General features: G+C 44.7%; 6 protein-coding genes, 2 long non-coding RNA genes, 1 other non-coding gene and 3 pseudogenes across 16 annotated transcripts; 4 read left to right on the forward strand and 8 right to left on the reverse strand.

The window, feature by feature from the left end:
• The first annotated feature begins 10,477 nt into the window (after window positions 1-10,477).
• Window positions 10,478-14,768, forward strand: DAZAP2 (DAZ associated protein 2). 2 transcript variants are annotated; one of them, XM_005908695.2, is made up of 4 exons: window positions 10,478-10,615; window positions 11,614-11,732; window positions 12,152-12,320; window positions 13,330-14,768. In XM_005908695.2, exons 1-4 carry the CDS (start codon window positions 10,603-10,605, stop codon window positions 13,650-13,652), a joined length of 624 nt encoding a protein of 207 aa, XP_005908757.1. In that variant the 5' UTR covers window positions 10,478-10,602; the 3' UTR covers window positions 13,653-14,768. The 2 variants fall into 2 exon arrangements, with proteins under 2 accessions (XP_005908757.1, XP_005908758.1); XM_005908696.3 differs by having other exon boundaries at window positions 12,152-12,397; window positions 13,330-13,604.
• A 4-nt stretch (window positions 14,769-14,772) lies between these two features.
• Window positions 14,773-40,692, reverse strand: SMAGP (small cell adhesion glycoprotein). The gene is made up of 4 exons (XM_070370811.1): window positions 40,510-40,692; window positions 39,759-39,830; window positions 17,260-17,340; window positions 14,773-16,596 (listed from the first exon to the last, which is right to left on the reverse strand). The coding sequence occupies exons 2-4, from the start codon at window positions 39,790-39,792 to the stop codon at window positions 16,418-16,420; spliced, it is 294 nt and encodes a 97-aa protein (XP_070226912.1). The 5' UTR covers window positions 39,793-39,830; window positions 40,510-40,692; the 3' UTR covers window positions 14,773-16,417.
• A 6,021-nt stretch (window positions 40,693-46,713) lies between these two features.
• Window positions 46,714-83,935, reverse strand: BIN2 (bridging integrator 2). 3 transcript variants are annotated; one of them, XM_070370818.1, is made up of 12 exons: window positions 83,779-83,935; window positions 76,878-76,958; window positions 62,533-62,587; window positions 62,170-62,264; window positions 61,517-61,612; window positions 58,743-58,850; window positions 58,345-58,430; window positions 56,964-57,039; window positions 55,900-55,982; window positions 51,675-52,365; window positions 48,176-48,250; window positions 46,714-47,199 (listed from the first exon to the last, which is right to left on the reverse strand). In XM_070370818.1, exons 1-12 carry the CDS (start codon window positions 83,857-83,859, stop codon window positions 47,170-47,172), a joined length of 1,557 nt encoding a protein of 518 aa, XP_070226919.1. In that variant the 5' UTR covers window positions 83,860-83,935; the 3' UTR covers window positions 46,714-47,169. The 3 variants fall into 3 exon arrangements, with proteins under 3 accessions (XP_070226919.1, XP_005908762.1, XP_070226920.1); XM_005908700.3 differs by having other exon boundaries at window positions 51,675-52,368; XM_070370819.1 differs by lacking the exon at window positions 83,779-83,935 and having other exon boundaries at window positions 51,675-52,368; window positions 62,533-62,640; window positions 76,878-76,933.
• On the forward strand, window positions 56,953-90,863 carry LOC138987932 (uncharacterized). The gene is made up of 3 exons (XR_011464235.1): window positions 56,953-57,071; window positions 64,646-64,705; window positions 89,181-90,863. It is a non-coding gene; the product is annotated as an uncharacterized lncRNA (long non-coding RNA).
• LOC138988004 (protein DBF4 homolog A-like) lies at window positions 65,671-75,470 on the reverse strand (annotated as a pseudogene).
• LOC138987930 (protein DBF4 homolog A pseudogene) lies at window positions 68,142-76,855 on the reverse strand (annotated as a pseudogene).
• Window positions 87,531-108,909, reverse strand: CELA1 (chymotrypsin like elastase 1). The gene is made up of 9 exons (XM_005908701.3): window positions 108,772-108,909; window positions 102,356-102,497; window positions 101,669-101,751; window positions 100,593-100,693; window positions 99,565-99,690; window positions 98,256-98,392; window positions 96,658-96,803; window positions 88,431-88,580; window positions 87,531-87,670 (listed from the first exon to the last, which is right to left on the reverse strand). The coding sequence occupies exons 2-9, from the start codon at window positions 102,393-102,395 to the stop codon at window positions 87,653-87,655; spliced, it is 801 nt and encodes a 266-aa protein (XP_005908763.2). The 5' UTR covers window positions 102,396-102,497; window positions 108,772-108,909; the 3' UTR covers window positions 87,531-87,652.
• Window positions 108,910-109,053: 144 nt separating this feature from the next.
• On the reverse strand, window positions 109,054-147,497 carry GALNT6 (polypeptide N-acetylgalactosaminyltransferase 6). 5 transcript variants are annotated; one of them, XM_070370815.1, is made up of 12 exons: window positions 147,358-147,489; window positions 139,690-139,797; window positions 135,475-136,068; window positions 133,030-133,202; window positions 123,008-123,157; window positions 121,727-121,961; window positions 118,159-118,276; window positions 115,887-116,087; window positions 115,219-115,350; window positions 114,510-114,611; window positions 112,386-112,538; window positions 109,054-110,693 (listed from the first exon to the last, which is right to left on the reverse strand). In XM_070370815.1, exons 3-12 carry the CDS (start codon window positions 135,963-135,965, stop codon window positions 110,580-110,582), a joined length of 1,869 nt encoding a protein of 622 aa, XP_070226916.1. In that variant the 5' UTR covers window positions 135,966-136,068; window positions 139,690-139,797; window positions 147,358-147,489; the 3' UTR covers window positions 109,054-110,579. The 5 variants fall into 5 exon arrangements, with proteins under 5 accessions (XP_070226916.1, XP_005908764.2, XP_070226917.1 ...); XM_005908702.3 differs by having other exon boundaries at window positions 139,690-139,915; window positions 147,358-147,484; XM_070370816.1 differs by lacking the exon at window positions 147,358-147,489 and adding an exon at window positions 141,231-141,381.
• On the forward strand, window positions 124,481-124,553 carry TRNAG-CCC (transfer RNA glycine (anticodon CCC)). Its single transcript has one exon. It is a non-coding gene; the product is annotated as a tRNA-Gly (tRNA).
• Window positions 147,498-179,973: 32,476 nt separating the features above from the next.
• SLC4A8 (solute carrier family 4 member 8) lies at window positions 179,974-261,795 on the forward strand. Its single transcript, XM_070370813.1, has 25 exons — window positions 179,974-180,172; window positions 195,345-195,426; window positions 206,904-207,050; window positions 207,881-208,016; window positions 209,413-209,573; window positions 212,123-212,311; window positions 213,820-213,911; window positions 214,901-215,058; window positions 216,253-216,340; window positions 217,268-217,414; window positions 218,525-218,625; window positions 226,213-226,387; window positions 226,984-227,117; window positions 228,201-228,446; window positions 234,089-234,194; window positions 234,801-234,962; window positions 241,312-241,425; window positions 243,971-244,132; window positions 245,031-245,282; window positions 248,001-248,069; window positions 249,246-249,419; window positions 251,699-251,836; window positions 253,321-253,412; window positions 255,325-255,420; window positions 256,536-261,795. The coding sequence occupies exons 1-25, from the start codon at window positions 180,128-180,130 to the stop codon at window positions 256,546-256,548; spliced, it is 3,279 nt and encodes a 1,092-aa protein (XP_070226914.1). The 5' UTR covers window positions 179,974-180,127; the 3' UTR covers window positions 256,549-261,795.
• Window positions 198,248-198,653, reverse strand: LOC102265663 (large ribosomal subunit protein eL36 pseudogene; annotated as a pseudogene).
• On the reverse strand, window positions 207,872-225,621 carry LOC138987931 (uncharacterized). Its single transcript, XR_011464234.1, has 3 exons — window positions 225,503-225,621; window positions 223,925-224,056; window positions 207,872-207,975 (listed from the first exon to the last, which is right to left on the reverse strand). It is a non-coding gene; the product is annotated as an uncharacterized lncRNA (long non-coding RNA).
• Window positions 261,796-286,386: the final 24,591 nt, after the last annotated feature.

Below are 286,386 nucleotides of genomic sequence, written 5' to 3' on the forward strand. Positions count from 1 at the left end.
CACCCCAAGTTCAGACCCCTTCCAGTCCCTCGGCCAGATGGAGATGGAGATGAGGCTCTATTCTTCTGAGTGCCCTTTGGAAAATAACTTTTGGACCACACATACACAACACACACACACCTTGAAGAATAAAATGAAAGCTTAACCCTCAAACCAGCAAATGTTATGTGGTAGAATTACCCTACTACGCTGCATTTTTAATAAACACTAAGTGATTCTGATACAAGTGGTTTGGGATTTCACAGGGATAAAAATTGCTCAGAACCCCAAAAGAAGAGAAGCTGTCCCAGGATTTACTAGGCTCCCCAGCTACAGTGGAGTTAGGCCTTGACATTATTATGCAGAGCAGTGTTATTGCCTCTCCTACAAAGGCTTGCCAGCAATAAGAAAAGAGGATCCATTTCTGAGTCATATATCTTGTAATCTTTGTTCCCTTAGTTACACAAAGACCAGCCAAAGCTTTGAAAAGGTTGCTTCAGAGCCTGACTGGATTCTTCCACAAACCTCCACCCTCCCTCTTTGTGCTGGGAAATAGGAGGTGTTTTTGTTTTCTGTTAATAGAAGTGAAGAGTCCAACACAGAGTAGGTGTTCAATAAAGGTACATTAAGAAGCTCTAATCAGGGACTTCTCTGGTGGCACAGAGGATAAGAATCTGCCTGAAGGTGCAGGGGAAACTGGTTCGATCTCAGGTCCAGGAAGATTCCACATGTCTTGAAGCAGCTAAGCCTTTGCATCACAACTACTGAGCCCACATTCTAGAGCCCATGTGCTGCAACTACTGAAGCCTGCATGCCTGGAGCCTGTGCTCCACAAGAGAAGCTTCTGCGATGAGAAACCCACACATCACAAGGAAGAGCAGCACCTGCTTGCTGCAACTAGAGAAAGCCTGAGCAAAAGCAATGACGTCCAGGTCCAGTGGCTAAGAATCCGCTTGCCAAAGCAGAGGACATGGGTTCCATCCTGGTCCAGGAAGATTCCACACGCTGTAAGGCAACTGAGCCCCTGCACCACAACTACTGAGCCCACACTCTAGAGCCTGTGTGATTCAACAGGAGAAGACAGCACAATGAGAAGACTAAGCACGACTTGAGAGTAGCCCCTACTCTCTGCAACAAGACAAAGCCCACAGACAGCAAGGAAGACCCAGCGCAGCCAAAAATAAAGTTTAAAAATGATTTATTTGGCAGCGTTGAGTCTTAGTTGTGGCTCACGGGACCTTTCCTTGTGGTGCTCAGGCTTCTCTGTAGTTGTGGTGCACGGGCTTAGCTGTGCCACAGCATGTGGGATCTTAGTTCCCTGACAAAGGATCAAATCCACATCCTCTGCATTGGAAGGCAGATCCTTAACTACCGGACCACCAAGGAAATCCTCCCAACATTTTTTTCTTAAACACCTTTATTGGGAATTCCCCTGTGGTCCAGTGGTTGAGACTCTATCTTCCACTGCAGGGGCATGGGTTCAATCCCTGGTCAGGGAATTAAGACCACAGGCCACGCACTGTGGCCAAAAAATAAAAAATAAAAAGGGGGGGTAATCACCAAAAAAAATTAAAAACACCTTTATTAAGGCATAATTGACATACAATAAGGGCTTCCCAGGTGGTTCAGTGGTTAAAAAAAAAATCTGCCTGACAATGCAGGAGACTTGGGTTTGATCCCTGGGTTGGGAAGATCCCTTGGAGTAGGAAATGGCAACCAACTCCAGTATTCTTACCTGGAGAATCCCATGAGCAGAGGAGCCTGGTGGGCTGTAGTCCACGGGGTCACAAAGAGTTGGACAGGTGAGTGACTGAGCATGCACACACAACATACAATAAACTGCATATGCTTAAAATGTACAAGCTGATAAATTTTGACACACCCAAGAGACTATCACCACAATCAAAATAGTGAACATATCCATCACCCCTCAAAGCTTCCCAAAGTCCACCTCTTCTCTCCTGTCCCTCCCTTTCCCTTTATACTGGCAATCATTGATCTGTTTTTTATCACTATGGTTTGCATTCTCCAAAATTTTATATAAATGGCATCCTTTAGTGTGCACTCTTGTCTGGTTTCTTTCCTTCAACATAATTGAGGTTATATGGTTTTTCCAGTGGTCATGTATAGATGTGAGAGTTGGACTATAAAGAAAGCTGAGCACCGAAGAGTTGATACTTTTGAACTGTAGTGTTGGAGAAGACTCTTGAGAGTCCCTTGGACTGCAAGGAGATCCAACCAGTCCATCCTAGAGGAGATCAGTCCTGGGTGTTCATTGGAAGGACTGATGTTGAAGCTGAAACTCCAATACTTTGGCCACCTGATGTGAAGAGTTGACTCATTCGAAAAGACCCTGATGCTGGGAAAGACTGAAGGCAGGAAGAGAAGGGGACGACAGAGGATGAGATGGTTGGATGGCATCACTGACTCAACGGACGTGGGTTTGGGTGAACTCCGGGAGTTGGTGATGGACAGGGAGGCCTGGCGTGCTGCGGTTCATGGGGTCGCAAAGAGTCAAACACGACTGAGCGACTGAACTGAACTGATGTTTCACGGATACCCAGTTCATTCCTTAATAGCACAATGTATTTATCCATTGGCCTGTTGATGGATATTTTTGTTGTTTCCAGTTTCTGGCTGTTACAAATAAAGCTGTAATAGTCATGGGCAAGCCTTTGTGTGCCCATATTCTTTCGTTTCTCTTGGGTTAATAGGAGTGAAAGGACTGATCACCCGGTAAGTATAACTTTTAAAATCCTGCCATATATACATAGCATTTTACACTCTTAGCAGCAGTGTATGAGAATTCTAGTAGCTCCACATACTCTCCAAGGCTTGAAATAGTCAGTCTTTTTTGATTATTATTAAGTTACTTTATTTTTGGTTATGATGGATCTTCATTGCTGTGCAAAGGCTTTCTCTAGTTATGGACAGTGGCGGCTACTTTCTAGTTGCGGTGCCCGGGCTTGTCATTGCAGTGGCTGCCCTTGCTGCGGAGCACAGGCTGTAGGGGCACGGCTTTCAGGAGTTGCAGCATGAGAGCTCAGTAGTTGTGGCTCCAGGAACCTAGAGCACGCAGGCTTAAGTATCTGTGGCACACAGGCTTAGCTGCTCTGTGCATGTGAGGACCAGAGATTGAATCTGTGTCCCCTGCATTAGCAGGCAGCTTCTTATCCACTGTACCATCAGGGAAGTCCAGTCAGTCTTTTTAATGTTAACCATTTTAATAGGTGTGCCAACATTGTTTTAAGTTTTTGAACTGGTAACCATTCACATGTTTCAAATTTTTTAAAAATGTTTTTTAAGGTATACAGTGAAAAGTCACTCGTATCTGTGTCCCCAACCTGACTCAGTAAAAACTTTTATAGGTATCATGTGTAATCTTCCAGAATTTCTTTACTCAAATACTAATAAATATTGTTTTCCCACTCTTTTACACAGAAGACTCCATTCTAAGCACATGATTCTGAACCTAGCCTTGTTTTCATTTAAAAAATATTTTGGAGAGCTTTCTCATTCTTTGTTACAGCCATGCAGTGTTTAATTACATGGATGTACTAAGATTTAATTTACCATTTCCCTACTGATGGACATATATAGGTTATTTCTAATCTTTTGCTTTACAAACAATGCTGCAGTCAACAGCCTTATATACACAGTGTTTCTCATGAATGCAAATATATCTGTGGGAACCATTCTTAGAAGTGGGGATTATAAAATTTGACATTTGCCAAATTAACCCTATAGGAATTGTATTCCCACCATCAATAAATTAAAGAGTGTCTGCCTATCCACAGCCTCAAAATTAAAGTTTGTAAATGTCTGGATTTTTGCCAGTCTGATGGTAGTATCTGTGTGGTTTTAATCTGCCTTCTTAAGAATGAGGCTGAACATCTTTTCATATATTTAGAAGCCATTCATCGAAAAAGCAAGAGATTTCCAGAAAAACATCTATTTCTGCTTTATTGACTATGCCAAAGCCTTTGACTGTGTGGATCACAATAAACTGTGGAAAATTCTGAAAGAGATGGGAATACCAGACCACATGACCTGCCTCTTGAGAAATTTGTATGCAGGTCAGGAAGCAACAGTTAGAACTGGACATGGAACAACAGACTGGTTCCAAATAGGAAAAGGAGTACATCAAGGCTGTATATTGTCACCCTGCTTATTTAACTTCTATGCAGAGTACATCATGAGAAACGCTGTGATGGAGGAAGCACAAACTGGAATTAAAGATTGCTGGGAGAAATATCAATAACCTCAGATATGCAGATGATGCCACCCTTATGGCAGAAAGTGAAGAAGAACTAAAGAGCCTCATGATGAAAGTGAAAGAGGAGAGTGAAAAAGTTGGCTTAAAGCTCAACATTCAGAAAACTAAGATCATGGCATCTGGTCCCATCACTTCATGGCAAATAGATGGGGAAACAGTGGAAACTGGCTGACTTCATTTTTTGGGCTGCAAAATCACTGCAGATGGTGACTGCAGCTATGAAATTAAAAGATGCTTACTCTTTGGAAGGAAAGTTGTGACCAACCTAGACAGCATATTAAAAAGCAGAGACGTTACTTTGCCAACAAAGGTCGGTCTACTCAAGGCTATGGTTTTTCCTGTAGTCATGTATGGATGTAAGAGTTGGACTATAAAGAAAACTGAGAATTGATGCTTTTGGACTGTGGTGTTGGAGAAGACTCTTGAAAGTCTCTTGGACTTCAAGGGGATCCAAATGGTCCAACCTAAAGGAAGTCCTGAATATTCATTGGAAGGACTGATGCTGAAGCTCCCATACTTTGGCTATCTGATTTGAAGAGCTGACTCATTTGAAAAGACCCTGATGCTGGGAAAGATTGAAGGCAGGAGGAGAAAGGGACAACAGAGGATGAGATGGTTGAATGGCATCACCAACTCAATGGACATGAGTTTCAGTAAACTCTGGCAGTTGGTGATGCACAGGGAGGCCTGGCATGCTGCAGTCCATGGGGTCGCAAAGAGTTGGACACGACTGAGTGACTGGACTGAACTGAACTGAGAAGCCATTCATATTTCCTTTTCTATGGACTGTCTGTACATATCACTTGCTATTTAAATTTCTTTTTAATTTAAAATTTTTTTCCAGTTTTATGGAGACATAACTGACATACAGCACTAGGTAAGTTTGGGATTTTCTGGTGGTTCAGTGATAAAGAATCCGCCTGCCAATGAAGGAGATTTGAGTTCAGTCTCTGGACCAGGAAGATCCTCTGGAGGAAATGGCAACCCACTTCAGTATTCTTTCCTGGGAAATCCCATGGACAGAGGAACCTGGTGGGCTACATCCATAGGGTCACAATGAGTCAGACATGACTTAGTGACTAAACAACAACTATGTAAATTTAAGGTGTACAACAAAATGATTCGACTTACAGACATCATGAAATGATCACAGTAGGTTTAGTTAGTGAAATCCATCTCATGTAGATATAAAATTAAATAGAAAAAAATTTAATTGTGATGAGAACTCAGGATTTACTATCTTAAGAACTTTCATTTACAATTACAGCAGTGTTAATTATCTGTATCGTGGTGTATGTTACATCCTTGTACATTTTGACTACCTTCATCTAACTCCTTCTGCTCCCAGATACTTTTTCTAATGGTTGGTCATATACTTATTGATCTCTAGGAGTTGTTAATATTTAGGGGGATTAGCTCTTTGTGATGCAAATTGCGATTTTTTTCCTAATTTGTCATTTTTCTTTTGACTTGATGGAGTTTTTATCCCTGACATTAATCCTGTTAATTAATCCAGGACATTAATCTCAGTATTAGTCCAGTTGGTTTTTTATATATAATTTTATCTATTTATTTACGGCTGTGCTGGGTCTTTGTTGCTGCATGGGCGTTCTCTCATTGCTGCAGGCGAGGGCTGCTCTCTAGTTGGCGTGCTCAGGCTTCTCAGTGCAGTGCCTCTCTTGTTGCTGAGCACGGGCTCTAGGGTACAAGGGCTTCGGTAGTTGTGGCTCCTGGGCTCTAGAGCACAGGTCACTAGTTGTGGCACACGGGCTTAGTTGCTCTGCAGCACATGGGATCTTCCTGGATCACCGATTGAACCTGTGTCTCCTGTATCGCAGGCAGAGCCACAAGGGGAGGCCCCATACCATCCTTATGACAGCACTAATCACACTATACTTTGACTTGGTTTACTTTTCTCTCTCTCTCATTAGGTAGACAAGTTCCATGAGGACAGGGATTAAGTGTGCTTCTTCATTACTGTTTCCCTGGAGTCTGTTACAGGGCCTGGCACATAACAGGTGCTTGATAAGTAGGCTTTTTATTATTATTATTATTTTTTAATTTTTAAAATTTATTTTTGGCTGGGCTGGGTCTTTGTTGCTGCTCACACCCTCCTCCAGCTGCAGTGAGTGGGAGCCACTCTCCTGCCTATGTGCGTGGGCCCTCGCTGTGGTGGCCTCTCCTGTTACAGAGCACAGGCTCTAGGTGTATGGGCTTCAGTTGTTGTGGTGCATGGGCCCAGCTGTCCCGCAGCATGTGGAATCCTCCCAGACCAGTGATCGAACCTGTGTCCCCTGCATTGGCAGGCAGACTCCTAACTACTGAACCATTAGGGAAGTCCATCAATAAACAGTTGTTAAATTAATTCAGGAAAGGATGTTTGATGACTGAATGGTATCTTTGTCTCATTGGGGGACCCAGGAGAATGAAGAAAATAAAAAAGCTTTTGATGCCTGTCCAACAAAGTAGCCATATGTCCCTTAATCCCACCTGCCAGAGAAAACAAGGGTTTGCAGCTCCTCCTTTTCGGTGGTAACCTCATTTGGCTCTGCCCTGGCTTTCAGGAGACCCAGGTCCTGAAGCCAGCGTTAAGCAAAAAAAATACCTAACATCCTGTAGAGGAGGATGAAGACTGACCAGTCCGAAGGCAGTTAGCCTTAGCTGGAGCTAGATCCTGCAGGCCTCCTGGATGTCAAGAGTTAACCCTTTAGTCACTAGACTATGGACAGGTCTGCAGAGGAGGGGTTTCAGTGAAGGGCTGGAGTAGAGGAGGGTATCTGGGGAGAAGGCTTGGGGCAGGGGCTGATTATCATCCAGTAGAAGTATTTGTATTTATCCCTGTAACACCTGATAGGGCCTGACTGGACTTCCCTGGTGGCTCAGATGGTAAAGCATCTGCCTGCACTGCAGGAGACCTTGGTTCGATCCCTGGGTTGCGAAGATCTCCTGGAGAAGGGAATGGCTATCCACTCCAGTATTCTTGCCTAGAGAATTCGATGGATGGAGGAGCCTGCCGGGCTACAATCCATAGAGTTGCAAAGCGTTGGACATGACTGAGCGATTAACACACACAGAGCCTGACCAGAATTTACAATCTGATTATCAGCTTGGCCCACTTCCCCTCTGCCTTCTCAGGCTCCTCTTTGCTTTTTTCCTTCCCCAAAATAGGGTTTAGATTTAGAGCAGGAGGTGACACAAGAATCATGTGAATTTTTGGGCAGATGATGAAACTGAGACCCTTGGGAGGCAACAGATTAAAAACAAGGTAAACAGATTAAACAATGTATTAATAAACATTAGAAACAAGGCTTGTAAATCAAGCAAAGCTGAGACTGAACACTGGCTCTGTAGCAGTGTAACTTAGTTCAGCTATTTAACCTCTCTGAAATACAGTCCCCTTGGCTGAATGTTTCCTCTGTCTGTTATGGACACAAAGTGCATAGCGTCTGCAAGGACACTGGTGTAGATTCTGATTCCTATACGACAAGGAACAAGTGGCAGCAGAGAAGACGAGGACCAAAGTCAGCTGGTGACGCAGTGATGACCAGAACTAGCATCCCTCTCCTACATTCTCATTGACATGGGTTGCTATGAAAGTGAAGTTGCTCAGTCACGTCCGACTCTTTGTGACCCCATGAAGCCTACCAGGTTTCTCCGTCCATGGGATTTTCCAGGCAAGAGTACCGGAGTGGGTTGCCATTTCCTTCTCCAGGAGGTCTTCCTGACCCAGGGATCGAACCCCAGTTTCCTGCATTGCAGGCAGACGCTTTACCCTCTGAGCCACCAGGGAAGCCCGACATGGGTTGCTATAGTCAACACAATTTCAGGGTTCCTAACCGAGGGTCCAGAAAGAGAAATAAGGGCAGTTCCTTTCTCAGGTTCATTCCTGTACTGTCTGAGGCCCTGGGCACAGGGTAGGATGGGTATAGATTAGTGACCTCTCCAGTTTCAGGCTTTCGGGTGGTTTAGGGTCTAACTTGTAAAAGTTAGGTTACAGGGGAGAAGATTGACTGATCTGACCTCCAAGGACTTATTCTTTCAAATTTACCAATTAGTGACTGCAAATTTCATGCTAAGAAAAATGTAAGACCCTGACAGTAAAAGTCCACTTAACCAAACAAACAAACCCCAAAACAGTGTTTCTCAAAATGTGAGTCCTGACTTGTTAGTAGGATGTGAAATCACAACCAGAATTGAAAAAAGGAAATGAGAGAGATTAGAAAATATGACAGTGCATTGTACACAGAAGAATAGGTATCAGGTCATAAAATTTCCAGTTACATATAGTTACACATATTTATATATGTATGTGTACTGGGTCATGATTTAAAGTATATTACTTTAAATTACTGTGAATTTTGCTCAAAAAACTTTGCAAGACCCTTTACCAGAAGGTGAATTCAGGAGAGCAAGAGCTTTGTTTTCTTTTAGAACAGTGCTTGGCATTTATAAGTGTTCTCCAAAGAACTGTTGAAATAAGTATCTAACACTGTGCCTGCCTTCAAGAAGAATAGAAATACAGGAAAAGGTAAATATCAGAGGCTTTATCATACTGACACCAGCCTGAACCAAATAAATAATATGAATTTAAAGAAAGGGAAAAAACCTGAAAGAACTCCAAATACAGTCTTGGATATTGAGCTTTGGAACCTGGTAGGCTGCAGTCCATGGGGTCGCTAAGAGTCGGGCACGACTGAACGACTTCACTTTCACTTTTCACTTTCACGCATTGGAGAAGGAAATGGCAACCCACTCCAGTGTTCTTGCCTGGAGAATCCCAGGGACGGGGGAGCCTGGTGGGCTGCCATCTATGGGGTCACACAGAGTCGGATATGACTGAAGCGACTTAGCAGCAGCAGCAGCAGCAAGGCATTTTAGTTGTGATAGGCAGAGTGAAGGGATAAGAACAAAACAAAACAAAAACACTGATTTGGGAACTGGGGTGGGGTGGGGACTGACTTTGTAACCTGCTCACTGTGTGACTTAGGGTAAATCTCTTTAATCATTTCTCTCATTTGAAAAACAGAAATGCTTAAACAAGCCTTGCCTGCCACACAGGGCTGTTGTGAAGATCTGTGATGACTCCATAAAATCATGCATATTAATGGTGTTCTGCAAACTGTAATATGATACTGGAGAGAAAAACAACGGATTGCTGATGAAGTGAGCACTGGTCTTTTCAGTGGTTTAAGTCATTCAACAGCAAATATTTATCAGGTTTCTAATGTTTACCGAGGGTTTTTCTTTTTAAAGCTTTCGTTTCAGATGCTTTTCTAATGTTCTTCCTACACTACAGAATGTAAACCATGAGAAAATAGCCTTGGGCTGTCTTGTTCAGCTCCATCTCTGTACCTGAACACAGCAAGCGTTCAGCAGGTATCTTAAAGAATGGAAGCAATTGTTGCCTTAAAGGATGGCATCTTTGCTCTTAAGAACGATTAAGTTAGAAGAGAAGTGATACACAGAGAAAATACATATCAGGTACCATACAGGTGTCTGTGACAGGTATCAAAGTAAGGGCCAGGGCATGGGTACTCCTTGGGTACCAAGAACATGCGTTTTAGTGCTAGCTGTTGCGGGGGGGGTGGGGCGGGGCACAGCACAGCATACCCTTCCTGTCGGTGAGAAAGCGACACAGAAATAAAATACCGACAGCCTATCGGTAGAATAGAAAGGCAGCGAAGACTTGAGTGAGGGGAACCAGTGATAGATCAAGGGCTGCGAAGCATCTCAGGCAGTTAGATAAGACTGTAGGAATCTATGTCCCTTGGGTATGTGTGTTAGTTGCCGGTTCAATCCATGGGAAATGGCAACCCACTCCAGTATTCTTGCCTGGAGAATCTCACGGACAGAGGAAGCCCGGCGAGAATCTCATGGACAGAGTCCACAGAGTCGCACAGAGTCGGACTCGACCGAAGAGACTTAGCAAGCATACATGCCCCTTGTAGAAAGGATGTCAAGATGAGGTGACCTTGAGGTGCTGAACGTAGGTGGAAAAAGGTTCCAGAGAATAGTTTAATGTTACTGCCTCCGAGCGTTCAAGAGAGAAAAGATCCCGTTTTGAGACAATACCTGTATTTGGTTTTCCTTCAGCCGAGGGACAAGGGTAGGGGTTGGAGGACAAGACCCGGTGGGCGGGGCCTACGGGAGAGGACGGGATCACGCGGGCCATCCCTCCAGCAACCGGAGGCCGGGCGAAGGGGCGGGGTTTCCGGTGGCAGCGGCACTCGGGCGTCGGGTGACGCTAGGCGGACAGATCGTCACGTGACACGGAAGTGACTACGAACAGGAAGAGGACGAAAAAATAACCGTCCGCGACGCCGAGCCGAGCCGGACCCGCATCCACCATGAACAGCAAAGGCAAGGACAGGGGGTGGCTGAGGCCGCCGGGGGGAGTAGTGCTGGCCCGGAACAAGCGGGCCCGGAGCCCAGGGTCACCGAACGCCAGGCCTGGGGCGAGGTGCGCCGCGCTCCTGAGCCAGCTGCAGTGCCCGGGGCTGCGCCAGACACCTTCGTCATCCCCGAACTACGGCCGTTCGCTCCCTCACGGCCCTTTCTCCCTTAAACTCTGTGGCGCAGTTTGGAGCTGCGGACTCGGGTTTGGGGGGGTGCTATTGGGTGGGTGGGTTGTTGGTGGGGGGGGAGAAGGTTTGTCGTGATAAGCGTCTGTAGGAGCAAATGGGGAGCTGGAGGCGAGATTTGGGTAGGCCAATGGAGAACTGGCAGAGGCGGGGCGCCGCGCTCCGGAACCACAGGCAGGCCTCCGGGCTTAACTAGTCAAGTGCCGCTCTGGTGGGCCGGCCAGTTGGGCCCGAAGGGGGTCTCTTTCCCCTTACCCTCGTTGGCGGCCAGAAAGTCTCCCGGTTTCTGTGTCAGAACATTCCCCTCAGCCCCCTCCCCGATCTCAGTGTTCACTTCCACCACTCACTCTTTTCATTTGGAAGTCGACCTTGAGTAGGAACCTGTGAGGTCGATGACCACAACCACCGTTACTCACGAGGTCTTGGTCAGTTACAACCAGACCTTTGGAGACCACGCAAAAGGGAAACGGGACACACCGTTGAAATACCGGCCAGAGGGGGTGCCCAGAATTGCCCTGCATTCTGAAAAGATCTTGGGCCCAGCTAGACTTTACCCTTATAGCAGTCCGCTACTGGATGTCCAGTTGGGATCCAGCTTCTTCAGCTTTAAGGGTGCAAAGAGAATGCTTATTTTCTTGGCTCCAGGAATCAGGCCCTCTATGGCAGTCTGTTTGGAAATTCTTTTTGCTTATCCCGGTTAGGTTAGCTACCCAATATGCCCTGCTTTGTTTTGGTGACTCTGTATGGTAGACAACATGCTTTCCCCTTGTCTTCCAGGTCAATATCCAACGCAGCCAACTTACCCCGTGCAGCCTCCTGGGAACCCTGTGTACCCTCAGACCTTGCATCTTCCTCAGGCTCCACCCTATACTGATGCTCCACCTGCCTACTCAGAGGTGCTTCCAGTTAACTAGACTTAAATAATGGAATACTCTTGGATCATGTTTTCAGTCCTTGGCCAAGTCTGGCTCCACACATTTATTTACTTTCCACAAACAGGAGAGAGTGCTCACATGAATCACCTTAAAACGTGACATAGTTCAGCCATTTCTGTTGGGTTGGAGAAGGCATTATCTGATTGTTTTATGTTGTTTGGCACTGGCTGAAGTTAAGAAGATGAGTTTGCATTCCCTGAGCCTAACATTAGCTATAGCAGGAAGTGATCCAGGAGAATATTGAGTGGCAGTGGAAAGGCAACTTGTGTAACTCAAGAGTGTAATCTGCACAAGGAGAATTAGGACTTGACTCATTAAATTGAGATCTGAAATAGGAATGTCATAAAGTAACTTGTTGCCTTCTCTTCTGCCTCTTCTAGCTCTATCGTCCGAGCTTTGTGCACCCAGGGGCTGCCACCGTCCCCACCATGTCAGCTGCATTTCCTGGCGCCTCACTGTATCTTCCCATGGCCCAGTCTGTGGCTGTTGGACCTTTAGGTTCCACAATCCCCATGGCTTATTATCCAGTTGGTCCCATCTATCCACCTGGTTCAACAGTGCTGGTGGAAGGAGGGTATGATGCAGGGGCCAGATTTGGAGCTGGCGCTACTGCTGGAAACATTCCTGTGAGTATGACTTGGTCACAAAAAAGCTCAACCCTTGTGTATTTCAACTTTCTGAAATGACTGGTCATCCTTTCATCATCCCTGGGTAATAGTTGCTGGTATTGGTGTAATAATCACTGACGTCCAGTGGTAAGGCAGAAAGCACTCAAGGGGGCAGGAGAACCATGGCCAGTCAGTAACATCTGGCGTACTCACCGATGTCAGAATTTATCAGATTCCTTTGTTTTCCTGTCTTAGGAGTCCTGCCTGCTGCTTTTCTAGTTCACTTTGATACTAGTCGAGTAACACACCTCATTCATTCCATAAGCATTTACTTAATATGTGCCATCAGCATGGCATTGTATTAGGAACCATGATGATTAAAAAAACAATGCATAATCCCTATTAAATTGCATTTAGAGAAATACTAGGGATTTTAGCTATGTCTCTTGATTAATCAGTTCCCCTTTGTATGAGAATTAGAGCCCAGATGGTCCTTGCTAGGACCATCTACTCAATAACCATAGGCTAGGGATGAAGTGAAAATGCTGTCATCAGGTAGAGCCTTCAGATTATCCAGGGCCATTTGAAAACTGTCAGACCCTGTGATATAGGTCCCTGGACCTGGTACCCACTCCATGTTTTGGGATGTGAATAGGAGTGATTTTCTGCACTGAATGCCTGCGAGTCTGGACTTCGTAGGCACACACGCTCAGAAGGTATCCGTAGGCTTTATTTTGGATCCAGAACCCTTTAAATGAGTGGGTTTCCTGTTTATATCTTTGGGCTCACAAAGAATGTAGACCCGCTGGACTCAGATTGGTGGCCCAAATAGCTCTTTGAGATGCCACTGGTTAGCACACTGCCGTCTTCCTGATTGGTCCTTTGTCACCTTTGTCCACTTCCCTCCCATAGCTGCCCTCTGCCCAATCAACCTTGTCTTTTCCTTTCAGCCTCCTCCCCCGGGATGCCCTCCCAATGCTGCTCAGCTGGCAGTCATGCAGGGAGCCAATGTCCTCGTAACTCAGCGGAAGGGAAACTTCTTCATGGGTGGTTCAGATGGTGGCTACACCATCTGGTGAAGAACCAAGGCCATCTCTATGCCGGGAAAGACATCACATACCTTCAGCACTTCTCACAATGTAACTGCTTTAGTCATATTAACCTGAAGTTGCAGTTTAGACACATGTTGTTGGGGTGTCTTTCTGGTGCCCAAACTTTCAGGCACTTTTCAAACTTAATAAGGAACCATGTAATGGTAGCAGTACCTCCCTAAAGCATTTTGAGGTAGGGGAGGTATCCATTCATAAAATGAATGTGGGTGAAGCAGCCCTAAGGATCTTCCTTTAATTCCTCTGGAGTAATACTGTACCATACTGGTCTTTGCTTTTAGTAATAAAACATCAAATTAGGTTTGGAGGGAACTTTGATCTTCCTAAGAATTAAAGTTGCCAAATTATTCTGATTGGTCTTTAATCTCCTTTAAGTCTTTGATTTATATTACTTGTTATAAACGAACCGCATTAGTTGTCTGCCTTTTCCTTTCCGTCCTTTGCCCCTGGTCCTACCCTCAACCCTTGTCTTCCACTCCTTCCCACCGATCTCCATTGAATCAATGGTGCAGGACAGAAAGCCAGTCAGACTAATTTCCTTCTCTCCTTGCACTTCCCCCCACTTGTCATCTTTTAACTAGTCTTTCACAAAGGATCCTCTGAAACCCCCTCTGTGCCCCAAGCACAGGACCCATTGCTTCTGCTTTTGCATCTCAGGCAAAAGCGGAGGGTGCCTTTTGGACCCTCCTCATAGGTTTTCTCTTCAGACATGAACCAAGCCCAAATTTGTTGGTGCCAGAAAAACTGAACCTTGTTTTAACAAAGGATATCAGTGCAAACTACCGTAAACAGCAGTCTGTTTATAATTTTGAGGGGCAAGGAGGAGGATGCATTTAAAAGCCTGATGACTCTGGAGCCAAATTAAGGGGAGTTTGCAGATCAGAAATTGGTTACCATTTCTTGTCAGTGTCTGATGTAGCCACTATGGCTCCCAAGAATTCCTCAGCTGGGTTAATGGGGTCATATTGTGAATGCCTCACTACTAAATGACTTGAGTCCAGTGAAATCTCATTAGGGTTAGGAATATTTCAGGGATCCTTAATATTTTGATTTTTGTTTTCTAAAATTGGATTTTATTTTATTTTATCTTATAATTTCAGTTCATCTAAATTTGTGTTCTGTACATGTGATGTTTGACTGTACCATTGACTGTTATGGAAGTTCAGCGTTGTATGTCTCTCTCTACACTGTGGTGCACTTAACTTGTGGATTTTTTATACTAAAAATGTAGAATAAAGACTATTTTGAAGATTTGAATAAAGTGATGAAGTTGCATTACACCTCACTTCAAGGATTCTTTACTCAACTTTTTAGATCTCTTCTGTATATAACGTTTTTTATATCTCACCTAGAATTCAGATAAGTGTTGCTGTCATTGTTTTGTTTTTTTTCTTTTAATGAAGTCTTTGAAATAAATGCAGGAGTACAAGGCTAAGATTTGACCATTTTTATGAGATCCATTCTAGATTTTTAGATTTTTTTCATTTTATTTCCTAAGCACTTTGAGATTCTTAAAAGCCTATTAGGCCAGAGGAATTCAGAACATAAACTTAGAAATAAGGGAACAATTGAGTCTCCTCATTTGGAGGAGTCTCCTCCTGCCCTTAAGTTTGACTTGAGGAAAATGTTTTTTTAGTTTGACAACTTGTTAAGTTGTAAGTTGAGTGTGATCTTCGGTTTTTCCAAAATTCTGTTTGGAGAAATGCTGAAAACTGGAATATAAGTTGCTAAGATGAATTTCTCAACTCTTAGGTCTTACCTTGGGTGGACTTGAGCTTGAAAAATGAACGCAATATAGTTAAGACCTTGAAGGAGGTTTAGTTTAATTCCAAAGTAAACAATGCATGGAGAGTTAATGATTTCTACCAAAACGCTGTACCTTTTAAATATGCCTCATTTTGAGATGGATGAAATGAGATAGAAAGGGCACTGGTGGGAAAAGTCACAGGTTGTTCCTTGTTCCCTCTGTGTGTACACAGAATGGATCAGGGACATCCTGGCCTTTGCCAGGATGGAGGCTAAACAACTCATCTCCCAGGGTCTATTTCTAATGATCCTCTTCTAGGACAAACTTCCCAGGACCATCTCTGCTGCAAACGTGAGATTGTTCTGGGAACTTCTGAAACTTCCTGGGGCCCCCTTTGCTTGGGAGAGGACACAGGTAAGAGTTGAGTAAGCAAAAAATGGACATGAACTTGAGCAAACTCTGGGCAATAGAGGACAGGGAAGCCTGGCATGCTGCAGTTCATGGGGTCACAAAGGGTCGGACATGATTGAGAGGCTGAACAAAAACGACAGAGCAAACTGTCACAAAAGTTCCAGCAAAGGTAAGTCGAAGTGTAAAGATGGAGATTTTTTTGCACATGAGAATCTGATTTCTGTATCAATAAACAATTTTAATTCCGATAAAAATAGCATATATCTGGATCGTTGGGGGATAAGGAAAGGAAGGGCTCAGATTAAGGGACGTGGCATGTTCATCAGGAGGGAGGTCTCCACAGTTTCCTGGCCCAGCCTTTCCTTGTGCTCTGCCTCTGGGAAGAACTGAGGATACTACTTCCACTTGGCTTGTCACTCGGTGACCAGGTAAGGGACAGAGGAGCATCCAGTGACCCCCAACTCTCTTCTTCCCTTCAACCTGTGAAAAAGTGAAGATGCCTGGGCATGCACTCCAGTGTTGCCAGCCCAGCACCATCTCACTCATCAGTCAGAAGCTGAGTGACAGAGGCCTGGCTAGAGGCGTGAGCAGCTAGCTTTGTGTCCCCGGTCCATGGTGTCGGTGATGCTGGCATTTAGGCCCATGTCCTGGAAGGAGCTCAGGTCTACCCATATCAATCAACGCTTCTCACCGGTTTCAGGTAAAACTTTAACCTAATAAATAGTGTGATAGCACTGGAACCTGGATAAGCTCCTGGGGGCCTGGGAACCATTAGATGAAATATTCTTCCTTTTCTCTGCCCTTGGCTGAGTCATTCTCCATCAGGACAACGGCGCCGGGCTCGCCATCTGCGGGTTCGTAGGTGACGTAGCTGCCTTTGTTCTTGTACAGGTAAAAGAAGATCAAGATCACGACTGAGAGCAGGGTGAGGAAGACCACGGTGATAACAACTTGGAAAGGAGAGGGAAAATGCAGACATGTTTCAGGATTCGGGCGTCTCAGTAACTCACGGGGTCCCCTGCTTTAGACGATTCCCTCACTCGTAACGAGGAGCCTCATGCTGTTAACTAGCGTCTAAGTCCATATTCTCCCACCAAGTCCAACTTCCTCAGCACATGATATCCAGAGTCTCCTTGGGCTTAAGGACTTTTGATTTCTGTCAAAATGAACTCCTGCTCAACTAGTTCCTGATGATTATGATAGAAACGGAAGGAGGGAAACAGGAAATCGCTTATCCCAACAGGAAGAGTTTTTAAATCCATAGCCTCCTGTAGGGGTTTCTGACCCCTCCCATCCTCTCTCACCACTCAACAAACCACACACGTCCTCATCCCTACCCCCACACCCGACTGCAGCATCCATAGGCAGTGCATCTATTTGTGGCCATCTCCCAACCTCTCAATTACTGGCAGTGCCTCTGATGTGAAGCCTCTATGTGTGTAACATAACTTACATGCCAAAGTGAACCCACTAATAGATTTGGTCTCTAGTTTGTGGTGCTGTTCTGTACAGGGAGAATCTTAATCCATCACACTGGTTTCTTGGCTGTCTTTGGAGCAAGAGGGCCCCTGAGCTCAGAAGGCCCCTTGGATTTGACTCAGAGTCTTTGTTACCTGCAATGAGAGCTGTGCTGGCTTCAGCTTCCGGAGACAGGGCCTCAGTGGCCTGTAGAATTGTGGTAGCCATCAGTTCTTCTGGAAAATTTAACAAAGTGGAAAAGGAAATAGGGTGGATTCTTTTGTTCTAAAACACATATTTATCCTTCAATTTCACCACCCCCACTTCTGCCCTATTCAAACTTTCATCATTTAACTCTTATAGGATATCTGTATAGAAAAACCTGGAGAACAAAGGAGAAAACAAACCACCACAATGAACATTTTGATAGATTCCTCTCTGTCTAACATAGTAGTTAAGAGTATGGGCTCTAGAATCTCCTAGTGGTACAGTGGTTAGGACTCTGCATTTGCACTGCTGAGGGCCCGGGGTTTGATCCCTGGTCAGGGAACTAAGATTCTATAAATTGCACTGCCTGGCAAAAAAAAAACACACATACAAACATATATACATATATACCCGCAAGGTTCAAATCTGAACTCTATCTTTCACTAGCTGTGTCATTTTTGGAAAACTACCTAACCCATCTGTGCATTTGCAAACTGGTGATAACAGTACCTACTTTATAGGGTTGTTGTGACATGTAGTAATTCAATAGGGTATGTTATTGTTAGGAATATACATGTTTACATAAATGAGATCAAATAATGAATGCATATACGTGTATGTGTATTTATATTATAGAGCACATGCATTTCTTTAATGTTCTTACAAACTCTTTGTAAACATTTTGTTTAAATAATGAAACATTTCTCCTTCCCTCATTAAAACCCTTTTCTTCACTTTCAGAGTAGGCCTTGCAATTTCAAAATTTTTGAAATAAGGCCTCTCCTATCCTAAAATATATCCCATACCTCCTCCTGCTATATTGGTCTATCTGTCCTTCAGAGCCTGTAAGTCCCACTTCTAAAAAGTCACTACCCAGGCTTCCGTTTCCATAAGAAGTCAGGAAGCCTTTCAGTTTTCTCCTAGTCAGCATTTTACTGTAGGTGCTCCCCAGGTGGCGCTAGTGCTAAAGAACTCGCCTGTCAATGCAAGAGACTTAAGAGATTGGCTTGATCCCCGGGTTCAAGAAGCAGTGGCTGCGCAGGCGCTGGAGGGCTACTCCACGTTCAAGGTCAGGAGGGGCAGCTGTGAGGAGATACCCCTCGTCCAAGGTAAGGAGCAGCGGCTGCGCTTTGCTGGAGCAGCCATGAAGAGATACCCCACGTCCAAGGTAAGAGAAACCCAAGTAAGACGGTTAGGTGTAGCGAGAGGCATCAGAGGGCAGACACACTGAAACCATAATCACAGAAAACTAGTCAATCTAATCACACAGACCACAGCCTTGTCTAACTCAATGAAACTAAGCCATGCCATGTGGGGCCACCCAAGACGGGCGGGTCATGGTGGAGACGTCTGACAGAATGTGGTCCACTGGAGAAGGGAATGGCAAACCACTTCAGTGTTCTTGCCTTGAGAACCCGATGAACAGTATGAAAAGGCAAAGTGATAGGATACTGAAAGAGGAACTCCCCAGGTCAGTAGGTGCCCAGTATGCTACTGGAGATCAGTGGAGAAATAACTCCAGAAAGAATGAAGGGATGGAGCCAAAGCAAAAACACCACCCAGCTGTGGATGGGACTGGTGATAGAAGCAAGGTCTGATGCTGTAAGGAGCAATATTGCATAGGAACCTGGAATGTCAGGTCCATGAATCAAGGCAAATTGGAAGTGGTCAAACAGGAGATGGCAAGAGTGAACGTCGACATTCTAGGAATCAGCAAACTAAAATGGACTGGAATGGGTGAATTTAACTCAGATGACCATTATATCTACTACTGTGGGCAGGAATCCCTTAGAAGAAATGGAGTAGCCATCATGGTCAACAAAAGAGACCAAAATGTAGTACTTGGATGCAATCTCAAAAATGACAGGATGATCTCTGTTTGTTTCCAAGGCAAACCATTTAATATCACAGTAATCCAAGTCTATGCCCCAACCAGTAATGCTGAAGAAGCTGAAGTTGAACGGTTCTATGAAGACCTCCAAGACCTTTTAGAACTAACACCCAAAAAAGATGTCCTTTTCATTATAGGGGACTGGAATGCAAAAGTAGGAAGTCAAGAAACACCTGGGGTAACAGGCAAATGTGGCCTTAGAATATGGAATGAAGCAAAGGCTAATAGAGTTTTGCCGAGAGAACGCACTGGTCATAGCAAACACCCTCTTCCAACAACACAAGAGAAGACTCTACACATGGACATCACCAGATGGTCAACATCGAAATCAGACTGATTATATTCTTTGCAGCCAAAGATGGAGAAGCTCTATACAGTCAGCAAAAACAAGACCGGGAGCTGACTGTGGCTCAGATCATGAACTCCTTATTGCCAAATTCAGACTTAAATTGAAGAAAGTAGGGAAAAGCACTAGACCATTCAGGTATGACCTAGATCAAATCCCTTATGATTATACAGTGGAAGTGAGAAATAGATTTAAGGGACTAGATCTGATAGATAGAGTGCTTGATGAACTATGGACGAAGGTTCGTGACATTGTACAGAAGACAGGGATCAAGACCAACACCATGGAAAAGAAGTGCAAAAAAGCAAAATAGCTGTCTGAGGAGGCCTTACAAATAGCTGTGAAAAGAGAAGCAAAAAGCAAAAGAGAAAAGGCAAGACATAACCATCTGAATGCAGAGTTCCAAAGAATAGCAAGGAGAGATAAGAAAGCCTTCCTCAGCGATCAATGCAAAGAAATAGAGGAAAAGAACAGAATGGGAAAAACTAGAGATCTCTTCAAGAAAATTAGAGATATCAAGGGAACATTTCATGCAAAGATGGGCTCGATAAAGGACAGAAATAGTATGGACCTAACAGAAGCAGAAGATATTAAGAAGTAGTGGCAAGAATACACAGAACTGTACAAAAAAGATCTTCACGACCCAGATAATCACAATGGTGTAATCACTGACCTAGAGCCAGACATCCTGGAATGTGAAGTCAAGTGGGCCTTAGAAAGCATCACTACGAACAAAGCTAGTGGAGGTGATGGAATGCCAGTTGAGCTATTCCAAATCCTGAAAGATGATGCTGTGAAAGTGCTGCACTCAATATGCCAGCAAATTTGGAAAACTCAGCAGTGGCCACAGGACTGGAAAAGGTCAGTTTTCATTCCAATCCCAAAGAAAGGCAATGCCAAAGAATGCTCAAATCACTGCACAATTGTGCTCATCTCACACGCTAGTAAAGTAATGTTCAAAATTCTCTAAGCCAGGCTTCAGCAATATGTGAACCATGAACTTCCAGATGTTCAAGCTGGTTTTAGAAAAGGCAGAGGAACTAGAGATCAAATTGCCAACATCCGCTGGATCATTGAAAAAGCAAGAGAGTTCCAGGAAAACATCTATTTCTGCTTTATTGACTATGCCAAAGCCTTTGACTGTGTGGATCACAATAAACTGTGGAGAATTCTGAAACAGATGGGAATACCAGACTACCTGACCTGCCTCTTGAGAAACCTATATGCAGGTCAGGAAGCAACAGTTAGAACTGGACATGGAACAACAGACTGGTTCCAAATAGGAAAAGGAGTACATCAAGGCTGTATATTGTCACCCTGCTTATTTAACTTCTATGCAGAGTACATCATGAGAAACGCTGGGCTGGAAGAAGCACGAGCTGGAATCAAGATTGCCAGGAGAAATATCAATAACCTCAGATATGCAGATGACACCACCCTTATGGCAGAAAGTGAAGAAGAACTAAAAAGTCTCTTGATGAAAGTGAAAGAGGAGAGTGAAAAAGTTGGCTTAAAGCTCAGCATTCAGAAAACTAAGATCACGGCATCTGGTCCCATCACTTCATGGGAAATAGATGCGGAAACAGCAGAAACAGTGTCAGACTGTTTCCTTGGACTCCAAAATCACTACAGATGGTGACTGCAGCCATGAAATTAAACGACACTAAGGAAAGTTATGACCAACCTAGATAGCATATCCAAAAGCAGAGACATTACTTTGACAACAAAGTTTCGTCGAGTCAAGGCTATGGTTTTTCCTGTGGTCATGTATGGATGTGAGAGTTGGACTGTGAAGAAAGCTGAGCGCCGAAGAATTGATGCTTTTGAACTGTGGTGTTGGAGAAGACTCTTGAGAGTCCCTTGGACTGCAAGGAGTTCCAACCAGTCCATCCTAAAGGAGATCAGTCCTGGGGGTACTTTGGAAGGAATGATGCTAAAGCTGAAACTCCAGTACTTTGGCAACCTCATGTGAAGAGTTGACTCACTGGAAAAGACTCTGATGCTGGGAGAGATTGGGGGCAGGAGGAGAAGGGGATGACAGAGGATGAGATGGCTGGATGGTATCACCGACTCGATGGACATGAGTCTGAGTGAACTCCGGGAGTTGGTGATGGACAGGGAGGCCTGGTGTGCTGGGATTCATGGGGTCGCAAAGAGTCGGACACAAATGAGCAACTGAACTGAAGTGGGTTGGGAAGATCCTCTGGAGGAGGGCATAGCAACTCACTCCAGTATTCTTGCCTGGAGAATCCCATGGACAGAGGAGCCTCGTGGGCTATAGTCCATGGGGTTGCAAGGAGTCGGACATGACTGAAGTGGCTTAGCACATAGGGGTTTGAAAGGTAACAGTTAAGGAAGTATTACTGGGGACTCCCCTGGTAGTCCAGTGCTTAGGAATCTACCTGCCAATGCAGGAGACACGGGCTTGATCCCTGGTCCCAGAAGATTCCACATGCCCTGGGGCCACTAAGCCTTTGTGCTGTAATTACTGAAGCCCACACGCCTTAGAGCCCGTGCTCCATAAGAGAAGCCACTGCACTGCAACTAGAGAGGAGTCCCCACTTACTGCACCTGGGGCAAGCCTGCACACTGCAGTGCAGACCCACCGCAGCCAAAAGAAATATATAAACGCAGTAAAAAGCAAACAAAAATTCCATTCCTGCTGACAACAGACATTTCTTTCAATGTCTATTTAAAAGGAAAAAAAAAAGGAAACGTTACTGTGGAACAGAGATATCCCAGGGAAAATAGTCTGACTGACCCTGGAAGCACCCATAAGAGGCATCTCAACATGCACTTGATAATAGCTGTTGTGTAGTTGCTACGTTGTGTCTGACTCTTTCCCACCCCATGGACTGCAGCTCACCAGACTCCTCTGTCCATGGAGTTCCCCAAGAATACTGGAGTGGGTTGCCATTTCCTCCTCCAGGGGGTCTTTCTGACCCAGGAATTGAACCTGGGTCTCCTGCATTGGCAGGCTGATTCTTTACTGCTGAGCCACCAGGGAAGCCCAAATAGGAATAGTAGCATTCATTAAGTCTCACCTTCTGCCAGGTATGTGCCAGGTACACTGCTGCTGCTGCTGCTAAGTCGCTTCAGTCGTGTCCGACTCTGTGTGACCCCACAGACGGCAGCCCACCAGGCTCCCCCGTCCCTGGGATTCTCCAGGCAAGAACACTGGAGTGGGTTGCCATTTCCTTCTCCAATGCATGAAAGTGAAAAGTGAAAGTGAAGTTGCTCAGTCGTGTCCGACTCTTAGCGACCTCATGGACTGCAGCCCAACAGGCTCCTCCATTCATGGGATTTTCCAGGCAAGAGTACTGGAGTGGGTTGCCATTGCTGTCTCTGGCCAGGTACACTGGGGGTGAACAAAGAGACACCATCTACCTTCACGGAGCTCAGCCTCCACCACACCAAGTTCACAGTTAAGAACTGCGATACAGGTGGCAAAGGCAACATGCAGGTGAGCATGTGGCAGAGGGGCTGAGATAGTCTTCTGGCAAGAACAGCCCCCTCAGGAAGCAGGATTTGAGCTGCAAGCTGAAGCTGGGGTAGGAGTTTCCAGGGTGATAGGGGCGCGATATGGAGTACATCCTAGGCAGAGAGAAGAGCCTGCTCAAAGCTCTGAGACGAGAGGACGTGAAGGCCACTGTGACTGGAGCACAGGGAGTGAGCCTGATTCCTATCTTGTCTGACACCTTTGGGATTCCACCCAGGATAGTGGGGAATTCTGCAGATGATCCCAGTTTTAACAGCTGCCATTTGCTAAGTCCCTACTCTGTGCTGGGTACCTCCTACACACAATTATTAATCCTTAGAATACCAGTCATTTCACAGGAGGTGTTTTTATTTGCTAATGCGGACTCCAAAGCTCCAGGGAGAGTTGTGACATGTCCTGTATTACTCATGAAGGAACAGTGGAAGGAGTCACGATCTGAATCCAGGACTACCCCTCTCAAAGCCCAAGCAAGGTTTTTTTTTTTTAAATACTTTTTTGGCCACACCACACAACATGTGGGATCTTAGTTCCCTGACCAGGGGCCGAACCCACACCCCCTGCATTGGAAGTACAGAGTCTTACCCACTGGACAGCTGGTAAATCCCCCAAGCAAGCTATTTATACTAAACCTTCCTACCACTAGGGAACATCTTTTTTCCAACAGGGAAAAAAAGGAAAAAGTAGCGAAAGATAACTATGAGGTAGCACAAGATTTCCAAAAGTGCAAAGCTTTAAAAGATATGGACAAATACAGGAAAAATAAAACAGAAACAGAGGACCACAACCAAATACAGACTGTTGTGCTACAAAGATTGCTCTTTTAACGTGCACTTGCTCACAGGCGACTGGTGAACAGGGAATGATATCAGAATGATACCTGTCATGCTGGTTCATGTACAACTTCAAGCTTTCTACCACTAAAGAGTGAAAATCGAAAGTGTTGGTTGTTCAGTCATGTTCGACTCTTTGTAACCCACAGACTGTATGTAGCCTGGTAGGTTCCTCTGTCCATGGGATTCTCTAGGCAAGAATACTGGAGTGGGTTGTCATGGCCTCTTCCAGGGGATCTTCCTGACTCAGGGATCAAACCTGAGTCTCCTGTAGCTCCTGCATTGGCAGGCAGGTTCTTTTCCACTAGTACCATCAACTAAAGAGTACATTTTAGCAATAGAGAAAGACCTTAAGAAACATAAAATTCAGTATAAGTACCTTCCTTGGATGCAGGTATCAGTTGGTTTCCACTTATATTAAGCCATCTGGCGAAGCAATAAATGGAAACGAAGGTGGTAAAAAAATTTTCCCTCTATACAACACATCAGATGAAGGGAGACCCCTATATGAAATTTGCTAAGTTATTAAGCTGCTTCAGTCGTGTCCGACTCTATGCGACCCCATAGACGGCAGCCCACCAGGCTCCCCCGTCCCTGGGATTCTCCAGGCAAGAATACTGGAGTGGGTTACCATTTCCTTCTCCAATGCACGAAAGTGAAAAGTGAAAGTGAAGTCGCTCAGTCGTGTCCGACCCCCAGCGACCCCATGGACTGCAGCCTACCAGGCTCCTCCATCCATGGGATTCTCCAGGCAAGAGCACTGGAGTGGGGTGCCATTGCCATTATTTATCTCTATGCAAAAACACCAGAAGAAGGCAGATCCTACATCAGATTTTTAATTTTGATGAAAACAGTCTTTCTTGGAAGTGACATCTCTCTGGAACCTACCTCTAATCTAGCTGGAAGCACACTCCCCAGGGCACAGGGGTCTAGGACGGACAAGGATTCGAGGTTCAACTGTTAGCAGAGATTTGACTGCTAATATTTTAATTCAGATTGTTGTTGTAGTTCTAGGGTTCTTGTTACAAAGTTACATAAGTTTTGAGTGTTCTGTCCCAATTCTGTATTTCCTGTAAGCCCATTTCCAGTAACGTGATTTCAGAAGGTGAGTCTTAAAAAAAAATGCACATAAAAGCTAATAGCAGAAACTTACAGAACTGTATCAGGAAACTGTACACAGCTCCAGCTGGCAAAGGACACTGGAAGGACAATTTTAAAAGTGTTATATTTGGAGCAAAAACAAGGAAATGGGACAAGTCTGCTGTCTGGCACTGAAGCTAAGAGATTGGAGGTAACAGAGAGACTAGAACTCTTTCAGCCCCTTTTGCCTCTGTCTCCTGTCAAAGTGAATGATTTCTGCACTAAAAGAGTAGCAGGAGCCTTGGCGACACGGGGAAGTGAGCTCAAGAGAAGCGAAGCAAAAAGCACCAGGCTAATCTAAAAGGGATTCAGTTAAGTGACAGTCAAGGGCACTGAGAGGGTATGTTAATGGGACAGCTATTGGTGACACAGGAGCTTCTGAGAAAGACAGAGGGGCCAGAAGCCTGAAGGGCCACAGAATGGGGTGGGTTCTATAAACAACTGGTGGAAACTGATATCATTCCCAGCAAAATTCTAGTACAAGTTATAAGGGACTGCTTTGGGGGTCTTGAACTTGAAACCATAAGCATTAAGAGTTAGTGTGAGACCACTAGGAGTAAGCTAGGTCAGACAAGTCACACAGCCTTTTTAGACTGTCCAGAGAATGAGAAATTAAGAAGTTAATTCAATAAGTATTTATGGAGTATATACTTTGGACCAGCCTCTGTTCGATTATAGATTAGTTTGGTTATAGATTAGTGAACACAACAGGCAAAATCTCATGCGTTCATAGTTCCTTAAAAAAATTAAATAGAATTATCACATGATCCAGCAATTCCACTTCTGGGTATTTATCCAAAAGAAATGAAGGCAGGAACTGGGACTGCTTTTTGTACACCAATGTTCACAGCAGCATTATTCACATTAATAACTAAAGAGTGAAACAACTCAAGTGTCCATCAACAGATGAACAGATAAACACAACATGGCATAATTATATATATACATATGTGTGTGTGTGTATGTGTGTGTGTGTGTTATGTATATGGGCTTCCCTGGCTATGGTTTTTCCAGTAGTCATGTATGGATGTGAGAGTTGGACTGTGAAGAAAGCTGAGCGCTGAAGAATTCATGCTTTTGAACTGTGGTGTTGGAGAAGACTCTTGAGAGTTCCTTGGACTGCAAGGAGATCCAACCAGTCCATTCTAAAGGAGATCAGTCCTGGGTGTTCTTTGGAAGGAATGATGCTAAAGCTGAAACTCCAGTACTTTGGCCACCTCGTGCGAAGAGTTGACTCATTGGAAAAGACCCTGATGCTGGGAGAGATTGGGGGCAGGAGGAGAAGGGGATGACAGAGGATGAGATGGCTGGATGGCATCACCGACTCGATGGACGTGAGTCTGAGTGAACTCCGGGAGTTGGTGATGGACAGGGAGGCCTGGCGTGCTGCAATTCATGGGGTCGCAAAGAGTTGGACACGACTGAGTGATTGAACTGAACTGGTGCCTCAAATGGTAAAGAATCTGCCTACAATGCAAGAGACCTGGGTTTGATCTCTGCATTGGGAAGATCCCCTGGAGAACAGAATGGCTATCCATTCCCATATTCTTGCCTGGAGAATTCCAAGGACAGAGGAGCCTGGTGGGCTACAGTCCATGGAGTTGCAACGAGTCAGACACGACATACACACATACATGTGTATGTGTATACACACACACACAATGGAATATTATGAAGCATTAAAAAGGAAGGATGTTCTGACACATGCTACAACATGAACTTTGAAGACATGCTAACTGAAGTAAGCCAGTCACAAAAGCACAAATATCACATGATTCTACTTATTTGAGGTACCCAGAATAGTCAAATTCATAGATACAGAAAGTGGTTATCAGCAGCTGGGAGGAGAGGAGAATGAGGGGATACTGTTTAACAGGTACCGAGTTTCAGTTTGGGATGACAAGAAAGTTCTAGAGATGGATAATGGTGATGGCTGCAGAACAATGTGAATGTACATAATGCCATTAAACTGTATCCTTTAAAATGGTAAATTTTATGTTGTGTCTAATTTTTACCACAATTAAAAAAAAAAACAACCCATTTTGTCATACAATTTACATCCTGATTGGGGGAAGATGGACCATGAACAGATAAAGAAGTAAAGGTTGTACCACATTAGACTTTGGTTAGTGCTATGTAGAAAATAAAAGCAGGAAAGGGAATCAGGAGTTGGATTGTGAATGGGGTGGCCAGGGAGGTGACTTGAGTAAAATAAACACCTATAGAAGGTGAGGGGGGAATTCCCTGGCAGTCCAGAGTTTTCACTGCTGAGGGTGCAGGTTCAATCCCTGGTCAGGGAACCAAGATCCCACAGGCTGCATGGTGTACCGAAAAAAAACCACAACTGAGATTTCCCCATGGTCTAGTGCCTGGGAGTCCACCTGCCAATGCAGGGGACATGGGTTCAATCCCTGGTCTGGGAGGATTCCACATGCCTTGGGACAACTCCACAACTACTGACCCCATGCTCTACAGCCTGTGCTCTGCAACAAGAGGAGCCACCACAATGAGAAGCCCAAGAACCCCAACTAAAGAGCAGCACCCGCTCACTGCGACTAGAGAAAGCCCAAGCAAAGCAACGAAGACCTAGGACAACCATAAATAAATTAAAAAACTGGAATCTGGGAAGGAAGTCTGGACTAGAGATTTTAAAAGTCAGCACAGGGCTTCCTTGGTGGCTTAGTAGTAAAGAATCTGCCTGCCAATGCAGGAGATACAGGTTCGATCCCTGGCCCGGAAAAATCCCGCATGCTGCAGAAAACAACTCAGAGTCTGTGCTCTAGAGCCCAGGAGTCACAACTACTAAAGCCTGCATACCCTCGAGCCCATGCTCTGCAACAAGAGAAGCCACCACAACAAGAAGCCCCAGCACTGCAGCCAAGAGTAGTGCCCACTCGGCACGACGAGAGAAAAGCTGTCACAGCAGCAAAACCCAGCATAGCCATGAAGAAATAATTTATTAAAAAAAAATAAAAAGCCAGCATATTTACAAACATGAGACTGAATGAGATCACCAGGAGAGTAAGTACAGACAAAGAGGACCACGGACTGAGCCCAGGGAGGGTTAGGAGGCTGAGGAGTAGCAGCCAGACAGACCAAGCAGAAGGACTACCAGGATTTGCCATGCAGAGGTCATGAGGAACTTTGACAAGAGAAGTTTGGTGAAGTGCTGAGTATAAATCCCAGGTTTAAAGTGGGTTCAGGAAAAAAAGAGAAGGCAACCTAAATGTCACCTGACAGATGAATGGATCAGAAGACGTGGTGCGCGTGCACATGCGCGCACACACACACACACACACACACACACAGTGGGATATCACTCAGCCATAAAAAGAATGAAATAATGCCATTTGCAGCAACACGGATGGACCTAGAGATTGTCACACTAAGTAAGCCAGACAAAGACAAACATGATATGATATTGCTTATTGTAGAATCTAAAAAAAATAAATGAACTTATTTATAAAACAGAAATAAACCCAGACACAGAAAACAAATTTATGGTCACCAAAGGGGAAAGGGGGAAATTAGGAGCTTGGGATTAACACATACATGGTGCTGCTGTTGCTGCTGCTAAGTCGCTTCAGTTGTGTCCGACTCTGTGCGACCCCATAGATGGCAGCCCACCAGGCTCCCCCGTCCCTGGGATTCTCCAGGCAAGAACACTGGAGTGGGTAGCCATTTCCTTCTCCAATGCATGAAAGTGAAAAGTGAAAGTGAAGTTGCTCAGTCATATCTGACTCTTAGTGACCTCATGGACTGCAGCCCACCAGGCTCCTCCGTCCATGAGTACTGGAGTGGGGTGCCATTGCCTTCTCCAACATATACATGCTACTATCTATAAAATAATTAACCAACAAGGACCTACTGTATAACACAGGGAACTATATTCAATATTTTTTAATAACCTATAAGGGAAAAGAACCTGAAAAAGGATACATAAGTATCTACTGAATAAATAAATCATTGAATCACTTTGCTGTACACCTGAAACTAACACAATGTGTAAGTCAATAATTACAATTACACTTTAGTAAAAAAGAAAAAAAGAGAAGGAAAGGCACTGATGACAGTATATAAACTCTTGTTTTTTGCAAAGGTGAGCAGGGAAATAGAGCTATAGCTGGAGGGGGGAAGAGAGTTCAAGTTTTTCTTTCTTTTTTTTTTTTAATTTTTTTATTTTTTTGAGTTCAAGTTTTTCGTTTTTGCTTTTTGGATGGGAGAAATGACAGTATGTTTATGTATGGATACGAATGACTCAGATGAGAGGGAACAATTGACGGCTGGAGCCACGTCCTTGAAGGGATGGGATCCAGTGCACAGATGGAGGAACTGGCTGCAGACAGCAGAGATCACTCGTGATTAATGTGCACGTGGGCACAGAGGCGGGTAGTATGTAGATGGGGGCAGGGGAGCCTCCGGTAGTTCTGAGAACTCTAATTTGCTCCAGAAAATAGAAGGTCATGTCATCAACTTAAGAGTAAGGATGGGGAGGGGGTGGGTTAGGGGAGTTGAAGGTGCTGCCTGAATAGCTAGCGTCTCATCCGAGAACACATGATTGAGTGTTTATAATATCTCTGTGGACTAACACAGCCTGGCTTTATTGAGGACTAAGTGGAGTAGTAATTGGCCATCAAGGAATGGAGTGATGCCAGTCTAAACAGAGCTTCTTCCGCTGGGACTTGACCTTAGTTCTTTTTGAATTGATATTATTATGACAGACCATGCCAGGGCCAAATTAAGGCCTTTATGTAATTCAAAATAAAAATGTTAAATCACAAGATAGATATAACAAAGTCCAATAATACATTTTCCCCTTATGGTAACAACTCTTTTTTGAGTTGTTACAACTAGCTTTTTGGCTAGTGTTTTAAAAATAGTGAGGGGGACTTCCCTGGTGGGCCAGTGGCTGGGACTCCACGCTCCCAATGCAGGGGGCCTGGGTTTGATCCTTGGTCAGGGAACTAGATCCCACATGCCGCAACTAAGACCCAGCACAGCTAAATAAATAAAAATAAATATTTTAAAAATACACATAAATGAGGGAACTCCCTGGTAGTTCAGTGGCTAGGACTCTGTGCTCTTGCTGCTGAGGGCCCAGGAGCAATCCCTGCTCAGGGAATTAAGAGCCCACAAGTCGGGGAGCACGGCCCCCCAAAAAGTAAATATCAAATTCTTTGCAAGAGCTTTTGTTTTGGTGTTCTGCCTTATTGGTGCCTTCCACACAGGCCTAGTGTGGAAGGGTTTAGTGTCCTTCAGGTAAATACAGAGCCCAGTAGACCCAGGGAAGTTTTGGCAAATTTGTGAAAGACACAGTCAGAGGAGCCACTGATAAGTTGATAAACAGAGATTAAAAATGACTGGAGAAATGGGCCAGATTTAACAAGATGAGAATTCAACAGACTCCTTGCTCTTAGGTCCAGGAAATCAACTACTCACAAATAAAGCAGGGGGAAGCCACAGCTTAGTGGCAGCACCTATAAAAGACTTAGCAGTGGGATCAGTAGAAACTCACTGACGCTGGAAGCACAGACCTCAAAGCAGTGAAAGCGACAGGGAGGTGGTAGGATTTCGGACGCCTTTTAGTTTCTTCTATATCTTTTCCTTTATCTTTCAAATTTCTTACAATGATAATGACTTTTATAATCCTAAAATATTAAAAACTTGCTCTTATTTTCAGTTCAGTTAAGTCACTCAGTCGTGTCCGACTCTTTGCGACCCCATGAACTGCAGCATGTCAGGCCTCCCTGTCCATCACCAACTCCCGGAGTTCACCCAAACCCATGTCCATTGTGACGGTGATGCCATCCAACCATCTCATCCTCTGTCGTCCCCTTCTCCTCCTGCCCTCAATCTTTCCCAGCATCAGAGTCTTTTCCAATGAGTCAGCTCTCCGCATCAGGTGGCCAAAGTATTGGCGTTTCAGCTTCAACATCAGTCCCTCCAATGAACACCCAGGACTGATCTCCTTTAGGATGGAGTGGTTGGATCTCCTTGCAGTCCAAGGGACTCTCAAGAGTCTTCTCCAACACCACAGTTCAAAAGCATCAATTCTTCTCTGCTCAGCTTTCTTTATAGTCCATCTCTTGCATCCATACATGACTACTGGAAAAACCATAGCCTTGACTAGACCGTCCTTTGTTGGCAAAGTAAGGTCTCTGCTTTTTAATATGCTATCTAGGTTGGTCATAACTTTCCTTCCAAGGAGCAAGCATCTTTTAATTTCATGGCTGTGATCACCATCTGCAATGATTTTGGAGCCCAGAAAAATAAAGTCAGCCACTGTTTTCCCATCTATTTGCCATGAATTGATAGGATCGGATGCCATGATCTTTGTTTTCTGAATGTTGAGCTTTAAGCCAACTTTTTCACTCTCCACTTTCACTTTCATCAAGAGGCTCTTGAGTTCTTCTTCACTTTCTGCCATAAGGGTGGTGTCATCTGCATATCTGAGGTTATTGATATTTCTCCCAGCAATCTTGATTCCAGCCTGTGCTTCTTCCAGCCCAGCGTTTCTCATGTACTCTGCATAGAAGTTAAATAAGCAGGGTGACAATATACAGCCTGGACGCACTCCTTTTCCTATTTGGAACCAGTCTGTTGTTCCATGTCCAGTTCTAACTGTTGCTTCCTGACCTGAATATAGGTTTCTCAAGAGGCAGGTCAGGTGGTCTGGTATTCCCATCTCTTTCAGAAGTTTCCACAGTTTATTGTGATCCACACAGTCAAAGGCTTTGGCATAGTCAATAAAGCAGAAATAGATGTTTTTCTGAAACTCTCTTGCTTTTTTGATGATCCAGAGGGTGTTGGCAATTTGCACCATGAATATAAATATGGCCTCTAATAATGGTATCAGCAGTGCAGTCCCACTCTGTGCCACTCCTAGGCTGCTGAGTTGAGTCTGGGTGTTTTTGAGTTGAGCAGGCAACACATTGAATGGCTTGGAAACCATATCAGATAAGGAAAGCTTGCAAGAGAAAGCTCAGAGTGAAAACCCGGTCAGGAAGCAAGGACTAGGACTTGAGTGCTGTCTTCGAATACATCAACTTGTACAAGAGGACTACTGGCAGAAACTAATGGGAGATGGGTGTCTCCCCCAGAGAATGAAGGGCAAAGCGGGACAGATGCTCCATGGGGAACAGGAAAGAGAATTCCAGCTCAGAAAGGGTAGCTGAACTAGCTGACCCTCCAAGACTTTTCTCAGTCTTAATGTTAGAATTTTTGAAAATATGAAGTCTTTTATCAGAATTCTCTTCAAATTCAAATCTTCAAACTGGTGACATCTCAGTGAAATCTGTAGTTTGTTAACAGTATCGTGCCAGTGTTAATTTTTTGGTCTTCACAAATGTACTGTGGTTCTCCATATCGATGGCAAATGTACCGAATGACATTTGAGGTAACTAGAGGGTACTGTTTCTGTCCTTTATCCAGCCCATCTTTGCATGAAATGATCCCTTGGTATCTCTAATTTTCTTGAAGAGATCTCTAGTCTTTCCCATTCTGTTGTTTTCCTCTATTTCTTTGCATTGATCACTGAGGAAGGTTTTCTTATCTCTTCTTGCTATTCTTTGGAACTCTGCATTCAGATGCTTATGTCTTTCCTTTTCTCTTTTGCTTTTCGCTTCTCTTCTTTTCACAGCTATTTGTAAGGCCTTCCCAGATATCCACTTTGTCTCCTGCACAATGTCACGAATCTCCATCCATAGTTCATCAGGCACTCTGTCTATCAGATCTAGTCCCTTAAATCTATTTCTCACTTCCACTGTATAATTATAGGGGATTTGATTTAGGTCATACCTGAATGGTCTAGTGGTTTTCCCCACTTTCTTCAATTTAAGTCTGAATTTGGCAATAAGGAGTTCATGGTCTGAGCCACAGTCAGCTCCTGGTCTTGTTTTTGCTGACTGTATAGAGCTTCTCCATCTTTGGCTGCAAAGAATATAATCAATCTGATTTCGGTGTTCACCATCTGGTGATGTCCATGTGTAGAGTCTTCTCTTGTGTTGTTGGAAGAGGGTGTTTGTTATGACCAGTGCGTTCTCTCGGCAAAACTCTATTAGCCTTTGCCCTGCTTCATTCTGTATTCCAAGGCCACATTTGCCTGTTACCCCAGGTGTTTCTTGACTTCCTTCCTACTTTTGCATTCCAGTCCAGAATATAAATTGCATTATATATTCCCTATAATGAAAAGGACATCTTTTTTGGGTGTTAGTTCTAAAAGGTCTTGGAGGTCTTCATAGAACCATTCAACTTCAGCTTCTTCAGCGCCACTGGTTGGGGCATAGACTTGGATTACTGTGATACTGAATGGTTTGCCTTGGAAACGAAGAGATCATTCTGTTGTTTTTGAGATGGCATCCAAGTACTGCATTTTGGACTCTTTTGTTGACCATGATGGCTACTCCATTTCTTCTAAGGGATTCCTGCCCACAGTAGTAGATATAATGGTCATCTGAGTTAAATTCACCCATTCTAGTCCATTTTAGTTTGCTGATTCCTAGAATGTCGACGTTCACTCTTGCCATCTCCTGTTTGACCACTTCCAATTTGCCTTGATTCATGGACCTGACATTCCAGGTTCCTATGCAATATTGCTCTTTACAGCATCAGATCTTGTTTCTATCACCAGTCCCACCCACAACTGGGTGTTGTTTTTGCTTTGGCTCCATCCCTTCATTCTTTCTGGAGTTATTTCTCCACTGATCTCCAGTAGCATACTGGGCACCTACCGACCTGGGGAGTTCCTCTTTCAGTATCCTATCATTTTGCCTTTTCATACTGTTCATGGGGCTCTCAAGGCAAGAATACTGAAGTGGTTTGCCATTCCCTTCTCCAGTGGACCACATTCTGTCAGACTTCTTCCACCATGACCCGCCCATCTTGGGTGGCCCCACATGGCATGGCTTAGTTTCATTGAGTTAGACAAGGCTGTGGTCCATGTAATTAGATTGACTAGGGCAAGGAGATCCAACCAGTCCATTCTAAAGGAGAGCAGTCCTGGGTGTTCTTTGGAAGGACTGATGCTAAAACTGAAACTCCAATATTTTGGCCACCTCATGCGAAGAGTTGACTCATTGGAAAAGACTCTGATGCTGGGAGGGATTGGGGGCCGGAAGAGAAGGGGGTGACAGGATGAGATGGCTGGATGGCATCACTGACTCGATGGACGTGAGTCTGAGTGAACTCCAGGAGTTGGTGATGCACAGGGAGGCCTGGCGTGCTGCGATTCATGGGGTCGCAAAGAGTCGGACACGACTGAGCGACTGAACTGAACTGAACTGAAAGGGTACTGTACTCATTTTTCAACTTTTCTATAAACTTAACATTATTCCAAAATAAAATGTCTATTAAAAAGACTGGGTATACGTTTGTGTATATAACTGGTTCACTTTACTGTACAGCAGAAACAAACACAACATTGTAAATCAACTATACTTCAATTAAAAAAAGAAATCAGGGTCTTGCCTGGTGGTTCAGTGGTTAAAACTTTTGAGCTTCCACTACATGGGGCAGAGGTTGGATCCCTTGTGAGGGAACTAAGATTCTACACATCATGTGGTATCAGATCAGATCAGATCAGTCGCTCAGTCATGTCCGACTCTTTGCGACCCCATGAATCGCAGCACGCCAGGCCTCCCTGTCCATCACCAACTCCCGGAGTAGCCAAAAAAAAAAAACAAAACAAGAAGAAGAATATGAGCTCAACTCTATGCAGTAGAATTTTTCTCAGACTATGGTCACAGGATGTTCGAGTGAATGAGCTGGGGCCTTTGGGCCGACACAAGATTTGAACCCGTGTCTCTTATGCCTCCTGCATGGGCAGTCGGGTTGTTTACCACTAGGGCTACTTGGGAAGTCCAAGTATCACAATGGTAATCTATATTTGTGACTTAGAGCTCACAAAACATAGGCTATTTTATCTCCACTCCAAGAATGTGATGTAACTAGGGTTGGTGTTATCACTACGTACAAGCCAAAAAACTGAGGCAGCTCAGCAAGCTTCATCCACCAGCCCCCCGTCACTCAGCGGTTGGCTGGGCCAGGCTACAAATTTGTCTCCTCACTTTAAGGTTCTCTCCAAAGTCTGGAACCATCCCTGTTCACTCCAGCCTGAACAGTTTGTTGAACTGTCCACTGGGTTTGGTTCTCAGAGCTTGACTGCAGGATGGAAAGGGTGTTCACTGAAGCACCGTTTGCAAGAGTGACACATATCTGAACATCTATCAGCAGAGGAATGATTGAATAAATGACAGGCCATTCATTCTGGAAATAGTACACAGTTGTTAAAAAGAATGTGGTAGAGCTGCAATTACTGGAACAGAATATATGGTTAGACAAAAAAAGCACGTTGCTAGGGCAGTATGTGTAATATGATTACATGTTTGTAAAGAAAAAGTAAGTTAAAATAAAACTATAAACACACACACATATATACACACACAGAGAGAGAAGTCTAGAAGGTTATTCCCTGAGGGGGATGTAATAGCTTTGTAATGAAAAAAACAACAATGAAATAAACTAAGTTCAGGAAACCTGGCATTAAGTGGAAGGAATGGTTTACTTCCATGATCTCCTTTTCTTATCCCATTTCTCTCCTGTCTCCTCTTCCAAACAAAGGAATAAGAATGCTTCTTTGTTCCTTCCCTTCTTAGACATGGAAAGACTGTAGCACTGATTTTCTTTAAGGAGGGAGGCCTGGGGCTGAGGACCACAAGATTTGAGATTTGAGGCTAACCCAAATCCTAACCTACAGTAAATGAACTTCAAGATCTATTTGGCTCACCTACCCTTTTTTTTTGTTGTTAATGTTAACCTAGATACTGGTTGGTTTCTTTGTAGCCCTTGTTCCTGGGCTAAATCTCTTATCACTGAGACATCAGATCCTTTGCCACCTGAGTCTGCCAACCTACTTATTTGCTCTAGCCCTGCCCAGCACAGGGCGGCTCCCTGAGTTCTCCTTTCCATGGGAACCCACCCTGAAATTCTGCTTCCTTTCTTCTTCCTTCTTTTTCATGTGCCCCGGCCATGAGGTGGAGTGGCTGAGAGCAGCACACTATGATGGAAAGAATACAGGCTTTAGAATAAATCAGACTTGGCACACTATCCTGCCTCTGCCATTATCAGTCAGAGAAAGCAATGGCACCCCACTCCAGTACTCTTGCCTGGAAAATCCCATGGACGGGGGAGCCTGGTTTGCAGTCCATGGGGTCGCTAGGAGTCGGACACGACTGAGTGACTTCACGTTCACTTTTCACTTTCATGCATTGGAGAAGGAAATGGCAATCCACTCCAGTGTTCTTGCCTGGAGAATCCCAGGGACAGGGGAGCCTGGTGGGTTGCCATCTCTGGGGTCGCACGGAATCGGACATGACTGAAGCTACTTAGCAGCAGCAGCCATTATCAGTTGCTTAACCTTGGGAGAGTTTCTTAACCTCTGAACATTTAACTTCTCTGAACCTCAGTTTTTGCTTCTTTAAAATAAGAATGAAACATTCTCACAGGACTTTCCTGATGGTCCAGTGGTTGAGAATCTGCCTGCCAATGCAGGGGACACAGGATTGATCCCTAGTCTGGGAAGATCCCACATGCCTCAGGGCTACTAAGTCCGTGCGCCACAGTTAATGAAGCCCATGCACACTAGAGCCCATGCTCTGCAACAAGAGAAGTCATCGCAAAGAGAAGCCTGTGCATGGCAACAAAGAGTGGCACCCACTTGCTGCAACTAGAGAAAGCCTGTGCACAGCAATGAGCACCCAGTGTAGCCAAAAATAAATAAATAAATAAAGTTTTAATAAGTGCTCATAGGATTGTGATGAAGAATAACCATGATGAAAACCCCTGAGCGTCTAATCTAGAGTGAGGACAACCTAGTGTGACTAGGTGGCAAGGGATTGGGCTTTACTTGGTGGGGTGGGCAGAGCCCACAATGCCAAGTTCCACTCTACTTTCCTTCCAAGAGGGCAACTTATGTACTATGTACAACAGGCAACGTGCTAGGATCCACAATACTTCTAGGGGCCCATGAAAATGTTTTTTAATGATCTTAATTTCTTTTAAATCAGAAGAAAAAATTGATGAATGTTTATGTCTAGGACATTGTAATATTGTTATATCAATCAATTAATTATAAATATAATCATTAGTGATTGTATTATATTGATATTATATTCTTCCTTACAGCAACACAGTTGTAAAATACAATTTTTAATATATTACCTTTTTCAAATGGAGGAATGGGCCCACAAAGGCACACGTGCTAAGGGCCCATGAAAGTTACAATGTGGCCCTTACTTTTAACCCTCTTAAAGTCCTCCTTGGGGAGGACTTTACAGATTGACTGAGGAAAATGGATGTGAGAGGGCATAGGTAGGGAGGTGGGGAAGAGACATGCAAGGCCCTCAATGATCACATTCTTCCCAGTGCAAGCTCTCACCCTGTGGAATTTTTTCCATTTCTGTCCTAGGAACTTTATTAATACATTTGCTTGGACTCATTGGGTAGGGGACCATATGGTATGTTCTAAAATACCACTCTACTCAAGTCATTTGGTGGGTCAAAATTGTAAATATACAACTCAACAACAAAAAAACCAGACAATTAAAAAATGGGCAAGGACTTGAACAGACATTTCTCCAAAGAAGATATACAGATGCCAATAAACACATGAAAAGAGGTTCAACACCACTAGTCATTAGGGAAATGTAAATCAAAACCACAGTGAGATACCATTCACACCCATTCGGATAGCCACTATCAAAAATCAAAAAATAACAAGTGTTGTAGAGATGTAGAGAAATTGGAACCCTAAGCATTGCTGGTAAGAATGTAAAGTGTACAGCTGGGAAACAGTATGACAGGTCTTCAAAAAATTAAACAGAATTACCACACATTTTTGCAATTCTACTTCTGGGTATAAATCCAAAAGAATTGAAAGCAGGGACTCAAAGAGATATTTGTAAAACCATGTTCACAGCAGCAGTATTCACAACAGCCAAGCAAGCCAAGTATCTACTGATGAATGAATGAATAAAAAAAATGATGTACTTATATACATATATATGTATATAATATTACTCAGCCTTAAAAAGGAAGGAAATTCTGACACATGCTACAAAATGGATGTGCCTCGGAAATGTTATGCTAACTGAAATAAGCCAGACACAAAAGGACAAATTTTGTATGATTCCACTTACACTAGGTACTTAGTCAAATACAAACAGATCAAAAGTATAATGGTGGAGGCCAGGGGCTGTGGGGCACGTAGAATGAACAGTTATTATTTAATAGATACAGAAGTTCAGTTCGGGAAGGAGAAAAATTCTGGAGATGGATGGTGGTGATAACTGCAGAGCAACGTGAATGTCAATCAATACTTAACAGCACTGAACAACATGCCAAAAAATAATCAAAATGGTAACATTTATATTATGTTTATCTTATCACCAACTTAAAAAAAAAAAACAGGAATGTATATAGTTCTCCTTTTGCCCAAGTTCTAATTCCTTAGCTGCCAGCCAAGCGTCACTTCTCTTCCCTACAGGCAGGTATACTCTGGAGGCCCTGTCTTCTCCCTCAGGATACCCTCCAGGGTAAGCACAGGCTCTGCAGCTCACAAGAGGTGGCACTGCCTTTGTCCGGAATCCCTGCTGCACCCCTCTTGGCCTGTATAAACCTCACCCATCCTTCAAGCGTTAGTGCTTCATCCCCTTCCCCACTCATGAAGCCTGTACTGACTAATCCAGCTGGTTACCCATTTCTGCCTTTTCTTATCTCTCAGCAGACAACTAAAGATCTGCATTGTGTTCATCACCAGTCATACAGGACAGCGCCTTCAACTTCCCCTGGGGTTCTCACTCACTTGTTTCCGCAACAGAAAAGCAGAGAATGTCTATCCTAATGACAGATGAGACCGTATATGAAAACAAAAGTATACAGACTAACCAAGGTTTCATTCTTCCCTCATCCCAATTAACATGCAATGAAAACAAGCTTAGTTTGTCCAGCTAAGTTTGTTTATGAAATGAAAGGCAGGACTCCATTCTCAATGTGAAGCAGAAGAAGGGATACTAGCCTGAGGAACAAGGGTTAACAATAGTTTCAGGAACAAGGGGTTTTGATGCTGGAGTGAATCATCAGAGGAGTGGAATTAGAAAGCAGGCTGAGGGACTTCCCTGGCAGTCCTGTGGTTAAGAATCTGCGCCTCCACTGTAGGGGGCCAGGTTCAGTCCCTGGTGAGGGAACTAAGACGCCACACGGCAGAGATTTGGGGAATCCCACACAACCAGGGCCCGGGGGAAAAAACAAGCAGAATCCCTTCCCAGGAATAGACGGACTTTTCTTACAAGCACCCAGTAATAATAACCCATGTTTTTGAGTGTTTACTAGATACCAGACACTGTGTTCAGTGTTTTACATGGATTATCTCATTTCACCCTCACAGATAATCTCCTAAGGTACTATTTCCCCCATTTTACAAATGAGGAGACTGGCGCTAAGAAGGTAGATAATTCACTCAAGGTCACAAAGCTCTAAGTGGTACCAGGAATGGGCCCAGGTCCATGAAACTCGATTCAAACTGTACTGAAGCGTGCAGTCAGGTTGCCTTTGGCTTCCTCCCGGGTTCTGTGGTGTCAGGCAGGTGGAGAGTGGCGGAAGAGTCTTCCCTTTTGGGCTGAGGCCTCAGGGAATTCCGGAACTGGGCTGGGGGTGAGGGACTTGAACTGGGAGAGGCGCTCACCTACCTGCTGGAGGAGGCGTGGTTGGAAAGCTAGTCATCGCGGTAGGTGATCGGGCACCGGTAGGGAGGTGCGGGTCTGTAGGAAAAGGGACAGAGCCCAGCATGAGGTGGGTGGGCCCGTGCCTGGGGCTGAAAACGACCGGAAATCCCAAGAAAGCCTCTGGTGCCAGGTTTTCCTGAATCCCTTCGCCTCCCCCCACCCACCCTTTCCCCTTTAAGCGTCTATCCCGAGATCCCTTCACTGGGTCACCACGTTTACCTAGGAGGTTTATCAAGGCCTGAGAAAGGTAGGTAGAGTCTGCAAATTAGCAACGGACCCGGGCTCGCCCAGGCGCGGTAATAGGTTCCCCCCCTACCACCGGCTCTCCCCCAGCCCGCGAGTTGGGGGAGCCGTCCACTAGGTGTCAGGAGAGCGCAGGGAGGGCAGGCCCCGGCCCAGGCTCGGTGGCGGCGCGGGGGCAGGGACCCGGCCCCGCTGGGGGAGCCAGGAGCAGGGAACCGGATGGAGGGTCCTCAATCGTCCGCCGGCCCGTCCGAGACGGCCGGTTGTCGGGGCCCGGCTCGCCGCCCCCCAGCGCCCCTCGGTTGTCCGCTGCGCCGTCCGCGCGGTCTACCGACCCCCGCTGGCCGGGCCCCTGGGCCCGCCCCCCACTTGGCCCTGCCGAGACTGGGACACCCTGGGGCCCTCGCCGCGTCCACGATCGTCGGGGCTCGCGGCCCCCGCCCCGGCCCGACTCCGCCCCGGCCCCCTTTACCGCGCCAGGCAGGGCTTGCTGCGCTCCGAGGGCGGCCCGTCCCGGGCACCGGTTCCGAGCCGCCGCGACGGGAGGCTCCAGCAGAGGCCCAAGTTCGGCAGCTCTGGGTTTCAGTTCCTCCGCGGCCGCGGTGGCTGCGGTGTGAGTGTGGGCGCCCGGCGCGCCCGGCCCTCCCGCCCTGCGCAGTCCCCTCCCCTGCGTGCTCACCTTACCAGTCGGACGGGCGGCGGGGACGGGCGGACGCCGCGCGTCCCTCTCAACTCGACGGGGGCGGGCACCGCAGGCAACGCGGGGACCCGCCGGGGACTCGGAGCTGAGGAAGCGCGCAGGGACGGGCAGAGTTAGCTGCCGAGGCCGGCGGGAGTAGGGGTGGGGGTGGGGTGGGGGCGGCCGACTGGGTGGGACAGGAAAAGAGGAGAGAAACCGCCCTCTGCAGGTTCCCTCTGCCCGCCGGGCCGCCTCTTGCTCCCCCGGGAGGAAAGGCTGCTTTTCCTTCTCCGATTGTCACTTTACTCTCCATCCGGAGCCGCTTCCTCCCCCGCCTCGAGGCTTCAGAGGGCACGGGATCTGATGAGCCCCGGGTTAGTGCGATCCATCCGCTTTCCCCGCCACCGACATTATTTGAATTTTCAGCAAATGAAAAGTTACATTTCACTTGAGTTTGCATGTCATTTACGTAAATAGGCCTGTGTGCAGAAGCTTGGAACCTTAAGCTAACGTAGTGGGCACACCTCGGGCCGGGGAGCATGGGGGTGCGGTGGGGAGAGGAAAGATGCCCGAATTCTTCTGAAGAGATGTGGTACAGAGGTTAAGAGACTCGTGGACTTGGGACTCAAACAGTCCCAGCTCCGCTGCTTCTTAGCCGTGTGACTTTGGGCAGATTAGTTAACATGTCTAAAATCTGATCCCTCATCCCTGAAATGGGGGACTGAAAAATCATGCCCTTTCAGTGTGGTTCTAGCACCTGGGAAACACCTCCATTTGAGACTAATTAATGCCAGACTTTAGTTACCTCTTGACTCACTTCTTTGTGGCAGGAAATGTTCCCAATTAGTGAGCTCGATGAGTAAGGCTGTAATGTCAGTGTTAACACAGGCTCTGGAATCTGCCCTGCCGTTTGATCTTGGACAGTTCTGTTTCATTTCTCTTATCTGGAGCAGTACCTGTCTCATAGAATTACTGTGGGGATGGAACGAGTTCATATATTTAAAGCATTAGAAGCTTACCTGGCACAATAGTAAGTGCTCAGTACATGTTATCTTGGCTTCTTACTTACTAGTTAGAACTCTTACGTTGCTCGTCTTCCCTCTAAGTGTTACAGACTTCTATGCTTGCTTCTTATTCCTGGAAGTTCTCTAGCTTTGGGAATCAATATTTATATAAATTAGATAGAGGCATGAATTGTACTTGCTCATTTGGGAAACAAGGACTGAAAGACAGAGTCTCAGAGAATAGGGGCATAGAATAAGGGGAAAAAAGCAAAGACTGCATCTAGAGGGTGGGGGGGTGGTTAAAGAGGGCGGGGACACATGTATACCTATGGCTGATTCATGTTGATGTGTGGCAGAGGCCAACAAGATACTGTGAAGCAATTTTCCTTCAGTTAAAACTAAATAAGTTTGGGGGGAAAAAAGCAAAGAATAAATAAAATAATAAGTAAGCAAAGATAGTTGTTTTTATTCCTAAAGATACTATTTGATTGGTTAAAAAAAGGAAAAAACAAAATAAGTTGATTGAATTCATTCACTTAAATATATATTCAACGATATAGCAGTTGTCAGGGAGGAAGAAGAAGGTCCACGTGTGAGAAAACTACCAATCCAACCAAGAAAGGCAAAGAAAGTTAACGCGTAGGCAAGATGTATGTAACTTAATAAAAAGGCAAGCCTGGCCAGTTCTCAGATAAAAGAATAGAAGAGAAAAGGAAACTCAAATCCTAAGGGTTAAATTGCAGAGGTGGACAATTGCTTGCATTTATTGACAAATTGACCATGAATTCCAGGGAAAGTTGAGTTGAGATTTTTTTTGTATCTGGGTCAGTCTCCCCCATGGCATATTCCATAATTTTTCCTAATACTTAAAAAAAATGTTTATTTTTTTATTCATTTATTTTTGGCTGTGCTGTGTCTTCATGGCTTAGCATAGCCTTTCTCTAATTGCGGCAAGTGGGGACTACCCTTTCTTGTGCTGTGCGGGCTTCTCGTTGCGGGGCTTCTCTTGTGGGGCATGGGCTCAGTAGTTGTGGCACACGGACTTAGTTGCCTCAAAGCACGTAGATCTTCCTAGACCAGGGATTGAACCCACGGTGGCAGGCGGTTTCTTAACCACTGGACCACCAAGGAAGTCCCTCCACTATGTTTCAAGATTGTTAGAACCGCAGACTCTCAGAAGCCATCCAGTCCAACTGACTACTGATTTGCTGTTACTTTTACAATTTAATGTGAAGGTTCATAGTCTCTCAGAAGCATCTTTTTTTCTGTTTAAAATGTAACCTTAAAAGGTTTGCTGGTACATGATTTTATCCATGTAGGCACATGCCATTCATTTTGAAAGTGTAAACATGCAGAAAAACAGGGTCCATATGCATGCACGGACTGGTTCCACATTGGGAGAGGAGTATGTCAAGGCTGTATACTGCTTATTTAATTACATAGAGAGTACATCGTGCAAAATGCAGGGCTGGATAAAGCACAAGCTGGAATCAAGATTGAGGGGAGAAATATCAATAACTTCAGATATGCAGATAACACCACCCTTATAGCAGAGAAAGCAAAGAAGAATTTAAGGAATTAAAGAGCCTCTTGATGAAGGTGAAAGAGGAGAGTGAAAAAGTTGGCTTAAAACTCAACGTTCAGAAAACTAAGATCAGGGCATCTGGTTCCATCATTTCACAGCAAACAGATGGGGAAACAATGGCAACAGTGACAGACTTTATTTTCTTGGACTCTAAAATCACTGTGGAAGGTGATTGCAACCATGAAATTAAAAGATGCTTGCTCCTTGAAAGAAAAGCAATGACAAGCTTAGACAGCATATTAAAAAGCAGAGACATTACTTTGCCTACAAATGTCCATCTAGCTAAAAGCTATGGTTTTTCCAGTTGTCATCATGTATGGATATGAGAGCTGGACAATAAAAAAGGCTGAACACTGGAGAACTGAAGCCTTCAAACTGTGGTGTTGGAGAAGACTTGAGAGTCCCATGGACAGCAAGGAGATCAAACCAGTCAGTCCTAAAGGAAATCAACCCTGAATATTCATTGGAAGGACTGATGCTGAAGCTGAAGCTCCAATACTTTGGCCACCTGGTGGGAAGAGCTGAGTCATTGGAAGAGACCCTGATGCTGAGAGAGACTGAAAGCAGGAGGAGAAGGGGACGACAGAGGATGAGATGGTTGGACGGCATCAGCAACTCAATGGACACGAATTTGAGAAGACTCCAGGAGATGGTGAAGGACATGAAAGCCTGGTGTGCTGCAGTGTATGGGATCTCAAAAAGTCAGACACAATTGAGTGACTGAACAACATGCATGCAATGCTCAGCACCCACTTCAGCATGAAATAACCAATACTGTAATCAGTGTGTCCTCTGCTCTCTGGTGTATCCGTATATCCTGGATGTGTCTTGTTTCTAGTATTCTCTGGATACTTTACCTGGTCTGTCAATAGTCTCCTTCACATTGTTGGAAGTCAGGGATTGGGTGATGGTCTTGCAATGAATTCTAGATGCATACAGATAGGTGATGAATGACGCCTCAGGTGGTGGTGAGCTACCAGTGTTCTCCAAGTATTAAACGCCAGACTTCAGAAGCTGGAGCAGCCATCCTTATGGCAACAGACCTCCAGGGGCCTCAGGGTAGAGGGTAAAACATATTCATCTCTGCCCAGCTTTCAGCCCCTTCTTGTGGTGCTGCCAGGATGGCAGTATTCTAAGTCCTAGTCTAGTAAGTTCTGTCAACCCACTACCATTGGACCAGTCATGACTTCACCATTTTTCAAATTAGGGTAAACAATTTGATTCCTAACTGGGACCATCTGCCTTAGATAAGCAAAATGATTACTCATGCCCAGCTTACTAGCCCTCCCCCCAATCTTCCTGGAGCCTCAGGTCGGGGGGGCAGCATATGCTAATAGAGTGTTAGTCTCACACAGTAAAGTTTTCTACTTCATTTGTGCCTCTTTTGTGGAAGTTACCTTGAGTGCTTATCTCCCCACCAATAGACCAAGGACCCAGGAGTCCTCTCTGGCACACTTTCCAAAGAGGATCAGTTTCCTAGGAGATGAGGGTCAGGGAAAGCCCAGAAGAGAAAAGGCTTGAATTGGGGTTTTGCCTTGGGAGGAGCATTCTGAGCAGGTCCTGGAGGGCCTTGGACAGCCAGGAAGCCTGTATTCCTAGCATTCCCCCACCCCTTCCACTAGTCCTGGAGTATCACCCACAGCAGTGACTGAGTGCCAGGGGAGCGGGATGCCTTCTAGGAGAGGAATTAAAATACAGGCAGGAGGACTTTGATAGGGGGATATGCAACCTCCACTTCATTAGAGATCCTTTGAAGTTTTTTAAATGGAAGAATAACAGGATTAGATCTTAGAAAAATGACTCCTAAGTATGAATATGCATTTCCAGCTCCCTAAGTGACATGTCTACTGAAAAGTCCTGCAAGTTCTCAAGCTCTTTGTATTAATGTTTGTATGGGACACCCAATAAACTGCACACAAAGGGTACAATTTGATCAGTTTTGACAAATGGATACACATTATCACCACTATCCCAGTCAAATCACCCCAAAGCTTCTTTGCCCTTCTTTGTAATCCACCCTCCTTCCTACTCCCACCCTCTGCCACCACCACCACGGTCTTCCTGTCATTCCCGTAGACACTAACACGCCTCCTCCCAAACTGGGCCAGTCAGTCTTTCTCCAGGGAAGGAACACAGTGGCAGGAGGCAGCTGAAGCTGAGTCTTCCAATGACAGCAGCCAGGAGGGGCAGTCCATGCATTCCTGCTAGAGACATCCGTAGACTGGTTCTTTCTGCAGCCTGGTTGTCTTTCAGTTCTGTGAGCTGCGTAATATCCTTCCATCATATCCTTTAGTGCTGAATTGTGTCAGTTTGTTGCCTGAAACTAGAAAACTCATATATAATGCACTTCCTCCTGTAGTCACCATTTCAGGAAATGTTACCACCAAGCCTAACCTAAAATAATTCCTTAAAATTTCAGTCTTCATCACGTGTCTCCTCTCACTCATTGCTAAATCCTGCCTTTTCTGCTCCCTGCTGAGTATTCTGTCTCTATAAAGTTCTTACCACCCCCCATCATTGTTTCTCTAGTACTCAGTGCAGTGCTTGGCAGACTACTCAATAAATTCTTGCTGAATGACTGAACGAATAGTGACATCATCCATCACCCCCAGAAACAAAAGCAAAAATGGATGAGGGCTTGTATATGTATGCGTATTTATCAGGGTAGCAGGACTTCAAAGTGAAATTGTTAAACATTTTTATTGTTTATTTACTTTTGGCTGCGCTGGGTTTTCTCTAGTTGTAGTACGCAGGCTTCTCATCGCAGTGGCTTCTCTTGTTGCAGAGCATGGGCTAGGGTGCTTGGGCTCAGCAGTTGCGGCGTGAGGGCTTAGTTGCCCCTTGGCATGTGGCATCTTCCCAGACCAGGGATCAAACCCATGTCCCAAGCACTGGCAGGCATATTCTCAAACAATGGACCATCTGGGAAGCTGCTCAAAGTTAGTTTTTAATGTTTTCACAGAAGCAAATGATAGGACTTGAATCCAAGACTTCTGATTCCAAATTCCATACCATTTCCATTACACTTTGTATCTATACCATGAATCCTTCCCCTTCACTTGGAGTTCTGTTTATTCTTCCATCCTGGTCAGAGCCTTACTTACATCAAGTACCCATCTGCAGACACTAGACACAGCTCTAAAAGAAAACCCCTTTCCAAGGATATTTGCTTATTAACCAAAGGGCAGAGGAGGTAGGCAACAATGCATCTAGACTGAGGAGAGGAGCCCGTGACCCCAGGCATCAGCAAAGTGTTACAGCCAGGAGGCAGGGGGAGCTGGAGGTCAGGGATGTGACTAAAGCTTTCTGAACCTGGGGTACAGTCAATAACCTTCCTAAGTGGAGAACAGTGTGCTAGCCTGGAACAACTTCCTGTGTCAAAAAAAAAAAAAAAAAAACCCACACACATCAGAATAATACTTTATTTATCAATCTGAAAATCTGTTCTTTTGGTTTTAAGTCCTGCAAAATGAGTGGTAAATCAAAGATCTGTACATGAGTCTCTGAGTATATGTGGTTATATGTCTGTATGAGGATAGATGTCTATGTCTACAGATGCTTTTGCTTTTTATAGTCTCACTATAATTTTAGCCCCACTTAATTAGTATATAAGGTCTTACTACTCTAAAAATGCTAAAACCTGAATTAAATATTCCAAGTCCAACAGTCTCTTCTCCCAAGCCTGCCTCCCTCCCTCCCCTAAGTCTGCTCCTCAGCCTCCATTAATGCTAGGTCTTTAGAGACAGCCAGGATTCAGTTTGAGAAACCAGAAATGAATTCTGGATCGTTAGTCCCTCTGACCTACATCCTCTAGCTGAGGAGTTTCTCCAGGGAGGTGTGTGGGGAGGTCCTGGCAGTTCCTCTTCAGAGTTGCGCACTTTGAATGGTAGACACCTAGAAGTAAACATGATTGTATTAGATGTGGACCTGCCCTCCCACCAACCACTCAAGGGAAGTAAAAAATCAGTCTTCCTCTCCTGAATATACTTAGTGTAACGCACTGGCCTTTGTGGGGGTGGGGGCAGGGGGAGGCTGTGAAACTGGCTACTGGGATGACTGTAAAGCCTTATTGCAGACTGTCCACTATTTCATTCACCATCTCTTTATGAGGACTTGCAGAGGGGAGTTCTTTCTTTTTAAAAAATTACTTATTTCTAGCTTTGTTGGGTCTTGGTTGTGGTGCTCAGGCTTAGGTGACCCTCAGCATGTGGGATCTTAGTTCCCTGACCAGGGATTGAACCCATGTCCCCAGCAATGGAAAGCAAATTTTTAACCACTGGACCACCAGGGAAGTCCCAGAAGAGATTTCTTTTCATCTTAGTAGCAAGAGTTGTTCTCTTAAGGAATGGGCATAATAAAGTGGGTGAACTGATCAGGTTTTCCCTCTTCTTCTTGGATGTTAGAAAGTCTGGAACCAATTTTGTGGTCTATCATTAGTAAGTCTATTTTACAGAATGCATTTTTGTACTTGCCTAATTCATGGCTCCATTTTATGTCATTATCACTAATGTACAGAATTCTGCGTTACTTTGCTACATTTTGTGTGTGTGTGTACTTACCTTTTGTATGCCTTTTGTGTCTCTTAACTCCTTTTTGAAGTAAGTTTAGGCATAAGTAAATGCATTCTTAGGAGACGGCTATGAGAAGGGATCAGGAGATCCAAGGCCAGTTGGGAAATGGGCACAAAGGAAGCCTCATTTACTCTTGATTCTTCAGGCTCCTACCTGCTTGACTTTGCCCTAAGGAATCTGTTCACTGCTGGGTTCCCCTCACAGCCCACAGTGAGGATTCCAGCCTGCAGCCAAGCCTCAGTCCATCCCCAATCCCAGTCTCACCACTCCCGTGTTCTCTGAGCATCTGGCCTCCTTACCTCTTCTTCGGGCTCAGGTGCTATGACATTGCTCTCTTCTGGAACTGCAGAGCCATGAAGCTGAAGACTTTGGTTCTACAAAAAGAAGAGTTCTACTGGTGAGGTGTGGCTCAACGTCCCAGCCTGTCGGCTTAGAAGGGTCTTTTGTGCCTTACACTTTATAAGGGTCACAGGTAATACTAAGGGCAAACACATAAAGTTGTTTCACCGCCGCCTGAAAGCATCAGGGAAGGCTTTATGTCATCCCCTCTCGGATTAGGAAAACAAGATTCAGAGGCTGAAATGACTTGCTGGGACAGGCAACCAGGCCTGTGAATTCCAGAACTGTTTCCATGACTTGTATGACATGCATCTATATAGATGTATTTATGTGATGGTCTGTAAGGATACAAATATAGGTCTTAAAACCACTAGCTACCACTTCTAGACTAATTCTCCTCAAGAATGCACACACTTAGATGATCCTAACCCCTGGCAGTTAGGAGAGCCAAGTGACATGATGTCTTCTTTGGGAAAAGGTCTAGGTTCTGAGATGGGAGCCTGAGGTGTGGAACTGCTAAGACAGGGGAAGACCTTGGCACTCTAAAAGGTTTAAAAAGAATTTTTAAAAATTGAAATTTAATTTACACACTATAAAAGTCATCCTTTTTAAGTAAAACCTAACAGTATGATAGTCGTGTGAAATTCTGTGATTTTTCCTTTCAGGAAAATTTCTTTATTCTTAGTCCCTCTGCTGATTCTAGGCCATGAATTACCTCAAAGGTAATATTAACTCTGGGCTTCCATGGTGGCTCATTGGTAAAGAATCTGCCTTCAAGGCAGGTGACACATGTTCAATCCCTGGGTTGGGAAGATCCCTTGGAGAAGGAAATGGCAACCCACTCCAGTATTTGTGCTTGGAGAATCCCATGGACAGAGGAGCCTGGCGGGCTGCAGTTCATTGGGTTGCAAAGAATCAGACATAACTTAGTGACTAAACAACAACAATACTACCTCCAAGTAAGTAAGTGCTACCTCCAAGGAAGTTATCAAAATCTTCGTGTTCTCTCAGGTGATTCAAATGCTGGGCAAGAACACATTTTCTCAGTTATCTTTTTATTTACCCACTTTTATATGTGATAGGTCCACAGTTCTGCTTGAGAGAACATATGATTTATGATGTATCTATGAGGGAGGTGAACCAATTTTATAGGGACACAAGCTTCAGAGGACTGATGGTACTGACAGGCCAGGATCTAAGATGCTCTATTGCTTAATTCCACAGGAAAAATATGTCTCCTTAGCCACTGACTAAAGCAATCCCACAGGAGAGGCTGGGAGTAAGGAAAGACTATATAAATCTCAAATGTAAGGAGGCTGTGTCCTGTACCTCTTTTCCTACCTAGCGTGTTCCTCAAAATAGTCAAACAGCATCATGGCCCCCAGAATTTCCCCTTCAGTAAAATTACTCCAAGAATGCAAACTTATTCACCTGAGCCAAACAGCTCATTCTATTGCTGCCTCTATACTAAAATCATACATTACAAAGTCAAATTTAATTTTGGATTTTCCATAGGTTGAGTTGCTTTTTCAGTGCAGAAAAGCGACTCTACTCTTCACTACACAAAACCCCACATTGACCTTGTGCTTATTCACTATCCACATGTCCCGCATATCTCTCTCACACAGAATGGCAACCTCAGACCGGAAACCAGCAGCAAGTTTTATGTCCTATGTATTAGGATTTTCAATATCTCAATATCTCACGTGAGTCACGTGAATGTCCTTCCCAGGCAAGGATATAACACCCTTGATGACTCAGATTTTAGTACCACAGGGGAGTCAGCTGAGATAAGCTTATTGTCCTCATGTTTTCTATCTTCCTTGTCTTGCCAGGCATCACAGCCTTGTGCCCTTTGTCCATGCCAGCTCCTCTCAGACAGCAGGGAGCTCCCAAGATAGCTGGGTCAACCTTCAGGTAGGCATACTCAGTAGTAGGGTGCTGTGATCTGAGGTGTACCAGACATTGCACACTCCCAGATATCCATATGGTTCATGCCCTGGCCTCCTTCACTGCCCAAGTGTCACCTTTTCTGACCACTGTTTAAAACTGCAATTCAGCACCCCCTCCTGGTGCCTTCCCCTACTTAGTTTTTCTCTGTAACTCTTATTAGCACTAAACTATAATTTTACTTACTTATTCTGTTTCTTGTCTCTTTCCCCTCCACTAACAGGTAAGATGCAGGAAGGCAGAGAATTTTGTGTTTGGCTTCACTCTAATAACCCTACTTCCTAGAAAAGTGTTTGGCACATAGAAGGGGTTTAATGAATGACTGTGGACTGAATGAATGACTCTGGATGCCATCCAGTCAGATGCTGCACCGTAACACTCTGCACAGCGCACCTGACAGGTAGGTGAGCACACAGTCAAGGAAGGGGAACTATTTTTCAAGGTGGCTCATCCTTTGGTTTTTGGATGCCCCTGATGCCCCCTTTCCCTGTATTAAAAAAAGATTTTTCCCATGCCATTTTTTAACAGAGCTAATTGCTGAAAGTTCCTCTACATTGATTCAAACTGTACCTTAAAAAAAAAAAAAACTACTTCAACACATAGGGCCTTTTTCTGTCCTCAGGAGTCTTGAAGAACAAGTCAAATCTCTCTTCTATATGATAGACTTTCCATGTAATTTGAATAGAATATGACTTGATTTCCAGATTTTTCACAGAGGGTCTGTGTCTCTATTTTAACACAATCCTTTTCTCATCACAATTTTCACTTTTCAAAAGACCATCCTTTTGCTTTACTGTCCTCTGTGAGTTCCTTCTAGGCCTCTCTCATCAAAGACAATGCCTTGGAAATTTGCTGATGCCATTTTGCTTGGGGTCTATTTACCATAGTTACAAGTATGACAAAGTGAAATGAGACCTTCCTCCCTACCCCACATTAAAAAAGGTAACGATCAGGATGGCAGTTGTAGGTACTTTATATTGGGAACTCCCAGAACTTGGAGCAAAAGAAAGAAAGTAAGAATTAGTAACAATCTGGTTATACTAATATTAGAGATAAGCCCTTAGCAAAAGTCAATTACCCTAGCAGTAAAAGTGAAAGTGAAGTCACTCAGTCGTGTCGGACTCTTTGCGACCCCATGGACTGTAGCCTACCAGGCTCCTTAGTCCATGGACTTTTCCAGGCAAGAATACTGGAGTGGGCTGCCATTTCCTTCTCCAGAGGATCTTCCCAACCCAGGGATTGAACCCAGGTCTCCTGTACTGCAGGCAGACGCATTACCATCTGAACCACCAGGGAAATCTACCCTAGCCTAGCAGTACAGATCACTAAATTAGTTGCTATGATGATGTGAAAGAAATCCCAGAACCAAAAAAGGTGTCCAAGACTATTCTTGAAACTGTAATATAATGACGTAAAATCCTATCTACTGTGGGGCAACCTGAGCATAGCAAAAATGATCCACATGGAGATTATAAAAGGGAATAAAGACTCAGCCAGATCTATTCTCACCTGAGAGTTCATCAAAGTAGGGGAAGTACAAAGTTCTTCTGGGTTCAGATTGTCGGTGTTTTCCTTTTCTCTTACTGGCTTCTCTGGTGGCTGTGGGTCAGGAGAGGCCTCTGAGGAGGCCCGAGGGCTGGTGGGTGAGGCTGGAGGGCTGGAGGGCGTGTTCCCTAAGGAGCCCCTGGGACTGGGAGTGGCTCTGGGTGGCGGAGGCCTGCTAGGTGGTGCTGAAGCCCTCTGCACAGAGACTTTCTTCTTTAGCTCTTCAGATCCTTCGCTTGAGGTACGAGTTCGGAGGACTACTACTGAGGAAGATGAAGCCTGCTCTGAAGGGGTCAGAGCTCTGGCTGGTGATGGAGCTGGGGAGCAAGGGAAAACTTCCTCCTGGGACTCTCTATCTTCAGTGAGGGGTGAGGGCTGGGATTGGATGGGGCCATTGCAGGCTGGCAGAGGCTCTTCTTCCTCAGAGGAGCTTGTCTCGGCCTCCTCCTCTGTTTCCTTGTCTTTTAAGGGCTCTTCTTTAATCTCGGAGTTGTCTTCTCCCTGGGCTGAATCAGATGCCAGCTCTTCTTCACTTGCTGAGCTGGAGTCCTTCTCACTCTTCAAGGAAAGTGCAGAAGGACTGGTAGGTGAGGTTATAGGGCTGGAGACTATAGATGTTCGAACTGGGGGAGAGATGACTAAAGAGCGTCTGTTGCTGCTAAAAAAAGGAAGGGCATTTAGATTCAGAAGAGTGAAAACCTGGAAGTAACCCCAATACCCCAAATATATAATGATACATTCATATAATAATAAAACAGAAAAAGCAATTTTAAATGACATCAGAAAGTTTGTACAATTGGCAATAGTGCTTAAATTATAAAGTAAAGTTGAAAAAGGCTATAGAATTTTTATCCATATCACAATCTTGATTATCTAAAAATATATAAGGAAAAAGTGACTGGAAAAAAACTCAGCAATATATTAACAAAGTATTTTCCTTGGGGAAAAACAGTTCATGAGTGAAATACAGTTGATCCTCATGGATTCCGTATTTGCGAATTCATCTACCCTCTGAAACGTATTTAAACCTCAAGATCAACACTTGTGATACTTTCAGAAGCACTCTCGGACACATGCCAGCTATGAAGAACGATTGCCTGACCGGTACTCTCCCAGCTGAGCTCTAACAAGGCAAGCCTCTGCCTTCCTGTTTTAGCTCTCTTACTGTAAATATGTCCTGTTTGCCAAGTTTTTACACATTGTTGTGCTTTTCTTTGGTGATTTTGCTGCTTAAAATGGCCTCCAAGTGCAGTGCCAAAGTGCTGTTTGAGAGCAGAAAGTCTGTCGTGTGCCTTCCAGAGAAAATACATACGTTAGATAAGCTTCATTCAGGCATGAGTTATAGTGCTGGTGGCTGTGGGTTCAATATGAATGCTGCTGCTGCTGCTAAGTCGCTTCAGTCGTGTCCGACTCTGTGTGACCCCATAGATGGCAGCCCACCAGGCTCCCCGGTCCCCAGGATTCTCCAGGCAAGAACACTGGAGTGGGTTGCCATTTCCTTCTCCAATGCATGAAACTGAAAAGTTCAAGTGAAGTCGCTCAGTCGTGTCTGACTCCTAGTGACCCCATGGACTGCAGCCTACCAGGCTCCTCCATCCATGGGATCTTCCAGGCAAGAGTACTGGAGTGGGGTGCCATTGCCTTCTCCCAATATGAATGAATCAACAATATATATTAAATGTCTTTAAACAAATATACAAGAAAGGTTCTGTATGGATCGCTTGATGAAAATGTTGGGACCAGGGGCTCCTAGGAACCTAACCCCATGTTTCCCCTAGGAGCAGTGGGTCAGTATTCACTAATTCAGTGCTTGTGGTGATTTCTAGAACAAAACTACCATGAACAATGAAAACTGACTACAACATTTATTGAGTATTCTGGATACTGTGCTGAGTGCTTCTGCAGGCAACATCAGCTTAACTCCTACTCACCTCCTTAAGTGCCTCCTGGGTACCAGCCACTACCTGATTAATCAACCCACAAATATTTGCTTGACGTATAGCAACTATGTGCTGTATCCTGGGTTCAAGGATGGGAGAGAGTGATAGGAAGAGTGATAGGAAGAGAAAGGTAATAATTTAGTTCCAGCCCTGTGGGAGTTTCTGATGTAAGATAAGCTAAGTGACATAAGGTTCTTTCTAGCACTAGCATCTTATGGGTCAGCAGGTTTAGAAGGCCCAGGATATAGCAAGAAAAGATCAGATTTCTCTGCAAGGTTCTAGGACAGCTTGGTGTAAGTGATGGTTAATTTCAGATGAATGGACACTTAGAGAGAACTCTGGTTTTCAATGCTGGGAAGAGAAGAAATAGAGTTTTTGGAAAAGGGAAGTCTATATTGGCCTGTTAGTGATTCCTTTTAATAGTCTGTAACTGACTGCTAAATGAGTACTACAAATATCAAATACAAACAACATACTGAGCCCCATTCTTTCTTCAAATCTTAAACTCAGTTTCAGCACCTCCTTGAAGTCTTCCCTGAATCTATCTGCATACTGCAATCACTTAACTCTTGGAATTCCTAACTGGTCTCTTAGGTGCTTAGGATGTGCAATTTTATATTGTTCCTTGTTTTCTTAGGCATATTTTGTGTCCTTCCAACTTTTGTAAGTCACTTCAGGGAAAAGACAAGTCACCTATGTCTCTGGATCCCTAACTCTCAGCATAAAACTTTGTGCATAGAAAGAAATTACTAAAACTTAAAAGGCTTTAGAATAAGAAAGTGATCACATTATGAAGATAACAGACATGCCACATTGACACACACAGGAAGGCAAGTCATGACAGGTTAAGAAAGGGTATTTGTAATGCATATCACTAAAGGACTAATATCCAGAATATAAAAAAAAACCCACCTCATAGAAATCAATTTTTTTTTTTTTAGAAATCAATTTTTTTAAAAAAGTAAACAATCTACATGAAAAATGTGAATAAAGGATAAACATGAAAGTCACAGAACAGGAACCTTAAAAGGTCAATAACATGAACAGATATTCAAGCTAACCAGCCATTGTGGAGATGTAATTAAAACTGCAAAAAATTCAATTTCATACCCATTTCCTTGGAAAAATTAAGAAGTCTGACAATGTCACATGTAGCTAGAATATGGAGCAATGGGGCTTCCATGCACTGCTGGTGGGCTGTAAACTGGGACAATGGCTTTAGAGAGCAATTTGGCAATGGTAATGTCTTGTAAGGCTGAAGGCACCCAAATGTACAGATTCTATGAGTCAGCAATTCCACTCCCAGTACATCCTAAAGAAACTCTTAATAATACTCATACAAGGAGAAATGTAAAACACATTCATCGCACCATCATTTGTAATAGCATAAAACTGGAAGGCAATGTCAATGTCCATGAGCAGTTCAGATAAATAGATTGTGAACTAGCCATATAGTAATGTATCTATAACAGTTATGAAAAGGAAAGATCAGAGCTAACAACATGTAGCAACAAGGATAAGTAAATCTCAAAAACAATACTAAGAGAACAAAAGAATATATACAGTATAATTATATTTAAATAAAATTTTAAAACATGCAAAATAGTATTTTTGTGTATTCATATATGTGTATGATTAAAGTAAAAAAACATGTGGATAATAAATACTAAAATTTAAGACAGTGGTTACCCTTGGTGGGGGACAGGAAGAGAAAGTGAGTGGGGAAAGGACACTGGGAGATTTAATTATATATTCTTTTTTTCCTTTAAAAAGTTTTTACTTATTGATCTATTTAGTTCTGGTTGCACTCAGTCTTTGCTGCTGCACACAGGCTTTCTCTAGTTGTGCAGAAGTGGGGTCTACCCTCCGTTGTGGTTTGTGGGCTTCAGTAGTTGTGGCACGTGGGCTTACTTGCTCTGCAGCATGTGGGATCTTCCCGGACCAGGGATCGAACCTGTGTCCCCTTCATTGGCAGGCGGATTCACTGAGCCACCAGGGAATTCATTAAGTGATTTCTTAAATTTGGTGATGGGTATATGGCTATTTGTTGTACTATTTTTTATATCTTTAGTTATCATTGAAGTATTTCATAAAAGAAAAATAATTTATTTAGGGGTGTAGCACAAACAAAAAACAATATTATGTACTTGGACACAAAGGAAAGGTCAGGATTTGGGGTCAGAGATGAGAGTGCTGAATGTGTTCACACAGGATAAACCAAACAGAAATGAGTCTCAGAAGCAGCTCACCTTGAGAGTCCCTTCACCACAAAGACTTTGTCGGAATGTTGCTTCTCCAGTTTGCTCATCACCTCGTAGAGATTGTGGTTCAGCTGGAGCAAGCAAGAGAAAAGATATTAGCCACGTGGGAATCTGGGACCAACAAATTCCTTCTCTCCCCAAAATAAAACCTTCCTAGCCTAAATGATAAAATTCTTCATCTCTTTTGCATTAGTGTCTCAGTTGTGTCTTAATTTTTGTCGTTTCCATCAGACTGGCAGTTCTCTCAAGGCTAGGTTCTTGATATCTGATGTTGATTTGAGGCTCTAGCTTCTCTCAGGTGACCCAGGGAACACAAAGTCATTGTAATATCAACTAGACAAACCATAATTTAGCCAAGAAACTGTGGAGAGGAACATGTGTGGATATGGATGTGAATATAATTAATACTGTAACAGCAAGGTGTCTTGGAATTGCAGGACTAGAAAATACCCCATGAGGTCATGTTCCATGGCTGCCCATCACTAAGTAGGACCGGTCCTTTCCAAGACCAATGACCTGAGAAACTGAGCTATGTTTAAACACTGCCTCCACTCCCCAGCAACAGAAGACAAAGATTGCACAACTTAGTTCCCCACTTCAGCTGTCCCTTCTATAGTCCTAATCTCCTTGGTGCACCTGAAACTCATTTGGAGACCATTCAGTTGTTAATGGAGCAGCACAGTCCATCAAGTGCTGTTATTTCACCATGAGAAAAAAGTAAACATCTGTGGTGCCAATATGGATATTTAATGAGGTTATGTAAATTAAAGCGACCTTCATATTTGTTAGAAAAACCCTCCTAGGTGTCTAAACGGGCTTCTCTGGTGGCTCAGATGGTAAAGAATCTGGCTGCAATGCAGGAGACCCGAGTTTAGTCTCTGGGTTGGGAAGATCCTTGGGAGAAGAGAATGGCAACCCACTCCAGTATTCTTGCCTGGAGAATTCCATGGACAGAAGAGCCTGGCAGGGTACAGCCCATGGAGTTGCAAAGAGTTGGACATGACTGAGCGACTAACACTTTCAGGTGTCTAAATTGGCCAGATGTTTCTCACCTTGCTCATTTCCCTGTAGAAGACATCCCTCAGGTTGGAAATGTTTTGGAAGATGGTCACATAACAGCCAATACGACTATCAGGAAGCAAAAGAACAAACACGTACAGGTAAGTGCTGGTAAAGGAAGTCTCTGTTGGAAGTGTAAGGTAGATGCATAAGCCAAAGCCAGCCATTGCCGGGCTCCACACAGAAAAGCACTCCATGGCCTAGACTCAGGATGTTGGGATCTGGATTCATCAGAGTCAGGACAGGAGTACACTAGACTCTCAGGAGTGGGAAGGCAGGGGAGACATGACACCAAAGTATAACAGATCTCTATGAATGAAGTTTCCCGGTGGCTCAGAGGTAAAGAATCTGCCTGCAACGCAGGAGCCACAGGAGACATGGGTTCAATCCTGGGTTGGGAAGAGCCCCTGGGAAGGGCATGACAATCCACTCCAGTATCCTTGCCTGGAGAATCCCATGGACAGAGGAGCCTGGAGGGTTACAATCCATAGGGTTGCCAAGAGTTGGACATGACTAAAGTGACTTAGCACGTGTGAATGAAGTTATCTGATTCAGGCTCTTCAGAAACTGAAGTAGATGTGAAGGTGCTTTGAAGAATTTTAGAAGTGATGTATAAGGCCATACAGCTATAATTATAGTAAGTATTCTTTCTCAGTATGTGGTACTTGGATGTCTATGCAGCTGTATGTACATTAATGAAATTCTACTGTAAATGAACTGTGGAAGTTTACATTTAAAGCAACTATTAAATTTCAATTCTGTTTAAATTAGGAATCACATAATTAACATTTTAGAATACATGTAGTCATTATAAAGGATCCCTCATTCATAGACTAATATAAAGTGACAATATAAAATACTCCGACTACAACTGCATTAAAGTATATCTTGTACAATAAAAAGAAAATAGGATACAAATAGAACTTCTGATCAGATTCCTCTTCCAATGTGGGAAATTTATATCTAAAACATTTTTACCTACTGTGAAGCAAAATGGAAACACTCATCCCATGGTATATCTTGTATATGAATCTAGATGTTCATGAACCAAGCTTGTTTAAAACAATACACACTCAAGCATAAAACCAGATTCTCCTAGCAGGCATGATGACAGCACTTTACTTGCCAAGATCTCTCCTACCTAAGAGACATCTTGTCTTTAAACCCAGAAAAGCTGGTAGGGCAAAGAATCTCTGAATTGCAGATGAAGAAATTAAGGTCCAGAGATAAGGTGGTGAGCCTAATAACCCCCAGCAAGTTAGGAGCAGGGCTGAGGCTACATTCCATTCTTGGACCAGGGCTCTTTTCAGGAGGCAACATGTTTGGGCTGCCCAGGGCCTGGGATCCAGCCCTCTTCTGAAACTCAGTCATTACCTGTTATAAAGGACAGGCAGCTCCTCTAGTAGTTCCTGGTTCAGATCTTCAAACACAAGCTGGGCTTTGTTGAACTCTTCCTCTGCCTAGGTAGTAAGAGAGACAGACCAATTCCCCTTATTCCTGAACCCAAACCTAGAGATTGCTTCCTCTCTCTTCTGCATTTTTTCAGGGACTAGGCTTACTAGGAAACATGCCTCTCCTTCCCCAGACCTGTGTCCTCCCCAGCCTTGAGTCTGACTATCCTGAGAGCATTGGTGTCAGAGGAAACAGGATTTCCTTCAAGACAGTGGAGGCTGAATTTATCATTTCCTAAACCGAACTTGGCTCAACCACCTGCCACCACTGCGGGGAAACGGAGGGCAGGAAGGTTTTACCAGGGTTTATTTGTTTTTTACCTTGGCTGTCTTGGCCTCATCTTTCTTCTTGGCATTCTGTACCGCCTCCAGGTGATGTCGGGCACTGTCGTAGTCCACGAGCTTCCGGCCCCGCTTGGCGATTCTTTCCTAACCCAGAGTCAAGAGAGACGACCTTGATACTCACTCTTAAGTGTCCAGGATGTTGGTAACAGAGCATCAGAGAGGCAGCATTCCTGTCCTATTATCCAAGTTTATTGTACTTTCTAACAGGGTTTTGTGCTCAGGGATCTCCCTCATTATCTGGAAAGAATGGAGAATTCTCAGGGGGAGAGAGTAGAGGGCAATCCCCCAGAGCACCTGGAAGCCTGCACTCAACTGCAATATATCCTACGACCCTATTAGAAACTGGCTCAGCACCCAGAAGAAATGGCCTTGAGAAACCTACTCAATTGAAAGTCAGGAGTTTTGGGGTTTTACTCCCAACACTACCATTTATTAGCCTTGTCACCCAGGGCAAGGCATGCCTCTTTTGGAGCCTCAGTAGCCTCATCTGCCCTGTGTTGTTCTTTAGTTGCTCAGTTGTGTCTGACTTTTGTGACCCCATGGACTGTAGCCTGCCAGGCTCCTCTGTCCATAGCACTTCTCAGGCAAGAATTCTGGAGTAGGTTGCTGTTTCCTCTTCCAGGGGATCCTCCCGACCCAGGGATCAAACTCATGTCTCTTGCACTGGCAGGTGAATTCTTTACCGCTGAGGCACCAAGGACTGATTTCCTTTAGGATGGACTGGTTGGATCTCCTTGCAGTCCAAGGGATTCTCAAGAGTCTCCTCCAACACCACAATTCAAAAGCATCAATTATTTAGTGCTCAGCTTTCTTTATAGTCCAACTCTCACATCCATACATGACTACTGGAAAAACCATAGCTTTGACTAGATGGCCTTGGTTCGCAAAGTAATGTCTCTGCTTTTGAATATGCTGTTTCTTCCCAGGAGCAAGTGTCTTTTAATTTCATGGCTGCAATCACCATCTGCAGTGATTTTGGAGTCCAAAAAGATAAAGTTTGGCACTGTTTCCACTGTTTCCCCATCTATTTGCCATGAAGTGATGGGGCTGGATGCCATGATCTTAGTTCTGAACGTTGAGCTTTAAGCCAACTTTTTCACTCTCCTCTTTCACTTTCATCAAGAGGCTCTTTAGTTCTTCTTCACTTTCTGCCATAAGAGTGATGTCATATGCATACCTGAGGTTATTGATATTTCTCCCAGCAATCTTGATTCCAGCTTGTACTTCATCCAGCTCAGCGTTTCTCATGATGTACTCTGCATATAAGTTAAATAAGCAGGGTGACAATATACAGCCTTGATGTACTCCTTTCCTGATTTGGAACCAGTCTGCTGTTCCATGTCTGGTTCTAACTGTTACTTCCTGACCTCATACAGATTTCTCAGGAGGCAGGTCAGGTGGTCTGGAATTCCCATTTCTTTAAGAATCCTAAAGGATATCAGTACTGAATATTCATTGGAAGGACTGATGCTGAAGCTGAAACTCCAATATCTTGGCCACCTGATGTGAAGAACTGACTCATTTGAAAAGACCCTGATGCTGGGAAAAGATTGAAGGCGGGTGGAAAAGGGGACAACAGAGGATGAGATGGTTGGATGGCATCACCAAATTCAATGGACATGAGTTTGGGTAAACTCCAGGAGTTGGTGATGGACAGGGAGGCCTGTCCATGGAGTTGCAGAGTCAGACATGACTGAGCGACTGAACTGAACTGAACTTAGACACCAGGGAAGCCCAGCTGCCCCACAGTGTTATTTTAAAGATCAAATACTGAATATAAAGTAGTTTGAAAATCCTAAAGCATAATAATAAAAATGGCAAACTATTATGAGCTCTGAGAGAACATCTACTCAATCTCATACCAACTACAAATTACACCAGGGAGAGGCAAACCATGGTAATGGCTTTGTCTTGTTCTCTCAACCACAGAACTTGAAAGGATCTTGTTAATGATCTGACCCAACTTCCTATTCAATTCACAAAGCTTATCTACAATATCCAAGATAAGAAGTAGTGAGACTTCTGCTTGAACAGAGAATAGACAACTCACTCTCTCTCAGTAGCTTTCATTTTTTTTGGAAAGCTTTAGCTATGAGAAATTTAAGTGAGGCTTCCTTTAATTTCTTCCTATATTAATCTAAAACCAGCACAGTGTTCAACAGAGTAGATGTTTAATAAATATGAATTGAATGAATTAATGAATTCTAATTCTACTTTCTGGAACAGTTTAGAACAGGCTGAAGTCCTCTTTTACCTAACAGGCTTTCAAATATTTGAAGATAATTATTATGACTCCTCTAACTTTTCTCTTCTCTACAATAAACATCTTTAGTCCCACCAGCTGTTTCTCACAACAAAAAGGGATGCTCTGACCTGGATCTAATTCAAAACCAGCCCAAATCTAGTTCACTGAAATTTAAATGTAACCTTTACACTGTCTCTAACCCTTCGTGCTAACCTCTTGTGTAAACCCTCAACTTTCAATCTTTTTCCTAACCTACCCAACTTCATTCCTAACCATGGGCTCTAACTCTACTTGTACTTTTACCCAAGTGAAAGTGAAAGTCATGTCCGACTCTTGGTGACTCCCTGGACCGGAGCCTACCAGGCTCCTCTGTCCACGAAATTCTCCAGGCAAGAATACTGGAGTGGATTGCCATTCTCTTCTCCAGGGGGTCTTCCCTGGAGATTGTGTCTTCTAACTTACATGGGCCACCCATAATCCATCCTTGATGCTGTAAACTGATTACCTTAATCTCACTGAACTGGGCCACATAGTTTTCCATGGTCCTCAAAACCTGGTCAGCTAGTTTTTCTTCATAGTCTTCCCAAAGGAGATCATTATTCTGTAGGATAGAGGCAGAGGGCAGTGGTAAGGGCCCTGCGTCTCAACAGCAACTTCACTCCAGGGAAATATCCCAATTCTTCCTGCAACAAACTTCCTTTGAGAGCACCAATATTTTTAGAAGAGCATTTTGAACTCTGGAGAAAAGTCAGATGAAGAAACAGCTCTTTCTCAGGGAACTGCCTTGTAAGAGACTGGACATACATTCTAGGGATTAAGAACAGTTTTGGACTCTAAAGTTTGAAGGATAGGGAAGTTTGGGAGCAAATGACTGCATAAAGTTAGTTTTCAAAACCAACCAACTGGGTTTTGTGTAGGTAAAACTTTCTAAGGTTTTCAAGAGAGGAAGAGGATAAAAAACAGAGGAATCCACAGATTAGGGAAAACTTGCTTTTACCTTCATAGTTACAGCTCCTTCCTACCACCTGTGACCACGGCTATACAAATGAACAGTGTGAATTGGCTCCTTTGTTCTCCTGTTTGCTTGGACAGAGAAGCTGGGATGAGGCTGAGATGAGGGTAGGGTGTGGAAGACTGTAAAGCCAAGCATACTCTTACCGCCACGATGGCCTTCAGCTCCTCATGACCGTCCCACTTGCTGCTGTAGATCTCCTGCAGGGTTTCTGACACTCTCTTTGAACTTTCATGCATCACTGAAAGGAGAGAACTCAGTGCTATCATAAAGTAGTCTGACATAATGATATAGGTGACAGGCGACTCAATGGGGCTAATCCAAAAAGGGCAAACTCCGTAGGTTTGGGCTATCAGTGAGGGAAGCTGGGTGGGGTTGGATAGGAAAAGCTACTCTTCCTTGGTCCACAAAGTTCCAGGGGTCAGGCACAGGCAAGTGATGAAAAGCCTGAGACCTCTTAGTAGCTGAATAAACACCATCTGGATCCCCCTGTGCCCCCTGATACTCACCTTTGACGGCACTGAGGAAGTTCTTCAGGTCCTTGTATAGCTTATGACCTTCTGCCTGAAAGGGAGAAGTGCCTCTGATGACTAAAGAGATACATCTGGAAAGATGCTCTAGGGGTCAAGGTTGAAAAGTAGGTTAAAAGCAGAAATCAGTCCTGGAATTTCTTCAAACGTTTGCAAATGTTATATATCAGCTTCTACTCTCTTTACCAAGAAGAGGTAAGTTGTCTCCTTTGGGACAAATCTTAAGTTGCGAAACTGCTCCCACTGCGCTGGCACGTGTTTTTTCCTCCGTTTGTTCTCCCCAGTCAACGAGACCCCCCGCCCAACAGACCCTCGGAATTTAAGGGTCCTGTGTGACGCTATCTATGTGACCCTCTGGCTGACTCCATCTTCTCTGGGTAGAGAAACTGCTACCATTTTCTGCAGACACCAGGCTCCCTTCTTTCTTTGTACTCTGACACAGGCCATTGCTGTCCTTCCCTGCACTTCCTATTTTCTTTTGGTATTTATGTTTTAATCAACAACACTCTTTACCAGATGTAATTATATGTAAGTCTTATGAAAATTTAGGTTCACTGTCATGAGACTAAATTGTGTCATCTCCAGGAAGACTCTGACCAATATACGTGCGTGTGCGCTCACTCAGTCGTGTCCGACTCTTTGCAACCTCATGGACTGTAGCCCAGCAGGCTCTTCTGTCCATGGGATTTCCCAGGCAAGAATATTGGAGTGGGTTGCCATTTCCTTCTCCAGGGGATCTTCCCTACCCAGAGATCAAACTCGCATCTCGTACATCTCTGCACTGGCAGGTAGACTGTTTACCACTGACCAATGTATAGTTTTTTTTTTTAATTAATTTTTATTGGAGTAAGGTTGATTTACAAGGTTGTGTTTGCACTTCATTTTTTAATAGCTCTCGTAGAACTTCTGCCCACTGGTCCTCGGCTGGCCTTCTGTATTCAGAGCAGACTAGTCTCTCTTGCACACAGCTTTGAAGACATATTTCACAAGGTCTTCTTTTTCATAGGCCTCCTCAATTGTTCCTCATGGTGTTGTCTAAGACCCATTACATCTGGACTCCTTCCTCTGTGTGAATTCTAGTTTCTAGGAGTCGAGTGAGGAGGAGTTTTGACCCCAGGCCATCAGCCTCTTGGAGACTGACACTCCCAACGTTTGGAGTGTGGGACTGGACGGACAGCCCACGTCAAGGGTATCCAACGGGGCCAGGCCTGCAGACCCGTGCAGTGATCCTCCGTTCAGATGATCTGAGCTAAGAGGCATTTTGCCATACATCATAAAAATACTTGTGAACATGTTTGCTTGTTTTATTCGCTTATGTTCATTATAAGTAGGCTGTTGAGTATACCAAGAGTATAAGAAATTTATGAGAAAAAAAGGTGAAAACTCACAAAATTCTATCTCATAATTTAAAAGTTTAAACTGTGGAACTGTTTGTGGGAAAAATCATTATTACTTAATTTCAGCCGCAGAAAAACTAGGTCTACTTGGTCAAGTAAACAAAGGAAGTTAGATGATTATCATCCATCTTCTTGCCTCCAGAGCTCACCTCTAAGCCAGTTCAAACTCCTGACCATACCTCAGGCTAAAAGTCTTTTTCAAGGGGCTGCATGCCAGGGCTCAAAGGACACAAAGACACAGATAGTCTCAAGGGAATCTGAGGCGCCATCAGACGGGTGGGAGAAGAACTGGGATCGCATGCGTGGCACAGCAAACAAAGATCAAGGGAATATCCTGACAGAAGAAGGGTAAGATGCAACAGAGAGGTTAGAATGCATGAAGAATCAGTAAATCACTGAACCTGGTAACTGGAGGTCACAGGTGACCTTGAGAAAGCGCTTTTAATAGCGTGATAGAGACAGATTCAGTTAACAAAGTTCAGAAACAGCATTCACCAGGAAAGATTTCTCACTTCCTCTTTGCTTTGTCATTCACAGAAAAAAAGTTTAAACAGTCTAAGATGTACATAATATGTTTTAAACATGGATATGGTAGGTGGGTATAACTTTGAGAGTTTGAAAATATGATAACCATGCTTTGAAAGAGTTTGGGGGATTATATAAGTTCACAAGGATTTTAATTTCTTTTTTGAAAGGAAACAACAGGGACTCAACTTTTTCCTTCACCATGAAGATTTGGTCTCCACAATACAAATGTGAGTAATAAAAACTGTTAAAACTATCTTGCATAATTTCTACAAATGAAATTCTTAATTTTTTATCCCATTAGATATTATATGGCCTGAAAAACCAGATCAGTAATCAAGGCTACCATGTATGATGATGCAGGTTATATGTACACTATTCAAAACTAAGGGTACTATATATACCATTGTCCTTAAGACGGGAAGGCTTTTACCCTCCACTGCACCTCACAAAAGCCCAACTCCATTTCTGTGTTTTAGATCAAGTGTCTTGGTCAAAGTTCTTCCTGTATGCTCCTGCTCTTTCCTTTGGGGAGATGAAGAGAGAGACAGATAGACAGAGTGAGTGTGTACGGTGGTGGTAGTGGGCGCTAGAGACGTGGGACAGGACCAGCGTCATTTTGTTTCTTTGACCTGAAATAATATCTGCAGGCTGAATAATCCCAGCATCTTTTTTCTCTCCAGACAGATGGGGCTCTGACAGTCTTAGCCTCCCACTTGTCTGGAAGTCAAAAACTTGTTTCTGCCACCAACTAGCAAGTTATTCTACTTCTCTTTAATTTCCTCATCTATAAATATCAACTAAGCCTAGCTCTAAATGTTAATTCTGGCTCTAAATATTATAATTTTATCACTTCTCTCTCAGTTCAGTTCAATTGCTCAGTCATGTCCAACTCTTTGCGACCCCATGGACTGCAGCATGCCAGGCCTCCCTGTCCATCACCAAATCCCGGAGTTTACTCAAACTCATGTCCATTGAGTCGGTGATGCCATCCAACCATCTCATCCTCTGTTGTCCCCTTCTCCTCCTGCCTTCAATCTTTCCCAGCCTCTAAATCTTTGCAAAATTCTTGATGGCATCATAAAGAGTCTGAGTTCACCCTTCCCATCCCTTAAACAAACAGTCCCTGCCCTCAGTTAATGAATCACTCACTCTGGAAGCTTGTGCTAAGCACTCAGGTAGACAGAGCTGTGTCCTAACAGACTGGGGTTCTGAGGATGGAGAAGTCCATCCTGGGGTTCCCAACTTGCTAGAGAAAAACGGACTCAGAGAAACACAAACACTCAGCAAAATAAGAGCATCACCAATCCTGAGCAAGTGTTGACAGTTCTTGATCTAACAGAGGTCCAGGAGGGGAAGATGAAGCTTTAAATTTATGTATTTGTTTTTGGCTGGGTCTTCGCTGCTGTGTGTGGGCTTCCTCTAGTTGTGATGAGCAGGGACTCCTCTCTGCTTGTGTTGCTCAGGCTTCTCAATGCAGTGGCTTCTCTTCTTGTGGAACATGGGCTCTAGGCATGTGGGCTCAGTAGTTGTGGTGCACGGGCTTAGTTGCCCGGCAACATGTGGGATCTTCCTGGATCAGGAATCAAACCTGTGTCCCCTGCATTGGCAGGTGGATTCTTAATTTTTGGACCACCAGGGAAGTCCCTAGATGTGATTTTAAAGGCAATGAATTGGAAGCAGCTGTCACTACCAGAAATAAGAGATGAAAATGCTGCTTGAGGAAAATAATTCTTCCTATATAATACATTTTGAGGAAAGGGAAAGGGGGAAATAAGCAGAATCCTCAAAGAAAAATTACTTATGAAAATTTGATTAAGCACCTTGGCAAGTGTCAAAGCCTTGAAATCTGGCTGGGTAGTTTGGGAGTGATATTTATTTATTAAGTTCACCTATAAACTGGTTGCACGTGAAAGGTAGGGCACATGACCAGCTGGTCCAATTTCTGGAAAACATCACTCACTTTCAATTTCCGTGAAAGTGAAAGTCGCTCAGTTGTGTCCGACTCTTTGCAACCCCATGGACTATACACTCCATGGAATTCTCCAGGCCAGAATACTGGAGTAGGTAGCCTTTCCCTTCTGCAGGGGATCTTCCCAACCTAGGGACTGAACCCAGGTCTCCCGCATTGCAGGCAGATTCTTTACCAGCTGAGCTATCAGGGAAGCCCAACTGCCTTAATCTTGTCCTTCTTCTTCCTGTTCATTTTAGACACCCAAGTCCAGCTTCAGACCCAACTGTATATTCACTGTTTTTCTCCCTAAACTGTGAAAGCCTTGAGAACAGGGGTGCTATATTGTTTGTATGTAGCAAGTACCTATGAAACGGTTGTTAATTAAACTTTCCAAGCATATTCAAACACCAGTTACTGTAGGTACATCGTTCTCTCAGGAGAAATGTTTTCCCTTATTTCTAACCTAACTCCATTTCATCTCTCAAATGTATTTCCTCGCTCAAGTGACAGTTAGTTGGTGGGCTCACACAGGGAATACTAAGGGGGTTGTCCCTTCTGATCCTCTTATTCTTCTTGATGGCTCTTCCTTCATCTCCTACCTTTTCTATACACACCTGCCATTCCAGGTCCACCCTAAAAGGCAGAGAAAGAACTGAGGGCCATATGGGCCAAGAGCCAGAAACCTTTCAAAGTATGCTTCCAAACTTGGAGTTGGAAGCAGAACAGCAGCTGGAGTTGAGAAGAGGCCCAGGGAGGCCTCCACGTGAGGTATGGGGGAAAAAAGCAAAGGTTTTAAGTTTGAATCCTAGCTCTGCAGTTCTTAGTTACGTTACCTTGATTAAACTACTTCCCTCTCAATCAGATCCTATTTCCCCTTGATGGAGTTAGACTAGATTCAGTTCAGTTTGGTTCAGTTCTGTCGCTCAGTCGTGTCCAACTCTTTGCGACCCCATGAATCACAGCACTCCAGGCCTCCCTGTCCATTACCAACTCCCGGAGTTCACTCAGACTCACGTCCATCGAGTCGGTGATGCCATCCAACCATCTCATCCTCTGTCGTCTCCTTCTCCTCCTGCCCCCAATCCCTCCCAGCATCAGAGTCTTTTCCAGTGAGTCAACTCTTCGCATGAGGTGGCCAAAGTACTGGAGTTTCAGCTTCCGCATCATTCCTTCCAAAGAAATCCCAGGGCTGATCTCCTTCAGAATGGACTGGTTGGATCTCCTTGCAGTCCAAGGGACTCTCAAGAGTCTTCTTCAACACCATAGTTCAAAAGCATCAATTCTTCGGTGCTCAGCTTTCTTCATAGTCCATCTCTCACATCCATACATAACCACAGGAAAAACCATAGCCTTGACTAGACAGACCTTAGTTGGCAAAGTAATGTTTCTGCTTTTCAATATGCTATCTAGGTTGGTCATAACTTTTCTTCCAAGGAGTTAAGTGTCTTTTAATTTCATGGCTGCAGTCACCATCTGCAGTAATTTTGGAGCCCCCCAAAATAAAGTCTGTCACTGTTTCCACTGTTTCCCCATCTATTTCCCATGAAGTGATGGGACCAGATGCCATGATCTTAGTTTTCTGAATGCTGAGCTTTAAGCCAACTTTTTTCACTCTCCTCTTTCACTTTCATCAAGAGGCTTTTAGTTCTTCTTCACTTTCTGCCATAAGGGTGGTGTCATCTGCATATCTGAGGTTATTGATATTTCTCCCGGCAACCTTGATTCCAGCTTGTGCTTCTTCCAGCCCAGCGTTTCTCATGATGTACTCTGCATATAAGTTAAATAAGCAGGGTGACAATATACAGCCTTGACATACTCCTTTTCCTATTTGGAACCAGTCTGTTGTTCCATATCCAGTTCTAACTGTTGCTTCCTGACCTGCATACACGTTTCTCAAGAGGCAGGTCAGGTGGTCTGGTATTCCCATCTCTTTCAGAATTTTCCACAGTTTATTGTGATCCACACAGTCAAAGGCTTTGGCATAGTCAATAAAGCAGAAATAGATGTTTTTCTGGAACTCTCTTGCTTTTTCAATGATCCAGCAGATGTTGGCAATTTGATCTCTAGTTCCTCTGTCTTTTCTAAAACCAGCTTGAACATCTGGAAGTTCACGGTTCACGTACTGCTGAAGCCTGGCTTGGAGAATTTTGAGCATTACTTTACTAGCGTGTGAGATGAGTGCAATTGTGTGATAGTTTGAACATTCTTTGGCATTGCCATTCCTTGGGATTGAAATGAAAACTGATCGTTTCCAGTCCTGTGGCCAAAATCTAGTCCTGTGACTAGACTGGTGGTGGCCAAAAGCTGTTCTCCCACTGCTACGTCATAATCACTTAGGAAGCTTAATGTAAAACAGATACTCTAGTTAATGATCATCTATGGCTGTTAATATCACACAAAAAAGGAGACAATCACACACCATGTGTCTCCCATGGAAGAATGTAACACCTATAATAACAAGTATTCTTGCTTCCAAAACAAACAAAAACAAAAATCTGAATCTCATCAAGTCTCTAAATCTATTAATTTACAGAAAATACAAGAGAGAGAGTAACATGTTAAACAGTATTAGATTCAATCAGCAAAATTTAGAAACTGCAGGAAAAACAACCTAGTATCATCCATAAATAAACTGCAAAAAGGAGAGATAAGAAACGTACAGATTAAGAGATTTATTAAATATGTTAACAAATTGCTGATTTAAACAAATTATTTATTTATTTTAATATAAATTTATTTATTTTAATTGGAGGTTAATTACTTTACAATACTGTATTGGTTTTGCCGTACATCAACATGAATCCGCCACGGGTATAGTTTTAAAAAGTGACACAAATCGAGGAGTGTGAACACTGCATATTTTATGATATTAAGAAATTACTGCTATTTTTTTAGATATATTTAAGATACTGATAAAATATGTTTTAAGCCAGATACTTAACCCGAAATATCTTGAAAGATATTTGTATTCTAAAGTGAAAAAGGCAAGTTATAAAGCCATATGAATGGAATAATAACACTTTTGTAAACCTGTTATATGTTGTGGATATATTTAGAGATCATACACATACACAGCAAAGTAATTTTAAGTATAAAAAAACAGTAGTTGTAGCATGGGACGATGTGAAACCATTATTTTTAATTTTTTTCTTAATATACTTTTTTTTTGGCCATGTGGTTTGTGGGATTTTTAGTTCCCCAACTAGGGCTTGAACCTGGGCCTTTGACTCTGAGAACACTGGACCATCACAGGATTTCCTCTTGATATTTATAATTTAAAATCTCAAAAAAAATTTTTAAAACTCATTGTTAAAAAAAAAAAACTCATTGCTGTATTGAGTAAATGTTTTATAAAAAAAATATTTTTAGGTGTGATAATGATTTTGTGGTGAAATTTTAAGAGTCCTTATCTTTAGAGACTGATAATAACATTTTTACAGATAAAATATCTAGAATTTGCTTCATAATGATCAATGATAGGGAAAGTGGGTAGAGATACAGATGAAACAAGATTTTATCTGTATCAAGATGAAACAAGAAACAGGTTTTTCTTAGTATATATCTGAAATCTTCCATTAAAAAAAGTTTAAAAATACAAATTCCCAAGCTCTACTACTGAATATGTTGTATTTAAAAACATTTCTCAAATGATTCTGACACAGTCAACTACTTTATTATAGCTAATATGCTTTTAAATTAATTTTAAAGAATTGTTTTCCATATAATTCAGTTAACTGATATAAGACAATAAAAAATTTGACTGGTCTTTGGCTCTGGTTTCTGAGAAGTAACTTCTAAATTCTTGGGATTTTCCAAGTTACTTACAAGATATTCATGGTGGATCTCTCAGATCATACCTGAGTTTATGCTAAATAAATGACTCAGGATGGTGGCTGGTCAGGCCAGAAATGTGAACCATGTGATTAGGGGGTTGGGGCTTTCAGATAGGTGATATAAGCATGACCTCCAGGGGAAAGGAGAGGAGGGAAGTTAGAGATCAAGTTCAATCACATGGCCTATGATTCACTATGTAATGAAATCACAATAAAAAATCTAGACATCTAAAGTTTAGGTAAGCTTCCCTGGTTGGTGGCTTCCCTGGTGGCTCAGACGGTAAAGCGTCTGCCCGCAATGCGGGAGACCTGGGTTCAATTCCTGGGTCGGGAAGATCCCCTGGAGAAGGAAATGGCAATTCTACTCCAGCATTCTTGCCTGGAAAATCCCATGGACGGAGGAGCCTGATAGACTACACTCCACGGGGTCACAAAGAGTTGGACACGACTGAGCGACTTCACTTTCCCTGGTTGGTAGTCCTATAACAACATGCTGGGAAAGTAACATGTCTTGAGAATGTAGAAGCTTCATGCTTGGGACCATCCCAGACCTCCCCTTGTGTATCTCTTCATTTGGCTGGTCCTGATTTGTATCCTTTATAATAAAACTGTAAGTAGAGCACTTTCCTGAGTTCTGTGAGTCATTCTAGTGAATTATGGAAGCTGAGTGGCCAGTCAGTTCAGTCGCTCAGTCATGTCCAAGTCTTTGACCCCATGGACTGTAGCATGCCAGGCTTCCCTGTCCATCGCCAACTACTGGAGCTTACTCAAACTCATGTGCATTGAGTCGGTGATGCCATCCAACCATCTCATCCTCTGTCGTCCCCTTCTCCTCCCGCCTTCAATCTTTCCCAGCATCAGGGTCTTTTCAAATGAATCAGCTCTTCCCATCAGGTGGCCAAAGTACTGGAGTTTCAGTTTCAACATCAGTCCTTCCAATGAATATTCAGGACTGATCTCCTTTAGGATGGACTGGTTGGATCTCCTTGAAGTCCAAGGGATTCTCAAGAGTCTTCTCCAACACCACAGTTCAAAAGCATCAATTCTTCGGCACTCAGCTTTCTTTATCGTCCAACTCTCATATCCATACATGACTACTGGAAAAACCATAGCTTTGACTAGATGGACCTTTCTTGGCAAAGTAATGTCTCTGCTTTTGAATTTGCTGTCTAGGTTGGTTATAGATTTTCTTCTAAGGAGCAAGTGTCTTTTAATTTCATGGCTGCAGTCACCATCTGCAGTGATTTTGGAGCCCAAAAAAATAAAGTCAGCTACTGTTTCCATTATTTCCCCATCTATCTGCCATGAAGTGATGGGACTGGATGCCATGATCTTAGTTTACTGAACGTTGAGTTTTAAGTCAACTTTTTCACTCTCCACTTTCACTTTCATCAAGAGGCTCTTTAGTTGTTCTTCACTTTCTGCCATAAGGGTGGTGTCATCTGCATATCTGACGTTACTATATTTCTCCCAGCAATCTTGATTCCAGCTTATGCTTCATCCAGCATGGCATTTTGCATAATATACTCTGCATATAAATTAAATAAGCAGGGTGACAATATATAGCCTTGACGTACTCCTTTCCTGATTTGGAACCAGTCTGTTCTTTAATGTCCAGTTCTAACTGTTGCTTCTTGACCTGCATACAGATTTCTCAGGAGGCAGATCAAGTGGTCTGGAATTCTCATTTCTTCAAGAATTTTCCATAGTTTGTTGTGATCCACACAGTCAAAGGCTTTGGCATAGTCAATAAAGCAGAAGTAGATGTTTTTCTGGAACTCTCTTGCTTTTTTCAATAATCCAATGGATGTTGGCAATTTGATCTCTGGTTCCTCTGCCTTTTCTAAATTCAGCTTGAACATTTGGAAGTTCACAGTTCATGTACTGTTGAAGCCTGGCTTGGAGAATTTTGAGCATTATTTTGCTAGAGTGTGAGATGAGTGCAATTGTGCAGTAGTTTGAACATTCTTTGGCATTGCCTTTTTTCGGGGTTGGAATGAAAATTGACCTTTTCCAGTCTTGTGGACACTGCTGAGTTTTCCAAATTTGCGGGTATATTGAGTGCAGCACTTTCACAACATCATCTTTTAGGGTCTGAAATAGCTCAGTTGGAATTCCATCACCTCCACTAGCTCTGTTTGTAGAGATGCTTCCTAAGGCCCACTTGACTTCGTATTCCAGGATGTCATGGTTATCTGGGTCATGAAGATTTTTTTTTGTATAGTTCTTCTGTGTATTCTTGCCACCTCTTCTTAATATCTTCTGCCTCTGTTAGGTCCATACCATTTCCGTCCTTAATTGTGCCTATCTTTGCATGAAATGTTCCTTTGGTATCTCTAATTTTCTTGAAGAGATCTCTAGTCTTTCCCATTCTATTGCCTTCCTCTATTTCTTTGCATTGATCACTGAGGAAGGCTTTCTTATCTCTCCTTGCTATTCTTTGGAATTCTGCATTCAAATGGGTATATCTTTCCTTTTCTCCTTTGCCTTGAGCTTCTCTTTTCTCAGCTAGTTTTAAGGCCTCCCCAGACAACCATTTTGCTTTTTCGCATTTCTTTTTCTTGGGGATGGTCTTGATCACTGCCTCCTGTACAGTGTCACGAACCTCCATCCATAATTCTTCAGGCACTCTGTCTATCAGATCTAATCCCTAGAATCTATTTGTCACTTCCACTGTATAATAGTAAGGGATTTGATTTAGGTCATACCTGAATGGCCTAGTGGTTTTCCCTACTTTCTTCAACTTCAGTCTGAATTTGGCAATAAGGAGTTCATGATCTGAGGCACAGTCAGCTCCCAGTCTTGTTTTTGCTGACTGTATAGAGCTTCTCCATCTTTGGCTGCAAAGAATATAATCAGTCTAATTTTGGTATTGACCATCTGGTAATGTACATGTGTAGAGTCTTCTCTTCTTATGTTGGAAGAGGGTGTTTGCTATGACCAGTGCGTTCTCTTGGCAAAACTCTGTTAGCCTTTGCTCTGCTTCATTTTGTACTCCGAGGCCAAATTTGCCTGTTACTCCAGGTATTTCTTGACTTCCTACTTTTGCATTCCAGTCCCCTATAATGAAAAGGATATCTTTTTTTCGGTGTTAGTCCTAGAAGGTCTTACAGTTCTTTACAGAACCGTTCAACTTTAGCTTCTTCAGCATCACTGGTTGGGGCATAGACTTGGATTACTGTAATATTGAATGGTTTGCTTTGGAAATGAACAGAGAGTGGCCGGTAAGTACCCCCAAATTTGTAACCAGTTGGTCAAAAATTTAAGTGGCCTGGGAACTCTGGAGCTTTGTGGCTGGTGTCTGAAATGAGGTAGTTTGGTGAGGAACTATGCCCTCAACCTGTAATGTTTGGACTAACTCTGGGTATTTAGTGTCAGAATTGCATTGCAATTGGATATTCATTTAAGTTAATAATCCTTCTATTATAAAGAGAAGATCACACGCTCCAGGACTGATGTCAGAATTAAATGAGATAAATTTGAGGCCTGGTACACAGAGATAGAAAGTCAATATTTCATAGAAGAATAAATCTCTGTACACACTTCTTTTTCTATCTCCTTTTTAATAAGATGAACCACAAATTTATTCTATAATTTTTCTATAATATGTATTCAATTCTGCAGAAAAATGCAAACAAAATATTGGTACTATTTACATTTGGTTCTATAAACAAACTTGGGGGGAGAAAGAAAACCTTAAGAATTTTTATACAAATTTATAAAAATTTCAAGAATTTGGTTTTCATCATTTCTGAAAGCTATTTATTTTTTTAAGTCTAAAAGCCACTAAATATAGAGGTTGAAAGAGAAGAGAAAAACACCGACAACAGATTATTTGAATTTCCCTCTTCCCAAATATCTAAAATATCACATATACCATTGTTTTCAGTGTAACCTGTGTAACCTAAAAATTCTGACTTCTCTTCACTAGTCTGAAATAAGTTCAGTAGAGATTGTACTGTTGTTGTTCAGTCACTAAATCGTGTCTTGATTCGTTGCAACCCCATGGACTGCAGCAAGCCAGGCTCCTCTGTCCTCCACTATTTCCCAGAGCTTGCTCAAATTCATGAGATTGTATTTGTAAACTACAAATTCTGTTTTCTTCTTGCATAGTAAGAAGTTTAGTATTTTTATAAAACTCTGCATTTTGTTCCAGATTTTTTAAAAAATTTCTTCCGTATAATATTTTCACTCTACTGTGGATTTTACCAGATGGTAAGCTCCCTGTATTCTTGACATCACATTCACTGGATTCCTAGAACTTTGGGATGGAGCCTTTGCCTGAAATGTTAGGTGCTCCTCTGAACTAAGGTGTCGCTGGTGGTAAAGAAAAGAAAGAAAGAGAGAAAATGAAGTCGCTCAGTTTTGTCTGACTCTCTGCAATCCCATGGACTGTAGCCTACCAGGCTCCTCCATCCATGAAATTTTCCAGAGACAAGAGTAGTACTGGAGTGGGTTGCCATTTCCTTCTCCAGGGGATCTTCCTGACTCAGGAATCAAACCCGAACCTACCTCATAATGCAGGAGACCTAAGAAATGTAGGTTCAATCCCTGGGTCAAGAAGCTCTCCTAGAGAAGTAAATGGCAATTCACTACAGTATTCTTGTCTGGAGAATCCCACGGACAAAGGAGCTTGGTGGGCTATGTCCATAGGGTCGCAAAGAGTCAGACACAACTGAGCACATATCCCTGAACTATTTACTGATAACAAATAAGAATCTCGACCAAATACAGAATGAAGGTCCTTTTCCTTCAGATCCTACGCTGGGAAGTACACAGCATCTAACTTTTGTTTTGGTTGAAATGCAGTTTTTTCCATATTGAATTAGAAACTTGTATACATGTGTGTATCCTACACAGACAGTGATCTACCCTTAGTTCTTCATTTTCATGCATAATTAATTTCCATTCAGAAATGCCAGAATGCGTTTTTGTTCATTTTTATGTAACAGTAGATATGTAAAATTTTATGTCATTTTCATAAATGGAAACTTTATTAGATGTTTTCTCATCAAGTCCTTTCAATTTAATAGAAGGGTAGAGAAACACGTTCTGAAAAAAACTCAAAGTTCTGTTTGGTTATTAGGTTTCTTTACATAAGTAACTCTGGTCAAGCACCTGTACATTATTTTCCCTGATGTCTTTCTGACGCCTATGTTGCAGTTCCAGCTTTTCTTTATATTCAGACTTTTTGGGGACATTTGCACAGTTTTATAGTCAAAAACTTAGATACAATATCATCAAAACTTGATAGTGATTACTCTGTGCAAAGTTTCTGTGTTGTTCACTTACAAGATGTGCCTCATGTCATTTACCACTATAAAAGGCTTTTTGAGTCTCCTTGTTCTTATTTTTTGTGGGCCAGTTTCTACTCTTTTCCCTACATCTCTTATAGAAGTTCTTGATTTCTTGAGTAAATACTTTGTTTTTTTCCTTTTGTTCCATGTAGTATCTTATGTCATCAGTATGAAGAATTTTTACTCCCCGTGATATTTGGTAATCTATTTGAAGGAATAAAATCAGTGATTACTAGTTTTTTCAACTACTAAAAGGAGAAATCTGTACTTTTTCTTTGAAGTTAGGTAACTGAAATCTTTACTGAGAAATTCTTCAACTTACTCTCCCAGAGCTTGTCCTTTTGCAGTTTTTCAGATATAGTGACAGAAGGTAAGTCAGTGTAAAATACTTTTCCCCACTTTTCTGGTTTGTTATCAGTTTTCAGAGAATTCCAAAATGGTTGTTCTTTTTTTCATTTTTGACCTGGACTCCACCCTGGAAATGCGAATTGCTATCGATCTTCATGGCTCTTCAGTCACCTGGCACTCACATGCTGGGTCTGGAGAAGGTGTCACATCCAGCAGCTCTGGAAGCACGGCTCCCCAAGGCCCGATGACTGGCCAGGTGCCTCTCCCCATCCATAGGCCACCAAGTGTTACCCACTTTCTCTTTTTTTTAACATTACTATATACGAATTATATTTTTTCTTGTTCTAATCATATATGCACTATAGAATTTTCAGAGTTGGTTGCAGTGCCTTCTTTTCCATTTCTTAATGTAAGTTTTCTTCTTTTTTTTTTAATGTAAGTTTTCTACATAAAATTACCCATAGCATCCAGTGAAGACAGATGCAACAGTGAGAGCAGGAGTTTTGCTGGTGAGAATGACAGGTAAAAGATGAAGGTATTATTTTAGAATAAAAGGCTTTGGTGAGGTAGATGTAATGGACAAAGAGGCAACAAGATACGGGGCCACTGTGATGAGAAGATGCTAGGGTAGAAGAGAGGCAGCCTGAGGAAAAGAATATGCCAGAAACTGAAGTGGAAGGCACTTGTTTTGCTTTTTGTCCAAGGACCTGGTGATGTCACTATACCCATCACCATGAGAAAAAAACACTCTCTGTCCCTTACGAACCAGGGTGAGCAGGAACAGGAAAGGTAATTTTCTGTGGTTCCCAGGGGAAGAATAAGCAGCAGGTAGGTCACCCTGTGGCCCTGACTCCTGGGGCTAGATGGGTTAGAAGGGATGCTTGCTGATCTGCAGAACCTGCTGTTGTTCTGCCACTCAGCCCTCACGTCTTTGTTCTTCCTCCAAGCTTCCCTTTCCCATCCAGATTACCTGTTGTTGGTGGAAATTACTGGCACTTTGTTCAAACCGTTCATCTTTGGTCTCCACAGTTTTCCCCAACTTCTGCAGTACCTGGGAATATAAATCAGAGAGGTCCACACTGTTATAGTCAAGTCTCTCTTATCTGTTGGCCTCATTTGACCCTGGCTTCTGAGTCTCAGATTCAACTAAAGGGAGTACATATATTAGCCCAACAGAATTAGAAATACAGCATGTTGCTGAAAAGTCAATTATGTTTTATGGTTCTTCTCAATTTGAGGTATTCAGCAATGTGCTAGAGTATATATAAAGCCCAGAATAAATAAGGTGTGAAATTGTTATTTAGAGTGGTTTTCTGTGGGGATGGGGGGAGACTATTATATTAAAATAAGGATTAATTAGAAGAATGCAAATGTGCATGGCTAAAAACATGAGCTTTGAAGACATTTTTTCATATGGGACACCCTCTTCCAGCCATAGCAGCAGATTCCTTTAGATAGATAAAGTCAGAGAGGTGGGTAGGAGACTCTTTTCTCTGAAGACCCTTGTAGGAAAACCGAGAAGCTCTGATATTATGCATTTGAAACCTAGCTAGAGGTGAATGCTATCGATAGCTACCTCCTCTCCTCTAGGACCCAGAGAACCAGGCATCATAGTGGTCTCAGTAATGATGCAAAGGACACAGAAATGAGAAAGATACAGTTTCTCTTCTCCTAGAGGACACTCATTTATAACAAGTAAGAAAGCCCTGACTCTTCTACCTGTAACCCCCAGTTTGGAAAGAGGCACCACTATTCCCCAGGCCCAAGTCAGAATCAAGAGCTTCCCTCAACTGCTTCTCTCTCACTTCCTTCATGGAATCCCTCACCATGTCCACCTCTGGAAACCATCCCGTGTTTTCTAGTCTCACTGCCATGGCTTTAGTCCAGGGCCTCATTGTTTTTTTTGGCCTGTGACAATAGGCCTATCTTGTTGCTGCTTAAAACCTTCTAATGATTCTCCATTCATCTGCTCAACAAATGTTTTAGTGAAATGTCCATTATATATTTACAAGTTATAGTTGTACTCTAGCATATGGGTCTCTAGGATCTGACCCTTCATTAAGCCTCAGCTCTCACTATTCCTTTCTCCTACAGGTCTCTCTCTCACTCATGTTTTTAGTTTTCTAATAAGCCGTACTGTTCTTGTTGTAGATGCTATTCCCTCTTTCTGGAATGTTCTTTCTTACCTTATCATCAGGCAACTATCTAAAATGACCAAATTCATACTCTATGTTCTTTGTGACACTTAATCATATCTATTGCATCTCATTAATCAAGGTAAATCAGTCCCTCCTAAGCACTTAGAACTTCTGCACCTGTATACATTTCTATTACTGTTGTTCTTTTTTTGTCACGCTGTGTGGCTTGTGGGATCTTAGTTTCCCAACCAGGGATCGAACCCAAGCTCCTTTCAGTGGAAGCATGGAGACTTAACTTGCCTGCTGATTTGCAGAACCTGCTGTTGTTCTACCATTCAGCCCTCATGCCTTCTTTCTTTCTACAAGCTTCCCTTTCCCACCCTCCAGACTACCTGTTGTTTATGGAAGTTATTGGCACTCTGTTCAAACCGTTCATCTTTGGTTGTCAGTTTTCCCTGGATCACTAGGGAATTCCTCTCTTACTGTTTTGTTATTTGCATTTATCTTTGTCTCTTTTTAAACTGTGAGCTCCTTGAGGATTGGACACTTGCCTTACTTGTTTATATTTCTCAGTATGTAGCAAATAGATACTTCATACTTACAACAGGAAGGAGAGTGAGACTGATACAGGAGGGGACCAAAAGGTAGGGCCTTGAATTTAAGATTTTGCTAGACTGGAATAAAGTAAAAAGGGTGAGGGTAGAAAGAGGATTTCAGGCGAAGACAACATCAGCAAAGTAACAGAAGTGTGCAGATTCACAGTAGTTTTCATGAAATGGTTCAGCATGACTGGTTTAGAGTGTGTTACAAGGAGTGATGTGTAAGGAAACTAGAGATTGGAGTCTCATTGTGAAGAACTCTGAATCATATGAAGGAGTGCCCAGGTCTTGGGTGTGAGGCCAGCTCTATGCAGGCTCTGACTCAGGTGTCTCCATTCTTAATCCTGGGGTTCTGGAGCTTTCTCTATGGCAGTTAAGACCAAGGTCTCTGGAGCCGAACTGAAATATGCCCGTATCTTGGCTTTTCTACTTACTGGCTATAAGCCTTTGGGCAAATCACTTAAATTCTAGAGCCTCAGTTTGTAGAACTCCCTTTCCTCCATTAAGATAATAATACCTCCTGAAGTTGTTGGGAGAATTAAATGATATTATACACATAAACTGCTTTCACAGTGGTGCCCTATGGTGAGCAGTTAATACAAATCCACTATCATCGTACTGAGTTCCACTCTATTCCCTATAAATACCTGTCTTTACTTCCTTTTCAGGGCAGCCATCTGTGTTTGTGTCTTTGTTCTGCCTCACTTAACACAGGGCCCTGGGTGTGCAGAGTCACTCATCTTCCCAAGCTCCACCCTCTCCCCTCAGCCAAACACTGTCCTCTACCAGAAAGTTGCAAAACCACCTTGCTTAGTGGTAATCACAGGTCTCACTTCCTTCCTGCCAGCCCTCCCTTCCTCTGCCTGGGGCTTGGTTCTTGGCGGGGAGGGGGGTGGAGGCTGAAAGGAGAGAGGAGTCGATTCAGTCTAGAGTCTATGTGACAGGCCTAGGAGCAGACCAACATCCCCAAACCTCAAAAGGCTCAGGGCAAAAGAGCTTGGAGGGTGTGGGAGTGTGTTTGTTGAAGGAATACGCCCACCTTCAATTCTGAAACTGAAAAGACGAGCATGATCACCATGAAAACATAACCCAGTGTCTTGGGGCCAAAGTATCTGTTGTCTTAAGCAATAGGGCCGTGTCTCAGGGCACTTAAACTATGCTGTAGATGTTCCTCCTCAACGTGAGTTCCTTGAGGAAGGGTGATGTATGGTGCTCCAAAAATGTCTGTTGAAAGAATTAATAATTTTACCTTTGGGTCACTTACTAATGAAAGACCATATAATGCTAATCCCTAAAGTCCTGCACTGAGAATTCTGCCCCAATTTGCCTGGCCTAGCAGCTAAGAAGTTGGAATACAGATATTTAAGGAGAAAAGACCAGGGACAAGAAAAAAAGTAAATGTGGCAAAATGTTAACACTTGGTGAAATAGGTGAAGAATATTGCAATGTTCATTCACCTATTTTACCTTTTATGTAAGTTGAGTTACAGGTATAAAGCTTAAAAAAAAAAAAAAAGCCACTGCAGACATGTTTGGTAGCTGTAGTTCCTCACTATGACCCCTCCCTATAATCATTTATTATATTTTAGTTAATTCTGTCAATTGGAGTAATCTGAAGAGGCCTTGGACATTAGATATTATGGAATCCTTATTGTCAAGATATATTCTAAAGTAGGCTCTCCTTTATCCCCTCATATATTTTCTAGCTTTTTCTCCCACCAATCCCTGAGCTCCAGCTCAGCAGCATTTCTCCCTAGTTTGCCTAAAAGGATTTCCAGATTCTATGCTTTGCTCATGTTGGCATTCCTCAGCTGGAATGCTCTCTCACCACTTGCCTGAGGAACTATTAATCAGACATAATTCCTATCTCAATTCAGCCTTCACTACAAAACCCTGTTCTGTTCTCAAGTCTTCTGAATTCCCATGGATTTATCTCTCAGGTCACTTATTTTAATTAAAACAAAAACAAAAACACCTAGATTGTAAGCTTCTAGCAGGCAAGAATGCTTCTTACTCAACTCATCTCTAAGTTCCAGAGATGAGTTGTCCAGCCCATATCGTGGACAAAGGGATTTTTCTGTAAATATTGCTGACTGAACCCTCACAAGTTGCCTGAAAGTCAACAGAGAAAAAGACCAACAGAGGAGTGGTAAACAGTGAATGCCCTTTCTCAGGGGAGATGTGAGAGGCCTGCCACAGAGAAATCACCAACAGATGGTGAAAGCATCCGTGTGAAATGTGAAGATGTGGCATACTGTAAAAACACAGTAAAGCCAGACTCATCTTGAATCTGAGAAGGAACTGGAAAATAAAACAAGACGATGCTTCATCGCCACCAGTTTAACAGTCACCAGACCTTCACTCGCAGCTTTACTCCTGCAAGAACATCAGCAGGAAGTGGGCCAGCACAGCAGGAAGTGGGGAGACACAGATGTTAGAGTGGTTTTTCAGGAACCTTATAGAGAGCAGCCTGAGATCGGGATCCTAAGGCAGGACACCTGAGTTTCAGTGATAATTCTGCCACTTGCCAATCTCTTTTGAGCCTTATTTCCTCATTTCTAAATTTGGGATACTAACACAAAGCTTAAAGCGTTGAAAAGATGAAGTGAGATCATATCACGAGAATGTGGGCTCCGTAAAGGGAGAGATCATGGCCTTCTTATATTCCTGTGCTTTGTCTAGAGCAGGCACTTGATATTTGACACATTAGTTGTTACATATTACAGTCAACCACATATAGTAAAATTGCAGTGTCCCAGGGAATCCTTTCTTTTGACTGTAAATTTCTCCGTCTTTATTTTGCCTTCAGTAACTTCCCAAGACTCAAAAACTCTGACAGGCTGAGCTGAACTCTTTCTCCTAACCCAGGTCATTTCCATCCTATCCAGACAACACCCACTGCCTCTAGGGTACCAGCTGTACTGCTTGAAGTTCAATGTCTGCTTGCCTTTGTGTCTAAATCTGGGTTCAGAGTATCTCCTTGTTTTCTGCAACAGCCTGGGACTTTCTCAGGGCAGATTCAAGTTTGTTTCTCTCTCTGCCTTCTAGGGGCTCAGATTAAGAACAGGGTGTATCTGGGCAGTTGGGAAATATTTGACTCTGAGGTTCAAGGAGCCCTCTCCCCTTCTCACTTCAGTGTCCTTACCAAATTGAGTCTCCAAATCACTGAACATCAACTGCATTTTACAGATGCAGAATCTGAAGCCTAGAGCAGAGCTGTTATTTACCTGAGGCTTCAAGTTCATGCTTTTAAAAAAGAGAGAGAAATTTTAACCAAGGGCATAGTGATGGGGCTTCCTAGGTGGCACTACTGGTAAAGAACACACCTGCCAATGCAGGAGACCTAAGAGATGCAAGTTCGATCCCTGGATCAGGAAGACCGGCTGGAGGAGGGCATGGAACCCACTCCAGTATTCTTGCCTGGAGAATCCCAGAGGAGTCTGGCAGGCTACGTCCATAGGGTAGTAAAGACATGACTAAAGTGGCTTAGCACGCATGCATACATAATATTGATAGGTTGGATGATGACAGAAGGTGAGAGAAGGAGGTAAAACATAACTATTGTCCACAAATATTTGGCCTTTGGCGATTTCTTTTTGTTTTTCCATCCCATAAGAGTAACCAGCCTTCTCTTCTCTAGTACCTCCTTTTCCTCCACAATGACTTCTAACTAGACCTTTCCATAGGCTTCGTAACCTTTGGAGAGATTGAAACCATGATCAAGGTGAAGTTAGGTTAAGGTGAAGTAACAAAATCTAGCCACACAAAAATCTTTCCCTTTTCCTCTGCTCTTTAACATGACCCAGCTTCCTCAGACAAAGACAGGGGAAACATACACACATATTCCCCCTACCCTTCCATTGTGAGCCTCTTAAAGATAAAGACTAAATCTATATTCCATCAATTCTCCATTAATAATCCCACTTTGGAGAGCTGGTTGCCTTTAATCTTCCCAGCACCCAAGCTAGTGCTCTGCTTTTATTTAAATTCTTAAGCATATGGTGTTCATTCAAATGCTTCTAAGACCATGAAGTCTTAGAAAACCAAGATTCTCACTCAGGTTCTGGTTATCTCTCTCCTTCCCATTCTCCTTCTAGCCTATTCATTTCTCCTTACCATCTTACCTATCAGGGTGTTGATGGGTGGAGAGCAGGGATTCAGATCAGAAGCAAAGAAAATATTCTGGACATATAGAAACAAAAATGCCAGTGAAATGTGTGGAGAAATGGTCACACCATCTAGGTAAGTGGGCAAGGTACAGATAGACAGACAGTCTACCTCGAGGGAGCCCTGCTGTGCTTAGTCACTCAGTCTCAATCCTGTCGGACTCTTTGCGACCCCATGGACTGCAGCCCGCCAGGCTCCTCTGTCCATGGGGATTTTCCAGGCAAGAATATTGGAGTGGGTTGCCATGCCCTCCCTCCAGGGGATCTTCCCAACCCAGGTCTCCCGCACAGCAGGGGGATTCTTTACCGTCTGAGCCATCAGGGAAGCCCAACGGAGCAGGGCCACTCAAAGCTAATTCAGGACACAGTGCAAAAAACGGTGCTCCTTGCGCACCCCGAACCAAGTACTCTCCAACGCCAAACGGAGGCACAGGAAGCAGATATGAGTTTCTGCTTATGTCAGCTAAAGCAATAGCCTGCGACCAGGCCGGGTCAGGCATGGAGAGAATCCGTCAGAATTACTCTAGTCCTCGTGGACTCCAGGTCCCACCTAACGGGTGGTACTCGTTGCCAGCCCAGCTGGTGAGTGCTGTCTTATGTGGGAAATGACCCTCTTTGAACCTCCAGTTTCATCATCTGTGAAAAATACCACTCTCGCTGGGTGGCGAGGACAAAATTTGCTACAGAGCAGTCACCAACGTTTAGTTCCTTTCTTTTCCCTTTTCTCGGTCAGCTTGGGCGTTGTTTAGGTTCCAAGAGAGACAGACGGTGGGAACTGTCTCTCAGCTTCCCCCATCCCTGTCCAAGACGGGCGAGGCTCTCTCCCTTCTCTCATATCTGCTGTTTTCATGGGAACCCCTGCTCGCCTTTCCCGAGGTCAGCCTTTGTGTCCAGCCAGGTCTCCCGCCCCGAGCACCCCGCACACCCTGCGGCCGCGCCGGGCCTCAGCCTCGGCTCCCAGCCTCCTACCTTCTCTTGGGCTCTGCTGAACTTCTTCTGCACCTGCTTGGCGAAGAGGCCGGCAGCGCCGCCCGCCCGGCCCTCGGCCATCCTGCCAACTCCCCCGGGGGCGGCCTGCCCTGGCCCGGCGCCCTGTGGTTTTCTCGAGGCCCCCAGAGGAGGAAGTGCGTTCCCGTCATGCCTCGCATCCGGCCAGGCGGGCCTCGCGCAGGTCACCCCGCCCCGTTGCCGCCTGGGAATCACCCAGGACCGCCTGAGGCCCTGGGCCCCGCGGATGCAGCCGGAAACATGCGCAACACAGGCCCAGGGCTGTGGCCTAGCCCACGCGAGGCCCAGCTGGCCGCTCCCCTGCGCTCTCCCTGGAGGCCCAGGGCGTGGGCGAGGGGCCCGCGGACACTTGTGGGGCTCAGGCTTGTTGGGTCTGTTCCCAGGAGGCCGGAGACGCAGGTCTGCCTTCCGGCGGTGCTTCCTCCCGGCCAGCTTCAAACCCTCTACCCCTGAGGTAGAGGAACACCAGCCGCAAAGAGTTTTCAAATCTGGGCCAAGACAATGTTCCCTGAGAGCTAACCAGCTGTAACGATCAGCAGGGGAAAATAACCGGAACAGGAGGATAGAAATTTTTGTTATTTCCACTCAGTGAGAGTGTTGAATGGGGTGTTTATGGATAAGTGTGCAGGAGCAGCGTACTCCAGTATTCTTGCCTGGGAAATCCCATGGACAGAGGAGCCTGGTGGGATACGGTTCATGGAGAGACAGAGACAGGACTTAGTGACTAAACAACAACTGGATGACCACATAAAATGGACTTTCTGCTTCAGGGTGGAGTTTTTAAAGATGGAAGCCCTCTACTGGAGAGGTTGGCTCTGTCAACCGGGCCAAAAAAAAAGCACAATCTAAAAGTTGAGAATTATGTTTTATTTAGCAGACAAAACTGAGGACTTAAGCCTGGGACGCAGCCTCTCAGCTCTGAGAAACTGCTCAGAAGAGGTAAGGGAAGAGCCAACAGGTAATCATCAAAAGATTATAGTTAATTAAAGAAAACCAAGTATCTCAAGTTAAGGACCCACTCCAGTGTTCTTGCGTGGAGAATCCCAGGGATGACGGAGCCTGGTGGGCTGCCATCTATAGGGTCGCACAGAGTCGGACACGACTGAAGCAACTTAGCAAGTTAAGGAATTTGGTACTTTTCTATTTGGGGGATGATGCACAAGTCTGGGCTCACTGAAATCATTCCTTGGATATGTACCTCAACTATGTGGAGCCAGTATCCTGCACTTTCTCATTCCGAGTCTCTTCAGGGTACAACAATGCGTGGTGGCTGCAGTGGCTGATGGCCTGAGGGCCAGCATCCTATCTCTCTCCTGAGCTCTCGGGGCTCACCATGGAGAGGATGGGGCTGTAATGTGATGACTTGATGGCTGCAACATCCTTTGTTTACTGATATGTCAGGCAACATTTTTTCACTCATGACTCTGAACCTAAACTGGTAGGAGGGGTAGGTTGAGCAGAGGACAGGACTCCAAATCTGGACTTGAAAGAGAGGAGCAGCTGAGCTAGAAGTAGAAATGAAGATGCTTAGAAAGGGAGAGGACCTTATAGAAAAAAGGCCAAAGAGTTGGATATGGAAGCCTGTGCTGGGCATGGGGAGCAAATTTTTCTAGCTGGAGGAACTAGTATAGTGTACTAGATGGAGGCAGAAAATACATTGTGTAAATTGGGATGGGACTGCTGAGATTATAACAGTTGCTTCTCTAGGTCGGTTTCCAAATGGAAGTTGCTTCCTGACCTGATTGAGAAGATAGCTGGAAATTAGGACACTAGGTTTGGAGGAACCATTTACTCAAGGATTTTGCAAGTAAAATTCCCCAAAAGGAGGAAAGGAGGTCAAGATAAACTTCCTAAGGACTGGGGAAGGAAGCTGAACGCCTGAGACAAAATCAGAAGGCCTTCTTTGCTATCATTTTCCAGATCACTCCCCCAAACAGCCATATTGCACTCAGAATCAACCATGTGACAGGCATTGCTGGGTGATGGGAAGCCAAGAATGAATGTTTTAAAAGTGATTCTTGACTTAAAAATGCTTAAAGTCTGGAAGTGGAGATAGGTTGTGAATCAGATGATTTTAGAGATGGATACAAAAATTTCGGGTAATAGGTCATTAGGGTTTATTCTGTTATAATGCTAGCTGTGGGGATGATCTAGAAGGGGCACAGTGAAGAAATGGAAGGACAAAGTGGGGGGAAGTGGGAGGACAATGGTGCTGTGGGAGCACTGAGAGAGAGATGGTGATCACCACAGATGTGTCAGTAGCAGAAGGAGGCCAATACCTGGGTCATTCTCTGGAATTCACAGCATCCTCAGTAATGCAGCCCAGCCACTGCTTCCTAAAAAACCCTCTTCAGTGCCAAACCCTTGGGAACTGAAATTGATAGTCACCAAATCATGAAGTATTAGAGCAGGACAAATCTTTGGAAAGTACCTAGGTTGGGAATCGGAGTAACAGAAAGGGTGACTTGCCCAAGGTTATCCAGTTCCTCTGGCAGGCTACAGTGCATAGCGTCGCACAGAGTCAGACACAACTGAAGCGACTTGGCACAAGCACACACACCCAGTTTGTTGGTAGTAGAAAAGAGATGGGAATACAGGTGTCCTGTCAAGCCCAGCTTCTTTTAAAAAAAAATATTTAAGTAATTGATTTATCTGGCTGCAAGAGGTCTTAGTTGTGGCATGCAGGATCTTTTAGTTGCTGCATGGGAACTCTTTTTTCTTTTTCATGTGAACTCTTGTTAATAGTGGTATGTGGGATCTAGTTCCCTGACCAGAGACTGAACCCAGGCCCCCTGCATTGGGAGCATAACGTCTTAGCCACTGGACCACCAGGGAAATCCCTTGCCCAGCTTCTTTTGCTGTACAAACTGTTCTAGAAGACTCTGCTGACCAAAGTAGCCTATAAATTGTGAGACCAGTCTTGGACAGTTTCCTCTAATGTAATGTTAACTCTCCAGATCCCTCTTGTCTGATCCTCAGCAGTTGCTATGAAAAACTGTTTCTGATCCCCTTAGCTTTCTCCTTTCAGTTCCCTCTTCGCTTTATCATACGCCACTCTTAACAGACTGAGCCCTGGCCAGGATAGGGAAGATTTATCAGCTTCCCAGTTCTGTGTTTTTTATAGAACCCCGGATCCAGTTGCCTGTTTTAGTCCAACCTTGAAGTGCTGACTCATACATAGCTTGAGGCCCCATATTCTTTTCCCCTCAATCCTTTCCTTTCTTTGTTCCGCATCTTCTTTTCTCATTTTTTCAGTTCTTTCCTCTCTATCTCCTTTCTGATTTGTCACTTTCACTGTCTGCTGGCACCTGACCTACCACCTAATCTTATACTCCTATCTCTAATGTATCCCCACAGTTGCCATGACTCAGAACTTTGGGGTGAGCCCTGTTCTAGGCACTGACGGGAGAACCAAAAGAAGGCTGAGCCCCCAATCTACCTGGGAGAGTCAGGGCACATTTTGTCATTCTGGAACATTTTTAAAGCCCTCTGTGCCTCTGAATATAGCAAATATGTGTGGGAGAAGGGGCAGACAGGCAGATTAACAGATGGGTAGATCCTTCAATTGGCTTAGTTTGTGAACTGACAGGGATGGCAGCAAATGGAAGAACCAGCCCAGAAATCTGGTGAAATCCAACTCAGGCCCTATAACTGCCTTTCCCCTAGAAGGCTTAATTACAAATAAAAAGACACAGGGTATTACATATATTCGATTTTATTTGCTTTTCCACATCTGGCTCAATAGTCTCTTAGACTGGTTTTTTCCTTGATGGCCTCAAGTTCTGCTGTCAATCCCAGAACCATCTTGGGAATACCACTGGACTCAGGAAGATGTTCAGTTGCTGGCAATGGCCTGAAGGAAAAACCGGTTATATCCAGTCAGCAACTTCTGCTCACCTCCTTTCTTTTTTCTTCAGGGCTCCTAGTTGAGTATGGCCCTGTACTGGGTTTATGGGGAGTTGTGAGGGTGGGAGGCAGGAAGAAGTTTTTAACTGGTCCAGGACAATTCAATGCTATAAGCACATACTCAGAACATAGTGGCAGACCTTGAACTGGTTGTAAGTCAAGGTTCATGCCACAAGACTCCAGAATGTGTTTGGAGGCTGGAGGGCACAGGTGGGATGGTGTGAGGCTCCACCACCAGGTCAGTGTAGGTACATTCTCACCTAGCCCTCAACCATTGTTTAAGGTGGTAAAACCTCTTGCCAAATGGTAGAGCAAATTCTCATGATGCCCTTAGAAAGAACTGGTGGGGGAGAATGTTAGTGCGTATTCCCTTGCCTGGAGTGTGCAGGCCTTTCTGAAGCCATTTTCCCCTTGGCCTTGACTTGGACAGCCCTGATAGGCACCTGGTTCAGGTCTGCTGTTGCCACCACCTTACTCTAAGTAGTAAACAAGATGGTGAAGCCTGCTTAGTAGGTATGTGAAGAGGAACTCAGGATGGCAACACTATCAGGGGAAAGTTCACTAGAGGGGAAGGGAAAGGGGTAAATAACTATTTGAAGGCGATGAGGAAGATGATGGCTTCTCCTGCCCAACTTTTGCTCCCCACCCCAGTCAATGCGTGAATCTCCAGGTGACTGTATTTCATCCCATCATTTGAGAGGACTCACATTATTTATCCAAGAGATGTAAGCAGAGACCCGGGTGAAGACTGTGGGCTTCTTGGAGACATTACAGCCCAGGCTGGATACAAAGCTGGTCACACCGTGGACAGCATACTGGCCATTCACCAAGCAGTGAAGGGGGCCTCCAGAATCACCCTGTGGGGAAGAGAAGCAGAGTCCTAAAACTCCAGATCTTTGGATCTTTGGGCCTTTGTTTCTGCTTACACCCTATCCACCCACATCTCTGTTTATAAATCCCGTACTGTATAAAAGCTCCAGTTGAAATCCCTACTTCCTTCGCATCCCCACTTTCTAAACAATTATAGTACTTCTTCCTTTCTTCTGCAGCCCATATGTCATGTTCTGCCTTGTGTTTTGGTTTCATAATTTGTTTCTAACTCCCACGCTTATCTGTGAGCTTCTTGAGACAGGAACTACATCTTGCTGATATTTTCCACTCTACAATGCTAGCCTAGAACTTTGAATGTCTTAAGTTCAATAGCTATTACTGACTTAAATTGAACCTACGGTAGGGGAAATAGGGTGTTCTAATGATTTATCTACCCCCAGCATTCAGACCAATGGGTCTAATTGTTCAGCATTTAGATAACAGGGTAGGTAGTCAAAACATGTTAAGCTAAACTGAGGTAAGGAGAAGAGAAAGTGATGTATTGGGTAGTGGTTACTTGCTTGGGCTCAGAATCAGGAGAATCTGAGTTTACAGATTATGACCTTGATACTCTTTTTCTTACTCAGTTCCCAGATGTCAGTTCTGTGATTCTAGACGTAAAATTGGAAGCTATTTCATTGAAGAATCTGACCAGCACAAGAGGGAAGACTTTGAGGTACTATCATTAGAAGTCCTCCAATGAACCGGCCTAGCCAGATCACCTGACAAAGCAGTTCCCTATAGATGAACCCCATCTATGGCCAGAGGTACCTATCAGCTTGCCACTGTCCTACTCTGAAATAAGAGCAGATGGTCAGGGATGACCAAACATCTGAAGAAAGTGTTAGTTGCTCAGTCGTGTCTGACTCTTTGCGACCCCATGGACTGTAGCCCTCCAGGCTCCTCTGTTCATGAGATTCTTCAGGCAAGAATACTGGAGTGGGTTGCCATTTCCTTCTCCAGGGGATCTTCCCGACCCAGGCATTGAACCCGGGTCTCCTGCATTGCAGGCAGACTCTTTACCATCTGAGTCACCAGGGAAGAAAGCCTCAATATAAAAATAAAGATCCTGAGTGAAGTAAGTCAGACACAGAAAGACAAATATCATATGATATCACTTATATGTGGACTCTAGAACAGAAGTAGAGTCACAGATGTAGAAAACAAACTTATGATTATCAGGGGAGAGAGAAATGGGCGGGGAGGGAAAAATAGGGAGATTGGGATTGACGTGTATACAGTACTATATGTAAAACAGGTAATTAATAAGAACCTACTGTACAGCACAGGGAACTTCTATTCAATATTCTGTAATGGCCCATGTGGGAAAAGAATGAAAAAAAAAGTGAATATATGTATAACTGATTCTACTTTGTGTATACCTAAAACTCACACAACATTGTATATTACCTATACTCCAATAAAATTTTTTTTTAAAAATTTAAAAAATAAAGATCAAAATAAAGAGAAAGAAATAAACAAAAAATGAAGACAACCAAGATTATGCAGGGAGAAGACTATAAACAATAAAACTATATAAGTATTATATCCATGATATAAGAAGAGCAAGCTATTAGAGCATTCAGAAAACAAAAAGCCTTTGGAAACATGAATATGATAGTAGAAATGAAATATTAGGCTAGGAGATAAAGTAGACAAACTATATAGAGAGAAAATAAGAAAATAGGAGACCCAGTTTAGGAGGTGGATTGTGAGTAACAGGAATTCTAGAAACAAAAAATGAAAACGGAGGGGAGGAAATCATCAATAAATAAACATTTTCAGAACCAAAGGTCTGGAGTTTCCAGGATGAAAAAACTCACTAACTATCCCTCAAAATGAATGCAAATAGACCCATACCAAGACACAGAACACTAGGTCAAGAGAAGATAAAATAGGTCAGTTATAAATTAGTGGAGAGTTTAAGGCTGAACTGGTGATGAGTTGAGTATGTTGTTAGTTGTTGTTTGGTCAATAAGTCTCATCCAACTCTTTGTGACCCCATGGACTGCAGCACTCCAGACTTCCCTGTCCTTCACTATCTCCCAAAGTTTGCTCAAACTCATGTCAATTGAGTTAGTGATGCCATCCAACCATCTCATCCTCTGTCGTCTCCTTCTCCTTCTGCCCTCAGTCTTTCCCAGCATCAGGGTCTTTTCCATTGAGTCAGCTCTTCTCATCAGGTGGCCAGAGTATAGGAGTTTCAGCTTCAGCATCAGTCCTTCCAGTGAATATTCAGGGTTGGTTTCCTTTAGGACTGACTGGTTTGATCTCTTTGCTGTCCAAGGGACTCTCAAGTCTTCTCCAGCACCACAATTCAAAAGCATCATTTCTTTGGTGCTCAGCCTTCTTTATTGTCCAATTTTCACATCTGTGTGACTACGGCAAAAGCCACAGCTTTGACAATATGGACCTTTGTCAGCAAAGTAATGCCTCTGCTTTTTAATATGCCATCTAGGTTTGTCAGAGCTTTTCTTCCAAGGAGCAAGCGTCTTTTGATTTCATGGCTGCAGTTACCGTCTACAGTGATTTTTAAGCACAAGAAAATAAAAACTGCCAGTTTCCATTTTCTCCCCATCTATTTGCCATGAGTATATATTATGCAAATTTTAAAAGACAATTATTAACTCTAGGGAAAACAAAATTATTCAGGGAATAGCATTTTACATAATTATAATAAATACTAAATGTTAATTTAACTGAAATTATTTTGGGATCTTGGGGTGGGGATCAGAAAAATTCATGCTTGAAGGGCAAGTATAAATGTGTAAAGGAAGAGAAGTTCCATATCTTGCATTATGCCTGAAGTGAAAAATTAAGTAGCAATATAAGTATATGCTTTTAGAGAGCTGGAGGTAGACATAAAAGAAATCAACTCAAGAGTTAAAAGTAGTCCCCTCTAGGGAGGGAGAACTTGTAGAAGAAACACATGACTGTTCTTTCCCACTATCAAGCCTCAGAGTTTTATTTGCCACCTTAAACAAGGTAATCATTCAATGAAAAAAAAAAAAAAAGAAGAACTAGGGAAAGAGACCAAAAGTTCAAATTGGGGCTAATTTTTTTTTTTTAAGGAAGTAGCTGTACCCCACCCTCACTATGTTTGGGAAAAGAAGATGGTTATTCTTTTTATAAAAAGAAAGATGTATATTCCTTTAGGTTATTGTACTCAATACAAAACAGTTTAAATATCTTCCACCTAAATTCTTATAGGGATTTGAGAGTATTTCTAAACTAGAGGAATGGAAGGTAATTGAATTGTGTACCGTATTACTGTCTTATGCTAATTGACCTGAAAAGAAACAAAAGCTCTGTAGTGAAGGAGGATATGGCTGAGGATTTTAGGGCAGAAGGAAGAGCTGGGAGAGAGCTCAATGGGAGTGGTTGGATTGCCGTGAGAGGCGTTTAGTGAATCCCCTCTGAGGAGATTGGCTGGGGACACAGAAATCTGAAAGCCCCAAAACCAAGACACAGTATTTGGGAAGTTCCAGTGGGAAGAGACTGTGGAGACACAACGGCCTCAGAGACTGATTTGCAGTGTCAGCCAGAAGGAAAGTACTCTAGTTTTTCAGAGTTCAAGACTTTGAGAGCAAACAGGGGAAAGTGAATTAAACTCAGAAAGGTTAAACCTTAAGAGGTTATTGGTGAGGCTGGCTGGTGAGGAACTGGAAGAATTTGACTTATGTGTTTGTCTTCATTGATTTATTTATTCATTTGGCTGCACTGGGTCTTAGTTGTGACATGTGGAATCTAGTTCTCTGACCAAGGATCGAACCCAGAGCCCCCTGTATTCAGAGCGCTGAGCCTTAGCCACTAAACCACCAGGGAAGTCCCACATCTTTTTTTTACCCTAACTTGCAGGTAGGGTTCCCAGGATACAGGACTTTTAGATGTGGACAAAAAAAAATGTTGCCTGCTGTGTCAGTACATGAAGTGTTGCCTGCTATTCTGGGAAACAATGAATGTTGCCCACTATCAAACCACCTGCCCCTGCAGCCACTCTCCACATCCTGAAGGGATTTCAAGATGGAGAAAAATGATACTGACCCTAGATAGTTACAATGAATATCAAAGGGCTGGTTTCTGTGAGCCCAGACTCTTGCATCTTCCCAGACAGGGAAAAGCACTGAAACCATTCACTTGAGATGTCTGTTTCTTGTTATTAGCAGTAATCTTTGATGGCTAACTGTTTTTTTTTTTTTCCCCAGCAAAAATTCTAACATCCCCTGGCTCCTTCCTTACCTCTTTGAAACTGTTCCTCTGAGCTGTCTGAAAGGGTGTCTTCCAGGCTATAGTCCTCAGTAGGTTCATCGACCAAAACAAAACTCTTAACTTGTAAGTTGTGTAGTTTCGGGCTTTTTTTCAGCTGACCTTGGGGAAGTCCTGGGAAAACTGGGATGAGTTGGTCACCTTACTTTCATAGTACTAAGTGCTCACCAAAAAAACCTTTAATTTTTGATTCTACTATTTCAGCCAGCCTACCAGTCTCCTTCTGGCTTCTCTTCCTCCTCCACCCAGCTTAGAGCTTGCATTTGATCTGAAATACTTTTATGTTTCAATAATGCATGAAAACCCAGCCCTGAACTAATCCATTGCCTACAACTAGATCCTTGAATGGAGTGAATAATTTACCCATATGATTATTGCATGGTCTCTAACCTCAGCCTGTCAGCAACATCATGGAGGCCAGTCTTTCTCCATTCATCTTAATCCAAATCCATCCAACCCTTTTACCCCTTCATTTTTCCACATTTGACTCCTAGTTCATGAGTAAATAGAAGCAATTACAGAACACCCACCAAATTTCAGCTACTCAGCCTGCACATTATTTCATATCCACGCATGTTTCTGTGTCCCTCTTCTATTCAAAGCCAGCTCCACCTGTGTTCTTGGTTCATCTCTTCCTTCCCCTCTGGGATCTTGCTGTGCTGTGCTGTGCTTAGTCGCTCAGTCATGTCCGACTCTTTGCAACTCCATGGACTGTAGCCCTCCAGGCTCCTCTGTCCATGGGGATTCTCTAGACAAGAATACTAGAGTGGGTTGCCATGCCCTCCTCCAGGGTATCTTCCCAGCCCAGGGATCGAATCCCTGTCTCCTGCATTGTAGGCAGATTCTTTATCAGCTGAGCTACCCCTGGGGGAGCCCCTGGGGTCTTGCATCATCCATTTATTCCCTCTCTCTGACTCTACAGGATCCTTTCCTCTCTGCCCAGAAATACACTCAATTTTCTTCAATCTTAAAAGATGCACCCGCTCCATGACTTTCATCCTCCTGAAAGCCACCAGACTTTTAAATTCCTCTTTCATCCAAGATTCTTGAAAGAGTATTCTATGTTTCTTGCTATTTCTTAGTGCCTCTTCATGCCTTACCTTTCAATCAAGCTTCCGTCCTCATCACTCCACTGAAACTGTTCTGGCCGTAGTTACCAGTGATCTGTCAACTGCCAAAGAAGCTACTTTCAGTTATGCTCTGTGGCTCCTGGCTTCACTGTAGGCTATGTGATGACCTGTCAGTATTTCCTGAGAGTTTGTAAACCTCTTATTACTATGGTTTTCTCTTACTTCTTAGATCCTTACGGATCCTTTGTCCTCCACCTAGCCCTGAAGCACTCAAATATTCCTGTTATCACAGTTCTTCCCCAACTCACTGTTTAATTTTTTTTTTCCCTCATTCTACCACTTTTCCCTGAGGGAAGTGGGGAGTAGAGGGTGGGAGAGTTTGAGGAATCTCATTTCCTGTTGAGCTTATCTCTAGCCCAGTTTTCTCTTCCAGGCTCTACTTTCTTTATATCTGGTTTCTTACCAGTTAAACTATAGCTGAATGTCCCACTGAGATCTCAGACTCAATTTGTCCAGAACCATATTCATCACTTTCCCTCCCAAATCCTAGAAATCTTGTCTCATTGGACGCTGCAAACCCCTCCCCCAAATCACTTAACTGAGATGCCTGGAAGTCACTCCTGATCCTCCACCTCCCTCCTTTCCACTGCGCTAACTTGGACCCTCAGATTTCTTGCCTAGATAATTGAAACAGTCTCCTAAGCAGTCTCCCTGCTAATTTTTCCCTCTTCAAATACATGCTTACCTTGTCATCAGAGAGTGCTTTTAAAAGGCAAATCTCCTCATGCTGTTCTCTTGTTTAAAACTCTTGAAGGGTTTCCCAGTGTCTAAGATAAAGTGCATGTCCCAAGCATGCTATTTGAATGAAGGCCCAAGTCCTGTGGACTTCCCTGGTGGCTCAGACGGTAAAGCGTCTGTCTACAGTGCAGGAGACCTGGGTTCAATCCCTGGGGTTGGGAAGACCCCCTGGAGAAGGAAATGGCAATCCACTCCAGTACTATTGCCTGGAAAATCCCATGGACAGAGGAGCGTGGTAGGCTACAGTCCATGGGGTCGCAGAGTTGGACACAACTGAGTGACTTCACTTTCACTTTCTTTCACTTTCCAAGTCCTGTGGCTCCTACCTGTCTCTAGTGTCATCTCCTGACATTCCCTAGAATGGTAATAGTTTAAGTTGTAGCCCAGAGGTCAGCACATTTTTTTTGTAAAGAGCCAAAAAGTAAGTATCTCAGGCTTTGCAGGTCCTACAGTCTCTCTCCCAACTGTTCAACCCCATGAATGCAGCCATAAACAATGTCATGAACAAGTATAACTGCATTCCAAGGAAACCTTCTTTTTAAAACAAACATTGAAATTTTATATTTTTCATGTGTCATAACATATTCTTCCTTTTTAAATTTTTTCCCAACCATTAAAAAAAAATATAAAAAACATTCTTAGCTCACAGGCCACACAAAAAACAGAGGCAGCAAGTTAGGTGCTGGAGACTGTGAGCCCTGACCGCTGCTCTAGCTCTAGGGAATGCCTTATAATTCTGTGTGTTCTAGGTTCTTAGCCTATGTCTCTCTTCAGGTTCTCTCTCTCTGAATATTTTTTCCTCTTTTTTCTTGCCTGGCTTTCTGTTTAACCTTCATGACTCACTATGAACTCTAGCTTCTCGGGGAAGGCAAGTCTTTTCTGACACCAACAGGTAGAGAGGGGAGTATCTGGTTTTTGGATTCCTGTATCACCTTTAGGCATGTCTTTATTATAACACTTAGCCACACTGTAGACGTTCTGTCCTATGTCTCTCCATTCCTCCACTAGATTGTGTTTATATTCATCTTTGTATCTTTAGTATTTTTAATACAGATGAATCAAACACAGTGCCTAGCATTTAGCAGATAATCAAGAACTTTTATTGGACTGCAGTACCAAATCTGTAAGATGGTGTATTGCTGATTGATCTTGTGTAAATAGAAGATGATTCATACATATATATAATTTTATAATAGTTTATATATATTCTATTATAAAGCTATTTAGTGTACTTTCCCCTACCGTATTCACCTGTATATATATTGCTATCAATACTACTGGGTCAAAAGGGTGGTGGTAGAGGAGCTATAAGAAAAATTAGGGGACTTCCCTGGTGGTCCAATGGCTAAGACTCTGCACTCCCAATATAGGGGGCCTGGGTTTGATCCCTGGTCAGGGAACTAGATCCCACATACTGCAACTGGGAGTTCACACGCCACAACTAAAGATCCCAGACAGAAGATCTCACGTGTTACAACTAAGACCTGGTTCAGTCAAATAAATAAACAGAATATTAAAAAAAAAAGAAAGAAAGAAAAATTGGGGTTGATGGGAGGGAAGCTACCTTATACACAGTCACAACCACCAATCCAGGCCTAGCCCTACTGCAGCCATTAAAAATCTAAGGCACAAATAACTTCTAAAGAACACTCACATATACCAACACAAATGTTAGGCCACATGCAAACTTTTGAGGTGGGGGCATCAGGCAGGCAAGATGAATTTTAAGGTTCCTTTCAACTTTGAGATTCCTGGAATACAGACTTACCAGCACAGAATAATTCTCATCCAGACACTAGACTAGAAAGTTGAGTCTCTATATATGGGTGGGAGTAGGTATGGAATAGGAGGTGAGGAAAAGGTAGGGGGTGAGAGGCAGAGAGGAGAGGGAGCTGGGGTGAGACTTCTGACACTCTGAGCCTGTGTTCACCTGGCATCCAGCACGAACTCCGTCTCCTCCAGCGCACACCATGGTGGTCTTCACAGTGGAGCCCCAGTAGGAGGAGCTGGAGCAGGTGGCGTAGTCCACGGAGGGCAGGTAAGCCTGCTGCAGGGTCTGGGCCAGCTGCCCATTGGCTGAACAGCACACACAACTTTAGAGGTCAGCCCCAGATGCTGTGCAGGGAAAACCTTCCACACCTGGCCAAACTTTCCCAAGCTCTCATGAAAGCTGAAGTCAGGGTAAGCTCCTTTTCTCTGCCATGTCATAGACTGTCCTCTTGTTTCTCTTTAGGTGAAAGGTACAGGCACCTTTCTTGACTAGTAGTCCCATATTCCAAACCACTAACTCATGACTACTTTAGTTAAGTAACTGCTAAGTTGGTTCAGTCGTGTCCGACTCTGTGCAACCCCATAGACGGCAGCCCACCAGGCCCCGCAGTCCCTGGGATTCTCTAGGCAAGAACACTGGAGTGGGTTGCCATTTCCTCCTCCAATGCATGAAAGTGAAAAGTGAAAGTGAAGTCGCTCAGTCGTGTCCGACTCTTAGCGACCCCATGGACTGCAGCCTATCAGGCTCCTCCGTCCATGGGATTTTCCAGGCAAGAGTACTGGAATGGGGTGCCACTAGAATGGTCTTTTTGTTAATAACTCATCTGTCTGTCCTGCTTCCTTACACCATAAACCCCATGGAGTAGAACTGGAACTGTGTAGCCTTCTTTCCATTTCTTAAGAGCTTAGTGCAGTTTTCCTTTATCTGATTTTTTTTTTTTCTTTTTGGATCCTTACAACAACACTTTCATGTTATATACAGATCGGGAGATTGAACCACAATGACATTAAGTGAACCGAGAGCAAAGCTGGCTTAGAAGCATGTCTGTCTCAGCCCCAGGTTTTCCCACTAGACTGTTGCTCACAGCAAGACCTCGCCTCTCCTGCAGAGCTCAGATCCTGCCCAGTGGCTCTCAGCCTTCTGCACCAGGCCTGCTGTCTCTACCCTTGTTAACCATCTCTGCTCATAGCCCCTCCCACCTTTCTGTGTCATCCAGTGACTTTCCCTTCTAGTAATCCTCCCTGATTGACCAGAAGAGGGCTGAGGCCGCCCCTGCCTTGACTTCTTTGGACCTGCAACCACCCCTGGCTCTTTCGCTCCAACCCACAGCCCAGTGATTTGTCTATGGGGGTAGCATGATGCTGTAGTGACCACCAAAGTGGGAGCCAAAATACCTGCGTTCTGGCCCCAGCTAACCAGGTACTAACTAGTCACTAACTAGTCATGTGATCTGGAACAGTCTTTACTTTCTTTGGGCCTCAGTTTCCTCGTATATAAAATGAGAGGCTAGTAAAAAATACTCTCTGAGATAAGGCCTTATTTTTTTTGTTGCTAAGAGTCTGTGAATCTCTGAATTGACTGTTGCATGGCTTGTTCTTAGGTTGATTTCACGCACCAGTTATTTTATCTCTGGTGGTTCCTCTGGTTCCTGGCCTCCGGCTCTGAACACTTAGGACCACAAAACTAGGGCTGCAGAAGCTCAGCCAGCTAATCAGTATCCATGTGGGGGATGGATGGTGCCAGTGCAGGCAACTTACTCTTAGTCCTGCCCCAGCCTGTGATGTAGCAGGGCGTGTTGTTAGCCAGGATGGTTCCCGACTGTGGCAGAACACCCAGCTGGACATAGCTGTTGAGGGTAGCACTCTGGGCCAGGCGCAGCACGGCGATGTCGTAACTGTGGGTGGAAAGGAGACTGCTTGCTGGCGGGACCGGAACTTCCTTCAGCTCAGCATAGGGACAAGCCCTCCCTAAGCCTTGTATCCCCACAGGATCGGAAACCAGTGACTTCGAAGAAGGAGGGGACTCGCCAAGCTTCAAACTTGAGGAATTGCGCATTTGGAGTCTAGGGTATTCTGTGTGTAACAGCAGCCCCTGCTGGTTAGGTCTTGGCATGGTCGCTAGTTCTTATTTGCAGCCCCGGGGAGTGAAGCTTAGAAAAGAGTGGAGGGCTGTGATCTTGGTAGTGGAGAAGAGTTCTCAAATGAGAAAGACATAAAATGCTTTGCAGATGTACCCCAGTTACTGGAGCCCATCCCCACTCCCACACTCTCTAGACTGGCCACCCTTTTAACTACTTCCTTTCCAAAAGTTTACAGCTTAGTCTTGCAGAAGTTTTCTTACTGTAAGATTCATTTTTAGGAAGTCCGTTTTTGCTAATGGTGGTGGTATAGTGGCTAAGTCGTGTCTGACTCTCACGACCCCATGGACTGTAGCTTGCCAGGCTCCTCTGTCCATGGGATTCTCCAGGCAAGAATACTGGAGTGGGTTGCCATTTCCTCCTCCAGGGGATCTTCGTTACCTGGGATGGAACCCAGGTTTCCTGCATTGCAGGCAGATTTTTTACCAACTGAGCTACAAGGAAAGCCCTTTGCTAATGGAGTCTATGCCATAAAATGAATAATAAATAACAATAGAAACAGGAACATTAAACTCTGCAGAGAAGGAGCTTCAGGGGATCCAATAATGCAGACCAGCCCAGATCAAACAAATCCCAAAGACCTTGAAATGTTCTCAAGTCCTAGTGTGTGCTCAGTCATGTCCAACTCTTTGCAACCCCATGGACTGTAGCTCATCAGGCTCCTCTGTCCATGGGATTTTCCAGGCAAGAATACTGGAGTGGGTTGCCATTTCCTCTTCCAGGGGATCTTGCTGACCCAGGGATCGAACCCACATCTCCTGTGTCTCCTGTATTGCAGGCAGATTCTTTACCACTTGAGACATTGGGAAAGCCTGCCAACATCTTAATTCTCAAAGTCCTCCTGGATGAATGTGAAGGAAGCCCAGACCCTGTGGCTGGGCAGCCAGCCCTCCACCTCCCAGCCCCGGGCCAGCGCCACCTTGCCCTACCCTGCAGCCACGTTGTTGCTGTTCCAGGATGGATGCACCACGATCTTCTGCACGCTGATGTACTGCTCGGTGCCATCATTCTGGCTCAGGTTGTGGTCTCCCAGCACCACACGGAAGGTCATTTGGCTGAAGGGAGAGAGGGAACCCCTGAATGAGCCTTTTCTTTCTCCTCTCAGAGAAAAGTTGGTAAGGCATCTTCCATCTCATTTTTAGGACAGGAACTCATCTTTTCTGGCCCCGGCAGAAGGAATATGGAAGACCCTGGGAGATGAAGAAATAACCAGCCCTCTCATCCCCAAGTTGCTAACTTGTGGAAGTGACAAAAAATACCATCAGCTTCATTTCCCCAATATACTAAGTTAAACATCAGAGGCTGAATATCTCATAAGTTGGGAGAAGTGTGGTGGGCATAAATGAAAGACTGTCTCTCAGACCACAGGGGGATGTTGAGAGGTACATAAGCTTCTAGACCAAGAGTTCTTAAAACATGGTCCCTGGACCAGCAGCACCAGAACTTGGAAACTTGCTAGAAATGCCGATTATCAGGACTCAGCCTGGAGTTCTCTATCAGAAACTCTACTGGGTGGGGCCCAGCAATCTGTGCCTTGTAGGTGATTCTGATATATGCTCAAATTTAAGAACCATTGCTCAAGATAAAATATGAAAAAACGGTTACCGATCAGGCATTGACTAGGTACTTAAATATTTATCTACTTAATCCTCACAATAATTCTACAAAGTAGGTATTATTACCCCGTTTTCAAGATAAGAGAGTAAGAGCTTAGGGAGCTAAGTAAGCCATTCAAGTTCACTTAGCTAGAAGAAGGTGGGACTGGATTTGAACATGAACTTGTCTGATGCCAGGCTTTGAAAAGTGCATAGTTTGTAGTTTTCATCTCACTACCTCCCTACAGTCCCCCAAACACCTTCTTAAGTCTTGTCCTGAGTGCTCCAGGATACATATTCCTCTAGAAGGACCAGACTCTTCTCCTCCCAGGAGCTCAGAAAAGCTGGTTTGTTTTTCTCACCTATCCACACAGTGAGCCGCTGTCATCACCCACTTCTGTTTGATGAGGGTGCCTCCACAGGTGTGATACCAGGAACTTCCAGACTTGTACTGGAGGGAAATCTAGATGGGGAGAGAAGAAAAGAGGGATAGGTTGGTGTTTTTTAAAAAAACTTCGTCCCAAACCAAGATCTCCTTAAATTCCTGCCGTCCCTCAAAATATCCGCCAACTATCTGGGCTACACATACAGTGCATTTGGCATCGTTACACTAGGTTGTTGCAAAGGGCCAAGAACCCAGGTCCTTCTACCTCCATTGCCTCTTGGGAAGGAAATGTAGCCATGGAATTGCTCCATCACCTAATTCACAAGCCGAGGTCCCCAGAACTCCCCTCCAGTGTTTTCAAGATACACCCTGGCCCTTCATTCAGCAGATGCTTAGAAATGCCACTGGAACATTCGTTTTAATCAGTTCACGCCCCCTCCTTCGGTGGCTCTTATCACACAATAACTCTACTCCTGAAAATGGAGACTCAAACTTTTGTAAATTGGGTTTAATTCAGAATTAATTGCAGTGATTCCTCTCAAAGTATGGCTATTCACCAGTCAATTTGCCAGTTTTACACAATTAGAATTGCTTAAATCAAAGCAGAGCCCTATTTTGAAAGTGGAAACTCTTTAAATAGCCACATGAACAACGTGCTTTATTTGGGGGCAGGGTGTGTTCAAATGTGACACACACTGCATGGAGAGGGCTGTGTGTGTGTGTGTGTGAAAGTGTGTTGCATCTATGTGAGTCTGGCATACAGTCTTGCTAGTGTGGTCCAAGTGGTATCGCTGGGAGTGTACATGAGGTTTGTGTTTGTGTGTGTGCCTGGGAAAGTGAGTGTGGTTGGTGTTTTTGCATTTAGAGAAAAACTCCTTTTGCATTTAGAAAAACACTCCTAAGCCTGTTCCCATTCATCTTCAACATCTAGAATCCAAGCAGCTGGAGAACTTCCTGTAGATAAGGATATGCACACATATGCATAAGAGTGTGTGTCAGGGCACAAGCAACTCTTATTTCATTGGCAGTCTGGGGCTGTGAAGGAACACCCACCTGAGAGGGCCAAGAATTCTTTGAGACCGCAGTCCCTCCAACTACCCGGGCGTTGGTTTCTGGAAAGTCCTGGGTGCTGTGTCCTTTGTGGAGCAGAAGAAAAGTGAGTGATGACTAAGCGTGGGGTCAGCTCAGGGTGGGAGGGCGGGTGGCAGTTGTGCTTTGTCTGCAAACTCACAGTTCCTCCTAGCAAATGAGGGGCCCAGCTGTGAGTTTTCTGGGTCCCTTTTGAAAGCAGGGAAGTCCAAGTGCCTTCTGCTTCCCCTACGTGTCCCCAGAACTCTGGCCCATTTCACACAGCCGCCAGGACCCAGTGGTCTCAGCCTCGCTCAGGGTCTCTACCCCTCGCCTCGCCCCCACCTGCCCACACACAGAGCTTTAGCTGGATTCCCCAGGGGGCGGGGACAGCAGTACACATGCCATGAGGCACCTGCTGAGGATGTCTTCCTGTCATCAGGGATGATGGGGAAGCTGGGGCCTGGAAGAGGCTCCTCTCTGCTTCAGGAACCTGTCAGCCAAGGGTTCCTGACATTTTCTATCACGAGCTCCAGGAGAGTAAAGTTTTTGCTAGACACACAGGCAGAGTCTCCTGCCTGCCCCAGGATAAGACCTGGGCTTAGTGAAAGCTTTCGGACCCTCCTGCTCTATCTCCCTCCCTACAGATCTCCGGCCAGATGATCCACTTACCATAAAGGACGAGAGAGGTGAACACCAGCAAGCGCAGCATGTTGCCAGCGAGTAGACCACTGCCCCCTTGCCATGAACCAAGCCCTCTTTATACTCCTTTTATCAGCAGCTTTGCTGACCTTCTTCCTGCCAACTGGCAGGGCTGTGGGTGAAAGGCAGGGAAAATCACAGGTGACATGGAAACACAAATGAAAAGATTTCTTTTCAGGTAAACTAATTTATCTATGATCAAAGACAGAACAAGGCCAGGGCTGAGTTAATCATCTCCTTTCAGTTGAAAAGCATCCAACAAACTCTTTACCAGAAATAAGATGGAAAGACAGGACTGGCTTTTCCTTTGGGGTGCTCCCCTCCTAACCTGCCACTGCCTCACTGCCCTCTGGGGCACTGTAAGTGCAGAGACCTACCCCGGGCACCAGAAGGTGGAGGCAAACAGGGCTGGAGGGTCAGCAGAAAGAAGGAAGAGACAGCAGCATCTCCCTGCCCAAAGAAGGAGATGGGTCATTCCCCCAGGACACAGACAGAGGCATAAATGCAGGGAGACAAAAGCAGAGTAGATGCAGTGGAGAGAATTATTATTTTTTCAAGAACAAGGTATACTTCCAAATGTTTATTACTCTTTTTTTTTTTTTAAAGGTGTGATTATGGTGGTGATGGTATCAAATTGCTAATGGTATTTATAAAGGTGTGACTGTGGTGGTGATGGTATCAAATTGCTAATGGTATTTAGTTTCCATTGGGTGTATTTTACTTTATGCATTTATTTTTCTCTCTGGCTGCCCCTTGGCATATGGAACTTTCTCAGCCAGTGATGGAATCTGTGCCTGCTCCAGTGGAGCAAGGCGTCTTAACCACTGGACCACCAGGGAAGTTCAGTGGAGAGACTTCTGATGGAGGATGGCATTAGGAAGCAGGTTAGGGGAAACTCATATGGATAGCAGATGAAATAACTCTCAGAGAAGGAGAGTATGGGGTGGGTGAGAAGAGAGAGCCTTCAGGATAGGAAGCTAGTCTTCCAGCTATGAGGGTGGAGGGCAGAGGATTGGGAGTTTCGGGGCAGGTGTATCCTGCAGGAGATGAGAGGCTCTGCCCATCAGAGTCAGGAGAGGAAGAAGGAGGGAGGTGCAGAGTGCCTGGTGGTGGGTGGCAAACTCTGGGTTGGGAGGTAGGTCCCTGAATGAGCACTGTGGGTGGAGCTGTGATTTAGGCAGAGAGAAGCCAGGAATGGTGCCACAGTGATGTGGCACAGAGGAAGCCACAATGGTGTGATCACTCACCTAGAGCCAGACATCCTGGAATGTGAAGTCAGGTGGGCCTTAGGAAGCATCACTACGAACAAAGCTAGTGGAGATGATGGAATTCCAGTTGAGCTATTTCAAACTCTAAAAGATGATGCTGTGAAAGTGCTGCACTCAATATGCCAGCAAATTTGGAAAACTCAGTAGCAGCCACAAGACTGAGAAAGGTCAGTTTTCATTCCAATCCCAAGGAACGGCAATGCCAAAGAATGTTCAAACTATCGCACAATTGCACTCATCTCACACACTAGCAAAGTAATGCTCAAAATTCTCCAAGCCAGCCTTCAACAGTACATGAACCGTGAACTTCCAGATGTTCAAGCTGGATTTAGAAAAGGCAGAGGAACCAGAGATCAAATTGCCAACATCCGTTGGATCATCGAAAAAGCAAGAGAGTTCCAGAAAAACATCTACTTCTGCTTTATTGACTATGCCAAAGCCTTTGACTGTGTGGATCACAACAAACTGTGGAAAATTCTTCAAGAGATGGGAATACCAGACCACCTGACCTGCCTCCTGAGAAATCTGTATGCAGGTCAGGAAGGAACAGTTAGAACTGGACATGGAACAACAGACTGATTCCAAATCGGGAAAGGAGTACGTCAAGGCTGTATATTGTCACCCTGCTTATTTAACTTATATGCAGAGTACATCATGTGAAATCCTGGGCTGGATGAAGCACAAGCTGGAATCAAGATTGCCAGGAGAAACATCAATAACCTCAGATACGCAGATGACACCACCGTTATGGCAGAAATCAAAGAAGAACTAAAGAGCCTCTTGATGAAAGTGAAAGAGGAGAGTGAAAAAGTTGGTTTAAAACTCAACATTCAGAAAACTAAGATCATGGCATCTGGTCCCATAACTTTGTGGCAGATAGATGGGTAAACAATGGAAACAGTGAGAGACTTTATTTTTGGGGGCTCCAAAATCACTGCAGCCATGAAATTAAAAGACACTTGCTCCTTGGAAGAAAAGCTATGACAAACCTAGACAGCATATTAAAAAGCAGAGACATTACTTTGCCAACAAAGGTCCGTCTAGTCAAGGCTTTGGTTTTTCCAGTAGTCAGGTATGGATGTGAGAGTTGGACCATAAAGAAAGCTGAGTGCTGAAGAATTGATGCTTTTGAACTGTGGTGTTGGGAGAAGACTCTTCAGAGTCCCTTGGACTGCAAGGAGATCCGACCAGCCCATCCTAAAGGAAATCAGTCCTGAATATTCATTGGAAGGACTGATGCTGAAGCTGAAACCCCATTACTTTGGCCACCTGATGCAAAGAGCTGACTCATTTGAAAAGACCCTGATGCTGGGAAAGATTGAAGGTGGGAGGAGAAGGGGATGACAGAGGATGAGATGGCTGGATGGTATCACTGACTCAATGGACCTGAGTTTGAGCAAGCTCCGAAAGTTGGTGATGGACAGGGAAGTCTGTTGTGCTGCAGTCCATGGGGTTGCAAAGAGTCGGACACGACTGAGAGATTGAACTGAACTGAACTGAACTGAAGCCAGGAAGGGGAGGGGGGATTGCACTAAGGGCTGCCTCTCCAGCCCGATCCCCCAGGATTCTAACCTAAAGCAGACTTGGACCCGGGGAAGAGGGCTGAGATGGCTGGGGAACCCTGCCCTCTTTTGTCATTCTCCTTCCACCTCCATGCCTCCTCTGGAGAGTAGGGAGATGGCTCTAGCCTCAGGATGAGGAGTCTAAGAGGAGGCTCGAGCCTCCTGAAGGTTACAAACTCCAAAGTGAGCCTTTGAGGGCAGGGTCAACATCACATCCATCTTTGTATTCTTTGGGAAAGCCTAATATGTATTTGTTTAAAGACTAGACTGTTGAGCATTGCACTTAATACCCTCAATACTGTTGCCTAATCTCACACTGAGCCTCATCTCTCACGCTGGTCAGACTCTTCATCCTGATTCTGAGGGTGAAGTGTGGAGGAAGGCTTGGCTTTCATTCTGAGGCTCTGCATTTTTTTCTGAGCAATGCTAGTTCCTTTTGAAATAAACAGAGCCACATAAATACATGTATAAAGATGTGGGTTCTAGTAAGTGCTGTACTTAGTTGCTCAGTCGTGTCCAACTCTTTGTGACCCCATGGACTGTAGCCCACCAGGTTCCTCTGTCCATAGGGATTCTCCAGATAAGAATACTGGTGTGGATTGCCATGCCCTCCTCCAGGGGATCTTCCCAACCCAGAGATCGAACCCAGGTCTCCTGCACTGCAGGCAGATTCTTTACCATCTGAGCCCATCAAGGAAGCCTGGGGTCTAGTACAGTTGTCACCAAATTTTGTGTAGTTTGTCATAAAATTTGTCACAAAATTGTGGAAAACCTAAATATTCATCAATAGAGGAAGATTAGATAAATTGGGTTTAATTATATTAAGGAATACTATCCAACTTTTACAAAGAATGAGTTAGGGACTTGCTGGTGGTCCAGTGTCTAAGACTCCATGCTCCCAGTGGAGAGGGCCTGGGCTTGATCCCTGGTTGGGGAACTAGATCCCACATGCCACAACTAAAGATCCTGCATGCTGCAAGGAAGATGGCAGATCCGTTGTGCTACAACTAAGACCCAGCACAGCCAAATAAATAAATATTTTTAAAAATGAAATAAAAAGAGTGAGTTAGACTTAAATGACATGATATGAAAAAATGCCCTTGGTATATATTAAATGAAGATAACAAGTTTCAAACAATATGGTACTCTGTGTGCGTGTATATTCATTGTTGTTGTTGTTTTTTGCCAAGTTGTATCCTACTGTTTGCAACCCCATGGAATGCAGCACACCAGGCTCCTTTGTCCTTCACTGTCTCCCAGGGCTTGCTCAAATTCATGTCCATTGAGTTGGTGATGTTATCTAACCATCTCATCCTCTGCTGCCCCCTTCTCCTTTTTAAAATACATACATATATTATTTATATATATTTGTTTTATATAGCGGGCTTCCTTGGTGTCTCAGATGGTGAAGAATCTGCCTGCAATGCAAGAGATCCAGGTTCAATCCCTGGGTTAGGAGGAGCCCTGGAGAAAAGGAATGGCTACCCACATATATATTTATAAATATATATATATATATATATATATATATATATAAAACAGGGTACAGAAGGTTTATACCTAGAAATTATTTAATTAATTTTTATAGAAAATATTACTTCTAGACAATGAATCAATAGGTATGGGAGCACTGTGATGATCTATTTCCCTCTTTTGTGTGTGTACTTTTTTTGGCTGTACACCTTGGCTTGCGAGATCTCAGTTCCCTGACCAGGGATTGATCCCCAGCCATGACAGTGAAAGCCTGGAATCCTAACCAGTAGACCACCAGGGATCTCCCCAGTTTCACTTTTAAAACACATTTTTCTGTGTTATTTGACTTATCTACAGTATTATTATTATTTTTGACTGCTCCTGGCAGCCTGCCAGATCTTAGTTCCCCAACCAGGTATCAAACCCATGTCCCCTGCATTGGAAGCTTGGAATCTTAACCATTGGACTACCAGGGAAGTCCCTTATTTTTGTAATTAAAACTAAGAAATATATTCTAGGACACTTATTCATTTTTGACAATGGCACACATTCTCTTCAAGTGGGAAATAGATCCCTAGAAGGGACCAGCCACTCAGTGCTAAGGTGAGAGGTTTCTGCAGCCAGGGGACAGTAGCACAGCACTAACCAGCATCAAGATTTTAAGCAGGATTTACGGTTTTAGTTTAGCCCTGAGAATGGCACTTTTGCCAACAAAGGTCCGTCTAGTCAAGGCTATGGTTTTTCCATTGGTCATGTATGGATGTGAGAGTTGGACTGTGAAGAAAGCTGAGCGCCGAAGAATTGATGCTTTTGAACTGTAGTGTTGGAGAAGACTCTTAAGAGTCCCTTGGACTGCAAGGAGATCCAACCAGTCCATCCTAAAGGAGATCAGTCCTGGGTGTTCATTGGAAGGACTGATGTTGAAGCTGAAACTCCAATAATTTGGCCACCTGATGCAGAGAGCTGACTCATTTGAAAAGACCCGGGACGACAGAGGATGAGATGGTTGGATGGCATCACCGACTCACTGGACATGAGTTTGGGTGAACTCTGGGAGTTGGTGATGGACAGGGAGGCCTGGCATGCTGCAGTTCAGTCCATGGGGTTGCAAAGAGTCAGACACGACTGGGAGACTGAACTGAACTGAAAATGGTCAGGGGGTGGATTTTAATAACACAGATGTGGGGAGAGGTCAAGGCCAGCCTGGGCTAAGGGCAGGCCACGACTCTGGTTTCTGAGCCCTTCCACCACCCCATTAGCTCCTTTCTCTCTTCTTGAGCACCTCTCTTCCTTGGTCCTCCCTTCACCCCCAAACCTGCTGCATCTCTCACTCCTGTGGGTTATCCTTAGCTGACTGCTCCTGGGTGAGGCTCTCCTGCTGTGGGGTTGGGGTGAGGAAACTGAGTGCTATGACAGGGCACCTTGGTTGGGCATGCATCATAAGATGGGGCTGCAGAGCTGCTGGCCGATGCTATAGAGAATATGAAGGATATCAAGATAAACGGCAGACAATCAGTGCCTGATAAATGTCTGGATGCTTAATGCAACCGAGAGTAGGGCTAAGATTGGAGTTAAGGACTAAGACTCCCTAGAGCTTACCAAACTTATTAGCATGGCGGTCAAACTCTTCTCAGTGGGGACCCCACCCATTGTCCTACACAGCTGACTCCCCCAGTAAACGCAGCAGGCACAGTGCCCGAGGCCCGTAATACTTCTTAGGCCCGCAAACGTGTCTCAGTCTCTACAATCACTCTGGACTATGTTCATCTTAATACCAATGCAGTTGTAAGAAATATAATTTAATATTTTTTAATGATGGCTCAAGTGCCTAGGGCTCATGAAAGCCAAAGTGTGATCCTGACCTTCTGGCTTCTACCATCCACTGCGCCCTCACCCTGAGGTCTTCCTGGTTTCTGCATCCACTTGTACTGCTGTCCCTCTGCGACTTTTCTGACACGTGAGATCTTTCCTTACTGAGCTCTTCCTACCTGAGGATTCATCCTTTGAGGTCTAAGGTCAAATGTGAAGCCTCTTTGTGAGGCTTCCTTGATTTCCCTAAAGGAAAGGAACTGTTCTAACTCACCTAGTCCAGCTCTGAAAATCTCTAGTTTTGGTATGACTTGTTCACAGCGTTTTTCCCAGCTCGAGTGGGAGTTCCACAGGGGGAAGCCTCATATGTCCTCATGTCTGCCCATGCTTGACACAGTTGTGTAGGCCAGATTGAAACCTAGAGGATTTCTAGAGACAAGAGACAGTGGCTGAGAGAACTTTTCAGATGTGCGTGGTTCTTCACAACTCGAAGCAGCAGATCCTCCAAACAGATCAGCTAAGGGACAAGCCAGAAGAAGAGGAACCCAATGCCAGCTTCCTTCACCCATGCCATAAAACCTTTATTTCCATTGGGATCTATGTGCCATTCTCTTCTCTTGCTGGGAAAGAACTTTCCCCTTTCCCGGCTGCTGGCCACTCTTCTTTCTCTTTGGCTGGGCTACCCCATGGGACCTAGACTTCCTGAGTGGGAAGGAGAGGCAGCTGTGGTCCCATGGCACCCTCATGTGGTGATCCCCAAGATGACAGCTCGCTACTCAAAGTAGGAATCCCTCCTGGAAGCAATGAGTCCTCTTTCAGGCAGCTGGGGTTCTCTACTTCAGGCAAAGCGGCCATGTGTGGTGGGGTCCAACTTGCTTGGAGAAGAGCCGAGGTGCACAGCAGGCCTGCTCCACGTGGGGAGTTCACGCGAGAACAGCAGACCGGGCCAGTCACAAAGCCATGCTCCAGGCTACCCGTGAGCCCTGCTTCCTCAGACCTCCCAGGGATTCTGTTAGCCTTATCTGGGTCCTAGCCTCTGGGTTGCCATTACCTCCTTGTGTGGCCTAGGGCAAGTAACTTCTCTTATCTGGCTTTGGTTTCATAATATGAAAATGATAGGCTTGGATTAAAACAAGGATTTTTAAATTGTGCTTGCAGACCTTTGGAAAATCAGGGTCTGGTGGGCACTGCCCTCATCCCGCCTTCATTTTCATCCATGGCTAATTTCTTTGGAACTACATTATACGAGGAGCATTGAAAAAAAGTCTCTGGGACCTAAACCTGAGAAATCACCAGCTAGCTCCACAAGGTTTCTTTCAAAATGGACATCACAGGATTCCCAAATGTGGTCTCCCTCATGGTTACCTGGCTCCACTGTTCTAGGCTTTATGGAGACCAGTCAGCCAGAAAGGATCAGACTGGAGTGAAAAAAGAGTGGAGAGATGATGGCTAGTTGCTTAGTGTTCTCGTGGTGGGAGGAGCCTGGGTTCAAGGTTCACATTTGAGCCTCAGTTTCAGCTCCAGCCACGCACCAGCTGTGGAATACAGACCAGCTCCTTTACTTCTCTCTGCCTCAGTTTTCTTGTCTATAAAATGGGCACGGTGATTCCTGTCTTTCTCACAGGACTGTTGTGTACCTGTCAAGCACTGTCAAGGTGCTTCAGGTAAAAACAGCAAGGAAGACTTAGACCTCCAATTCCTCTGATAGACTCTATAGTTCAGTGGAAGCTGCAGGTGTCCTAGATGACCAGGGATCCAGGATGTGGCTGCAGAGGCGCTTTCCTTGAGTTTGGCATTGCTGCCCCGGGTCCTTCCCCAGCTGCCTCCTTTGCTTTGAAGGTCTGTTTCTTGGACAGAAGGAAAGCTCTAGGCCCCGTCTTATGTGTTCTAATGGTCTTGTCCACCAATGTGGAGGAAAGAAAACAGGCCCAATGTTGTTGCAAGGAGTAGGAAGGTTCTGCCTTGACTTCCATTGGGTTTGAAATCCATCTTTAAGGCTGACAGGGAAGCTGCTGGTCAGGTTCCCCCAGATTCTGTTTCCTGAGAAGCTTGTGGGAACTCCCACAGGGGGCGATCCAGGGCCTAAATGAAGAGCCAGTGCTGGTGGGGATCACTGGGGTTGCAGGTGGCCATGACTGGCTTTTTGTCTTTGGATGTCAGGCAGGTACCAGATCCTGAGTTCCTGATGAGTTGATCCTAAAAGATGACACAGCAAAACAAAGGGTCAATTTAGGCCTCAGACTTCTGATAGTACTGCCAGGGGGAATGAGATGAGGACAGTGAACCAAAGGGAAGGGAAATCCAGAAAGGCACAGGGCAGGTACTTCCGCATTCCTTTCCTTGGATGCCAGATACTCTGATGAGATGCATTCCTGTGCTGGGTGCCAATTCCCCACCTCCAGCTTTAGCATGAATAACTGCAACACAGGAAGGCAGGACCATGGGCTAACTGAAAAATGCTTTCAGGACAAAATGAAAATGAAAACTGCCTCCAGACGGCCAATCTCAAAGACCTGGGCCACTGCGGTCTACCCGCACTTTCTGCCTTTGATCATATTCAGACTACTCCCTTCGCTGTAGCCCCAAGGTTAGGCTCCTCTTTTCCTAAGCCCAGGACTAGGGATTGGGGTGGAGTGGGTGTGGAGGCTCATCGGAGGCTGCTAGTTTGAGCCCGATCCTGTAGAAGTTACATCATTCATCCCGAGGCAGGGCAGTGTAATGGAAAGAATCAGTGCTTTTGAGTCAGACTTATCTAGATCCCACCACTTCATGGGAAATAGATGGGGAAACAGTGGAAACAGTGTCAGACTTTATTTTGGGGGGCTCCAAAATCACTGCAGATGGTGATTGCAGCCTTGAAATTAAAAGATGCTTACTCCTTGGAAGGAAAGTTATGACCAAACTAGATAGCATATTCAAAAGCAGAGACATTACTTTGCCAACAAAGGTGCGTCTAGTCAAGGCTATGGTTTTTCCTGTGGTCATGTATGGATGTGAGAGTTGGACTGTGAAGAAGGCTGAGCGCCGAAGAATTGATGCTTTTGAACTGTGGTGTTGGAGAAGACTCTTGAGAGTCCCTTGGACTGCAAGGAGATCCAACCAGTCCATTCTGAAGGCGATCAGCCCTGGGATTTCTTTGGAAGGGATGATGCTAAAGCTGAAACTCCAATACTTTGGCCACCTCATGTGAAGAGTTGACTCATTGGAAAAGACTCTGATGCTGGGAGGGATTGGGGGCAGGAGGAGAAGGGGACGACAGAGGATGAGATGGTTAGATGGCATCACTGACTCGATGGACGTGAGTCTCAGTGAACTCAGGGAGTTGGTGATGGACAGGGAGGCCTGGCGTGCTGCGATTCATGGGGTCGCAAAGAGTCGGACACGACTGAGTGACTGATCTGATCTGATCTATCTAGGTCTGAACCCCAGGTCTACCATTTACTAGTGAAGGATCTTGGGCCAGACACAAACTTGCTGAGCTGCTTCTGGCCCATCTCTAGTCATGGGGACACCACCTACTTGGGAAGAGCCTTTGGAAGATTAACCAAACCAAAGTACTTGAGTGTACAGCCTTGTGCTTAGCACACAGAGGCCAGGCGGGAACCATGAGTGACTCTTCATCTACTGGAGTTCAGCCTAAAAATACTTGAACTATGAGCTGGCCCTAGACCATGACCCCACCACCATCTTTATATTAACCAGAATCAGCCATCACCAAACATTACTTAAGTCCTGTGAACCCTGCCTGTGACCAAGCTTACATTCTCCATACTTTCTACATTGTCTGGATCCATCTCATAGTATCTCAGGAAGAAGATGCAGAAGGAAGGGAGGGGGCAGTTGTGGTCTCAGGTTCTTGATTCTGAGCTTTTGGGACAGCTGACTCACCTGGGTGAATTCCCATTCCTCATCCTTGGGCACTTGGCTATTCTTGCCGGTGAAGTGACAGCTCCTAAGGCCCAGAGTGCCAGCACTGGCATGTAGACACAGCTGCTTTGCGATGTTGTGGCGAAGGTCTCTCTGGGTTGTGTACTCAAAGTACTAGAACACAAGGCAAGAGAAGGTTCTGAGGGACAGGTGGAGAGTTTGCCTGCCACCTCCCAAAGCCAACAGCCCAGAGATACCAATCACAGATGGCCTCTTGGGGAGGAAGTGAGTGGGTGCCAAGATTTCAGTAATTCATGTGCCACCGTATCTGGGTTATACTGGAATAATAGATAATAGTTACTAAATATTTTTTCTTTAGGTAAAAATTTAACTTAGGGAATTCCCTGGCAGTCCAGGGAACTTCCACTGCAGTGGGTATGGGTTCCATCCCTGGTCAGAGAACTAAGATCTTGCAAGCTGCAAGGCTCGACCAAAAAAAAAAAAAAAAAAAAAAAAGTGAAAAAAATGAACTTTGCCTCATTTAAAGCGTTATCTGTGAAATCATGTGTTTGATATGCTGCTTCTTTTTTTGTTACTAGATTCAGTTCAGTTCAGTCACTCAGTCGTGTCTGACTCTTTGCAACCCCATGAATCACAGCACACCAGGCCTCCCTGTCCATCACCAACTCCCGGAGTTCACTCAGACTCACGTCCATCGAGTCAGTGATGCCATCCAGCCATCTCATCCTCTGTCGTCCCCTTCTCCTCCTGCCCCCAATCTTTCCCAGCATCAGGGTCTTTTCAAATAAGTCATCTCTTCGCATCAGGTAGCCAAAGTATTGGAGTTTCAGCTTCAACATCAGTCCTTCCAATGAACACCCAGGACTGATCTCCTTTAGGATGGACTGGTTGGATCTCCTTGCAGTCCAAGGGACTCTCAAGAGTCTTCTCCAACACCACAGTTCGAAAGGATCAATTCTTCGGTGCTCAGCTTTCTTAATAGAAAAAATGCTCACCAGTATACCACCTAAAATCACGGTGCAGGCCAGCGGTACAGGAAATGGCTTCAGAATGACTCTGTCTTCACTTGCACATGTTGGCATCCTATTCAGTGTCCCCTGCCACTTTTTCCTTCCTTCAGCTCTGCTTCAAGTGCCTCTTACTTATCAAATACTGGGCCTTCAGGGTAGATTGAGGAACTGGGGCCAGGGAGGTTACTAGTTATTCCTCAGGAAAGAGCTGGACATTGTAGCCTGGGGAAAATGGGCCCTTACAGTGGGTGCAGGTAACTGTGAGGTGTCAGTAGGGAGTTGTTTTGGGGTCACTGATGGGTGGTAGGATCAGAGTGGTAGCTTCCAGGCCGGGGACGCATTGAAGATAGTTGAATGTAAGGGCTTCCCTGGTGGTCCAGTGATTAAGAATACACTTTGCAATGCAGAGGACACCGGTTCGATCTTTGATCTGGAAATATCCCACATGCCTTGGGACACTAAGCCCCTGTGCTGCAGCTCCTGAGCCTACATTCTAGAGCCTCTGAGTCACAATTATGGAGCCCAGGTGTCACAACTATTGAAGCCTGAGCACCCTAGAGCCTGTGCTCTGCAGTAAGAGAAGCCACTGAAATGAGAAGCCCAAGTACTGTAACTAGAGAAAAACTGTGCAGCAATGAAGACCCAGATCAGCCAAAAATAAATAAATTTCAAAAGTCAAGTCAAAAGTTCATCACTTAAAAAATATAATAAATGGGCCTCCTGGAAATAGCAAAAAAAGAAAAAAAAAGTTGAGTGTAGGTGAGGGAATGGGCTCAAAAAATTTTCACGGTCACCCTAAAACATCACTCAGCAGCTCACATCCTCCAGCACGCTTCCTGTGATAAACAATCCTCCCCGCCAGCCCCTCTCTACCAGCCAGCACTGCCGCTCACTCCTCTCTGGATGCCCTTGATGCACACTTAGGACCTTATCTGTTTGTATCATGCGTTTCTCCTCAGACTGGGGGCTTCCTGAGGGCAGGACTAGTATCCCCTCCTCTTTCTGGATCTCTTGTGCCCTAGTCCTCAGGAAAGACTACTCTGTGTGGAGAAAGGGGGTGTGTGCAGAGAGGAGGTGCCTGGGAGACAGGCCAGTCAGGGGCTGGGCTGTGTACCTGGTTGCCACCGAGGCCATGGCAGGTGTACAGGATGAGGGGCTTTCCCCCGTTGTTGTTCTCTCCCACATCCAGACAGTGATCCACGCCGAGGTTCTTGAGCTGCAGGATGGTGAACAGAGAGGGAGCCCAGGGGAACACAGTGAGGGGGTTTTTTGGTTTGTGGTGTGGGGTCCATCTGGAATAAATCTGCATGGCTGCATTCCCCCTCTCTGACCTTCCTCCCCCACTTATTAACCCAGATGCCTAGAGTGAATAGCAAATGAGGTGCAGAACCCAGGGGCTGGGCAAGGGCAGGGTGGGCAACCAGTCAGGTCTCTGGGAGAAGCCCTCAGCCTGTAGGAATGTCCTTCTGAGCAGTGGTTCTCCAAGTGTGATTCCCCCGACCTTCAGCATCGCCTGAGGGCTGGTTAGAAATGCAAATTGTCAGGCCCCATCCCAGTCCTCCTGAATCGACAGGTGGTGTCTTAACAAGCCTTTCTGGTGACTGATGCGAGTGGGTGAGAACCACTGCTAACAGGTGGTTTCCTCCTTATGAAATTTTCAGCTAGCTCTAGAAGACCGAGCGGCCTCCAGGTCCCCCTCCTGGATAAACGAGTGTGGAGAGTAAAAATCGATTGTTTCTCATCCAGCTATGGGCTCAGTGGTCCTGAAAATTCTCCCGGGGCTTCTGGGATGATGGGTAGGCATATTTGTTCTCAAGACTCACAGCTCCAAAGAAGGTGGGCTTCAGGTCAGGGACAAACATCTCCGGGTAAACGTTGTCCAGGAACCAGGAAAAGTTGCGACAGTTTAGTCGCTCCCTCAGCTGCAGTCGTTCCGAAATGTCGCCAAAGGATTTCTGTCAATTAAGGCAGCCCCCAAAAGGTCAGTTTCACTAGTCTTGGCCTTCCTGCATGGGCAGATGTAGCCTAGGGGTTCTGGGACTACTTTCTCCCAGAATGCGTCTCATGCTCATTCCCAGTCAGTTGGGGTCCCTGGCTCAGCTCCACATCTAATCCCAAACCCCTTGCCTTGGCTTTGGGATCCCCACCCATAGCACTCCCCATCTCCTGTGAACTCTCAGTTTTCCTCCAGTCTTCAATTTCTAGTTTCTCAGAGCAAAGTCATTCTTCCAATAAGAGGTTCTTCTTCCAAATCTCGTCTCCCTCCCCTTCTAAAAGATGCTAGGGCTCTCCAGGCAGGGACAACAAAGCCTGCCCTTCCTCATTCTCTAGCCTCCAAAATAGAGCCTGGGCTCTAGCTCCCAAGGCCTGAGGGGTAAAGGCACCAGGTGGAGGAGCTGAGTGGGCCTCCATCATCATGAAGCCCTGGATCAGGGTCTGCGATTATGCCCTTCTCTTCATCTGAACATCTCCTGAGCATCCCCCCTCTCACCTCTCGGGCCATCTGTGCTGCCTGCAGATTTCTCCTGTAGAAAATCTCCTTGTAGCCATCCATCCAGACCTCAGCCAGGCGCACTTGGTTGCGAGCAATGACATTGATGCCCTTGGGGAAGGTGTGGGGGCTCTTGGTACGGAACACGTGTCCGACCACAGAGCAGGGGATAATCTCTAGCTGGCCGCCGCACTGCCACACCTGCCGTAAGATGAGACGGGATGGGGTTTTCAGCAGGTGGGTGGGACAACCTACCCCAAGCAACTCTGTTCCATTCCCAGGGTGCCAGACCCCAGGTCCACGACATCAGGGAAATGCCCCTCTCTCCCCCTGGAAAAAAAGACACTGACTAGGCTTTATCACTGGAGAAGGCAATGACACCCTACTCCAGTACTCTTGCCTGGAAAATCCCGTGGATGGAGGAGCCTGGTGGGCTGCAGTCCATGGGGTCGCTAAGAGTCGGACACGACTAAGCGACTTCACTTTCACTTTTCTCTTTCATGCATTGGAGAAGGAAATGGCAACCCACTCCAGTGTTCTTGCCTGGAGAATCCCAGGGACGGAGGAGCCTGGTGGGCTGCCGTCTATGAGGTCGCACAGAGTCAGACATGACTGAAGCGACTTAGCAGCAGCAGCAGCAGGCTTCATCACAGGCCATAACTACACAATCCCTGGCTCTCTGATGTGGTTCACTTTTGATTTAAGCAAGTGGAAATCTGCAGGGTCCTGAGGGTTACCAGGGCCCCCTTTGGAGAAGAGACAGATGGCCAAGTTTACATCCATCTACCTGCTCTGAGCTCTGGCGCCACCTGGCTTTTTGACCCAGAAAGGTGATTTCATCAGCTTACTCAAGTGTTACTGGAAACTCAGGAACTCAAGCTCCTTCAAATGGAGATGGACTTGTGACCCAATCAAAGCATCAATGCACTGATCAAAAGCCACCATCAGGTGGTTTATGGCAATCACCTGACCTTTAGTACAGTAGCCTCCTTACAGAAAGACTGAACAGAGGTCAGAGGCTCATGAACTAGCCCAGAATCAGGACCCTGGGAATTATGGTGCTAAGCTGGTGACCGTTCTCTGTCAGAGGGCTGGTTTAGGACACCCCTTCCGCTTGCATCTTCTCTTTTTTTAGGTTTTAGATTGGGAGGTATGTTGTTATTAATTTTATTTATTATTTATTTATTTATTTATTTGGAGGCTAATTACTTTACAATATTGTAGTGGTTTTGCCATACATTGACATGAATCAGCCACGGGTGTACATGTGTTCCCCATCCTGAACCCCCTCCCACCTCCCTCCCCATCCCATCCCTCAGGGTCATCCCAGTGCACCAGCCCTGAGCACCCTGCCTCATGCATCGAACCTGGACTGGCGATCTGTTTCACATATGATAATATACATGTTTCAGTGCTATTCATACAGCAGCAACAGAAATGCATAATCATAGCCATAGTAACAGCAATGATGTCAATGAAGTGCTTATACATGCCAGGCATTGTGATAAGTGACTTCACTGTTGTTACTCAGTCCCTCAGTTGTGCCCGACTCTCTGCAACCCCATGGACTGCAGCACACCCGGCTTCCCTGTCCTTCACTAGCTCCCATAGTTTGCTCAAACTCATGTCCATTGAGTCGAAGATGCCATCCAAATGACTTCATAAGCAAGCTCATTTCCTTGTTAATTACTTTCCCCTGGTCGGAGATTTGTGTCGATTTCACCACAAGGAAGCCTTTCTTGCTAACCTAATCCTGATTTGCTTTATTCCTGGAATCTCTCAGAGTTCTGGGGTCCACCAGAATTTGGGCCATCATCTTCTCTTACAGTTATGAAGAGCATGCTGAGCGTAGGGGAGGGTAACTCCAAAGGCTACCAAGGCATGTGTCCTCTGACCTGGAAAGTGGAGCCTGGTTTTTCCAGAAAAAGGATAGTGACTGCTTACTGACCTGTCCCACCTTCACCCTAATTCTGTTCCCACAGACATCATGAAAGATGTCACTGGTCCCCAGATGTCCGGTCCCTGTTACCCAGCTATCCCTTCCCTCTGAGGGGTTCTGCCCAGTCATCTCTTCCCATATGTCCAATTTGAGTCCCATGGCCCTGGACGGGGGGTGTGGGGGCAGAGGAAAGGTGGAGTCGTGACGGGGAAGAGCCACCCTTCTAAGTTTAGCTCCAGATATGCCAACCCTGCTGCTGCCTAAGAGACAGGGTCTCAGGTCATCCGTACCCCGGGACATTGTGGTTCCCCACGAAGCCCTCTTTGCTCTCACCCGGAAGGACATTTCCACGTTCTCCCCTCCCCAGATCTCCATCTGGTTATCATAGGTACCGATGTGCTCAAAGTAGGACTTGGAGATGGAGAAGAGGCCACCAGCAAACGTCGGGGATCTGGAGAGACAGAGGGAAAAGCATGTGCATCTTCTGGGGGGAAGGGGGCCGGAACCCAGCCTGGAAAGGGGCGGACTCACCGCAGATGCTTCTAAGACTCCCTCCCTCCTCCTTTCTTCTTGTCTGGGATGTGCAGCCACTAACTCATTCACTTAGCAAATGTTTATTGAGCTTTTATTCTTTGCCTTCTAGGACCGGGTCCAAGAGAGATGTAAAGATCACGACTGTCTTCTGAAAGGTACTCATGGACTTCCCTGGAGGTCCAGTGGTTAAGAATCCGCCTTGCAATGTAGGGGACATGGGTTCGATCCCTGGTCTAGGAAGATTCTATAGGCCTTGGAGAGCTGGTGTACCTAGAGCCAGTTGTTTGCAACAAGACAAGCCACCACAATGAGAAGCCCGCGCGCAACAGTGAAGACTCAGCACAGCCAACAGTAAGTAAGTAAATAAATAATAATAAAAGGCACTTATTTACTCATTCAACTGGATATATTACACACGGGCTGCCTGGGGTTGTGCTATGTATTAGTCATACAGAGTAAAGAGACAGATCAGTAGAGAGACAGGGTAGTTGCTGAGAGAAAAGTCACCATCTTTTGCTTTCTGGCAGCAAAGTTCATAAAGCACAATAGATACTCAGTCATCAGAAGCTCTGTGAAAATGGTTTTGGACATAGGTGCTCCCGGAAACAGGGTAGGAAGTGAGGTGAAATTAAACTCAATTTGGACTAAAGGGGGCATTTGGAGATTACAAAAAGATTTTCTGGCTTTTGGACAAAGGCAGGGAGACACAGACCCACATTTAGATAAACTGACAAAACATCAAGAACTTAGATACCACGTTGCTCACAACAGGGGCTGAGCTAAGGACTGAAGGCAGGGGTGGGAGCTGGAGAGACAGGAGTGCACACATATCAGTCACAGTTGGTCTCTGTGCCAGGCCAGGCTGGCTTGGATGGGGCTTTGCTGCTCTCAGTGGGCGGCTCCATGTGGCACAGCCAAGCAGAAACCTCTGTAAGCCCAGGACCAGTCAAGGTGTTTCAGACACAGCAGGGCCTCAATCAGTATTCACTGGCTGACTAGTCAAGGCAACCACACAGGAGCCTGAAGTGGGTGTTACCCTACTGCTGTTCTCGTTGCCCTGAGGTTGGCTTATGTAGCCACCTTCTGGAAGGAATTTCGGTTGGGAAAACTTCAAGCTCAGGCAGGCTTTTTGTTCCTGGCTTTGGCTTCTCCTAGGGGGTTCTAAGCCAGCCCAAGAAAGGCTCAGAGAGTCCTGGACCCTAGATGAGCATTTTGGAACTAACTGGCTGTTTCTTGAGGGTCTCCTGGACCTAAGCCCATCTCTTGGCTTTTTTCTTTTTAGTATTTATTTACTTATTTAGGCTGCACCAGGTCTTACTTGCGGCACTCAGGATCTTTAGTGTGGCAAAGGGGAACTAGGTCCCTGACCAGGGATCAAACCCAGATCCCTGCACTGGGAGCTCAGAATCTTAACCACCGGACCACCAGGGAAGTCCCTGTCTCTTGGTTTTGGGAGGTCCCTCTGACTAAGAAGTCACTGACAAATTATCTCTGAGGATAAACTACACGGGGAGTGTCACTACAGACCCACAACCAATAGGCAACCTCTGGAAACTCTCTGTATTTTCAGAGAAAACCTTCTGTATTTGCCAGGGCCTACTTCCTGAGGTCCCCTGGGTCCTCACCTCTCCTTAGTCTCCTGTTGACATTGGGAGTGGAGGAAGAGAGGGTGCTGCCTGCAGGTCTGCTGGTGGGTACCCAGCAAAGTGCCTGAGGCAAGCAAGCACAGCACCAGGGCATTCGGACCAGGGAGCAGACTCATTGCTCAAACACTGGAGCTTTGTCTTCCTGCTGCATGGTCCTTGGACATTGGAGCAGGGGACGTCAGTGATGGGTGGGGGCCAGGTGCCCTGTCCCTGACTGTGCCATTGTGTGCCTGGCCCCTAGCTTGCGGGGAGGGGACTTTGTTGCTGTGCATCCCAAACAAAAGACATCTATGAATCAAGCAGAGAGTCAATAGGGAGTTCCAATTTCTTTTCTCTCTCCTGTCTTCTTTTTTCCTTTCTGCCCCTTCTGCTGCTTCTTCTCTTCCTTCCAAAGGAGACAGAGCAGCTGGCTGTTCCAGATCCATGGGATTCCTTCCTGCAGCCTCTCTACTGAGGGTCTGGGCAGCATTTCTTAGGATCTAGGGACATAGAAGAGGAAAAAGCCTTCCCTCCCAACTCTGCTCACTATATCCCCAACTCTGCTTCCCACCACCCCTGGTATATGTTTGATTGAACCTTCAGTTTCCTGGCCAGTATAGAAAAACAGTGGTACAGATAATCCAGAAGCAATGGATACTCTAAAACTCACTTCGCAACTCAGTCTGGTTGAGACGTCTGTGGTCTCCAACAGCACCCACAGGCAGTCTGAGAGGGAGGAGCAGGGTGGGTGTGTTGGGAGAAGGCAAACCCAGCTGGGCATCAAACGATGGATAAACTTTTAAGCACCTGTCTTCTAGCTCAGGGGCTGGCAGACTGTGGCCTGTGGGTCAAAGCTGGCCTGCCTTTCCACGGTTCTGGCATAGAATAGTTTTTACATTTTGGAAAGATTCTTCTTTGTAGCTGCATGTGTGTATGTGTGTGCGTGCTCAGTCGTGTCCAGCTCTTTGCAACCCGACAGACTGCAGCCCGCCAGGCTCTTCTCTCCATGGGATTTTCCAGGCAAGAATACTGGAGCAGGTTGCCATTTCCTACTCCTGGGGATTGAACCTGCATTTCTTGCATCTCCTGCACTGGCAGGCAGATTCTTTACCACTGTGCCACCTGGGAAGCCCTAGCCCGGCCAAACCTAAAATATCTGCTATCTGGCCCTTTCCTGAAAAAGTTCAGGACAACCGCAACACATTGCCAATTGCAGGACATTTGTCTATCTTCCTTTAAGACGTTCTCAGTCAGAGATGGCCACTTGGCTGCACACATCACCCCCTCTTATTATAATGGCTGTTTTACAATGGTCTCTACCCACTATCTCTCTGCAAGCAGCAGTCATGTCCTTTCTACCTGTAGGGAAGAAATAATGAGACAAAGTACAGAAAGCCCTGAACCCAGGGCCTGGCACAAGGAAGATGGAGAGTGAGGGCCAACTGTTATGTACTGGGCAGGACAGCACCATGGTGGGGGGACAGGCTTGTGGCCAACTGGTGGGATGGGCATTCTTGCTCCCCCAGTTTCCAGGCTGGTATAGTCTGGGGCCAACTGTTAACTACCAGGAACCTCAGTGTTCTCATCTGCAAAACAGGCTAATCATAGTAGCTACCTCAAGGGGATGATGATTAAATATGCTAAGCTCTTCACACAACACCTAATAAACGCTGACCTGAGATGGCCCGGGTCCCTGTGACTGCAGAGGCCAGCCTGGGGGCCCACAAGGCTACGGTACTTACTTGATGGGGTAGGTCTCATCCTTGCGCCTCTGCTTCTCTCGTGCCGGTAAAACCTCCCAGCCGAAGGTCAGGCTCCAGTCAAAGTTGCCCCGACTCTGGACTCGGCCCCTCTGGACAGGCTTGGAGAACTCAAAAGTGTTCAGGTCAATGGTGACGATGTTTGGGCTCACCACCACCGTCTCGTCCTCGGCGATGCGAGCCAGGAGTGGCTCCAGCCAGCCGTGGAAGCACTCACCTGCAGGCCGGGGCCAGGAGACAGCAGTCAGGGTGCTGCCCCCCAGCCAGCCTGCGCCTCCCGGCCAGTGGGGAGCCCCAGGAGGACAAGTACCCGCTCCCCAGTGGTAGGCAGGAAAACACTTGCAAGCTCCATAGCCACAGAGAGCGGACAGAGATCTCCCAGGACCCGCCTACCCCTGCCCCTCCTCCCAGACAGGTGCAAATGGCTTTGGAGGGGAGAACAGAGGTATCAGGGGAGTAACATGGAGGCTCCAAAGGCACAGGGAGGCCGTAGAGGGCTGTCTTCAGGGTCTGCAGGCTAGCCACTCAGTTGACTCTCCCCACCCGCGTGAGGGTCTCATGAGGGGGTGCCCCTCTCCCTGGGGTCTCTGCAGCTCATGCTTCAGCTCTAGCTGCAGAATAATCACCCCTTGGGGATTTCTGATGAACCGCAGAGATGATTTGGCCCCTGGAGTGATGATTTTGTTGGTGAGTATGGCTGGCATCCTTATCCCACTTGATAAAGGAGAAGACTGAGGCTCAGTTAATGGCAGGGTCAGAACACAAATCCAGGTCTTCTGACTCCAAGTCTACAGCTTCTCAGAATATGTATCACTGCTTTCAGGGGACATTTTTCCCCCCTGACAACAGCAAGGGAAGTGTGTTGTTTGGGGGCAAAAAGCAGGCCTTCCTTTCCATGTGGAAAGGGCCACACCGAACAGCGCCCAGAGGTAATAGGAGCCTGTCCGAGGGGCTGAGCTCAGAATGAGGTACAGATCAGGGGAGCGGGGAGAGGAGTGTCTGGGTTCTAGAGCATCCTCCCAGCAACTGTGGGGTCACCACAGTTTTAGGTTTTAGTTTTAGTGGTTTTAGGGCTGTGCGTGCCTCCTGATAACCATCCTAGGGAATGGGGTGAGAGAAGGGTAGAAGAATCTGGGGGAGTCCCAAGCCTGCTTCGCTCCTGGGACAGCAGAGCAGGCAGGGGCCTGGGTGATGCGGGGGTCCCAGCTTTTCCTTCTGCCAGGGAGGGAAGCGGGGCAGAGCCAGGACGGCCCCTTTACTCACAGTGGGCATCCAGGAAGGTGAGCACCTCCGCCTGGGCCACGCTGGCCCCCAGCAGCCGGGCGGTGATCAGCCCCTTCCTCTCCTGCTGCCGCACCACCTGCACCACCTGCAGCTGCTTCACGTACCGCTCCAGGGGCTCCTTCAAGTACTCTGGAAGGCACAGGGTCGTTGCCACCCGCTCGACACCTTGTCACAACCTAACTCCCCATCGCACTTCCCAGGTGGCGCGCGTGGTAGAGAACTCGCCTGCCAATGCAGGAGACGTAAGAGACGTGGGTTCGATCCCTGGGTGGGGAAGATCCCCTGGAGGAGAGCATGGCAACCCATTCCAGTATTCTTGCCTGGGAAATCCCATGGACAGAGGAGCCTGGCGGGCTACAGTCCATGGGGTCGCACAGAATCGGACACAACAGAAGTGACTTGGTGGTGGTTTAGTTGCTCAGGCGTGTCCGACTCTTGCAACCCCATGGACTGCAGCCTGCCAGGCTCCTCTGTCCATGGGATTCTCCAGGCAAGAATACTGGAGTGGGTTGCCATTTCCTTCTCCAGGGGATCATCCTGACTCAGAAACTGAACCGGGTCTCCTGCACTGCAGGCAGACTCTTTACTGACTGAGCTACAAGGGAAGCACACACAATCTTCTGTGGGTGCCAGGTCCGGGCACTCTCAGGCCTCCAGCAGGCCTGCATTTTAACCCTCTCTCGCACCTACTGTGCTGAGCAACTTCACCAAAGACCAAGGTGGGCGTCGGGGGATGGAGGAGGTTCCCACAGCACATGGCCACCTTGCCAGGACACTCCACTGGCTCCGCAGCGCCCACCCTGTGTCTGTGTACCGGGGCGACTTCTCTGATGTTAGAGACAGGACCTCAGAGCTGTGTTTCTTTGGTTTCAAATGTGCCTCTTTTGGCCTCAGCTCCCTCTCAGCTCCCGATTTTCAGAGCTGTGTCTCAGGCCTCCCCTCCTTTCCACACGAGGGTTTGGCAGTCATTTCTCTGTATCCGAGTCCCTGTCTCCCAGGCTCTTCAGAGCAAGCCTGACAGGTAGAGCATACACAAGTGTTCATTTCTGGCTTCTGGGGCAGCAGCAAGAAGTCTTACTCTAATCCTCTTTATTACCTCCTCTGCACGTGGAATTTTTAGGAAGATGAAATGATGCAGAACAGCTCTTAAATTAAATTTAAAAACCAGATACCCAGATACCCAGTGCCTACATAGCCAGGCAGAGCAGTGAGCTTCTCTGCCCAGGGAGCGGGCGACTGCAGGGTAGGTGATGAAGGAACAGCCAGAGGTGGCGCAGGGCTGGGGGAGACTGCAGGAGGGGCCAACGCCCGAATTGGAGAGGGGGTGTGGAAAGCTCTTTGAAGGGCGGGGTATCTGATGAGATTTCCAGTTCATTCTGAGAGAGGGCTCACTTCAGGACCCTTGTAAATCAGTCAGAAACCCTCAGAGCATTAAAAATAGCCCTAGGGACTTCCTTGGTGGCCCAATGGCTAAGACTCTGCACTCCCAATGCAGGGAGCCCAGGTTCGATTCCTGGTCAGGGAACTAGACCCCACATGCCGCAAGAAGATCGATCTTGTGTGCCACAACTAAGACCCCGTGCAGCCAAATAAACAAATAATAAAAAATAAAATACACTTACTCAAAATTTAAAATATATACATAGTTTTAAAAAATAACCCTATTCTGAAGCAATCCATCTTGGAACAGTCCAAATCGTAGTGATGATTCATTAAGTGCTGTTTTGGTTTATCTGTGCAGCTGCTCTGTTCCCCACCGTGCAGAATGGATGGCCTGTGGTTTCAGAAGTGGTGGTGTGGGGCAGGAGTGAAGGCTGACTGCGTCCTTTCTCTCTCGAGGGGTGTGGGGTCAGCCCAGCGCTTAGGCCTTGCTCCCAGCGTCATATCGCACAAACTGGGGGCTGTTTTTGTGCAGGTTGATCTCTCCCTCTCTACTTCTTATTTTTGGCCATGCCATGTGGCATGTGGATCTTGGTTCTCTGACCAGGGACTGAACCAGGGTCCTTGGCAGTGGAAGCATAAAGTCTTAACCACTGGACTACCTGGGAAGTCCCTCTCTCCACTTTGAAACACACACACACACACACACACACACACACATTGTGTCCAAATACTGGAGCATCTACTACATGCCAGGCATGGGACCAGATGCCTCCATGCTGACTTTCTTATTTAATCTTCTCTGTGAAGAATAAAGAGCTTCCCACGGAGCTCAGTGGTAAAGAATTCACCTGCCAACGCAGGAGCCCCAAGAGACACAGGTTTGACCCCTGGATTGGGAAGATCCCCTGGAGAAGGAAATGACAACGCACTCCACTATTCGTGCCTGGAGAATCCCCATGGATAGAGAAGCCTGCTGGGCTACAGTCCATGGGGTCACCAAGAGTCTGACATGACTGAGCGACTGAGCACCCACGTGAAGATTAAAATGTTACGAAATAGGAAGTATTGTCCCTGGGGTTTATGAGTCAAAATTAGCCTCATTTGGCAGCTTCAGCCCAGCACTCACTTAGGGTATACCTGCGAACATGCTGCCAGGTGCCAGCCACTGTCCCGGGCAGGTCTGGGTCCTGCCTGCTCAGAGCTCCTAGGCTCATCCTCCAGGCACAGGCCCCAGCGTTGGCTCTAACAGGGAGGTGGGAGGAACTCTGCGTTTCCCCTGAGAACATAGCTGTGCTCACAGGAAGTTCGTGTGATGGAGAGAACCCAGAGACAGAACATCAGAGGAAGTGGGTTTTGTGGTAATGGCCCGCCACACACTGAGCCGCGAACGTCAGGGGCGCCTGAGCTCTACAGAGCCCTTTTCCCACCCCTTCTCTCCAATCCTGGCGGCTAGGCGGGACCTGGGAATTCTGGGCTTGAGCCTCAGGCTCTCTGAAGGGGGTGAGACAACACCCCTGAGTAATGTCCCTCGTTGGACCCACTGGACAGACACCCCAGAGCGGAGTGCAGCAGAGCTGAGCATGGAGGACAGATGGGCCCATCCATTCTCTCTTACAGTCCCCAGGTGAGAGCCTCCTCATTTAGGTTCATTCCTCACAATCAACGTCTACAAGACTCCTGTGAGCTCCCCTATATACGCCTGACTCAGTCCCTTGTGCGGAATACCATCTATATGCAGATGCCCCTGGGCCTTTTTTCCTGGCCTTAAATCTTCACTTGGATGACTAACAAACCACAAAACTGGATTTCTCTGGCGGTCCAGTGGTTAAGACTCCGCGCGTCCACTGAAAGGGACACAGGTTTGATCCCTGGTTGGGGAAGATCCTGCATGCCTCGTGGCCAAATAAAAACAAAACAAAACAAAAAACCCAGAAACCTAACACGCCTGAAATGGAACCCCAGATTTCTTCCCCACCTGCCCTCCCAGCCTCCCCTGTGTACCATTATCCCAACAGCTGCTCTAACCTAGGAATTGTGCTAAACTCTCCCCCTCTTCCCACTCCCCACAATGTCCATCAGCAAGTAAGGCCAGTATTCCATCCTCACTGTACCTCAGCAATAATGTCTTAACTTATCTCCTGACCTCTATTCCATACCCCACCGCTTCCCAATCTACTCTTTTTTGTTTTTTTCAATTTTGATTTTTTTTGTTCATCACAGATTTTTTTTTTTTTGCGTCAGTTTTTATTTTTATTTATTTTTTGGCCATGCTGCGAGGCACGTGGTATCTTAGTTCCCCAATCAGGGATTGAACCCATGCCTCCTGCAGCGGAAGCACATAGTCTTAACCGCTGGATCACCAGGGAAGTGCCCCCGGTCTCCTCTTGACACAGCACCCACAGTGAATTCTCCAAACCACAAATCAGATCATGTCACTATAATGGTTTAAAGTTTCACTTAAAAAAGTGAATCCAAGACTTCACTGGTGATTCAGTGGTAAAGAAACCACCGGCCAATGCAGCCGAGACAGGCTCGATCCCTGATCCCGGAAGATCCCACATGCCCTGAAGCAACTAAGCCCATGGGCCACAACTATTGAGCCTGTGCTTTAGGCCCTGGGAACTGCAACTACTGAGTCCATGTGCTGCAGCTCCTGAAGCCCGAGTGCCCTAGAGCCTGTGCTCGGCAGCAAGAGAAGCCACGGCAATGAGAAGCCTGCGCACCACAACCAGAGTGTAGCCTCCTACTCTCCATGAGCAGAGAAAAGCCTGTGCAGCAATGAAGACCCGGCTCAGCCATAAAAAAAAAAAAAAAAAAGAATCCAGAGACTTCCCTGCTGGTCCAGTGGTTAAGACTGCATCTCCCAATGCAGGGGTCATGGGTTCAACCCCTGGTCGGGGAACTAAGGTCCCACATGCTTCAGAGTGCCACCAAAAATTAAAAAAAAAAAAAACTAAACAGTATGATAGCTTCTCAAAAAATTAAATAAAGAACTACCATATGATACAGCAATTCCACTTCTGGGTATTTAATAAAATAATAGAGATCAGGAGTCAAACAAGTATTTGTACACCCATGTGGATAGCAATATTTTGGCTATTATTCACAATAGCCAAAAATGTGGCAACAATCCCAAATCTCCATGGGTGAATGAATGAATAAAAAATGTGAACTATACTAACAATGACATGCGTGTGTGCTCTGTGCGTGCTCAGCCACTTCAGTCGTGTCTGACTCTTTGAGACCCCATGGACTGTAGCCCACCAGGCTCCTCTGTCCACAGGATTCTCCAGGCAAGAATACTGGAGTGGATTGGTCGTGCCCTTTTCCAGTCTTAAAAAGGAAGCAAATTCTGACACACCACAACATGGATGAGCCTGGAAGATGTTACGCTTAGTGAAATAAGCCAGACACAAAAGGTCACAAACTGCATGATTCCACTTATACAAGATATTGAGAGTAGTCAAATTCCTAGACCGGAAGTGGAATGGGGGTTGCCAGGGGCTGAGGTGCTGGGAATAGGGAGTTATTGTTTAATGGGCGCAGAGTTTCAGTTTGGGAAGCTGAAAGAGTTCTGGCGATGGTTTTACAACAATGAGAATATATTTAATGCCACTGCATGGCACACTTAAAAATGGTGAAGATGGTAAATTTTATGTATATTTTACCACACACCCCCTAAAAGTCCCAACACTGACTGCTGCTCACAAAGGTCTTGCGATTCAGCGCTGTTCACCTCTGTAAACTCAGTTTGCACCAGTGCTGTTTCTGCCTCCTTGCTCACATCTCTGCAGTCACCCTGCTCTTTTTTTCTGCTCAGCTCTCTGGGTCCCTGGTAAGTGTCTGAATTCCCCCTCATTTAGTGAATTCCCACAGGAGGGTGGCATAGGTTCCCTGCCTCAGCCTCCCCACCTGGGGCAGAGGGGGGCTTTGGACAAGGGAAGCCCTGTTGGGAGCATGGTGGATTGACAGGCTTGGAAAGGCCAGTTTTTGGGAGCTCGTGAAACATGCCAGATCAAGGGTGGGCCTCAGGTGCTGACCTGGCCATGCAGGAGGGAAGCCTGAGCCTGGGAAAGGACTGTGAGGTAGGAAAAGAAAAAGTTCTTCAGCCTGGCTCCAGACCTCTTTCTGATACCTGCCCCCTAGTATCAAATGCCTGTACACTTGTGCTCAAACCATGCTGCTGGGCACCTGGACAGGAGGACAGAGAGCCTGGACATTGAATTTCAGCACAGACACAGCCCTCATGTGTGTAATGAGAGCCAGTTAATCTGATCAAATGGTCAGTCGTGTGGGGAACTTTATCCCGCTATGGCTGCAGAGATTACCGTGGATCTGAGGATATTTTTCTTTCTTTGCTGAAAGTCTCTCTAAAGTCTCAAAGCCCTCAAGGTAGGATGGTTTATCCTGGGGCCCACAAACTCCCTGAAATCACATGCACAAATGTGGGTGTGTGCACCCTTGTGGCAGCTGTGCACTATTCTAGGGACCGCCTGCGTCCTTAGTCGCTTCAGTCGTGTCTGACTCTTTGGGACCCCATGGACTGCAGCCCTTCAGGCTCCACTGTTCATGGGATTTACCAGGCAAGAATACTGGAGTCAGCTGCCATGCTCTCCTCCAGAGGATTTTCCCAACCCAGGGATCAAACCCACATCCCCTGTGACTCTTGCATGGCAGGAAGATTCCTTACCTACTGAGCCACCTGGGAAGCCCTCTAGAGAGAAGGGCATAGCTTTTAACAGATTGTCAAAGGAGGCCAGGACCCAAGAAAGTAAGAACGGCTGGTTCTGGTTTTTCAGACAGGAGATTCTGAGATGCTGGACTCGGCTCTATGAGACAGTCCAGGGCAACAAGGGAGAGGCCACCAGAAGGAATGGGAACATGTCTGGCGGCCCAAGAGGCGCAGGCTCTTTGGAGTAGCTACTACCAAGTCCCCCTAACAGGCACAGGCCACTCTGCCTTTTTGAAACTGCCCATGCCAGCCTGGCACTATGTCATTGGCTGGCCTGGTCCAAGGAGTCACCCAGCTGGGCAGTGTGCCTTTTACTTACACAATTCTGAGTGACAAGCTGAGACAGTTTAGAAAACTCCACCCCATGTGATTCAAGGCGAGAAACTTCTGAGGGACGGGCCACTCAGGGTTGTGGGAATAAGGGTTACAAGACAGCCCAGTTTGAGCTGGAGGGCAATGGATACACCGGTTCCCATTCCTTACAACCATTCTATGCTCCTAAGATTCCCCAGAGGCCACTCCCAGGTCCCAACCCTCTCTGCCAGACTCTCTGCCCCTCCCTTTCCACAAGCTCATCTCTCTGCTCCCTGTCCACCAGACCCTTTGATGCATCTCTGATACTTGTCTGCCCTTCCCAGGAAAGTGGGAGCTCCCAGAGGAAACGGGCTCACAGAGCCATACTCAGCGCCTCCTCCCTCTGTCCTCCCTGGCTCTAGTCCTCTTTCCCAGGGGGCAGGAGGGGGCTGGGGGAGGGAAAGGGTGCATCAGCAGCTGGGCTGCCGGAGGAACCCCTGTGGTTCCTGCCCTCAATATGGAAGCATGGGCACAGGAAGCCAAACTGGGAGAGCCCAGACCCTACTTGCCACCTGGGAAGAAGGCATAGCTCCTAGAGGACCCCAGACCCCCTGCAGGGGTCCTACAGTGCTTTTCTAGTTCTGGCCCCGGCATCCCATGCTTGAGTGACTGTCAGGACTTCCTCTCTGGACTCAGGTCCTCTGCTTCTCTTCCTGACAATAACCCTCCCTAAAGCTGCCACCTTTCTGAGATGAGGTCACTCTCCAGCTTAAGCACCTTCACTCCAGCTTAAGCACCTTCAGTAATTCATTTTCTTCCCCCTAAATAAATACTTTTAGCACGGTGTGGATTTCATTCAGGCTTCCCAGGAGGCGCTAGTGGTAAAGAACCTGCCTGCCAGTGCCGGAAACATAAGAGGTTCGATCCCAGGTTCGATCCCTGGGTTGGGAAGACCCCCTGGAGGAGAGCATGGCAACCCACTCCAGTATTCTTGCCTGGAGAATCCCATGGACAGAGGAGCCTGGCAGGCCACAGTCCATGAGGTCGCAAAGAGTCAGACATGACTGAAGCGATTTAGCATACATGCAAGAATTTCATTCAACATCTTTTTAGCGTCATTTCCCACAGCACAAATACCAATGTCTCTCGAGCTCTGCTGATGCTGTTTTCTCTTCTGGGGATGCCCTGAAACATCTCTTCTCTCCCTGGACACTCGGGCTTTCAGGTGAAGCTCTAATCCAAGTGGACGTCTCAGCCAGGCCACACAGAAATAACGTCTCCCACAGTGCAATGCTCCCATACAAAGAATAAAATGAGCTCAAAATTCTCTAAGCCAGGCTTCAGCAATATGTGAACCGTGAACTTCCAGATATTCAAGCTGGTTTTAGAAAAGGCAGAGGAACCAGAGATCAAATTGCCAACATCCGCTGGATCATCGAAAAGCAAGAAAGTTCCAGAAAAACATCTATTTCTGCTTTATTGATTATGCCAAAGCCTTTGACTGTGTGGATCACAATAAACTGTGGAAAATTCTGAAAGAGATGGGAATACCAGACCACCTGACCTGCCTCTTGAGAAACGTGTATGCAGGTCAGGAAGCAACAGTTAGAACTGGACATGGAACAACAGACTGGTTCCAAATAGGAAAAGGAGTATATCAAGGCTGTATATTGTCACCCTGCTTATTTAACTTCTATGCAGAGTACATCATGAGAAACGCTGGGCTGGAAGAAGCACGAGCTGGAATCAAGATTGCCGGGAGAAACATCAATAACCTCAGATATGCAGATGACACCACCCTTGTGGCAGAAAGTGAAGAGGAACTAAAAAGTCTCTTGATGAAAGTGAAAGAGGAGAGTGAAAAGGTTGGCTTAAAGCTCAACATTCAGAAAATGGAGATCATGGCATCTAATCCCATCACTTCATGGCAAATAGATGGGGACCCAGTGGAAACAGTGTCAGACTTTATTTTTATGGGCTCCAAAATCACTGCAGATGGTGACTGCAGCCATGAAATTAAAAGACGCTTACTCCTTGGAAGGAAAGTTATGACCAACCTAGATAGCATATTCAAAAGCAGAGACATTACTTTGCCAACAAAGGTCCGTCTAGTCAAGGCTATGGTTTTTCCAGTGGTCATGTATGGATGTGAGATTTGGACTGTGAAGAAAGCTGAGCGCCAAAGAATTGATGCTTTTGAACTGTGGTGTTGGAGAAGACTCTTGAGAGTCCCCTGGACTGCAAGGAGATCCAACCAGTCCATTCTGAAGGAGATCAGCCCTGGGTGTTCTTTGGAAGGACTGATGCTAAAGCTGAAACTCCAGTACTTTGGCCACCTCATGCGAAGAGCTGACTCATTGGAAAAGACCCTGATGCTGGGAGGGGTTGGGGGCAGGAGGAGAAGGGGACAACAGAGGATGAGATGGCTGGATGGCATCACTGACTTGATGGACGTGAGTTTGAGTGAACTCTGGGAGTTGGTGATGGACAGGGAGGCCTGGCGTGCTGTGATTCATGGGGTCGCAAAGAGTCAGACACGACTGAGCAACTGAACTAAACTGAACTGAATGCATATGGAGCTCTTACTGGAAACTAAGTACTCCACAGCACATGAACAATCTCATTTACCATCTATCTCTGATCCCTTGTCCACCTTGCAAGGGAGTCAATTATCTTCATTTTTAGAAGAAGGGACTGAAGGACTTCCATGGTGGTCCAGTGGTTAAGACTCCACACTCCAAATGCAGGGGTCCTAGGTTTGATCCCTGATCAGGGAACTAGATCCCACATGCTGCAAGTAAAGATCTGCACGCCTCAACTAAGAGCTGGCACAGGCAAATAAATAAATATTTGAAAAAACAAACAAAATGTGAGGATGGAAGTTCAGAGAGGCTAAGTATCTTGCCCAAGGTCACAGAGCTAGGAAAAGTCAGAGCTAGGATTTGAGTTCCTGGGTGTTGGACTCTCAAGTCCGTGTCCTCTCATGTCCGCTAGGGTGTGTTCCAGGTCACACCACCACGGCTGGTGCTGTAAGCAGTCATCTGACTATGAGGGCTGTTAGCCTACTCGGGACAAGATCTGTCTAATTTGTCATTTGTCATGTCATCTCCTACGCCTAAGGCAGCACCAGGCGCAAATAACTCAGCAGATGTTGGTGGAAATGCTTTGAACTGTGGAAGTTTGGTGAGCAAACTCACTTGCCTATTACCAACTACAACGAAGGGCTTCTGAGATGGAATCTTCAAGAGCAAAAGAATGGTCCAGTAGGTGGGAAACAGAGGGGAAGGCCCGTCCCTACTTTCTGCATTTCTGAATTGGGGTTGGGCTTGGCAGCTCTAAGGGAAGCCTTGAGGCCAAAACAGCTAAGCTTTTGGAGCTTCAGGGGTCAAGTGCAAATCAAGTTCAGGAATGTGGCTTACCCGCCCCCTAGCACCCACCTGCCTTCTTCCTGCTCCTGACCTTTATGATGAGCTGGGATGCCACACAACAGGCCACGAGGCAGTGTCTGCTCCCTTGGGAGCACCGGCAGGCCCTCTTTCCCAGAGTACCAGGGGAGACCCCAGGCCCCTCCTCGGGGGCCCCCTAGCCTCACCGTCCGTGCTGGCATCATCTACCAGAATGATCTCCTTCAGCAGGATGGCAGGGGTGGTGTGCAGGACGCTGTACACCGTCCGCAGCAGAGTGGACCAGGCCTCGTTGTGGAACACAATGATGACGCTGGTGGCAGGCAGCGGGGGGCAGCGCCGGAACTTCTGGTCGACACACCTGCAAGGGCAAAAGTGCAGATACAGTTCTCCGGGCCCCCGGTAGTCCCGGGGGCAGGAGGGCTCTGTCCACAGATTCCTCTGCTCCTCGGAAACCCCACCCTACGTTCCCCTTTGGAGCTGGGAGTAGCGGCATGCTTTTTCCAGCTTATCCACTATTTGCCACCTACTCTAAGCCTCTGCACAGGTGCTAACCAACTCACTCCAAAACCTCTCTCTCGGGACTTCCCTGGCGGTCCGGTGGCTAAGACTCTGCACTCCCAATGCAGGGGACTTGGGTTCGGTCCCTTGTCGGGGAACTAGATTGCACGTGCTGCAGCTAGGAGTTTGCATGCCATAACTGAAATATGCCTCATGCCACAACTAAGATCAAAGATCCTGTGTACAGCAACTAAGACCCAGCATGGCAAAAAACAGACGATCCCCACCAAAAACCCCAAAACCTATTCCCCCCCGCTGAGGTCCCAGAGGGAAAGTAACAAAGGGCAACTCTGACATGTGGAAAAAGTGACTACGAATTCCATATTCAGTGAGAGGGAAAGAAAGGCTTTACTCTTTACAATGAACGGTTCCACTCGAACCCATTTCCTCATGAACTCCCTGTAATCCGATACTAGTATCACAAACACTTTCCTGTGACTTTTCTCTATCCTCATCCACTCCAACCACTCTGGGGCACTAGGCGGCACTGCCTCCGTCCCCGACACACCATCTCAGGTGGGGGTGGGAATGTGTCAATGCTGGATCTCAAAGAATTGTGCAGCCTAACGCCCTTTCTTTCTTTTAGAAAAGTACTTATTTATTTATTTGGCTACACTGGATCTAAGGTGCAATATGCAGGATCTTTAATCTTAGTTGCAGAATATGGGATCCAGTTCCCTGACCAGGGATTGAACCCGGCCCCCCTACACTGGGAGCGGGGAGTCTCAGCCACTAGACTGTCAGGGAAGTCTCTAAAGGCCCTTTTTAAACTCCCTCTGCTGGTCAGAGAGATTTCTCAGGGGCCCTCCAGAGAAGACTCCCAGACCTCCTCCACTGGCTGCCCTCAGGTCCACTGCGCTTCCCTGTGAGGAGTCCTGGTTAATCAGGGTGGCTCCATGTTCTAGGCCTCTAATACTTGGTCCAAGTCTGAGGAACTCCAGGTTCCCAGCTCTAAAGAATCAAGAACCTGAGAATGGAAACTGCCATGTGTGGGCATGAAGGCTCAGTCGCATCCCAGTCATTGCAACCCCAAGAACTGCAGCCCACCTCTGTCGATGGGATTCTCCAGGGAAGAATACTGGAGTGGGTTTCCATTTCCTCCTCCAGCAGATCTCCGTGACTCAAGGATGGAACCCAGGCCTCCTGCATCTCTAGCATTGCAGGCAGATCCTTTGTGGCTGAGCCACTGGGGAAATCCCTAACTGCCATGTGAGAAAAGGCCAAAAACAGTATTCCTCTTGAGTTGGGAATGACAACGCCTACACGAGAAAGACACAAAACCTTTGATGGGAGGCCAGTAAGAGCACAGACTGAAGTGGCTACAGCTCAAAGATCTAAGAGCTGGTTCACTGCCCAGGACCGAAAGTACAAACAGATTCAAGTAACTAGCTGGAATGAGTTCATGGCCCTATGAGTCTTCACTGAAAGAAACCAGGAGGTGAGCAGCAATCCTGACCACCAGGGCCGCTTTCGGGAAATGTCCTTTGTTAGGAGCTCAGCGGCAGAGTCCTGTGGTCTCCAGCCTCTCGGCAGAGGGTGAGACCCCTGATCTGTGGGCTGCAGTCAGGCACTCCTCGTCACCCCTCGGCCCGCTGTGGTCCCCGTCAGGAGCTCCTTTTTCTGGGTCCTGTCACCTTCGCAATTGTTTTTCACTCTCACAGGTCTCCCTGAGACTCTGGCCTGACCATGATGCCCTTGAATCCCAACCCCTGGGATAACGACAGTGGCTCAGGAAAAGAAATGAGGGCCTAGAGGAAACCCTTGCCCACATTCTAAAATCCCTGTCAGGGACATCCCTGGTGGTCCAGTGGTTAAGAATTTACCTTCCAGTGCAGGGGATGCAGGTTTGATCCCTGGTTGGGGAACTAAGATCCCACATGCCTTGGGGCAACCAAGCCTGTATGCCACAACTGCTGAGCTGGAGGGCCGCAACAAAGACCCGACGCAGCCAAACGAATAAATAAATATTGATATAAAATAAAATCCCTGTCGGCCCTTTACATTGGCTGTGGACATACCAGGCACGCCTTTGGCAGAATCCTGGCCTCACCCCGGGATGCGGTGCTACTTACTCAGGGGGTCGGGTGTCCGGCCCCAGGGCCCTCTGCAGGGAGATGCGGTCACTGGCAAAGGCATTGAAGCAGTGCTTCTTATAGCCCTCTTCCTTTTCCTGGGTCTCCTGGGGCGTCCACTCTTTCTTCTGAAACGCCTTCCCATCCGCCCCAGGGCCATTGGGGTCCTGTGGCGGCCGTTCCCAGAATGGCTTCAGCTCAGCTGGGGTGTAGAAACCTGGGAGGCAGGACTGGTTGGTGGAGGCCAGTGTCTGCTGGGGCTCTGGAGCCCTGATCTGGAACTTGGGCATCGAGTCCCTGAGGTTGTGCACGGCCCCCAGCATGAGGTCCAAGACATGGTCCTTCTGGCTCACCAAGGACCTCAGCCATGGCTTCTCTGTGGCCTGCTCCCTGCCACTTACGTCCCTCTGCAGGATGAAGAGAAAGAGCACGAAGGCGCTGCCCACCATGACCAGGCGCACGGCCATGTGGCGTCTGCGGAGCAGCCTCATCCTCTGGAACTGACGGGGACCTCAGCTAAGTCAGCTCCGACTGCTGGGCCTGGCCCTGGAAACAGCGCGAGGTGTCGTGGTGGCCACACCCTGGGGCCTCGGCCTGAGAAGGTGGGATGAGAGAGAGAAATGAGCCAAGGCAGGTGGAGGAAAAGAGTCAGGGGATTTGCCGGTTCTTGTCCAGGCTCTGCTGCTGAATGGTGACATCACCTTAGTCCAATCACGTTACTTGTCTGCATCTACATTGTCTCCATCCAGATAATAAGGAAAATGGACCCTGTTTCTTTTCTGCCCTAAGATTCTGACATTCATGGACCTAGAAAAACTGGAACATTGAAACGCTACATGAAGAAATTTAATCAATGTAAACACTTTTGGAAATAATTTGGCATTTTCTAGAAAAATTTAAAATGTTCACACCCTATGACCCCTGCAATTCCTCTCCTGGTTTTATATCTCAGATAAACATATGCCCAAAGGCATGCACAAGAACATTTCTAGTAGTACCCACAAAAAAGGCAAAAATTAGAAATAATCCAAATGTCTATCAGCGTTATAATGAATAAACAGCGTGAAATATCCACAGCACATGACTGCACAACCGTGACAAAGAATGTACCATTTCTACATGCCACAACACAGATGCAAAGTTGAGCGAAAAAAAAAAATACAGAAGTTTCTGAAGACGGAGGAAAGACATGGGCATAAAGGCACATGGGGGGACTTCAAAATAAGCTTTTTTAAAAAAGTGAATGGTGGCTGCGGGCAGCACTGCTATTCTTTATACCCTATGCATATTTTATCAATGTTTGCTGTATCTACTCATATTTAATTAAAAAAATTAAAAACAATTTTTAAATCTAAGATTCTAATGACAGCACGTTCCAGGCAGGACCATGGCCCCAGGCATCTACCCTCATGTATGTGGTACCAGGCTCAGAGGAAGAGTGTTTGCAAAACTTTCTGTAGATAGTTCTGCAAGTATAAGGCTCACGGGGTAAGCACTAGATGCTGGTGGCAACAGACCTGCGCCCAAATTCTAGATCTGCAGCTTCTAACAGTAATGCACCTACCTACCTCCTAGAGTTGTTTGATGTAAGGATTAAGTTCAATAAAATAATTCTCGGAAAAGCTTAGCAGTCTCTGCACCCAGTCAATGCTCAAAAAGTGTTAGTTTTTATCAGTAGTAGCTGTGTGACCCTCAGGCACATGACTTAATCTCTCTAAGCCTCAACTTCCTCATCTATAAAGTGGGAGTAACTAATACCTAACCCACAGCGGGTGTGAGGATTAAGTCAGAAATAATGTATATAAAATACTCAGCCGAGTGTCTGGCACAGACCGAGCCCTCAATTATTTCTATGGTTGTTGTTAATAAATTGCTGCTCAGTTTCCCAGCAATTATCCTCAGGCACCTGGTCTTCGGCCAAAGCCACACTCATTACTCTGTCTCACTTACAAGGAACTTCAGTTGAGCTGTGTTGTTAAACACACAAGCTGCTGCCTATGGAGAAGCCCAGTGTTTGGAGTCACTTGGATCCTTGGGGCACATGTGGCTGTCATGATGTCAAGTGGGAACAGGGGTCACTTTGGGCGGGGGGGAGATGTTCTCTTTTAAAACCTCAGATTCATGCATATAGCAAACAGACACTAAGTATCTGCCGTGCATAGGAAGCTGAAATTGTGCACCTACGTAAACAGCAAGCATGAAGCCAGCAGCTTTGTGTGTAGCAAGCACACTGAATTTCTGCCTGCATATAGCCACATACTGAATGCCTACCATATACATAGCAAGCATGTGCTGAGTGCCTACTGTATACAGCAAATATACCTAAGCACCTACTTCTCACAAATATGTTGAGTATCTACTGTATAGAGAAACATTTTAAGTGCCTGCTGTATATAAACAGGTTGAGTGCTTTTTGCAAAAAAAAAAAAAGATTCCGCAGCAGCATCAAAAATCGAATAAGATTAAATCTTTTTGAGCATCTATTTTATATTAGGTATTGTCTGGGAGATAGAGGAGATTTGTTGATCCTGCCAGTATTAAGTGAATTCCTGCTTTATGCCAGGTACTCAGCCAGACGGTGGCCAGCCAGGAGGTGAGCAAGCTACACTGTGGGGAGGACCATGTGAAGCCCTGCTTTTGACAAAGGACTGTGTGCAACAGGGGTTGTTTCTCCCCAACATCTGGTGACCTCCCCGACCTTGCCAGCCACACTACTGGTAATCGTCTCCTATGCAGAGAGCCCAGCATTCAAGGAGAGTACAGTCAATTGGGGGAGTCAAATTTTAAGCAGAGAGGCACCCAGCCTGAGAGAGGCATCCTCAGGGGCAGAGGGAGAGAGGATGCAGTAAACTCACTGAGTGGCGGAGGGTGATGTTCGTGAAGTCCCTCTGGAGAGAAACTTGGGCTGAGCCCTAACCCACAAGTAGGAGTTGGCTGGTGACGTGAGCACATTTCAGGCAGAGGGAACAATATATAGAAAGCCCTGGAAGCAGGAAACAGCATGATCCATCAGAGAACTCCAAGGAATTTGGTTTGGTGGGAGTATGAAGCCTGATGGGAGTAGCAGGTGATGGGTCTGGAGAGGTGGCTTGAAATCAGGTCATCAAAGCAAAGAGTTTGCCCTTGACCCGAGGTATGGGGAGCAGTAAGGATTAGTGGCCCAACATTACAAGAAGAGTAGTGTGACAGCTGGTGGAGGGTGTCTAGGAGATGCACCCGAGTGGCAGCTGGATGACCAGTTAAGAGGAACTAGGGGCGTCTGACCCAAGATAGCAGCAGTGCGGATGAGGAGGGAGGGTGTGGTGCTAGGGGAACTTCCTTGGGTGATGAGGCGGGACAGTTCATCCTAGCCAGGACACAGAGGGACACAGAGAGGTGTGAGACCACCTCTTTCCCCACCAGATTTTAAAATCTAGCTGGAGTGCTACCAAGAACTGGTGGCACTGGGTTCAGGGAGCACCGGTCCCAGGAGGGAATAGGAACAGGAAAAAAATCTATTTCTAAATACCCTTTTGCACTTTGAACACTGACAACATTATCTATTCAAAAAGTAATACAATTCGAACTGAGTAAGAGCACAGACAAGGAGAGTACCCCGCTGGCTTGAAGACGGCTTCAAGGAGGAAACAGAGATTCAATGTAGAGGCGGTGTCCTGTCTAGGGGTTGCTGGGCTGGTTGATGCCTGAACTTGACATCTCATCAATTCTGCAACTGCCCCAGCTAAGCACAGACCGAGCGCCGCAGAATGGGGAAGTGTTTGCTACAACAATGTTGAACCATCTGAACATGGCATCTCCCCTGATACCTGTCTGTCTACTTTCCGCTCCAACAAGAAAGAGGGAGCACAGTTAGAAACAAAGGCATGGTTCAGGCATAACCTGGGAGTTACTGTGCAGTCAGTTCCAGACCACGGCAAGAAAGTGGGTCACACAAGTTTTTGGTTTCCCAGGACATATAAAACTTATGTTTATACCATACTATAGTCTACTAAGTGTGCAATAGCATTATGTCAAAAAAAAAAAAAGTATATACTATAATGAAAAAATAACACTTCGGGAAAATTTCAGCAATAGATTTGCTGGATATAGGGTTGCCACAAACCTTCAATTTGTAAAAAAGGCTGTATCTGTGAAGCAAGATGAAGTAAAGCACAATAAAACAACATATGCCTACAAAACTTAGTTATCAGATGCTGCCAGGTGCTTAAGACTCACCTCCTCCAGGAAGGCCTCCCTGACTGACTCACTCAGAATCACCTGGGTCACTCCAACTCCCTCGTCTTGGCATCGCGGTGTGATTCACTTTTGTTCCTTTGTTCCCTCCTAAAGAGAGACTTGGGGTTAAACTGAGCTCTTCCCAGGCATCTGCTCTCTCAATCCAGCCTGACTGTCTAAGGCTTTCTCTCTGGTGCTTGCAGTTCCTCAAGGTACTAACCACATCCTGAAATGAAACAAGACACCTGTGATTAGCCTTGGCAGTAAGGGACTCTGGTTTGTTTGCTTGGCATGCAGGCGATGGGAAAGAGTCTCTTCGAAGGGACACAAAATCCAGTGCAAGTCAGAAGACTTTGGCTTTAAGGATTCCTGCTCTCTGCGTAGGAGACGGTTACCAGAAGTGTGGCTGGCAAGGTCGGGGAGGTCACCAGACTTGGGGGAGAAACAGCCCCTATTGCACAGTGCTTTGTCAAGAGCAGGGCTTCACACGGTCCAGCTTCTGACTGGCCAAGAGGTCCACTGGCAAGTATGCCCAAGGCCCTCAACCACTCATTCCCTCCTGCTGCTGCTAAACTTTCATTCCCAACTCTTTTTCCTCCAGCCACCCTTGGGATCGCAAAACATCAGACCATCTTGATTTTAGTACTGAGATGATACCAGAAATCCTCTTATTCTGGGAACATTTCCTAGACTGAACAAATTGGACCTGTTTTCCTGGCCTCACCAGTCAGAATACAAATTTACGTTTTGTCACTGGCATAAGGGAACTGAGGCTTCACCCAGTCCAATGTCTATCAAACCGTTGATTGCAACTCATTACAGGATTGTGAAATACATTTAAAGTGTTGCAAATCAGCATGGAAAAAAATCATTTAAAAGATCAGACTAGACTAGAGGAAAAAAAAAATTACATCACAGGTAATACGGGTAAGTATTGTTTTGTTAAAATTTCATTTTGGTTATTATACATACATATATAGAGTAAGTATACCAAAAGTCCTAGTACAATCTTATGCTTTAATAACTTTGGAAGTATAAATGCCACAGGCTTACAAAGAACATCATTTGAAAATTTGAATTTCTTTCACTTCGTTTCTATGAATTTTGAATAACAAATTATTATTTTAATGTCTCCATCCATTGAAGATGATAAACATTTCCTGATACAAAATTAAAATGAAAAGTTGTTATTCAAAATTCACATAGGTGAAAGGAATCACATTTTCAAATGTTTTTTTGTTAGTTTGTAGAATTCATACCTCTTAGGTGATTAAAGCGTAAAATATTCCTAAAGGGAATTCCCTGGTGGTCCAGTGGTTAGGACTCAGTGCTTTCACTGCTATGGCCAGGGTTCAATCCCTGGTTGGAGAACAAAGATCCCACACAACAAAGCTTTCCTGAAACTTTTGAGATACCCTGTCACATATAAGAGGTACTAAGTTTTCTTGAAAAATGCCCCCCTTCCAACCTCTACCCATCCCCCCATCCCCTCCCCTCTCCTCCCACCACCTTCCCCAGGCGCGCCCTCCTCCAGTTCTCACCTAGGACCACAAATGCTTTGAAGATGCCACAAAAGTAGTTCCCAGGTAAAGTTTTGGCTTTAGTGAGAACCAGGGTCAGCTACCTGGAACACACCCTTGCTGGCCAGGTGGCCTATTTATAACAAAGTTTCTTTCTGTTTATCTAGGGAGCTGCTCACCTCCTAGAGACGTGGCAGCCAGGAAGTTAGCAGTGGCAACACCACCAACAGGGATGTTTGCTCAAGTTAGTCAGGCTATCGCTCAATTACAGGTTTCTTGAGAAGTGATGGCTGTCACCACTCTCACTAGGGGCAGGTGTGTGACAGAGCTAACACCACGGTGGGGAGCGGGCAGGTCCATTTCAAGCTACCGGTTGTGGGGAGGGGGGCCAAGAGGCTGTTTTGGACAAACGATTCTCCTTTTTTTCCTCCCAGGCAGCACTTTCTCAGTTATCAAAACCAACCCAACCTGCATTTCACTTCCTGTGTTCTCATGCTGTGAACAAAGTAGCAAATTATCTCCTCCAAACCCCTCCTTCCACCTCTGGCCTTTTTGATTACAGAATGCTGGTAGGTTTTCACTTTTCCCCATAATTACACCTTCAAAACACTTCAGCTTTCCCCCTCAACACTAGAGCTGCAGTAAGTGGCTTTATTTTCCCCCAAAGAGTCACTGAAAGTTATTTCAGTAGCAAGTCTATCAAGTTTTCTCCTGGGCTGATGTAGGTTCATCTTTTGTTTGCATAACATTTTAAGCTCTAGTTGTCCAAACACAGATTTTTTCTGTTGGAAAAAACCCAACTGAACTTGACTCACGCTGTGTACCTAGAATAGGCTTGGCCCATAGAAGGTTTCTTGATCTAGTCCAAGTTTGTCAAGTTACTGAAAAATAAAAATAATATGTGACCAAGCAGGAATTTCACCAGCTCATAGGTTTTTGTTACTAGAGGATCTCCAGGTCCCGCCAGGTCGGGCAGAGATATGTAACTGTTTCAAACTGAGCCTTGAGCGTCCTCAGAACCTAGGGATGAAGAAGAACACTAGGTGGGCAAGGGCTGGGATTCCCTAATTACTTAGGAACCCTGGTGACAATTAGGTTGGGTTTGAGAAAAAGCCGGGGTGGGGCAGGGGGAAAAAAAAGCTTGAACTGAGTCTTACCATCCATTACCTGGCAGGGGGAGAGGGATGGATGGGGGTGTTTAACAGAAGGGGTATTCCTGAAGGCTTGTGCTCATCTTCAGATTGAGGGGCAGGTGATGGGAGAGGACAGAACTGAAGCTTTCCCTTCTCTCTTCAGTGTACGGTGGGCTCCTGGCTGTAGGACTTCTACCCAGGGCCACTGGATACTCGACGTGCCACACCCTGAACTCAGGGTCTGTGGCCTGCCCCCTAAGCTGGCCAGCCTTCCCAATTTCCCCATTGCAGCCAGTAGCGTCAAAACCCTGGACACTACTCTTGCCCCTACTCTACTCCCAGTTATGGAGTTTCTAAATGGGTTTCAACGTCAGATTCACTCCATGCACGCTCCCGAGTCCTGCTGATTCATTCTCTGCCTCCTGGATCCTCCTCTTCCTCTGCCCTTTCAAAACCATTCTTTGAGACTGTGCTCTTATGACCCAGCATCTGGAGGATCAGCAGAACCTGCCTGCCAGCTTCCTCTGCCTCAGGCCTCTTTCTCCCTTTCACAATCTAGAAGGGCCATATTCATATTCCTTTCGCGCCATTTGACTGTAGCAGAAACATGGCCTTGGCAGTCTTCTTCCTGTTTGCTCCTCACCCTCACTGGCTACCTTTTCCTCTTCAAAGCATTTTCCTTATGTTCTTGCTAAGCAGATCAAATAGCCAACATCCACTGGATCATCGAAAAAGCAAGAAAGCTCCAGAAAAACACCTACTTCTGCTTTATTGACTACACCAAAGCCTTTGACTGTGTGGATCACAACAAACTGTGGAAAATTCTTCAAGAGATGGGAATATCAGACCACCTGACCTGCCTCCTGAGAAATCTGTATGCAGGTCAAGAAGCAACAGTTAGAATGGGACATGGAACAACAGACTGGTTCCAAATTGGGAAAGGAGTACATCAATGTTGTATATTGTCACCCTGTTTATTTAACTTATATGCAGAGTACATCATGCAAAATGTCCGGGTGGATGAAGCACAAGCTGGAATCAAGATTTCTGGGAGAAATAACCTTTATATGTAGATGACACCACCCTCATGGCAGAAATTGAAGAAGAACTAAAGAGCCTTTTGATGAAAGTGAAAGGGGAGAGTGAAAAAGTTGGCTGAAAGCTCAACATTCAGAAAACTAAGATCATAGCACCTGGTCTCATCACTTCATGGCAAATAGATGGGGAAACAATGGAAACAGTGAGAAACTTTATTTTCTTGGGCTCCCAAATCACTGCAGATGGTGACTGCAGCCATGAAATCAAGACACTTGCTTCTTGGAAGAAAAGCTATGACCAACCTAGACCGCATATTAAAAAGCCAACAAAGGTCCATCTAGTCAAGGCTATGGTTTTTTTCCAGTGGTCATGTATGGATGTGAGAGTTGGACTGTGAAGAAAGCTGAGCGCTGAAGAATTGATGCTTTTGAACTGTGGTTTTGGAGAAGACTCTTGAGAGTCTCTTGGACTGCAAGGAGATCCAACCAGTCCATTCTGAAGGAGATCAGCTCTGGGATTTCTTTGGAAGGAATGATGCTAAAGCTGAAACTCCAATACTTTGGCCACCTCATGCGAAGAGTTGACTCATTGGAAAAGACTCTGATGCTGGGAGGGATTGGGGGCAGGAGGAGAAGGGGACAACAGAAGATGAGATGGCTGGATTGCATCACATCCATGACCTGATGGATGTGAGTCTGAGTGAACTCCAGGAGTTGGTGATGGACAGGAAGGCCTGGCGTGCTGTGATTCAGGGTTGCAAAGAGTTGGACACGACTGAACGACTGAACTGAACTGAACTGAGCACCAAAGAATTGATGCTTTTGAACTGTGGTGTTGGAGAAGACTCTTGAGAGTCTCTTGGACTGCAAGGAGATCCAACTAGTCCATCCTAAAGGAAATCAGTCCTAAATATTCATTGGAAGGACTGATGCTAAAGCTGAAACTCCAATACTTTGGCCACCTGATGCAAAGAATTGACTCACTGGAAAAGACCCTGATGCTGGGAAAGATTGAAGGCGAGAGGAGAAGGGGACAACAGGGGATAAGATGGTTGGATAGCATCACCAACATGAGTTGAGTAAGCTCAACTCATGAGTTGAGTTTGAGTAAGCTCGGGAAGTTGGTGATGGACAGGGAAGCCTGGTGTGCTGCAGTCCATGGGGTCACAAAGAGTCGGACACGACTAAGTGACTGAACTGAACTGAAAGCAAATTATGTTTCTTTTCTCGAATTCTTACCTGAAACTCCCCTCCTCCAAGAAGCCTTCTCAGACTAAAGTGCATCTTACTGCCATTAGTATCGGGCATATTTGTTTCCAAGTTTCACGGCCCATGTTTCTTCACGTAGGACTTCCCCACTAGATTTTATGGGGGAGGGAGAATCAACAGGTCTAGACATTGGGCTGCCTAGGTTCCCTTTTCTTTCATCTCCTCAAATCTTTAAATCCTGGTCCCCAATCTTCTGCCTCTACTATCCTTTCCCCAACTAGTTCCCCTAACCTTCCTATTCCTGCAGCATCCGTCCATCCTGAGGTATCTGGTTGTTAATTCCACGCCCTGATCTGTCTGTTCTTTGTTTTCTTCTATCCGCAGCGCGGAGGGTGAGGATTGAGTTTCTTCCTTTCTTCAAATCTCTACCCAGGGCTGAGGACCAGGCTGCACAGGAGACTGGAGAATAACCTGACCTCCCAGGGCTCTCAGGTGCCACAAAAGAGTCTTGTAACAGTCCTTCTTCTCCCCAGACTGAGGCCATCCTTGTTCGCTGGGCAAGCCTTGTACACAGCACAATTACAGCTTTGAGCTCGACACAGAGACAGGCACTGCCCTGCACTTGACCTCTCATTCATTCAAGCCCTCACTCTCTTTCCATCAAATGAGAAAGGGTATGTTGGGCTTTCCCAGAGAGGGGCAGAGGGCTGTACGATGAGCCGAGTTCACCCAATCTTTGGCACAGCCACTGGGTGCCCCCAGGACAGAGAAACCCACTTTGGACCACAGGTTCACTTCTAGGGCTGGAGATGTCAGAACATGTCCATGAAGCCAGAAGAGGTTCAGGACAATACCAGAGCCTTTTTTTTTAATATCACTGCTTACCATACCAAAGCAAGACACAGTTGTCTTTTTCCATTTTACATATAAGGAAACTGAAGCCCACGGAGGTTTAGTAACCTGACCAAGGACACACAGCTATGAAATGGCAGAGGCAGAATTTGGTCCCAAGCCCACATCTCTCCAAAGCCCACTATCTTAACCATAGCACCATGCTGCCTTGTACTTGGCTGGTGCTTGGAGCTTTGACAAAGCATTTTCATATACACCTCATTTGTTCCCCACCCAGGGAGTGTTTATGTGATTTGGCCAAGGTCAGACAGCTAATTTAGTGACAGAGCTGAGCCAGCTCTCTGCCTCCATTATACCCACTGCCTTGGCTCTAGGGTTAGTTGTCCCTTTGATTCCTGATTTCTGTTCTAGGCAATGGCTATGTGGGCTAAGCCAAAGGTCGTATCTCCTGTTCAGGTTTCTCCTAGCTGAATTTGGGGCTGAGATGTTTCTGATCTCAGACAGTTTTTGACATGCCTCAGGGCTTCCCTTTTCAGGCCTGAGTTCTTCCATGTGGGTAGGAGTCAGCTGTTCTGCTAACTATAGGCAGTGATTACCAAGGATGAGGGCTTTCCAGGCAGCCCAGTATTCGTGGTTCCTCCAGCTCTAGATTACCTTCCCATTGACAAGCCTGCTCTGCTAACTGCTCTGGTGCCCCTGAAAGTTGTTTTGTTACCTCTGGGTGCCTAAAGTGAATGGTGCTGTTAAGGAACAGGAGGTCAGGAAGTACCTGCAATGATTCTGGCTTCTGCTGGATAACTTGAACTAAAGTAAATTTCAAACCCCTCACCTTAGCTTGCACTATTGATCACATGCATTTGCCTGTCTCATCCTTTTCACTCTTTCTGTAATGGGCAGAGACACAGCTCATTCACCGAGAGAATGGGGCGTGGGCAGTGTACACATATCTGGCAAAATGAGCACAAGCCCCAGGTTCTTTGGTGTGTCCAGAGTTGTTAACCTCCTGCAGTGTCTGCAAATTGCATTTGCAGGTCTGGCAGTGCACTGAGAGCGCAGTGTTAGAACCCTCCTTGTGAATGTTGCAATGGGGTGGTTGGCTAATAGAGGGGTCTGTTTTATGCTGTGCTGGCAAATTGACACCTCACCATCCCCATACATACAGACGAGCCCTATCCTAGCCTCTGCAGAGGTCAGTGTCTGGGATGACAGGCTCTGGGGGCAAGTAACAAACTATTTCTCCTTTCGGTTGGCCTGGGGTTTGGAACAAGTGACAGGAAATCAGGAAGTTGGTGACAGTCACAGTCATGACCCATCGGACTCCCTCCCAACAATACTGAGCACACAGTTCCTGCCCCTTACAGGCCCAAGTCTCCACAGGGAGGATGTCTGAGACCCTGCCCTCACCAGGGACGTTTCTCTTGCCCGCTCACCCGTTCTGCTCAGAAGCCGCTCCGCCCGGGCAGGAGGGAACCTCTCTGAAAAGTTTTCTGCAGCTAAGCACAGCGGCTGGCCCAGCGCGGGGCGATGGGGGCACAGAAGGGATGCCAGGGCATGGGTGACGGGCAGAGGTTGCAGAGTCCTGGAGGCACTGAGGCTCGCACCTCTCCCACCCCGCCCCTCCAGGACCCAGAGACCCCAGCTTTTCTGTCAACCTTTAAGGAAGGCGCGAAGGTTTAGGGAGTCCTACCGTGGGAGGAGCTAGAGGCCACCACGACAGATGGCCCAGCCCGGCCCTGCCCCTTCGTGTCACTGTCGGGGGTGGCGAGGAAGAAAAGGAGGAGAAGATCGGCGGAGGCGGGAGGCGGATGGGGCACAAGGGCTTGGGAGAAGCGAGCTCAACCGGCAGGAAGTCCCAGGAAGCAGGAGGGCTCTGGGTTCTAAGTCCAGAGAAGGCTCTGGACTGCTTCTGCCGCTTACCTGTGGTGTCCGGGCGGAGCCGCAGCCACGCGGCCGTGCAGCTCACCGGTTTCCCGACGGGACGTCCTGGAGGGCGGGGCCGGAGCGGGCCCTGCACGGCCGCTGGGGCGCGTCCTCCCCGCCCCTCCCCGGTCAGGTGCCGGGGGCCGAGCTCCCCAGCGTTGCTCGGCGCCGCGGAACGCCGGCTTGCTGCGGGGCTGCCCCGGGCCCAGGCACCCCGCCCCCGCCGCCGCAGCTGGGAGCCCGGCTGCTCCGGCTTCTCCAGATCTCAGCAAGTTCCGGGGGCCGGTCTCCGCGGCCAGGCTCTCGGCGTCGATAAAGATTGGAGGGTCCTGGCCACCACAAAGACGACAGGCGTGAGCCGCCGGCGTGTGCTTGGAACCGCAGCGTGCGGCGCGCGGGCTCAGTGGCCGTGTGGCCGCAGCGCTCAGAGTCTGGAGGAAGAGGCTCGGGAGCAGAGAAACGCCGCCGGACAGAGAGGCACCCCGGGGCTCCGTCCCAGGTTTGCTTCTCATCGGGAGGAGTGGTCTTGACCAAATGATTCCTCCCCTTCATCCAATAATAAGAGCAGGGAATTTGCTGTGTGCCACGAACAATGCCAAGGACTTAATGTGCCGGGTCTCAGGTAAACACTAGCCCCAGCAAATGACTACGATTATTGTCCGGAATATACACGGAAGGCGGCTGACCACACTGCTGGAGAGTGCGGCTCAAAGTAGACCAGCGGCTTCAGCATCATCTGATAAACTGTCAGAAATGTAGATTCTCGGGTCCCACCTCAGACCTAAATAATATGAAACTTGTGGGATGGGGCCCAGTAATTTGTATCTTTATAACCCCTCCAGGTAATTCTGGTGCATTCTCCACTTTGAGAATCACTGAGTGAGTAGTGTCAGAGCTGGAATTAAAATCCAAATAAGTAAGTTCAGTTCCTAAACCCACGCTCTGACTCATTACCACCCCCACCCTCAGGCTGCTCACCGGGGTTCTGTGATATAATCTTTTGGGTCCTTGTCTCAGTAATACAGAAGGACCACTCCAAATAGCCGGTAATTTGGAAATGTTCTATGGCAGAAAATTCAACCACCAATTCTGTTTTTCTTTTGTCTTGATGTTTAAATGAGTTTGTATTTCTAAGTTCATAAGACCCCGGGGGCAGGGGTGTGGGTGGGTAGATCTGAGCAAGAAGGCACTTGTGACATGAACCAGGAAGAGCAGGGGAAGCCACTGGGGATTAACAGTTGGATGAGAGAAGTAACCTTGTTTTCTAATCTGGAACCCCACAGGAGAACTGAGCTATTCAGGAGGTCAGAGCTTCTCCAGTGATGGATTCTGGAGAGAGGAGGCCAGTGGAGCAGGAAGAAGACCTTGCCCCCCTACACTAGATCGGGATGGATGTTCCTAAAGGAGTAGAAAAGGGAGGTATGCACTCAGTCTTGGCCTGCTCACCTGTCTCCTCCCCTAATACCAACCAAGTGGCTGAGTAATTCCCCTGCCCTCAATTCCCTTCTTTTCACATTAGAGACTCTGGGGTTTAAAGGAACTTCCCAGGTGTCTCAGTGGTGAAGAATCCATCATCTCAATGCGGGAGACGTGGGTTCGATCCCTGGGTCAGGAAGATCCCCTGGAGGAGGAAATGACAACCCACTCCAATATTCTTGCTGGGATAATAACCCCATGGACAGAGGAGCCTGGCGGGCTACACTTCATGGGGTCACAATGACAGGACTGAGTATGCATACACGCTGGGGTTTAAATTTCTAAAGAGACTTTATATAGCATTTGCCTTGATCATCTGTTTTGTTTCCTTTACAGACCCTCAGGGTTCAGTCTAACCTCACTGCTTCAGCTGCAGCCACTGTCACTTGCCAGATTCCACAGCTACCTTTCTCAGAATAAGGACATTTCCTGTTGAAGACTGTGGGATGCTGCCCCTCATTTCTCTCTTTCTGGATGCTCAACACTCCTGTGCAAGTCTGACAGGACCCAACCTGACCTGAGGGTGATGGGCTAGACTGGACTCACCACCTCAATTCTTCCCCAGGACAGAGTCATGACCACTAACCCAATCCCAGAGTCCCTGAGAGGGTGCTGCCCAAGGAAGCAGCATCGGTCTGTGCTGTGTGCTCCACATTCCAGAAGCAAATTTCTCTTCCAGTTTTACTTTAGCTGACTCTGATTTTAAAACGTGACTTTGAGTCCTCAGAACAATGAGTTGCATAATTTGGAGGCATATGTAGTAGACCGGATGTGTGACCCCACCCCTAATGTGTCATGCCCTGACTGACTGAGCTGTTCTCTTCTCACAGGAAGGTGAGCCACACAGGATGGTGACTGCATGGCAGGCCACTTTAAAATAGTTTCTGTAATTGAAAATGTTATAAAGCCACCTGGTTAAAAAGAAATTCAAGCACTAGAGAAAAGTAGACAGTGAAGATTCATTTCCGTCACCCCTCTCCAGAAATCATCTCTGCCTGCTCATGACAGAAACGTCCCATCATTGAGCTCTTCTGCCAGACAGGCCTGGATTTCCCATGCCTCAACAAGCCCTGTGAATATCTTCTCTCTCTCTTTTTTTTTTCCCTCAAATTCTTATTCTTTGGCCAATTTAGATTCTGTTTTGGGGTATTCTGAAGTTTCGCTTTTCACAGTGTGCTTCAGGGGGATCCCCCCAGCAAGGCAGGAAGCGTGGTGTGGTGCACATTGACAGGAAGCTGGCAGACAAGAACAGCTCTGGGAGGCTACTGACTTCAGCCTTGTCCCCTAGCTAGTCTCTTGCACACGTGGTCTCTGGCAAGAGGACGCCCACTTCTGGGTGGGGCAGAATGAGGGAGACTTGCTCACAAGGAGGATGTGCTGCCGCCACCTGGGAGGGAAAGATTGTGGAGAAGCTGTCGGGGAAACTGCTAGGGAGGTCAGGAGGGAGGGCAGACTGTACCCCTCCCCCGCCCTCTGTAAGTACCCCCGTGGAAGGAACCTAACAATCTCCTGAACTTCTGTCTCAGTTTCTGATCTGTAAGGATTAATGGTGCCTTAGAGGTGGCTGTGCAGGTGGAGTAGATAACTGACATGAAAATGGGATGGTTTGATTCTTCTGTTTACATCCATTTATCTCTTTTCTCTTCCTATTTCGCCTTCCTCTTTTTCATCTCATTCCCCTGGATCTGAAGAGAAACCATCAGCAATGGAGAAACAGACATAGACAACAGACCTATGGACATGGAAGGAAGAGAGGAGGGAGAACGGGAGATGTATGGAGAGAGTAACAGAAATTTACAATATTGTGTGTAAAATAGATGCTGCTGCTGCTGCTAAGTAGCTTCAGTCGTGTCCGACTCTGTGCGACCCCATAGACGGCAGCCCACTAGGCTCCCCTGTCCCTGGGATTCTCCAGGCAAGACACTGGAGTGGGTTGCCATTTCCTTCTCCAGTGTAAAATAGATAGCCAATGGGAATTTTCTGTATGACTCAGGGAACTTAAACAGGGGCTCTGTGACAGGATGAAGGGTGAGATGGGGAGGGAGATGGGAGAAGGGTCTGGGAGGGAGGGGACATGGGTGTACTATGGCTGATTCTTATTGATGTATGATAGAAAGCCACAAAATTCTGTAAAGCAATTATCCTTCAATTAAAAAACTTATATATATATATATAAAAGAATCCCCTTTCCAATGCAGGAGACCTGGGTTCCGTCCCTAGCTGGAGAACTAAGATACCACCTGTGGCAGACCAAGACCATGAGGGGCAACGAAAGATCCCAACTGTTGCAACTAAGACCTGACACAGCCAATGAATAAATAAATACTTTTAAAAAAAGCAAGAAATGTTTTAGGAACCCAAACAGAGCTGTTCCAAGTCCTGCCATAATCACTCATGCATGATAGTTCACTCCTCTGTGGGCTTCAACTTCCTCATCCCTAAAAAGGTACAGTATTAATTATGGTTGCATTGTTAGAATAAATAAGTAAAATGTTTAACCTAGTGCCCAGTGTACAGTAAGCACTCAATAAATGTTAGAAAGCAAAGAGGATCTAAAGAGCCTCTTGATGAACGTGAAAGAGGAGAGTGAAAAAGCTGGCTTAAAACTCAACACTCAAAAAACTAAGATCATGGTATCTGGCCCCATCACTCTCCTCTTTCACCCTCATTAAGAGGCTCTTTAGTTCCTCTTTACTTTCTGCTATTAAAGTGGTGTCATCTGAATATAGGAGGTTATTGATATTTCCCCTGGCAATTTTAATTCCAGCTTGTGAGTCATCCAGCCCAGCATTTTGCATGATGTACTCTACAAATAAATAAGCAAGGTGACAATATACAGCCTTGATGTACTCCTTTCCCAATTTTGAACCAGTCCATTGTTCCATGTCTGGTTCTAACTGTTGCTTCTTGAACTGCATACAGGTTTCTCAGGGGGCAGGTAAGGTGATCTGGTATTCCAATCTCTTTAAAAATTTTCCAAGTTTGTTGTGATCCGCATAGTCAAAGGCTTTCATGTAGTAAATGAAGCAAGGTGGGGTCACTTACTGTTGAAGTCTAGCTTGAGGAATTTTGAGCATTACCTTGCTAGCGTGTGAAATGAGTTCAATTGTATGGTATTTGAACATTCTTTGGCATTGCCCTTCTTTGGGATTGTAATGAAAACTGACCTTTTCCAGTCCTATGGCCACTGCTGAGTTTTCCAAATTTGCTGGCATATTGAATGCAACATTTTAACAGCATCATCTTTCAGTACTTGAAGTAGCTCAGCTGGAATTCCATCACTTCCACTGGCTTTATTCCTAGTGATGCTTCCTAAGGCCCACTTGACTTCACACTCTAGGATGTCTGGCTCTAGGTAAGTGACTACACCATTATGGTTATCTGGGTCATTAAGATTTTTTTTGTACAGTTCTGTGTATTCTTGCCACCTCTTCTTAATCTCTTCTGCTTCTGTTAGGTCCTTATCATTTCTGTCCTTTATTGTGCCCATCTTTGTACGAAATGTTGCCTTGATGTCTCTGATTTTCTTGACGAGATCTCTAGTCTTTCCCATTCCATTGTTTTCCTGTTTCTTTGCATTGTTCACTTAAGAAGGCTTTATTATCTCTCCTTCCTGTTCTTTGGAACTTTGCATTCAAATAGGTATATCTTTTCCTTTCTTGTTTAGCTTTTGCTTCTCTTTTTTTTCTCAGCTATTTGTAAGCCCTCTTCAGACAACCATTTGCCTTCTTGCATTTCTTTTTCTTTGGCATGGTTTTGGTCACTGTCTCCTGTACCGTGTTATGAACCTCCATCCATAGTTCTATCAGATCTAATTCCTTGAATCTATTTGTCACTTCCACTGTATAATCTCAAGGGATTTGATTTAGGTCATATCTAAATGGTCTAGAGGTTTCCTCTACTTTCTTCAATTTCAGTCTGAATTTTGCAACAAGGAGCTCATGATCTGAACCACGGTCAGGTCCCAGACTTGTTTTTGCTGACTGTATAGAGCTTCTCCATCTTTGGCTGCAAAGAATAGAATCAATCTGATTTTGGTGTTGACCATCTGGTGATGTCCATGTGTAGAGTCATCTCCTGTGTTGTTGGAAGAGGGTTTTGCTATGACCAATGCGTTCTCTTGGTATATATAATGTAGTATTTAAAACATCGAGGGACTTACCTGGTGGTGAAGTGGCTAAGACTCAGTCCTCCCAGTGCATGGGGCCTGGGTTCGATCCCAGGTCAGGGAACTAGATCCCACATGCTGCAACGAAAGACTTCTTATTCCTCAACAAGGATGAAAGATCCCACGTGCTGCAACTGAGACCCAGTGCAGTCAAAATAAATAAATAAAATTTTTTAAGTAAAAAAAGAATCAAAATTAATAAAAAAATATCTATGATGAACAAAATATGAACAATTTAAAATAAAGAGTAGTGCTTGGAGCCTGAGCCTGAGCCATGTTGGAGCCTGAAGAAGGTAAAAGAAAAAAATGTGCACACTCTATATCTATGTTTTTTTTTTTTTCTATTAATTTTTTTGCTTTTCCATTAGGCTTGTGAGATCTTAATCCCCTGACCAGGGATCAAACCTGGGTCCTTGGCAGTGAGAGCGCTGAGTCCTAACCACTGGGCTGCTATGTAATTCCCTATCCACGCTTGTCTGTATTTTAAAAATGCTTATTTTTTTCTAGCACGTTAAATTAACGAAAAAATATTGAAAAGAATGAAAAGTATATTAAAACTCACAATATTATTTTAGTATTAAATATTTTCTTTATACCAACACAGAATTTGCTATGATTTTACTTCAGTTCAGTTCAGTCGCTCAGTCGTGTCCGACTCTTTGCGACCCCATGGACTGCAGCACGCCAGGCCTGCCTATCCATCACCAACTCCTGGCGCTTACTCAAACACGTGTCTATCGAGTCGGTGATGCTAATTTTACTTCAGCTTAAGATAATTAAAATGTATTTAAGATCAGCACTTGACCAAGAGAAATTGTTAAACATGGCAGTCTCAACTGAAAATGAAACAAATGAAGAATTAGATTTGAAAAGTATCACTAAAGAGTGTGCTTGCATTAAAGCCAATTTCCTTTCTCCTCAGGTTCCACTATGGCTCAGCATGGCGCTGCTCTGGGCTCTGGACAAAGAACCTGAAGAGAATAGAAGAGGAAACAAGAAAAAGGAGGCAGTTAGAAGAGCGAGAGGGTGTGTAATGTTTATTTATTGTTTTTCTAATTCCCAAATATCCTATTTATAAAAAGCACAGAAAATCACAAGAAAATAAACTACCCATTATTTGACACCTAGAGATAACTGCTGTTATTCACTTGGTATAATATGTTCTATTTTTTTCTATGTAAATATAATCATACACATTAGTTAGTTCAGTTCAGTCGCTCAGTCGTGTCCGACTTTTTGCGACCCCACGAACCCCAGCACCCCAGGCCTCCCTGTCCATCGCCAACTCCCGGAGTCCATCCAAACCCATGTCCATGGAGTCGGTGATGCCATCTAACCATCTCATCCTCTGTTGTCCCCTTATCCTCCTGCCCTCAATCTTTCCCAGCATCAGGGTCTTTTCAAATGAGTCGGCTCTTTGCATCAGGTGGCAAAAGTACTGGAGTTTCAGCTTCAGCATCAGACCTTCCAATGAGCACCCAGGACTGATCTCCTTTAGGATGGACTGGTTGGATCTCCTTGCAGTCCAAGGGACCCTCAAGAGTCTTCTCCAACACCACAGTTTAAAAGCATCAATTCTTTGGCGCTCAGCTTTCTTCACAGTCCAACTCTCACATCCATACATGACCACTGGAAAAACCATAGCCTTGACTAGATGGACCTTTGTTGGCAAAGTAATGTCTCTGCTTTTGAATATGCTATCTAGGTTGGTCATAACTTTCCTTCCAAGGAGTAAGTGTCTTTTAATTTCATGGCTGCAGTCACCATCTGCAGTGATTTTGGAGTCCAAAAAAATAGTCTGACACTGTTTCCACTGTTTCCCCATCTATTTCCCATGAAGTGGGGGGACCAGATGCCATGATCTTCGTTTTCTGAATGTTGAGCTTTAAAACAACTTTTTCACTCTCCTCTTTCACTTTCATCAAGAGGCTTTTTAGTTCCTCTTCACTTTCTGCCACAAGGGTGGTGTCATCTGCATATCTGCGGTTATTGATGTTTCTCCTGGCAGTCTTGATTCCAGCTTGTGCTTCTTCCAGCCCAGCGTTTCTCATGATGTACTCTGCATAGAAGTTAAATAAGCAGGGTGACAATATACAGCCTTGACGTACTCCTTTTCCTATTTGGAACCAGTCTGTTGTTCCATGTCCAGTTCTAACTGCTGCTTCCTGACCTGCATACAGATTTCTCAAGAGGCAGGTCAGGAGGTCTGGTAGTCCCATCTCTTGAATTTTCCACAGTTAATTGTGATCCACACAGTCAAAGGCTTTGGCCTAGTCAATAAAGCAGAAATAGATGTTTTTCTGGAAGTCTCTTGCTTTTTTGATGATCCAGTGGATGTTGGCAATTTGATCTCTGGTTCCTCTGCCTTTTCTAAAACCAGCTTGAACACTGGAAGTTCACGGTTCACGTATTGCTGAAGCCTGGCTTGGAGAATTTTGAGCATTACTTTACTAGCGTGTGAGATGAGTGCAATTATTTGGTAGTTTGAGCATTCTTTGGCATTGCTTTTCTTTGGGATTGGAATGAAAACTGACCTTTTCCAGTCCTGTGGCCACTGCTGTTGTCCAATTTTGCTGGCATATTGAGTGTAGCACTTTCACAGCATCATCTTTCAGGATTTGAAATAGCTCCACTGGAATTCCATCACCTCCACTAGCTTTGTTCATAGTGATGCTTTCTAAGGCCCACTTGACTTCACATTCCAGGATGTCTGGCTCTAGGTGAGTGATCACACCATTGTGATTATCTTGGTCGTGAAGATCTTTTTTGTACAGTTCTTCTGTGTATTCTTGCCACCTCTTCTTAATATCTTCTGCTTCTGTTAGATGAATACCATTTCTGTCCTTTATTGAGCCCATCTTTTCATGAAATGTTCCCTTGGTATCTCTAATTTTCTTGAAGAGATCTCTAGTCTTTTCCATTCTGTTGTTTTCCTCTATTTCTTTGCAGTGATCACTGAGGAAGGCTTTCTTATCGCTCCTTGCTATTCTCTGGAACTCTGAATTCAAATGGGTATATCTTTCCTTTTCTCCTTTGCTTTTCGCTTCCCATCTTTTCACAGCTATTTGTAAGGCCTCCTCAGACAGCCATTTTGCTTTTTTGCATTTCTTTTCCATGGGGATGGTCTTGATTCCTATCTCCTGTACAATGTCACGAACCTCAGTCCATAGTTCATCAGGCACTCTATCAGATCTAGTCCCTTAAATCTATTTCTCACTTCCACTGTATAGTCATAAGGGATTTCAGCTTCAGCATCAGTCCTTCCAGTGAATATTCAGGACTGATTTCCTTTAGGATGGACTGGTTTGATCTCCTTGCAGTCTAAAGGACTCTCAAGAGCACCTCTAAAGGACTCTCCAACACCACAGTTCAAAAGCATCAATTCTTCAGTGCTCAGCTTTCTTTATGGTCCAACTCTCAAATCCATAAATGACTACTGGAAAAACTATAGCTTTGACTATATGGACCTTTGTTGGCAAATAATGTCTCTTCTCTTTAGTACACTCTCTAGGTTTGTCATAGGTTTTCTTTCAAGGAGCAAGCATCTTTTAATTTCATGTGTGCATTTGAGATGTCACTAACATATTCTCTTGCTGTTTAGTCACTTAGTCATGTCCGACTCTGTGCAACCCCATGGACTGTAGCCCACCAGGCTCCTTTGTCCGTAGGATTTCCCTGGCAACAATACTGGAGTGGGTTGCCATTTCCTTCTCCAGGGGATCCCCTTGAAGGAGGGATCAAACTTGCATCTCCTGCATTGGCAGATGGATTCTTTACCACTGAGCCACCACTGGGAAAACATCTTCTATAGTGATGTTCAGTTAAATGACTTTAATGAAAGCAGATGACCCTCCACGATGTAAGTGGGCTGCATTCAGTCACTCGCAGACCTTAACAGCACAGCCCGAGGTTTCCCTGGAACAATCAGTTCTGCCTCAAGACTGCAGCATCGAAGTTCCGCCTGAGTTTGCGGCCTCCTGGCCTGCCCTACACATTTCAGACATGCGGGCCTTCACAGTTGTGTGAGCCAGTTCTTTAAAATGAATCTCTCTGTGCATGTCTGGTTCTGTTTCTCTAGAGAACCCTGACTAGTCCAGTAGCCATGTATGAGATAAGACTGTGGACATGGGACAAGCACTCAAGGTGGAGACTTGATAAGAAAATACAGCTCATCACAAGTTTAGGCGCAGCTTGTCTAGCCCCCTTTGCTGCAGAAAACGCTGGCCTCTTTATCCTTCGTGAAGACAGGTATAATGTATCACAGGAAGCAGCCCCCTTTCTCTAGGAAGGAGTAGGAATCTCCTTATTGCTGTCTTCTGGAGTGGGGGCTGTCAGTGCTCTCCCCATTTTCATATGTGAGCAGTTTATAAACATAGCAGATCCCCAGATCACAGTGACCCCCAGGTCTGAGCACTTTGCCATGACTTTCTACGATTCTCTCCACTTGTTCAGGTCCTTGTTTTATAGTCCTCAGAAAAGTTTTCTGATTTTCTCCCTCTCCTTCCCTCCAATCTGCACAGTTTTTATTAAAACTGTTCCTTGGTATTATTATTATTATTTTGGTTAATGTAAATATTATCTATTCTAAGTCACTCTTGGTCCATTTTTTCTTTTTCCTTTTCTTTTCGGCCATGCTGTATGGCTTTTGGGATCTTAGTTCCCTGACCAGGGATTGAACCCAGGCCCCAGCAATGAAATTGTTGGGTCCTAACCATTGGACCACAGGGAACTCCTCCATTTTTCTGTAACTGAAGCCTCCTTACGTTATACAATGAATAATGTTTCTTCCCCTGGGAAACACAGGGGTTGTCACACTATGACTAAGGACACTTCTACTTAAATCACACATGATTTTCTTCTCAAAAGCACTAGAGATGCCCCAAATCTTTGTGTACCTTTTGCAAAAGAGAAATTTAGTAATTGTGGAGAATAGAACATCTAAATGCTTGCAAGATTTTGCTATGAGAACTCTTTCTGCCACACGTTATATCTTATTATTTAATAATTCTTTTTCTTTAAATAGAAAGAGGGGCTTCCCTGGTGGTCCAGTGTTTAAGAATCTGCCTTGCAATACAGGTGACATGGATTCAATACCTAGTCCAGGGAAGACCCCACATGTGGCAGAGTAAACCCATGCGCCACAACTACTGAAGCTTACACATCTGGAGCCTGTGCTCTGAGATGAGAAGCTGCTGCAACAGGAAATCTGCACGCTGCAGTTAGAGAGTAGCCCCCGCTCACCACAGCTAGAGAAAAGGCTGTGTGCAGAACGAAGGCCCAGCACAGCCAAAAGTAAAATAACATATAAACAAATAAAGAAAGAGATATGCTCATTGAACCTTCTGAAACTGAAGTAATTAGATCTCAACCTGAAAAGAATATAGCAATAAACTCTCCACCAGAGCAAATTTTCCCCCAGTTCAGTCGCCCAGTTGTGTCCAGCTCTTTGCAATCCCATGGACTGCAGCACACCAGGCTTCCCTGTCCATCACCAACTCTCAGAGCTTGCTCAGACTCATGTCCATCGAGTCAGTGATGCCATCCATCTCATCTTCTGTCATCCCCTTCTCCTCCTGCCTTCAATCTTTCCCAGCATCAGAGTCTTTTCCAATAAGTCAGTTCTTTGCATTAGGTGGCCAGAGTATTGGAGTTTCAGCTTCAGCATCAGTCCTTCCAATGAATATTCAGGACTGATTTCCTTTAGGATGGACTGGTTGGATCTCCTTGCAGTCCAAGGGACTCTCAAGAGTCTTCACCAACACCACACTTCAAAAGCATCAATTCTTCTGTGCTCAGCTTTCTTTATAGTCCAACTATCACAACCATACATGACTACTGGAAAAACCGTAGCTTTGACTAGATGGACCTTTGTTGGCAAAGTAATGTCTCTGCTTTTTAATATGCTGTCAGAACATGTTAAAGCTATGACTGGTCATAGCTTTTCTTCCAAGGAGCTAGCGTCTTTTAATTTCATGGCTGCAGTCACCATCTGCAGTGATTTTGGAGCCCAAGAAAATAAAGTCTCTCACTGTTTCCATTGTTTCTTCATCTGTTATTTATCCCTAAAAAAACAGAGGAGGTTCCTGTCTTCTAAGACATTTGAAGAAATAGTAGATGTCATTAGAAAGGATTGAAATCTATCAGATAGCAGTGGAATATTGTTTAATATTGTTTCATTTAGAAAGTAAAGGAGAAGTGATAGAATAACTCAATGTATTTCTTAATGTTCTGATTTTTTTAATGTCCTCTTAGTGTCCTGAAGTTTTTGCCTCACTGCTTCTTAAGTCACAGGGAAACTTTTTATTTTCTGTAGGTAACATGCATATTACCTATTGGCACAATGATCAAAAGGTCACAAGTATAGTCAGTTCAGTTCAGTCTCTCAGTCGTGTCCAACTCTTTGCGACCCCATGAATCACAGCACACCAGGCCCCCCTGTCCATCACCAGCTCCTGGAGTTCATTCAGACTCATGTCCATTGAGTCAGTGATGCCATCCAGCCATCTCATCCTCTGTTGTCCCTTTCTCCTCCTGCCCCCAATCCCTCCCAGCATCAGAGTCTTCTCCAATGAGTCAACTCTTCGCATGAGGTGGCCAAAGTACTGGAGTTTCAGCTTTAGCATCATTCCTTCCAAAGTACCCCCAGGACTGATCTCCTTTAGAATGGACTGGTTGGATCTCCTTGCAGTCCAAGGGACTCTCGAGTCTTCTCCAACACCACAGTTCAAAAGCATCAATTCTTCAGCACTCAGCTTTCTTCACAGTCCAACTCTCACATCCATACATGACCACAGGAAAAACCATAGCCTTGACCAGACGGACCTTTGTTGGTAAAGTAATGTCTCTGCTTTTGAATATGCTATCTAGGTTGGTCATAACTTTCCTTCCAAGGAGTAAGCATCTTTTAATTTCATGGCTTCAATCACCATCTGCAGTGATGTTGGAGCCCCCAAAAATAAAGTCAGCCACTGTTACCACTGTTTCCCCATCTATTTCCAATGAAGTGATGGGACCGGATGCCGTGATCTGCGTTTCTGAATGTTGAACTTTAAGCCAACTTTTTCACTCTCCACTTTCACTTTCATCAAGAGGCTTTTTAGTTCCTCTTTACTTTCTGCCATAAGGGTGGTGTCATCTGCATATCTGAGGTGATTGATATTTCTCCCAGCAATCTTGATTCCAGCTTGTGTTTCTTCCAGTTCAGCATCTCTCATGATGTACTTTGCATATAAGTTAAATAAGCAGGGTGACAATATACAGCCTTGACGTACTCCTTTTCCTATTTGGAACCAGTCTGTTGTTCCATGTCCAGTTCTAACTGCTGCTTCCTGACCTGCATACAGATTTCTCAAGAGGCAGGTCAGGTGGTCTGGTATTCCCATCTCTTTGAGAATTTTCCACAGTTTATTGTGATCCACACAATCAAAGGCTTTGGCATAGTCAATAAAGCAGAAATAGATGTTTTTCTGGAACTCTCTTGCTTTTTCCATGATCCAGTGGATGTTGGCAATTTGATCTCTGGTTCCTCTGCCTTTTCTAAAACCAACTTGAACATCAGGAAGTTCAGGTTCGTGTATTGCTGAAGCCTGGCTTGGAGAATTTTGAGCATTACTTTACTAGCATGTGAGATGAGTGCAATTGTGTGGTAGTTTGAGCATTCTTTGGCATTGCCTTTCTTTGGGATTGGAATGAAAACTGACCTTTTCCGGTCCTGTGGCCACTGCTGAGTTTTCCAAATATGCTGGCATATTGAGTGTAGCACTTTCACAGCATCATCTTTCAGGATTTGAAATAGCTCAACTAGTATAGTAAACTACTCCTATTCCTGGTCACCTAGTCTTCCTCCCAGGAGCAGACACTCTTACTAGTTTCTTTTGATTCTTTTTAGAAACATAGGGCAGAGAAGGAGTCATCCTGATTTTAGCAAGTACCATAAATAGTAATTTTTCATTATATTATCTGAAGAGGTTAAAGTTATTTTAAAAGCAATCAACTTATTGAGCTTTCTCTGTGGTTCTGATAGATTTCCAGTGGTCTCTCTTGGGTTTTCTAGGTAGATAGAATATCAACAGCATAGGATTTTTGCAAAGTGAAAAGAGTTTTGGAGTGAGACCTGGGATTGAATCTTGGCTTTGTCTGATTGAATGAATCAAACAACTCAGTCGCTCAGTCGTGTCCGACTCTTTGAGACCCCATGAACCGCAGCACGCCAGGCCTCCCTGTCCATCACCAACTCCCGGAGTAGCCTTTAAAAAATGTTGGCACTCTGCAGTGGCAGCCCATAAGTACAGAGGGGGCCTTTCCTCCAGGTGCGGTTGGCAGAGTGGGCAGAGGCCACACCCTGCCAAGTGCTGCTCCTCTGCCCTCTCCTGGGTTTGTTTTACCTGAATCTGCAGATACATCCGGAGGGCTTTGATCTCAGGCATTTCTAAACACTCAGCCATCAGGAGAGACTGAAGGGGAAGCCCTAAACTAATACAATCATCTTTTCTTTCTCCCTGAATGGAATGTGTGTTATATTTGCTGAGGGCAGATTAAAATAGATTTTACTGTTGAAATCATGGATTTATAGTTCTTTAAAGAGTTGCTGATTATCAGCAAAGTCTACAACCCCACCCCACCTGCAACCTAACAGTGGGAAAAAAACAGTCCAGCGCGGTGGGAATGTGTAAATGTTTTCTCACACATGGGACCTACTGCCAGATAGGAAGATGGTGGTATTTGGTGAGGAGTGATACTAAGAAACACCTATAGTTAGTGAGGAAAAAACCCACATTCTTACTTACTCATAGAATTTTATAAGTTTGAAGGGATGCCCCAGAACATCTCTGATCCCTTTTTGTACTCCATGGAAAAGATGAATGGGGATGTAGCTTATCTAGTTTATTGGACCTTCGAGGAGCCTAAATGCACTCCTTTACATCTGACACCACCAGGAAAAGACAGGCCTGAGTGTGTGCCTTGATTGAAGTGCATCCTCCAGACTGCAGGAAGGTGGGACCGCATTCTATTGTCCTAACAAGGGTGAGCTCAAACTTTGAAAGGATACTGGCTCTGCTTATTAATTATCAGCTTTCCAGGTGACTTGGTGGTGAAGACTCTGCCTGACAATGTAGGAGACTCTGATGTAATAGAGTCTGGGTCGGGAAGATGCCCTCGAGGAGAAAATGGCAACTCACTCCAGTATTCTTGCCTGGGGAGTGCTATGGACGGAGGAACCTGGCAGGCTCCATAGATGGACATGACTGAGCAGATGATCATACACACACATACGTTCATTTTCAAGACTTAAAATATCCTGGGGTTCAGCTGTTACAGGAGGGTTATGGAAAACCGTTCCAGGCTTGCTGAACTATCGAGTGACTTAGCAGGTACAAACAAGGATGCCTCAAGAACAGAAAGAGGAGAAGCCCCACTGGAGCACCCTAGACACACTTTTAGAACCCTGATGGGCTCTGTAAAGTGTTATCCTGCCCTGGCTTCAGTACCCTGAGGAGGGTACTGAATTTGAAGGCTATAGTGGTCAGGGTATTTGACCTCCTGGCATTTTTCATCCCTTGGCCATTAGTTTAAGTTCAATATGGTGATTTCCTTGCCAGTGATGGGCAAAGAAAGGTGTTTTCTGGGAGCCTCCAAGACAGCTTTCATTCCTTTGAAAGAATAAGACACCCCCTGAAAAGCCTAAGAACAAAGCACACAGTGGCAGGGCCAACCAGAATTTGGACGACAGAACCTGGGCCGCCACTGACACTGTTGAGCTAGAGCTTATATTGCTCACAGGGTCCTTCCCATTCTGGAATCTGTTATGTGAGACAGCTTAGTGGACTGTTCTGGAGTCAAGGGCAAAGTATGGGGAACCTGTCCAAAGGGACCCATACCTCCTCTTAATGGCATTTTTGCTTTGAGTGTAGAAAAAGTAGAATTTTCTTCAGAACCTGGAAAGCAACAGTGAAAACAATCCTACCTGGGGAGTCAGAGAACGTCAGAGCCAATCTGATCCTCATCTCTTAACTCCCATGGTTGAGAAATTCATGTCTGAATGGGAGCCTTAGCCTGCTGCCCCCGTGAGCAGCTCCTCTGAGACTCACAGAGGAGGAAAACCCTGGAGCTGGGGCTCATGCACTTCTTGCCTTTGGGACCGGAGAGTAGGAGCCCAGGGAATGTTCTGGACACCTCATCCGTTCTTCACATGGTTACCCCACAGCCAGATGCTATGAGGAAGGCACGTTTCAGCCTATGGCCTGGGAGGCCCTGATAGAACTCCCCATAATCAAAGAGGCTTGAAGAGTAACGGCAGAGGGTCCTTCAGTTGGCTGCTGGTCTGTAATCATGGGCAAATTCAACCTTGGTTTTCTCTCCCTCTCTTTTTTTTCTGGTTCAACCTTGGTTTTCTCTCCCTCTCTCTTTTTTCTGGCCATTACATACTGCTTGTGGGATCTTAGTTTCCCAACCAGGGATCGAACCCGTGCCCCCTGCGGTGGAAGCACTGGACTGCCAGGGAAGTCCCTCAGTTTTCTTGTTTGGAAAGGAAGATATTGGAGTGGGTATTGTTGTGGAGTTTGATGAGATAAAGTATGTGAATCATTCGTACTCAGAATATAATATTAATAAATGACTTTCCTGATGGGCTTCTTGGGGGGCGCTAGAGGTAAAGAACCTGCCTGCCAGTACAGGAGATGTAAGAAACCCAGGTTCCATCCCTGGGTTGGGAAGCTCCCCTGGAGGAGGGCATGGCAACCCATTCCAGTCTTCTTGCCTGGAGAATCCCATGGACAGAGGAGCCTGGCGGGCTACAGTTCATGGGGTTGCAAAGAGTCAGACACGGCTGAAGCAACTTAACACACACACACACATGGCTTTAACTCCCCTGGAAGCTGTGCTGAGTCATTTTCAGCCTTTGGGCAGGAGCCTCACCGCTAGTTGGTGGGCTTGGGGGACTGGTGTTTGGTCTGGGTTTCAAGGCTCGGCAAGAATGACTCGTTGGCTCCTGCTCAAATTTCTTTCATTTTGGTTTGGTCCCTGAGCAGCTGAAAGCAGCGCAAGGGATAGAAACGAGAAAAGGACACATTCAGATGGCTGGTTGCTGCTCCCGTGTCTTCCGGTGTTAGTTCCCAGCATTGGGTGATGTTGGCAGCTGTGGGGAGAAGGAAGTGTGCTGGCAAGGACTGCGGAATTGCAGGTTGGCTGCCTCTAACTCCAGCTGCGTCACACCCAGAAACAATAAAATACTACGTAAGACAGTCATTCTGTTACTCAAGCCAGGTGTCCTGGGTCTAAAGTCCAAGCCTTGAAATTCTCCCTGGATAAGCCTTGGGGCAGTGTGTCTCCCCTTATCTGTCCAGGAGCTGCAGGCAGGCGGTTGTGTGTGTTAGTCGCTTCAGTCGTGTCTCTTTGTGACCCCATGGACTGTAGTCCACCAGGCTCCTCTATCCATGGGATTCTCCAGGCAAGGATACTGGAGTGGGTTGCTATTTCCTTCTCCAAGTGATCTTCCCAAACCAGGGGTCGAACCCGGGTCTCCTGTATTGCAGGCAGATTCTTTACCATCTAAGCGGGCGGTTGTTAGCCTGTAAAGAGCCTGATGAGTTGTGAGCAGGCCCCCCTTCCTCAGGGTAGATGCAGACCTGTGTCAGGGCACGACTTGGCAAGCTAAGGTTGATCAGGGCACAAGTTGCACGGCCACCCGGGCAGCCATGGAGCTCCTGCCTCTGTCCAGAGCCTGCCTCAGTGATCGCTCCTAGAGGCGGGTGTAGGGACTTCACTGTGGGTGAAGCCAGACTTGGGCAAACTCTAAGAATCTTCCCTGTAGCAGCTGTTGCTGGGTCCAAGAGTAGACCCAGATCTGACGCTGGGAGCAGCGTGGAGGAACTTGATGACCACCTTGGACTGGGGCTACCTGCTGAACACGCACATGTCAGTCTGTGAGGCTGACTCCTGACCAAATGCAGAGGAGACTGGAGAGCCTGACTGTGGATGGGGACAGATGGGGATTGGGACAAGGCCGGTCAAGTGGAAAGGACCGGCTTTCTTCTTTGTCTAGCATGTCTTCAGGGAACCACCTTTGATTCTTAGTCCCACAGAGTTCAGATGAGGCCCACCTCACTCCCCAGCACCAAGAGGTGGACCAATGATGTGCATATTTATGTATCTGTATGTTATACCCACGTGCAGAGGTCCTCTGGCCACTGTGATGGGTTTAGAGTTCAGCACATTACCCAAGCCAGGCTACCCAGAGCCTTCCCTGATATATTTCCTGGAACCAGCAAAAAAGAGATGGGCTGCCCCAGGCCCACACTTCTGATCTCCCACCCCACATGATCACTGATGGAATCATTAGTTGGGAAGTTGATGTTAAGTTCAGAGCAGCTAGTGGCCATTTTTGCTGTTACACGAGGATGGACAGGCAAACTGAGCATGGAGCCAACACTCAGAAAGCAGGCAGTGAAAATAAAGCACGGAGGAAACAATTTGTTCCTAGATTTCTCCCTTCCACGTTCTTTTTTTCCCCTTTCCTTCTCTGTTTTTCCTTTGCTTTCTTTCCCTCCACCCCTCTCTTCCTTCCTTTCTACTTTCCTTCCTTCTTCTTTTGGTTGAAAAATTTATTAAAAAAAAATAATGTTATTTACTTATTTTTGGCTGTGCTGAGTCTTCGCTGCTGCGCAGGCTTATCTCTAGCTGTAGAGAGCTGAGGCTACTCTCTAGTTGCAGTGCGCGGGCTTCTCATTGCAGTGGCTTCTCTTGTGGAGCTCGAGCTCTAGGGTGCTTGGGCGTCAGCAGTTGCAGCACGTGGGCTCAGTGGTTGCGGCTCCCAGGCTCCAGAGCACAGGCTCAATAGTTGTGGCACACGGGCTTAGTTGCTCTGCTGGATGTGGGATCCTCCCGAATCAGGGACTGAATCTGTGTCTCCTGTATTGGCAGGTGGATTCTTTACTGCTGAGCCCCAGGGAAGCCCTGGTTGAAAATTCTTTGAGTGTGTTTTTGTTACTTGCAACCCAAAGAAGCTGACCAATAAGCCATATGACACACTGAATTAATTTACTGCCACAGGGGAGCAGTAAAAGGGCTGTCTGTGTTTGTTTAAACACAAGCCTGGTAGAGAGGAACTTCGGAGAACAGCTTAGGAGATGACCCTTTTGAGGGCAGAGGAACAAAGCTGAGTGGTAACTTGTAGGGTGATGGGGTGAGGGTGAGGGGGCATTTATTGGATTGTGAGGGATGGACCACTCTCTAGGCTTTATCCCGTGAGCTACCCTTTGAACCAGACAATTTCCCAGATAGGACTTGGAGATAGCTGGAAGACCAGGAACTGGAGGGCTCCTTCTTGGGAGACCTCCCGGAGACTAGAGAGAAAGGGGCTGCTGCAGTCTGGCTTACCTCCCAGGCCCTCGGGGTATGGCATGCCTCAGGCCCTGTTAGTGCTTAGTGAGTTGGAGAGGTTGCCATTTCTCCACGTCATTACCAACTTAGGTTGATGCTCTGTGGCCAACTGTGTCCCCATGTTTGCTTTGGAGAAATTGTACCAAATTTCCTAGTGAGGTCTTCCCTGCTGAAGATAAAGAGTGCCCCTGTAACCTTCCTTTGTGCAAATCTTTGGCCATTTTCCTAGGGTTACCTGCTCGAAGTGGAATTGCTGAGTCAGAGGCTATGAATATTATTAAGGTTTTTGATTCTTATTCCAGGAGGCACTATTATCCATTACTAGAAAAAGAGATGTAAAAGTCCCCACTCTTGTCGGCTAGGAGATAGCTAATGGTTAAGTAACTAGTGTAAGAGGTGACCTGTTTTTCAGAGAAACAGAGCCATATCATAATGTCTGTAATAAATCGAATTAGATCATAAAATGTGGTGTGAGTGCAGCAGATCACATAGCATTAAAGAAATTGGACTGCCTGGTTCCCTGGAGATACTCAGGTCAGAAAGCACCAGACAGATGTAATGGGGTTATCAGTGTGCTTCCCTGAGAGGAGGAAGTGGGGGCAGCAAAAGCTGACGTTGCATTTACTGAAGGTGACTTCTGTGTAATTGGGGTTAGGACCATCGGAGGGCAAAGAACTAGCATTTCTCTCTCAGGGAGCTCTCTGTTTAATGAGAGAGATCACCAGCTACAAATCAAATTATCCCTGGAGGGAGATTTTGCCCTGGACTAAGCAGTAATGTTCTAACATTTGGTCCACAGTTGGCATGGTTAATGCACACGGAAGCTCCGTGGAGGCTGTAAAGCGTCCCTGGTGTGGGCTGCAGTGCTGGGCCCTAGGGAGTCAGAGATGAAAGACTCAGTCCCTGTCTGTAAGGAGGTCATGGTCCACCGAACGAATCTTCTAGAATGAGCTGTAGTGTAATAGAGGAATGTGTGGAGGAGGTCCAGGATGGCACAAAGGAGGGAGTGATTAACTTACCTGCTGGAGGAGGAGGTGAGGTGGTCTGGTTTGCAAAGAAAGAGTAGAGGATTGCCAAGTGGGCAAGTGGGGGGAGGCACAGGTAGAGGGTGGGGCATCCGTGTGACCTGAGTGGCCCCACAATTTGGACTGCAAATACGCCTCAGCTCGTCCCCAGAATTTAGTGCTCAGATCCTGCCAGAGTAGATTCAGAAGCTTAGCCTGGGGCTCTCTGAGGCTCCTCTCTCTCCCCAGCATCCCTGTGGTCACTGGTGTTGAGTAACAGCAGAGCCATTGTGATCCTGGCTCAGCGGCCAGCTTGTTGCAAAGGGGGCCAAAGTTAATGAGGAACCAGCCCAGGCCACCCGGTCCTCAGGGCAAAATCGGAGGCGTGAGGAAGGGTGCTGGAGTGATGTTTTGCCCTGAGAAGGCATCAGCCTTGCACTCCTGGGTGGACCAGTCAGAATTTCCCACTTTAAACTCTTGGTTTTTCCACCTGGCCCCTTCTAGCTGGCGCACAGCCTCCTGCCCGAGTAGTGTAGAGTGCAGATTCTAATCCTAGATGTCTGTGTTTGTTTCCTACAGCTGCTATGACAAACTACCATGCACTGAGTGGCTTAAAACAGAAATTTATTGTCTTATGATTCTGGAGAAATCTGCAGGGCCATGCTCCCTCTAAAACCTGTAGGGGACCCTTCCTTGCCTCTTCTTAGCTTCTGGTGGTTTATCATCCTTCTTTGACATTCCCTGGACCAGAGACACATCTCTCCAATCCTCCATCCTCACATGGAGTTCTCCCTGTGTCCTTCTCTGTCTTTACATGGTTGTCACTTTATTTTTTTAAAGTCTTTAATAAATTTGTTACAATATTGCTTTTGTTTTATGTTTTGGTTTTTTGGCCACCAGGCATGGGGGAACTTAGCTCTTTGAGGAGGAATTGAACCCACACCCACTGCAATGGAAGGCAAAGTCTTAACCACTGGGTTGTCAGGGAAGTCCTGGCTGTCACTTTATAAGGACACTGGTCACACTGGATTAGGTGCCTGCTCTACTCCAGTGTGGGCTTCCCAGGTGACTCTAGTGGTAAAGAACCTGCCTGCTAAGACAGGAGATGTAATAGACGTGGGTTTGATCCCTGGGTTGGGAAGATCCCCTGGAGGAGGGCATAGCAACCTACTCCAGTAGTCTTGCCTGGAGAAGTCCTTGGACAGAGGAGCCTGGCAGGCTACAGTCCATAGGGTTGCACAGAGTCAGACACGACTGAAGTGACTTAGCCAGACACGTGCGCTACTCCAGTAGCACTTTCCTGGTGGCTCAGTGGTAAAGAATCCACCTCCAATGCAGGAGAAACAGATTTGATCCCTGGGTCAGGAAGATCTCCTGGAGAAGGAAATGGCAACCCATCCCAATATTCTTGCCTGGGAAATATCATGGACAGAGGAGCCTGGTGGGCTAGAGTCTATGTGGTTGCAAAAGAGTTGGACATGACTTAGCCACTACATAGCTACTCCAGTGTAGCACAATTACACCTGTGCTGCTAAGTTGCTTCAGTCGTGTCCGACTCTGTGCGACCCCATAGACGGCAGCCCACTGGGCTCCCCCGTCCCTGGGATTCTCCAGGCAAGAACACTGGAGTGGGTTGTCATTTCCTTTTCCAATGCATGAAAGTGAAAAGTGAAAGTGAAGTAGCTCAGTCGTGTCCAACTCCTAGTGACCCCATGGACTGCAGCCCACCAGGCTCCTCCATCCATGGGATTTTCCAGGCAAGAGTACTGGAGTGGGGTGCCATTGCCTTCTCCAATTACACCTGTAGTGACCATCTATTTCCAAATGAAGTCACTTTCTGAGGTAAAAGGGCTTAGGACTTCAACATAGCTTTTTGCTGCTCTTGGGGTGGGGGCATAATTTAATCTGTAACAGCATCTCTCAGACACATCGGAAAGCCTGCGGAGGGCAACGAAGGCCTGCCAGCTCCCAGGGCACTGAAGTACCTCCCACTCAGGGGTGATACTCCGGGAACACAGTGTTCACATCTTTCTGCTTAAAGACCCAAGGCTGCCTGGGGTTGTGGCTACAGGTGTGGGTTCCCGGAAGCTGGGGCTCTGCCATACCACAATGATGTTGGGTCTAGAGAAGCTTGTATAGTTGAGTCCCTGTCAAGGGAGCCACTTTGGGGCTTGTTCACAGCCATTCTTCAGGGAAAGAGGCTCCCAGTGTAATGTCCAGACCTTTTCCTTTCCAGAACAGGTTAAGATGTGAGGAACGGATGTAATTGTGACCCAGTTTTTTTTTCCTCCAGAATTTTCCTGGATATTTTTGTTTTCCCATTAAAGAAATAAACCCTGTTGGTAGTTTTACTATGATATCCTGAAACTTACAGATGAATAAAAAGGAGGATTAATAGTTTTAATAAAATTGAGTTTTCTCTGCAAGATGCAGATGTGCTTTTCAGTTTACTCCAGACTCCTTTCATGCCACTCAGCAGCAGTTTTCATGTCGTTCTTGCATGTTATGTGTCCGCTTAATTTTGTCATCTCTACTTCTTACTGTAATGGGCATCTATTCTTCATTCTGTTACCTAATCAGCTGTGCTTAGTGTTATAGGAAAGCTATTGATTTTTGCATGGTAATCTTGTACCAAGACACATTTCTGGTGTCTTTTAAAAAAAGTAATTATTTATTTGGCTATGCTGGGTCTCAGTTGTGAAGCCCAGGCTTTGTTGCTTCATGGCTTGTGGGATCTTCCCAGACCAGGAATTGAACTGGTGTCCCTTGAATTGCAAGGCAGATTCTTAACCACTGGACTACCAGGGAAGCCCTTCACAGAATTTTAGATGATGGCCATTCTGACCGGTGTGAGCTGATACCTCATTGTAGCCTTGATTTGCATTTCTCCAATAATTAGCAATATTGAGCATCTTTTCACATCTGTCTTCTTTGAAGAAAAGTCTGTTCATTTCCAAGGCAAACCATACAATGTCACAGTAATCCTAGTCTATGCCCTGACCAGTAATGCTAAAAAAGCTGAAGTTGAACGGTTCTATGAAGAACTATAAGACCTTCTAGAATTAAAACCCAAAATAGAGGTCCTTTTCATTATAGGGGACTGGAATGCAAATTTAGGAAGTCAAGAGATACCTGGAGTAACAGGCAAATTTGGCCTTGGAGTACAAAATGAAGCAGGTAAGGCTAATGGAATTTTGCCAAGAGAACGCACTGGTCATAGCAAACACCGTCTTTCAACAACACAAGAGAAGACTCTACACATGCACATCATCAGATTGTCAATACCAAAATCAGATTGATTATATTCTTTGCAGCCAAAGATGGAGAAGCTCTATACAGTCAGCAAAAACAAGACCGGGAGCTGACTGTGGCTCATATCATGAACTCCTTATTGCCAAATTCAGACTGAACTTGAAGAAAGTAGGGGAAACCCCCAGACCATTCAGGTATGACCTAAATCAAATCCTTTAAGATTATACAGTAGAAGTGACAAATAGATTCTAGGGATTAGATCTGATAGAGTGCCTGAAGAACTATGGACAAAGGTTCGTGACATTGTACAAGAGACAAGGATCAAGACCATCCCCAAGAAAAAGAAATGTAAAAAGGCAAATGGTTGTCTGAGGAGGCCTTACAAATAGCTGAGAAAAGAAGGGAAGCTCAAAGCAAAGGAGAAAAGGAAAGATACACCCATTTGAATGCAGAGTTCCAAAACATAGCAAGGAGAGATAAAAAAGCCTTCCTCAGTGATCGGTGCAAAGAAAAAGAGGAAAACAACAGAATGGGAAAGACTAGAGATCTTTTCAAGAAAATTAGAGATACCAACAGAACATTTCATGCAAAGATGGGCACAATAAAGGACAGAAGTGGTATAGACCTAACAGAAGCAGAAGATACTAAGAAGAGGTGGCAACGATACACAGAAGAACTATACAAAAAAGATTTTAATGACCCAGATAACCACGATGGTGTGATCACTCACCTAGAGCCAGACATCCTGGAATGCGAAGTCAAGTGGGCCTTAGGAAGCATCACTATGAACAAAGCTAGTGGAGGTGATGGAATTCTAGCTGAACTATTTCAAACCCTAAAAGATGATGCTGTGAAGGTGCTGCACTCAATATGCCAGCAAATTTGGAATACTCAGCAGTGGCCACAGGACTGGAAAAAGTCAGTTTTCATTCTGATCCCAAAGAAAGGCAATGCCAAAGAATGCTCAAACTACTGCACAATTGCACTCATCTCACACACTAGTAAAGTAATGCTCAAAATTCTTCAAGCCAGGCTTCAACATTATGTGAACCGTGAACTTTCAGATGTTCAAACTGGATTTAGAAAAGGCAGAGAACAGAGATCTGAACCAGATATCAAATTGCCAACATCCGTTGGATTGTTAAAAAAGCAAGAGAGTTCCAGAAAAACATCTACTTCTGCTTTATTGACTATGCCAAAGCCTTTGACTGTGTGGATCACAATAAACTGTGGAAAGTTCTTCAAGAGATGGGAATACCAGACCCCGTTACCTGCCTCCTGAGAAATCTGTATGCAGGACAAGAAGCAGCAGTTAGAACTGGACATGGAACAACAGACTGGTTCCAAATTGGGAAAGGAATACATCAAAGCTGTATATTGTCACCCTGCTTATTTAACTTAGATGCAGAGTATATCAGGCGAAATGCCAGGCTGGATAAAGCACAAGCTGGAATCAAGATTGCCAGGATAAATATCAATAACCTCTATATGCAGATGACACCACCCTTATGGCAGAAAGTGAAGAAGAACTCAAGAGCCTCTTGATGAAAGTGAAAGAGGAGAGTAAAAAAGTTGGCTTAAAACTCAACATTCAGAAAACTAAGATCATGGCATCCAGTCCCATCACTTCATGGCAAATAGATGGGGAAACAATGAAAACAGTGACAGACTTTATGTTCTTGAGCTCCCAAATCACTGCAGATGGTGACTGCAGCCGTGAAATTAAAAGACATTTGCTCCTTGGAAGAAAAGCTATGTCTAACCTAGACAGCATATTAAAAAGCAGAGACATTACTTCACCAACAAAGGTCCGTCTAGTCAAAGCTATGGTTTTTCTAGTAGTCATGTATGGATATGAGAGTTGGACTATAAAGAAAGCTGAGCACCAAAGAATTGATGCTTTTGAACTGTGGTGTTGGAGAAGACTCTTGAGACTCCTTTGGACTGCAAAGAGATCCAACCAGTCCATCCTAAAGGAAATCAGTCCTGAATATTCATTGGAAGGACTGATGCTGAAGCTGAAACTCCAATACTTGGGCCACCTGATGTGCAGAACTGACTTGTTGGAAAAGACCTGATGCTGGGAGAGATTGAAGGCAGGAGGAGAAGGGGACAACAGAGGATGAGATGGTTGGATGGCATCAGCAACTCGATGGATGGACATGAGTTTGAGGAAGCTTGGGGAGTTGGTGATGGACAGGGAAGCCTGGTGTGCTGCAGCCCATGGGGTCGCAGAGTCAGACAGGACTGAGCAACTGAACTATTTAAGTCTTCTACACATTTATTTATTTTTTTAATGTTGAGCTGTATGAACTCTTTGTAATATTTTGGACATCAGTCCCTTGTTGGTTATATTGTAAATATTTTCTCCCATTCTGTAGGTTGTCTTTTCATTTTGTTTATGGTTTTCTTTGTCGTGCAAAAGCTTTTAAGTTTAATTAGGTCCTACTTAATTTTGCTTTTATTTTCATTACTCTAGGAGATCAAAAAAATATTGCTGTGGTTTATGTCAATGAGTGTTCTATGTTTTCCTCTAGGAGTTTAATAGTATCCAGTCTTACACTTAACTCTTTTATCTATTTTGAGTTTATTTTTGTATATGGTGTTGGAATATAGGCCTTTTACGTCCCTTCCAACAATTTTTAGAGGGCAGGGGCAAGAAGTTCTGGAGAAATCTCAACAGATATATAGGTTGTAATCAAATTGTAATGGCCCTTCTTCATTTTGCCTACCCCAAACAAAGCTGAGTGCTTCTATATCTGCTTCAGGGCTGAATTTTTTTCTCTGCTATTCATTGACTGCCCATTTCACAGTCCTAGCTGTTCTTGGTAAATCTAGCAAATATTCTTTCTTGTATTTTATAAGAAAGGACCAGAGAAACTCTACCTTCTTTAAAAAAGGAGGGTGGTCGTTTCAATTTGGCAAAAGATTAGAGGTGGAAAAAGATAAATTCATGAGATACATTCAGATTCTATGTCTATTCCCTTTTGCCCCAGCCCAGAAGTCTGAATGGGTCTCCCACTTAAAAAAAAAAATTAACTGCAAAATAAAAGGCCCTGAGTGGTGTTTTAGTGGGAGTAAGAGTATCTTGGATTGAATTTATATCTGTGTCAGATAATGTGTTTCTAGAGATAAGCAGTAATCGTTATTTTCAGAACCTCATGAGAGTTTGTTCAGTAAAGTAATGAATGGGTATTACTGACAAGCTTTCCAAGGTAGAAATTACATGCAACTGTAATCGGATGGTAAAAGGTAATAGAGGAGAAGCCCTTGGTTTCTGCTATGGGGAGTTCATGTCATTTCTAAAGGAGATTCACAATTTACTGTTCAATTGAAGCCAATTCAATTTTATGCAGGAAAGGGCTGCATGGAATTGTATTTCTAGGAATCCACACAAACCATGAAAAGCATGAGTAGTTCTTCACTGAGCTCTGTTGTTAACTGGCTTGGGCAAGTCCCTGTTCCAGGCTTACTTCAGCTTTCCAGTCTGTGAAATATTCTGTGTACATTTACAGTCCCATTTGAGAGAAATGAGGTAAGGTGATAAAAACGTTGAGTATATAGAATTATACAGATGTGAAGCACTGAATCTGCAGCAACCTTAAGGATATCCCAGGCCTACTGGTTAAACATGAAATAAGAACTTCTGTACAGGCTCAAGAGATCTTATCCCCAAGAAGATAAGACAGGGAGTAAAACCACTGTAAACACACTTGATTTCTAAGCAGGGTGAGGTTTGGTTAGAAACGGATAAGATAAATGTATTTAATGAATACAAATGTGTTCGAATCTGATAGCAAGTACTTGGCAAGTGGTCCTTGGTTAACACCTACTTCTCCTGAATTCCTGAATGACTTCCTATGTGGATCTGGAAGTACCAAAGCTTCTTTCTTCAAAGCTTACTTTTCTGTTTCGTTCTAATCTCTTTCTGTTTCTTATCTAATCTGTTTCTGTTTTGTGCTAATCCCTCTATTAGTCCTTTCCTTCTGCCTCTGTCCAAATATCTCAGTTGTGACCCCAGAGAAAGGAGAAGGAGGTTTTTGCCAGTTTGAATGGGTTCTGTCTACCAGAGCCTTTCTGGAGCAAGAGTCTGGAGCAAGGTGTAAATGAGTACAGTATAGGCAATTCCTTTTCTTTCACCTATCATTGTATTTCATATTTATTTATTTTTGGTGCTCGGGCTTTTGCTGTGAGTGGGGGCTATTCTGTAGTTGTGGTGTGCGGGCTTCTCATTTCAGTGGCTTCTCTTGTTTCGAGCAGGGGTTCTAGGTGCTCAGGTTTCAGCAGTTCGCCTGGGCTTAGTTGTCCTGAGGCATGTGGATCTTCCTGAACCACGGATTGAACCTGTGTCCCCTGCCTTGGCAGGCAGATTCTTATCCATTGGACCACCAGGGAAGCCCTCTTTTTAAATATATACTTTATTGTTTGTTTATTTTAATTTTAGTTGTTCTGCATCTTCCTGCTTTGTGTGGGCTTTCTCTAGTTATCGCTAGCAGGCACTACTCTTTGTTGTGGTGCTCAGGCTTCTCACTGCTGTGACTTTTCTTGTTGTGGAGCACAGACTCTAAGTGCTCGGCCTTCAGTAGCTGTGGCACTCGGGCTCTAGAGTGCTGGCTCAGTAGTTGTGGTGCCTGGGCTTAGTTGCTCCACGGCATGTGGAATCTTCCTGGACCAGGGATCAAACTTGTGTCCCCTGCGCTGGCAGGCGGATTCTTAGCTGCTGTACCACCAAGGAAGTCCAGTCCTCTTTTTAAAAACTTTTCTGGCCATGCCGCACAGCTAGCGTGATCTTAGTTCTCCAACCAGGGATTGAACCCCAGGTCCGTGGTCGTAAACGTGCCAAGTCCTAACCACTGAACCCGCCAGGGAATCCCCCAGTGTAGGCGATTTCTATGGATGATGTTGATGATGACGAATGGAGGGAGAGTGATTTTCGCAGGCAAGAGTCAGTTTGTGTAGCATTTTGTTGTTTTTCTGTATGATGTATAGTGTCCCAGGCTGGCAGCCTGCTGTGAACTAAGAAAACTGTATTCTGTAGTCTCTCTAGATATGCTGTGACTTGGCCAGGGCTGACTGCGTACCGTGCACCTGCATGACCTTTTCAGCTTGACAAAGAATAGTGTCTCTCTCCGGCTCCCCGCTCCCTCCACAGGAAATGCTCCCAGACGACCGCACAATAAGCCCTAATTAAGTCTTTCCTCGAATCCTGACGTCTTTTCCTCCAAACTTTCCTTGGTTTTTGATGTATAATTAAGAGGAATGTGGAGAAACCAAACCAGGCATAAGATGCAGCTGGGATTGGGTCACTACCTAATGGCAAGTAAAGACTAAAACCTCTGCCCTGGCAGCTCTTTTGACAGTTTAAACTGGGCAAGAAACATGGTACATAGATGGAGAAATTAAGATGCTTTTGATGGAAAAATTGGTTGCAATTATGTGAGAACATTTCCTCAGACCTTTTGAGTTACTTGTGTTGCGTGCCTTTTTTGTCTCTGAATAAGAGAATCTCAATGTTTTCCAGCCAATATTTAAAAATAATACAGGTAAGGTGGTTAGTGCTTCCCTGGGCAGGCTGTGAACACATCCTTAACAATGAGATGCAAAATTTGGGTCTCTGTCTACTTATCTAAAAAGTGAGTCCCACAGATTTTATCATGTCCCCAGAGGTTCAAGACCTAACCTCTCCCCACCAAAGTTTAAGAACACTAGTATTAGAGAAAGGAAGGATCTAGAGACAAAGATGGAAGTCACAAAGGGAGGGTGGAGCTTCTAAAGTTCGGGAAGGACTAAAGTCCAGGCAGCCCCATGGGAGGCAGTAAGTGGTTACATGGGTATACCCTGTAATGAGGTACTTCTGAGCTCAGACTCAGGGTCTCCATTTATAAACTGTGCTTGCTGTGTGAACTGGGCTAGCTTACATCTCTAAGCCTCCGTCTTCAGTGTTCTCATCTGTAAAATGATGGAGGAGATAGAACCTACCTCACAGAGTTGTTGCAAGCCTTCTTGCTTCCCTGTGAGATGTGCGTGTGTCTGTATGTGTGTCTGTGTGTGTGCATGTGGGGTCTCTGTCTCTACCCATATTTTGCATTTTCCTCTCTATTTTGTGTCTCCTCCTCCAAGAATTCTGTGCAGGCCTCAGAAGTTTCTGAGTTCTTGTTTTGCTGGGTTCTCCGCCCAACCCCGCCCCACCCCACCCCCCCAACTCCCGCTTTCTTTAGAAGAATAATCAGTGTGAGGTGGTATCCTTGGCTGAACATCTTCCTCCTTCCAGGTCCATCCACACCTCTTTGCTGGCCAGGCTGAGAGCGGCATATTTGCTCCTTTCCAAGCTGTGTAGAGAGCTGAAGGTGCCGGCAGCCTAGTGCCTGGGGCCTGGAGCCAACGAGCTCGCCTTCTTTGGGACGGAGAACACAAAACAGCCCTGGGAGGGGAGAGCCTGTCTCTGCAGACAGACAGCTGCCTCAGGGCAGTCTTGCAGCCGCCTCTGCAGCCAATTCCTTTTGTAATTTGCACAATAGACCAGAAGATGGGGCTCTTGACCCTGGAGTCAAAAGCCAGAGGCTCTGACTTTTTCTACATTTGAACTGGAGTCAAATCAGACTTGTAGAGCTCTTAGTAGTAATCCTCTCCTGCTTCTTCTCTGTGCCCTGACAACTCGTGCCCACTCTCATGAGAGCACCATGAGCTGGCTCTTTAGGGAGTGGCAAATGGAGGGCACATCTTTCTTCTGGTCACCATCCTTGGCCCCTCCAGAATTGCCATGTTGCCAGTCAGCCTAAATGACCCCCTGCCTCAGCTTCCCCCCTTTAATCCACCTTGCCCCCAATCGCAGATTTCACCAATGGTACCACTTACATAGGACAGTGTCATATAGTGGCCAGGGACTCTAAACTCAGACAGATCCATCCTTGACTCATCAAATGAGACTCTCCTCACCTCCTCAGAAAAGCCCTCCCTGACCATCCCATCTACAGTAGCTCTCTCCACCCTCCTGGCCAATACTCTATCACATAACTTTGCAGTTTATTTCATTGCAGCTCTCATAATCTGTACTTGTGTTCATTTTTACTTGTTTGCTGTTTCTCCACTAGATTGCAAGGCTCAAGAGGTGATCATATCCCAGCCTAATATCTACTTAACCTTGAGAAAGTTGCTAAACTTCTCAGCCTCAGTTTTCTTATCATTGAAATGGATAAACTATGACGTGTTAGGAATATTAAATGACACAGTGCATTTATACCACTAAACCCAGGTCCTGGTGTGTGGGCAAATTCTTTAAAATTTTCTACACTATCATATTTTCTATCATATGAGAAACAAAAAAGTCTGAACTGATTAGCTGTTTCTCCATAACTTGGTCATTTTTTCTTTACCACAATTTTTATTTCCTACTGCTCTTCTCCATACCTTTCTGCTTTGGTCCAAATTGTGGCTATCCTGAATGGGTCTTATGCTTTCCTGGTTGCTAAGTCATTCCCTAAGAACTAAGATGCTTGCTCTCCTTACTCTGGCTTGACTGTTTTTGGGTTTAACCCAAACCAATGTCCTCTGTGTCATGTTCCAAGTAAAAAAAAATTATTTTCTCTTGGAAATTTGTATAATCTTTGTGGTCTATATAACTTATATGGCTCTTGTTTTATGTTCTATTATCTTGTCATCATATTAACATTTTTCTCTTCTAAATTTTTATAACCTTTGTTGTCTATACTTTATTACTCATATGGCTCTTGTTTTATATTCTGTTATCTTGCCATCATATTAACATATATCCTGTTCCCCTGATTAGACCATAAGCCCTCTGGAGATACATATTTTATTTTAGATTCTGCTGCATCTTCAGTGACATTTGGGCTTGTACTTTGTGTTTAATATGTTTTTGGTTAGACTGAATTAAAAGTACATATATTCACTTATATATTTATAAGTTATATTTATTTATATATACTTATATAACTTACATATTTATAATTATGTTCTATGTGCCCAGCATTCTTTGAGGCTTTGTACAGAAGGGCATAAGAAAAATAATTATTTCCTTCAAAAAATGACAATGTTACAGTAAGCTAAAGTTAACATTTAATTAAAGTACTTGACCATAGCATGGTATAAGGAAGGTATAAGGAAGGTATGAAGTGCTATGAAGATTCAAAGGGGAGTGATGACATGTCTTAGGGGTATTGAGGAGAGTAGAATAAAGTTTCTTCGAAGAGGTGGCCTTTGAGGTTGACTTTGAAGTATGATTAAGGTTTTGATGGGCAAAAATGGGGTTGAATTACAGATTCAAGGGACAGGATTAGTGAAGAGGTCAACAGAGACTGGGGAAATGAACACTAAGGCTCAGAAATGGGCCCAAGACCTTAAATTGAAGACTGGAAATATGGTTCTGCCTCAGGGGCACGGAAGCACAAACTTGGTTCAGATTTCAGAGCCAGAGCAAGCAATGGTATGCAGGGGTTGAACATTTAATGTGCACCAGCCAGGCTATGCTCCCCAGTGTAGTTTCTTCGGAGGCTGAGAATGATTTGCACCTGCTCTTTTTCTTTTAATAATGTGGACTCTCCTACCGTCTGATGTGATAGTGGACATAAAGGAAAAGACCCCTTTCCTCCTCTTGGGGACAGAGGGTTGGTTGGATTATGGCCAGTCTCTCTTGTTTTAAACCCAAATCAAATTGAATGTGTTACTCATGGGTTTCTAACTTTGCCTTAAATCAGTAGTTATTCTTTTGTTAAATAATTTGCCCTAGATTATTTCTCAGAAAAGTTGGAAGCATTTTTGTGGAATTGTTTCAATCATCTTCTGTAGCTCAACCCCGTGCTTTTCACTGCCAACCCGAGGCCCAGGGAGAAGACCTGTATCGTAGTCAATCTGTGTAGGGGAATAGATCACTGCCTGCCTGCTTCTCTTTGATACTATTGAATCTGGCCACTAGCTCGAGGACAAGTAATTTGAGAAGGCCCTTCCCTCTCATTCTGTTACTTCCTTCTGCAAGCTCAAGGGATGGTTCCCCAGAATTTAAAAATAATTATTACCAAGGAATAAAATCATGATAGACAAACCTGACACTTTCTCAGTTTTCAAGGGTCAGGTGCATCCTCAAATAGAACCACGAGATCTTCAATTTCTAGCAAGCAGTTGGGAGGACCTTCAAGCCCAGAGGCCCCTGAAGGGAGGGAGGCGGTTTCCATGGCAACCGGGCCCGGGAGCGGTTGGCTCCCCCGGCTCCCTTCTCCACCTCCTGGTAGCCCAGGGTACCGCCGGACAGCGTCCTCCCGTGCTCCGCGCCCTGATTGGCTGTGCAGGCCGCGCGCTGATTGGCTGCGGCGAAGCCTCGCGGGCCGGTGGCTATGGAGGCGGCGGCGGTTGATGGTTGACCGTTGGCACCAGGGTAGGGGTCGCCGCTCGGGCGATCTGATCAAACCCGACCGGAGTGCGTGGCCTGCTGACGTTCGGCCTGGACCCCGCGCGCGAGACCTAGTTGGGCTCCGCCATGCCGGCAGGGAGTAACGATCCGGATGGCGTCCTCAGCTATCAGGTAGGGCCCCGCCTCCCGCCCCTCCCAGGGGCTCAGCCTCCTCATCCTCTGCCCACCCTCCTTTCTCTGCCCCCGGGCCGGGGCTTCGCAGGCCACTCCCTGAGGGCGAGGGGAGGCCAGCCCGCGACACCAGGGGGCGCTCCGGGCGGTCGGGGATCGGGCCCGGGCTGCGAGAGGGTGACCTTGGGCCAAATCGGGAGCCGCATCCTTTGCGTGGCCAGCTGAGGAGCCCTGACGGCCCGCGGCCGGTGACCTCTGTTCTGCTCAGGTCCTCCTTGCTGGGAAAGAGGCAGGCTTCTGGCCTTGTCGCGTCCTGCTGGAACGTGGGAGAAAGGATAGCCAGGGACCTTGCTCTGGTGGGGCAGGTTTCCTCTTTGTGTTTTATTAATGGGGCTTTCTGGTTCCTTACTGGCTCAGAGGAAGAACTGGAAAAGACTGGAGGCTGGGACCAAACGCTCAGCCTTGTTCGTGTGCATAAAACTCCCTTCATTCCATGGCACAGACGGGCTGACAAGTTCTGGATAGCGAAGTGGAGAGAGGCTGGAAAAGTGCTGAGGGGTCAGGAACAGGTGTTTACTTAAAGCAATGAAGAAACAGGTTTAAGCAACTGATAACTGTTGGGGTGGCTAATGTAAGGTAAAGCATTGGACTGGGCGTCAGAGACTGTAGGTTCAAATCTACATCTGCCTCACATGGGCTTTGTGACCTTGAATAAGTCACTTGCCTCTTTGAATCACATTTCCCCATCTAGTAAAGTAGGGATAAGAATACCTGCTTTGCTTACTTCACAGGGTGGTTTTGAGAACTAAATGAGCAGCTGTTTGGGAAGGGGCTTTGTGAAACGATGTGGCAACCAGTATAGGAGAGATAACTCATTGAATTCTCACTCCCCACTTTCCTGTGCCCATCAGGTGATGATATGCTCATTGCTCTGCAAAGAGATATTGAAGGGAGGTCAGATACGAAGTGGGGGGCTGTGAAGAGAATGATGGACCTACTCAGAAGGATGACAGGTCTTGAAACAAGGGCCACATTGATGTCAGGATGGTTTTTGTAAAGAGACAGACAGAACTCTTTTCTGAGTTTGTAGCAAAATGGGTATCACTGACTCACTCCTCTTCTGGCAATAGTTTGCTACTAGATGACCCATAATTCCTTTTGCTTGCTCCATCAAAAAAGGAACAACATCTGCAATTTTGGGAAATCCTTCCATATCTAATTCTCCTAAGGTCTATGAAGAATATTCAGCTTATGTTTGTGATACAGTGATGGGCAAAAATAGGTAATATTCTTGCCCTGCTGGAATTTCCCATTTAGTGTGTGTGTGTATAATCATTTTAATCAAACAGTCACACAAATAAATGCATTATTATAAACTGTGATGAGTGCTTAGAAAGAAAAATATGTGGTGCTGTGAATGTGTATCACAATGGTTCCAGCTTTGGTCTCAGATCAGAGATTTTGCTAAGGAAGAAAATTTCGGCAAAGATCTAAAGAATAAGTGTCAACTGAGGGAAGAGGGAGATCAAAGGGCTTTGGAGACAAAGCGAACAGCAGAGGGAGCCCATCGGGTTCAAAGATCTGAAAGAAGGCCAGAGTGGCTGGAGCCACAGGGAGTGAAGAGGTGAATGGTGTGAGATGTACTCCAGGGTCATAGCATACAGAGAGAGGGAGAGAGAGGAGCCAGAGAGAGAATGAGAGCCAGTGAGATTATGATCAGATTCTCTTCCTGAAAGATTTTCTGGCTTCAGTGGGTAGAACAGGCTGGAACAAATGTGGGGAGACAGTGTCCTTAATATGCAGAATGTGTTCCAGTTGTATTGTCAGGATCATAATAACCCCCAGGCTTCTGTTGGTACTCTGTGAAACTGGTAATTCCTGAGTGCCTCTGGGGTAGGACAGAAAGTAATTATATCTTTTACATCTAGTTCATGAAACTCGGGGATGGTGGGGTGAGGAGAGAGAAAAAAAACAGGATGGGAACAGCAAGACCTTGTAAAGGCTGAGTCAGGTGATGGGCAAATGGGTACTTGAGATAAGATACAGGGGGGAAAAGAAATGAGGAAAGAAAGAGGAAAGGAAATGGGGGTAATTTGGGGGAGACAAGTCAATCAGTTGAAAATTACCAACAAAACCTCCTGTATGTCAGCTGGGCTGTGTGACGGGGAGATGGACCTTGCAAAGTGAGCTGGTTGTGTACTTGATGTAAACAGAGACTCCAGGCATCACATCTACATACCGTGTGCCTAGGCTGTTTCCTCTGGTTTGGACGACTGTGCTGACCCCTGACACTTCCCTCCGCTTTCTCTCCTGCTTTTCCTTCTACAATCCACTTGTCCTGTGGCAGCTAGAGAGAGCTTTTAAAAACACAAATCAGATGATGTCATATCCTATCTTGAAACCCTTCAGTGGCTTCCCAGTGCATTTTAGAATAAAATCCAAACATCTTATTATGGCCTCCCAAGTTTCATCGTGACCAGGGCCTTGCCCACCCTCCCTGATAGCCTTTCCAACTCTCTCACCATACACTTCTGCATTGGCTCTCTATCTGTTTCTTCAGTACAACCAGCTCTTCATTCTACAAGAGCTTTGTTCTTGTTGTTCCTGTGGATTTTCTTCTACCCAAGTCTTCTCGTGACTCCTCAGGTGTCACCTCCTCAGAGTAGCTGTCCTTGGTCTCCACTCACAGTTACTCTCTTTCATATGATTCTGCTTCAGTTTTTATTCATTTATTTTTGTCACACCATGCAGCATATGGTATCTTAATTTCCTGACCAGGGATTGGAACCCATGACTCCTGCATTGGGAGTGTGGAGTCTTAACCATTGGACCACCAGGGAAGCCCCTGATTCTGCTTTACTTTCTTAATAGCATATATGACTTATATGATGTGGTCTTGTTTATTATCTTTTTAAATAGAAGCATTATGACGGGATGGACTGGGCAGAAAATCTTTTTGTTTACATAGTGCCTGGAATAAAGTTGATGTTCTGAGTGAGTGAATGACTTTCCTGTATCCACAGCCAGTGTGCCTCTCCTTAAGGAGCTCATGGTCTTGTCAGTATTAGCCCAGAGTCTGAGATGACCATTGCTTTATTACACTCCCTGTTTAAAAGTCTCCCATTTCTGCTATTGTGTCTTTGCTCAGGTGTTCTAGCTGGAAAACTTTCCCGCTCCTATCTACCTAGAATATTCCGTTCTAATCTTTAAGGTCTGGCTCTGTACCAGTGGGCTTCTCAGGTGGCTCAGTGGGTAAGGACTCTGCCTGTAATGCAGGAGATGCAGGAGACGTGGGTTTGATCCCTGGGTCAGGAAGATCCTCTGGAGGAGGGCATGGCAACCCACTCTGGTATTCTTTCCTGGAGAATCCCATGGCCAGAGAACCCTGGTGGGCTACAGTCCATGGGGTCACAAAGAGTTGGCACGACTGAGCACGCATGAGCACTGTATCACTATCAGAATTTCACTTCTTTTCTGCTCACAACACTCACGAAGTCATATTACTTCTTCCACCCCTTACTTGTGAACTCTACATGTTCATCTCTGCTGCTACCCTGCCAGCCCCTTGTGATGCTGTCTCTGTAAGTTAACTTGCATGAGTGTGTGCCATGTGCCAGGTACTGGGCCTAGTGCTTTCCCTGCGTTGTCTCAAGTCTTTCAGTAACCACGAGATTCACATGCCCTTCTTAGCCTTATTTTCCAAATGAGGAAACCAAAAGGTTAAGTAACTTCTAATAAGTGGCAGAGCTGACCCTCTCCAAAGAATGTGCCCTTGGTCTACATGACCATAACTTGTGCCTCTGGCACCGAGACTGGTGCCTGGTTCAGAGTGAGCGCTTTAACATGTTTGGGAAGATATGTGTGGCAAGGGGTACAAAGGATATATTAGAGTGGGAAGAGCTGGGATGATGGAGGACAGCTAGGTGGCTCTTGGTGGAATTTAGAATGAGTTAATGAAGGCCTGCATTATTGACTTTTGATGAGATTGCCAAAGGTGGTGGGTTCTTAAAGGGCATGATAAGAGTGGAGGATCAGAAGCTTGAAGGAGAACCTCTAGTTTGGACTGGAACAAGGGACATCTGTAGCTTCAGATTCTCCTGATCAGCACTTTCAGAATCGAGCAGAATTTCTGGAAGAGAAGGCTACAGAGGTTGAAACTGTCAGCACTTGAGCCAAGTGGTGCTGGGAACCTCAGGGAGGCTCAGAGAGGGCGTAAATGGTAAAGGGAAGTGCAAGTGAATCAGGGCAATTACCAAGGCTTTTATGTGAATCAGGCCCACTCAGACTGGGAAATTTTGTAGAAATCTTCAGAATAACAAATCCTGGTGAATGGGTGATAATTGGGAAACTGGGTGGATGGGAAGAGAGGCACACTTCACGTTGAAAGTGGACCTGGGAAAACTCCTGGACGCTACTGCCTGGTGGCCCTGGCCCGTGTTGGTGTATGAAACGCATGCGTGTCTCTGTAGAGAGCTGGTGACTTCTGAGTGTCATGGGCAGTTCATGGGAAGCAGTCAGTATGTATCTGCTGAATGTTATTGAACAGAAGTATCAACCACAGCAGGTTCTCCTCTCACTGCCTTGCAGGGTACATACAGTCTGCATGCCTCCAGCCTCCCACCTCACACTGGGTATTCCTTTCCTGTGTGGGAATTGAGGGACACATGAGCATTCTCTTTACCTGGTGCTATCAGCTCTACTGGGGAACTTCAGTAGTGTGGGCTTTCCTGCCAAGCAGAGACTTGAGGTAGGCTGGGGATACAATTCAGGTTGCAAATTTACTTCCTTTTAAACTTGTAGATAATTGTCTTTGCTCATGGTTTGCCATGGCAGGGTGGACAGGGCTGTCAATTAAGCCTATCACAATGGTAATCAGAAAACAGAAAAGCAACATGTTTATTCTAAATCGCTGCTAGATAACAGCAACAAACCTGAGATAACAGAGAGGTTGGTTGTTTCCCATAAAGATAGTAACAGGTTTACTCTGATCTTGCTAGTTAGGAAGCCATGATGTATGTATTAGTGTCTATTGCTGCCCTAACAAACAACCACACATTTATTGTCTTAGAACAACACAAACTGAGTATCTTACAGTTCTATACTTCAGATTTCTATCATGAGTCTCACCGGGCTAAAATCAGTGTTGGCGAGGCTGTGTTTCTGGAGGCTCTGTGGGAGAATCTGTCTTTTTAACTTCAGCTCTGTGAGGCTGCCTGCATTCCTTAGCTCACAGCTCCCTTCCTCAGCAGCCGAAACCAGTGGCACAGCATCTCTCAGGCCCTGCTTTTATCATCAAACTTCATTCTCTGGCTCAACTCTCCTACCTCCTTCTTCCATTTTTAGGGATCTTTGTAATTACATTGAACCCATGGATAATCCAGATAATGTCATTATTTTAAGATCCACTGATTAGCGACCCTTCTTCCATCTGCAACCTTAATTCCCTATTGCTGTATAAAGCAACGTATTCTTGGGTTCCAGGGATTAAGATGTGCAAATCCTTTGGGAGCCATTATTCTGCAAACTGCAATGTGCTTACTAGTAAATTGTACCAAACAGGAGTGATTCCAAGTGGGGTTCAATAAAAAACGAAAAACCACTAAGAAACCAGAGTCACTTTGCAATTTTAGGCCCCTAGCAGCCTGCTGAAGAGTCAGACTAGGAAACTCGTGGGTGTTCAGGAGCTCATGGCCCCTGAGTGGAGGACCAGAACAGCTGCATACAACCTCGTGGAACCCCCTTTTATTACTATCCATTGTCTGCATCCAGTGAGGAAGTCAAATTGAGGGCATTAGAGAGTTGAGGATCTCTGGGTCAGATTCAGTGATGGTGTCTACAAGGGGTCAGAATTCATGAGCTTTCTGGATAAAAAGGAAGTCGAGAGTGAAGAGATGGAGAACTATATTGGAACTCTGGTCAGTAAAGGCAGCGTGAAGTACAAGGGTTTAAGAAGGTAACAATGTGACAATCTTGAACTGTTTTCACTATGGACATTAATCCATGATTAGGTGACCTGAGCTCTCTAAAATGACCAGGTTCTTTGCTTTTGGCGATGTTAGTGTATGATGCTAATACGTTACAGTATATAATGTTAATACAGAGAGACTCAAGTTGGAGTTCCTCCTGTCTCAGCCTTTGTGAGATCTTACTTAGCCTTGATTTAGGACTGTTGTGAGGGTTGAGATGATATATGTAAAGCACAATGCTAGGTATACAGTCAGTGTTCTGTAAATATGTGTTCCCAATATTAATTATAGAAACTCAGCTTGCTGATTAGAAACCCTGAAAGTCACTTCTGTGTTTAATTTAAAAATGGTTGTATATCAGAACTCAATCAACACTTGACTCTTATTGTTGTTGGGTGGGTGGGGTAGGAGGCTGTTATCTGAAAACATTGGATAAAAGATGAAAGGAGTCTTTGGAAGTGAAAGGGTCTGAGGCTGACTGCAGGAGAGGAAGCAGAGCTGAGTTTGGCAGGACTGCCACCTCTCAGGACCAGAGAGGAGCCACAGGGAGGGGTCAGGGAGAGGCTCAAGGTGGGCTCCACTGCCTGCTGCAGCCTTTGTGGGTGCTTCAAGGATCTGGGGCCATCATGTAAGACTCAGCCCCACCTCTGCCTTTTAATTTGTCCATTAACTGTAAGTGAGAAGCTGGTCTGCTACTCAGCTGTAATTCATTCATTTTTCAAGGCTCATAACAATGCTTTCTTTCTCACAACGTGCCTTGCAATTTCAATGTTTTAATGTGTATTTAACCCTCTTAGTTCTTTTTATCTTACTTAATCCTTCGGGTAGGCACCCACATCAATTGACATTTGTATTGTGAGTCATGATCATGAGTCAGGAAGAGGTACAGAAACCGGGTCGTTTCTCCAGTTCACCTTTCTTTCCCTCCCCTCCTCCTTTCCTTTTTCTCCTAAACTTATACCATGTGATTCTCATGATGCTGATATTTTCTGAGTCACAAGTACCCCTGAGAATCTGATGAAAGCTATGGAATCTCTCCTAAGAAAAATGCACACTTGCACATAATCCTCTGAAGCCCATTCATAGGAATCCTGGAAATTCATGGTTAAGAAATCCTTGCTGCCATAAAGGACAGTGTCAGAGGTCCATGCTAATCAAATGGTGAGGAATCTGCAATAAGCACAGACAACTGAGACTTAATGTTCTTTTATTTTCATGTTTTATGATTTTAAGCAAAACTTAATATGTTTGAAATTTATCCAATATTTTAAGGATATTCCAAATAAGAGAGACTTGAAAAATGAATCATCGTGTATCCCATGACCTGGCTTCAACAATGAACAGACAACCTATCTTATTTCATCTATGTCTCTACCCAGTCTCCAAATCCCAGACACTGTATCTCATCAGTGTATCTCAACACTGTATTTCATGAGTAAAAACTTAAGTATTATTACTAAAGATTAAGGACCCTTTTTCTTCTTTTATGACATGACCACCGTATCAGAATACAGGCATACCTTGGAGATACTGCTGGTTCAATTCCAGACCACCACAATAAAGTGACTAGTGTAAAGCAAGTTGCACAAATTTTCTGGTTTCTCAGTGCATATAAAATCTATGTTTATATTCTCCTGTAATCTACTAAGTGTGCAATAGCATTATATCTAAAAAATGTACATACCTTAATTAAAAAATACTTTATTGCTGAAAAATGCTATCCATCATCTGAGCCTTTAGCAAGTCATCATGTTTTTGCTGGCGGAGAGTCTTGCCTTGATGTGGATGGCTGCTTATGGGTCAGGGCAGTGCTTGCTGAAGGTTAGGATGACTGTTGCAGTTACTTAAAATAAGACAACAGTGAAGTTTGCCGCATCCGTTGATTCTTCCTCCAAGAACAGTTTCTCTGTAGCATGCAATGCAGTGTGATAGCATTTTACCCACAGTAGGACTTTCACAATTGGAGCCAGTCCTCTCAAGCCCTGCTACTGCTTTATCAACTAAGTTTATGTAATATTCTAAATTCTTTGTTGTCATTTCAACAGCATCTTCCCAGCATCTTTACCAGGAGTAGATTCCATTTCAAGAAGCCACTTTCTTTGCTAATTCATAAGAAGCAACTCCTTATCTGTTCAAGTTTCATTGTGTGGTTCTAGCAATCCAGTCCCATCTTCAGGCTCCACTTCTGATTCTAGTTTTCTTGCTATTTCCACCACATCTGCAGTTACTTCCTCCTCTGAGGTCTTAAACTCCTCAAGGCTTCATCCATGAGGGTTGGGATTAACTTCCTCCAAACTCCTGTTCATATTGATATTTTGACCTCTTCCCATGAATGGCACCCCACTCCAGTACTCTTGCCTGGAAAATCCCATGGACAGAGGAGCCTGGTGGGCTGCAGTCCATGGGGTCACTAGAGTCGGACACGACTGAGCGACTTCACTTTCACTTTTCACTTTCATGCATTGGAGAAGGAAATGGCAACCCACTCCAGTGTTCTTGCCTGGAGAATCCCAGGGACGGGGGAGCCTGGTGGGCTGCCGTCTATGGGGTCACACAGAGTTGGACACGACTGAAGCGACTTAGCATGAATCATGAATGTTCTTAATGGCATCTAGGATGGTGACTCCTTTCCAGAAGATTTTCAATTTACTTTAACCCATCAGAGAAATCACTCTCCATAGGCACTACATACATTATGAAATGTATTCTTAAATAATATGACTTGAAAATTAAAATGACTCCTTGATCCATGGGCTACACAATGGGTGTTGTATTGTTAGCAGGCATGAAAGCAACATGTCATTGTACATCTTCGTTAGAGCTCTTGGGTGACCAAGGGCATGGTCAGTGAGCAGTAATATTTTGAAAGGAATCTTTTTTCCTGAGCAATAGATCTCAACAGTGCTTGGCTGATGGTGTTTGACAGTAGTTCTGTTTTCTTTGGTAAGACACAGAAGGTGCATGAACATTTATTCAGTGACTTTAAACTGTGATTAACCAAGCTAAATTAAAGCAGCAAGCAAGTTGATTTTCAACCTGAATTTTTCAGCTGATTGACCTTGCTCTATACAGTTTGCTTTTATAGTCTTAGAGGCAAGAAATCAATCACCCCTCCCTCCCCTACTTCCTCCAGATTCTGTGTTCTGTGCTGTGTCAGATGTCTGTGGACAGTATTAAGCATTATAATTAGTTGGCCCCTGTCCTCTGGATATTACAAAACTGTGGGGAAGCCAACATGAAAAATTATTCATGTATATGTATATAGGTATACATATATGTCGGAGAAGGCAACAGCACCCCACTCCAGTACTCTTGCCTGGAAAATCCCATGGACAGAGGAGCCTGGTAGGCTGCAGTTCATGGGGTCGCTAAGAGTCGGACACGACTGAGCGACTTCACTTTCACTTTTCACATTGGAGAAGGAAATGGCAACCCACTCCAGTGTTCTTGCCTGGAGAATCCCAGGGACGGTGTAGCCTGGTGCACTGCTGTCTATGGGGTCACACAGAGTCAGATATGACTGAAGCGACTTAGCAATACATATATGTGAAGTTTATGAGGAAACATATGATGATATGAGAAAGTTTGGAAAACTAAGAAATATTCATCCATCAAAATATATTGGATACTGTAACTAAAAAGACACATGTACCCCAATCTTCATTGCAGCACTATTTACAATAGTTAGGACATGGAAGCAACTTAGATGTCCATTGACAGATGAATAGATAAAGTTGTGGTACATATATACAGTGGAATATTACTTAGCCATAAAAAGGAACCCACTTGAGTCAGTTCTAGTGGATAAACCCAAAGCCTGTTATACACAGTGAAGTAAGTCAGAAAGAGAAAAATGAATATTGTACATTATTAATTAAAAAATTAACACATATTATGCAATCTAGAAAAATGGTACTGATGAACCTATTTGCAGGGCAGGAATAGAGATGCAGACGTGGAGAACAGACTTGTGAACACAGTGGGGGCAGGAGAGAGAGGGTGGGATGAATTGAGAGAGGAGCAATGAAACATGTATATTACCATATGTAAAATAGATGGCTAATGAGAAGTTGCTGTATGACACACAGAGCCCAACCTGTTACTTTATGACAACTTAGAGGGGTGGAATGGGGTGAGGGGTGGGAAGGAGGTTCAAGAGAGAGGGGATATATGTATGCTTACAGCTGATTCATGTTGTAAGGCAGAAACCAGCACAACATTGTACAGCAAGTATCCTCCAATTAAAAATAAATTTTAAAAATGTATTGGATACTTACCACATACTGGACATGATACTAGGTGCTAGGTACATGGTGGTCAACAAAAGACATAGTACCTGCCCTCTTGGAACTTACAGGAGTGCAGGCTACTTACAGTGGTAAACTACTGTGTTAGGCTCTGGGAGAATAAAAAGATGAAAATACATGGCTCCTGCTATCAGGAAATTCACAAATAATAAGTAAGTCTAAAGATGAGTTTTTTCCACCAAGAAGTTATTCTTCAGAAAGGATTTGACTTTTTATGAGCGCCTTTACCACTTAGGGAGTGGAAATGAAACTGACATGCTCTGGGAAATTGACTCAAAGCATCTATGGTATTGAGGAAGACATTGATGTTAAAGATGTATTGAGGGTTGTGAATAACATTATTTTATAAAATGTGAGAAAAATAGTGTTTCTAAGTTAACTGTTATTTTATTTATCTGTAATTGCTCAATTTTATTGGTAAATATTTCAGTATGAGTACTAAAAGATTAAGATTCTTTAAAAAAGTAACCATCAGATCAGATCAGATCAGTCGCTCAGTCGTGTCCGACTCTTTGCGACCCCATGAATCGCAGCATGCCAGGCCTCCCTGTCCATCACCAACTCCCGGAGTTCACCGAGACTCACGTCCATCAAGTCAGCGATGCCATCCAGCCATCTCATCCTCTGTCGTCCCTTTCTCCTCCTGCCCCCAATCCCTCCCAGCATCAGAGTCTTTTCCAATGAGTCAACTCTTCACATGAGGTGGCCAAAGTAGTGCCACCTAAAAGAGAAAATAACAATTTGTGAAAATAACTCTTTGCGACCCTGTGAACTGTATGGACTATAGTCTGCCAGACTCCTCTGTCCATGAGATTCTCCAGGCAAGAATACTGGAGTGGGTTGCCATTTCCTTCTCCAGGGGATCTTCCCGACCCAGGGATAGAACCCAGGTCTCTTTCATTGTAGGCAGATTCTTTACCGTCGGAACCACCAGGGAAGTCCCAAAAGGTAAAGATTCTTTAAAAAATAAGCATAGTACCACCTAAAGAGAAAATAACAATTCCTTTAATGTCATGAAAGAAAAACTTCCAGTTGTCTCAAGTGTCATATCCTTAAAAATTATTTTATCAATAACTAAAAAATTATTTTTATTAGTTTGTTTAAATCAAGATTGAAATTAAGTCCACAATTGTAATTGGTTTGTTGTCTCTTTTGACCTATTGGTTTTAGGTTCCTCTGTCTCTGTCTCTTTGTCTTCTTGCAATTATTTATTTAAAAAAAGATGGTAGGGAGAGGAGTTATCCTATGCTGCTGCTGCTGCTAAGTCACTTCAGTCGTGTCCGACTCTGTGCGACCCCATAGACTGAAGCCCACCAGGCTCCCCCATCCCTGGGATTCTCCAGGCAAGAACACTGGAGTGGGTTACCATTTCCTTAGCTTTAGAGTTTCCCACAGTCTGGATTTTGCTGATTATATTCCTGTGGTGTTGTTTTTCCATGGAACTGTGTTTCTTTGTAATTTCGGGAAATTGGTGTCTGGGCTTAGAGTCTTGATCAGATTCAGGGACAATTTATTTGGTAAGATTACCTCATGGGTGGTGATAAGGTCTCCCATTAGGAGGCATAGTGTCTGGTTGTCTCTCTTTTTGTGGTGTTAGTGGCCTTGAAAATCAATGCAGTCCATTAGGGATTGTAAAATGGCAATGTCCTAATGCTAACATTCTTTTTTCATTTATTCTTTTCTATAATAGGAAACTTCTCTCATCTACTTGATGGTATCACTGTAAGGTACAATTTATATAGTAAAGCCAGGATGAATTTTCACCAGTTTGCAAAATAATGAATTGGTTTGCTAGTATTGGGGCTTCCCTCATGGCTCAGCTGGTAAAGAATCTGCCTGCAATGCAGGAGACCTGGGTTTCAATCCCTAGGTTGGGAAGATCCCTTGGAGAAGGAAACGGCTATGCTCTCCAGTATTCTGACCTGGAGAATTCCATGGACTGCATAGTCCATGGGGTCTCAAAGAGTCGGACATGACTAAGCGACTTTCACTCACTAGTATTGCGCTTTCCTGGTGGCTCAGATGATAAAAGAGTCTGCCTCCAGTGTAGGAGACCCACGTTGGATCCCTGGGTCGGGAAGATTCCCTGGAGGAGGGAACGGCAACCCACTCCATTATTCTTGCCTGGAGAGTCTCTTGGACAGAGGAGCCTGGCGGGCTACAGTCCGTGGTGTCGCAGAGTCAGACACAAATAATGACTAACACTTTCACTTCACTTGTTCACTTGCTAGTATTATCCTCCAATGTTGACCAGTTAACTAATTTTTAAAGTGACATGGTGATCTCATGGATTCAAATATATTTGATATTTTCAATCTGTCACAGTTATCACCTTTACTGATGCTCAGATTGTCCTGTGTTTTAAGGGCCGTCTCTAAATTGGACCTTGAGTCCTTTTGACATAAACCTAGTTGTCTTTGAGTGCCTTTTAGCAGAATATGATATTTTAAGAGACCACAATCTAGGTGCTAATGATACTTCTTGCTACCGACTGATAATTTTTTCTAGACATTTTGTCTGGACAGAGCTAGGAAATATAAATTTATAAATTTTAAAATATTTAAAGTTATAACTATGTCATATATATATTCTTGTTGACACTTCTGATTCAAATTCAGGACTATATAGTTTTCACTTAACTTCTGCCTTACAACTGTATCTCCTTTCACCCCTGCTGAGAACCCCAGGGCTCAGTCACACTGAGAGTGCCAGGGTAAGTTCATATAATCATTTACTGTATTTCACAGTACAGAACAGTCTCTGAAAAATGACACCAACACTGTAACCAACAAAATGACAACTAAAAAGCAGTTTCAGATCTTTTCAAATTCTTTTTGTCCTTAGGGTATATGTCACTAAGGATGTTCAGTCAGTTTATTATGTTTTAAATTTATTTGGAATAATTTCTCTTAGAATAGTTATGTGATCGATTTGGCATTTATTTTCATTTTCTGGGAATTGTTTTTTAAAATTTTGTGTTTTTTTAATAAATTAATTTTGCTTTAAAATTTTCAATATAAGTCATCTTTGAAGAAGTTTAGTCTTTGTATCACTGTCATCTACCCCATTGCCTCCCTCCTCTGTAGGTAACTACTTAAAAATATCCCTTATGGCTTGTTCTTCCTTTGTATGTTTTTAAGTATAAGCAGATATCTTTGTTCCAACACCCTTTCTTAGCTAAAAGTTAGCAAACTAAATAGTTTTCTCCACCTTTCTTTTTATTTTAAAACATAGGGGCATAGATGATAACTATAAAATAGTAAAATTGAACCTAAAGCTGGAACATTGAGCAGGATGGAAGGATGGTGAGGATGTGGCGTGCTGGAGAGTTGGGGAAGAGCCTGTTAGAGACTAGACAGTGTGAGCAAAGGCGTGAAGATGGGAATGTGTGTGCTGTCCATGGGGTCAGAGAGCCTGGCTGGAGTTGGAGGTTTGGTAGAAGAAATTGATTGGCAGGGAAATTAGCTAAGATCTTTTTTGAAATAATTCTGGATCTGGTGAGGGTCTTGATAAGGTGTAGATGCCATTACATTTATTCTTTTAAGAAAGATTTGCTGAGCACCTCCTATGCAAAAAATCCACTGGGTGTTGAGGAAACCATGGTGAGGAAGACGGATATGGTCCATCCCTAAGGAGCAGAGAGATTTCATTTCTAAGGAGAAATACAGTGTACTTCGGGGGCATATAAATGGAGGGTAGTCAGGAAAGGCTTCTAAGGAAGTACTTTTAGGCTGAGATTGGGATGATGAATAAGTGTTAGCTGCTGGTGGTGGAGGTGGGCACAGCAGGGAGAGGGCGATAGTTCTAGGCTGAGGGAACAGTGCTCAGCGAAGAATATGAGTGTGATTCCAGAACTGAAAACAATGTCCACTCTGACTGAAAGGGCGGGAGAGTGGGTGATAGAGAGGATGAGAGTGGAGAGTGGACCTGAGAGAATTGCAAAGGAGGACTTGGTAAGAAAAGGGAACTGTTTCCTGGAAGGTATACGATGGGTACTCAATACATGGAATGGATGAATAAGTTAGAAATGTCAAATGTGGGCTAAGAAATCATGGAGCCGTGGAGCCATGGGTAGGAGTAAGTAAATGAGCACAGGATGTTAGTTTGGAAGGAAGATTCATTGGGTTTGAGACACATGGGTCTTGAGGCATGGCATCCCAGTGGCTTGTCAAATACTGAGCCTCATAGCTTCAGTACGCTGTTGAAATTGCAAGACTCAAGCATGGGAAACAAAAGACAGAGTGCTCATCCTTGGGAATTATGGTTGCAGGAAGGAGATGAACCTTAGAATGGGGCAGAGGAGCAGAATGGAGTATTTTAAGGACAGAGTGGTAAATAGGCTTCATGCTGCAGAGAGGTCAAGGAGACCAACACTTTCTTTTTGGCCATGCCATGCAGCTTGTGGGATGTTAGTTCTCCAACCAGGGATTGAACCTGGGTCCTTGGCAATGAGAGTACAGAGTCCTAACCAGTGGACCACCAGGGAATACCCTCAAAGAGACCAGCTTATACCAAATGAGGCAATGTGGTTGACACCACTTGCAAAATTCCAATATGTTGTCCAGACTTATGGGTAAAGTATGGAGGTGGGAAAGACATGGGATCCATAGTTACAAGACGTCGGCTCAATTCTACTTCTGCCTTTTACCATGTTTCTGACCTTGGGCGATAACTGCTTAAAGTTTTCCGAGACTCAGGCTGTTTATTTATGAAATGAGAAAGAATGGCTGCCATATTTGCATCTCAGAGTTAATGTGAGGTTCAAATGGAAAATATCTGTAAACCATTAGGTTTTCCCCTTCAGTGTTGCATAAAGGGTAAGGCAAACACACAGTACTTGAATGAAAGTTTGAATGAATGTATGAGTATTACTGTGGCTACTAACTTATGTTTCAACAGAGACCAGATGAAGAAGCTGTGGTGGATCAGGGTGGGACCAGCACAATTCTCAACATCCACTATGAGAAGGAAGAGTTGGAAGGTAAGCCCTGCTGTTAACGTGTACTGAGGGAAATCAGTGAGAGGCAGCCTGGTGGGGGAGGAGCAGCTTTGCTCTCAGGAGACCTGGGATGGAGTCCTAACTCTGGCTCACTAGCTGTGAGACCTTGGGGAAAAATCACTTCATTTCCCTTAGCCGCAATTTCCTCATCTCTCAAACAAAAGTAGACATAATACTACCTGTCTTACAGTTAGAAGCTAGTAGACAGCTAGTGAGACAGTGCTTTGAGTAAAGTCCAATGTAAGTATTAATAAATGATCTATTCTTTGAGAATGCAAAGCACTCAGATCAGCTTATTGATTCTTAATGATTGCTTAGAATCATTAAGCAAAAATTACAGATCTGTATGGAATACAAACACAAATCTATACAAAAGAAATAAAATACAAATAGTTTTAAAAACTCAGTTTAAACATAAAACCTTATTTTTATCCCATTTGCAATGTTTGCTTTTCCCCTTAATACCCATTTCTGTCTGGTGTTTTCATCTAAACAAGAAAAGGGAAAACACACACACACCTGTGGCATATTTGCTGAGGGCCCACAGCACAGAGTTGTATAAAAATCCACTGAAGTGGAAGGGAAGGAAGAGGCATTTTTAATTGACCTACTCTGTCCATCTGTCTCTCTGTCGAGGCTCTTCTCCCCTCCCCACCCCCGTCTCCCCACATGACCAGCATGTGCTGTCCTTCTGCTTTTTCCTGCAGAGCCTAGTGTCCTGATAGTGCTGGTGATGCTCAGTTTTATTAAAGAAAGGCTTGTGTCCACGATAACTTTAACACGAACCCACATTTGGCTCAGAAGCCTTTGTGAAATCTCTATAGCATTTCCTGCAACGTTGAAGGCTATGATACAGCAACTTTCTAATGATTGAGACAGCATGTGAAATGTTCTCTCTGTACTGCTTGTTCCCGTGCTGTTTTTTTTTTTTTCATCAAAGTTGTACAATCCCCAGAGAAAACTTGTCCTTTGGTTGGGAGAGTCAAAGCTGTAGAGGCTGACTCAGCCTCTGGGTCTGTTACCATGCGAATTTATGTGGGTGGCTCAGTGGAGGTCAGTGGTGTTTGGATGTATCAAGATCAAGCTTCCCAAGTTATTTTGACCAGATGGAAGAGGAGCCAGTGTGGCTTTCAGCAGTTGGAAGAAAGAGCAAGAAAGAAGGGTGTGGAGGTGGGAGGTGAACATTTGTTGAATACCCCTTGTGTGATAAGCATTTGATTAGGCACTTCTTTGTCTTTTTAATCTTCACAGCAATCAAGGCAGGTAGGTATCATCCCTATTTTACATGGTGGGGAAACTTCTCAGGGTCTAAGCAGGTAAGACTGGGATGGAATTCTGCTCTTTCCACTCTATCATACTACCTGCAAAGGAGGACCTACCCAGAGTTAACCACTCAACCTCAAAATCTTGCTCCATCATGTGGACATTTTTATGTATTGCCGCACCCCTTCTTCTGCCTTGTTAATCCTGTTACCTCTTTATCCTCTCACTGTAGTTGGGAGTACTGTTACTTTTAGTTTAGTTGTCTGAGCCCACTAGACCTTTGCCCTCAGCCAGAAGTTAACCATTTATGAACACTCTTCTCTACTTGGGAGTAGAATAATTAGCTTGTACAAACTCTCTTGGGTCCCAAGGACTGAGTTCCATCACAGAGATCAGCTGAGTAGCTGCCAGTAGGAGCATCTGCTCAAGATGACGTCATTTATTCCTTACGCAGTCTCCACATGTTCCTGTAAAAGAAGGCCATGTGTGATGATGGCATTGCTAGCGGATAGTGTACAAGGAAACAGTCGTTTACATATAGACCGTTTTGAAAACTAGAATCTTATTTATGTTGGCACTTAAGAAAAAAGCACTACAGGCAAATGGAGGACAAATAGCGCCCACTCCTCAGGCCTGATATGGTTCTTGAGTAGCTCTGGAGAGGAGAACAGGAAGTTGTAATGTGCTGTAGGATTGACCATGCTGTGGGCTCCCAGGGCATCCCAGCTCAGTGAGGCTGTGCTCAAGCAGGTGCTGTCTCTAGAAGACATGGGATAAAATCAGTCCCACTCTGATGGAAGACAAGTAAACTGTTCCAATTGTATTCTAGTTCTCTAAGTGTGCCATGCTACAAGGTTCTGTGGCTGCAGATAAATCTCTGGGTCTCCTTCCCCTTTGTTCTATACCCTTGACACCACCTAACATAAACCATGTTCAGAACTACTTCTGAGATGTAATCTCTGGACATTGTTAGAGACTTTTGTAAATGTGAGGGTTGTTTTTTTCTTTTTTTGCATAAATTAACTCCATCAGCAGGAGAAGATGCTCTAAACCATTTCATTGTGTGTATGCTTAGTTGTGTCCAACTCTTTGCGACCCTATGGACTGTGGCCCCCCAGACTCCTCTGTCCATGGACTATTCCTGAAAAGAATACTGGAGTGGGTTGCCATTTCTTCTTCCAGGGGATCTTCCTGACCCAGGGATAGAACTCATGTCTCTTGTGTCTCCTGCATTGGCAGGAAGATTTTTTTTTTAACCACTGTGCCACCTGGGAAGCCTTTGCTTTATATATATATATTTGAAGACTCAAAAGCAAACATTAGGACAAATGTCCAAAGAGAAACTCAAAACGAGCAATAATGCATGATTTCTTCAGTGGACTCTCCCAGTCCCAGAGGAACATAGAGCAGTGGCTTTATTTAGAGGAATGGCTTTTTCCATCTTTTCTGGCAGATCATTATTCCTGATTAGCTACTAGACTAATGAATCCTAGAGTGAATTTGGTACCTTCTAATAAGTTTTTATTTTTTTTATTTTTATTTTTAATTTTTTGGGGCAAGATTTATTGTGATTGTGAACAGAGGAGAAGGGCTCAGTCCTTCTTGGCTGCCGCTTTCCTCATGGCGGCCAAGACGTTGCTCAGCTCCTCTCTCTTCCTCTTCGCGCGGATATGTGTCCCCACCCTTTTCTTGATGAACTTGAGGGCCCGCTTGTCCTTGGAGACCTTGAGCAGCTCCATGGCTCGTCGCTCGTAAGGGGCGAAGCCACACACCTCCCGGATCATGTCCCGCACGAATTTGGTGTGTTTGGTGAGACGCCCGCGGCGGCGGCTGTGCCTCGGCTTGCCCACGTTCTTGGTCACCTTGTGACCCGTGTTGAGGCCCACGGCCATGGGGTAGCGCAGAGCCATGGCTGTTGTTCCACAATGGCTGCCGCGCGGAAGGCGGTACCTTCTAATAAGTTTTTAAAAGAGGTAAGAGCCATTTGGCCTTAGTTATAAGTTGCAGGGGAAAAGGGGTGGCTTGCAAATGCTCCACATGTTATACTTTCCCTGCCATAATTGACTTTGACTCAACCTGAAGCCCAGGAAATAGGGCACCCATGAGTGTGTGCTAAGGCATGCTGTGTTCTATGCGCATGCTCCATGCTCTAGCGTGCTCAGAATGCGTTCAGCTTCCAAAAGTCCAGACTCCATCCGCAGGGTGGGCTCGCTCTGTGATTCCTATCATGCTCTGCAAGATTCAGTTCCAGTTCACTAATGGCTGCTCTCTGTATGTGTGTACATAGTTATTTAAAAAGTAAAGTCTACAATTACATTTCCTAGTAAGTTTTATTAAATGAATACTTGTATTTGCACACAGTCCCTAGAGAGTAGGTTTGACAATAACTGGAAGAAAGACTGGGAAAAAAGTGGAACTTGGGTGAGTAAGTACGTAGATGAGGGGGACGAAGACTGTGTGGGTAGGAGAGCAGTTGAGAGGCCAGTGAAGTGACCGCAGGATTAGTTTAGGTTTAGTAAAGTCCCTAGGCTGCAGAATCCCATTAGATGGACTGGACTTTGTTGGTGCTGCATTCGTTTCCCAGTGTCCATTTGTTTGTCATCTTTTCTGATTTCACTCAGAATATGTGAGTCCGTGTTTCTCAGTCTCCAGCCTGGAAATTGATGTCTGGTTTTCTGATGTTTTGGTTGTTCTTAGCTCTGACCTCTGCTGGGTTTTGTTTTCATTTTTGCCTGTCTCTCTGGTGCTTTCAAAAGCACGTGCTGTGGTTGGCTAATATTTATGGGAACTGATTGGATCAAAAATACTACTTAGAGAAGGAAAAGTCTTCCTTAGTAACTCTTTGCAGAAGTCCCTTATATAGGAACTCTTCCTGGATTGAGGTTTCCATTTCTAGGTTGGTTAGGACCTTCTCAATTATCTCATGCCCTGGTGAATATTTTATCCACTCTAAGCACATTCACTTTGGTTGCATGTTCCTTTTGTGGCCCTTTTCAGATACTGTTATATAAGGAATTCTGAGAGAAAGAAGGTCTGATCTGGGACTTTTTTTTTTTTTTTGCTTCTTTTAAAAATTTTTAAATTATGAAAATATGATAAAATATTTATAGTAGACTTAGAAAATATAGAACAAGGTTACCTATAGTTCCACTATATATTATAATTTTTTTTAGTAGATAAATTAAGATTTTTAGTTGGAGTTTCAATATCAAACTCTCAAAAGTTAATAGAATCAAGATACAGAGAAGTAGAAGGAGAGAGTAGACCTGAAAAGCACTGTGAACCAATTCAACATAATTAAGATTTATACAGTTTCCACACAACAGTAGGATACAAATTCTATTCAAATTCCCATAGACTATAAACTAGGAGAGACTACTGGAACATATCCAGGGACATAAAACCAAGTGCAAAAATTTGATGGCATAAAGGTAATGGAATAATACAGAGTCTGTTCTCTTATCACTGTGGAAGTATGTTAGAGATCAATATCAAAAGATATTTGAAAATAGTATCCTAACATGAGATACCAGGTCACCGCAGGTGTTTGCCCCCAACCAGTGGTGATTCCTGCGCCCTGGCCAAAGTCAAGCCACAGGGAACTTTCTTCAGTGGAACTTGTGCCAATGGTATCTCAAGGAAAAGGGATAAGTAGGAGCCATTGTTCACTCTCCAGCTTGCTTATGCTTTTACTAATACCTGTGCCCTTATGGCAAGTTCTGTACTGTCAGTTGGAGAAGGGAAAATAACCACAAGCCTTGTTTACAGATGGTTTCAGTTGCTATGCTGGTGTCAGCATTCTCGGCAAGTGGAGATGTACTATTCCTCTTATGTCAGAGAGGAACAGAGGAATTTGTAAATTACTTAATATTTTTTTCAATAAATAAGCAAAAAAAAAAAAAAAAAATAACCCACATATTTTCAAGTGACTTTTCAAGTCACATTTTCAATGTGACTTTTACCAGAGATCTTTGACTTAGTCATTGAAAGGTTCAATACAGTTAGAAGACTGGAAAAACATAGAGGGTGATTGCAGAGAAGAAAGCATTTTAAAGAGAAATTAATATCAAAATGAGAAATTAACATCAAAGGTTCTTTTAAAATACCATGTATTTGGAAATTATATGTCTACTTTTAAATGATGAGTGTATCTAAGGAGCCATAACAAGGACATAACAAATATTTGTAATAGAGTAAAAATGAAAAGAGAATTTACCAGAATTTGTTGCATGCTGCTGAAGCTGCTCAATACAATCAAATATGATGTGGAGTCTTGAATAAGTTATGAAAACAAATAATGGACACTAGCATAAACTTTTTTGAAATTTGAACAAAATCTATATTTTAGTTAATAATACTGTATCACATGTTAATTTCCTATTTTTTAACAACATAGTATTTCTTTATATTCTCAGAATTGGATAAGCAGTTTCAAGCTTCATTCAAATTTTTTAAAAAAGATCACTAAGATAATAAATTTTCTAGACTTTTAGCAGTAATACTAGATGCCAAAATACTTGGAACTATATCAAAGTTTTGAGTGAATATAAGTTAGAAATCTAGCATTCTATTCATACTAAGTCAAACGAGTGGAATCAAAATGTCATAAATTTTTTAGCTAGGAAAAATTCAGTATTCTAAAACATATATATTATACATACTATATACATATATATACAAACGATTTTCTATTACATTTGATAAAGACTTGAGAGAGAACATTATAAAAAGAAGAGATGGAGAACTAGGAAAACAAACTAAATGAAGTGTGGACACTGAATGAATATGAAATAGAAAAAGTAAAACGATCTAGACAAAAATGAAAGATAATCATATAGTCCAGTTGTGTTTTTTTTCTTCTTTTTAAAAACTTATTTATTTTAATTGGAGGCTAATTACTTTACAATATTGTAGTGGTTTTTGCCATACACTGACATGAATCAGCCATGGGTGTACATGTGTGCCCCATCCTGAACCTCCTCCCGCCTCCCTCCCCATCCCATCCCTCAGGGTTGTCCCAGTGCACCAGCTTTGAGTGCCCTGTTTCATGCATTGAACTTGGACTGGTGATCTATTTCACATATGGTAATGTACATGTTTCAATGCTGTTCTCTCAAATCATCCTACCCTTGCCTTCTCCCACAGAGTCCAAAAGTCTGTTCTTCATATCTGTGTCTCTTTTGCTGTCTCACATATAGGGTCATCGTTACTATCTTTTTAAATTCCATATATATGCGTTAATATACTATATTGGTGTTTTTCTTTCTGACTTACTTCACTCTGTATAATAGGCTCGTTTCATCCACCTCATTAGAACTGATTCAAGTGCATTCTTTTTAATAGCTGAGTAATATTCCATTGTGTATATGTACCACAGCTTTCTTATCCATTCATCTGCCAATGGACATCTAGGTTGCTTCCATGTCCTGGCTATTATAAACAGTCCTGCAATGAACTTTGGAGCCCGGTTGTTTTTAAACATGGCTGCTCATTAGAAACGCATCTGGAGCTTTGGAGAAAAAAAGCAATACCTGGGTATTTGTATTCCTCAAAAAATTCCAAGATAATTCTGATATGCATCTGGATTTTAAAAAGTGATTACAGGTTTTTCTTTTAAATGGTAGTATTAGTGATATAGAATTCTATTATTTTCTGTTGACCAGTCATGATAAAACAGTATTAAGTGAATAATAGTTACATAATCACAATAGTAAAAGATGTTTATCAGTTTTCACAATAGTCAGATAAAAGATAATTATAATTGCAAGTCATAATGGGAACATGATTAACCTAACAATATAAAATAATTACATACAATTTGAGGGATTAAGCAGCGTGATGTAAGTGGAAGTGCATGCATGGACATGTTTTCATCCACCCAGCCAGTTTATGTCTTTTGGTTGGTGCATTTAATCCATTTACATTTAAGGTAATTATTAATGTGTGATCCTGTTACCAATTTCTTAATTGTTTTGGGTTTATTTTCTGTAGGTCTTTTCTTTCTCTTGTGTTTCCTGCCTAGAGAAGTTCCTTTAGCGTGTGTCATATAGCTGGTTTGGTGGTGCTGAATTCTCTTCACTTTGCTTGTCTGAAAAGCTTTTGATTTCTCCATCAAATCTGAATGAGAGTCTTGCTGGGTAGAGTATTCTTGGTTGTTAATCACTTTAAATACGTTGTGCCATTCCCTTCTGGCTTGTAGAGTGTCTGTTGAGATATCAGCTGTTAGCTTTATGAGAGTTCCCTTGTATGTTATTTGTCATTTTTCCCTTGTTGCTTTTAATATTTTATCTTTGTTTTAAATTTTTGTCAGTTTTATTACTGTGTGTCTCAGGGACTCTTCTCTGTGCTTCCTGGACTTGGTTGACTTTTTCTTTCCCATTCAGGGAAGTTTTTAGCTATTACCTCTTCAGATATTTTCTCCGGTCCTTTCTCCCCCTCTCTGCTCTTTCTGCATGCTAAGTCACTCAGTTGTGTCCAACTCTTTGTGACCTTATAGACTGTAGCCTACCAGGGTCTTCTATCCATGGGGTTCTCCAGGCAAGAATACTAGACTGGGTTGCCATGCCCTCCTCCAGGGGATCTTCCTGACCCAGGGACTGATCCCATGTCTCTTATGTCTCTTGCATTGGCAGGCATGTTCTTTACTACAGTACCACTGGGGAAGCCTGGGACCCCCATAATGTGGGACTTTTTTATTGGTCGATTGATTGATTTTTGGCTGTGCTGTGTGGGCTTTTCTCTGGTAGTGGCAACTAGGGGCTACTCTCTAGCTGCTGTGTGCAGGCTTCTCATTGCAGTGGCTTCTCTTTGCAGAGCATAGGCACAGGCTTTACTAGTTGCAGTTACTGGTCTCTTGAGCATGGGCTCAATAGTTGTGGCACATGGATCTAGTTGCTGTGAGGCATGCGAGATCTTCCTGACCTAGGATTGAAGCCATGTCCCCTGCATTGGTAGGCAGATTTTTTACCACTGAGCCACCAGGGAGGCCCTACCCTGGGACTTAGAGGAGCTTGCAGATGAGTAGTGGGAGAAAAACTGATAAATACCTAACTGTAATGCAATGCAGAAAATAAGTGCATAAGGGAATGCTAGCCAAGGACTTTGGGGATTTACAGGAAGGAGGCAGCACATCTGATCGAAGGGATCAGCAAAAATACCAAGAAGGAAGGTGCATTTGCAGTGAGTCTTAAAGGAGTGAGCCAAGTCAGTGTCTGGAAAGCACTGGCACATTTTTGAAATAGCAGTTTGGTTTAGGTGGAGACCAGTGTGAGGTGAGGGTAGGAGCATCAGCTGAGGCCATGAGAAGGAGACAGAGTCAAAACCAGGCTGTTCTGTTGTTGGGGTAGATGCAGAAGGTATATATCTCTAGACTTTTTCCCCAAGAACATTTATTCAGTGTGGGCATGTGTGGGATTTCCATTTTGATTTCTCTTGAGCTGATCACTCAGTTCTTTTAGAGAGCTTTCCCTTTCTTTCTCTACTGAATGTATAATTTGTTCTAGAGAAAGAAAAGACTAGAAAGGAGGCTGGGCTCCCTGCGTGCTAGAGCATGAGGGGTCCTGATTGTAGGAGTGAACCAGGATCAGAGCAGTGCTTCAGGAAGGCTTGTTTGTAGGATTGAATTGGTAGGGGAGACAGGAAGGAGGCCCCTGCTGTTCTCAAAATGGGAGGAGAAAAGACTTGATCTAATCTGTGGATGATCATAATCTGTGGGAGGGAGCGCTGAAGGGCAAGGTGGAAATACAAGGTGACACTGAGGTTTCCAGCCTGGAAAGTTGAGAGAATGGTGATGCCATGGACAGAAAAATATAAGAAATGAGTATAAGCCTGATTTGAGATGGAGGACAGTGAGTTTGCCTTGGAACATGTTGACTTTCCAGAGATAAACATTTGGGGGTCATTTGTAGACAGAAACTTTGAAATCATGAGAGTAAATATCACTAAAAAGAGAGAAGAAAGGGGCAGAAACCTGGAGAACCATCCTTTGGTGGATTGTGGAAGGGCTGGAGAAGCAGTCAGAGGAGTCCAAGTGAGCCAGGGAAGGCAGTGGCACAGGTGTTGGGGGAGCCCAGACCACCAAGGGGAGGAAGTCATTAGGGATTGGGAGGATGTCTGGAGCCTGGTGGGCTCTCCAGGAAGTCTTTTGAATTGAGAGAGACATAATATGATAGACTTAGTGGTTTAGTGGACTTTAGTGTCCCTAATGAAGGCAGTCAGTGGAGAGCAGCCACATGCAGAGGCTATGGAGCAAGGAGATGGTGAGGAAAGGGAGCTAGATCAATAGACTATTCTTGAATGTGACCTGATGGAGGGACTTGGAAGAGTAGCACTTCACTAGGAACATTTCTTTTTTAAATTTATTTTTAAAACTTTATTTTTATTGAATGAAAGAATCTTTAAATTCTATAATGCTTTACAGTTTTCAAAACATTCACACACATGATTTCATATAATCCCATAATAACCCCTTTTCCCCCTACTCCTATATTGCTTCCCTCCCGCCACTCCCACTGGTAACTACTAGTTTGTTATTTATATCTGTGAGTCTGCTTCTTTTTTTTGTTTTATTCACTAGTTTGTTGTAGTTTTTAGACTCCACATAGAAGTATTGTACAGTATTTGTCTTTCTCTGACATATTTCACTTTGCATAATGCTTTCCAAGTTCATCCATGTTGCTGCAAATGGCAAAATGCCATTCTTTTTTATGGCTGAGTATTATTCCATTGTATGTATATACACCATGTCTTCTTTATCCATTCATCATATGATGGACACTTAGGTTGCTTCCATACCTTGATAATTATAAATAATGCTGCTACGATCATTAGGACATATGTTTCTTTTCAAATGAATGTTTTGTGGGTTTTTTTAAAAATATATATATCCAGGAGTAGAATTGTTGGATCATATGGTGGCAGGAACATTTCTTTATTAGGTAAGAGAGACTTGAGAAGCCCAGGGAAGGGATGGATGGAAAGGAGAGAGTGAGGATAACTGATGGAGTGGGACCCAGCAGGATGGGAGGTGATACTCATTAGCCTGTAAGGAGGGGGAACTGGGGGAGGAAAGTGAGCCAGGCTGAGAAGATGGGAGTTCACAGGACAGAACCTGTCTTTTCAGTACCGCATGAAGTGAGGTTACCTGCTCAGAGGGAGGAAGTGTGGGTAAGCTTGTGGATATGAAGACGGTGACAAAAGCTCCTGTGCTGGAAGATGTGCAGAGGCAGCCCGAGATCAAGAGTCAAGCAGCAGAAACTGGGCAGAGATGGGGCAAGGTCACAGCTCTGTGTGTCAGGGGTAGCATCTTTATAGTTGCTGATTCTGGGCCCCAGGCTGGGCAGGAAGGCCAGGGAAATCAGGTGGAGGTGAGACAGGCCTGGAAGTCAGGAACAAAACATAAGGTTTATGGATGGGATGAGAGAGTAAAAAGGAGGAACTAGAGAGGAATGCTGTGGGATCACTTATTATCCTGTATTCCTCTCTCTTTATAAAATATGTAGTATCTCTCCTTTATGCTCCCAGTCTTATACCCCTTATAATTTGTAACTAGCCTCTCACTGCTATTCTAGATGGTGTAATCTACAGTGCAGAAAAAATAAAATGGAAACTGATCCTAGAACGTACTGGCTGCTAAAATTGATTCCAGGCATTGTGTTAAGCATATTACATACATTATCTTATTTACTGCTCACAAAAATTCTCTGAGTTTAAAGAATAAGCTTTCAATATTCCTTGTTAAAGACAGTCACAGAGAGATTAGATAATTTGTTCAGGGTCACATGGCAAGAGAATGGTGAAATCAAGTTTTGGACCCAGGCAGGTTGACTTGAGCACTTAACCACTTTCCCAAATGGCCTCTGTGCTAAGACTTGCTGTAGGTGTCCTGGTGTGACCATATCACGTTTTATCAATTGCTCAAATTGTCTTGTAGTGGCAACTACTAGCTTTTGTTTTTGTCCCTATAGTTTGCAAATCATGTTCACACACATAATTTTCTTAGATCTTCACAACCCTCCTGTGATGTTTGCAGCCACGAACAGGATGGAAATCTTCAACTTGCCCATCTCTACAGAATCAGTCCTGGAGGTCTTTTTGTCATTACAGAGTTGTGACTTTTTCTGCTTCCTCCCCTCTTAAATACACTAACCTCCTTTTCTTAAAGGAGTTCTCTCTTCAGACCTTCTGCTTCTTTTCAGGCCATAGGACCCTGTACGTGGGGGTCCGGATGCCACTGGGCCGGCAAAGCCATCGGCACCACCGAACGCACGGTCAGAAGCACCGGAGACGAATGCGGGGCAAGGGAGCCAGCCAGGGGGAGGAAGGCCCAGAGGCCCTGGCCCACGGTAACACCTCGGGAGGGCGGGCGGGTGGGCGTCCACAGCTGGGAGTCCCCCTGAGACTGAGGGCATGTGGGACGGACATCCAGCAGGTAGTGGTTTTCATTCTCTAGGCTTTCCAGCTTGCTTCAAAGAAGAAGAAATGCCTCTGAGAATCAAAAGTATCTGCCTGAAAACTTCACTGTTCAGGCCCCCAAATCAATACCCTAGAAGGTGAAATCATTTGCTAGAGAATTAGCTATTCCTTTTGATCAAATTAATCAGATTTCTAGTTTCTTATGGGTTTTCTTCAAGTGGTCTTACTTAATTTTTTTCTTTTCATGAAACTGCTTCCAAAGAATGAAAGTGGAAGTTGCTGAGTCATGTCCGACTCTTTGCAACCCCATGGACTATACAGTCCATGGAATTCTCCAGGCCAGAATACTGGAGTGGATAGCCTTTCCCTTTTACAGGGGATCTTCCCAACCCAGAGATCAAACCCAGGTCTCCTGCATTGCAGGCAGATTCTTTACCCGCTGAGCCACCAGGGAAGCCCAAGAATACTGGTGGGTAGCCTATCCCTTTTCCGGGGAAACTTCCTGACCCAGGAATTGAACGAAGGTCTCCTGTATTGCAGGAGGATTCTTTACGAACTAGCTGTCAGGAAAACTCCAAAGAATAGGTTTTTTTTTTTTTTTTAATTCTGGGAATAAAGAAATCTTTTTGATCTGAATGCAGGATTGTCTTTATGTGTTTCACAAGCTGGAAGCCCCCCAGGTGCACTGAGTGTGGCAGGATGCTATTTCTGTCCCAAGTGGAGGTTGGGAGCAGACCTTTCTCTGTGGCTGCTTTTCCAGACACACCATCTCAGCGTGTTCAGTTCATTCTTGGCACTGAGGAGGATGAAGAACATGTGCCTCATGACCTCTTCACAGAGCTGGATGAGATCTGTCTGAAAGAGGGAGAAGATGCTGAGTGGAAGGAGACAGCCAGGTGAGGCCCTGAGTAGCCTGGGTCAAGGTTTGCTGGGGTAGGCAAATGTGTACGTTTCCATGAGTGACAGGTCTGCCTGCCTTTTATTTCTTCATGGGAGACGTGATGACTGAACATGGGCACTGACGTTCTAGGGTCTTGCATGGGAAGTCTTGATGTTGGCCTCTTTGTCGTGTCTGTGGTAACACCTGTTCCAGTTGACCTTGAGCTGGGGATTGGTGACAGAAACATGGAACAGGGGGTCCTCTCTCACTTGTTCCTGGGCTCTTTATATTGTATGTCTGACTTGGAAGATGCCTGAGGGGGCCACCTTGGCCTAAACCTAGCCCAACAGACATAGCCTTTTCCTATGGGTGAGCCATAGCATCATTTTTTTTTAATTCTTTACTTTATTTGGCTGTGCCAGGTCTTAGTTGCACCATGGGAGCTTTTAGTTGCAGCACATAGGAACTAGTTCCCCAAACAGGGATCAAACCCAGGCTGCCTGCATTAGGAGCATGAAGTCTTAGCCTCTGGACCATCAGGGAAATCCCAATCATTTGAGGTTTAATTCACTGGAGATTGCGTAATTTTTGAGACATCCTATGGGACAATCCAACTTCATAGAGACCTCGGGGTAATATCCTGCCTGATGGTAGGCTTCCCTTGATTAGAGAGTGAATATGCTTGTCTAAGGCTCATACCCAAGAATAACTCTCAGATGAACCAAGCCCATGTCTAGGGTTCCTCTAGTAACTGACAAGTGAGCCTTCTGGGTGATACAAAGCCAGCATGCCTGAGCCTCAGGGAAGAAGATGAGGGATAACCAGCAAACCATGGCTCAATGTCTCATTGAAACAGTTCTTCCTGGATATCTGATGTGTTCAATGAATAGAGAGGATTAAACAAACCAATTAACCTCATACCAAACAAGAAGGCAATTAGCCTTAACATCCTGTCTTTGCAAACTTCTGAAGGTCACACAGACTTTTTAACAAAGAAAAATATGATCATTTTATTAATGTGATTTGTCAGTGTATCCAAATGATATAGATTAGATCTATTTTTTTAGTTGTACAAGTAATGCATGCTCACTGTACAAAATGAGAAAATAAGGATAAGCAAAAAGAAAATAAAAATTAATACCCCAGGGATAATGAATATAACATTTGGTGTCTTATATATGTATGTGTTGTATTTTAAGATTTTCCTTTCATAAAAATGGAATCAAGCTATACTCAATTTTGCAGTGGTTTGTAACCTACTTATTTCACTTGCCAATGCATGCTGAACATATAGATTCGATTACAGGGTTCAGTGTGATTATTCAGGTACCTTTCTTTGTGACCTACATTAAAAATCCTCTCCTAAAAATTCTTCATTTTCTGTTTTTGGCATCTCTTTGTCATGCTTTCAGGTGGCTGAAGTTTGAAGAAGATGTCGAGGATGGGGGAGAACGATGGAGCAAGCCTTATGTGGCAACCCTTTCACTGCACAGTCTCTTTGAGTTAAGAAGCTGTCTTATTAATGGGACGGTCCTTCTGGATATGCGTGCAAATAGCATAGAAGAAATCTCAGGTAAGATTAGGGGAGAGAAAGCAGAGGATCATTTGTGGTGTGGTGTGGAGGAAAGAAAGAAGAACGTGGCTGTTTGTGCTTGGGCAAGTCACTTACCTTCCTGACCTCAGCACCTTCAGCTCTGGGATGGATTTCTTCCCTGCCTATTCCACAGGCTTGTTCTGGGATGCAAATGACATGGAGTGTGGTTTTCCATTTGCCTGTTTGTTTAGCAAATATTATTTTCTATCTATGCTTGATTATGTACTAGGCACAGGATACGATACAGTTTCTACCCTCAAGGAGCTCACCTTCTAGTGGGGAAAATGTGTGTGTGTGTTATTCTCTCAGTTGTGTCCAACTCTTTGCAACCCCATGGACTGTAGCCCACCAGGCTCCTGTGTACATGGAATTCTCCAGGCAAGAATACTGGAGTGGGTTGCCATTTCCTTCTCCGGGGGGTCTTCCCAACCCAGGGACTGAACCCACGTCTCCTGCATCGCAGGCAGATTCTTTACCGTCTGAGTAAAGATGAAGCTTTTACTCAGGGAAGTAAAGTAAAGTAAAGGGCTTTCCTTTATCAGGGAAGCCCCAGTGAGGACAATAGCCATAGGGCAATTAAAATAAGTGCAACAACCAAGCTCTGGTTTGGTAATAAGTGTGACTGGGAGCTCTGCAGAGAAAAGTGAAAGAAAGATTTTTCAATATGGCAACTAGGAAAACATGTGTGAAATTGAGCCAAAGGACTCCCCACTTCTTCAGCATGATGTAAAGGGGAGATACCTGATGGAGTTTCCTAGTACAGGAGAGTATAAGTCATTGTGTTTGGGGAATGGAGTTTGAGAAACACCTGGGTGCATGTAAGGCTTTTCCTCGGCTTGGCTCTGTTTGGTTGGACAGATTTTTAAGTTCCTTCCAGCTTTTCTTCATTACAAGTATCCAAGTAATTCTGCCTGTCTGGGATCACATAGGGACCTGAGGAGAGGTCTTACCGATGGGATCTTGTGTTAGCACCTTAGTTACATCTGTGAAGACTCTCTTTACAAATGAGATCATGCTCATGGGTTCTGGGGAGTTAGTATATAGTACACAGCATCTTTTGAAGGGGCGCCATTCAACCCACAACAAAAGAAGAGAGGAGTTCAGTTCATCAGTGTCGGATGCTGCAGAGAGGTCCGATGAAGTAAGAACTGGAAGCATCCACCAGATTTAGCAACTGGAAGGTTGTTGATGATTTTATCAAAAGCGGTTTCATTGAGGCAGCCACATTGCAGCAGGTGAGAAATTTTTCTTTTGAGAAGAAATAGAGAGCAAGTGCATGTGCGAGAAAGGGAAGGCAACAGATAAAGGGAGACCTGGGATGGATGTTCTTCTTCTGTTTTTTCTTTCCCAAGATGAAGTATCCTGAAGCATGTTTATATTGTGGGACAAGGAGAACCAATCAATCTAAAAGTTAAAGAGAGAGAAGCTTGGATCTTTGGCTTGAGTATTTGAAATAGATTTTCTTTTATTTATTGCTTCTAACACTTGGATAGTCATGGATGGAGCTGGAGTTGAGAATAGGTTGGAGTTTGAGAGAGGCGGTGGCAGGGGGGTGGATATGTAGGGTTTAAGTAAAACAGCTATGGTTCTTCACATTAGGAACCTGAGGTATTCATGTTAGTGATAAGGGTGGGTAAATGGTCTCACTTGTAGTGAATCAGCACTTTATATATCTTATTAATTTTTCACAACTATCTTCTAAGGATCATATTCGCTTCATGTTACAGATGAGGAAACTGAGGTACAGAGAGGTTATCACACAGAAAGTGGTAGAAGAGGGTGGGAGAGATGTGGACGTTTAGCTCTAGAATACATGCTGTTGACTTCTATGCCAGCTGCCTTTCAGCAGCAGGTGTGGGGATTTTCTCCCCCTCAGTTCTGCTGGACTTGGCAGGTCAAGATTGATGCTTGGTATTAATTGTCTGGAGGGCTTAATTAAGAACAAATTAATTATTTTTATGGATTCTACCTTCAGTCATGTGGCCTTCTACAGTTATAGTTTCTCTTGACAATCACAGCAATGTTAAAATCTCAGAGGAAGAGAACCTAGAGGAACTTTGGCAAATGATAGAACAGAATGGCAATCATGTGGACATTTGAGTCAGACAGTCTGGGATTTGAATCCAATCTCTGCAACTCACTAGATGTGAGGTCATGGGGATTTTGTAATTTTGGGGCCTCAGTTTCCTGATCTGTAAAAATTATTATAATACCACCTACTTTTCAGAGGTTTTATAAGGATCAGATTAGATCATTATGTAATAAGTTCAGAATGTAGTTCCTGGCACATGTTAAGTGCTCAATAGTTTCCATTTATAAAAGTAATGATTTGTTACATGAATAACATGTAATGTGTCACAGCTGCTATCAGCAGTTAGCTCTTTCAGGCACTGATACAGAGACTGTAACCTCAGTGACCCTGGTAGAACTGCTTCCTCCTACTCCGTGTCCCTCACCTCACCTGACCTTGCCTTCTTTGGAATCACTGACCATCAGTTTGAGTGTTCATGTTAGCACCTGCCTTCCAGACCTGATCCTGGACCAGCAGGAGCTGTTCAGTGACCTGAATGACAGCATGAGGGTTAAAGTCCGGGAAGCCCTTCTCAAAAAGCATCATCATCAGAATGAAAAGAAGAGAAATAACCTCATCCCCATTGTTCGCTCCTTTGCTGAGGCTGGCAAGAAGCAGTCTGATCCACATTCAATGGATAAACATGGTAAGATTATTAGGAGTAACTGCTTTCTCTTTAGATTAATAAGACATTTAGGCACTAGTTGGAGATGCTGAGTTACTAGAGGGTAGGAACAGCATTTCTCTAATATGCTTTCATGCTCACTTAGACACAGTCCTTTTTGAGAATCGGCAAGATGGGTGGCTGGGACTGGCGACCATCATCTCTTGTGGCACTAAGGATGCATGCCTCAGATACATTTCAGTGGACCTCAGGGGAAAGGTTTGTGCCCCAGAATGGCCTCAGAACTGATGTGACTTGGGGAGTGTAGGGAAAGGTCAAATTAGCCAAGATGGCCTGGTCAGGCTCTCTCACCCCATGCCCTCTTACTCTTGCCCCACGTTTTATAATAATGATTCTATATCAGCTGAGATCACTTATAGCAATGTAGTTGCACATTCTGAGATACTCACTTGCCTGCAGCCTACTTTTGTTCTGTAAGCGTATATAAGCTTCACTTGGCATGCCAGAGAGAGAGAGAGAGTTGGCTGTGCTGCTGGGGGGCTATGTATGGCTGCATTATGGTGGTGAGGCTGCGTTAAGGCTGTGTCTGCTGGGTCAGCCACGAGAGGAGAGAATATAGCATGTCCACTGCTATGGCTGCTGTGCCATTCAGGAGAGAATAAATGTGTTTGCAGTTCCTATGACTCCTTGAGTTTTCTTCCAGTTTTCCTGCTCGCACCTTGCCTGCCCTGGGCTCAACGAAGAGTGTACACAGTGAGATACAGCAAGACAGTTGGTGGAGTCAGCAGGATCAGCGAGACAGGGAGATATCCACACTGGGGAAAATTTGGCTGCAGAGAAGGTCAACTGGAGCTTTTTAGAAGTAAACAAATGTCTTAGATTAGGGAGGCAAAATGCAGTAGTGTAGACTCCTGAGTCAGATTTCCAGGCTTGAGATTCTGGCTTCACCTCTTGCAAAGATTTTGGACAACTTCCTAAACCTCTTTAAGCCCACTTTGTAGAGTAAGGATAATGATAAGATCCACTCCATCAGTCTGTTGTGAGGTTTCAATAAGTTAATCCGTGTAAAGCCCTGAGCCAGGTGTGTGGTGGGTTGTAAACATCTGGTGAATTTCAGCTGCTGAATGCTTTCCGTTTCTGTGGCCAGGCTGGGGGTCTCCTTGTCCCCACATTTACCGAAACACAATGTATAGGAGATATGTCTGGGGATCCATGTATTTGAAAAGTTCTCCATAGGAATTTATGGTGTGCACTCCTGGTTGAGGATTACTGCCTTTAATAAAGGAAGAAAAGAACATTACAAATGGTTCAGGAAGAGGGCTCCAGGGTAGTAAGATCTCTGTGCCCCCTTTACTGCTAGCTGGTAGGTAAGGAGACAGGTATGTGTGGGTCTTCGCTTCCTAGTCACCTGAACCTCTTCTCTCTGTGGGCTTTGCAGGAGAGAGCCATGACCAGCCGACAATGGATGGGGTACGTCAAAGAGGGAAAGGGCAAGACTCAAGAATTCTGTTTGATTTTTCTCCAAATAGGTCAAACTGTGTCTCCTCAGTCCATTCCAACCACAAGTCTTGAAGTAAAGAATGGAGTGAATTGTGAACACAGTCCAGTGGATTTAAGCAAGGTGAGCAGAGATGTGGAAGTTGGCTCACAGGCCTAAGCATATCTCTTGTGGAGCCCAGAGTCCTGTTGCTGGAAGCTGGGTAAGCTTTGGCATTTCAATATCCTTTCTCCAGGACCAGAGCCCCTTCTGCAGAAAAGGAGGCCCATCTGCTCATGTCTTCCTCCTTCTCCATCCCAGAGAGGGCTGACTCATCAGTTCCCCCCCACCCCCCGACCCTATTCGACCTGCTGAAACTCACTAGCCACTGATAAACTGCCCTGATGCACACCTCCTGCTGTTTCAGAATGATTTTCTGATACCTGCTCTCTAGGAGCATCTTCTTACCTCCAAGGTTTTATTTTTCAATTATTCTTATTTATTTACCTCCAAGCGTTTTGTGAAAACAATATTTTTGCTACTATCTCACAACTACTTTGTGGTTAAACTCTTCTTGGTGACTGTGACTTTGGTGTCTGAGGCCTCTCCCACAGGATCCGGGTCCCCCTGCAGCTCTTGGCTCAATCCTTGATCTCCCGGCTGCCGGCCTTTCCTTGCTCTGGTCTCTCCCTGACACTGTCTTTCCAAAACACAGATAGTATTATGTCACTTCTCAGCTCATGAGGCTCCCCGAAACCTCAGACAAAGCATTCAGGTATTTTAAAATGGAAACAATTTGACCTGGAGTTTCAAAAAAATTTTCTTTGAGGTTGCATGGCGTAATGGAATTCAAATCAGCACCCTAGATTTAAATTCTCTCTCTTAGAAACTCTGTTGTCATGGGCAAGTCAACTTCATCTCTCTGGGTCTTGGTGACTTCATTTTTTTAAATAAAAAATGAGTCTGATTGGCCAATCTTATCCACCATACAGAGTTATTTTAAGGATTAAGTGAAGTAGTATGAGAAAAATATGTTAAATCATAAAATGATGCATGAATGTAATGTTGTGAGGAGGGTGATGGATATGTGAGGTGATGGCTCCCACACTGTCGGGGTGCTTTTAAATTTTCAGGTGGACCTTCATTTTATGAAGAAGATTCCCACTGGGGCAGAGGCCTCGAATGTCCTGGTTGGAGAGGTGGACTCTCTGGACCGCCCCATTGTCGCCTTTGTGAGGCTGTCTCCAGCTGTCCTTCTCTCAGGCCTGACAGAAGTGCCCATCCCAACAAGGTAAAGATGAGGACCACAAAGCACAGTGCCTTCTGCCTGATGCACAGGTTTATATGAGCTCTAGGAAGAAACCCAGAGACAGCAATGGCACCCCACTCCAGTACTCTTGCCTGGAAAATCCCATGGACGGAGGAGCCTGGTAGGCTGCAGTCCATGGGGTCGTTAAGAGTCGGACACGACTGAATAACTTCACTTTCACTTTTCACTTTCATGCATTAGAAAAGGAAATGGCAACCCACTCCAGTATTCTTGCCTGGAGAATCCCAGGGACGGGGGAGCCTGATGGGCTGCTGTCTATGGGGTCGCACAGAGTCGGACATGACTGAAGCGATTTAGCAGCAGCAGCAGCAGTGGAAGAAACCAGCTAATGCCAAAATATAGGATTAATTAATTTGGGGATTGCTGTTTAAAATTCAACAATGATCTCAGAAAACTGGGGTATATTTGATTAACCTCTGTGCAGAAGAATTGTAAGACTTTTAAGGCTGTGACTGTGCAGTTTCTGTGACGTGGGAAATTGAGACTCAAAGAGCATTCCGAAGACATAGCAAGGACCACTGACCTGGGATAGGGAGACTGTCTTGATCTCCCTGTTCTGCAGAACTTTATCCCAGGGAGACATCTCTAAGCAAAGTATTGATGTCTCTTTCCATAGTTCTGGCAGGATTTGTATGGTTTGCAAATATGTCTGTATTTGTTCCAAAGCCTATTCATGCACTCCAGAGGTGGTGATAGGTGATTCAGAGTCCCGTTAATTATGGAATATTCAGATGTCCAGGACACAATTTAGACTCTTCTGCCGGGCTTGATCATTTCAATTGCCTTATCCTTCTCCTCTCCCCATCATTTTCTTATTAGAGCCATGAATGAGATACAGATAATCTTGAATTTGCCATGTTTTGAAAAAATATCCTTTCTAGAGCAAGGAATTACGTCTATGGAAACCCTGAGAATTCTAACCACTTTATTGAATGGAGTCGTACAGATAGCTTCCAATGACTATAGGAGAGCTATTAGGTCAAGGCTACTCAGATTGCTCCATCATTAGTTTGCTTCCTTTTTTTGAAGTTACTATGATAAATTCTGTTTGATAGAAAAGAGAAATGTTATGTTGTTTAGAGAAGAAATTTCCTTATATTTCCTTACATAATTTCCTTTTCCTTACATAATTTCATCTTTTTTGTGTGTTGCCAGGTTTTTGTTTATCCTATTGGGTCCAGTAGGGAAAGGTCAGCAGTATCATGAGATTGGCAGATCCATGGCCACCATCATGACAGATGAGGTATGCACACCACTTCTGCTTTTCATGTGTTCATCTCATAAATATTTATTGAGTGTTTACTCTGTGCCAGGCATTGTGCTAGTTGTTGGGGGTATAATAATTATTGCTGAGAAGCAATGCAGGTCATGTTTTTGAGGATCAAGGCCTCTTGGATTTTTCTTCCTCTGTCATCTCTCCCTTTTGGAATAATCAAGGATGCAGAGAAATCTTTTTCTGGGAAAACTATTGCCAAGTAGGATACCAAGTGGGAAAGATATTAAGGCTGACTTAACTTTCTAGAGAAAATAGTTAATGAAGTATACCCAAGCTATTTACATAAAGAAACCTCACTCCCATTTCACGTAAATGAGCTGTAAATGAGACCAGCTCGTCAGGGGGATGCTCTTGGGCATTGTCATGTGAATGTGCTAGGGTTACTAGACATTTCGGCTGCCCCTGCTGCATCCCTGGTGAGGACTGTGCTGCTCAGGTTAGTTGCAGAGTAGGGCCTTGAAAAGACATATGTCTTAGAGGCAAAGGGAGATGGGGCTGTGTTTTATCAGCTGTCTTTGGTTGGAAGACATATTTCATGGAGGACCTTTATTAGTAATTCCATCCGTTTTTTCTACCCATCATGATCAGGAAAATTCCTCATGCATCTTGGCTTTTGTTCCATTTTTTGAGGAGATAACAGAATTACAAAACTTTAGAGTCATGTCTTATCTCTTTCTACACTAATAGACATATATTTAGTTTTTTTTGACTCATCTTTAGATTCATTTTTAAAACTCTTTTATCCCTGTACTTCAAGTGCTAAACTTATCTACATTTCAGAGCCCCAAGACAAAGATAAAAACCAAGAGGTTTTATCCATCTTTTACCATATCCATTGGTTATTGTTTAAGTCAAGTGACTTTCAGCTTTCCTGAGGATTTTTTCTTCTCTTAGATTTTTCATGATGTGGCTTATAAGGCAAAAGAACGAGATGACCTCCTGGCAGGGATTGATGAGTTCCTAGACCAGGTGACGGTGCTTCCTCCAGGGGAGTGGGACCCCTCCATTCGAATTGAGCCACCCAAAAATGTCCCTTCCCAGGTAATGTATGCACATGAGCCAGTGGTGGCTTAGTGTCACTTACTGAGGGCCCACCATGGACACAGCAAAGACCATGTTGGTGTATGCTAAATAAACTGAGATGTGGTTTTATTGCAGGGTGCCTAGAATGTCAGAAGAGTAATAAAATATGAATATGCAGTAACATCGATTGGCCAGGATTACCCTGGGATGAATTTTAAGCCAACTTTTGGAGGATTGGTGTGAAATGGCAGAGAGGAGAGGAGGGGGCATTTCTTGGGAGTCTATTAAGAATGAAGCCACTAAATGAGAAGAGCTCAGTGCATAGAGCGGAGAAGGCAATGGCACCCCACTCCAGTACCCTTGCCTGGAAAATCCCATGGACGGAGGAGCCTGGTAGGCTGCAGTCCATGGGGTCGTTAAGAGTCGGACACGACTGAGTGACTTCACTTTCACTTTTCACTTTCCTGCATTGGAGAAGGAAATGGCAACCCACTCCAGTGTTCTTGCCTGGAGAATCCCAGGGATGGGGGAGCCTGGTGGGCTGCCATCTATGGGGTCGCACAGAGTCGGACACGACTGAAGCGGCTTAGCAGCTGCAGCAGCAGTGCATAGAGAGTGCAAATGGAGTTCCCCATACTTTTTTTTTGAGAGGTTAAAGATGGAAGAAAACTTCTACAGTACACTGGTCCCTGGGCCAGGTGTTTTACATATGCTAATTAAATCTCTCAGCAACATCTCCAAGTAGGTGTTGTTATTTTTATTTAACAAATGAGGAATAAAAGTACTATCTTCAAGACAGATTTGCGACTTGAACTCAGGTCATATCTGATGCCAAAGCCTTCACGTTTCTGTTTCTGGACAAGACAGAGGAGTCAGGTACCAGTGGAGAGGAAGAGAAATTATTTGTTGTCTTTTGTGTTTTTCAGAAAAGTCAATAAACTGTCCCAAATCAGTAAATGCATCCGAAAGCTATAAGAAACACTTGGGTATTTGGGGGGCTGCTTTTGGATTCTCTCATGCTACCCTGACCCCCGCCATCTCCCACCCTCCCACCCCGCCTACCTCCACCATAGCAGGAAAGACAGAATAGGTGGTTGACTTTGCTAATGTGTGGTCCTCTGTTAAAAGGAGAAAAGGAAAATGCCTGGAGTTCCAAATGGGAACGTTTGCCACATAGAACCGGAGCCACATGGGGGCCACAGCGGGCCAGAGCTTCAGCGCACTGGGCGGTAAGTTCTGGAATATTTCACAGCTAATACTGCTTACTGGACAGAAGCTGTATAAAGAAATGAGTCATCTTTGCTTTCAGCCTTCTTCTCTATAGTATCTTTATTGGCTGGAAATTGGACCACTGACAATAAGTATTACAATTCTATTGAATACTATATCATTCATTCAAGTTCTCAAACCACCTACCATGTTCTGTCTCACCTCCTATCCTTCCCACACAGTGTTCCCCCTGATTTGAACATTCCTCCACCTCTTCATTTCCAGGCTAACTGCTTCTTGTCCTTTGATTCAGCTTAGGCATCCCTTTGGAGAGTCTTCCAAGACACTCTTTAGAGGAGGTTAGGTTATTCCTGCTGTGTGATATCACAGCTTGGAGCCCTGTCCCCTGCCCAGCTACTACCCTCAGCCCAGTCCCCTGTTATAGCCCTGGTCATCTTTTATTATTATTTCTTGATTTGATGTCTTTCCTGCCAGAAGGGTTTGCTCCCTAAGGGCGGGGACCCCATTATATTCCTAACACCCAGTTCAGTGCCCTGCATAGAGTGGATACCTAATTATTATCTGACGAATGACTATTAGAATGATGACTGTTCTTTAGCACGAGTGGACATGGCATGCGTAAATATTAAATGGTTATTTTAAGTTAAGACATGGATAAATATTAAATGGTTATTTTAAGTTGAGAAACCCCTTGGGGTAGGGAAATAAGTACTATTTTAGGTGTGTCTGAGAATAGGCAACTTACTCTTCTGGGCCCAGATTTTAAGGACAGATGTCCAATGAGGAGGTTCTCTGTGGTAGATGAGGAAAGAGGGTCCCCAGGCTGGGAAATTTTATATTCCAGGTAGGAAGGTAATAAAAGAGAATGAGATTTGGGGTTGGAGTGGCATCCAGAGGTGTCCCCCACATTGTGGGAGAAGGCTGGGACTATGGTTCTGGCATTGTGAGTTGTGCTTGTGTCTAAGAGGGTCTACTGGGCCTTCTCTAGGGCCTTCACCTATTTTTCCCTTCCTTCCTTGAATTTGCTTTCCTTATTTATTTATCTTCAGTACTCTATCCAATGGAAGCCCAACATTTGTTTCTTTTTTTGAATTGCTGAGAGTGTTGATTTTTCCACTCTTGGAAATTCAGGGACAGAAAGGAGAGGAGACAAGAAGCCAACAGAATAGCATTTAACTAGCAGTATTGATAGGGAGAATTCATCCTGGCTGGAGGAATGTATTTGAGGGCGGAAGGATAACTGGGCTCTGGGAGGGATTACTGGAGAAAAGGAGGAGCCCTTTGATGGAAGGGATCGCTGAAAAGAGGGATCAAGTTCCAGGAGTAAAGTTCATATTTTCTTTAAAGTTGGAGGAGGTCTGAGTTGTGGCGGAGGAGTCCTGGTATTGAGAAGCATTTCAAAGGATACATTTGTCTTTAGAATAGTTTCCAGGATTGAGACTATCTTAAAGGAGGTGGTGCTTTTTTTTTTTTTTTTTCCTGTGTCTGGCTTCTTTCACTTTGTAATTTTTTTTTTTTAATTTTTTTTTTTTTTTTTTTTTTATTCTTCCAATTTTATTTTATTTTTAAACTTTACATAATTGTATTAGTTTTGCCAAATATCAAAATGAATCCGCCACAGGTATACATGTGTTCCCCATCCCGAACCCTCCTCCCTCCTCCCTCCCCATACCATCCCTCTGGGCCATCCCAGTGCACCAGCCCCAAGCATCCAGCATCATGCATCGAACCTGGACTGGCAACTCGTTTCCTACATGATATTTTACATGTTTCATTGCCATTCTCCCAAATCTTCCCACCTCTCCCTCTCCCACAGAGTCCATAAGACTGTTCTATACATCAGTGTCTCTTTTGCTGTCTCGTACACCGGGTTATTGTTACCATCTTTCTAAATTCCATATATATGCGTTAGTATACTGTATTTATGTTTTTCCTTCTGGCTTACTTCACTCTGTATAATAGGCTCCAGTTTCATCCACCTCATTAGAACTGATTCAAATATATTCTTTTTAATGGCTGAGTAATACTCCATTGTGTATATGTACCACAGCTTTCTTATCCATTCATCTGCTGATGGACATCTAGGTTGCTTCCATGTCTTGGCTATTATAAATAGTGCTGCGATGAACATTGGGGTACACGTGTCTCTTTCCCTTCTGGTTTCCTCAGTGTGTATGCCTAGCAGTGGGGTTGCTGGATCATAAGGCAGTTCTATTTCCAGTTTTTTAAGGAATCTCCACACTGTTCTCCATAGTGGCTGTACTAGTTTGCATTCCCACCAACAGTGTAGGAGGGTTCCCTTTTCTCCACACCCTCTCCAGCATTTATTATTTGTAGACTTTTGGATCGCAGCCATTCTGACTGGTGTGAAATGGTACCTCACCAGGGTTAGTAGAAGGAAAGAAATCTTAAAAATTAGAGCAGAAATAAATGCAAAAGAAACAAAAGAGACCATAGCAAAAATCAACAAAACCAAAAGCTGGTTCTTTGAAAGGATAAATAAAATTGACAAACCATTAGCCAGACTCATCAAGAAACAAAGGGAGAAAAATCAAATCAACAAAATTAGAAACGAAAATGGAGAGATCACAACAGACAACACAGAAATACAAAGGATCATAAGAGACTACTATCAACAATTATATGCCAATAAAATGGACAACGTGGAAGAAATGGACAAATTCTTAGAAAAGTACAACTTTCCAAAACTGGACCAGGAAGAAATAGAAAATCTTAACAGACCCATCACAAGCATGGAAATTGAAACTGTAATCAAAAATCTTCCAGCAAACAAAAGCCCCGGTCCAGACGGCTTCACAGCTGAATTCTACCAAAAATTTAGAGAAGAGCTAACACCTATCCTGCTCAAACTCTTCCAGAAAATTGCAGAGGAAGGTAAACTTCCAAACTCATTCTATGAGGCCACCATCACCCTAATACCAAAACCTGACAAAGATCCCACAAAAAAAGAAAACTACAGGCCAATATCACTGATGAACATAGATGCAAAAATCCTTAACAAAATTCTAGCAATCAGAATCCAACAACACATTAAAAAGATCATACACCATGATCAAGTGGGCTTTATCCCAGGGATGCAAGGATTCTTCAATATCCGCAAATCAATCAATGTAATACACCACATTAACAAATTGAAAAATAAAAACCATATGATTATCTCAATAGATGCAGAGAAAGCCTTTGACAAAATTCAACATCCATTTATGATAAAAACTCTCCAGAAAGCAGGAATAGAAGGAACATACCTCAACATAATAAAAGCTATATATGAGGTGGTGCTTTTTTAAGGGGAAGAGTCTTGGGTATGGATTTGATAGAATTTCAAAGCTATGATTTATCCTTTTGAATACAAAGGGTATTCACAACTCAGGACTGAGAGTTTGAAAGTAGTAGAAATGAGACCAACAACTTTCCTTGAAACACATGATCTTTGCAGAGGTGAGAGCTCAGCTTTCTTTTGGTTTCAAAAAGAGAATAAACTAGAGTACCATGCTTTTTTAGAGGAGGGTCACTTACAATCAATTCCACATGGGGGTTTGGGAGCCCATTAGATTGGATCTATATCTAGACCTGATACAGAGTCTGGGAAATGGTGCCTGACATCCCCAAAGAAAAACCCATATAGCCAGGACCATCACACACTTAATTACCAGCCCCCAGTACCTTTACTCACAAGTTCAAATGGGGCTTGAGGACATTCTTCCATAATGCTGAGTGAGGAACTGCTGGAATTGACAAAGCTGAAAGGAAGGGTCATTGAAACTCAGAGCCTCACTCTATTTGGTGTGCCTCTTTCTGAGTTCCAGAAGTTTCCCTCAGAGCCCTTAGGAAAAGACCTCAAGACACGTAACTTTCTTCTTGTAGCTTTTTCAGCTCGTATCGGGGATCACAGTTCACAGTTCATGCCAACTCTGGCTCCTTTCCCAGTCTCAAAGTATGTAGGGGTGAATATGAACCTTCCTCTACAGATGGACATCCTGGAGTTTTCTGGACCTTCCTGGACTTCACAGACTAAAACTATATCAAGCTGAACTCTGTATTCTTTGTACCTTGAGCTGTGTTTCTTTGAGGTGGTGCACAACCTGGGGATGCCATCCTAGTTGGATGGAGAGGTACTTAAGATATGGTAGTATAGGCTCTGAGAAGGTGGGAGAGGAGGCAGAGTTGAGAACAGTCTGAGTTGTGTGTGATCTGACCTCCCAAGCCAGGGCCAAGACAGTGTCTTGGGCCTCCCTGATGTTGACGATAGGTCATGACGCCGAGGCATTCCCATGCAGAGCGAAGAGCAAAGTCTGACTTGAGTTCCTAGGCCAGAAGCTTCACAGCACCGAGGATGCTCTGCTGAGGGGTTTTCCCAAGTACATCGGTATACCTCGTTGGAGAAGCCATTGGGGAAGGGTTGATGAAGAAAAGAATTGGGGGTTACTATCTTGATGATCCAAGCCCCACTTGAAATAGGTTTCTTCCCAGGCACAGCAGAAAATTGGATGGCTGGCCTGTCCCTAAAACCTTGCTGGCCTGTCCCTAAAACCCTCCCCAGAGGGCTTCCTAATTAGTGCTCTAGAGCCTAGTGGCGCTCCCCACAGGTAAGTCCTTTCTGGCTTCAAGCTTAAATTTGTGTCCCTGTGTGCCTCCTGCTGCCCCAAACTTGAACATCAAGGATAGTATTGAAAGGGAAAGGAAGTCTCAAATATGTGAAGGAAAGCATCCATGTGTGATTATTGTCTGTGCCAGATAACTCGATTAGGGTCTGTATGAGTGGGGAATGAGGCAGATTCCAAAAACAGGATTTGAAATCACTTTAATTTATGTTATACCATCAATAGGAGCCTCAGATCTTTTCTCTCCCCTTTCAATCACTGCTAGGCAGACAGATGTCCTTCCTTTCTATGGCTTCTTATAAATCCATTTCACATAAATCTTTTGCCTGTTACTCATAGACACTCCTCCTGAATAATGAGCCTCGCGCATCCAGGAGAACCAATCATGGCAGCATCGTAGGGTGAGGCTCACCGCTGCAGAAGGTTATTCTCCCAGAATAATACCCTTCAGAGGAAGGTCTTTGGGTTTAGGAGGTAATGCTATGTGGCTAAGGACCTGGAAAATCTTGAATGTTACCCCGGATTAACTGCGGCTGCTCATAAGGTCCTTGAGGGGCTATCTCCTCAGAGGGGAAAGCAAGACCAAGTGACATTTTATTACAAACTGTAACCTGGGTCCCAGACCCTGAGGTGGAACTCCCATGCTCTCGGTTAGACCCTGTAGATAGCTCCTTACCTCAGCGAGGCCGGCCAGACAGGCTAAAGCCGAAGCAGGTCACAAGGCTGACCTTGCCTCTCTCCTCTAAGCGCAGGCCCAGAATGTGATGTTACCGCTGTAGGTTGAGGAAGAGTAAATCCCAACTGGGCCCTGCAAACCAGAAGAGCAAGCGGGTCAGATAAAAGAGTGTGTTCCCTGTGTCCATCTGCGTACCCATTTGACCTGGCTAGATGAGAGAGGGAGCTTTTATTTTGCTTTAAATTGGAGTGTAATTGCTTTACAATGTTGCGTTAGTTTCTGTTGTACAGCACCTATGAATCAGCTACATGTATTCCCTCCCTTTTGAGCCTCCCTCACCACCCCCCCCCCCGCCCCACTACCATTCTACCCTTCTAGGTCATCACAGAGCACCAAACTAAGCTCCCTGTGCTATACAGTAGCTTCCCACTAGCTGTCTGTTTTACACACGGTAGTAGGTATATGTCAAAACTACTCTCTCAGTTCATCCCACGAGAGAGGGAGCTTTTGAATGGAGAAGGAGAGCTGGCTCAGCCTTCTCCTCTGGCATACAGATCCCAGGCCTCACAGGACACCTCTAGGCTCCTGAGCACAGAGAAAGAAAGAGCTAGCTAAGCCTCCTTTCATGAGAGAGTAGATTGGTGTCTTTTAGTTTTTAGTATAGAACATTTCAAACATAAACAAGAAGAGAGGACACTGTAATGAACCCCCATGTGCCCATCAATAGTTACCAACATTTTGCCAATCTTGTTTTATCTATTTCTTCACTACTTGTTTTATTTTTATGTTTTCTAGATTATTCTAAGCCAAATCACCAGTTACATGTCATTTCACCTGTAACTACTTGAGCAGGTATCTCTGTTTGATAAGGACATTTTAAAAAACAGGAACAAAATCTAATAAAATTAACAATAATTCTTTACATTGTCTCATGCTTAGTCCATATTCACCTTTCTGTGATATTCTTGGCAACATCCTTTTAAAGTTTGTTTGACACAGGATCCAGTGGAGGTTTGCAATGCATTATTATGTTCTCATTCTATAACAGGCCTCCTCCTCTTTTTTTTTTTCCCTATGCCATTCATGTGTAGAAGAAAGTAGGTAATTTGCCCTGTAGAATGCTGAATGACTCTCTTCAATGACTCCACTCTTTAAAAATTGCCCCTGTCTGGACATACTCCTCCTTCTTGGTGTAGGACATCTCCCTCTTGATCTTTCTCATACCTGGGAAGTGGAGAGGGATCTTGAAGTCCTGCCACCAAGTCCTCTTGATTCTGCCTCCTAATTGGCACCCGATTCTCTTTCCAACCCATGGCCTCCAGCCTTGCCCCATGTTCCATTCATGACACTCTCACCGGAGTGATCCTTTCAGAATGCCTGCTTACTTATGCTGCTTCCCTGTTTAAAGTCCTTCACTGCTTGACACACTGTTGGGATAACTTTCTGATTCCTTTTTATAAGGCCCTTTTGTGACTTAGCTTTTCCAACATCTCTAGCCTTGTCTATTGATATTACCCCTCACATTGCCTTATCCAGTCATAACTCTTTCAGCACCTTGAACGTGCCAAGCGCTCTCACCTCTAGGCGTCATCCACGCCAGCCCCTCTGCCTCATCTGGTGCTCCTGGTCCATTCTCGAGTCCCAGCTGAAACGCCCTTCCTGTTCTTTGCGGCCATGGCACCCTCACAACACTGTCTGTCCTCTGTGCCAGACTGTTCACCCTAGAGAGAAAGGGCTGTGTTTGCCTTGCTACTGTTGCGTCTCCAGCACCTGGCACAGTGCTTGGCATGAAGTATCTGTTACTACTTGGCAACTGCATGAATGATTATGCTGATTTCTCAAGTAAGGTGGGTAGTTCAGAGTAAGAATATACATGTGATAGGGGCTTTTTATCTAGAAAACATATAATAAAACTAACAGTTTTAATACCATGATAGTTTTGTTCATTGCTTCCTAACAGCTCAGAATTTGAAGTTTGAAGCTAATACTTCATTTCACGTTAAATTTTGGAAACTTTTTATTGAATGGGTGTTATGCATAGCAAATTAATTATTTTTATGCTTGGAATAATCATCCAAATTCATGCCTTTGATTGCAAATAGAATCCATGTTGGAACATGGCCAGAATCCATGCTGCCCCCAGAGATATCTCTTGTGCTTGGGGTCAAATTGAAGCCAAATATTAACCTCCATACAGAGCGCATTTGAAGTGCTTTGGAATGTGCTCTGTTGACTTGCTTTAGTGGGAGAAGGACTGCATTAGACACCTGTCTGCTGTGTTTCTGCAGGCTTTTTGGGGGCTTGGTTCTGGACATCAAGCGGAAGGCCCCCTGGTACTGGAGCGACTACCGGGATGCCCTCAGCTTACAGTGTTTGGCCTCCTTTCTGTTCCTGTACTGTGCCTGCATGTCACCCGTCATCACGTTTGGGGGATTGCTTGGAGAAGCCACCGAGGGGCGCATAGTAAGAACTTTGCCACTTCTAATGGTCCCAAATGAGAGTGAAAATATGAAGGCAGCCAAGTCTTCTGGGAGGAAAATTCCCTGGGCGTGGACTGAAGAGATTGGTTTCTTCCTGCTGAATTACATAGTCTTCTGACTTCATGCCAACGAGCAACACCGCTCTCCCTTTAGAACAGACCCTCTTCTGCCTGCATATCAATTTAGATAGCTGATTGCCCTGTTGTATTGCGTGTTGCTCCAAGGATAGAAAATTATATATTGATGTCATCTGAAAATAAGATTTAAGGTGACTCTGTATGACAACCCATAATGTGAATGGTATCATTGTGTTTTCTATGTATATTTATAAATAATTAATTGAGTTGTGCATAGTAGACTTGTTAAGGAGTCGTATGTAGATAGATTTGGGGACCTAAATTATTGAAGCAGTATCCATTTACAAGAGGATTAGACTATGTACACATCGCTCTTGCTGAGACAAAATACAAACAAGTGGCTTGCCAGGTGCATTGGAGAGCTAAGTTAGGAATGTATGTAAGCCTGTGTCACTCACTTCAGATGGGCTGTGGGCTCAGTGTGATTTTTTTCCCTCTGTAGAGTGCGATTGAATCCTTGTTTGGAGCCTCCATGACTGGGATCGCCTATTCCTTGTTTGCCGGCCAGGCTCTCACCATCCTGGGAAGCACTGGGCCAGTGCTTGTGTTTGAAAAGATTTTGTTCAAATTCTGCAAGTAAGATATTTGGTTTTCTGAAAACTCTATCTGGATGTGTTAGTTTGCTACTAGGTTTGAATGTTAGGGTCCTACTAGAGTGTAAGCAGGCAAAAGCATGCTGTGGTCTGCCACCCTGCCTCCAGGTAGGACCAGACCTAAAATAGCAGATCTCCTGGCCCTAAGAGCTTTGTCAATGTCCCTCAACTTTTGACTTTTTTGACTTTTTATCTTTAAAAGCACTTTCCCTAGCTAATCCAAACTCCTAATGAAAGTTTCCTAATGAAAACTCAATTTCCATTTCTAGTCAATTTTTCTTTTTAAAAAATTTAATTTTTTAATTGTATGGATTTTTTAAAATTTTAAATTGGAGTGTAGTAGAATTACAATATTGTGTTACAGTTGTAAGCAAAGTGATTCAGTTATACATATACCTATATTCATTCTTTTTCAGTTTCTTTTCTTATATAGGTTATCATGGAATATTGAGTAGAGTTCCCTTACTATATAGTAGATCCTCGTTGGTTATCTGCTTTATATATATATATATAGTAATGTGTGTATGTTCATCCCAAACTCCTGATTTATCTCTCCCTCTTCATTATTCCCCTTAGGTAGCCATAAGTTTGCTTTTGACATCTCTAAGTCTGTTCCAGTCAATTTTTAATGAGTTAATGCTCTCCCTTTATATCCTGATTGTTGGTGGGGAGTCAACATGTGCTTGTTTTCCTGTAAATCCTTCTTGCATTGTGTATGAGAAGTAGGAGCGCATGGAGTGCGGCCAGCCCTTCCCCCTTAGCTGCAGGGAGAGGACCTTAACCCCGTCGGGCAGGGGGGAGAAGTGGGCCGTGGGCAGTTTGCTCCTCCTCCGCTGTCCCTGTGCTTGCTGTGGGAAATACTGCCTGTGAAGCAGATCTTTGTCACAACGGTCCCAGGACAGCCTTCAGGAGTAAAGTGCAGTCTGAATTAGGGACAAATTAGCTTGCAGTACTGGAACTGACAGTAGCAGATGAATTAACCACATTTTTGACCCTTGCCTGTAATGCAGGGGGTCAGAATGTAACGCCATTCACTGACTTTTGATGAACTTTGGTCTTGTTTCAGAGACTACGCTCTCTCATACCTCTCCCTGCGAGCTTGTATTGGACTGTGGACTGCCTTCCTGTGTATTGTCCTTGTGGCAACTGATGCCAGTTCCCTTGTCTGCTACATTACTCGCTTCACTGAAGAAGCGTTTGCCTCCCTGATTTGCATTATTTTCATCTATGAAGCAATAGAAAAGCTGATTCACCTGGCAGAGACCTACCCCATCCACATGCATAGCCAGCTGGACCACCTTAGCCTGTATTAGTGAGTATGCTTCTGCTTCTTTTATTTTTAAAAAAATAAAGTGAAGGGCCTGAGTATAATGGCTGAGACAGCATGCCATGCAGTGCTTGTAGCTTCTGTTAAGGAAGTGTGTTGGCTCTCTGGGAAACAGAGCTTGGTCTGCCAGAGGAGAACAGTCAAAAGTGATGATGGGGGAACCTCCCTGGTGGACCACTGGTAAAAACTCCACCTTCCAAAGCTCAGGGTGTGGGTTCACTCCCTGGCCAGGGACCTAAGATCCCACATGCCTCACAGCCAAAAATCTAAAACATAAAAGAGAAGAATATTGTAATAAATTCAACAAAGACTTTAAAAATTGCCCACATAAAATTTTTTTAAGATAATGATGGGGAAGATAGATTAAGAGTAAGAATCAGAGAGGACTTGAGAAATGCTTTCCAGAGTATGTCTTTTGGGTCCAGGCATTGAGACAAAAATAGACTGCAATACAATATTGTAAAGTAATTAGCCTCTAATTAAAATAAATAATTTAAATTAAAAAAAAAAAAAGGACTGCAAGTGTAGCAAGGAGAATTCAAGTTAGTTGTTGGGAAGAACTTCTTTTTGCAAAAACTTGTGAGGCTTTGGACCACATCACATTCTCTGAGAGTATATATAGGCTACTCTTAGGAATCATTAGGTAGAAAATATTAATAATTCCTTATAGATCCATAGGTCTCTTACTCTGTATCCAGAAGGTCTAGAAATCTACTTTGTTGTTCAGTTGCCAAGTTGTGTCCAACTCTGCAGCCCCATGGACTGCAGCATGCCAGGCTCCCATGTCCTCCACTATCTCCCACAATTTGCTCAAATTCATGTCCACTGAGGCAGTGATGCTACCTAACAATCTCATCCTCTGTTGCACCTTCTCCTCCTGCCTTCAGTCTTTCTGAACATCAAGGCTTTTTCCAATGAGTCAGCTCTTCGCATCAGATGGCCAAAATATTGGAGCTTCAATATCAGCATCAGTCCTTCTAATGAATATTCAGGATTGATTTCCTTTAGGATTGACTGGTTTCATCTCCTTACTGTCCAAGGGACTCTTAAGAGTCTTCTCCAGCACCACAATTTGAAAGCATCAATTCTTCAGTGCTCAGTCTTCTTTAAGGTCCAACTCTCATGTCTGTACATGACTACTGGAAAAACCATAACTCTGACTATATGGACCTTTGTCAGCAAAATGGTGTCTTTGCTTTTTAATATACTGTCTAGGTTTGTCATAGCTTTCCTTCCAAGGAGCAAGCATCTTTTTAATTTCATGGCTGCAGTCACCATCTGCAGTGATCTTGGAACCCAAGAATATAAAGTCTGTCACTGCTTCCACTTTTTCCCTATTTGCCATGAAATGGTAGGACTGGATCTTCTTTTTTTTTTTTTTGGATCTTCATTTTTTGAATGTTGAGTTTTAAGCCAGCTTTTTTACTTTCATCAAGAAGCTCTTTAGTTCCTCTTCACTTTTTGCCATTAGAGTGGTATTGTATGCATATATGAGGTTGTTAATATTTCTCCTGGCAGTCTTGATTCCAGCTTACGATTCATCCAGCCCAGCATTTTGCATGATGTACTCTGCATAGAAGTTAAATAAGCAGGGTCACATATAGCCTTGATGTATTCCTTTCCCAACTGGGAACCAGTTAGTTGTTCCATGTAAGGTTCTAACTGTTTCTTCTTGACTCACAGTTTACTCAGGAGACAGGTAAGGTGATCTGCTATTCCCATCTTTTCAAGAATTTTCCACAGTTTGTCGTGATCCACATAGTCAAGGGCTTTCACATAGTCAGTGAAGCAAGTAGATGCTTTTCTGGAATTCCTTTTCTTTCTCCACAGTTCAGTAAACGTTGGCAGTTTGATCTCTGGTTCCTCTGCCATTTCTAAACCCAGTTTGTACATCTGGAAGTTCTCAGTTCATGTACTGTTGAAGCCTAACTTGAAGGATTTTTGAGCATAACTTTACTAACTTGCAAAATGAGGGCAATTGTCCAGTAGTTTGAACTGGACACTTTCTTTGGCACTGCCCTTCTTTGGGACTGGGATTAAAACTGACCTTTTCCAGTCCTGTGGCCACTGCTGGGTTTTCCAAATTTCCTGACATATTGAGTGCAGTACTTTAACAGCATCATCTTTTAGGATTTGAAATAACTCAACTGGAGTTTCATCACTCTACTAGCTTTCTTTGTAGTAATGCTTCCTAAGGCCCACTTGACTTTACACTCCAGGATATCTGGCTCTACGTGGTGCCCACACCATCGTTGTTAATCCTGGTCATTAAGACCTTTTTTTTTTTTTATATATAGTTCTGTGTTTTCTTGCCACCTCTTCTTAATCTTTTTTGCTTCTGTTAGGTCCTTACTTTTTCTGTCCATTATCATGCACATCCTTGCATGAAATATTCCCTTGGTATCTCCAGTTTTCTTGAAGAGATCTCTAGTCTTTCCACTCTATTATTTTCCTCTCTTTTTTTTACACTGTTTAAGAAGGCTTCTTATCTCTCCTTGCTATTCTCTGGAATTCTGCATTCAGTTGGATATATCGTTCCCTTTCTCCCTTGCTTTTTCCTTCTCTTCTTTCCTCAGCTATTTGTAAAGCCTCCTCATACAACCACTTTGCCTTCTTGCATTCCTCTTTAGGGTGCTTTTGGTCACTGCCTCCTGTACAGTGTTACGAACCTCTGTCCTTGGTTCTTCAGGCACTCTGTCTACCGGATCTAATCCCTTGAATCTATTTATCACCTCCATTGTATAATCATAAGGGATTTGATTCAGATCATACCTGAATGGCCTAGTATTTTTCCCTACTTTATTCAATATAAGACTGAATTTTACAATAAGAAGCTAATGATCTGAGCCACATTCAGCTCCAGGTCTTGTTTTTACTGACTGTATAGAGCTTCTCCATCTTTTGCTGCAAAGAGTATAATCATTCTGATTTCAGTATTCACCATCTGGTGATGTCCATGTGTTAAGTCACCTCTTGTGTTGTTGGAAAGAGAGTGTTTGCTATGTCCAGTGTGTTCTCTTGACATAACGCTATTAGCCTTCACCCTGTTTCATTTTGTACTCCAAGGCCAAACTTGCCTGTAACTCCAGGTATCTCTTGACTTTCTCATTTGTATTCCAATCCCCTATGATGAAATGGACACTCCAATATTCTTGCCACGAGAACCCCCAAAAGATATGACACTGGAAAATGAGCTCCCCCAGGTCAGAAGGTGTCCAATATGCTACTGGAGAAGGGTGGATGGCATTTACTAATAACTCCAGACAGAATGATGTAGCTGGGGCAAAGCAAAAAACAACACTCAGTTGTGGATATGTCTGATGGTGACTGCCTGAGCAGAAGGTGCACTGTGTGGGGATGCCTGCCAGCCAGCCTTGATACGCTTTTCTAGATTCTAAGTATCCCTTTATTCACACTTTAAAAATAACTCCTTAAACATGTATTAGAATTTACAATTATTTTATTACAAAATAATCACCATCAGGGAATATAATCTTTGAAACCTAGTGGATTTCTGATTGGCATTGGAGGAAGGTTCATTCTTTGACCTTTCTTAATCATTCATTTATTCATTTAACAAATATTCGTTGAGCACCTACTATGTGCCCAGCACTGTTTAGACCCTGGAAACATAGCAGTGAACATGACAGACAAAAGTTCTACCGTCATGAGTTTATGTCCAAGTGGGAGAAGACAGGCAAAAGCGACCAGCTCTGGATTGTGTAGACTTTGGATTTGGATACTGAAATTCTTTGTTAATAAAGCTCAAGACAGTATTTTCTTTAAAAATGAATTTTATTTCTTTTTGGCTGTCTGGGTCTTCGTTGCTGCTCGGGCTTTCTCCAGTTGCGGAGGCCTGGGGTTACTCTTGATGTGGCGTGCAGGCTTCCTGGTGTGGCGGCTTCTCTTGCGGAGCACAGGCTCCAGTCCGAGCGGGCTTCAGTAGCTGCGGCACACAAGCTCGGTATTGTGGTTCCTGGGCTCTGGAGCACAAGGTCGATAGTTGTGGTGCGCAGGCTTGGTTGCGCCACAGCATGTGGGATCTTCCGGGATGAGGGACTGAACCGGTGTCTCCTACATTGGCAGGCAATTCTTTACCACTGAGTCACCAGGGAAGCACCAAGATGGTATTTTTTTTTAACATTTCAGTTGCATTCCATTGTTGATTCATATTGCAGGCAGATTCTTTACATCTGAACCACCAGGGAAGCCTGTTATAAAGCTAGAACTCCCCAATTCTTTAAGTGATTTTATGGTAATAGGTGTGTAACTGATTTTTTAAATAGAGTTAATTTTTTGAGAGCAAATTTTAGGATAACAGCAGAATTGAGCACAAAGTACAGACAGTTCTCGTATACCTCCTGGCCCCCACCATGCAGTCCCCCCACTATCAGCATCTATCACCAGAGTGACATGTTTGTTGCAGTCAGTGACACATCATGATTACCCATAATCCAGAGTTTACATTAGGGTTCACTCTTGGAATTGACACACGTATAGTGACATATCTGCCGTTATAGCATCCTACTGAATAGTTTCTCTGCCCTAAAAATCCTCTGTGCCCAGCCTGTTCATCCCTCCCCCTCACCCCAACCTCTGGCAACCACTGATCTTCTTACTCCATAGTTTTGCCTTTCCTACTGTGTCATATAGTTGTAATCATACAGTGCATAGGCTTTTCAGATTGGCTTAATTCACTTCATAATATGCACTTAAATGTCTTCTTTGTCTTCTCATGGCTTGGTAGCTCATTTCATTGTAGCACCGAATAATAGTCCATTGTCTAGATGTACCACCATACATACATTCACCTACTGAAGAACACTTTTGTTGTTTCCAAGTTTGGAACTGATTTTTTTTTAATACATAAATATAGTATTTTATGCTTTCTCTGTTTTTGTTTTGTTGATTTCCTTCTATTGTTATTACCTATTGAGATCTTTTTGAATTTTAATCCAGTTGCGCTACATCCTTAGAAGGTGTGCTTGGCAGAATCAGAGGTGAAACCAAGTTGCTGGGAATGGCCATGTCAGTTGAGTATACTAGGAGCCAGTACAGGCGTGAAGCATGCTGGGACTGGGAAGCAACATGGTGGCCAGTGGGACAGGTCTGGTCTGCTCTGGTTTGGATGCAAGATGAGGCCTGGGGAAGCCAGGGAATGACCAGGAGAGTGAATATTACCAGGGAGAATGTTGTAGTTTCCATCATGATTCCAGGAGGCTCTGACTTTAGAGCAAGAATGTGATAGGGGTTTAAGGTACAAAATATTTTGGCTTGGGGAGGCTATTGAGAGCTGAATGGGGGTATCCGGTCCTCCTTGCTATGTAGAATGTATTTTGTAGGAAGAGCCCAAGAGATAGAAACTAAGCAAGAGAACTACCACATCAGATGCCTAACTTGTCAGCACTATATCTGAAGACTCACATGCAGATTTGAGCCCAATTTTAGTAATGACTGAAAAATCAGGGTATAGTTGGATCTCAATGAATAGGACCAACCTCAAGGATCTGAAGTGGGCCAAGGAGAAATAGCACGGGCTTTGGCCGCGCCTTTGGCCTTGTCATGGCTCAGAACATTCACTTGAATACTTGGCTACTTCTCTCAGGAATGTTTTCTTTTCCCCTCAGCTGCAGGTGCACCCTTCCAGAGAATCCGAACAATCACACTTTGCAGTACTGGAAGGACCACAACATCGTGACAACAGAAGTGCACTGGGCCAACCTGACTGTTAGTGTAAGTCTGGGCACTGCAGGCAGCTCAGCCTCGCGGCCACTGGGCTTCAGGGCTCCTTCTAGGTGGAAGTGAGGAGCCCTTCAGTACACTCTGGTGTTGATAGAAATCAAGCTTTTTGGTTTTGTTTTTTTAGAACACAATTCTTAACTGACTTTCCTTTCCCTTCAGAATTCTCTTGTACACAAAGGGAAAGGAAGATGACCTTGCACCTCTTTCCCACGCACATCCTGCCCAGTGACCCTACACTGAGGATATGTGGGAATGAAATCAGGGAGGATCAGGGGACAGATCCAGATTTTGTGGGGGCTTGAAGAACATTCAAGTTTGGAAGTCCTCTGTAATAAAAACGGTGCAATAGCTGGGGCCATCCTAGAACCTCGTGTTTGCTCAGGACAGTTCTGATTTCTTTTACAAAAGTGTCTTAGTTAGGACCGTAAGCAGTCACCCAAAATGCAGACAAGAGCCCACAGCTGCATGGAGGGCAGGTGGAGGCTACAGGCAGCCTGCATGTCCCAGCAACCCTGGGATGACAGTGACAGTCAGGAGACAGCAGCTGTTTCCTCCCTCGTGCCTGCCTTTCATCACCCAGAATGTCTATTCCTCCAGGAGTGCCAGGAGATGCACGGAGAGTTCATAGGCTCTGCCTGTGGCCACCACGGACCCTATACTCCTGATGTGCTCTTTTGGTCCTGCATTCTCTTCTTCACCACCTTCATCCTTTCCAGCACCTTGAAGACTTTCAAGACGAGTCGCTATTTCCCAACCAGAGTAGGTAGCACACTCTTGCATTTCTTTTGCGTTAGACTTCTAATATCACAGAACCCGTTCTCAGCCTCCATGCTGCTTGGGAGTACACTGATAGGTGCAGAGCTCCAAAGACCTGATTCTGGAGGCCGTGGCCTTCTCTTCTTCCTGTGTCCAGCAGCCTCTTTCATAGATGTGTGGTGTAGGATGAGGGGTTAATACCTAAGAATTTTTGATTGAAAAGTGTCCGGTGAGTTTAAGGTGGTCGTCCTATTCAATTACATCTCATTTCCAGAATGCGGGGGTATGTCGCGAGTAGTAGCTGGAATGGCACCTGAAGACAGTGCATTGGGGTGACTGCCTGGGGTGCGTAGGGGACCCCAGAGTCTCCTCTGGGGGATGACTAGTAATAGCTAGTGAAATCACTGGGCACATTGACTGCAGCAGCCAAAACGCTCCTGCCTTGGTTTGCATGATGATTTGAAGCCTCAACTGCCTCTCCCTGACACAGATGGCACTGTTTGTTTCCTGACTGGTTTGGGCGGGGTGGAATTAGAGGCCAAGCATAGAAGGACTAAAGGTATCTTTGCTTTGAGGAGGAGCTAGGATCAGGAGGAAATGGTGGTTTTCCTGTGTGTGAGGCTTTTATCAGTCAGATATGCAAAGCAGGATGTGTGAATGGGTGAGGGTCTCAGTTGATGAGACATTTTCTTTGTATACATTCAGGACAACAACACATTCTCAGATGTCAGTGAGTCTACACAGTGGTTAAGGGAAGCTGCATGGAGGGCAGGTGGAAGCTCCCGTTCTAAATAAGTTGTTGTTTCTAAATAAGTTGCCTAAATAAATAATTTCTAAATAATTTATTTGTTTGTTTCCAGTCTGGACATACAATGAACAGGTGGCAGTTGTGTACTGACTACTTGCTACTTGCTCAATCAAGCCTGGCTTAAGTGAAATAGGGGATGCAAAAGAAGCTTAAAATGTCTCTGTAACAGATACACACACTACTATATATAAAATAGATAAACAAGGACCTGCTGTATAGCATAGGGAACTCTACTCAGTATCTTGTAATTAACGTATAGTGGAAAAGACCCTGAAGAATAATATATATATGAAATTGAATCACTTTGTTGTACACCTGAAACACTGTAAATCAACTATACTTCAATTAAAAAATAATAAACTGTAAAACATGAATTATGCTGCGATTCATGGGGTCACAAAGAGTCGGACACGACTGAGCGACTGAACTGAACTGAACTGAAAGTTACTATATAATTTTAAAATATATATATCTGTGTCTCCTTTGCTGCTCTGCAAGTAAGATCATCAGTACCATCTTTCTAGAGTCCATCAGTTTAGTTCAGTTCAGTTCAGTCGCTCAGTTATGTCCGACTCTTTGCGACCCCATGAATCGCAGCACGCCAGGCCTCCCTGTCCATCACCAACTCCCAGAGGTCACTCAGACTCACGTCCATCGAGTCAGTGATGCCATCCAGCCATCTCATCCTCTGTCGTCCCCTTCTCCTCCTGCTCCCAATCCCTCCCAGCATCAGAGTCTTTTCCAATGAGTCAACTCTTCGCATGAGGTGGCCAAAGTCCTGGAGTTTCAGCTTTAGCATCATTCCTTCCAAAGAAATCCCAGGGCTGATTTCCTTCAGAATGGACTGGTTGGATCTCCTCGCAGTCCAGGGGACTCTCAAGAGTCTTCTCCAACACCACAGTTCAAAAGCATCAATTCTTCGGCGCTCAGCCTTCTTCACAGTCCAACTCTCACATCCATACATGACCACAGGAAAATTCATAGTCTTGACTAGACGAACCTTTGTTGGCAAAATAATGTCTCTGCTTTTGAATATGCTATCTAGGTTGGTCATAACTTTCCTTTCAAGGAGTAAGCGTCTTTTAATTTCATGGCTGCAATCACCATCTGCAGTGATTTTGGAGCCCCCAAAAATAAGGTCTGACACTGTTTCCACTGTTTCCCCATCTATTTCCCATGAAGTGATGGGACTGGATGCCATGATCTTCGTTTTCTGAATGTTGAGCTTTAAGCCCACTTTTTCACTCTCCACTTTCACTTTCATCAAGAGGCTTTTTAGTTCCTCTTCACTTTCTGCCATAAGGGTGGTGTATCTGCATATCTGAGGTGATTGATATTTCTGCCGGCAATCTTGATTCCAGCTTGTGTTTCTTCCAGTCCAGCGTTTCTCATGATGTACTCTGCATAGAAGTTATGTAAGCAGGGTGACAATATACAGCCTTGACGTACTCCTTTACCTATTTGGAACCAGTCTGTTGTTCCATGTCCAGTCCTAACTGTTGCTTCCTGACCTGCATACAAATTTCTCAAGAATCAGATCAGGTGGTCTAGTATTCCCATCTCTTTCATGTATGTATTAATATATGATATTTATCTTTCTCTTTCTGACTTCACTCTGTAATAAGCTCTAGGTTCATCCACCTTTTTAGAACTGACATTCAAATGCATTCCTTTTTATAGCTGGGTAATATTCTATTGTGTATATGTACCACAACTTCCTTATATACTCATCTGTTGCTGGACATCTAGGTTGCTGCCATGTCCTAGCTACTGTAAATAGTGCTGCAGTGAACACTGGGGTACATATGTCTTTTTCAATTATTGTTTCCTCAGGGTATATGCCCAGGATTGCTGGGTCATCAGCTCAGCTCAGCTCAGTTGCTTAGTCGTGTCCGACTCTTCACCACCCCATGGACTACAGCATGACAGGCTTCCCTGTTCATCAACTCCCAATGGACACAACCTCATGTCCATCAAGTCGGTGATGCCATCCAACCATCTCATCCTCTGTCGTCCCCTTCTCCTCCTGCCTTCAATCTTTCCCAGCATCAGAGTCTTTTCCAATGAGTCAGTTCTTTGCATCAGGCGGCCAAAGTATTGGAATTTCAGCATTAGTCCTTCCAGTGAATATTCCTAAAGGACTGATTTTCCTTTAGGATTGACTGGTTGGATCTCCTTGCTGTCCCAGGGACTCTCAGAGAGTCTTCTCCAACACCACAGTTCAAGAGTATCCATTCTTCAGTGCTCAACTTTCTTTATAGTCCAACTCTCACATCCATACATGACTACTAGAAAAACCATAGCTTTGACTAGATGGACCTTTGTTGGCAAAGTAATGTCTCTGCTTTTTAATATGCTGTCTAGGTTGGTCATAGCTTTTTCTGCCAAGGAACAAGCATCTTCTAATTTCATGGCTGCAGTCACCATCTGCAGTGATTTTGGAGCCCAAAAATAAAGTTTCCTATTGTTTCCATTGTTGCCCCATCTATTTGCAACTGGACGCCATGAGCTTTGTTTTTTGAATGTTGAATTTTAAGCCAGCTTTTTCACTTTCCTCTTTCACTTTCATCAGGCTCTTTAGTTCTTCTTCACTTTCTGCCTTAAGGGTGGTGTCATATGCATATCTGAGGTTACTGATACGTCTCCTGGCCATCTTGATTCCAGCTTATGCTTCTTCAAGCCTGACATTTTGCATGATGTACTCTGTGTAGAAGTTAAATAAGCAGGGTGGTAATATACAGCCTTGAAGTACTCCTTTCCCAGTTTGGAACCAGTCTGTTGTCCATGTTTGGTTCTAACTGTTGCTTCTTGACCTGCATACAAATTTCTTAGGAGGCAAGTCAGGTGGTCTAGTATTCCCATCTCTTGAAGAATTTTCCACAGTTTTTTGTGAGCTACACAGTCAAAAGCTTTGGCATAATCAATAAAGCAGGAGTAGATATTTTTCTGGAACTCTCTTGCTTTTTCAATGATCCAACAGATGTTGGCAATTTGATCTCTGGTTCCTCTGCCTTTTCTAAATCCAGCTTGAACATCTGGAAGTTCATGGTTCATGTGCTGTTGAAGCCTGGCTTGAAGAATTTTGAGCATTACTTTGCTAGCGTGTGAGATGAGTGCAATTGTGCGGTAGTCTGAACATTCTTTGGCATTGTCTTTCTTTGGGATTAGAATGAAAACTGACCTTTTTCAGCCCTGTGGCCACTGCTGAGTTTTCCAAATTTGCTGGTATATTGAGTGCAACACTTTCACAGCATCATCTTTTAGGATTTGAAATAGTTCAGCTGGAATTCCATCACCTCCACTAGCTTTGTTTGTAGTGATGCTTCCTAAGGCCCACTTGACTTCACATTCCAGGATGTCTGGCTCTAGGTGAGTGATCACACCATCATGGTTATCTGGGTCATGAAGATCTTTTTTTTTACAGTTCTTCTGTGTATTGTTGCCACCTCTTCTTAATATTGTCTGCTTCTGTTAGGTCCATACCATTTCTGTCCTTTATTGTGCCCATCTTTGCATGAAATGTTCCCTTGGTATCTCTGATTTTCTTGAAGAGATCTCTAGTCTTCCATTCTATTGTTTTCCTCTATTTTTTTTTTTTTTTGCATTGTTCACTTAGTAAGGCTTTCTTATCTCTCCTTGTTATTCTTTGGAACTCTGCATTCAAATGGGTATATCTTTTCTTTTCTCCTTTGCCTTTAGCTTCTCATATGGTAGTTTTATTCCTACTTGCAGGGCAGCAAAGGCAACACAGACATGAAGAACAGACTTTTGAACATAGTGGTAAAGGAGAGGGTGGAATAATGTGAGAGAATAGCCTTGAAACATACACATTGCCATATATAAAATAGAGAGTCAGTGGAAGTTTGCTGTATGATGCAGGGAACTCAAAGCCAGTGCTCTGTGCCAGCCTAAAGGAGTGGGATGGGGAAGGCGGTGGGATAGGAGTTTGAGAGAGAGGGGACATATGTGTACCTATGGCTGATTTGTGTTGATGTATGGCAGAAACCTTCCTATGTTGTGAAGTAATTATCCTCTAATTTATGTGTGTGTGTGTGTATATATATATATATATAGAGAGAGAGAGAGAGAGAGAGACAGAGAGAGAGAGAGACAGAGAGAGAGAGAGAGAGTGTCCCTGTCATCAATAGGAAGGGAAAACCCATGAAACAACCAGGCCCATAGGAGATAGCAGTCATTAGATGGATGCCATCCTGGGATATAAGTGCCACAGGAGTTCAGAGGAGAGAAGGACCCTGGGCCCCAGGATGGGCTTCTTGTTAGGGCAGCTACATGTTCAGAGAATTTATGTAACATTCAGAGGAGATCTAAAAAAACCAGGGAAGGGGAGCTAGAAACCTCAGGTTTCACAAGAAAGCAAAGTCAGGTTAAGGTATCAGTGATGTTACATATGGCCATGTATATCTATCTGGCCAGATGTTATATCTGGCTCAGTCTTGTTGGAAGCTCCGATTAAGGTGGGCATACAGTGGGCACTAGACACTGAGGGGGACTGTGTTTTATTAAAGCTACAAAACTATAAAATCGGTTAGTCAGTCCTCTTAGGGGCAAAATGGTGATGAGGGGCTTTGAAGAAAAATAATGCAGAAAAGGCATACAGAAAGTACTAGGGTGGAGGGTGGTGACCATGAGAGATGATTAAGTGGAAATTGTGATATTTGAGTGGATGTAAAGGAGGGAGCTGCCCATGGAGTCACCTGGAGGAAAAGCCGCTGAGGCAGAGGGATGAGCAAGTGCGAAGGCCCTGAGGTGGGAGAGTCTGGTGTAAGAAACAGCAAGGAGGGCTGTGTGGCTGGGACAGGCAGAGTGAGTTGGGGAGCATTAGGACCTGAGTCAGAGCAGTAACGATATCAGATGTGTGTGGGCCTCACTGGCCAAGGAGGTCTCTGGGCTTTTTAGCTCCGTGAAATGAAGAGGCATTTCAGGGTTTTGGTAGAAGCGTGACATGATCTGACTTGTGTTTTGAACGCTCATTCCAGCAGCTTTACATAAGGACAGAGCCAGGGTTAGGAGTCTGCTGCAGCTACAGAGACGAGAGGTGCCGGTGCCTCTGATCTGGTTGGGAGCTATGGGGTGGTGAGAAGGGGTCTGATTGTGGGCATGAGCTAAAAGCAGAGCCAACAGGACTTGCGAATGGATTTGATGTTGGGGCTGAGAGCAAAGAGGAGTTGGTGCTGCTGCGAGGTCTGGGTGCAGCTGGATCTTGTTGGTCCCAGGAAATCTTATTCCAAGTTCTCAGAGCTATTCCCTAAATGCTGGGCCCAGATTCTCTAAACAGAACTCCTCAGAGTTTGGAGTGGGTCCCAATAGAATTTGTCAGAGGATTCATTCTCCCTTATGATACCCACACTTTGGTGGTATTAATTTGGGCATGTTAACATAGTCCTGTTGTTTAAATATGCTTGTATTAATTGACCAATAAAATTAAATCATTCTTCTGAGCATGTTTAAGCATTTTACAATACTCGAGTCTTTTCTATTGTGTTTAATCTACTGTAACACATCTCCAATCCTTTTTCGTGCCAGGTCCGCTCCATGGTGAGTGACTTTGCTGTTTTCCTCACTATCTTCACAATGGTGATTATTGATTTTTTGATTGGAGTCCCATCACCCAAGCTTCAGGTTCCCAGTGTGTTCAAGGTAAACAGATCTTAGGGTACTCGATGCCCTTATGTAGTTCATAGACTCTGATCCCGAGTTATTTCAGGGGCCTCTCCTTATCTTAATCATGTATTTTGTAGTCCTCTAAATCTGAGTTGTGCTGCTCACGCCATACCATTCAGAAAAGCAAACTCTTCAGGCTTAACTGAGTTCAAATTAGAAAAGTCAGAAAACCTAATGTTGTTTAATGAATGAAAAGCCTTATTTATTTTCTTAATGCCATTTATACAATGAAATATGGGAACTTGCCTGGTGGTCCAGTGGCTAGAACTCCATACTCCCAATGCAGCGAGCCGGGTTCGATCCCTGGTCAGGGAACTAGATCACACATGGCTCAACCGAGAGTTTCCATGCCACAGCTATTAATAAGATCCAGTGCAGCCAAATAAATAATTAAAAAATAAAACAAAGGAATATCTGTATTTACATAAACATATACCAAAGACTGTGGGAATGTGGGTCTCTGGAACAAGTTCTGGTTCCCAGCACTTCACTGAGCATCAGCTGTCTTAGGAAATCAGGAAGGGTGAAAAGGCTCTTTGTAGGCCTCAGTCCTGCTCCTCAAGTATCTTGCCCCATGAGGAGGTGAGGCGGTGGAGGAGCTTCACCCTCATTCTAGGGCCCCCACCAGAGTAATCGTGACCTCTCTTCAACCCTAATTCATTGTTTGTATATCTGTCTATAATCAATACTGTTGATCCAAAAATCTATACAAAAAGTAAAACAGATGATCTACACATGGGGACTCGGATCTGGGGGTACCTACTGAGGAAACTGAGAAGATAGAACAGCTGAGCTCAGTTCCACAGATCCCCACAGGGTGGGGAGAGGAGGAAACCTGGGTGTCCTTGGGACCGGAGAGGAGCCAGGAGAGGAGGGAATGGGGAGGCTGGGGAGGAGGAGGAGGCCGGGAACGCAGGCCCGTGGCAACTTGTAAACACCCAGCATAGTCGGCCTTCGTCTTCCCTTTCTGTCTCCCTGAAGCAGGCCTGGTTAAAAATATCTTTTTCTGTAATTGCTTGAAAAAATTTTATTTTGTTTTGTTAAATTCAACTGAAATGCCATCCAGTTAGAAATTGATGGATTAAAAAACATACTCTTTAAAAGTATATACCTTCTATAATATATATCTTTCTCACCCTGTGTGAATGAGTGCGGTCAGCTTTTTCTCTAATAGCTGGCTGAGGTCGACAATGCAGGAGGAATGGATTTTGTGTAAAAATAAGTACTCGGAGCATTAAGCAGTTCTTGGAAAGGTTTCCTGATGGGTAGGCTTCAGATAGTCAGAAGGCACTGCATTTCTGGGACATCTGGGAAGAAGGCCTCTGGAAGATGGGAGAGACGTCAGAGAAAATGGGAGAATGTCAAAGGCAGTGCTGCTCATTGGCAGGCCTCCCTTTCAGGAAGCAGAGAGAACATTTTCTTCTTTTTTCTCTTCCCTATTATACCACATCACCCCCAATGACCAAGACCCAGTCTGAAGGCTAGTACTATTATTGATGGGTGAGTAGGACACGACTGAGCGACTGAACTGAACTGAATGTCAGTCAGGGATTAATACGTTTTTGTGTTGACCTAACAATTTAACTACCATTTAGAACATTATTACTAAGGAAACACAGATTCTATAAACTTTCAGAACCTAACCTATTAATAATTTGGGACTTGGTGACATTATTGAAGTCATATTTGAATCCTAGAATGATAACCAATGTGGAATCAAATACTTTGGATTAAAGTCTTTGCTTTGTTCATGAGTTTGGGGCCAGTTTGTATCCCTGGCCTTTTACCTTCCATCCCTACTTGCCAATCAAAGTGAACTTTTCTTACCCAGAGTACCCTGGCATTTTTTTTTTTGAGATTTATGAGAGTTTAGTTAGTTTATAAGATTTATGAACAGTGGTCTTACAGGGTCATTGAAGAGGATCCCAGATCATGCGAGTCCCCAGATTCAGTGTTTTGGGCTCCTCTCTCAGGTCTCCAGGGCCTGGACCTTGTTTCATTGCTGATAGGAGGTGAATCTTGGACCAGGCCCCTGAGATTCCATGTAACAAGACTCTGTTGCCTTTATTTGTGCTGTAAACATACATGATACGGCTTCTGGTGGGGAGAATAGTGAGGAGGATAATCAAAGTTATTATATTGTCTTTGAAAGTTATAAATTCTTCTTTAAACAACATATTTTATTATTAGTCAATATATTTCATCTGGGTCAATGCGGAGATAAAGTCACTTTTTCTGTACACAGGAGTTTGGAGAGCCAGGGAAGGAAGTGAAGGATTAGTGAATATTCCATAAGAAATTGACAATTGAGGACTGACTCTTTCAAAGGGGATTTGGAACAAGGTCATAGATTTTCTAAGGGATTGCTGTATTTCATGCCCCTCCTTTTTTTTTTTTTTTTGAGAATTTTCATTCAAGAATAAAAAGAAATGTGGTTGTTGTGATTCAGTTTGATCTGTTTTGCCCTAATGACTACAGTTAACTTAAAATACAAAAATAAAACCTTGCTTTTTCCCTTTAGCCAACACGGGATGACCGAGGGTGGATTATTAGTCCCATTGGCCCCAATCCCTGGTGGACTGTGATTGCTGCAGTTATCCCAGCACTGCTCTGCACTATCTTAATATTCATGGACCAGCAGATCACAGCCGTCATCATTAACAGGAAGGAACACAAACTCAAGGTAAGAAAAATTTCTGACCTAGAATAATGGCATAATAATAATGGCAACCTATTACATCTTTAAAAAAATTTAGGGAAAGCCCATTTAGACCAGGAACTGTATTACCTGGGTACAAGCAGTCATGGAAGGAGCTATGGAAGGAGTTTCTAGGGGTTTCTGACTCCTTCATTAATGACAGAGATTGGTTTGGAGATGAAACTAGAGTAGAGCATGATTGTGCAATGTGAAGGAAGCTTGGAATCTATTACTCTCCTCTCAGACCTATGGGGGAGGTTGGTGGGCAGAATTCTTGGTGGTCCCAATATGGTCATATGCTCTGGTCCAGGGTTATCGTCCCGAGGTTCAGGTTACGGCTTGGACCACTGTTTCCTGGAGACAACTGTTCTCCCATTGGCGTACATTACTGAGGTTTCCAGACTGAACCTTGAGCCCATGAATCCTAGGAGGTAGGGTTGGTGCCAAAACATTGATTAGTGAGAGGCTTCATGACTTGTCTCTATTCCTTCATTCCCTAGAGTAGGCAACCTCCATATTTGGCAAGGAATGGGGTGTGTTTATAGGAACCTATTTATTGCCAACTCCTGTAAGGTCGACCCTCTAGAATGGTCAAGATATGTCTCTGGCTACTCTGCCGAGAAAGGATGAATCTTTGAATATGTGATACTCAGGGTGAGATCTGGGGACACTTGGATAAAAACTGGATATTGGTATGTGTAGGACACGCTAAGGTTTCTCTTTCTTCTCTGTTCCCTCCAAACCAGGAGGGGCTGCAAGACTTCTGGAATCCCTGGAGCCCTTCCTTATCCTTCCTGCTTTGGGCCTGAGACTCTTAGCTCACTGTCCTATGTCCCACTACAGCCAGCCCACTGATGGTGATGGAGACTCTGTTTCCCCACAGAAAGGATGTGGCTACCACCTGGACCTGCTGATGGTGGCCGTCATGCTGGGTGTCTGCTCCATCATGGGCCTGCCCTGGTTTGTGGCTGCAACTGTCCTATCCATCACACACGTGAATAGCCTCAAACTGGAATCTGAGTGCTCTGCCCCAGGAGAACAGCCCAAATTCTTGGGCATCCGTGAACAGAGAGTGACAGGTCTTATGATCTTTGTGTTGATGGGCTGCTCAGTCTTCATGACAGCTATATTAAAGGTAAAACCATTCATTCGTTCATTAGGTAAATATTAAGTGCCTCATTTGTGCTGGGAATGCAGTGGTACAATAAACAGATACACATACAAATACCTGCCCTGAGGTATTTATTCTAAGTGGAGCAAGACAGATAAGATGTAGTTAAGGAAGTTAGTTAAGAAAATAAACAGGGTAGTTATAGAATGTAATATGTGATCAAAGGAAATATAGTGTTGTATGGTTCTATAGAGAAGTAAAGGGATGTGTTTTGTTAGTGTGGTCAGAGAAGGCCTCTCTAAGGAAATGGTGTTTAAGATGAGATGGAGCCAGCCCTGCCATGAGTGGTGGGAGAGGACATGGGGGGAAGGGAGAAAAGCAGTCTAGACAAGTCCTGAAGTGGGAAATAATGATACATGTTCTAGGAGCTACCAGGGCCATGTGGCTCAGGGATGTTAAAGCAAAAGCACTGTGAGATGAGATTGAAGAGGGCAAGGGCAGATCATGTAGGGCTTGTTGACACTGGTAAAGGTAACCTTCAGAGAGTTTTAACAGTAGAGGGACATCCATTTAATATTTTTTAAAAAGATCTCTCTGGCTCATATCTAGAGAATAAGTATTTAAGGTTGAGGAAAAATAGAGGTAGAAGACTGTGAGTCTGTTTAATAGACTGTGAGTCTATTACAGGTGAGAGAGGATGGTGGTTGGATAGGGAAGTTGGTAGTAAGGAATGCATAAAAGGCATGACTTCTGTATATCTTGGAGGAGATCAGGTCTTGCTGGTTGATTGGATATGGAATGGGAAAACGGAAACATCAAAATGACTGCTAGGTTTTTGGCTTGACCATCTGGGTGCAGAGTGATGGCATTTAAGGTGGAGAAGGCTGTATGAAGGAGGAAGTGATTTTGTAAGGGATGGGCTGTGATCAGATTTGAGTGAGATGTCTGGTAGGCATCTGAGTGAAGAGGCTGGGTGGGGGTTACTAGACTAAAAATATAAATGTGGGAGTCAGCAGCACATAGGTGGTAGTGAAAGCCAGGGGCATAGATGAGCTCACTCAGGGGGAAGGGTAGCTATAAAAAAGGAGGAGTGGAGAGAAGAGCAGAGTCCATGGAGGTCCAATATTTAGAAGGTGGGTAGAGGAAGAGACAGCAACAGAGACTCAGAGGAGCTGCCAGAGGGGGAGGGGGGGAACCAGGAACATATGATGTCAGGGAATTCAAGCAAGGGGAATGATTGGTTGGAAACTGTCTGGAAAAATGAAGACCAAACCAAGATCATTGGGTTTGGCAACATGGAAGCCTAATGAGACTTGCCAAGAGCAGATTGATTGGAACAATACAGTAGAAGCCTAGTGATGGGGACCTGAAGCGTATATAGGTGGTGAGGAAGTAGAGTGTGGGCAGACAACTCTATCAAGAAGTTTTTTCTATTGAAGTAGAACAGCGAAATGGGCAGTGGCTGGTATGAGACATGGGGTGAAAATAGGATTTTTGGAAAGATAGAAGCTACCTTGAACATGAGGAAAAAAAATTGTTGTGGGTGAAAGGCCTGCCTGTGGGAAAAATAGGATAAAAAAGAAAGTTCAAGCCCCAGCCATTGTGGGGCACTTATCTCCCTTGCCTCCTTCTCCCGCCTTTTAGTGACTCATCAGCCACTTCAGCCTGCAATGCAGATGCTGTTTAAGGGTGCAAATTGGCACAGGTGGGACAGGATTCTGAACCCTCCTTCTGCCTCCTTACCTTCCACTTGATCTTGCCACGTCTTCTCATTCCTCTTCCCCCTTTTACTCTCTGTCCCTGGCACGCCCCCACCTCTGATCTGGGTGCCATCTGGAGGAGCCCAAAGGTGTCTGCTCTTTGGGAGTGTAACCATGAGTCATTGTGGTGGGCATTGCCTGGCCTTCCTAGAACAGTCTCAGGAGGATTCTTTTAGGCAATCATTCAGTAGTTCTTCTAACAAGGTTAGCACCAAATTGAGATGTCTACTCACTCTAGAGCCAGAACAACATAAAATCCAATAGAGATTTTCTAGTTCAAAGAAGAATTATGTTTAGACGTGTTCGTTAGCCCCAGAATAAAAGCAAGTTGAGTGTAGTCTTTGCAGTGACATTTTCCTTGCCTTAATTCCACGGGCCTCATTACCTCGTAAAGCTGCTCTGAAAATTACCTAGATTGGTATAATGTGGGAAGTGTGCGTGTGTATTCAAGTGCAATAGAATCATGTTGCCATTTCTCCCTAAATTATTCTTCATCTGACAAGATACCTCCCTACCCCTGCCCTCAAATCTCTGATTAATAAAAAGCAAATGCTTGTAGCCTATATTAAAATACACCAAGTCCCTGAGGAGATGATTATGTGATTACAAAAGATTTAAAAGATTTCAGTTCTGTAAAAGAGATGGGTGAGTGTGTGTGTGTGCGCATATGTGTGTGTGCGTGCCTGCCCAGTTCCCTGGAGGAGGAAGAACCAGATGGGGAGAAGATGTGAGGCCTATGATTTAACCAGGACCGGATTACACTTACATGTAATCATTTCATTTCAGAACAAAATGATTTGTATCATTGTCAGCTTCTGTTTTCGCTTCTGCTTCTTAATCATGTAAAGACAGCAGAAATGAACACAGCATTTCTGCAGTGATTTTGTGAGTTTGCTTCCTTCTTGGAGGTTTGGCAGTTTATATAATCTTGAGTGTGCTATGATACACATTGAATTTCTGGTCTCTGCCCTTTCATTTTCAGTTTATCCCGATGCCAGTCCTGTATGGAGTCTTCCTCTACATGGGAGTGTCTTCCCTGCAAGGAATTCAGGTACTATGGGGTTCAGCCAGGCAGCGTCTTCGCTCTGTGAGCTCACCTTCCTGACCAGGGAGAGCAGCTTCCCTAGGGAACCACAAGCCAGTTCTTGAGGAACTATTTCCTAGTCTTGCTGCTTAAGCTCTTTTAGACATTCCCTTGGACACTGGGCAAAATGCAGTCATGTTGGCATGAGGGCACAGAGACTCGCAGGGTAGCCTGACTCAGCGCCATGGTTCCAGTCCTTCGTCAGTTTTATTCAGCAGTTATCAGACATGTAGTAAACACCCGGTGTTTTGTCAGATGCTAGTAAACTTAGATCTGAAAGGCTGGTCAGAAGCCAAACGGGCTTCCGCACATGCATGTGTGCATGGCAAGTTGCTTCAGTTGTGTCCTCCTCTTTGCGACCCTGCGGCAGGCTGCTCTGTCCATGGGATTTTCCAGACACGAATACTGGAGTGAGTTGCCATGGATGCCACTAGCTTTGGTCCCAAGCTAAAGTGTGTGTGCGGGGTGTAACTGAGGGTACACTGGTGAAGAGATTGGGAAGTCATGGGAACTGCCCCAGGTAAGCAGGTATTACTTCCTGTCACACATTGTCTTTCCCCATCTATCAACTCATTCCTCTGAGTCCTTTGAATTGAGAAAATCAAGAGCTTTTAATTGCTTCTTCTATTGGTGGCTGGTTCCTCTTCGTTTTTTTGAAATGTCCAGTAGTCACTTTTATACACTGAGTTCTTTGGGCAGGTTATTTAATCTCTCTGAGTCTCTGTTTTCCTTTTTATAAGGATATTTTCTATATCCAGAATGTTGTGAGGTTTCATTTTATGTTTTTACTTTAAATAATTTGTGAAAAGCTCCAAACTCCTCCAAGAACAAATAGATTTGGGCTTTTAAGCAGAAGAATGCCATTGGCCTATTTTGTTTTCAGTACTCCCCAAGAAAGAGCTCTCTCAGGAGCTACAGTATGGATAGAAGAAAGTTGAACTGAAAATGAGAAGGAAGATTTTAATGTGATGCTGTCCCTTACCAACCTTGGCCAAATGACCTGTTCTCTTTGAGACTCAGTTTCTACTTCTGTCAGGTAGACATGGTATTAGCTACCTTTCAGAGCCTGTGATATAACGACATGAGCGGGCCCAACAAGCCCCAGGACAACCACCGAAAGATGAGCGCTGACTCCCTTTTCAGTTCTTCGACCGCCTGAAGCTCTTCGGGATGCCTGCGAAGCACCAGCCAGACTTCATTTACCTGCGGCACGTGCCGCTGCGCAAGGTGCACCTGTTCACCCTCATCCAGCTCACCTGCCTCGTCCTGCTCTGGGTCATCAAGGCATCTCCAGCGGCCATTGTCTTTCCTATGATGGTGAGTTGTAAAAGGTGTTGTTCTTTATTTTAAAAAATAGTGATAAAATAGGCGTAATAGAAAACCTAGCATCTTCACTATGGTTACCTGTACAATTCAGTGGCGTTAAGTACCTTGTTGTGCAGCCAGCACCACCATCTTTCTCCAGAACCTTCTTCATCTTGCAAAACTTGAAACTCTGTACCTGTGAACCAATAACTCCCCTCAGTCCCTGGTGACCACCATTCTAATTTCTGTCTCTATGAATTTGACTCCTCTCAGGACCTCATGTGAGTGGAATCACAGTATTTGTCCTTTTGTGACTGGCTTGCTTCACTTAGCATACTGTCTTCAAGGTTCGTCCATGTTTTGTCAGGGTGGGTTTTTTGGAGAACATCCATCCTAATGGGTGTGAGTTAGTATCTCATTGTGGTTTTGATTTGGTTTTAATGTCCCCAGTGGTAAGTTATGTTGAACATCTTTTCATGTGTTTATTGGCCATTGGTATATCTTCTTTGGAGAAGTGTCTGTTCAAGTCCTCTGCCCATTTTGAGATCAGGTGGTTTGTTTTTCTGTTGTGGAGTTTTAGGAGTTCTTTCTGTATTCTGGATATTAGTCCTTTATTGATGGTGAGTTCCTGTTTTTTTGGCTGGTCTTCACAGACCAAGCGTTATTTGGGGGACCTTGAGGTATAGAGGCATGTGTGTAGTAGTTTGCCATGCTTTTTTTTCAGGACTATCCATCTGCCTTTCTGCCTGTCTGTATTTCTTTCTGTTTATTAATCTTTCTTTCATGAATCTGATATGGAGAGAGGACTCTTCATGTTTGTGATAATTTGCGTATTATCTGAAAGCAGTATGGTTCCAGTTTAGAATTCATTGCAATCAGAAGTATCTATAGTGATGAAAATGCACTGTTTCAAGTCAGTGGGAGAGAGGAAGAGGTGTCTAGCACTGATAAGTGACTGGGACACCCCTACCTCCTTTCAAACGAAGCAAGGGCTTTGGAAAGGAGACCAGGAAAGCTGAACTGTGTGGTGCAACAGGTGACAATCTGTTTCCTAAAAGCAGGGTGATGATGAAATACATGCCACCTGACCACCTCACTGTTGCATCTTGTCCTCTTGATGCCTTCCTCTCTCTGGCTCACTCTATGTCATGAGAACGCTGAGCATTCAGTGGGCTGTTTGAAAGTTATCCAAAGGATGGGCCTCTGGAGGGAAAAGGCAATGAGGGTAATATCGAGTATTCATTTACATACTTTTGAAGTCTGTCTTACTGGGAGAATATTCAAGGATGAAGAAACTTCGGGGTTCTTTTCCCCTAATCTCCTAGATATATATCTTCCTGATGGGATTCTCAGTTTTGTCAGAGTACATGTAGGGTTCTGCATTGGGGTGCTATGTTCAGGGCTTGAGTGTTTGGTTAAAGAAATAGCAAATTCCCAGCAAATCCTGGAAGGGATACTTTCAATTTTGGATTTATTGTGAAAATAGTTGTTGAAATTAAGGGGAAATGAATACAGTTAGCCAGATTTTCCCCATTTCTGATCCAGTCACTGGATTTAGCTGGTGAACACCAGTCAGTCCAGGCAGGGCATTCTGGGGTATTATTGGTTCTCCTTTGGCTGAAATGGCCCTTATGGGGAGAAAGTAGAGAAGTATTTGAGAACTCTGGTCATTTCTATTGAGTTGATTAGCTGTCATATTTTAGGCAAGTTACCTTCTCTCCCTGGGCCTCAGTTTCCTCATTTATAAAATGAGTGTCAAACCACGTCAGAGGCCAGAGACAGAAACCACTTAAGATCCATGCGGCGGACATAAAGCAGGGCTTTGCGAGTAAATGTACAGGCAGAGGACCAGAGGAAATCCAGATGGCCCTTCAAGGCGCCCTAACCCTGTGGTGGCCCATGCTTGGGTTGGGTATAACTGGCCCCACCAAAACCATCTCCTAGAGAGGCTTGCCACCCCTATCCTGCCCTCTAGCCCTTCCTACTGGTCTCGAGCCAGGAGAAGACAACTCTTAGGGCAATCTGACAATGAGGGTTTCTCTTTTCAGTGAAGAAATTAAATTAGTTCAAGCAGGGAATTAATAAGTTGTAGAGTTGTTATGATGATAGTTAAATAAAATATTGTATATAAAACACTTAGTATCTGGTATAGAGAGCCTCAATAAAAGGCAACTGTGATGATTGAGTTTGATTCTGCCTGACATGTCTTAGTCTGCTGTGAATATAAGACTTGATTTTTTACTCCAGAAGGGAACAAGCCCCTTTAATTCATTTTCTTTATATTTCTTCAGGTTTTGGCCTTGGTCTTTGTCAGGAAAGTCATGGATCTCTGTTTCTCTAAGCGGGAGCTGAGCTGGTTGGATGATCTAATGCCTGAGAGCAAAAAGAAGAAGTTGGATGATGCCAAGAAGAAGGCCAAGGAGGAAGAGGTCATAGTTCTTGCACCAACTGCACACTTTGGGGCAGCCTCAAATTACAGAACATAGGAAGGGCCACATGAAAAGTCAGCATGTCTGGAATCCCAAGGGTTATATTTAGGATCGGGGAGGATTACTCTGAAGACATTCTCAGCTGATGTCTGTCCTTCATCTTCAAATTTGATAACCAGTTGTTTTTTCCTCTGTTTGTCTACAGCCTACTTACCAGGTTTACACTTAGAATATGAATGTGAATGTGCTTTTATTATCAGATTGAATAGTTTATGTTTTCCCAAAGGTCTAATTTGATAATTATTCAAAATCTATTCTTTTCTGAGAGTGTTTGTTACATACTTAATTGCAGATGGTGTTGTGGTTCATAGAGATAACTTGTATAGGACTTTCTGTCCTTTCTCATTTTCCTGAGCACTTGGCATCTGCCATCCACACAATGGACCTTTAGTCAGTGGCTTATAATATGTGCAAAGAATGGATGTATAGCAAAATGAAAATACCAGTCCAAGAATGAGCCTGAAAGAGTTTCCACATCCAGTTAGTGCCTGAAATAGGCACTCTGAAATTCATTTTAGAGGAATTTTTTCCTAAAATCTTGAATTTTGAAAATATTGTGTAATTTTTTCGAGCTATAACTGACACATAATATGGTGTAAGTTTAAGGTATACAGTACAATGATCCTATATAAGGATAAGCCAAAAATTCAATCCCTGGGTCAGGAAGATCCTCTGGAGAAGGAAGTGGTAACCCACTCCAGTATTCTTACATGGGAAACCCAATGGACAGAGGAGCCCAGTGGGCTACGGACTATGGGGTTGCAAAGAGTCAGACACAAGTTAGTGACTGAACAACAACAACAAGCCTAAAGTAGGATAGTCCAAAAGTCTGCAGGCTAACCAACACATAGGGTATGTTATTATGGGGGTTTCACACTGGTTGCAGAGGAAAGGAAGACTAGAGTGAGTAATGTCCTCCACATCACCAACATTCCTATAGGGCTTACCAGTGTGGGAATTAGGAGTGATCTCAGAGATAAAATCTCCAGACTGGAGTCTGGTGGCATCACAGAATGCTAAGGGGTAGGGCTGTGATAGGTGAAGGTGGTCAATGAGATGAGTAAGTTATGGGGTTATAGTATCCAGCCTCGTGACTACAGTTAACAATATTGTTGTTCAGTCGCTAAATCGTTTGCAGTGCCATCGACTGTAGCCTGTCGGGCTCCTCTTTCCAGTAATTCGGTAGTTGTATCTAAAGGTCTACTCATATTCAGGTTCTTTTTTTTTAAGTACTGTTCAATAGGTGCAGATATTGGATTGCTCTCATTTTATGGTGAGTCAAAACTATGAAAGAACATAGCTACACTCTCTTATAATAAATGTGAGAGAAAATTAGGTAGAAATTATAGGGATTGAAAAATGGGCTGGTGTAGACTACTGGTTTCACTTGATCCAAGATAAAATAATGTCTCTTTTTCTTGCAGGAAGCTGAGAAAATGTTAGAAATCGGGGGAGACAAGTTCCCCTTAGAGAGCAGGAAGTTACTAAGTAGTCCTGGAAATCACAACAGTTTCAGGTAAAGCTCCCAAAACACGGAGGAGTTGACTTCTTTTGGTGGTTCTGTAAACATTCTGGCTTTGTGGTGGGGATTGGGGCATGAATGCAGCTGCTGGTATAAAAAGCTGAACATTCAACCTCTCAGTTGCAACCTATGAAAACACACTTCCTTTTGGTTTCCTGAGGGCCTGCCATGCGTCAGGCACTGTGCCAGTTATGGGAGTCATGGGAGGACCCTGCTTCCAAAGTTCGTGCTCTCCTCAAACCAGTGCTCTTTCTGCCTGTCTCTGCCACCTTCCAAGGGTGAATAGGATACAGGCTATGCTTGTCATCCTAGTGGGTGTGAAGTTCCCGTACTTAGGCAAATCTTTGGGGGATGGGCAGGGACATCCCCTTCCAGCTTGGCTCATGGCAGCTGCAGTCCCAGAAGCCAAGGGGAAACTGAACTGGGATTCCTCCAATTCCTTACTTCTGCCAGAGATCTTAGCCTTTTGGTCTGTTCCACCTATTTGTGGTCTGCTCACCACAAATCACAGGATGCTAAATCGGTCCGTTTGTGCATTCATTCCTGGCATTTTGTTTCCACTTTGAGAGAGGAATACACAAGCTGAAAGAAGCCCAGAGGTGGAGAGGGAATAGAAAAGGGAGAGAGGGGATCTGGGCCATCTAGATGCTGGATGATTTACTGCCGACTTTTTGAATTGATTGTGGTTTATACTGAGGGAGAAAAGAGGAAAAGCTTTTCTTTGGCCTTTTATTCATTTATTTATGACAACTGAAAGTAATGTATATTTAAGGTATGCAACATTATATGTAATATGTAAATATATATATATATATATATACAGTAAAAGAATCACTTTAATCAAATTGACAGCATATTCATCACTTCCTATACTTACCATTTCTTTTTTGTGGGTGGAGAGAACATCTGAGATCTACTTTCTTAGCAAATTTCAAGTATACAATACATTCTTATTACTAACTATAGTCCCCATGCTCTATATTGTCTTCAGAACTTACTCATCTTTTAATGGGAAGTTTGTACCCTTTGATCAATATCTCCCCTTGTCCCCCCACCCCTCAGCCTCTGGTAACCAGCATTCTACTCTGTTACTATGAGTATTTAACTTAAAAAAAAACGACATGACCACAAAGAAATGGAATCGTTGGTCCTTAATAAACTTTCTGTAAGTTGCCATTCAAGGAGCCAGAGACTTAGCGTTCTCTGTGGTGAAGTGGGAGCCATGCTCCTTTTCTAGCAGGTGCTTTCTCCTCTCTTGGCCTTTTAGAAGGAAACGGTCTGGCATGAGGAAAACTTCAGAGTATTGGGGGGATGGGGGTTTCTAGGAGACCAAGGACAGGATTCAAGGTCTTGATTTTCCACTTATGCATGTTTGACCTTGGACGGTCTCTTAACCTCTCTTAATCCGACAAGCTTTGTTTTCTACACGTTCAGAGTGAGGATGTTAATCCTCTCTGATGCTGTAATCATTAAGATACCACATTGTAATAGACCTTTGTAAACTACAAATGGAAAAGATCTGGCCATGTAAAAGAAAAGGAACAAAGAGCGCTTAGCCCCATGCCTGGCATGCAGCGAGCACTCAGTCAGTTGTAGCTCCTGGTGCTGCCACTATGGGCATCACAGTGCTGTCACCAGCATCGCCAGAGGGGCCCTTCAGAGGCGAGCAGAAGTGTGCAGGCAGGGCTGGCCCCTTGCCAGCACCCCAGCCCAGCCCTCAGCTCTGACTCACGGGCCACCTTGCCTGTCGAATTCCAACCATCTGGTTCCTAGTGCTGCGAGAGCTATGAGACGAGCCCCCTCAGACTTCATCTTTTCCCTTCCGCTGGGTGGCGGGCATCACAGACTGAGGTATATGTCTTATTTATATATGTCTGACACTGACTGTCCTAAGCATTGATTTCAGATGTGATCCCTCTGAGATTAATATATCTGATGAAATGCCTAAAACCACGGTCTGGAAAGCTCTCAGTATGAATTCCGGAAACACAAAGGAAAAGAGGTAAAGAGAACTATAATTGCTGATTTTTCTTTATTTCTGGCTTTTAAAAATAGAAATCGTGTTGAAAGTAAACTGTATTTTAGGTGTAAAATTGAATTTATCTGTTAAATAGCACATCTAGGACTGCCGCTAACCTCACAGAATTGTTAGAAGCTTAAGAGAAGCAAAAATGTTTTCCAACTATTTGAGCAGATATATTGTTTTGAGCTGCCCATTTACATAAGCCCAAAGTTAGCATGGAATTATTTTGGAATGTAAATTTGCTTTATCTGTTTCATTCCCTTTATCCTCCTTCTAGTTCCCATTTCAAAATCGGTAGAGCATCTCTCTGGTGATTGCAGCCATACAAACTGGAAAATCCTTACAATATTGGATAGTGTTGATAATATTGATACAAACTAACCTATTTAACTTGTTCCATAATGAGAATTATTGTCTCATAAAGATTTTGAAATATTAAATTATAATTGTTTTCTTATTTTGAAAACTAAATTCTGAATATTGTTTGTCAGTAGCATAGATCAATCTTAATCTGGTTCATGAAGAAAAGGGAAAGACGAGGCATTTTTGCCCACATTGAGGTAGGCTGTGTACTCAAATTACGTAAATAATTTTGTCCAAACACTAAGTCATCAGATAATTGAAAATGAAATCTTAGGTCTTACTAAAGGCAATTTTTCTAGCTTAAAAAAAAAAATCAGTAGGCTAGGTTAGGAGACTTATTAATGTATGTGTAACCTGGCAGACCACTGTTTCTGGCACTTGGTTTATTCAGCCATGAAATGGGGATAATAACCGTCTCATTCATAAGGCTGCTCTGGAAAGTCACAGCCGCTAGTGGGTGGTAGTGGTAGGTTATTTCTTCATCGAATGGGTTAAAATAAATCTGTGCTGAATGTGAGTGAAATATAGAATCTTGTTTCCTTCAGAGGAAAATCCAGGCAGCTGTCGAAAGTATAACGCACATGATTATTTTTAGTTGAGAACTAGTCTACTTGTAAATGAACTTAAAATATAGCCAGATCGAAATTGTGGTGACATCTTCAAAGTATTGTGTTAAAAGCAGGAATGAATCATGTGTTCCCTTTTTGTCTAATTGTAACACTTTTGTTCAGTCTCTTCAACTAAAAGTCTTTGCTGGGCTGGAGGCTGTGGGCCGTGAGGTGCCACAGGGAAGCTGTGGTTACAGAGAAGATGGCGGGGGTCTCAGAGAAGAAGCGAGCCCGAGCCTGGCCCTGTCCTTGGTCCTGGCCAAGCCATGCGAGATTCAGTTATTGGTGGCGTGCGTCAGAGGGCATCGCCAGGCGTGAGCATGGAAACAGAAGACCACCTCCTGCTGGTACTTCTCTTCTTCCTTCTCTTTCTCTTCAGAACTGCCACCATTGAAGACCCAGCTTCCCACTTGCCAGACATTTCCTTTTCAGGTGGCTGGCCTGCTGAGCCATCTAAATCCATTCTGCCACTGAGGATTTTCCTCAGTGAGGTCCCTCTTGCTCAAGGACAGGGAGGGGGAGTGGGAGGAGAGCAGAGAGCAAAGGGAAGCCTCTCTGGTTGCATAGTGACTGCAGGCTCCTGGGCAGCCCTGGGCCTTGGTTTGGTTGCCTCCTCTGGGGGATGCTGGTCAGACCCAGAGGCTGCCAGAAGGTCTGCTCCTAGGAGGGTCAGCACCCTGAGCATTGGCAGTGCCAACCACAACAGCCAGAAGATGCCTCTGATCCAGTGCGTCTTCCTCACTCCCTAGCAGCAGCCTGCATAACTCAGCGAGAACCTTGGATGATGAAAGGGCCAAGAGGGACACACACACTGGACTTGCTTAGCTCAGATGGGAAAAGGCTCAGGGGAAAATGAAGAGTGAGGATGAGCAGCTTCGCTTGGTTTCACTGATAGAGTAAGAGAATGAGCTTTAGTGGCTACAGAAGGAATTAGTTTAGACATCAGGAAGGACTTCCTAGCCTGAAGATTTGTCATCCTGTCTGCTGTCTAGATATCTGGCGAAAGTTTGATTATAGATGTTTGTGAGTAGAAAAGAAGATAAGGGGTTTTTTATTGGTCATGTTGAGGAAACATCTGTGTCTTGCTGCTGTCTCTTGAGGACATATTTTGATTCCATTCCTGGAGAGATCCAAGTGCTTACGTAATGTCTCCTTAGCTGCCTTAGTCGCAAACCATCATCAACTCAATGGACCAAACCACTTTCATCATCCTGGATTTTTTTTGTTAACACATGTTTTGACTTTCAGATGTAAAAAGCTACAATGGGGAAATGAACTGTAAGTGGTGAAATTAATTCTGGTATTCAGTTTAAAACTATATTTCTACTTTTTGTCTCTTCTTCTCTGTTGCAGTGAGGGTTTGGGCTCCATTGTGTATAGACTTTCCCTTCCTTTGTGCACAGAATGTGACTAACAAGCATGTTGGTACCCAGGGGGTCTGATCAGTTTCCATCCTGGAGAATATTTGTACAGAGGGACAGCCCTTCAGTGTGCTCTCTTTCATTGGTGAAGAGTTGCTACGTAATCTTATTGAAGTTTACATTCCCTTGGACTCCAAAAATATGTTGATGCTATTCTAGTCTTACTCTAGGGACTTTGATATTGAAGGAATCCTGCATTTTCCTATCTCCCTATCTCTTAGAGCCACAATTATTTTTAATACACAGATGATTTTCAAAATATTTGACAACTGGTACAGGATAGATACCAACCACTGAGAAAGGATGCCTGCTGTAAACAAGCAGTATATATGGCCATACCAGTGCCTACTGGCTGAACATCACCCTGCTTTCAAATATTAAAGTGATATCCCTTTGAGTTATGGGTATTGTTCCTGCTTGTCTAATTTCTATTCACAAGGCTGTTTCAGGGACAGCCTCAGCTTCCTTTCCTATGGTGCAGACAGGATCAGGCATGCTTCTTTGAACTCTATGGGCATTAAAATCTTTGAGAGCCAAAGCTTCACATTTTATCACTTTAGGATAAATGTAATCATTGTACCTGTTTACCTACCTGGTTTAGAAAAATCATAAGGCAACCCATCATTGGGAAAAGCTTTCTTGCTGACTTTCCCTCTCCCTCTCTGGCTGCTTCCTTGAACTTGCCTCCTTTCTTCTCTGTTCCCTGAGAACATCCCTCCTCTCTTCCCCCATCTTGCCCCTCCCATCTGTTCCTGCCGCCTCTGTATAGGGAAGGTGGTGACTGCATCCTGTTCCCTTGGCCTCAGCGTGGCTACAAGGAATATAGCAGGGAAGTCTCCATCATGCAGCAGAACTGGGTGACAGTGTCGCTCCGAGCATCTGTTTCTGCACACACAGATGTCTCATGATGCCCTGTCCTGTGGGCTTCCTGTCTTTGTTACCCTCCCGGGTTCCTGGCACAGCCTACTTTGGGAGGCTGTGCCAGTCTTTTTGGGCGATTAAATTTTCCTCAAACAACAGCTAGCTCCATTTGTGCTACATCTCAGTGGCAGGAACCACTCCATACTCTTCCTCTCTCATCTTTCCCAAATCCCACCCAGCACTCAACCTCAGTCCTGGCTGCTTCCCAGCTAAGGTCCGTGGCTGGTGACTATGGGTGGCAAAGTCAAGGTGGGACAGTGTTTAGGATAGGAAACTGAGAGTGGTAGTGAGACAGAGGCCTCGTGCGTATATGCGTGTGTCTGTGTGTGCATGTGTGCTTACTGACAAATAAGAGTATATCCAGGAGATTTCGTTGCTGCTACTAAACAGCCTCGTGCATCTAAGTTGTGGGAACATCAAGAGAATATGGTCCTTCCCCCATCTAGGACTTGCCCTCTCTAGCCTGATAGAATTGCCTGAGGGCAAATGCAGATAGCTTAGTCTTAGAAAAAGGTGTTTAAGCTCAATATTAAGGAGAAACTGATCTAGGGGTAGAAAGCAAGGCAGATAGTTAGGTAATTCCCATGCCCAGGCTTGCTTGGGCCAGAGAAGTAGTCCGCCTCTTCTCTGACGAGGGGAAATTTCAGGAGTAGTCTGAGTGTTGACAGTCAGTGTCCTGATAGGCTGGTATTGTAGAGTAGGAAGGGATGGAGGCCAGGGATTAAGAAAGTGATGGGGAGTGGCATCTTGGTTCTAAGCAGAAAAAGTGGCATCTAGTGGCATCACTAAGTGGGTGGGTTACTTCCTAACTTGTGACTTAGGGAAGGGTTGGTCTAGGGAGAAGGTGAAGGTCAGCAGAAACGTGTTGTGAAATTGCCCCAAATATTGCTTACGTAAAATGCAGGTGAATCCTTTGTAGCTCTTGATGATTTCAAACTTCTGATGATGGGACTATCAGGAGAGCTGGTCTTTACTGCACTCAGCTCTTGTCCCCTCTCCTTGTTCATATATTAAATTTGCCTTTGGGGTAGAGAGCTAGAGAACCATTCATTTCCAAAACAAGTTATAAATAGTTGCTTTTTCTATTTGTCTGGGATAGGACTGGCTTTTAAATTAGTCATAGATATTTGATCAAAATCTGGTATGCTAAGTCTTAGGTTTGGTTAACATCTTAGGTTGACATCTGTGACCTTTAAGAGGTCTCTGCTTTGGGGAATCTGGTTTTTGGTCATCCAAAAAAGACAGTTCCCTGTTTGACTTTATTTTCTACCTATTCTGTATTCTAGACTTTGCTTCTAATTAAGGAACCAGTAATTCTCCCTGCAGCTTCTCTGATGATTTCAACGTCCATGTTCAGCATGTCCAGGTTTTCCTGACGCATAGGAGAAGGCTTGAGCCAAGAGCTCGTGGCTTTCATTCTAACTATCATTAGACATACTCTCCAGTATGTTCTTTCTACTACTTTGTTAGCTTCTCTAAATGTCTGCTTTTGCAGGAGTTAGCACCTCCTCCGAGGACTTTTAAGCACTCTTTGCTAGTTCGTTATTGCATTTTCCTTAGACTTCTCAGGTTCCCAAGCCACACCCTGGCAGGACAGTCAACATGCATCAGATATTCTCAGCCTTCTTGACTTTCTCTTGGTCGTAGCTGCCAGACCTCCTAAGGTAGAAATTGTTCCTGCCGGTCCTAACTGGCCAAATGAGACATCATATCAGTTCTGCCCCCTTTTGCTGACTTAGCTTTTTCAAGCTCTCTTTCCCCTCCTTTCTGCCTTTTCCTCAGTCTTTCAAGTTCTTCTTGGAGGGAAGGAGTTTTTGGTCAGAGGTCCTAACAACCCCTGCCAGTGGGGGCTGGGAAGAAAGGGGAGGAGGTTGGATAGTTCTGGGGCTGCTCCAAAAGGGAACTTTATGGTTATTTGCCTTATTTAGGATGAGAGACTATGAATTCTCAAGCCCTCAGGCTCATCCATATTTCAGTGTAAATAGAGAAAGACATTCCAAAACCAAATAGAAGGGATTTTTCTACCAAACCTATTCTTTATCATTCTTGGTGCCCCTGGGGTCTTATATTAATTATAGAGAATGGGGTAGTTGACTCAATTCACGTTTCTTTAGTTTCTTTATTGGAAGGAGGCTGACTTTCACAACCAAAGAGGTGTGAAGTAACTCTATCAAAAGGGGAAAGGAGTGTCACATGAATCTTTTCAATAGGAAACATCAGAAAGTGGAGCAATTCAACTACAGGCATAATTCTTTTAGGAGATTCTGTGCTCAAAGGGAATGGAATGGTTTCTGATCCTTCTGAAAAGAAAAGGAATAGCATTTTCTGAAACCCAACTCACTTTCAGCATTGGAGAATATAGAATTTTTCTTCTAGCTGATGGCATTAATATTTCTGAGCAGGAGAGAGAGAGCCCACCCACAGCCCTTTCCCAAGTCCAGCAGGAATCAGCAGAGCTTGGGTTCTCTTAGCAGGTTTGCGGTCAATTTCAACTTGCAGGTTTTTCACACGTGCAATAAACTGAATGTGCAATTACTCCTTTTGCAAAAGAGGCCAAAATCCTCCTCCCCACACCTCTCCTCCATATTCACTCCTCCAAGATGATAAGCCTCCCTCTCGTTTATCTGTGTCTGTCTGTCCGACTGGTTAGATATAGCTGCCCTCCCGAGCACATGGTGTCAGGTGGAGAGCAGAACGACCTTCCCACGGAAGGGGACGGCTTGAGGTGCTGGTACATTTCCCTCGTTTTCTATGTTCTTCTTTCTAGTAGGTCTCCTGTAGAGATAGAGATATTTTTGTTTTAGAGATTCCAAAGTATATATTTTTAGTGTAAGAAATGTACCCTCTCCACACTCCATGGTGTAAATAGAGCCAAGAACACGTGTCATTGTGATAATCCCCTAGCGATCTGCGGTAGCAACAGAATCCCTGTCCCTCACCGCCTAGTCTCACGGTCTGTGTCTGTGAACCGAGGGGGTGATGGTGACACCTCTGCCTGCCCAGACCTTCCTGTGCTCAATGGGTGAAAAATAAAGTCTGTGTAACTGTTAATACCTATGGTGTCTTTTGAGCTTGAAACGCGGGATCTGAGCCAAGGTGACCACCTTCCAGACTTGGGAAGAAGAGTTATGAAGATGCGGGGGTGGGCCTGAAGAGGGGCCTATACACTTTCCTGGGTACAGGTCCTGAGGATCCCTGGCTGGAGCCATGGATGAGGCTAGAGTGCCCTTTCTTTGGGGACCACTTAGACTTATTTTTGGGTCAGGGGACAGGATAGCATGAAAAGAAAGCCCACTTTGGAGCTACAACTAGGCTGATGAGACCAATTGCTAATATTTAAGGACTTGCCACTGTCTAGAAATCCAGATTTTAAAGATCTACAGTTATTCCAGATATTTTTGGTTTTAGGGGGCGTGGGGCTCCATTTCTCTTCCTCTCAAATCCAGTCATTTGAGGGATGGAGGAAAGGGGAAGAAGGAAGGATTGGAGTAAGAGTAAAGAGGTGACTGAGGGGGTAGAAGGCAAGGGTAAGGGGACAGCCAGTCAGCCAGCCTGTGAAATGTGACTAGAAGGGCATCAGCTGGAAGCCTCCTGGACACCAGCTCTCAGTGGCTTTTCTAGTAAGGAGAACCAAGACAAACGGGTGTGGGACACAGGACAAGCCAGGGTTAAGTCATGGGGTGTTTGGGAAGGTTCCTGTGTAGGAACTGAAGCCGGTTTTCACCCATTAAGTTAAACGTGAAAAGTGCTCAAGATGGTACCTGGCACACAACTAACACAGAGTAAGTAACAAGAAGCCTGGGGGAAGGTGGTTCCTGGCTTGGTTAATGGCATCAGTCATATCAGGGCTCTGGTCAGATTTTCTGCAGTTCTCTTGGTTTTCCCCCTCATAATCACAGGATGGCTCCAGAAGCTCTGGTCATCACAACAGGCAGCATAACTCTTCAGTACAACAGAGGGTGAGGGGGGCTTTCTCCAGCTTCTCTCTCTCTTTTAAAGGAGAAAACTTCTCCCAGAAGCCCCCTGTTCCCAACATGTCATTGGTCAGAATTGGGTCATATACTCATCTCTAAGATGGGAGAAGGAGATGGGATTATCTTGTTTGGCTTGGACAAATTGTCTTCACTCTCCAGGGTTGGGCCCGTCTTCCTTGACCATATTGCTGCTCTATTACTTGTACAAACTTCTGTTAGCAAGGAATAAGGCAGGAACTGTAAGCGACCAAATATCCAAAAGAATCTGCCAAAGGACCCAGGAGAACCTGAACTACGGGGCCTCCAGCAGAGCAGGAGCCGGGCTGCAAAAACAGGAGACTCAGGAGGCCGGGGAGTCTCCAGGCAGATTAGAGGTGTTCCACCTGCTTCTACCTAATCTACTAATGCCTGGCCCCCACTCCACACTGATTACACAGACTCCCTGGGAATAAGCACAGACACTGGTATTTGTTAGATTCTCTCCAGATGATACTTACATGCAGGAAGGTCAAATTGCTGTCACGCTTCACCTTCATCTTGGCCTGACTCAGCTCGTCTATGCCTGCTTCACTTCCAACCAGCTTATTCTCACCCTCCACTGTGTATATTTTCCTACCTTACAGCTTTTCTGCAATGTCATTGCCTCTCTGCCCAACCTATCACAGCTTTAACCACCTCCAGATTCTTTCAGCTTCAATCCTCATGGCTCACAGCTTTCACTGTCTCTGATTTTTAGAATCAGATTCCCAAGGTTGAGAATGTGATTGGGCCCAACTCATTATTTCTTAGCCACGTTGTAGGTCCCTCACCAGCCTATGAATCAGGGGCCTTTGGGTCTGGGATGTCTCAGGGCCAACTGGGGAAGAATAAGGGTCAAACAGTAACAGATACAGCAGTTGAGGGGTGTTCCTTCAGCAGAGGCTATGACTTGTTAGTTTCCCTTAGAAGGAGATAGAGCAATTGACATACCTAGTTATCTTTGTGATGTCCAAGGCTGATCCAAGAGTTACAGACCTGGTCACAAGTTCACCCCCTTTTACCTCTTGGTTGTGTGTAGACATGGACATCACCAGATGGTCGACACTGAAATCAGATTGATTATATTCTTTGCAGCCAAAGATGGAGAAGCTCTATACAGTCAGCAAAAATAAGACCGGGAGCTGACTGTGGCTCAGATCATGAACTCCTTATTGCCAAATTCAGACTAAAATGAAAGAAAGTGGAGAAAACCACTAGACCATTCAGGTATGAACTAAATAAAATCCCTTATGACTATACAGTGGAAGTGAGAAATAGATTTAAGGGACTAGATCTGATAGAGTGCCTGATGAACTATGGACAGAGGTTTGTGACATTGTACAGGAGACAGGAATCAAGACCATCCCCAAGAAAAAGAAATGCAAAAAAGCAAAATGGCTCTCTGAGGAGGCCTTACAAATAACTGAAAAGACGGGAAGTTAAAAGCAATGGAGAAAAGGAAAGATATACCCATTTGAATGCAGAGTTCCAGAGAATAGCAAGGAGAGATAAGAAAGCCTTCCTCAGCAATCAATGCAAAGAAATAGAGGGAAACAACAGAATGGGAAAGACTAGAGATCTCTTCAAGAAAATTAGAGATACCAACAGAACATTTCATGCAAAGATGGGCTCAATAAAGGACAGAAATGGTAGGGACCTAACAGAAGCAGAAAATATTAAGAAGAGGTGTCAAGAATACACAGAAGAACTGTACAAAAAAAGATCTTCATGACCCAGATAATCACAATGGTGTGATCACTGACCTGGAGCCAGACATCCTGGAATGTGAAGTCAAGTGGGCCTTAGGAAGCATCACTATAAACAAAGCTAATGGAGGTGATGGAATTCCAGATGAGCTATTTCAAATCCTGAAAGATGATGCTGTGAAAGTACTGCACTCAATATGCCAACAAATTTGGAAAACTCAGCAGTGGTCACAGGACTGGAAAAGGTCAGTTTTCATTCCAATCCCAAAGAAAGGCAATGCCAAAGAATGCTCAAACTACCGCACAATTGCACTCATCTCACACGCTAGTAAAGTAATGCTCAAAATTCTCCAAGCCAGGCTTCAGCAGTATGTGAACCATGAACTTCCAGATGTTCAAGCTGGATTTAGAAAAGGCAGAGGAACCAGAGATTAAATTGCCAACATCTGCTGGATCATCAAAAAAGCAAGAGAGTTCCAGAAAAACATCTATTTCTGCTTTATTGACTATGCCAAAGCATTTGACTGTGTGGATCACAATAAACTGTGGAGAATTCTGAAAGAGATGGGCATACCAGACCACCTAACCTGCCTTTTGAGAAACCTGTATGCAGGTCAGGAAGCAACAGTTAGAACTGGACATGGAACAACAGACTGGTTCCAAATAGGAAAAGGAGTACGTCCATGCTGTATGTTGTCAACCTGCTTATTTAACATATGCAGAGTACATCATGAGAAATGCTGGGCTGGAGGAAGCACAAGCAGGAATCAAGATAGCCAGGAGAAACATCAATAACCTCAGATATGCAGATGACACCACCCTTATGGCAGAAAGTGAAGAACTAAAGAGCCTCTTGATGAAAGTGAAAGAGGAGAGTGAAAAAGTGAAAAAGTTAAAGCTCAACATTAGAAAACTAAGATCATGGCATTCGGTCCCATCACTTCATGGGAAATAGATGGGGAAACAGTGGCTGACTTTATTTTCTGAGCTCCAAAATCACTGCAGATGGTGATTGCAGTCATGAAATTAAAAGACGCTTACTCCTTGGAAGGAAAATTATGACCAACCTAGACAGCATATTCAAAAGCAGAGACATTACTTTGCCAACAAAGGTCCGTCTAGTCAAAGCTATGATTTTCCCAGTGGTCATATATGGATGTGAGAGATGGACTATAAAGAAAACTGAGCACTGAAGAATTGATGCTTTTAAACTGTGGTGTTGGAGAAGACTTGAGAGTCCCTTGGACTGCAAGATTTAACCAGTCCATCCTAAGGGAGATTAGTCCTGGGTGTTCTTTGGAAGGACTGATGTTGAAGGTGAAATTCCAATACTTTGGCCACCTGATGCGAAGAGCTGACTCATTGGAAAAGACCTTGATGCTGGGAAAGATTGAGGGCAGGAGGAGAAAGGGACAACAGAGGATGAGATGGTTGGATGGCATCATTGACTCGATGGACATGGGTTTGGGTGGACTCCGGGAGTTGGTGATGGACGGGGAGGCCTGGCGTGCTGCAGTTCATGGGGTCGCAAAGAGTTGGACACGACTGAGCGACTGAAATGACTGACTGTGTTTAATTGCTGAGACTCACAGGTAGAAGCTTGTAAAAAAAAATGTGCAAGAATTACATTGCTCTCTCCTTCCACCATTGCCCCAAAGGTCCCTAGCAGAGCACACCCCCCATGATCCTACCTGTCTGGTTGATGTCAGTGCTCACAAGTGGAGGGAATCATCAAGCTTCCCTGTCAGGAGACTAAGTGGGTGTGATTGAGGCTGTCAGCAAGTGGCAAGCAAATGAGAAGGAAACCAGGAACAAACCTGCCAGGCTTCAAGTTCCAGCTCTGCCTCATAGCTGTGTGACCTGGGGCAGCTTGCTTCATCCGTGCCTCAGTTTCTTCCCTGCAAAATGGGAGTGATAATACTGCCTTGTTTATAGGTGTATGGGAGAGACTAAATTAATTAAGCAGGTAAGGCCAACCCTTCTCTGCCTTCCCTTGGTGCCTCCTCCAGAAGCAGGCCTGCCCCTCTCCTGCCCTCCTGGTCCTCGGACTTGCAGCTGTGTGGTAGAGTGGACCCCCTAGAGTCAAGGGGAGAGGGGTCATGGTCATTGTAACCTCTGTCTGTGTGCTTCATAGGTATTGAATCAGCCCCTTGCTGGGGCTTCTGGGCCTCGGCCATGCTCTCCAGCTCAGCTTCCATTTGGGGTTGTGGGGTGCTAGCTCAGCATAAGACTGTCAGTTCCTCGTTAAGCCATTGATCTTTGGGGGTGTAGTCCCTAGGTCCCAAGGGGAGAGGAAGGGTGAATGGGGGATTCCCAATCCCCAAAACGATAATGGTCATTTCTCTCTTCTTACTGTAGTCCCCAAAGCCCCTTCCCACTCTCAGAAATTACTAAATGAGTTATCACCTGATTTCCCTAAGAAACACAGTGGGTAAAGAAAAGATGCTCGTGCCTTGACTGCTCTAAAGAGTGGTAAGTTTTCTACTAATTTTGTGCTGTGCGATTCTAGCTCCAATTTTGAGTCAGAAGGGCCTCCATGGCTGCTTTTAACAGTTCTGTCTTCACTATCATCACCATCAAAGGCCTCCCTTGGGCACCTCATAGCCTACCTTGCAGGGCTGAAGCCCTCATTGGGGAATCCCTGGCAACAGTAGCCAACATCTGGTATGTGTGTGTAACATGCCTGGCTAAGCACATCAGGTGTACATCATCTGACCCTCATGAGACACGGAATGGGTACTTGATGTGCCTCCAGATGAAAACTGAGGCTCACAAAGGTTATTGTTTAAGTACACAGCTGATACAGCAGAGACTTGAGTGAGCCTCTGTTTGTGTGTCTGGAATCTGTGCCCTCAGCTTCCCCACTCTCTAGGGGCTTCATAAGGTTCCTAACTCTGCGGTCATATTTGGATGTATACAGAAAAGGAAAAGGGCAGACTGAAGAGTCATTATAGAAATGTATAACTAGGTAATGTACAAGTTATGTGACTTGTAAACAGCAGGCAAAGTTGAGAAAACAAACACAAATTCAGTGGTCCAGAAAGAGTGCCTACAATATGGCAGGTTTTTTAAACAATTAGAAAACAAAAAGAAACCTGAAAGCCAAGGAAAGTGATCACTTCTGAGCAATCCTGGAAATGTTTTCTTAAGAGGAATTTTAGGATGCATTGTTAAGATGTGAAGAACCCAAGTACAGATCCAAGATTTGGGGAACTTGGTAAGTCATGGTTGGTGACCAAATTGTTGCATCATAATCCACTGCATGCTCTTCCCTACCTTGGCTCAGGGGAGCTGTGGTTTCATCCCGCCTGACAGTGGTCAGACCCCACAGAGACTCCTGTGTCCTCTTCAGAGCCTGCTGGAAAAACAGAGAAGGAGGAACACGTGAAGAAGGTGGAAGAAGACTCAGGGAGTCTTAGCAGCAGGGTTGATCTCATCTTTGTCCTCAAAACTCAGGTGTTTAGTGCCTACCTAGGAAGGGGGTGGGGGAATAAAGCTGCTCAGAGGACCTTCAGTGGGACTCATATCAAAAATAAGATCACATATGAGACGCATAGTGGTGAGGACTATGGGTTTCTCTGGGATGTGGAGGGGATCCTGTCAGAGCCTCAGTCAGGGAGGCCTTCAAAGATGATACAGGAGAGAAGGAAGGAGACGAGAAAAGATAGTATTTAGATCAGGTCCCAGAGGCAGGAGTGCTGATGGAGTGTTCTGATGACAGTGGATTTGACTGGTTTGCTTGCAGTTGGCTTCCTGGTGGCTCAGTGGTAAAGAATCCTCCTGCCAGTGCAGGAGATGAGGGTTCAGTCCCTGTGATGGGAAGATCCCCTGGAGAGGAAATGGCAGCCCACTCCACTATTCTTGCATGGGAAATCCCATGGACAGTGGAACCTGGAGGCCTACAGTCCATGGGATCACAAAAGATCACACAACTAGCATCTAAACAACAACAAAGGGTTTTGTGTCAGAAAGCAATTGTCCATGAACTTGGAGACAAAGAAAAGGAGACCTTGAGTGCCAGATTAAGGAGGACTTTCCTATAGGTTCCAGGCCACTGTCACAAGGGAAATGTATGCTTGTTGATGTTTTGGAAAAATTCATCTTGTGGCCCTGAGGAAGAAGACTTGGAAGAGGAGAAAGGAGGTGGGTGGACCAGCATGAGATGGTGAGGCTCTGGGGAAGGAAGGGGAAGCACCGATGGAGAGAAGGACAGATGAGGAAGACGAAGGCAAAAAGCAACTGGATGTGGGGGATCCAAGCAGAGTGGACATCACTCTGATGTCACATCTGAGCAAAAGTCCATTGCATAGAATAAAGAGCAAACTCGCTTGACAGAGCTCCAGAGGACATAGCCCAGACCAGCTTCTCTTCTAAGGAGACAGGTTTAGGTTCAAGGTTAGAATTTAGAGCCAAAGTTGACCAAGAACAGAATCAACTGCCTCAGGAACCAGGGCGTGCCCAGCTCAGAGAGGTGCAGGGTGGACGCTGGCTGGGAACCTGCAGGTGTGTGAGGATGGATGGGCGGGCCCCTGACTCCATGGCAGAGATAGGGTGCTGCAGACAGACTGCATGGCCCGGGAGGAGATGAGGGATGGGAGGGTGGTGATGAAGGAGTGGGTGGGGACCAGATGTCCGAGTCGAGTGGAGGGAGCAAATGGTGCAGGGAAGACAGTGTGTGGGAGGCAGTTGTCTGCTTCTGAGGCCAAGCAGGAGGGTGAGGGCCTCTACACTTCAAATCCCCACCATCCTGGGGCGGGGCCTTTGGTTATGCAGGTCCCAGATCACGTGGGTCTAGGTTAAAACATTAGGGTTCCATAAGAAAACATGAGTGTTTTCCTGCTTGCCTCATGTGCCTCAGCTGCTGTTATAGGACCTCCAGGTCTTCTCAGTACCCCTCAGAGCTAACTCATGTCTGTTCACAAATGTGGTGACCTCAGTGACAACCTCACATCTGTGTTCCACGTCCAATGCTGAATGAGCTCTACTGCCATTGCCGCCTCTGTTGTCACCCCTGCAGACGCACTTAGTGCCCAGCCACTCTGCATGGCCAACACCCTCACGCACTGATGGCCCTGGAGGCAGCCTCACCGAGCTGCTCCCCTGATCCAGGGATGAAGAGCCTTTTCTCCCAGCATGGAGGCACCCTCCCCTCTCCCAGTGGCTGCTGCTGCTGCTGCTGCTGCTGCTGCTGCTAAGTCGCTTCAGTCGTGTCCGACTCTGTGCGACCCCAGAGACGGCAGCCCACCAGGCTTCCCCATCCCACCCAAAGCTAAATTGCCTTGGTTCCTCCAGTGGCCAAAGGAAGAGCATCCATTACAAGATGGGATGGCAACTGCCTGGAAGGTCCCACGAAGAGGGGGACTGAAAAAGTTAACCCCTATTAATGCCCTGCTGCTGCTGCTAAGTCGCTTCAGTCGTGTCCAACTCTGTGCAACCCCATAGATGGCAGCCCACCAGGCTCGCCCATCCCTGGGATTCTCCAGGCAAGAACACTGGAGTGGGTTGCCATTTCAGCCATGTCCAAGGTTAAGGTCACATGGGCAGCAGAGATCATGAGTAGCGGTTGCTCCTAGAAGGCAGTATGGGTAGGCGTTGCTCGTGCAGCATCTCTAATATAAAAAGTTTCCATGCTCTAAGGGCTCAGAATGTGTCAAACACTGAGCCGAGTACTTTGAAATACGTAATTCTTTTAACTCTCACAACAATACTTTGAGGTATGCATTGTTACTCCTTTTTTATGGGTGTGGGAACTGAGGTTAAGAGGTGTGCAGCCAGTAGATGGCAGAGCTACGATTCAAACCCAGATCTTCCTGAGTCCAAAGCACATTCATGCTCAAAACCATACCACTATTCATTGTTCTGATGACACGGGTTCAGCTCATCCAGTTCCTAAGCCCAAATGACCACTTTGAGAGCTGAGCAAATTGGTTTGGCCATATCTACACTGACCTGCTTACTGAGTCAAGAAATAATGATGGTGTGCTTACTCTGAGCCAGGCGCTACCCTAGGGCTTGGGACACGGTGGTGAACGAACATGGGGCTTCCAGTCTAGGAGGGGGTGGCATAAATGAGCACATTACGTACATCCAGGGGGAGGCTGATCTCACCAACAGGGTGGGCAGTTTGGAAAACTTTTCTGAGCCCCCCAGTCTCATGGTCACTACATGGCTCTGGGAAAGTGGACATCAGGACATAGAGTTCTCTGGTCCTGACTCTGCTGTTTGCCAGTTTCTGCTTCCTTCTCTGGGCCTTAGTTTCTTAGTATAAATGAGAGGTCATGTTTAGATGGTTTCTTTTTAAAAAATGTTCTATTAAAATATAGTTGATTTGCAATGTCGTACTAGTTTCAAGGGTACAGCAAGGTGATTCAGTTATATATATATACATAAAGAATCCGCCTGCAGTGCAGGAGACTGGGTTCAGTCCCTGGGTTGGAAAGATCCTCTGGAGAAGGGAAAGGCTACCCACTCCAGTATTCTGACCTGGAGAATTGGAAGAGTCCATGGGGTCACAAAGAGTCGGATACAACTGAGCAACTTTCACTTTCATAATTTGTATATGTATTTTACATATATAATATTCTCTGTAGATTCTTTTTCATTATAGGTTATTATAAGATATTGAGTATAGTTCCCTGTCTGTACAGTTGGTCCTTGTTATCAATTTTATATATGGTTGTGTGTATATTTTAATCTCAAACTCCTAATTTATCCCTCCCCCTTCCGCCTTTGGTAACCATGTTTGTTTTCTATGTCTGTGAGCTTATTTCTGTTTTGTAAGAAGGTTCATTTGTATCATTTTTTTTAAGATTCCACATGTAAGTGATATGATTTTGTCTTTGGCTTACTTCACTTAGTATGATGTTTTAATTATCTCTGGGTCCATCTATGTTGCTGAAAATGGGACTATTTCATTCTTTTTTATGGCTGATTAGTATTCCATTGTGTTTGCAAACCACATTTCTTTATTCCTTTATCTGTCAATGGACACTTAGGTTGCTTCCGTGTCTTGGCTATCATAAATAGTGCTGCTTATGAACACTGGGGTGCTTGTTTCTTTTCAAATTAGAGTTTTCTCCAGATATATGCCCAAGAGTGTGATCTCTGGATCATATGGTTAAATGGTTTCTTAACTTCCAAGTTCTATGTGCCTTGAGTCTATAATGAAGGCAGGAATTGCTTGGCAGGATCAACTCTGTGGTGAACCAGGAGCCGCAGAGGTGGGAAAATCCCAGAAGACTGATCAGGTGCAAGGGCAGAGAATCCTGTTTCGAGGACCAGAGACATCAAGGAGGGTCCAGGCACGTTGGAGTCTGGAAGCCAGTGGGTAGAAGTCTGAGGAAGCAGCTCCAGGGGGGAGGGAGTCTCAGCAGGACCTAGAGCCTCAGGGACCCTGCTGGGGCAGTTGGGTGCCGGTGTCCATGTGTGGTCTCCTGAACCGGGCATACTGACTGTGTTGAGTGTCCAAAGAAGGGGTTTTATGGCCTCTGATCTGACTGCCTGCTGAAGGGAGCACAAATCCACTCATATGATCACAGGGTAACAGACTCAGCTTTGATTGGCCTTTAAAGAGTTATTGGAAAAACTCTAACCAGAGGGAACCTGAGTTATGTACTGTTGTGATAACTACACTCCCAGACATTGTGACCTTGCAGATAAAGTCCCTGGAACTGGGGTCTTCATCTCACTGGCAATATCCCAACCAGGAAGGGTGAAAATGAACACCCATAGAGGAAGAAGGGTCCTGCTTAGCTGTCCACATCAGCCTTCCACCGTCCTCCTGATGAATATCTTATTACTGACTGCGTCGCCAGCTTCCCTGGGGATGTGATGGAAGCTGATCATCCACTGACATCTGGGTCTTGTCCTTCCTGCCTCCTTCTCCTTTAACACAGCTCCTCCCCACTTCTCCATCCTTATTCTCCCTACTGGTTCCTTCTCATCCATATCTCCCTTTGCACAGGACAAACATACCAAAAATGACATATCTCAGAGGACACTATGGGGCCTTGTTCTCCTCTTCAGCCTCCAGCTCCGGGTCCTTCCTGCTCACATCACCTCTCTACAACACGTGTCCAGTAGAGCCTTCTTCTGCCTCCAGATACTTTCCCATCTACCTACTACTCTCAACCTCACCAGAGAACTGGAATTGACTGAAGTATATGGATGCTGTTGGGCTATACATAGTTTCAAATAAGACAAACCTTTTGTAGAGCACTGTATAGAAGGTATAATTGTTCCTATGTTATAGATAAGACTGGTTCCAAATCGGGAAAGGAATAGTCAAAGCTGTGTATTGTCACCCTGCTTATTTAACTTCTATGCAGAGTACATCATGAGAAATGCCGGGCTGGATGAAGCACAAGCTGAAATCAAGATTGCTATCAGAAATATCAATGACCTCCGATATGCAGATGATACCACTCCAATGGCAGAAAGTAAAGAGGAACTAAAGAGCCTCTTGATAAGGGTGAAAGAGAAGAGTGAAAACGTTGGTTTAAAATTCAACATTCAAAAAACTAAGATCATGGCATCCAGCCCCATCTCTTCATGGCAAATAGATGGGGAAACAATGGAAACAGTGAGAGACTTTATTTTTGGGGCTCCAGAATCACTGCAGATGGTGACTGCAACCATGAAATTAAAAGATGCTTGCTCCTGGAAGAAAAAGCCATGACCAACCTAGACAACATATTAAAAAGCAGAGACATTAGTTTGCCAACCAAGATCTGTTTAGTCAAAGCTGTGGTTTTTCCAGTAGTCATGTATGGATGTGAGAGTTGGACTGTGAAGAAAGCTAAGCACCAAAGAATTGATGCTTTTGAACTGTGGTTGGAGAAGACTCTTGAGAGTCACTTGAACAGCAAGGAGATCCACCCAGTCTATCCTAAAGGAAATCAGTCCTGAATATTCATTGGAAGGACTGATGCTGAAGCTAAAACTCCAATACTTTGGCCACCTGATGCAAAGAATTGATTCATTGGAAAAGACCTTGATGCTGGGGAAGATTGAAGGCAGGAGGAGAAGGAAATGACAGAGGATGAGGTGGTTGAATGGCATTACTGACTCGATGGACGTGAGTTTGAGCAAGCTCCGGGAGCTGGTGGTGGACAGGGAAGCCTGGTGTGCTGCAGCCCATGGGATTTCAGAGTCAGACATGACTGAGTGACTGAACTGAACTGAACTATAGATCAGAGATGCAAAGTAATTTTCCTGAAATCACACTGCTGTTAGGTGGCAGATATGCCTCCAAAGTCCTTCCTCTTTCCGCTAGATTAATTTACCTCCCAGTGTCTGCAGAAGTTGTTGTTTTTTGTTTGTTTGTTTGTTTTGTTTGTTTGCACTGCACAACTTGTGGGATCTTAGTTCCCCCACCAGGGATCAAACCCATCCCCCTGCAGTGGAAGTGCACAGTCCTAACCAATAGGGAGATCCTCAGGGGAAGTTTTCTTAAGCCTTTGAACCTGATGTTCATGTCAACTTAAAAAAATACACAATGTGAGAGTTGCAAGTTAAATTTTATTTGGGGCAAAATTAGGACTGTAGTCTGGGAGACAGTACCTCAGATAGCTCTGAGAAACTGCTCCAAAGAGGAGGAGGGGAAGGACAGTATATATGTCATTTTGGTCAAGGGGGAATACCTGCAATCAAGCACACATTTCCAGAAGGTTTCTGCTAGTCACGAGGAATATTCATCACCGTGAAGGGTTTTAGTGTTTTCTAGATATAAGGAAATACAAGAATTGGGCTCATAAATTGGCTCCTTAAAATATTTAACTACCTGAAGACCTGTTCTGCCAGTTTTCCAGAGCACAGAGTACTTCATTTCCGCTTTCCACCTTGAACTCCCTTCAGGAGTGCTGAAGGTCAGCAGCTGCAGCAGCACATGATTTATTAATGATCCTTGTAGAGATAGATGGCAAGTGCCCATGGCAAGTACCAATTTGTAGTTAACACTATCCAAATATAAAATTATTTCATAATACTAAGCATGCCTTTTCCTACTCTATATTCTGCTCCCTCCCTGCTCCCAGAGAGCCTGCTGTGCACTCCAGCTCCTAGGGGCCATGAGCAGCTTTAGAGTCCTGTGATTCTATTTGTGGGGCAGCCAGAATGCCCCTATACTGAGCTAGAGGAATGTGTCCAAAAGAAAGCCATCTGCAGTGACTTAGAATGGGCCTCACGAATGACTCTGAGCCAGAATCAAAGTACGAAAGAACAGGCCTTTTGGGTCCTAGGGTGGGAACAGGAGCCTGTCCTTTCTCTCTCCTTTGCCTGGGTCGTCTAGGTTGGAACATGCTCAAGTTCCCCAGAAAGCAGCTTTTTTTCTGTTCAGTTTGTCCTAAACTGGAGGGGAGTGAGCGGGCCTGATAGTCCAGCTGACATTCCCCGGCAGGGGTGAGCAGGCCATTTCAGTGCAGTGGGGTCATGGTTGGGACACTCTGTTTGGACTGAGTTGAGATGGTTGAGCCTCCCTGAACAGGATCACAGAATTTCCAGCTTGATCTCCCCACCAGACAGCACCTCCTGGCAACAGGTAGGGCTAGTTCAGGATCTTCATCAGCCCCCAGGGCTTGAACAGAACCGTTGCCAAGAAGCACAGCTTTTCTGTGGTCCACAGAAACTGACAGATGCTGGACTGGGCAAGTCTACTGCAGACCTCTCAACTCAGAGAAAAGGAAAAATGGGTTCCCTACTGTCAGGGCTTTACCTGCAGCTTGAGCACGATACAGGTGCACTTCAAAGGAAATAGGCACTGCAAGAAATATTTTAAAATGTGCAAAGTCTGTGCTCAGATTCTGGGAGACTTTTTCATTTTCTAGAGAAAACCCTGCCACGTATACCACCAGTTTATTAGAGAGCAACTTCCCCCCTTTCCTGTTGAGATTCACCTCGTGAAAACAAGAGGTTTTCTGTTCAGTACTGAGCATGCTCAGTGAATAGGGAGAAGCTCTGTTCTTTCTCAACCCAAATGCACAACACTGCTGACACCAGACGTATGGGTTTTCCAAACCAGGCAATCCTGACACTAACTGCCTTGTCTTAGCATAGACTCCATGGGTTAAGGGTTCAGTCCCACAAAGCTGCCTCTGCTCCCCCATTTCAGATATCAGTTGCAAGTGGTGGGGTCCTCAGGTTGCCCACAACCTCCGTCCGACTTGGCTACAAACTTCCCACGATCCCTTCCTTGGGTCTGATGATTTGCTAGAGTGGCTCATAGAACCCAGGAAAGCAGTCTACCTACTATTGATGATTTATTTCAAAGGATACTTCCTGGGATATGAGTGAACAGCCGTATGAAGAGATACACAGGATGAAGGGTGGGGGTCTCCAAGATGGGAACTTCTATTCCCAGTTGAGGTGCCATTGTAGGAATGCACTCAGCAACCCTGAAGCTCTACTAACACTGTACTTTGGGGGTTTTGTGGAGGTTACATCATTTAGGAGTATCAATGATTGACTCACCTTCCAGCCCCATTCCCCTTTCCAGAGAATGGGGGTGGGGTGGGCCTGGAAGTTCCATGCTTCTATTCATGACTTGGTCTTTCTAGTGATCAGACCCCATCCAGGAGCCCAAGCAGAGCTGCCTCATTAGAACGAAAGATGGTCCCATCACCTGGGGAATTTCAAGGGTTTAGGAGTTCCGTGTCCCCTCCTGTAACTCAGGAAATTATAAGGGTCTTAAGAGCTCTGTGCCAGGAACTGGGAACAGAGACCAACCTACACTTCTTCAGTGATTTCACTCTCAGGTTTTCCCTTTCTGCTTTGGCCACATGGGTCAAGAGCAGAAGCAAGGTCCAAGACTTCAACAACTAGCAAGCCTTTGCCCTGCATACTGGGCCCGAACTCTACTCCCCATCTGACTGTTCTTTCAGCTCCTCATCCCAGCTCTGCCACTCACCAACTGGGGGGGCTCTGAGTAAGACACTTCCCTATGTTGGATATCAGTTTCCTTCTCTGTAAAGAGAGGATGTTGAATTTCAAGAAGTTTAAGATTGCTTCCATCCCTATCACTTTATGATGCTTTTGTGATTTCTCTGCTACAACACAACATGCATATCACGTATTTAGTGTTTGTTTTATGGTGCATAAATACCATACAAATGATGGTCACAGAAAGAGTGGATCTCTATGTTTAATCCACAAGCATTTGCTGGGGCTAAACCGAGCTGATGCTGAGCTGAGAGATATGGAAATAATATATAGAGTAACAGAATCTGAGACGCTGGTATTGATGTGGGACTTGGCTGTCTTAGGGAGGGTGGTGTGAGGGCCAGGACAAGAAGTAATGACATGGAGCTCTGCTTGCCTGGCTCCCTTGTTTTTGGGGCCCAGCAGTCACAGGGCTCCAGCATTATTCCCCTTCCTTATTATATCCCTTCCTTGCTCCTACTAGTCCTGGGATGGCTTTCCAAGGTCTTTCTTTCCTGGTAGAGCCCCTCCAGATGGCTGCCAGACTCTAAAAACCACGGCACCCAAATTGCACAGCTGTGTCTGCCCTGCCCCTTGGACTGGGATGTTTGGAGTGGAGAAATTTGCCAAACTGCCTTTGGGCTGGCCCGCTGATCTGGGGAGGAGAAGAGAGTCAGGGCTGCCTCTTCTGACCTGGGTTTCCCAAGGTTACTCTCTATATTCATGCACAGGCTGCACTGAAAGGTGCCCAGGTCAAAGAGGGAATAGGAGCTGGGACCTAACGCTCACTCCCCACACCTGTCCCCCAACATGGTTGCATTTGGGTGGGGGAAGGAGCACTTTTGTCAAATTTGCACGAAAGCACCCTATGGGCTAATGGCAGCTCTGGGTTTCCTTAAGCTCCTGCCATTTCATCTGTCATGCCTTGGTCCATCCTCACCTCTTCTTAATCCAGTGAAATGTGACTCTGGGACCTTCAGCTCTGCCCTTGGGTGTTTCTTCTTGAACTCCTGTTTCCATCCTCATTACTGCCCTAGCTGGCTTCTCAGACTGCAAACTGATTCTGTCACTACTTCATTGATTACTTGAGCTGAGAATCAATGTATCTGGAGCAAGCCAGGCTTCAGTGAAAGCAAAGTGCCAGAAGCATTAGCAGAAAGTGCAATATAGGGAGTATGTTCCTAGAAGAAAGGGCTTCCTAAGAATATAAGGAAAGGGGCTGGCTAGGAAGAGGCTAAGGAAGACATGAGTCTGGGATCAGGAGGGCTAAGCTGATTAACATTCGAGAGTAAGAAAGTGCTGGGTTCAGAAGGGGCTCCAAGGGCAGAGCTATTGATTTCTGCTGCCCTCCTAGCACACACAGCCTGCATCAGGAGCATGGGGGTGGGCGAGGCTGCAGATAAGGGCACAGGGTGGCAGTGAGTTAACATCAATGAAGTGTCTATCATAGTAGCTGCCATATAAGTGATAAATAAACATGGACACAAAATTGATATTCTCTGACTGCCCTTAATCTCAGAAGGCATCCTTGCTTCTAGCAAATCTCCAGGCTCAGACAAACCACAGGAGAATCTCCAAGATCTGCAGTAGCAATTGCAAAGGGCAGAGCTGACCATATGGTAGGAACTTTCTTACTCACATCTTTATCTTTTTATTTTTACATCTTTATTATATTTATTCCATGGTCCCTTTTCCCTGCCTACCTTTGAAATTGGTCATTTCAGAATAATCCTTTACGTGCCAAAGTCCAAAAACTGTCTTTATAGGCCTAAAACTCTAAACTTCTTGAAGACAGAGACAAGGTCTATTCTGTTCATTTTTGCATTCCCAGTGAGGAACTGTACCTAGCACATGGTAAATCCTTGGTAACTCTTGGTTAAATGAACATTCAGTCCAACTCTGAGGCAGAATTAGTCTGCAAGTATATGCTAATTAGGTACAATTGTGAAGTCAGATCAATACCAAATATTTTAATTACAGAACAACCTCAGTTGTGTCCATGCTGAGGGCATGATTTTGATGTCTGTGTAGAAAGGTTAACTTAGCAGGCCTGGGTTGCTCAAACCCTGCACATTTCAAAGAAAGGCCTCTCTTCTGAACTGGCCCTTGACTTGGCTTCTAGGAAATAACCTTCGAGCCTTTGGAATATCCTGCTTGACAAAAAAAAAAGTTCTTTTTCAATACCTGAGATCTTGGGCCAAACTGTACCAGTATGTCCAGATACTTAATGGCAACAATGTAACTTTTGGCTAATACTTGGAAGTGAGAAATAGATTTAAGGGCCTAGATCTGATAGATAGAGTGCCTGATGAACTATGGAATGAGGTTCGTGACATTGTACAGGAGACAGGGATCGTGACCATTCCCATAGAAAATAAATGCAAAAAAGAAAAATGGCTGTCTGGGGAGGCCTTACAAATAGCTGTGAAAAGAAGAGAAGCGAAAAGCAAAGGAGAAAAGGAAAGATATAAACATCTGAATGCAGAGTTCCAAAGAATAGCAAGAAGAGATAAGAAAGCCTTCTTCAGCGATCAATGCAAGGAAATAGAGGAAAACAACAGAATGGGAAAGACTAGGGATCTCTTCAAGAAAATCAGAGATACCAAAGGAACATTTCATGCAAAGATGGGCTCAATAAAGGACAGAAATGGTATGGACCTAACAGAAGCAGAAGATACTAAGAAGAGATGGCAAGAATACACAGAAGAACTGTACAAAAAAGATCTTCACAACCCAGATAATCACAATGGTGTGATCACTGACCTGGAGCCAGACATCCTGGAATGTGAAGTCAAGTGGGCCTTAGAAAGCATCACTACGAACAAAGCTAGTGGAGGTGATGGAATGCCAGTTGAGCTATTCCAAATCCTGAAAGATGATGCTGTGAAAGTGCTGCACTCAATATGCCAGCAAATTTGGAAAACTCAGCAGTGGCCACAGGACTGGAAAAGAGCAGTTTTCATTCCAATCCCAAAGAAAGTCAATGCCAAAGAATGCTCAAACTACCACACAATTGCACTCATCTCACACACTAGTAAAGTAATGCTCAAAATTCTCCAAGCCAGGCTTCAGCAATATGTGAACCATGAACTTCCAGAGGCTCAAGCTGGTTTTAGAAAAGGCAGAGGAACCAGAGATCAAATTGCCAACATCTGCTGGAACATGGAAAAAGCAAGAGAGTTCCAGAAAAACATCTATTTCCGCTTTATTGACTATGCCAAAGCCTTTGACTGTGTGGATCACAATAAACTGAGGAAAATTCTGAAAGAGATGGGAATACCAGAACACCTGATCTGCCTCTTGAGAAATCTGTGTGCAGGACAGGAAGCAGCAGTTAGAACTGGACATGGAACAACAGACTGGTTCCAAATAGGAAAAGGAGTTCATCAAGGCTGTATATTGTCACCCTGTTTATTTAACTTATATGCAGAGTACATCATGAGAAACGCTGGACTGGAAGAAACACAAGCTGGAATCAAGATTGCCAGGAGAAATATCAATCACCTCAGATATGCAGATGACACCACCCTTATGGCAGAAAGTGAAGAGGAACTAAAAAGCCTCTTGATGAAAGTGAAAGTGGAGAGTGAAAAAGTGGGCTTAAAGCTCAACATTCAGAAAACGAAGATCATGGCATCCGGTCCCACCACTTCATGGGAAATAGATGGGGAACCAGTGGAAACAGTGTCAGACTTTATTTTTCTGGGCTCCAAAATCACTGCAGATGGTGACTGCAGCCATGAAATTAAAAGACGCTTACTCCTTGGAAGGAAAGTTATGACCAACCTAGATAGCATAGTCAAAAGCAGAGACATTACTTTGCCAACAAAGGTCTGTCTAGTCAAGGCTATGGTTTTTCCTGTGGTCATGTATGGATGTGAGAGTTGGACTGTGAAGAAGGCTGAGCGCCGAAGAATTGATGCTTTTGAACTGTGGTGTTGGAGAAGACTCTTGAGAGTCCCTTGGACTGCAAGGAGATCCAACCAGTCCATTCTGAAGGAAATCAGCCCTGGGATTTCTTTGGAAGGAATGATGCTAAAGCTGAAACTCCAGTACTTTGGCCACCTCATGCGAAGAGTTGACTCATTGGAAAAGACTCTGATGCTGGGAGGGATTGGGGGCAGGAGGAAACGGGGACGACAGAGGATGAGATGGCTGGATGGCATCACTGACTCGATGGACGTGAGTCTGAGTGAACTCCAGGAGTTGGTGATGGGCAGGGAGGCCTGGCATGCTGCGATTCATGGGGTCGCAAAGAGTCGGACACGACTGAGCGACTGATCTGATCTGATCTGATCTGTCTTTGCTTGTTGAAGGCCTTGAAACCATGTGTATCAGTATGACCTCTAGGAGGCAGAGAGCTAAAGACTGAGCAGCTAAGATCAGATGCTGGGTACTGCATGCCTACCTGACTGGCCCCCAGTAAAACCCCTGGAAGCAAGGCTTGGATATGCTCCTGTCTCGGCAATACTTCGCATGTGTCGTCACACACAGTTTCTCATCCTTGTGTAACTCCAGCGGGAGGGGACACCTGAAGATTGAGCCCAGTTTCTCCTGGACTTAAACCCAGATTCTTTTCCCCTTTGCTGACTTCAATCTGTATCCTTTTGGAGTAATAAACCATAACTGTGAGTATGAGAGCTTTTCTGAGTCCTCTGGTTCCTTCCAGTGAATCACTGAGCCTAGGGTGGCCTTGGGGACTCCCAACATAATGTCTGTGATGAAAGAAGATTAGAAGTGGAATAATCTTTGTCTTCAGCTGCACTGATGCCTCTCCGCAGAAATGCTTCATTTATTCATGCAACAAATATTCCCTGAACACCTGCAGCTGTAGATGCTGCCATCCAGGCACTGGAGTATCCTGGTCAGGGAGACACAGATCTTTGCCCTCATGAAGCTTATTAGTTCTAATGGGAACGGGGAGAGGCTAGAAGCAACAGACAAAACAAATAAGGTAATCAATGCTATTGTTTTATACCTGCTTGAGAGAGTCAAGCAGATATAAGGGACAGAATGCTGGGTGGAGTGGTGAAAGTGAAAAAGTGTTGGTCGCTTAGTTGTGTCTGACTCTGTGCGACACCATGGACTATAGCCCGCCAGGTTCCTCTGTCCATGGGATTCTCCAAGCAAGAATACTGGAGTGGGTTGCCATGCCCTTTTTCAGGGAATCTTCCCAACCCAGGGACTGAACCTGGGTCTCCTGCATCGCAGGCAGATTCTTTACCATCTTAGCCACTGAGGGAGTCAGCCACCTATGAAAATTCTATGGAGAACCCCAACCTGCCCCTGGATGCTCAGGAGTGGTTCTCATGCTTAATGAGCACCAGTCACATAGGGAACTTGTGAAAAAAACAGATTCCCAGACTTCTTCATTTTATGTGGAGGGGAAGGAGGGTTAATATTTTTACAAGCACTTCCTGTTAGTCTGACGCTGAACGTCTATGAACCACAGGGGGAGACTCCATAGTAAGCTGCCTGAATAGTGATTGGACCCAGCCCTGCCCTTCAAAGAACTTACTCTTCAGTGAAACAGAGGGTCAGTGGGATAAAATGTACACCTCTTGGAGCATTCTCTGCCATTCATACACACACGGGGCTTTTTTCTTTTTTAAAAACATTATTTTTGTGTACGCTGGGCCTCTGCTGCTGTGTGTGGGCATTATCTAGTTGTAGCGAGCAGGTGCTACTCTCTAGTTGCGGTGCTCAGGCTTCTTTTGAGATGGCTTCTTATGTTGCAAAGCATGGGCTCTAAGCAGGCGGGCTTCAGTAGTTTCAGCGAGGGGGCTCCGTAGTTGCCGTTCGCAGGTTCTACAGTGCTGGCTCAGTAGTTGTGGGATCTTCCCGAACTGGGGATCGAACCCATGTCCCCTGCATTGGCAGGCAGATTCCTATCACTAGGAAAGTCCAACAGGGGGTTTCTGAAGTGACAATCCCTGGGAGTAGAGAACTCTGGCAGGATAAGTTTCAAGGAGCTGGGCAAGGAGAGACTCGGGGATGGTGAAGAGAGCCCTGCAATGAAGTCTATGCTCCTAAGTGTGCTGAGATCCTGGGAAATGCCTCGGGGATGGTGAAGAGAGCCCTGCAATGAAGTCTATGCTCCTAAGTGTGCTGAGATCCTGGAAAATGCCTCTTAAGGGAGGGTTTGAAACCTTCATTGGTTTCCCAGAGGCTCTCCCTGGGGGGTACAAAGTCCTCGGTCATGGGGAGCCTGATCAACAGAAGGGGCCTTGCAGAGAGCAGTAGACGCTGGGAGTGCTGCCACTGGCCCCCTCAGATCCCTCTCACCGGCTCCCTATCCACCCCTGGCTGCTGTGTTCACTCCTAAGGGTTCCTGCCAACAAGAGTCTGCAGAGTATAACACAAGCATTCCAGAAGGTCCCTCACCCAGAGGCACCAAGAAGCTGGCAGTGCCTGTGAGTTTACTATGTCCCCTGGGGCAGTGGCAGCCAGTGACTGATGGGTGCAGGTATAGGAAGGAACAGTCCCTTTGCCCCAAGATGGCTACCAGTTATATTCCTGAGCTCACCACAGGATCAGACTGAGGTTGGGACTTCAGCTGAAGTCAGATACTAGCTTCTCCTTCCCTATTCTGCTTTCCACAGCTCCTTACAGAAGTGGGAATGTTTCCTTAGTAAACCACTTGACCTAAGACAGCAGAAAGTTCAAGCACCAAAGCAATCTTCAATTCTTTATGGAGAACGGAAAAAAAAAGGGGTGGTGGGGAAAGCTGGGACTTCCCTGATGGCTTAGACAGTAAAGTGTCTGTCTACAATGCGGGAGACCTCTTTCCATGGCAACCTAGAGAAGCATTCCTTTCACCTTGCCCAGCCTGGACCACTGAAATCTGCCTGGCCCGACTTCTCTAGAAAGGACATCATTAGGACCCAAGGAGAGGTGGTACCAGACTTCTGACTGCCCTGACCTACAGGAAACTGATAGAAAATGCAAACTCGGTATATCAATTTCAGGCGAAGCCAAAGGTGTAAATATGGAGCACACACTTGAGTCTAATAACTCCAAAACAAGTGTAGCGAGGACTCACTGTTTTTAGCAAGAAAACTGAAAAACTGTCCAGTCAGTTCAGGGAGTGCTGACACCACCCTGAGAGACTTGACTAAAAGATAGGACTTTCTAGCCCATCTTTGCTCAGCCTGCCCTCTGCTGGAGAGACGTATGAACAGCAGCTAGTCCTGGGGACTAGAGCCAACGGCGGAAGGACTCCAGAATCCTATTCAAATCCTACTCATCTTTCAGAGTCCATTTTAAATGTCACTTCCTCCGTGAAGCCTTCCCGGATTCCTGCAGCTAGAAGCAAATCTTTTCACTGAGTTCTCATAGACCTTCATTTACACTTCCCTAAATGGTGCTATATATCTATGTCATGGTTATGCAGTAGATATGTTAGTTTTCTCTCCGACTAAATTGTGAGATCCCAGGAGAAAAGAATTTCCTCTTTCTTGAGAGACTGGACTGCCAGGGAAGTCCCTGAATTGAGTTCTTTTGAAGATCCATCTGAATTAAAAGGAGTCCCTCAGTTCAGTTCAGTTCGGTTCAGTCACTCAGTCGTGTCCGACTCTTTGCGACCCCATGAATCGCAGCATGCCAGGCCTCCCTGTCCATCACCAATTCCCGGAGTTCACTCAGAGTCACGTCCATCGAGTCAGTGATGCCATCCAGCCATCTCATCCTCTGTCTTCCCCTTCTCCTCCTGCCCCCAATCCCTCCCAGCATCAGAGTCTTTTCCAATGAGTCAACTCTTTGCATGAGGTGGCCAAAGTACTGGAGTTTCAGCTTTAGCATCACTCCCTCCAAAGAAACCCCAGGGGTGATCTCCTTCAGAATGGACTGGTTGGATCTCCTTGTAGTCCATGGGACTCTCAACAGTCTTCTCCAACACCACAGTTCAAACGCATCAATTCTTCAGCGCTCAGCTTTCTTCACAGTGCAACTCTCACATCCATACATGACCACAGGAAAAACCATAGCCTTGACTAGATGGACCTTTGTTAGCAAAGTAATGTCTCTGCTTTTGGATATGCTATCTAGGTTGGTCATAACTTTCCTTCCAAGGAGTAAGCGTCTTTTAATTTCATGGCTGCAGTCACCATCTGCAGTGATTTTGGAGCCCAGAAAAATAAAGTCTGACACTGTTTCCACTGTTTCCCCATCTATTTCCCATGAAGTGATGGGACCGGATGCCATGATCTTCGTTTTCTGAATGTTGAGCTTTAAGCCCATTTTTTCACTCTCCACTTTCACTTTCATCAAGAGGCTTTTTAGTTCCTCTTCACTTTCTGCCATAAGGGTGGTGTCATCTGCATATCTGAGGTGATTGATATTTCTCCTGGCAATCTTGATTCCAGCTTGTGCTTCTTCCAGTCCAGCGTTTCTCATAGAAGTTAACTAAGCAGGGTGACAATATACAGCCTTGACGTACTCCTTTTCCTATTTGGAACCACTCTGTTAACTTAGTTTTAGGAGGAATTTTTAGACAGGTACAAAATCCTTTGGGGATGTATTTCAAGAGTCAGACACAACTTAGTGACTCAAGAATAACAACAAACAAAACGTACCTATACATATATAGTAATAGATTTTTTTAGTTTGAAATAATTTTAGATTTTTTAGAAACATTGTAAAGATAAAATATAGAGAGTCCCCATATACCCCCACCCCGTTTCCCCTAACTTTAGCGTCTTACAATACAATGCTGTTAAGTCACTTCAGTCATGTCCAACTCTGTGCGACCCCATAGACAGCCTCCTACCAGGCTCCTCTGTCCCTGGGATTCTCCAGGCAAGAACACTGGAGTGGGTTGCCATTTCCTTCTCCAATACAATACAATAGTACTTTGTTAAAACTTCGTAAAATGGTACTTTGTCAAAAGAAATGGACATTGGTATCTTATTATTTTTTTTAATCTTTACTGAATTTGTTACAGTGTTGCTTCAACTTTCTGTCTTGGTTTTTCGGCCATGAGACATGTGGGATCTTAGCTTCCCCACCAGGAATCAAACCTGTAACCTCTGCATTGGAAGGCAAAGTCTTAACCACTGGACCTCCAGGGAAGTCCCAGTATATTATTTTTAACTAAGTTCTAGGACGGAGGAGTCTGGTGGGCTGCAGTCCATGGGATCGCTAAAGAGTCAGACAGGACTAAGCGACTTCACTTTCACTTTTCACTTTCCTGGACTGGAGAAGGCAATGGCAACCCACTCCAGTGTTCTTGCCTGGGGAATCCCAGGGACGGGGGAGCCTGGTGGGCTGCCATCTGTGGGGCTGCACAGAGTCGGACATGACTGAAACGACTTATCAAGAGCAGCAGCAGCAGGCTCTATGTGGATTCCAGCTGTTTTTACAGCGTTTAGTTCCAGGATCCAAACCAGGACACTGTCTTGCACTTATTACCATGTCTCCTTAACCATCTCTGGTCTGTGATAGTTTCTCTTTCCTTGTTTATCATGACCTTGGCTATTTTGAAGAGTACTGGTATAAGATACTTTACAGAATGTCCCCCAATCCACAAACCAGCCAGAAGTAGGATTTTTCTGGTGTTTTTCTCATGGTCAGAGTGGGGTTATGAGCTTTTAGGAAGAGCCCTGAAGAGATGAAGGGCCTCCTATCACAGCCTGTTGAAGTAGAAGATATTGCCCTGACTCATCACTGGTGATGTTAACCTTGATCCCTTGGTTAAGGTAGTGTTGGCCAGGTTTCTCCACTGTGAAATGGCTGTTTCCCTCCTTTCCATTCTGTATTCACCAGGTTCAGCCCACAAGAAGCGAGAATTAAGCTCCACCTACTAAGGGTGGAGTGTCTACTTGTATTATTTGGAATTCTTCTGTAAGGGATGTTTGCCTTTTGTCCCCTATCCATATAAAGGCTTCCCTTGTGGCTCAGCTGTAAAGAATCTGCCTGCAATGCAGGAGATGAAGTTTTGATCACTGGGTCGGGAAGGTCCCCTGGAGAAGGAAATGGCAATCCATTCCAGTATTCTTGCCTGGGTAATCCCATGGACAGAGAA

The sequence above is a fragment of the Bos mutus genome, chromosome 5 (assembly GCF_027580195.1).
Source record: "Bos mutus isolate GX-2022 chromosome 5, NWIPB_WYAK_1.1, whole genome shotgun sequence".
In the NCBI taxonomy this organism is placed as follows: domain Eukaryota; kingdom Metazoa; phylum Chordata; class Mammalia; order Artiodactyla; family Bovidae; genus Bos; species Bos mutus.

What these genes read in the sequence shown, in the direction of transcription:
- SMAGP (XM_070370811.1), bottom strand. Translation starts at nt 39,792, where the DNA reads ATGACTAGCTTTCCAACCACGCCTCCTCCAGCAG. An exon ending in AACCACGCCTCCTCCAGCAG is followed by an intron (nt 17,341 to 39,758) that starts GTAGGTGAGCGC and finishes TAAATTTTCCAG; the next exon opens with AAGAACTGATGGCTACCACA. An exon ending in CAGCACAGCTCTCATTGCAG is followed by an intron (nt 16,597 to 17,259) that starts GTAACAAAGACT and finishes CTCCTTTCCAAG; the next exon opens with TTGTTATCACCGTGGTCTTC.
- CELA1 (XM_005908701.3), bottom strand. Translation starts at nt 102,395, where the DNA reads ATGCTGCGCTTGCTGGTGTTCACCTCTCTCGTCCTTTATG. An exon ending in GCGGCTCACTGTGTGGATAG is followed by an intron (nt 99,691 to 100,592) that starts GTGAGAAAAACA and finishes CTCTCCCTTCAG; the next exon opens with CCAAATGACCTTCCGTGTGG. An exon ending in GAGTTCGTGCTGGATGCCAG is followed by an intron (nt 88,581 to 96,657) that starts GTGAACACAGGC and finishes TCTTCCCCACAG; the next exon opens with GGTGATTCTGGAGGCCCCCT.
- BIN2 (XM_005908700.3), bottom strand. Translation starts at nt 83,859, where the DNA reads ATGGCCGAGGGCCGGGCGGGCGGCGCTGCCGGCCTCTTCGCCAAGCAG. An exon ending in TCAGCAGAGCCCAAGAGAAG is followed by an intron (nt 76,959 to 83,778) that starts GTAGGAGGCTGG and finishes TTATATTCCCAG; the next exon opens with GTACTGCAGAAGTTGGGGAA. An exon ending in CTTCCTCAGTGCCGTCAAAG is followed by an intron (nt 62,265 to 62,532) that starts GTGAGTATCAGG and finishes CTCTCCTTTCAG; the next exon opens with TGATGCATGAAAGTTCAAAG.
- GALNT6 (XM_070370817.1), bottom strand. Translation starts at nt 135,965, where the DNA reads ATGAGGCTGCTCCGCAGACGCCACATGGCCGTGCGCCTGGTCATGGTG. An exon ending in CCGGACACCCGACCCCCTGA is followed by an intron (nt 133,203 to 135,474) that starts GTAAGTAGCACC and finishes TTGCCCTTGCAG; the next exon opens with GTGTGTCGACCAGAAGTTCC. An exon ending in CACCTTCCTGGATGCCCACT is followed by an intron (nt 121,962 to 123,007) that starts GTGAGTAAAGGG and finishes CCCGGCCTGCAG; the next exon opens with GTGAGTGCTTCCACGGCTGG.
- SLC4A8 (XM_070370813.1), top strand. Translation starts at nt 180,128, where the DNA reads ATGCCGGCAGGGAGTAACGATCCGGATGGCGTCCTCAGCTATCAG. An exon ending in TGAGAAGGAAGAGTTGGAAG is followed by an intron (nt 195,427 to 206,903) that starts GTAAGCCCTGCT and finishes GCTTCTTTTCAG; the next exon opens with GCCATAGGACCCTGTACGTG. An exon ending in GAGCTTCAGCGCACTGGGCG is followed by an intron (nt 218,626 to 226,212) that starts GTAAGTTCTGGA and finishes GTGTTTCTGCAG; the next exon opens with GCTTTTTGGGGGCTTGGTTC.
- DAZAP2 (XM_005908695.2), top strand. An exon ending in CTCCACCTGCCTACTCAGAG is followed by an intron (nt 11,733 to 12,151) that starts GTGCTTCCAGTT and finishes TGCCTCTTCTAG; the next exon opens with CTCTATCGTCCGAGCTTTGT. An exon ending in TGGTCCCATCTATCCACCTG is followed by an intron (nt 12,321 to 13,329) that starts GTTCAACAGTGC and finishes TTTTCCTTTCAG; the next exon opens with CCTCCTCCCCCGGGATGCCC.